The 274,840-nt window shown below is 37.7% G+C and overlaps 42 protein-coding genes, 2 long non-coding RNA genes, 3 other non-coding genes and 4 pseudogenes across 73 annotated transcripts; 25 read left to right on the top strand and 26 right to left on the bottom strand.

Annotated features, from left to right (window-relative positions):
• Window positions 1-4,093: 4,093 nt before the first annotated feature.
• Window positions 4,094-5,720, top strand: LOC103322771 (uncharacterized). The gene is made up of 2 exons (XM_089054208.1): window positions 4,094-4,351; window positions 4,746-5,720. The coding sequence occupies exon 2, from the start codon at window positions 4,766-4,768 to the stop codon at window positions 5,474-5,476; it is 711 nt and encodes a 236-aa protein (XP_088910334.1). The 5' UTR covers window positions 4,094-4,351; window positions 4,746-4,765; the 3' UTR covers window positions 5,477-5,720.
• A 3,288-nt stretch (window positions 5,721-9,008) lies between these two features.
• LOC103322781 (UPSTREAM OF FLC protein (DUF966)) lies at window positions 9,009-12,770 on the top strand. Its single transcript, XM_008224713.3, has 4 exons — window positions 9,009-9,372; window positions 9,479-9,548; window positions 9,635-10,498; window positions 12,015-12,770. The coding sequence occupies exons 1-4, from the start codon at window positions 9,150-9,152 to the stop codon at window positions 12,178-12,180; spliced, it is 1,323 nt and encodes a 440-aa protein (XP_008222935.1). The 5' UTR covers window positions 9,009-9,149; the 3' UTR covers window positions 12,181-12,770.
• Window positions 12,771-20,783: 8,013 nt separating this feature from the next.
• On the bottom strand, window positions 20,784-24,662 carry LOC103322798 (methyl-CpG-binding domain-containing protein 7). 2 transcript variants are annotated; one of them, XM_008224744.2, is made up of 5 exons: window positions 24,261-24,662; window positions 23,147-23,266; window positions 22,327-22,431; window positions 21,442-21,540; window positions 20,784-21,334 (listed from the first exon to the last, which is right to left on the bottom strand). In XM_008224744.2, the coding sequence occupies exons 1-5, from the start codon at window positions 24,462-24,464 to the stop codon at window positions 21,044-21,046; spliced, it is 819 nt and encodes a 272-aa protein (XP_008222966.2). In that variant the 5' UTR covers window positions 24,465-24,662; the 3' UTR covers window positions 20,784-21,043. The 2 variants fall into 2 exon arrangements, with proteins under 2 accessions (XP_008222966.2, XP_008222958.2); XM_008224736.2 differs by having other exon boundaries at window positions 21,421-21,540; window positions 24,261-24,652.
• Window positions 24,663-26,611: 1,949 nt separating this feature from the next.
• On the bottom strand, window positions 26,612-30,333 carry LOC103323974 (methyl-CpG-binding domain-containing protein 7-like). Of its 3 annotated transcripts, none has more exons than XM_008226006.3 (5): window positions 29,957-30,333; window positions 29,063-29,182; window positions 28,179-28,283; window positions 27,277-27,396; window positions 26,612-27,189 (listed from the first exon to the last, which is right to left on the bottom strand). In XM_008226006.3, exons 1-5 carry the CDS (start codon window positions 30,164-30,166, stop codon window positions 26,899-26,901), a joined length of 846 nt encoding a protein of 281 aa, XP_008224228.3. In that variant the 5' UTR covers window positions 30,167-30,333; the 3' UTR covers window positions 26,612-26,898. The 3 variants fall into 3 exon arrangements, with proteins under 3 accessions (XP_008224228.3, XP_088898910.1, XP_088898909.1); XM_089042784.1 differs by lacking the exon at window positions 29,957-30,333 and adding an exon at window positions 29,525-29,930; XM_089042783.1 differs by lacking the exon at window positions 29,957-30,333 and adding an exon at window positions 29,432-29,514.
• Window positions 30,334-30,821: 488 nt separating this feature from the next.
• LOC148921450 (methyl-CpG-binding domain-containing protein 7-like) lies at window positions 30,822-34,231 on the bottom strand. Of its 2 annotated transcripts, XM_089042797.1 has the most exons (6): window positions 34,085-34,231; window positions 33,762-34,008; window positions 32,943-33,062; window positions 32,100-32,201; window positions 31,421-31,513; window positions 30,822-31,306 (listed from the first exon to the last, which is right to left on the bottom strand). In XM_089042797.1, exons 2-6 carry the CDS (start codon window positions 33,978-33,980, stop codon window positions 31,010-31,012), a joined length of 831 nt encoding a protein of 276 aa, XP_088898923.1. In that variant the 5' UTR covers window positions 33,981-34,008; window positions 34,085-34,231; the 3' UTR covers window positions 30,822-31,009. The 2 variants fall into 2 exon arrangements, with proteins under 2 accessions (XP_088898923.1, XP_088898928.1); XM_089042802.1 differs by lacking the exons at window positions 32,100-32,201; window positions 34,085-34,231 and having other exon boundaries at window positions 33,762-34,072.
• Window positions 34,232-41,604: 7,373 nt separating this feature from the next.
• LOC103322823 (zinc finger protein ZAT12) lies at window positions 41,605-42,582 on the top strand. The gene has a single exon (XM_008224767.3). The coding sequence runs from the start codon at window positions 41,837-41,839 to the stop codon at window positions 42,371-42,373; it is 537 nt and encodes a 178-aa protein (XP_008222989.2). The 5' UTR covers window positions 41,605-41,836; the 3' UTR covers window positions 42,374-42,582.
• A 6,780-nt stretch (window positions 42,583-49,362) lies between these two features.
• LOC103322840 (DNA-binding protein) lies at window positions 49,363-52,185 on the top strand. 3 transcript variants are annotated; one of them, XM_089055140.1, is made up of 6 exons: window positions 49,363-49,549; window positions 49,794-49,906; window positions 50,254-51,327; window positions 51,412-51,477; window positions 51,570-51,768; window positions 51,889-52,185. In XM_089055140.1, exons 2-6 carry the CDS (start codon window positions 49,904-49,906, stop codon window positions 51,951-51,953), a joined length of 1,407 nt encoding a protein of 468 aa, XP_088911266.1. In that variant the 5' UTR covers window positions 49,363-49,549; window positions 49,794-49,903; the 3' UTR covers window positions 51,954-52,185. The 3 variants fall into 3 exon arrangements, with proteins under 3 accessions (XP_088911266.1, XP_088911270.1, XP_008223005.2); XM_089055144.1 differs by having other exon boundaries at window positions 49,371-49,549; window positions 51,415-51,477; XM_008224783.3 differs by lacking the exons at window positions 49,363-49,549; window positions 49,794-49,906 and having other exon boundaries at window positions 50,179-51,327.
• A 1,564-nt stretch (window positions 52,186-53,749) lies between these two features.
• LOC103322849 (ras-related protein RABE1c) lies at window positions 53,750-57,769 on the bottom strand. 3 transcript variants are annotated; one of them, XM_089044722.1, is made up of 9 exons: window positions 57,588-57,769; window positions 57,253-57,393; window positions 56,377-56,449; window positions 56,181-56,281; window positions 54,996-55,061; window positions 54,744-54,841; window positions 54,426-54,488; window positions 54,259-54,351; window positions 53,750-54,113 (listed from the first exon to the last, which is right to left on the bottom strand). In XM_089044722.1, exons 2-9 carry the CDS (start codon window positions 57,323-57,325, stop codon window positions 54,030-54,032), a joined length of 651 nt encoding a protein of 216 aa, XP_088900848.1. In that variant the 5' UTR covers window positions 57,326-57,393; window positions 57,588-57,769; the 3' UTR covers window positions 53,750-54,029. The 3 variants fall into 3 exon arrangements, with proteins under 3 accessions (XP_088900848.1, XP_088900849.1, XP_008223017.1); XM_089044723.1 differs by having other exon boundaries at window positions 57,606-57,761; XM_008224795.3 differs by having other exon boundaries at window positions 57,510-57,725.
• Window positions 57,770-62,093: 4,324 nt separating this feature from the next.
• LOC148921449 (uncharacterized) lies at window positions 62,094-63,597 on the top strand. The gene is made up of 2 exons (XR_016126831.1): window positions 62,094-63,279; window positions 63,363-63,597. It is a non-coding gene; the product is annotated as an uncharacterized LOC148921449 (long non-coding RNA).
• Window positions 63,598-64,334: 737 nt separating this feature from the next.
• On the bottom strand, window positions 64,335-65,527 carry LOC103322865 (Ribosomal protein S8 family protein). 2 transcript variants are annotated; one of them, XM_008224814.2, is made up of 4 exons: window positions 65,378-65,527; window positions 65,091-65,266; window positions 64,835-64,995; window positions 64,335-64,667 (listed from the first exon to the last, which is right to left on the bottom strand). In XM_008224814.2, exons 2-4 carry the CDS (start codon window positions 65,221-65,223, stop codon window positions 64,569-64,571), a joined length of 393 nt encoding a protein of 130 aa, XP_008223036.1. In that variant the 5' UTR covers window positions 65,224-65,266; window positions 65,378-65,527; the 3' UTR covers window positions 64,335-64,568. The 2 variants fall into 2 exon arrangements, with proteins under 2 accessions (XP_008223036.1, XP_088908002.1); XM_089051876.1 differs by having other exon boundaries at window positions 65,091-65,238; window positions 65,378-65,488.
• A 4,802-nt stretch (window positions 65,528-70,329) lies between these two features.
• Window positions 70,330-71,095, top strand: LOC103322874 (putative histone H2B.1). The gene has a single exon (XM_008224826.3). The coding sequence runs from the start codon at window positions 70,441-70,443 to the stop codon at window positions 70,885-70,887; it is 447 nt and encodes a 148-aa protein (XP_008223048.1). The 5' UTR covers window positions 70,330-70,440; the 3' UTR covers window positions 70,888-71,095.
• Window positions 71,096-71,925: 830 nt separating this feature from the next.
• On the bottom strand, window positions 71,926-76,982 carry LOC103322883 (disease resistance protein RPV1-like; annotated as a pseudogene). The gene is made up of 5 exons (XR_016125347.1): window positions 76,537-76,982; window positions 75,255-76,195; window positions 72,984-74,730; window positions 72,217-72,899; window positions 71,926-72,062 (listed from the first exon to the last, which is right to left on the bottom strand). The product of XR_016125347.1 is annotated as a disease resistance protein RPV1-like (transcript).
• Window positions 76,983-77,950: 968 nt separating this feature from the next.
• Window positions 77,951-82,723, bottom strand: LOC107881624 (disease resistance protein RPV1-like). The gene is made up of 6 exons (XM_089044901.1): window positions 82,104-82,723; window positions 80,607-81,714; window positions 80,183-80,518; window positions 79,145-80,053; window positions 78,341-79,007; window positions 77,951-78,194 (listed from the first exon to the last, which is right to left on the bottom strand). Exons 1-6 carry the CDS (start codon window positions 82,610-82,612, stop codon window positions 78,061-78,063), a joined length of 3,663 nt encoding a protein of 1,220 aa, XP_088901027.1. The 5' UTR covers window positions 82,613-82,723; the 3' UTR covers window positions 77,951-78,060.
• Window positions 82,724-84,578: 1,855 nt separating this feature from the next.
• LOC103322893 (disease resistance protein RPV1-like) lies at window positions 84,579-89,060 on the bottom strand. 2 transcript variants are annotated; one of them, XM_008224847.3, is made up of 6 exons: window positions 88,508-89,060; window positions 87,213-88,326; window positions 86,807-87,109; window positions 85,813-86,703; window positions 85,089-85,728; window positions 84,579-84,948 (listed from the first exon to the last, which is right to left on the bottom strand). In XM_008224847.3, exons 1-6 carry the CDS (start codon window positions 89,017-89,019, stop codon window positions 84,734-84,736), a joined length of 3,675 nt encoding a protein of 1,224 aa, XP_008223069.3. In that variant the 5' UTR covers window positions 89,020-89,060; the 3' UTR covers window positions 84,579-84,733. The 2 variants fall into 2 exon arrangements, with proteins under 2 accessions (XP_008223069.3, XP_088899998.1); XM_089043872.1 differs by lacking the exon at window positions 84,579-84,948 and having other exon boundaries at window positions 85,456-85,742.
• Window positions 89,061-94,423: 5,363 nt separating this feature from the next.
• LOC148921448 (uncharacterized) lies at window positions 94,424-96,744 on the top strand. The gene is made up of 3 exons (XM_089048846.1): window positions 94,424-94,615; window positions 94,727-96,034; window positions 96,379-96,744. Exons 1-3 carry the CDS (start codon window positions 94,424-94,426, stop codon window positions 96,742-96,744), a joined length of 1,866 nt encoding a protein of 621 aa, XP_088904972.1.
• A 1,807-nt stretch (window positions 96,745-98,551) lies between these two features.
• LOC148921447 (uncharacterized) lies at window positions 98,552-100,390 on the top strand. Its single transcript, XM_089048842.1, has 4 exons — window positions 98,552-98,790; window positions 98,911-99,126; window positions 99,254-99,673; window positions 99,805-100,390. Exons 1-4 carry the CDS (start codon window positions 98,552-98,554, stop codon window positions 100,388-100,390), a joined length of 1,461 nt encoding a protein of 486 aa, XP_088904968.1.
• A 7,521-nt stretch (window positions 100,391-107,911) lies between these two features.
• Window positions 107,912-108,725, top strand: LOC103322902 (putative histone H2B.1). The gene has a single exon (XM_008224859.3). The coding sequence runs from the start codon at window positions 108,009-108,011 to the stop codon at window positions 108,453-108,455; it is 447 nt and encodes a 148-aa protein (XP_008223081.1). The 5' UTR covers window positions 107,912-108,008; the 3' UTR covers window positions 108,456-108,725.
• Window positions 108,726-111,581: 2,856 nt separating this feature from the next.
• Window positions 111,582-112,457, top strand: LOC103322909 (putative histone H2B.1). The gene has a single exon (XM_089046399.1). It carries the CDS (start codon window positions 111,674-111,676, stop codon window positions 112,118-112,120), a length of 447 nt encoding a protein of 148 aa, XP_088902525.1. The 5' UTR covers window positions 111,582-111,673; the 3' UTR covers window positions 112,121-112,457.
• Window positions 112,458-117,245: 4,788 nt separating this feature from the next.
• Window positions 117,246-118,310, top strand: LOC103322921 (small RNA-binding protein 11, chloroplastic). 2 transcript variants are annotated; one of them, XM_089044130.1, is made up of 4 exons: window positions 117,246-117,452; window positions 117,542-117,610; window positions 117,729-117,835; window positions 118,088-118,310. In XM_089044130.1, exons 1-4 carry the CDS (start codon window positions 117,416-117,418, stop codon window positions 118,178-118,180), a joined length of 306 nt encoding a protein of 101 aa, XP_088900256.1. In that variant the 5' UTR covers window positions 117,246-117,415; the 3' UTR covers window positions 118,181-118,310. The 2 variants fall into 2 exon arrangements, with proteins under 2 accessions (XP_088900256.1, XP_008223101.1); XM_008224879.2 differs by having other exon boundaries at window positions 117,268-117,452; window positions 118,109-118,310.
• A 2,180-nt stretch (window positions 118,311-120,490) lies between these two features.
• LOC103322931 (glycine-rich RNA-binding-like protein) lies at window positions 120,491-126,442 on the bottom strand. Its single transcript, XM_089046408.1, is given in 10 exon segments — window positions 120,491-120,658; window positions 121,319-121,381; window positions 121,510-121,616; window positions 121,730-121,798; window positions 122,081-122,119; window positions 122,122-122,197; window positions 123,873-123,934; window positions 124,794-124,819; window positions 126,100-126,158; window positions 126,240-126,442. Coding segments are annotated over 5 exon segments (318 nt in total). The 5' UTR covers window positions 122,177-122,197; window positions 123,873-123,934; window positions 124,794-124,819; window positions 126,100-126,158; window positions 126,240-126,442; the 3' UTR covers window positions 120,491-120,658; window positions 121,319-121,333.
• Window positions 126,443-129,371: 2,929 nt separating this feature from the next.
• On the bottom strand, window positions 129,372-130,404 carry HTA6 (histone H2A 6). The gene is made up of 2 exons (XM_008224906.2): window positions 130,060-130,404; window positions 129,372-129,868 (listed from the first exon to the last, which is right to left on the bottom strand). The coding sequence occupies exons 1-2, from the start codon at window positions 130,267-130,269 to the stop codon at window positions 129,626-129,628; spliced, it is 453 nt and encodes a 150-aa protein (XP_008223128.1). The 5' UTR covers window positions 130,270-130,404; the 3' UTR covers window positions 129,372-129,625.
• Window positions 130,405-134,542: 4,138 nt separating this feature from the next.
• Window positions 134,543-136,887, top strand: LOC103322953 (actin-depolymerizing factor 2). The gene is made up of 3 exons (XM_008224914.3): window positions 134,543-134,705; window positions 136,277-136,542; window positions 136,612-136,887. Exons 1-3 carry the CDS (start codon window positions 134,703-134,705, stop codon window positions 136,760-136,762), a joined length of 420 nt encoding a protein of 139 aa, XP_008223136.1. The 5' UTR covers window positions 134,543-134,702; the 3' UTR covers window positions 136,763-136,887.
• Window positions 136,888-137,729: 842 nt separating this feature from the next.
• LOC103322963 (Pentatricopeptide repeat (PPR) superfamily protein) lies at window positions 137,730-141,077 on the bottom strand. Its single transcript, XM_008224922.3, has one exon. The coding sequence runs from the start codon at window positions 140,781-140,783 to the stop codon at window positions 138,105-138,107; it is 2,679 nt and encodes an 892-aa protein (XP_008223144.2). The 5' UTR covers window positions 140,784-141,077; the 3' UTR covers window positions 137,730-138,104.
• A 3,081-nt stretch (window positions 141,078-144,158) lies between these two features.
• On the top strand, window positions 144,159-144,841 carry LOC103322972 (putative histone H2B.1). The gene has a single exon (XM_008224931.2). It carries the CDS (start codon window positions 144,246-144,248, stop codon window positions 144,690-144,692), a length of 447 nt encoding a protein of 148 aa, XP_008223153.1. The 5' UTR covers window positions 144,159-144,245; the 3' UTR covers window positions 144,693-144,841.
• Window positions 144,842-144,986: 145 nt separating this feature from the next.
• On the top strand, window positions 144,987-148,939 carry LOC103322981 (uncharacterized). Its single transcript, XM_089046405.1, has 3 exons — window positions 144,987-146,332; window positions 146,565-147,026; window positions 147,409-148,939. The coding sequence occupies exon 3, from the start codon at window positions 148,302-148,304 to the stop codon at window positions 148,701-148,703; it is 402 nt and encodes a 133-aa protein (XP_088902531.1). The 5' UTR covers window positions 144,987-146,332; window positions 146,565-147,026; window positions 147,409-148,301; the 3' UTR covers window positions 148,704-148,939.
• Window positions 148,940-149,425: 486 nt separating this feature from the next.
• Window positions 149,426-149,497, top strand: TRNAC-GCA (transfer RNA cysteine (anticodon GCA)). Its single transcript has one exon. It is a non-coding gene; the product is annotated as a tRNA-Cys (tRNA).
• Window positions 149,498-149,915: 418 nt separating this feature from the next.
• Window positions 149,916-152,322, top strand: LOC148921446 (uncharacterized). Its single transcript, XR_016124251.1, has 2 exons — window positions 149,916-150,948; window positions 151,701-152,322. It is a non-coding gene; the product is annotated as an uncharacterized LOC148921446 (long non-coding RNA).
• Window positions 152,323-153,587: 1,265 nt separating this feature from the next.
• Window positions 153,588-153,661, bottom strand: TRNAV-AAC (transfer RNA valine (anticodon AAC)). The gene has a single exon. It is a non-coding gene; the product is annotated as a tRNA-Val (tRNA).
• A 70-nt stretch (window positions 153,662-153,731) lies between these two features.
• On the top strand, window positions 153,732-156,810 carry LOC103322991 (RNA-binding (RRM/RBD/RNP motifs) family protein). Its single transcript, XM_008224951.3, has 5 exons — window positions 153,732-154,071; window positions 154,159-154,308; window positions 154,921-154,989; window positions 155,077-155,270; window positions 156,362-156,810. The coding sequence occupies exons 1-5, from the start codon at window positions 153,910-153,912 to the stop codon at window positions 156,543-156,545; spliced, it is 759 nt and encodes a 252-aa protein (XP_008223173.1). The 5' UTR covers window positions 153,732-153,909; the 3' UTR covers window positions 156,546-156,810.
• A 4,783-nt stretch (window positions 156,811-161,593) lies between these two features.
• LOC103324003 (uncharacterized) lies at window positions 161,594-163,265 on the top strand (annotated as a pseudogene).
• A 1,960-nt stretch (window positions 163,266-165,225) lies between these two features.
• LOC148921445 (uncharacterized) lies at window positions 165,226-167,528 on the top strand (annotated as a pseudogene).
• A 515-nt stretch (window positions 167,529-168,043) lies between these two features.
• Window positions 168,044-172,850, bottom strand: LOC103323003 (K-stimulated pyrophosphate-energized sodium pump protein). The gene is made up of 11 exons (XM_008224960.3): window positions 172,461-172,850; window positions 172,061-172,145; window positions 171,315-171,511; window positions 170,510-170,592; window positions 169,839-169,884; window positions 169,681-169,737; window positions 169,477-169,531; window positions 169,298-169,398; window positions 169,140-169,203; window positions 168,905-169,038; window positions 168,044-168,403 (listed from the first exon to the last, which is right to left on the bottom strand). The coding sequence occupies exons 1-11, from the start codon at window positions 172,527-172,529 to the stop codon at window positions 168,233-168,235; spliced, it is 1,062 nt and encodes a 353-aa protein (XP_008223182.1). The 5' UTR covers window positions 172,530-172,850; the 3' UTR covers window positions 168,044-168,232.
• Window positions 170,214-170,323, bottom strand: LOC148921444 (small nucleolar RNA U19). The gene has a single exon (XR_016123407.1). It is a non-coding gene; the product is annotated as a small nucleolar RNA U19 (small nucleolar RNA).
• A 1,130-nt stretch (window positions 172,851-173,980) lies between the features above and the next one.
• Window positions 173,981-177,242, bottom strand: LOC103323019 (ACT domain-containing protein ACR9-like). Its single transcript, XM_008224980.3, has 6 exons — window positions 176,961-177,242; window positions 176,539-176,757; window positions 176,331-176,436; window positions 175,349-175,700; window positions 174,534-174,818; window positions 173,981-174,290 (listed from the first exon to the last, which is right to left on the bottom strand). The coding sequence occupies exons 1-6, from the start codon at window positions 177,112-177,114 to the stop codon at window positions 174,144-174,146; spliced, it is 1,263 nt and encodes a 420-aa protein (XP_008223202.1). The 5' UTR covers window positions 177,115-177,242; the 3' UTR covers window positions 173,981-174,143.
• Window positions 177,243-180,586: 3,344 nt separating this feature from the next.
• Window positions 180,587-181,142, bottom strand: LOC103323029 (histone H4). Its single transcript, XM_008224991.3, has one exon. It carries the CDS (start codon window positions 181,059-181,061, stop codon window positions 180,750-180,752), a length of 312 nt encoding a protein of 103 aa, XP_008223213.1. The 5' UTR covers window positions 181,062-181,142; the 3' UTR covers window positions 180,587-180,749.
• A 2,486-nt stretch (window positions 181,143-183,628) lies between these two features.
• Window positions 183,629-185,473, top strand: LOC103323040 (ATP synthase). Its single transcript, XM_008225002.2, has 3 exons — window positions 183,629-183,878; window positions 183,971-184,013; window positions 185,232-185,473. The coding sequence occupies exons 1-3, from the start codon at window positions 183,758-183,760 to the stop codon at window positions 185,233-185,235; spliced, it is 168 nt and encodes a 55-aa protein (XP_008223224.1). The 5' UTR covers window positions 183,629-183,757; the 3' UTR covers window positions 185,236-185,473.
• Window positions 185,474-186,060: 587 nt separating this feature from the next.
• Window positions 186,061-191,332, bottom strand: LOC103323051 (UDP-glucuronic acid decarboxylase 5). 3 transcript variants are annotated; one of them, XM_089046353.1, is made up of 13 exons: window positions 191,128-191,332; window positions 190,416-190,535; window positions 189,607-189,693; window positions 189,306-189,393; window positions 189,092-189,183; window positions 188,622-188,686; window positions 188,454-188,542; window positions 187,699-187,776; window positions 187,477-187,570; window positions 187,053-187,119; window positions 186,901-186,964; window positions 186,745-186,785; window positions 186,061-186,626 (listed from the first exon to the last, which is right to left on the bottom strand). In XM_089046353.1, the coding sequence occupies exons 2-13, from the start codon at window positions 190,503-190,505 to the stop codon at window positions 186,441-186,443; spliced, it is 1,041 nt and encodes a 346-aa protein (XP_088902479.1). In that variant the 5' UTR covers window positions 190,506-190,535; window positions 191,128-191,332; the 3' UTR covers window positions 186,061-186,440. The 3 variants fall into 3 exon arrangements, with proteins under 3 accessions (XP_088902479.1, XP_008223236.1, XP_008223244.1); XM_008225014.2 differs by lacking the exon at window positions 191,128-191,332 and adding an exon at window positions 190,730-190,990; XM_008225022.3 differs by lacking the exons at window positions 190,416-190,535; window positions 191,128-191,332 and adding an exon at window positions 189,805-190,325.
• Window positions 191,333-191,874: 542 nt separating this feature from the next.
• LOC103323069 (P-hydroxybenzoic acid efflux pump subunit) lies at window positions 191,875-195,996 on the bottom strand. Its single transcript, XM_008225033.2, has 3 exons — window positions 194,738-195,996; window positions 194,393-194,560; window positions 191,875-193,618 (listed from the first exon to the last, which is right to left on the bottom strand). Exons 1-3 carry the CDS (start codon window positions 195,281-195,283, stop codon window positions 191,942-191,944), a joined length of 2,391 nt encoding a protein of 796 aa, XP_008223255.2. The 5' UTR covers window positions 195,284-195,996; the 3' UTR covers window positions 191,875-191,941.
• A 1,734-nt stretch (window positions 195,997-197,730) lies between these two features.
• On the bottom strand, window positions 197,731-202,159 carry LOC103323080 (SEC14 cytosolic factor family protein / phosphoglyceride transfer family protein). Its single transcript, XM_008225043.3, has 7 exons — window positions 201,720-202,159; window positions 201,093-201,437; window positions 200,723-200,886; window positions 200,303-200,398; window positions 199,439-199,695; window positions 198,648-198,868; window positions 197,731-198,492 (listed from the first exon to the last, which is right to left on the bottom strand). The coding sequence occupies exons 2-7, from the start codon at window positions 201,414-201,416 to the stop codon at window positions 198,118-198,120; spliced, it is 1,437 nt and encodes a 478-aa protein (XP_008223265.2). The 5' UTR covers window positions 201,417-201,437; window positions 201,720-202,159; the 3' UTR covers window positions 197,731-198,117.
• A 215-nt stretch (window positions 202,160-202,374) lies between these two features.
• On the top strand, window positions 202,375-203,432 carry DSI-1VOC (dessication-induced 1VOC superfamily protein). Its single transcript, XM_008225052.3, is given in 4 exon segments — window positions 202,375-202,616; window positions 202,618-202,673; window positions 202,772-202,934; window positions 203,123-203,432. Coding segments are annotated over 4 exon segments (435 nt in total). The 5' UTR covers window positions 202,375-202,538; the 3' UTR covers window positions 203,261-203,432.
• A 416-nt stretch (window positions 203,433-203,848) lies between these two features.
• On the bottom strand, window positions 203,849-207,092 carry LOC103323101 (ubiquitin-conjugating enzyme E2 7). The gene is made up of 6 exons (XM_008225063.2): window positions 206,933-207,092; window positions 206,692-206,794; window positions 205,892-205,989; window positions 205,709-205,809; window positions 205,025-205,102; window positions 203,849-204,183 (listed from the first exon to the last, which is right to left on the bottom strand). Exons 1-6 carry the CDS (start codon window positions 206,976-206,978, stop codon window positions 204,106-204,108), a joined length of 504 nt encoding a protein of 167 aa, XP_008223285.1. The 5' UTR covers window positions 206,979-207,092; the 3' UTR covers window positions 203,849-204,105.
• Window positions 207,093-208,627: 1,535 nt separating this feature from the next.
• On the bottom strand, window positions 208,628-209,591 carry LOC103324012 (Pathogenesis-related thaumatin superfamily protein). Its single transcript, XM_089046366.1, is given in 2 exon segments — window positions 208,628-209,523; window positions 209,526-209,591. Coding segments are annotated over 2 exon segments (753 nt in total). The 5' UTR covers window positions 209,577-209,591; the 3' UTR covers window positions 208,628-208,821.
• Window positions 209,592-211,959: 2,368 nt separating this feature from the next.
• LOC103324024 (uncharacterized) lies at window positions 211,960-228,072 on the top strand. Of its 7 annotated transcripts, XM_089046308.1 has the most exons (5): window positions 212,749-214,349; window positions 214,461-214,641; window positions 214,872-215,025; window positions 215,419-215,699; window positions 227,680-228,069. In XM_089046308.1, the coding sequence occupies exon 1, from the start codon at window positions 212,781-212,783 to the stop codon at window positions 214,260-214,262; it is 1,482 nt and encodes a 493-aa protein (XP_088902434.1). In that variant the 5' UTR covers window positions 212,749-212,780; the 3' UTR covers window positions 214,263-214,349; window positions 214,461-214,641; window positions 214,872-215,025; window positions 215,419-215,699; window positions 227,680-228,069. The 7 variants fall into 7 exon arrangements, with proteins under 7 accessions (XP_088902449.1, XP_088902434.1, XP_088902442.1 ...); XM_089046316.1 differs by having other exon boundaries at window positions 214,891-215,699; window positions 227,680-228,072; XM_089046305.1 differs by having other exon boundaries at window positions 214,872-215,699; window positions 227,680-228,072.
• On the bottom strand, window positions 214,676-215,685 carry LOC103323111 (beta carbonic anhydrase 2, chloroplastic-like). Its single transcript, XM_008225075.3, has 4 exons — window positions 215,635-215,685; window positions 215,428-215,513; window positions 215,168-215,279; window positions 214,676-215,064 (listed from the first exon to the last, which is right to left on the bottom strand). The coding sequence occupies exons 2-4, from the start codon at window positions 215,493-215,495 to the stop codon at window positions 214,891-214,893; spliced, it is 354 nt and encodes a 117-aa protein (XP_008223297.2). The 5' UTR covers window positions 215,496-215,513; window positions 215,635-215,685; the 3' UTR covers window positions 214,676-214,890.
• Window positions 228,073-232,322: 4,250 nt separating the features above from the next.
• On the bottom strand, window positions 232,323-239,297 carry ALB3 (63 kDa inner membrane family protein). Of its 6 annotated transcripts, none has more exons than XR_016123578.1 (13): window positions 238,831-239,291; window positions 238,629-238,739; window positions 238,458-238,532; window positions 238,255-238,315; window positions 237,793-237,866; window positions 237,585-237,689; window positions 236,869-236,976; window positions 236,573-236,676; window positions 235,823-235,972; window positions 235,601-235,727; window positions 234,908-235,046; window positions 233,709-233,902; window positions 232,323-232,692 (listed from the first exon to the last, which is right to left on the bottom strand). XR_016123578.1 is itself a non-coding variant. In XM_089044576.1 (12 exons), the coding sequence occupies exons 1-11, from the start codon at window positions 239,164-239,166 to the stop codon at window positions 234,942-234,944; spliced, it is 1,356 nt and encodes a 451-aa protein (XP_088900702.1). In that variant the 5' UTR covers window positions 239,167-239,291; the 3' UTR covers window positions 232,323-232,692; window positions 234,908-234,941. The 6 variants fall into 6 exon arrangements, 4 of the variants coding, with proteins under 4 accessions (XP_088900702.1, XP_008223317.1, XP_088900699.1 ...); XR_001678605.2 differs by lacking the exon at window positions 232,323-232,692 and adding an exon at window positions 233,079-233,222; XM_089044576.1 differs by lacking the exon at window positions 233,709-233,902.
• LOC103323137 (uncharacterized) lies at window positions 233,452-234,180 on the top strand. Its single transcript, XM_008225106.3, has 3 exons — window positions 233,452-233,585; window positions 233,762-233,835; window positions 233,926-234,180. Exons 1-3 carry the CDS (start codon window positions 233,465-233,467, stop codon window positions 234,001-234,003), a joined length of 273 nt encoding a protein of 90 aa, XP_008223328.1. The 5' UTR covers window positions 233,452-233,464; the 3' UTR covers window positions 234,004-234,180.
• Window positions 239,298-240,687: 1,390 nt separating the features above from the next.
• LOC148921443 (WUSCHEL-related homeobox 2-like) lies at window positions 240,688-242,360 on the bottom strand. Its single transcript, XM_089042595.1, has 2 exons — window positions 241,796-242,360; window positions 240,688-241,250 (listed from the first exon to the last, which is right to left on the bottom strand). Exons 1-2 carry the CDS (start codon window positions 242,151-242,153, stop codon window positions 240,826-240,828), a joined length of 783 nt encoding a protein of 260 aa, XP_088898721.1. The 5' UTR covers window positions 242,154-242,360; the 3' UTR covers window positions 240,688-240,825.
• A 5,549-nt stretch (window positions 242,361-247,909) lies between these two features.
• Window positions 247,910-249,380, top strand: LOC103323148 (uncharacterized). Its single transcript, XM_008225116.2, has 2 exons — window positions 247,910-248,049; window positions 248,243-249,380. Exon 2 carries the CDS (start codon window positions 248,326-248,328, stop codon window positions 249,253-249,255), a length of 930 nt encoding a protein of 309 aa, XP_008223338.1. The 5' UTR covers window positions 247,910-248,049; window positions 248,243-248,325; the 3' UTR covers window positions 249,256-249,380.
• A 4,282-nt stretch (window positions 249,381-253,662) lies between these two features.
• Window positions 253,663-255,953, top strand: LOC103323160 (uncharacterized). Of its 2 annotated transcripts, XM_008225131.2 has the most exons (3): window positions 253,663-253,818; window positions 255,281-255,470; window positions 255,619-255,953. In XM_008225131.2, exons 2-3 carry the CDS (start codon window positions 255,300-255,302, stop codon window positions 255,688-255,690), a joined length of 243 nt encoding a protein of 80 aa, XP_008223353.2. In that variant the 5' UTR covers window positions 253,663-253,818; window positions 255,281-255,299; the 3' UTR covers window positions 255,691-255,953. The 2 variants fall into 2 exon arrangements, with proteins under 2 accessions (XP_008223353.2, XP_088900324.1); XM_089044198.1 differs by lacking the exon at window positions 253,663-253,818 and having other exon boundaries at window positions 255,273-255,470.
• Window positions 255,954-256,765: 812 nt separating this feature from the next.
• Window positions 256,766-259,855, bottom strand: LOC103323174 (heat shock cognate 70 kDa protein 2-like). The gene is made up of 2 exons (XM_008225158.3): window positions 259,582-259,855; window positions 256,766-258,635 (listed from the first exon to the last, which is right to left on the bottom strand). The coding sequence occupies exons 1-2, from the start codon at window positions 259,793-259,795 to the stop codon at window positions 256,900-256,902; spliced, it is 1,950 nt and encodes a 649-aa protein (XP_008223380.2). The 5' UTR covers window positions 259,796-259,855; the 3' UTR covers window positions 256,766-256,899.
• A 680-nt stretch (window positions 259,856-260,535) lies between these two features.
• LOC103324045 (heat shock cognate 70 kDa protein-like) lies at window positions 260,536-263,075 on the bottom strand (annotated as a pseudogene).
• Window positions 263,076-274,840: the final 11,765 nt, after the last annotated feature.

Here is a 274,840-nt window from a genome sequence, read left to right as displayed (position 1 = left end):
TAACCTTAGAAGCTCAGCAAATGCTTTCAAAAATTCCTTGAGGCGAGACATGGCATTGTTGCACACCTCGTACGACTGAGAAAGTTTGTTCTCCCAGACCAGTGCATTCCGAGCCTCCCATATGGTCCATCCAAGCATAAAGAAACCAGCAAAGTCTGGTGATGAGAGGAGATCACAGTAGGTATGAACCCAATCCTTTGCCAATTTGCTAGAAAAGTAGATCGACCGGCCAGTAAGGAGTAACTCCAAATAGCTACAGCAAAGGAGCAATCACGCAGAATATGCACCGTCGATTCATGGAGTTTCCACAGAAGGCATGGGTTAATCAGGATGTGCTTCTTGGAAAAGCTTAGTCTTTGTGGGGAGAATATTCAAACACACCCGCCACCAGAAAATTCTAACTTTAGGCGTACTTCAGAAATTAGATACTTTATTTTATCTCAATATCTATCAATCACCTATCACTTGTCTTCATGTGGTGTTTAGGTAGATAGCTCAAAAACCCCGGGCATAGAGTTCTATGCACACATCTATCAATGCCGAAAACTTCTGTATCAGTGACGTAATGCACCTTCAAATTGTGTAGGAAGCAAAAGAGGTTAGCCACTTTCCATACATAACTACCACGCGAGTACTCGTCCACTTCCTTGAATATTTGATGGCATTTGATACGGCTATGACAACCTTAAAATGTTTGAATTGCCGCTTCCACCTCTGACTTAGTTGAGAGGGCTATGAGGATATAACTTGTTCGAAGACATTATTTTTCAAAGAGTCATTTTCATAAGTTTGGTGACCCTTAAAGCAGTACCAACTATCGAGCTTGGACTAAAGAGGAAAGGATGATGGGTCAATTTCTTCACCAATTGATTGTAGTTGAGTTGAAGAGGAACCTTCCCATGCATGTCAAAAAAATCTATGAAGCAAAGCTCATGTATTACAGAAATATGGTGTGGTTGAGCCAACAGCAGATTCCTCAGCCAATCCCTAAATCCGGTAAGGTCAACCAATTTTTGCCTCAATACTGCATTTGGATCCGAGAATCTTGACTTAACCAGAATGACTAACTCCATAAGTCACACCCATTGATAGCCCCTCATGGTAAAGTCCATGAGAGTGAATGTTTTGAATTTTGAGCAACATGGACCTGACAAATTTATAAACAAAAAAATAGATATGTAACTCTTATCTCGAAATCTTTTTCAATTAAAAAAAAATCTTTATGAAACATAATAACTAGTACAAAAAATCAAACTTAAAGAGGAAAAACAAAATATTGAATGAATTAGGTTCACCTTATAGATTCAGCCCCCCAAGTGTGGAGTAGATCATCATCATCATGACTTCCAAATATAGTGAGGCTACTATACTCTTCTGAAGCCAAGCTATGAGATTTTCCCAGTACTCATAGCACACAAGTATAATATCTTTACTTCACATTTGTTTATAAACCAAACTTTAGTCACCTTTTGGACTTCATTCAGCATTAAGGTGCACTTGAACATTAAGGTGGCTTCAATAGCTACCTCACTTTCATGTAAGTCAAACTTCTTAAATTTTCACGTGAGAACTAGTGTGGTCTTCAAACTGCAATTGCCTATTGAACTAAGATCCTCCATGGACATAACTATAGGTATAACCTATGACAGATACACTAGCAACCTATTAATTATTACCTATTTTTGGGCCTTGGCTATCCGCTTTATTAATAGGCTAAGGTTGAATGGATCAGAGCCCGATGATAGATTTTGGGCTCCTTTAGTAAAATGACAAGTTTGGGGATTTTGGGTCCTTGGGACTGGACGATGATGAATATGCGAAATCATGGGCAGGTTGGTTGGAGAGCCCAAAGGCGTGACAGTGCATGAGTTCCTCTCCGTATGGCTCAATAATGAGGAATTGCGTCCCTGAATTTTGACATCACAAAATACATGGTTATTGGTCTGACTCCCTAATGATAAATTGAAGAAAAACCACAATCATCAGGCCCTATGAGGGAAAGAGGAATATGATCACCGTCCAAAGGTATGAGGAACTTTATTGCGTATTCCTTAAAAGGAATAAGGGCCAACATGCCCAAACAATCCTCCTCTTAGAAGTCAACTTGCTCATTTAGGTCTGGAATTTTAGAATAGAGTGAGGAAAAGAATGAGTCAATGCTGAGGCTTGCGCAGTTTGAAAACCTTCTAGATTTCGTAACATATGAGTGGCATGCTGGTTAGGCATGCTTAACTCAATGATGCCGTCATCCTCCATCTTTGTCGAGGAAGAGGCATCCTCTTTCGGCGCAAGCATAGACCACCCCAAGCAGTAAGGGAAACCAAATCGTCTCCCTGTCAACCTGTGATACTCGGACCCATACGTATCAAATCGAAACAATCGTCCATACGGTTTGGACAAATCATCATGCCTTCATTACCTGGTATACGGCATGAAAGTTCAATGTGTCCACCCCACAACGATAACATGCAATGGGTAGCTTATCGTATCTCACATCAACTTCAGTGTGTTCTCCATCGAGCCAGAGTAAGAGATTCCGCCGTAACGGTTTGGAGATATTCAAGGTCGCTCGAATATGCAAATAGCTACCTAGTTTTCCCACACACACAAAATTACTCTGGTCTGTCACCACGTGCTTCATCGATAATCTTCCTCATAGTTCTTGTCATAGTCCTTTAACTTGTACCCATAAATCTTGCTTCAAAAATGGAATGTGTTTTGGGTTGGTAATGCCATCAGCTTTTGCCAACACCAGGAGGTATCTACTGAAGAACCATGGACCCCCCTCGAAAAATCGTATCTTGTTCATCTTTGGAGTTAGAAACACAAGAAATATTTTGATCTCCAATATCCATAATAGTTACCTTCGCCTTCGGCTACCAAATAGAATAAAGGGTTCTACATAGAGCCTTTTTGTTATATGGTTTATCTATCAAATGTTTGCCCATGAGAAGAGAAAACGTGGACTTGATTCAAGTGATTGTTCTTGAATCAATAACAACCTCTTCTTGTTCAACATTAATAAGGGCAAAACGTGAGGAAAACTCCATCACCCTAGCTTACATACAAAGGCAAAGGGAATCTGTGAACCAGAAACATCTCGCAATCCAAACACTAATAGTGTCGACTAGCACCCTGCCAATCTAGCCCCCGATCCAATCCTTCTAGCATAGTAACTTTTGTCCGGGAAGACCAAGATTCACTCCCCTAGGATGCTCTAGAGAAAACTCTAGAGAGCGCTAGAGAGAATTTTAGTTTTTTTTTTTTTTTTTTTTTGGTAGATTAGATATTTAGTTGGGTATAAATTGGAACTAAGACATTTGGGTATTAATTAGGCTAAAATATCTAAATATTAATTGGAGTTACAAATGTTATTTAAATCATAATTAGGTTTACTAATAATTTTGGATATAAATAAATAAGTAAACTTAACATAACTGATATGGTTTGGTTTATATTGGTTTTTCCTAGACAAGAATTAGAACGGGGGCTAATCCAAAGCGGTTTGGTTTTTGAGCCTAGGTTGACTTTTTTGGTCAACAAAATTTTTTTCTTATTTTTTTTACTCGATTTGGCTTGATTTAGCGGTTCAAATGCTCACTCTCTAACGAGGGTGAGAGAGACTTTGGTTCAAATCGAAGATGAGAGAGAAGAGAAGTGCGTGAGTTGGAGTCTAGAGATATGAGATGAGAGAACTGAGATCTAATGGCTAGGATTGATCCAAGATAATAAATCCTAGCTGTTAGATTAATCTAAAGCTTGTTATTTAATATAGAATAATCAACAATAATTAATTAATTAATTAATTTGCGGTCGATTTGGCATACCGTCCGTCAGCATTGGGTTTGAGAAACTGCCTCGACTTGGCAATGGTCATTGGGTTTGGAGTTTGGACGGCGGTTGACCCATTGAACATTAAAAAGCAGAGGGTTGCTTCCAGTGCATCCCTATTCGGCCCATCAAATAGGTGAAAATGGGGAAAGCCTTTATGGCCCAAGCTTTTTTAACCAACATAGAAGCTCCCCCTAGCTTCAGGTCAAATTGTCAATAAAACTCGTTTTTATTCCTAATTTCACGCTTCTTCTCATAGTTTTTTTCTTAAATTCTAATACGCTTATAGCTGCATGTCTTGATTTTAACTTTTTTTTTTTTAAATTTTCATATGGAGCAAGGGTACAATTTTTCAAACAAGGAAAAAAGAAAAAACAAATTGTACCTTTGCTCTATTATTAATTTTCATGTTCGACCAGGCCAACACACCCCGTACGGCAAACCCTCTCCCTCTTCTCAGCTTTCTTCCCCGCCTAATCTGCCGGTCTTCTTCTGATCGGGCTTGCTTCTTCATCCCCAGGTATTTCCTCTTCTTTATTTCTCATTTTTCTTTTCAATTCTTTATTTTATTAGGTTTTAGGTAAGGTTTTAATTTAGGGTTTATGATTTTAATTATAAGAGTTGATGCCAGGGGGTCTAGGCCTCTCTGTTTTCGATTGTGCTTGTCTAAAAGGTTATATTAGAAGCAAATTTAAGCCCCCAAATTTGAATAATTGGGTCTCATTGTGTTAAAATTGGAAAGAGAAGGTTTGTTTATACTGATTTTTCTTGAAGAATGTAAAGCTTGTAGCTTTCTTTTGAGTTGCCCATGCCTCTTGAATCCCAAGTGTTATGGTATACCAGTACCCATTGTTTTTGTTGTGGCAATGAATAGCATCATCCCCCATTAATGACCATTGCCGGTTCTTCTGCAGATTTCGGTATTTTTTCAAGCATGTTAACCCACATACATTATCGTAGCGATGCGTCGCAGAAAACCAATGTGTGGAAGATAGGAAAACCCAACAACATGGACCTGCAGCAGTCCCAGCCTTCAGCCTGCGTGCTTCCAGTCAATTTTATGCTCTACAAGTGCTACGAAGTTGTTTGGTTTGACGAAGAGGAGGATGATGTTCCAAGAATCATTCCGCAATTGAAAACCCTTGTAACCCAAGAAACCATTAAGGTCCCTCGTGGCACGCTGTTATCTGAAAGTGGTACCATGCTCATGACTGAAATTCTTTCCGGAATGCATGTCCCAGTAGATGAGCAGCCATCTATTGTGGGAAAAGTACTTAATGCGGTTGAATCAACCCTCTGCATGCTTCCTATTGTTGTGGAAGTAGAGGAGGTGACTTTGCGAATGAGCAGAAATGTTATTAATCCAGAAGATGTCATTGAAAGGGTTACAAGGGAATCCGTTGAAACAGATGAGGTGAAGCCTATCCCTGCAACTAAATCATCTATTGACAGTTTGGAGAAAGTGAGACTAGATAGCTCTGGAGTCATGGAGAACTGTGTTATTTGTATGAAGAACTTTGAAGCTGGTGTTGAAGTTATTTCCTTGCCCTGCTCACATGTTTATCATGAAGCTTGCATTGTTCAGTGGTTGGAAACCAGTCACTTGTGTCCCTTGTGCCGCTACCCGATGCCTCATGTGGATTGAAGTGAATATTTATTCTCCATTCAAAGTATTGTAATGGAATTCAAACTAGCAAGAAACTTATTGCGAATCGCGGTATATACTAATGTAGAAAGGGTCTTTTGGCACCAAAGTAAAAGTGGGATTTTGGTAGACTTGTTTTTTCCTGTTTTAATTTTGTAGTTAAGTGTTTCTTTCTTGTTCTGTAAGTAATCAACTGCGGGCAGCTTATGTTAAATTACCACATCATCAAACAGCTTTCAAATAATTTTTTGCAGCAAGATTTGTGGGCAGGACTTGCATTTGGGTTCGCATAGCATGCATCTAAAGAACTGGTGATGTATTTAAGAATCAAAGGGAAGGTTTATTTTCCCTTTTGAAATTCCTGTGGTAATTTCTTTCCTTCCAAATGATTATACAGTACTGGTTTATAGGCAGAGCTTCTAAAGAACTGCAGGGTGTAGTTTGTCTGTCAATGAAGTGCAGCCAAGGACCACACGACTTCAATACAAGAAAGCAATCGAAGATAATTGAAGTATGGGATTCTGCAACACCATGGAAAATTGCACAGGTAGAATCATTGTGGGGAGAGAAGTTTGCCCCTTGTAGCCAACCATAAGATAAAGTGCATGTATCACAGGAACAGCTTACACAAACTAGATCTATTTATGCCACTCCTCTGCCCTAGTAACTCTTCCATGCAAAAAAGTCCTTGGTCCCCAAAAATTCCTCCAAAATTAAAAGCACTGATATACATGGGTTTACAGCCGAGCACACAACTAGAGATCAAATGCCAATAAATGGAGAGAGAAGAATTTTTAGCATCATTTAACACGTAAATACTATATTAGAATGGAAGCATCCAATTCAAAACTAATTAGCACTAGATAGAAATGTCGATTATTTTTTAGATACTAAAACAGTTTTCATCTTTTGACGTGAGATACTCTTAATGAAAAGGGACCCAATATTAGATTGAAGATAATCTTGACATTTGTCATCTATGAAATGGTCTTGTACAAAGTGGTTTGTAATGCAGCTATAATATATTAAACAAAAAAGCAAAAAGAATGGCAAAAGGCAAAAGCGGTGGGGTAATCTCGGTTCCCCTGAACATGTCTGATATTGATGGATGCAGTTGGGTTCACAAAAGCATCATCAAAAGGTCTTGGTCACAAAAAGATGTCGTGCCTCATGAGTGTTGGATGCTAAGTGAAGTACTAAAATTATTGGATTAGATGTCTATATCAGAGGATATACAACAATGAACACATAGACAGGCGAGATACGTAAGATTTTGATTCTTATCTTTTAAAAATGATTAAAATGATCTTCAAGTTAGAAATGATTACATCATTGGACCTTTATATCCATCAGATCAAACTACAAACTATGATTTTTTCTTACAAATTATCAAGTGTGTCATGGACCTTTAAGTTCAATTGTGAGTCATTCTTAGATATTATCAAGTGTCACGAACCCTCAATAGATCATATTCATGTTCATTGTAGAACTATAAAAAAACAACTTGGATATAACATAAATATATATTTTCAAAATGTTGTAACCATTGTGGGCTTAATTGGCTCCATTACTTTCACAGACACACTATTAAAGTGCTATGAGAGTTCAAACTTAAAACTATTGGCACTCAAGTAAACGCCTTTTAACACTAGACTAGACCCCATTGGTAAGATTTTTTATTTATTTATTTGGGGATAAGACTTCGGTGAGATTAACAACTAATTCTAGAGAGAAAACGATGGAAGGTAACAAGAAAATACATGAAATGACCATTTTGCCCCTAAACGGAATGAAAATTTTGACAAATTGAACAATAAGATGATACATGTCACACGAAGTCGAATTAGAGGACTATAAGAACTAATCAAAAAGTAAATTCAGAAATCATGAGTCCAATTATGCCTAAAAGAGATATGCTTTGCATTTGTTTATTCATCAATATAAGATGGTGTTGAGTCGGTCGGTGGAGACAAGACAATGGAGTGCACGCTGTGCTGAATTGGGGCAATGCAATGCAATGTCAATCTGGTTTTTTCACCTAGAGTCGTTGCATGAATGCATGTGCCCCTTCCCACGTGCCAATGCTCCACCAATCTCGTGGAAAATATGCCTCTAACTTTTGGACTATTTTGCCGATGACTTAGACTAAAACAACGACCCATTTTAATTAATTTGCATTTGAATTTGAAATGAAACCCCAAAAAGGAAACAGAAGAAAGTTTAAGTTTGTCCCCAGCTCTCAGCGCGGCTGGGTCTTCACAGAAATACTGTGTCACCTCCCCCACCACATATGGGCTACTGGGGTCCACCACATTACTCCCTACTCTCAAATGTACACGGTACGCCAGACAACGACGACGTTTCAATGTACCTGAGAAGATCGAAGAACGATGATGACAAGGACTAAAAGACAGCCAACATGAAAATATTTCACTGCAGCATTTACCCCGAGATCTACTGTACTTCTCTGAAGCGGCTCTTTTGGACCGTCCACCTGTCCTCTGAACTCTAATCAGAGCTGTCCAATCTAATCAACACACTACCATATCATGGTCAACGATTTAGGTTTCAGGAGGGCACGCCACGTCGGCTGGGGGTCCACCCGATTTCTAGTAACTTTTCAGAGGTGCGGAAAGGACGTTGAAAATGCAATTAAGGCCTCCTAGTCAAAGTTAGGTGGTCCAAAGGGAAACAATTAAACATACCATGAGTAGTCAACCCATCTAGTAGTGTGTTTGAATTTTGTAAGAAAGGTTTTTCATTGAATATTATTAAGAGGGAATGAACCCAAGAAAACACGTCTAAAACGATGTGGACCGGAGGAATTGCAATAGACTTTTCAAGACAAAGGACGTTCATGAAAGAATCTTAGGGCTTGAGAGCTTCATCAGATTGCATGAGTTGAATTGCATAAAGGTGTTCATGATTGTTTGTTCCTTAAAATTAATTAATTAATTTCTTAGGGAACCTCAAGAGTATGAGAAGACTTTATTTATAATCAAAATCCAATAAACGGAAATATAAAGCATGATCTCGTATGCATTCATAACTTATAAAGATATTCTGAAAAATAAACAGGGATATGAAATATGATCTCGTTTACTTAAATGAACTATTTTGAATTTCTTACTCCGAGTTTACATTATACTTGAATTAAACCTTTACCTCCATTTATTATAAAATTCATTTGTCTTCATCACTAACTATTAATTAATAGGAGAAAAAAATTACCTAGAGTCGCTAAAAATCAAATAAATGATTAATTGTATTATTATTGAATGTAATATATATTTGCAAACGACATAAATCTAATACGGTACATTTGCCCTTTAGATCTAAAATTAAAAAAATTGAGGGCATGATAGGTATTGACAAGGTTCTGAAATCTAAAACGGCCCGTATTTGTTTGGTAGCGCTTGTCTGCCGCATCCCCATTTTGAATACATCCTGCCCTCCAAAAATCTTCCATTTTCCCCATTCACACCTTCCTTTTTCTTCTCTCCATATATAAGTTACAACACATGCCAACCCCTCCTCTCATTTTCTCTCCCAGCTGCTCCTTCCCCACTAGTCATTTAATTCCCGCACTTTTCTCTCACACGCTCGCTGCCACATAATTTTCTCGGTAACCAAATATCCTTCTCTGATTCCAACTCTCTGTTAACACACAGACATGGCTGTCACTTCCAGAGGCCGACCCTCCCACCTCCAAATCCCCAGTAAATGGCGAGACTCGGAAACCAGCCCTAACCGGACTTCCATTACTGAAACTCCCAACCTCGCCATGACTCCGAGAAAAGTCCCCGTCGTTTACTATATCTCTAGGAACGGCCAGCTCGAGCACCCTCACTTCATGGAAGTTCCTCTCTCTTCTCCTCGAGGTCTCTTTCTTAGAGGTAACTAAATTATACGATTTTATGATTTTCTCTCTACTTTCTCACCAACCAAACACTCCCTCAACTCCTCAGATCACATTAATTTTGTATGTTTCTCTCTCCACAGATGTCATTAACCGCTTGAACTTGCTACGTGGCAAAGGCATGGCTTCTCTGTACTCCTGGTCTTCCAAACGGTACGAGCTCACCACCGTTTGATCTAATTCCTGATTTTCCTCCACCGTCTCATCATCTTTTGACTTCTTTGAATTTGAAATTTCAGGAGCTACAAAACCGGCTTCGTTTGGCATGATTTGTCGGAAAACGATTTCATACACCCGTCGCACGGCCACGAGTACGTTCTCAAAGGCTCGGAGCTTCTCGACCCGCCTGTGAACTCTCTGGCTCTCGAATCAGCGTCGTCGAGGTCCCTGAGACCTCCGCCGGAGGCTGAAAAGTCCGGCGACGATTTCGATTCTCCGTTGATCGTGCGCCGGCGAAACCAGTCCTGGAGCTCGATTGACTTGAACGAGTACAAGGTGTACAAGACCGAGTCGGTCGGAGAGTCCGCCAGCAAAGCTGCCGCGGACGCGTCTACTCAGACCGACGACAAGCGGCACCGACGACGTGTGGTTCGAGAAGAGCGCGACGACAAAGTCCAAGGTCAAAGTCAACAGGAGGTGCTTCAGATTCATAGTCAGAGTACGGAGCTGAGCCGGGGCGAGATTTCGCCTCCGCCGTCGGATTCTAGCCCTGAAACGCTCGAGTCGCTGATGAAGGCGGATGGACGGCTGGTGATCTGCACTAACGGGGCGAGCGATGAGGGTTTACATCGGACGGCGGAGGTTTGTCCAGGTGGCAAGATGAAGGCCTCGTCGGTCCTGATGCAGTTGCTATCGTGCGGCTCGATCTCGTTCAGGGACTGCGGGTCCACGGCGGTGAAGGAGGAAGGATTCTCGCTGATTGGGCATTACAAGGCTAGGCTGCCACGTGGCGGCGTGGGGAATCAGGTGAGGACTGAGACGGTAATTTCGAATTTCGCGGGGGTTAAATTGGAAGATAAGGAATATTTTAGCGGGAGCTTAATTGAGACAAAGAAAGAGGCGGTTCCAGCTTTGAAGAGGTCGTCTTCTTACAATGCAGATCGGTAAGTATTTTCCGCATTCAATTTTTTGTGTGCTGCTTGTTCCATTTCCATTTTAGGCTGTACTTTTTGTTTTTATTTTTCTTTAGGCTCTTTAGAAATGTCAACATTATGGAAGCATTGATGGTGTTAGGTTCGTAGCCTCTTAATCATATTTTCGTATGTACAATAATTATTTTTCCCCAAATGATATGAGGCCAATATGGGCTTGCTACATGTGTGATAAATGAGAACCACCAACTTATAATCTATAGGAATTTCATCTAGTTAATTAATATTAACACACTAATAATTGTCACTTCTAAATTATTGCATTTACAACTGGTTCTCCATAATTGCACACAAATGAAGTCATTAAACTAGTATTGCTTGTTAAACTAGTATTAACAAAGAGATGTGACGCACCAAAAGAATATGAGAAGTATGCAAGCGGATCTCTTGGATCTTTGTGAAAACTATTGTATGCGTGTTATATACAACTTTCTTCTTGCAATATGTGGGTCCTGTATCATATGGTGGAGAATAACTTATGTACACCAAGGATATTGTAACTATTCTAAGCTAATTACGTATTGTCATAAGTTTCAACTTTTTCACTAATGTAGCGTAATGGGCTACCACCATAGTGGTATTCTCAGTTCATGAAAGTTTTCTCCATATGACATAATGACGGGTTTTACATTTATCATATTGTCAGAGAAATAGTTGGTATATAAAATATGACATGCCAAAAGCTTTTATCTTTGTGAGAATGTAATGTATAATGTGATTAATTTATGTGATAACTGTAAGATTACTTATTCCTGTTAAGGATAAAACATAGTCTTCATTGGTGGTGTTAATTTTAACCAAGAAGCATCTGCATTGATAGGTGAATGTAGGAAAAGTTTCACTTTGAAAGTGCTTGTTATCTTTCAGCAAATGTACATCTTCTGGTTTCTTTCCCTGGCTTTCTGGGGATTCTGGTCAGAATTTTATTTTGATTCTCTGATAGCCCATTTGGTCTGCCTTCTTTCTATTTGAATGAAAGATTCGCACGGCGTTTGACACATAGCCAGCTGGCTGCCTCCTTACATTGGTGCAGACTGATAGATAGTCATCTTGACAACGCACTGTTATTATGATGTAGTTGTTTTAATTAAACTCTGATTGTTTAAATTTAAGCTATCAAGGAGCTTTGTTATATATAAAATGTGGGCCCCATAATCCATCATGCAGATTACAGTTTGCAGTTTTAGGGTTTAATTCAAAAAGTATTCAGTGGGAGACAAAAACAGAATTCAATTCCGTGAGTTCTTCACGTGAACATCCTTTTCAAGTTTTCATTCATGCAGAGAATCAAATTAGTGTTTGTTTAATTGAGGGAGTTGACTTCTTTGATGTGATAAATTGACTGCATTATTTTCATTCTTCCTTAATTTTATTTATTGATGACATAATGTTCTTTGATTAATAATAGTTTATATTAATAATCTAACTTGAATGTTTTAATTAATTTTAAATACGAATGGTTTTGCAGGAGTGCCCAGTTGCAATTGGAGGAAACAGAGATAGGTGGAGTGAGAGCAAAATGCATACCCAGGAAACAAAAGGCACTGCCCAGTAAGAAGGAAAGCAACTACATCACCTCTTCTAACAGTGTCAGCAGTAATGATCAAGGAGCAGGGAGCAAAAGACATGAGTAGGTTGTGGAGCTGTGTTACGGTCAGTCGCCTATACACGTGTGGACAATGTCTAATAATTGAACATGTAGGGCTCATCATATCTTATCATCAGTTGGAATATATTAACGTACACATGAATAACAGACCTTGGCAAAATCCTACTTTGTGTAGTACATGGGCCACATTGACACCTCACTTTTGTAAATTGTAGCTTGAAATTGGAACCATAGGTTAAAAGAAACAAGAAACAAGGCCATCTTGAAGACAAAAAAGGTGGGGAATGAACGATAACGAAAAGCATAGGCAAAATACTCGGCAGCTTAGCTTAGCTTAAGCTAGCACATTGCAAGTCACGGCACAATGGGCACAAGCATTGAGATGGTGAATGGCATATGGGGTGTGTAGGAATCTGATAAAGCTAGAAGTGTTGAAACTGCGAGATTGTCCATCTTGAGTTTTGAGTTTTGGGTCAAAATATTAGGTGCCTTGGTGTTTGCGGGGGTCTGAATTTTGTTCCTTAAATTCGGTGAATGGTGCTTAAGTCTAAGCCTTTTTGTATGAGACATTGGAACTTGGGAAATAGAATTAAGTCCTATATATTGCCATCGATATATATATATATATATATTATAATTCGGCTGCCGCTTCAAAATGCATTCCACGTGATCCATGCTTTAGAAAATTGGAGAGGCAATGGTTTGTGGTTCTTCCAAGAAATTTTATAATGGAATGATGTAGAAAAAGTAGACATGTTTCTATCACAAAATTGTTTTATATAAACTCTAGGTTTTGCATATGGTATTTAGACAAGTAAACTACATGCCTCGTTTCCTACTTCCTACGTCTTACATATCATAATTTGACGCACAAGCAAGATTAAAATTATTAAGCACATATCAAAGTTTGATGAATAGATAATAGGAATGTTCCATGTTGTGTTCACTATGGTGTATTTTCTTGTCCAACTAATGTTACAAGTGATGTTTTTAAACAATTCGGGCTCTAATAACTAATGTAAACGGTGAACCTCACTCATATAATGCGGTTAACAAAATGTGGTGACTCTAGTATTATTCTTTTTGATCGGTGGTAATATTTTAAGTCTTACATGAATCTCATAATATTATAGATGACACAATAGGAGAGTCAGAGTTGGAAAAGGAGGTAGAGTTATAGGGCAACATCTTTCCTTCTTTTCAACTCTATCAGTTATCAAGTTTTTTCAATTAAAATGAGAACTCAAACTTCAAAAGCTTCATTCGTTTTAGATGTATTTTGGTAAAGCTGGTTCAATCATTTTCCCTTTCAGATGATGTGAGCTGAAGCTTGGGCCAGTTGTGTTACAAGATTACAAGCAATTAATTTTGAATCACGGCCCATTTATGGTCTGGGCCACTTTATTTTTGTTTAGCCCAAGTTCAAAGTTCCATGATCAGTCCATTACAATGAGGGGGATTTGGGTGAGGGGGTTGAACGAGGGGTTCAATCCCACCATCTAATCAATTGTTTTTTTGGGTCGAAAATCATCAGATGATCATTAAAAAAATTTAAGTTCAATATTTTCTCTTTCTTATTGAATAGTGAAATTGAACCCCTCATTACGGCACTTTCGCTTGTATATATCACAACAAACCAAAGGGCCTTTCTGGGTTTTTCCACCACCAAAAACTAAAAATTTGATAGATATAAAGCCATGCAAGTAAAAAAAAAGTTTGCTTCTAGGACTTCTTCAAAACAATCACTGCCCTAATATCTTACACTGGTTTCTTATTTTTATTTTTTTTGCCTTCCACAATTATCCATCTACTCCAACAAATTGGGTTTTTCCATTCGATCATCTACTCTGTTGATAAGCTTAACTGCTCCATAAAGGGTAGTAGATAGGCACAAATGTAATGATGCATAGGCTTCATCTGCTGCAGCAAAACGACACGCACTATCCAATAAAACTCAATGTAAGTAAACGTTTGAACAAAGCATTCATTCATGTTTTCATAGAGGAAAAACGCGGTAATCAACACAAATTTTAGAGCATCTTTAAGGGAGCATGTCAATAAAGTTGACAAATTTGTAGTTCAACAACTTAAGTGGTATGTTGCCTAATCATTTGTTTCATAAAGAAAGTTGACTGCTTCAATAAACGAGGGAATGCGATTATATCAACGATGAATGTATTATTTACTTTTATCCTTGTTAAATAGGTGGGATCCCAATATACATATTGTTTTTGTAGTATGCAACATTATTTTATTGAAAAAAATATGTAAATTTTGCCTACTTGAATACGTATTGTGTTGGAGGAGGAAAATACTCATGTCGCAAGACAAACAAGACCCGCTTACTCCCTTGTATACTCCCGTAGAGATGCTATTAGAAAGGATTGAATCCGAACATAATTCAAATTGGGATGGACCGGACTTGTAATTTATATTTTCAAAAGTAAAAGATGGTTTACAACCAACCAAGAGATCATTGGGACAAAAAGCCATACAAGCGCGTTCATTTCCTCGTTTTTGAATTGACCATCCTTCACTTAGCACGTGGTTTACCTTTAGGTTTAGGATTCCATTCATAATAAATACTTTAATAATATTTTAAGACTTTACACAAGTAATAAATATGACTACAAACCTCATAATGAGCACCGATTTTGCTGATTTGTTTTTCGTAGGGCTTTATTTATTTCCTCTATTTGTAGGCACGAATTCGTGTTAATGCAGTTACCAATTAATTTCATATACATTAGACAAAGAGGAGTGTTATTCGCGAGTGTGTTGCACTTGGGCATTAATGGAGCAAATACGAATATCTGCTTTATGCACATACATACATGCGCCGCGAACATGAATGTAATCGAAACTCGGTTTTTTATATACAAACGTTACTTGAAGAAGGGAGATTCCAACATAACACTTCATATGTATGAGTAGACACTTTTAAGGGCCATTTACTTATCAAGAATGGAGGAAGTAATGAATCGGTATGGAAAGAATCATTTCAATTAAGTTGTTTACTAATTATATAGAATCATCACATGAATGGAGTTGAATATCATTGTTATTGTTTATTAATTCTCATGAATCAGAACCTAAACTAATTTGATAACTAAAATACCATGCACACTTTATAACTAATATATTATATTTATGACATCTATAATTATGACTTAAATAGAAGCAAAAGGTAATTTTTCCATTGATTAATAAATACAAAATTTGTAGTGGCAAGGGTATTTTTGGAAGATAGTAAAGGAAAAAAGGAATGAGAATCGGATCAACTACTCTCTTTACTTGATCCGATTTCTAATTTTGAGATAATGTGATTACGGATTTTGAGGTAGGGCTCATATATTTTTTTCATTCATGATTGCAAGTAAACGCGAGAGAAGTCAGGAATGGAAATCATTCCATTTCTTTCCATACACATTAATGATACGTAAACATGCCCTACACACTACTTGAATTTAAAAAAACAAACTAGTAACAAATAATACGAAATTAAGATAAGTATTTTTAGTTTTAAGTGCATTAATAAAGGAGAGTACAAGGGTTAGCATAAATGGAAAGCGCAAATAATTAATATCAAATTTTGCACTCTTCTAAATATCTAGTGGCAGTGTAAAAAAAAAAGATTGATAGTTTGGAGGTTTCTTTTCTTATTAAAGAAGGGGAAAATAAAAAATAAAAAAAGAAAAAAAAAAGCATAGTGGTGGAGGGTATAAAATATCCACCTTTCCATGTTGCCATGTATAACAGAAATTACAATCCTTTTCCATTACAGGAATTGGCCAATGTTAGGAGTTAATGGTATATATGTCATTTCACGTTGTAACTTGACCCTCAATTTGTTCATCCGACATATATAAATCGAAAAGCATGAGAAAATTGCTTTCTGGTTTTTGTTAAATTTGAGGGAAGACTCGAGGCAATTTAAGCAAAAACCTCTCTAAAGTACACATCTATCTCTCTCTCTTCTCTCTCTGAATTCTTTGTGTGTACTGGTAGATATTGTAGCCAAAGTAGCAATGTCCATGTCTTTCACTTGTTCTGCCACATTGTCTTAAACAAACACCAACCCACATGTGTAGCCTGGATTCTCTATCACTTCCTACACAGCTTCTCTGTTTGTTTCTTCTTCTTATTTCATCAAGCTCTCTATTTTCTTGGACGTTTCAAAAACTTTCACACAGCCATTAACACGCTGCAACTAGCTATAACTATTTACAAACTCTTTTGCTTTTGCATGTCATAGACTAGTTGCTGATATTCCTCATTCTCTGTTGATCTCTCTGCCTCTCTTTGTTTGTTGGTGAACACATATATGTATCATGGCAAATGGGTATTGATTTTTTCTGTGAATTCTAGCAGGCTTTATATGCTTCTTGTTGTTTGAAGCTGGTCGGTTTCTGGGTTTTGATTCGATTTAGTGTTTGTGCGCTGATGGGTCCTGTGAGGGGGGTCAGAAAGAGAAAGAAGGCAGATAAGAAGCCTGAAGAAAATGCTTCTGGTTCTGGGTCATCAGAGAAGGAAGGTCCTGTGGATTGGTGGGATGAATTCTCCAAGAGAATCAATGGTATTATTTTACTTGATATTTTGATTGCTCTACTGTAGTTGTTCCTATGCGTTTGTCTATTTGCTTTATGATATGCTGCTTTATGTACAGCTTTTGTTGACTGGTGTGATATTATGTTGCGTATGTATGTTCTTTTCATGTTTGATGAACTTCTGGTTGATGCTTCAAATTGATATTGTCTAATTCAAATTGGGTTTATGTTTTATTTCTCATTTAACTTGTGTGTTGATATATTGCAATGTATTTATTCAAATTCGAGGAAGATCCCTAATCTGATTTTAAAGCTGTTCCTCTACCTACCATTCTGGTTTTACTGCCTTCTTGAATATTGGAAAGGATAAGATTATACTATACATAACATTGACAGGCATGTAAAGAATCTAAGATAATAAGTTAATAACAGTATTTAGGTCCTTGGACAATGCCTGCAGCTTTTGTGAACCTTATATTTAACAGGATATGTAATAACTTAGACAATCAAGAAGTCAGTAGTATCTAACTCATCTTGGTATAACAGCTGAATTTTGTGAAGACGCGAGTCCTTCTTTTCTTTCAAATTTTGGCTTTTGTTACTTTACCTTTGAACAAACTTACTAGCATTGCTTGAAGATCACATCTGTAATCCAAAATTGAGGTAAGAGTCTGCTACTACTTACCAGCCGTGGAAGACTTATACACAAATATCTTTACATATAGGTGTCTTTTTGTATTTTGTTTCTTCGCTTCTACTGTCCAAGTATCACATAAATGACCAAATTGTTCTTTTAATAGTTTAAATTTAGTTTGAGCATTACATGATATTGGAATTGATAAGCATTCCTGCCACTGAATGGTGGAGCTGGATGTAGAGAGAGTTAGGTATAAAATGTTTGGAAGTTTCTCCATTATTCAGAGGGTATGATATAAGGAACTCAATAGAAGAAACAAAAAGAATACTTTGAGGTCTTATTTGATTTTATATGCAGTTGTGGGGCAGACTTTTTGAGTGGAATTCATAAGATTCTTTTTCTTTTTTTTTCCCTCAAGCAGGGAAGCATTTGAAGTTTGTTACTGTGAAAAAACTGTTTTGTTAATTTTTGTATATACTATATTATAAACGCATTTGTGTGTTCCTTCTTATCTTATCTCAACAACTGTTGGTAATTTCATTGTGCATAGAAGGAGTACTCAACTTGAAGCAACTATTCTCAGTATGCTTTGAGTTTGCCAATATGTAGTTGCATATAGCCTACATGCTTAAACTATATTAATCTCATATATGTCAGGAACTTCATTCTGATCTAGAGTATGTTATCCTGCCAGCTCTCTGTGTTTTATGTGTAAACAAGCACACAACAAGAACCATCATAGCTTACCATTCTAAATTCCCACGTATGCTTTCACCTCATTTCCATGCCTCTTGTTTTTCAATAAGCTGAAATAATCCCTCAAGTTCTTTTGATAGGCTTCACAAGAGTAATGATTTCTGTTTTAATGGACCAGTCCAGTTACGTTGTCTTTTCTCAATTTTGCTAACTAGAAAGTCTATAAAATGTTTAAATTGAAAGTTAAGGTTGAACATGAGGCATAACCCCCCACCCCCTTTAAAAAGGAAAAAAAAAAAAAAAGGAGGCAAAGTGCTTCTGCTGGGTAAGAATAGTATTTTAAGACCTTGAAGTATGCACTCTATATGCCAAGTTCAACAGACATAATGGTATATAAGGCAGATGAATTTGGAAAGTATATTTGATTGGATGAACATAGTCACACACGCAGGGAAAGTGATAAAATCAAATAAATGCAGACAGAAAGCTAACATTTTCTTGATCATTTATAAAAGTTTTTTACTTCATGAATAGGCATCATCCTTAACTAAAAAGCAATTCATCAGAAGTGTGGTATGTACTATCTAAACTCCCTTGATGTAGGTAGAGACCAGGTTGTGCTTGCATTTGTATTGACTTCAGCAGTTCACCATGATAATTTTGGTTTGTAGAGTAGTGATCAAACTTATGACTCTTTTTATAAGCACATGATCAACCAGATTGTTATTATTATAACAAAAATTGTTGCTGAGAAATGTGAACAAATTAATTTCACGTTTTGATTCAGTTGAACAATTATATCATGTCATACACAATATATATATATATATATGTTAATTATATATATATCTGTAACTCATAGTGTCATAGATACTTTGCATGAGTCATGTTGGAATTATTTTTATGTAAGTTATGCTGTCGAGATATTTGAGATTATTTTTGCTTCTATTGTGGTGAAAATACTTCATTAAAGCATTCAAAGTAAAATCTAAATGCTCCACATTCCCAATAGTAAAATTCCTCTTATCTCTCCCTTCTTGTCTGCAGGTCTTCAGTCTCCAGCAAAGGGTTTAGACAAGTTTGAATCTGTTTTTAAGGTTTCTAGGAAAACCTTTGACTACATATGTTCACTTGTGAATGAAGATATGCTGGCTAAATCTGCACACTTTGTGTTTACAAATGGTAAGCCCTTGTGTTTGTACGATCAAGTAGCTGTAGCTTTAAGAAGACTGAGCTCTGGTGAGTCACTAGTGACAATTGGCGATGCATTTGGGGTGAACCACTCAACTGTGTCTCAAGTGACCTGGCGTTTTGTGGAAGCCATGGAAGAAAGAGGACTTCACCACCTGCAATGGCCCTCCACTGAAGCAGAAATGTCAGAAATTAAATCCAAATTTCAGAAAATACGAGGCTTTCCTAATTGTTCTGGTGTTGTTGATACTACCCACATCATGATGTGTTTGCCTGCTTCGGACCCCACAAGTGATGCGTGGCTCGATCAAGAGAAGAATCACAGCATGGTCTTACAAGCCATTGTGGACCCTGACATGAGGTTTCGGGACATAGTAACTGGATGGCCAGGAAAGATGAAGGACTGGACAGTCTTTCAGAGTTCAAATTTTTATGAACTCTGTGATAGAGGTGAGAGGTTGAATGGGAAAATATTAGACCTCTCCAAAGGATTGGATATACGTGAGTACATAATTGGGGATTTGGGCTTTCCTTTACTGCCCTATCTTGTAACCCCCTATGAAGGAAAAGAACTTCCAGTGCCAAAAGCTGAGTTCAATAAGAGGCATTATGCTACCCGGATGGTTGCACATAGAGCATTGGCAAGGTTGAAGGACAAGTGGAGGATCATTCAAGGAGTGATGTGGAGACCAGACAAACATAGATTGCCAAGGATCATTCTTGTTTGCTGCTTGCTTCATAACATTGTTATCGATATGGAAGATGAGGTGCAAGATGAAATGCCTTTGTCTCACAAGCATGACTCAACTTACCACCAACAGATTTGTGGAACTGTTGACGTAAACGGTGTTCATCTGAGAGATAAGCTGTCTCTCTACTTATCTGGAAGGATGCCAATGCCACCTTGATTATTTTCCATTTCTAATAAGTGTTTTAGGTATTCATGATTTTCTGTAGTAAAAGTTCTTTTACAAATGATTTCTTACTGATGATTTTCTGTAGTCAGATTTTCCTGTGTTTTAGTTTTGACTTTTAGGCTGTTTAGTTAGCAGGTGAGCCTCCGAGAGAAATGTGATATTGTATTACAAAAAACATAAGTTGCTCAAGCGAAGAATGTACTTGTTCCATAATTACAGACCATATTAGTATTACTAATGTAGGAGGAACTTACGAATACAAGTGAGTTCTACTTGAGAGGTGCGATCTGATAATATGGTCTAAATTGTTTTATTGTTTGGACGGCGTTGTTTTGATGTCATATGAGCTTGGTGGAATGATGTGCTATTGTCTTATGGTACGCTTCTTTTTTTGCTAGAAATTTGTTGGTTGTCACATGAACTATATGACAATTAAAAGGGTTGAGAGAAGTGCCTGAAACTGCAATCAGCCTAGCAAGACAGTTTTGTACTTGAAAGATCCTCAACTTGAATCTGCTTCACCAGAAGCTCAATCCAGCTTTAAACACCATACATTTTCCCATCAGATGCTAGTCATTAAATTCAAACTGAGTTTGGGATCATTTAAGTTTTTTGAACTAAGTTTCCTCATCATTAACAATTTTGCATTCAGTCCACCCAAAACATTTTGCATTCATCACCAAAATGGCACTTCAAATGTACACTGTTTTTTTATGCTCCAACTACTGATTTGTACATGCATATCACCACCTCCTCCTCACAGTTCCAGCTAACATTCATACATCTATTAATCTCTAAAAAGTTAAGGATCTAGCACAACTTTGGATGGGCTAGCATCTAAAGTAAATAGACACAAACAGTACATATTACACAAGTTCCGCTTTGCAGAACAGTTATGACTTAAAAGCTTGGAGCACTAATGTTTCCACCATAAATGGCCGATACAAAAGTTTCGGACCACTTTTGCTTTACAGAATCAGGGACCTTTGAATCTTCCATGAAGGGGTTCCACATACTCCCCCCGGTACCTCCGAGGACCCAGTTCACTTTTGCTGGTGGGATGCCGAAATTGAGCATGGAGGGTCTATCATTCTCACCAGAAATATTTATCTTCGCAGAACTAGAAACAACCTTCTGGTACTGGATCTCACCCAAATTTTTCATCTTCTGACGGCCAGAGCCAGGGGAAAGCTGAAACACAAGCGAAACTAGACAAGGTAAAGGATCATGGATAGGGAGCAAACTTCTGTTTAATCAGTAATTGTAAAAGAGCATACACTAGACTTATTGGTAGGTACCAATGGCTTGAGGGAAGTATATTCATTTGCTCCTGTTAGATATCTCTCAACAGCTCTTAAAGAACGGAACCGTTGTCCAGTCCCTGGCTCAATATAAGTCTGCACAAATAAAAATAAAAATAAACGTTCTCATGTTTCTGGGGTGCAGTGTGATACCCAATGACAAAGCAATGCAACTGATTTTGAGGTTCTATTAAAACAGACGTTAAGTCATGTCCAGCGATAAAAAATAGAAACATATTCTAGAACCAACATCATAATGTTCTCTTTCAGAACAAATGGATTGCCCGATAAGAACTGTTCAGCACAATGTTGCATTTGAATGTTCTTTGAAAGAAGGCATACGCAAGCCTTTAAATGGCTACCAGGGCAACTTTATCAAATGCCAATTGTTATGCCACCTCAATACGGTCAAGCTCATTCTGTAGAAAGAAGAAACAAATCTTGAATAAAGCACATCTCACTCTAGGCTCTATATAAACAAAACCAGCACTCACGCCGTAATTTTCCTTCTCCTTCTCTTAAATCCTTTTACCAACTTCTTTCCTTGTGTTCCCTCCAATCTCTCTTCTTTTGACACTTTCGATTAATATTCAATAATAACCATTTTCTATAGTTAATTTAAGTAAACTAAATTATAAATTTAAAGTATGTTGAGGTGATACATATTTTTTGGGTGAAGTCAGTGACCCTAAAGAGGGATCAGCTTTGCAATAGTAAAGACATCATCTGTAGATGTGTATGCAAAGTGCATGCATGCATCTGTGCAATTTCACCCTGTGTTGCGGACTGCAAGTATTTTCAGCAGGTACAAGCTAGATATACCCTTTCTACGACGTATAACTCAAGAGAAAAACCGCCAATATTTTAAAACAAAACAGGTACCTTGTCTACGGCAGCAGAATTGTAACGTCGCTTTTCCTCAATCTCCCAATCATCAGGTAGTAAAAAGGATGAAGTGTTCCTGTTGGTGCTCGGCGTATTTTGTATCTGCAGATTGACATTGTCAATTAGGATTTTTCCCTTCATACTTTAGGCATTGCCATACGATCACCAGAGATACCTCTAACAACATCCATTTATGATTTAACTCCCTCCTCATGGTTACCTTTGCCTGCCTATGGATTCAAAAGGGCCTCACAAGATTATAGTTTTATTAAGTTTTTAAGTACATCAAATTATTGTCCCTTTAATCTGTGCACACCAATTGTAACAATGGCTAAAATTCAAATACATACGCATAATCAAATTTACTTCTGGAATCATATTGAAAAGTACAGTAACTTAAAGAAGAAAGAAAATCACACTGAAAAATATGGTACCTTAATCTGGTGAACCCTCTACCAAACCATGTAGCAAGAGTCAAAGACATTATGCTTGGGCCCAAACCATTCTTCTATTCATTCTCTCACAGAAAAAGAAACAAAAGCTAACAATATTCTTGACAATATCTTGAAAGAGGGGTTTGCCTGTATCCAGTAAGATCACCAAGATTGGCCTCAATTTTTTTATTTAGAAGTAAGCATAACTTCTGGGTTTATATTTCTGTTTTCTTGTGTAAATTTATCTTCCCACTGTAACCCTTATAGCAACACAAAAACCGAACTTCAAATCCTTTTAGCGAGTGAGTTCTAAATATTATCATTTTTAACAGGAATTCTAAATATTTTCATAACTGAAAAAGTAAGTAGATTCCAGAACTCACAGTGCATTCACTGCCTGGTTTGGATCTTATAGTACGTGTATCAATTTGCCCTTCTGTTAGGTATCTCTGAACAGCTGCCAGCGAACGAAACTTCAGTCCAGTGTCAGGCTCATAGTAATACTGCAAGGTTAGATGAAAGGTCTCAGACCTGATCCCATAAGATCTAATACAATAACTTCAAAACATAATAAACTTAGTTTTGAATTCATAATAAGAAATAGTATACACAACAAAGTTAAATAGTGTGGGGGAGGCAGATTTGTATAATGCACATATTGGAGAATGGAAATTCTAGTAGATAACACAGAGTTTCATTTCAAAAAACTTATAACATTAGATATTAGTGCAAGATGGCTGTATGGTATCGTTCTGAGTGGCCTAAAAACCCAAATGTAGGATATATAGTATAAAACATCAATATTGCTCAAGCATTACGCTATCTCGATGGGATTGGCAGTAAAGGGAAAAAACAAAACAGAGAGAAAAGAACATTACTTGATGGTAGAACCGATGTGTCTTGGGTCTCAACCCAGATATCTTATAGAAAGGAGGAGCCTTTACTGGATCAGAGAGCATGTGCAACAGGATTTAAACTATTATTATAAATAGTGGATACTTACCCTAAGTTGGGTTTTAAGAAAAAACCAGATTTTCTCATGCAAAAAAGAGTAATCTTGACAGGATCAATTGGTTCGAAATGGAGCCAGCTAGTAGTGAACCTAAAGTCAACCATTTTCCGTTTTAAATTCTTTCTGGGAAAACATTTTACAGATATTCAAACAGAGCCATGTAATAGTAAATCTATCCCAATTAATCCAAATCAATCAACCACCCTCAGGTAGCCCCTTTTTTTACCCTGCAATGAGAAAGGCCTACAAAGGGAATATTAAAAACATCCCAGAATCTAGTGATCACATGAATTTTAATACCAGTCAGTCAAAACCCTGCTAAAAACCCAACAACAAAGAACAACTCAGGCATTTATACACACATATAGCACACGACACACATCCAGAAGTCAAAGCATCCATGCACATGCAAAGCATTTAAGCATATACATTGTACATGCATTTACACTTTGAACAAGTTTAGAGAGTGAAAGAGAGAAAGAGACCCTGTCGATTTGGCCGGGGTTGCAACTGTTGCTAAGGGGACGGCGCTTTTCTTGAACGGACCAACCATCAGGGAGTTTGAAGGGTGAGGTGGTGACCATTTGCAATTTCCTTTTGCTGCTACTACTGGGTTCTTCTTCATCTTCGGCTGGCCTCGTTGTCAGAAGCGGAATTGGCTTCGACTGTGACGATTTGCGCATCCTCATGGTCACGGCACTGTCACTCAAGCAAAGATGCTTCTTTTGGGGTCTGGTTCAAGTTCATGATTTAAGCGCAATGAGTCAATGACAATGGGAGTGAGAGCGACACTGACAATGCAGCTCCTTTTACAGTTAAACCAGCCACCTGGCGTTGATTTCGAGCCACAGTTTGACACGCTGCCCAAAAAAAAAATTATGATTTATTTTTGTCACTAAAAAAAGTGTTAGAGAAATTGTTATTTTCACTGATTTGCTGGAGAAATTGTTTGTTGAAAAATTTGAGACCATCGAAAGAGAACTTTCATCTTATTGTGAGACCACTTCATCGACTTCTTTATTAAGCTCTTGGATGGTTTGGTTGGTGTTAACTTAGCATATGAATTAGCAAATTTATGGGTTCATTTGTTGGTAGTTAGTGGCTGATTGTTGTGCCCTTCATCCAGGGATTTCTTAGGCTCATGCTCATCGGTCTTGCAACCAAAGAAATATGTTGGTTGTTGTACTATTTAACTTTACTTATCTTAATATACCAATAATTAGTTAAGATAATTAAGCATCACCATTCACCATACCAAGTAATTTATATCAATGTATTTTATTATTATATTGAAATCATTAAACGACCACTTATTAAATAGGGCCTCCAGTCGTTCTACCAAACTTTGTTCACAACAACAAACGTCTTTATCATGCGTATAACCGTTGGACTATATTAATGTTGTATAAGTAATATGTTCAATCAGATTATGGGTTTATTATGTATTGCAATGTAACCAAGTTGAAGAAACTCTCGCCTTTAATATCGAGATTAATTAAATCGGTTATGTATTTATGAGGTACTAGGGTGTTTTCATATTCCATGTCACTCAGACCTTTGCAAGAAACCTTATAAATAAACAAATACTTAAAACCCAACTCATCCAAGAGTTCTTTCCATTTCCAAAGAAAATAAAAACTATTCAGCAGTACCACAAAGTATTGTGGCTGCACTAAATATGTATCCGTTGTTGGTCATTTTGCTTTTGGTAAGTCCCTCTAGAATGATTTTGGTAGGTTTCGGAATTTCAACCTTAGAGGCATCACATATCTCCATTGACTGCGCTTGGGAAGTTGGTGGAAGTATTTTTGAAGGTGGGAGTGTAACAGGTGATTGTTGCAATGAGCTTGTGTCTGTAGGCAAAACTTATCATGATCTATTCTTCAACTCTGCTCTTGCGTTTAAATCCAATGCAGACAAATCTGAAGCTTTGGCAAAGAGTGCACAACTTTGGAACATATGTGTTGGAATTGCGGTCTCCCGCACATCTTCTATCCCAATTCCAACCTCAAAGGCTTCAAAATAAAAAACAATGGATGAATGTAAAAAACAGATATCCATTAAGTGTGCTCGGGAAGTTGGTGAAACTATTTTCAAAGGTGGGAGTGTAGCAGATGGTTGTTGCTATGAGCTTGTGTCTTTAAGAAAAATTTGTCATGATCTATTCTTCAACTCTGCTCTTGAGTTTACACCCAATGTCGACAAATCTAGAGCTTTAGCAAAAAGTACACAAGTTTGGAACCGATGTGTTAAAATTATAATTTCCCCTATCTCTTCTATCTCTGAAACAGAGAATTGAATTGATGCTAACTTATGTATGAGATATATGGTATAAGAGAGAGTAACATTTTAACACAATTTATGCTCATGCAACCAAAAAAAAAAAAAAAACAGTGATTTCAAAATTTGAATTCGCTACTAGTTCCATTTACACGGATACTTGATGATCTTGAACAATTCAATAAAAAATTAAAAAATGTGCCAGTTTATGATTCCATTTGATGTGGTGATACTTAAAATCTATTTGTCAGTTCATGAGCTCAAAAAATAATAAGAATACATGAAAGAATGATGAGATAAAGATTTGTGAAAGAATCATGAGGATGGAGTGAGCCACTGAGCCAATCATTTTTAAGCAATTGCGCAATATTCATTACAAGGCCTTCCTTACACCAAACAGGATTTACTTTTTGACAAGTTTACATAAGATCACTAATGATACACAAGATTTACTTTCCAAATTTACTGCAGATTTAAACATCAAATAATTTTCCCCTGTAAATTGACTATTGGGTTCAATGATTTCATTTCAGTGGATCCATGAAGTTCATTTCACTTGGGCCTAAAACAGGTTCTTTGCATTCCGTCCACCCAAAACAAATTGCATTCATCACCAAAAATGTTACTGCGAAGGTATAAACTGCCCCTTTATGCTCTAAGAATAAGAACACATCTGCATATGCATATCTCCACCTCCTCATCACAGACTTACAGTTACATCTACCTACTAATATCTAAGACGATAAGTATCTGGCAAAACTTTGGGTGGGCTTGCATCTAAACTAAAGAAGTAAACAAACAGCATAGATTACAGAAGTTTCACTTTGGCAGAACAGTTATAACTTAAGACCTTGGTGCACCAATGTTACCACCATAGAGGGATGAAACGAAAGTTTCGGACCACTTTTGTAATACAGAATCAGGGACCTTTGATTCGTCCATGAAGGGGTTCCACATACACCCCCCAGGACCTCCGAGGACCCATTTCACTTTTGCTGGTGGTCTGCCGAAATTGAGCTTGGAGGGTCTATCATTCGCACCAGAAATATTTCTCGTCAGAGAACTAGAGACAACTTTCTGGGACTGTATCTCACCCAAACTTTTCATCTTCTGACGGCCTAAGCCAGGTGAAAGCTGAAACACAAGCACAATTGGACAAGGCCAAGAATCATGGAGGAGCAAAGAAACCTTTGTTTAATCAGTAATTGTAAAAGAACATACACCAGACTTGTAGGCAGGTATCAATGCCTTGAGAGGTGTATCTTCATTTGCCCCTGTTAGGTATCTCTCAACAGATATTAAAGAACGGAACCGCTGTCCAGTCACTGGCTCAATATAGGTCTGCAAAAAATTTAAATAATAAAAAATCTCATGTTTCTGGAGTGCAGTGTGCTAAACAATGAACAAGCAAATGCAACTGACTTTCAAGTTCTATAAAAACACAGGTTCCTCATGTCCAGCAATCAAAAATAGAAAGGTATGCTAGAACCAACATCATAATGTTCTCTTTCAGAACAATGGATTGTCTAAAATACATTTCACAAAAGGATAAGAACTGTTCAGCACAATGTTGCATTCGAATGTTCTTTAAAGGAAGGCATAAGCACATAAAGTTGCTGCTAAGGCAAATTTATCAAATGCCAATTGTAATCCCACCTCAATATGTTCATGCTCATTCTTAAAAAAAGAGGAAATAAAGAAATCTTGAATACAGCACTTCTCACTACACACTCCATATAAAGAAAACGAGCACATACACCAAAATTTTCCCAACTTTCCCTTTTCCTCAAATCCTTTGTCGACTTCTTTCCTCAAGTTCTCTACAAATTCTCTTCTTTTGAAATTTTCGACTAATATGCAATAACAACCCTTTTGTATAGTTGATGTGGGTTAACTATAATTTAGAGGATGTTAAGGTAATACAGACATTTTGGTGAAGTCGGTGACCACATAGAGGGATCATCTTTATAACAGTAAATATAACATCTGTACATGTATATGTAAAGTGCATATGCATGCACACTCAGAATGTACATCTGTGCAATTTCACCCTGTGTTGAGAATGCAAGTATTTTCAGCAAGTGCATGCTAGATATGTAAATTTTTTAAAACAAAACAGGTACCTTGTCTATGATACAGGAATTGTTTCGTTGCTTTTCCTCAACTTCCCAGCCATCAGGTAGTATAAAGGATGAAGTGCTCCAGGTGGTGCGTGGTGTAATTTGCTTCTGCAGATTGGCATTGTCAATGAGGATTTTCTCTTCATATTTCAGGCATTGCAAGCTTTTTTTTCCCCTTCAATTTGGTCTGCTATACCATGATCAGAGATACTTCTAAAATCTATTTATGATTTAGCTCCTTCCACATGGTTACCCTTCCCTACCTATGGATTCAAAAGGGCCCAACTGGATTATAACTAAGTTTTTAAATATATCAAAGTTCCCTTTTCATCTGTGCACACGAATTGTAGCAGTGGGGAAAATTCAAATAGACATGCATAATCGAGTTTAATTCTGGAATCATATTGAGAAGTATAGTACCTTAATCTAGTGGAACCTCTACCAAACCATGTGACAAGAGTCCAAGACATTATAATTCAGCCCAAATAATCCCTTCAATAAATTTCCCATGGAAAAAGAAGACAAATGAAAATATTGTTGAAAATATCTTGGAAAGGGTATGGATGCATCCTATAATATGATATATCCCCCAAGATAGGCCTAAGTGTTTGTGATTTAGATTCCTGATAAAGTCTTCACTACTTCCCTTCCCAACTTGTCCATGGCTTGTAAGACATGCTATAGAGATTATGGTAAATTTAGTGCAGAGGATAAAAGTGGTGCATAACTAAGCACAACTTCTGGGTTTGTGTTTCTTCTTTTCTAAATTTATCTTCCCAGTGTAACACTCATAGCAACAAAAGGAAAAAACCAAACGTAAAATCATTTTAGTTACTGAGTTCTAAGTATTATCATTTGCTGAAAAACAAGTAGATCGAAGAACTCACATTCCATTCATTGCCTGGTTCTGAATTCTTGGTACGTGTTTCGATTTTCCCTTCTGTTAGGTATCTCTGTACAGCTGACAGCGAACGAAACTTCAGTCCCGTGCCAGGCTCAATGTAATACTGCACAATGACATGAAAGGGCTCATGATGGCTGGGTGGCCTAAAAATCCATTCTGGGAAGCATAGCATCAAATATGTTCCAATTGAAAGTTTGATTTCATACTAAAAGGTAGGTGTTATCCTATAAGATCATCAAGATGTACGAATTGAAAGTTTACAGTGCCAGCAGCAAAAACAGAGAACATGTGATAGAAAAGAAACTAAATAGAAGAAGAGAAAAAGGCACTATTAATTAATGGTAGACCCTACCAGATGCTTATTGGGTTTCATGAGGACCCAGATTATCTTATAGAGCATGTGCAACATGAATTAAGAATTGTATTAAAAATAATAGATCCTCACCCTAAACATTTACTGGGTTTTATCAAAGACCCAAACTTTCTTATGCAAAAATATGAAATCTTGATATGGTCAACTGTCCCTTAATAGAGCCAGCCAGGGAACTAAACTCCAATCACTTTACTTCACTTTTTCTTTTTAAAATTCTTTCTGGGGTAAATTTTACTGATATTCAATTCAAGTACAGCCTACAAAATGTGAAATTCCCACAAACCCATAATTTTAAATAAAATCTCAGACTCTTTGCAAAGAATGCCATATGAATCTTGATACCAGTCAAAAACCCTGCTAAACCCCCAACGAAAAAGACCCACCAAGGCATCAAGCCAAACATAGCAAACTACATACATCCATCAAGCAAAATATCCATGCATGCAAAGCATTACATTTTGAACAAGTTTAGAGAGAGAGAGAGAGAGAGAGAGAGAGAGAGACCCTGTCGATTTTTCCGGGGTGGGAAGTATTGCTAAGGGGACGGCGCTTTTCCTCAACGTACCAACCATCGGGGAGTCTGAAGGTTGAGGTGGTGATCAATTGCAGTTCCCTTTTGCTGTGACAACTAGGTTCTTCTTCTTCTTCTTCTCCGGCTGGCCTTTTTGTTAGAAGCGGAATTGGGTTGGACTGTGACCATCTGCTCTTCTTCATTGTCACCGACTCTAGCAAAGGTGTTTGTTTGTTTGGAGCCTGGTTTTAAGACTCACAAGAAGAAGAACCTCCCCTTTGCAAAGCAACTCACTCTGCCTCGGACACATCAAATCAGAGACTGACCAATGTTCCCCACTATTGTAGCAGAACCCAGAAAAAGAAAAAAAAAAGAAAAAAAAATCAGGTTTACAAAGTGCGTTCTAGTTGGAAGTTGGAATTACAAATTTTATGATATGAAGTCAATGGGAGTGACAAATGCAGTTCCCTTACAGTTCAAATCAGCCACTTGACTTGACTTGGCTTTGCTTAATACAGAAATTGCAGGTCATAAGTTGGAAAATTTGATGGCTCATGTCCGTACGAATCATTTTCATCTTATTTCGGCTATGTATTAGGTTTATAGTTCAAGTAATTAAAAGCTTTTATTTAAGGGAGATTCACTATTATACCTAATATACGAGCTCAAATTAAAAAGTAAAACTCACTTTTGCTGGTCATGAGTATTACCATTTGATGTGCTGGTCATGAGTATTACCAGTTGATGTGGTAATACTTAAAATTTCTATATGCCAAGTGAATAAATCTGCCTCACCAGAAGCTCAATCTAGCTTTAATTTTTAGATATCATACATTTCCATCTCAAGATATCAGCTGCTGGTCATTAAATACAAAATGAGTATTATTCTGTTCTTTGGTGTTACAGACTGCTCCTTGTATGAAAACACATCCATATATACATCTTATCGCTAAAATGGTAAGGATCTGGTAAAACTTTGGGTGGGCTAGCATCTAAAGTAAACGAATAAAACAGTTGATTACAGAAGTTCCAGTCTGGCTAAACAGTTATGACTTATGACTTGGTGCACTAATATCTCCACCATACATTGATGATTTAAAAGTCTCGAACCACTTTTGCTTTACAAAACCGGAGACCTCAGAATCGTCCATGAAGGGGTTCCACATGTTTCCTCCACGACCTGCGAGGACCCAATTCACTTTTACTGGTGGTCTGCCCAAATTGAGCTTGGATGGTCCATCGCTCTCGCCAGAAATATTTATATCCAGAGGTGTAGAAACAACTTTCTGGGACTGGACCTCAGGCAAACTTTTTATCTTCTGATCGCCAGAGCAAAGAGAAAGCTGAAACACAAGCAAAACTGGACAAGGTCAAGGATCATGGAGGAGCAAATGAACTTTTGTTTAATCAGTAATTGTAAAAGAACATACACTAGACTCATTGGCAGGCATCAATACCTTAAGTGGAGTATTTTCATTTCCTTCTGTTAGGTATCTCTCAACAGCTCTTAAAGAACGAAACCGCTGTCCAGTCCCTGGCTCAATATAAGTCTGCAAAAAATATGTCCAGCGATCAAAATAGAATAGAAATAATGTTCTAGAAGCAACTCTTAAAAATATTTCACAGAAAGTAAAAGAACTGTTCAGCACAATGCTGCATTTTGAATTCATGTGAAGGGAAGACATATGCAAGCTATAAACTGGCTACCAAGGCAAATTTATCAAATGCCAATTTATAAGCCACCTCAATACGGTTGTGCTGAATGTGGGCAAAGAGGCTAAGCAATCTTGAATATAGCACACAAACCTTCTCTTTCTATCAACTCCTTTTGTTAACTTCATTCCTCCCGTTTTGTGTAGTCAATGTGAGTTAACTAAATTGTTGGTTAAAGAGATGTTAAGCTAAGGTATATGTTTTGTAGAAGTCAGTGACCACAAGAGGGACCAGCTTTATAATAGCAAAGATATCATCTGAACATGCATATGCAAAGTGCAGATACATGAGTGCCACACACGTTCATTTGTGAAATTTCACCCTAGGAAGTATGCAAGTACTTTCAGCAAGTGCATAGCTAGATATACCCTTTCTACAACAGAGAAGAGAAAAACCACCAAAATTTTGAAACAAAACAGGTACCTTGTCTATAACACGAGAATTCTTTCGTTGCTTTTTCTCAATTTCCCAATCATCAGGTAGTATAAAGGACGAAGTACAGGTGGTGCCTGGTATAATTTGCATCTGCAGATTGACACTGTCAATGAGGATTTTCCCTTCATATATTAGGCATTCCAAGCTTTTTCTCTACAATTTGGACTGCTATATGGTGATCAGAGACGCTTCTGAAATCCACTTATGATTTAGCTCCCTCATTATTTTCCTACCTATGGATTCAAAAGATCCCCAATATACTATAACTTTTTTAACTTTTGAGTGTATCAAAGTTCGGACCATTTAATCAGTGCACACCAATTGTAGCAATGGCTAAAGTTCAAATAAATATGCATAACCAAATTTAATTCTGAAATCGTATTAAAAAGTATAGTACCTACAAGAGGCCAAGATATTATAACTGGGCCCAAATAATTCTTCTATACACTTTCTCATGGAAAAAGTAGACATTCTAACAATATTCTTGACAACATCTTGGAAAGGGTTTGGATGTATAAGATAAGATCACCAAGATGGGCCTCAGTTTTTGTAATTTAGATTCCTGATAAAATCTACACCATTTCTTTTCCCAACTTGTACATGGCTTGTAAGACCATTCTATAGAAATTGTGGTAAATTTAGTGCAGAGGATAAAAGTGGTACAGAACTAAGCACAACTTCTGGGTTTATGTTTCTTTTTTATTCTAAATTTATCTTCCCTCTGTAACCCTCATAGCAACGGAAAGAAAAAAAACTGAACTTAAAATACTTTTAGTTCTTGAATCCTAAGTATTATCATTAACTGAAAAACAAGAAGATCCTAGAACTCACATTGCATTCACTGCCTGGTTTTAGTTTCTTCATATGTGTTTCGATTTGCCCTTCTGTTAGGTATCTCTGTACAGCTGGCAACGAACGAAACTTCAATCCTGTGCCAGGCTCAATGTAATACTGCACAATTACATGAAAGGTCTCAGATCTGATCCCCCGTAAGACTTGATAGAATAAGTTCACAACATAATAATCATAATAGTGAACTTTCAAAAATAAGAAATATTATATATAGAAACCCATTATGGAAAGCATAACATCAAGATGTGCTGATTGAAAGTTACAATACCAGCAGCAAAACAGCAAACATTTGCAACAGAAAAGAGAGAAAAAAAATGGTAGATGATATATAGAAACGGGAGTTCTTTACTTGATCACAGAGCATGTGCAGCAGGAATTGAAGAGTATAAAAATAATAGAATCCCACCCTAAACATTTACAGTTACTGGGTATTAACAAAGACCCTGATTTTCTTATGCAAAAAAAGTAAGCTAGTTAGGATCAATTGGCTCTAAACTCCAATCATTTGCGTTCTTTTTTCCTTTTCAAATTCTTGCTGGGATGGGATTAACTTAATGGATAGTAAAATGGAGCCTAGTAACAGTAAATCCATTCCAATGCCTATCTTGGCACTTTATTAATCCAAAACAAAACCATTACCACCCACAAGTTTCTAAATTTTTCACTCTGCAATGAGAAATTCCCACAAACCCACCATTCAAAACATCCCATTAATCTAAACAAAGCATATGCATTGCACATCATGCAATTACAATTGAACAAGTTTAGACAGAGACACAGGGAGAAACAGAGAGAGACCTTGTCAATTCGGCCGGGGTTGGAGGTATTTCTGAGGGGACGGCGCTTTTCCTCAACGGACCAATCATCGGGGAGTCTGAAGGGTGTGGTGGTGGTGACCAATTGCAATTGGCTTTCGCTGCGACTACTGGGTTCTTCTTCTTTTTTGGCTGCTCTCAGTGTTAGAAGCGTAATTGGCTTCGACGGCTGTGACGATTTTCCCTTCTTCTTCCTCTTCATGGCGACGGCACTGTCACTCTGCTCCCCGCTGTTCCAGCAGAACGAAAAACACAGAGTAAAAGACGAAATTGATTAGGAGAATTAACAAGTATTGGTCAATTTACCTTTTTGATTGTCAAATCATTTGACTTTGTGTATTTTATTGGGCCTTGGCTTGGCGGGTTCAAGTCAGCCACTTGGCTCCGTCCAATCCGCCGTGGTTGTTTTACTGATGTGCTATTCTTGCGCCAACTTTCTTCATGAAGCCCGGGTTGTTAAGGTTTAGCTTTGTTTGATTGAGTTTTTATTTTATTATTTAGAGAAACCTTGATAGAAAAATTGATGGTTATCACTTTAGATTGATTTTTAATATTTCACTTTCATCATCGTCTTTCATCATCATCTTGTTATGACAACTTTGATAAGGTTAATTTTGATATAAAATTTAACTAACTAATATTAACTTTGATAAGCTGCTCATGAGGTTGCAACTTTTGCATGTAGGGTAGGTGGTAGTTACTATTGGAATTTTGTACCTCCAGATTGGTTGTTTAATACCTTAGATAGAGATGCTGATGTTCGTGTTCGTGTTCGCCTTTAATAAAAGTATTTGATTCTTGGGGGAAAAAAAAACTAACTAATATTAACTTTATTTCTAGTGATGTCATTTTAGGTCAAAACAAGTTGTTTTTATAGGTAAAGAGGTTGGTTGTTGTGGAGGGCTTGTAGCTCCAGTCATAATGAGCATTTACCTCCATACCTAAAACTAGAGTTTGAATTCCCCTCTATCTTGTTTCTTTTGTAACTAAACAAATATGCTGGTTTATGATATATATCCGTCAATGTTATGATTTCGTTTTTTTAATCTCTCTTTGCATAGATTACATTGATTTAAAGTAAATTATTGTTTGTATAAAAATAAAAAATAAAAATTAGGTCACAAGTATTCTACATGTCGGACTCGGGATGGTTGGCCTTTAGTTGTCATATGGGCCATACATCCGTGAGGAGAATTCGTTTGCACGTACCTTAGCTGGGTCTTGGCTAACTTCAGTATTGGCTGGCCCAAAACCAGAAACAAAGAAAATTAACAAGAGCTGTCAAATGAAATGTGTTATTCAAACATCTTGAACCCGAAATCTTGTAGGCCGCTGGCTTTACAAGACCCAGTCACGCAGCACACGACCCTCTTTATATCATTGCCAATGTAAATACCAGCTAGCTTGTTGGGAATTGATAGCTTTACTCTACGCTTTTGGGCACGTTTTGTCAAACCAAAAAGTTTACAGAAGAACTATCAAAGAGCATTCTATAATACAAAACGTTATCTCATAATAAATGTAGCTCGAGATGTTAAGAGTATTTATCTCTTTTTCCGAGATCATTAATATTAAAAAAATGTTCGTTCGTAGAAGAATAAAATAAAATAACACTCTAGCAAATGGTATGGTTGACGTGCGTTCCAACAGACTAAGTAACAGAGCCTACCAGTTTAGTAGTCTGGTAGGCCTTTCTGGTGAGTATACCCCAAATACGAGTAGCTAGTCTATGATCAGCCAACCATAGTAGAATCACGTTTAGAAGTTTCTCTAGAAAACAAAGAATATTATATCTCATGCATGCGTTGGTTATCACGTGTACCAAACTTATTTGAAAAATGCTCATCAATCAATAACAAACAAAAATTAGAGAAAATATATGTCACATGAGCAATAATTTGTTGTATGTAGTATTTATTAATGCCCCATGCACATTAGGGCTATTTTTAATTTTTAGATTTTTCACAGATCATTTATGATGCTAGAATATGATCACGTGATATAACCAATATTAACACACATATTATAATAACCAGAAAAAAAAAAAAAAAAAAAGTTAGAAAGCTACTACTTTTCAGTTAAGATGACATGCGATCTCTAGAAGTAGAAGTCCATCGATTTCAAAAGGAGGGAAGTCCAAAAAACTTGTTCAAATACCAACCGTACACACTTTGAATGAGGATAAGACTGACATCCGTACTCACATCAGCTAACCTTTTGGAAGAGGAAAGTTTATTATAAAAACAGTTTTGGGGCAATGAATTTGTCTTCTGTTTGACCAAATTTAATTTCGGTGGGCTGTGGGCACACCTAAACTCACTAACACATGATGAAAAAGAAGGACATGTAACTGAACAAGGGACAATGTTCACAGTTGTTCACATAAGAAAAGCTCAATACGGACATATAAGAAAATTTGCGTATGTTAGAGCATTTCTAATCGATATGTTAAAAGTGTTATATAGATATTTAACAGCTAGAAATAACATCTCACATTACTTCAACCGATATGTCAAAGCTGATGTGGAATGAAAGTTGAAGGTTGAAATGTTATTTTTGATATCCCAAAAGCAAGATGTCAAATGAATATTTTATTTTTTCTTTTCTTTTCTTTTTAATTAAAAATAAATCAATACTAAAATGTAATAAAATAATAATTTAATTTGACATATTGGGTGAAGTATAAAGCTGTGTAAGATGTCAAATTGTCATATTAGCCATCAAATTTAAATTTAATGTTTGATATTTGACATCTCCATTGGAGATGCTCTTAGAGCATCTCTAATCGATATGTCAAAAGTGCCATATAGACATTTAACAGCTAGAAATAACATCTCATATTACTCTAACCGATGTGTCAAAGCTGATGTGGAATGAAAGCTGAAGGTTGAGATGTTATTTTTGACATCCTAAAAGCAAGATGTCAAATGAATATTTTATTTTTTTCTTTTCTTTTTAATTAAAAATAAATCAACACTAAAACGTAATAAAATAATAATTTAATTTGACATATTTGGTGGAGTGTAAAGCTGTGTAAGATGTCAAATTGCCACATCAGCCATCAAATTTAAATTTAATGTTTGATATTTGACATCTCCCTTGGAGATGCTCTTATGTATTCAACTATATATAATTTTCAATTTGTTTTTTGTTTTTTGTTTTTGTTTTTAAATCCAAAATTCATAATAGAGACACCAATTTCTTTTCAGCTTATTGTGTGGATCCCGAGTCTCTATATTTACACGCATTTAAAGAGATGTTAACCATTAGATTGATCTAATGAATTTTAATAAGTCCACATCATCATAATTGTATTATACCAAAACTCACCATTTGCACCTTATAATATGTATATCTTTAAAATTAAAAACTCCCATCAAACAACAACCACCTTCCTCGGCAACCCAGCCCCTGTACTGCCCGCCAATTGTTGCTGCCTTTCACTCTCTTTTCTTCTCTTTCACACACACCTTCACTAGGTCCTATAGTTGGTAGGCACCTCTAGGATTTTCAATTGCAGTTTAATTTTGAAGTACTTGCTTGCAGTTGAGAGAATAATTCTATGTTAAATACTATGATAGGACTATGGATGGCGCAGAGAAAGGTGGTGGCCATGGATAGCAACAACCGGTGGAGGTTAAAGAGATGCTGATGTGGACTTGTTAAAATTCATTAGATCAATCTAATGGTTAACATCTCTTTAAATGTGTGTAAATACACGGATGCTAAATGTAGAGGCTCGAGATCCCATTTCTCTCATATGTTAAGGAATTCATGTGATTAGGAGACAATGTAGTTTTTTATTATTAATTTCATGCATATAAATAAAATTAATCTCATATAAATAGTAATTGCCCTTGGTTTGTCATGGCATTGGGTGGAAAAGCAAAATAAAAAAGGGTAGGACAATCACCTATTCATGTGAATAGTGTCTGCCCTTGCTTGCCCTTTGCCATGGCACCATTAGTGAAAGTGCTCTAAAGAGCTCATTTCATGTAAGAGACTAGAGAGTTGAGATAAAAGGAGGAGCCACGGGATATCATGGGCTCTAGCCAACCCCATCTTTTTTAGGAAAAAAAAAATTAGTGTTAATAATAAGCATGTTATTATAAAATAAAATAAAACCCTGGTATTACCCAAAGTAAAAATTTAGCCTACCCCTACGCCTAATTTTAATTCTATGCTACAAGAAACAAACCTTTGTTGAGATAAGAGTTGGGAAAAAAAAGTTGGTATGTGTAGTTCTAATCTTATTTGTTTGCACGGAAGAAAGTGTGAAATAACTGAGAACGTCGTTCTTAATAAAATAGTCGATTTGGTCCCTGTAGTTTGTCATTTTTTCCACTTTAGTCTTTGTAGTTTTAATTTTATCAATTTAACCCATGTAGTTTGATTGATTCTATCACAATTCAATGACACATTCAAATTTCCATCCAAAATTATGTCCAATATACCCCTCCACATAAGAGACGTGTTTGTTCGCTCAAGAAATTGGGTGTCCTTAAATTGCAATAAAATCAAATTACAATGGTCAAATTGCCAGAATTGAAACCATATGGACGAAAGTGAAAATTTCAACAAATTTCAAGGAAGAAAAGTGATTTTTAGCCTAAAATCATTATGTTATACAAATACATAATGGCCAATGGTTTCCACTACAGTGGTGGTGGTTTCCCATGGCACCCCATTTCGAACTCTAGAGTCGAACTCCAATGTAACAAAAAAGAAACATAATGTATATTATGATAATTGCGAATGGAAATTGCTCGCCCCTTTCTGTAGAATTAAAGGTTCTCAACTACCCCAAAAAAAAAACATGTATATATTTTTGGTATACATATCTCTACATATTAAACATTAAACTATAACGAATGTATGAGTTTTTATTTTGGGAGATTCACTATTATATCCAATATAGGAGCCCAAATTATTATAAATAAATAAAAATAATAATAAAAATTCTATATGAAATGGACTTTAGAAACATACCCAAAACTCATTTACAACATAACAAAAAGACTTTTAACTTCTTTTAAATTACAAAACTGCCATTAATTTCTTAAAACAAACCTAACTCTAAAACCTCATAAAAAAACCCAAAACACTCAATAGGGCATCAAAGTAATTTAATAATCAAAATTAAATTCAATAGGTCCAGCTGTTATGTTTTGGGTATTTTTCGGGTATGTTTATAAAAATTAAATAGATTAAAATTTATTTATTATTTTAATGCTAAGAATGAATATATAATTAAATATCTCTTTTATTTTCAAACAACGATAGCGAGTATTCACAATCGCCGATATTGAAATGAAACAAAGTGAGAGACAATTATATACAAATGGGGCCGACTTGAAGTTGGCAGAAGACTGAAAGCAGCAGGAAACAAGGAGTGAATTGTGAGGTGATTAAGCGAAGGAAGGCAAATGGAACTTATTAGGAAAGGCATTGCATTGACATAAATGGTGTGAAAGTAGGAAGCTCACACTGAATTGAGAATGACCGCGTACATTTTTCTAGTTAGACAAAACTTACTAACATTTATTAACAACATATAATACGTGGCAATACGTGTTGTGGTGTGGGTACAAACTTGCGATGCACGTTGCCTCCGTCTTCTTCTGCTGTTTTGCAGCTTTCCACGGGCTTTTCTTTAATTGCTTTCACAGTGCCCACCCAACTCAAACAACGGGTTTTGTAACCGTCCACGCGCTGCGGATGATGGATCTACGTCTCACTTATACACCTACTAGAAGTGTCAAACACTCCACATGAGCAGCATATGCCTGGTTAGCATCATATGGATAAAGATTAAATTCGAGTAGGAGGAAAAAAAAAACAAGGAAACTATATCTGATAGATATACCACATACACAAGTTATGTAAACCTTTTTTTTGTTTAAGTAACATCTAATTTTTTTTAAGAAAAAGTTAAATAAAAATTGGAAACAACTTAACAACAACCCAACACACCACCTCTCTCCGGAGTTCCCCATCATTTCTAGCTGGCCCAACCCCAACTGTAGGTGGCACCTTCCCTTATGCACGGAAGACAACCATCCTTCTCTTCCTCCCTCACTGTACAAAATCACCAACTATATCCAAAGAAAGGTCAACGATCTTAACTAATTCAAGATTGAAGAGACTATCAATTTGAGGGTAAACAAGTTCGCTAATTACTCTTTTGGACTCCCATCAACTTGAAACAAAGATAAAGACACTAAAAGAGAGTGTTAGCCATCGATAATTGAGGTGGTTAATGATTAGGAGGCAGTCAAATTTTTCTATCTTAAAATTGTGATCTTAATGTAAATTAAGAATTTTATTGATTAAAAAAAAAAGTTTTGATTGGGTTTTCATATAACATGTTTTGAGTTCAAATGAAAGTACTTCTGGAAAGCAGTTTCTGACAACTAAAAGCCCTTCTGGCAATATTTGACAGAAAAGTTTAAAAGCTCTTTTGGGTTATAGAAGCGATTTTTGGAGAAGTACTTGGATTTTTTTAATGAAAATTCAAGATTTTTATAATAAAAAGAACTTTTATTAGAAACGCCTATGAACAGAAGTACTTCCTAAATAAGTTGTGTCTAGGGGTGGACATCTTAAACTAAAATACCGAAATCGTACCCTAACCGCACCGCATCGCATCGATTTCATACCGTTTTATTTGGTACCGATAGATATTCGGTATCGTCGCACCATACCAATCGAGTATGGTATGGTAGCGGTATCAAGATTTTGATACCGGTCAATACCGTACCGTACCGAATAGTACTCTATTGAAATATAATTTTTTTCATTCTCTCGCTCTCTGTCTCTCGCTTGCCTTTCAATTTCTCAAACGCTTTTGTTATTTATGTTTAGATTGTGTTTGTAATTTTTGTAAGCCATAAGGCATAAGTTTAACTCTTTTGGTTTGTAAGTCATAATGCATGAACCATTTGGATTTGATGAATATGTTGATGGATAAATATTGATTTGGTTGATTTGGATATTGAATATGTTGATTATGATTTGGATATTGAATATGTTAATGGATATTGAATGTTGAAAATGTTGATGGATATTGAATATGTTGAATCTTTGAATTTGTAACTTAAGCATAACTTATTTTGGTGTTGAATATTGAATTAGTTCATTTTTTAATTGTATCATTTTGGTATCGAAATGGTACCGATATCGATTTACGGTGATGCGGTACCAATTTTGCAAACCATAATACCGCACCATACCGATTCAAATTTCCGTATCGATAGCGGTACGGGCTCAATACCGCATACCGTGTCCACCCCTAGTTGTGTCAAACGAGCCTTGTACTTCTTTCCGATGAACTTTGGCCCTCTTTAATGAACATTAAAAAAATTAAAAATTAAAAATTGTGGATAATTATTGTAAAGAATAAAGGGAGGAAAAAATTCTAATCGTGAATATTTTTCAAAACAAAAAACTAAATAATGAAATTTTGTTTATAACAAAAAAGGAGAAGCATTTAAATATTATAAGATATTTTACACTCATTAGAAAAAGAAGAGTAAAAAGCTAGTTTCGATTTCTGTTTGACACGCGCCTTGGGTACGTGTTGGACTAGAACACCGAGTAAAATCTATCTAGAATTGTCGGAAAGTTCAAACTATTTGCCGCTGGTCGCCTAAAACGACCGACTCAGGAAGGAAGCTCTCTCCAGCAACGCGGTGACGCCTTACTGACGGCGCTTACCAGACTCCCACTCAAATTCGAACATATTTACGACATTACCGAGCTCGTTCCAATTACTTAGTCCCCAAGACACCAGAGAGCAAATCCACCTCTTCGCTTAGTCCGTACGCGACAAGTCAGCATCTCCTAGTCAAACTTGAGATTTAGCTGCCCCCAAAACATCTCTCTTTTCTATAAATACCATCCTCAAGCTCATTCTAAGCACTTCCAGCAGCAACAACAATCTTAACACTCTCAAACACACACAAATCTTATCCCCTTTTTCCTAAATCTAAATTTCGGTTCGCCACCCGAACTTAAATCCTAAACCTTAAACCCGACTGAGTTAGACTCTTGAGTTCCATGAAGCGAGGCCGAGAAGATCAAGATGACCAAACTCTAGATTTGGTCAATTGTTTGATGCTACTATCCAAAATAGACCAACCCGATTCCTCCCCCACAAAAGCCGAAGATTTAAAACCAGGCCGAGTGTTTACATGCAAGACATGTAATCGGGAATTCCCCTCGTTCCAGGCCCTCGGGGGCCACAGAGCGAGCCACAAGAAGCCGAAGCTGATGCCCGGCGGGGCAGTCGACCTCCTACAACTAGCGCAATCTCCAGGGTCCCCCGCGAAACCCAAGACGCACGAGTGCCACATATGCGGGCTCGAGTTTGCGGTTGGACAGGCACTCGGGGGACACATGAGGAGACATAGAGAAGAAATTCAAGCTAATGCGGTTCCAGCTCGGTCGTCGCAGGCCATGCCGGTTTTGAAGAAGTCGAATAGTAGTAAAAGGGTGTCGAGCTTCAACTTGGACTTGAATTTGGATTTGAGATTGGGCCTGCCTGGTTATCATAGCCAATACGATTTGGGGTCGAAGCTGCAGTTGATTTCTTGATTTGGTCGATTGATCTATTACAGATGTGAATTATATTTAATTAATTTATTCCTTCCTATAGATAATAGGCAGATTTTTATTTTATTTTATTATTGGATGTTTATATAGAAACATAGTGGCGGGGGATGATTGGATTGTTTTTTCCCCCGCTGTTTTGTTAGCTGATTTTGTTCTTGATTTTATGAGATTTTGTATTATATTTTTCTTAATTGTTACGCTTATTTATTTGTATTTTGCAATGTACATAAACAGATCTTCTACCCAATAAAATCAATTTAGTAAATGCTTTAATATTTAATTTATTGCCAATTAAAATTGGAGATACAAGTTATGTAACATCAGAAAGACTCTTGGTATTTATGTTAACGTCATAAAAACTTTAATTTTCTTGATCAAACAAATACAATAATTAAGGACCTGGATCTAAATTATGAACACAATTAAAGTTCCTTATAATGCCAACGAGGTCTAACCCAGTGAAAAAGGGCCTTAATTTATAGATCAAAGGTCTCATGTTCAAAACCCACATCTTGATTGTGCGTGTGTACACTGGCAAACCTATTAAGGCGCAAGGAGGTGTAGTTGCACGTTTCCTTGCCGGAAAAGCCTTTATAGGCGGTGCATATTGCCCCTTTGCTAAGGTTGAGTGATGCACTCCACGTGTTCGAAGAATTGCTTTAACCAAGGCTCATTGCGCTACGCTATTGTGCGCATCATGCCAATTTTTTTTTTATAAACATCCTAGGCAAAACGATGTTGTTTTGGACCAGGGTTTAAAAAAAAATAATAATAATAATAAAAGAAAAGAAGATGAAACTAGACTGCGCAATTCTTAGGCTTTAACAAGCTCTGATATGACTTGCTTAAAAATGATAAAAGGCTATAAAAAAAAATAAAAAAGAAGGGCTTTTAACAAGCTTTCTTTTTCTTCTTTTTAAACAAAGATCAAACAAAAAAGGAAACTCTTATACTACACAACTCCTTATTTGCATGGGATTGGGAGTTGATGGGATATAATTACACATGGGTAAAAGCACTCATGAAAGATGTTTGTGTTGAGAGTATTTGTCCCACATTAAAATGTGAAGGGATCTAGCCTGAGTTTACAAGGAGTTGGGCATGGCTTCACATGTTGGGCCCAACGGCCATAAGTGCTCTCACATCACCCAAAGTACGTGTTATGTTTGAAAATTCACCACACATGCTGGGGTGTGTTGAGAGTGTTTGTCCCACATTAAAAATAATTAAGGGATTTAGTCTGGGTTTATAAGGAGTTGGGCTACTCCCCTTATTGCCAATTGATTTTAGAGTAAAACCTCAACTTCCTTCAGTTTGCACATACTATCTTCTTCTTCTTCATTTCTTGTGCGTTGTTTAAAGATCACAATGGCATGTGAACAAATTTGGATTAGGCTTTAGAGATATGAATATTTTGTCAAACTTTTTTTTCACACCAAATTTTCGTTTATGATATTTGAATTCAAAATATTTTTCAATAAAATATGTATAAATACTATTTTTTTCTCGTTGACAACAATTGTAGGTTATTTGTAATACTATATTTTTCTATGACTTATTAATGACATTGGTATTATTTAAATTATAAGGATATTTGATTGTCAATTTTTTATATATAAAGCCTTTAACATTTCAAAATTGCACATCCGCTAACAAATTCATGCTCAATGATTTTGCCTGCTTATCACCATTATTTGTGTTTAACTCTCTCACATTTCAATTTATTGACTACATATGATTTAAATATAATAAATATAAACCAACTTTATTGTCCTTGAACAGCTTCTTAAATTTCCAATTTGGGAAATGCTAGCAACCTTCTCTTGAACCTTCTTTTTGACTTTCTCTCTTTCCCTCATGACATGTGTCATTTTCTTTACACTTAAAACAGTGCCAAACAACCTACCTTTTGTTTTCCATACTTACCCTTATTTGATGTATTGAATTTACTTTAATTTATTAATTTTTTTACAGCTTTCTTAATACTTTGTAAAAAAATTATTATATTAATTTATTAAATATTTACAAAATCAAAATAAAAAAACCTATCTCAAGTCGTCCCCACCTTCTTCCCTAAAGCCCAGCACCTCCGTCTTGACCACCATCTCCTTAGTGCCCCCACCCTTCCATTATTGCAAGCTTGCCTCCACCATTATTGGCCGCCTATGGTAGAAATAATACCTTCTTCAGAGCTCTTCCAAAACTCCCAGTTTCTTCCATTAGAGGTGAGCCTCCTCAGAGATACCGAAGCTGCTATTTTGGGTTTTTTCTCTTTCTTTGAAATTTGAGTTGTAGTTATACTACTCTGTTTTATTTGAGAGAGTTTCTACTTTATTTGTTTGTTATTTTATTTTCTTTACAAAATTTATTCTATTTGATGAGCTGAGTTTAAATAATAATCAATTTTATGTTGAGGGTGTCTTTTCATTAGTTGTTTTCAGTGAAGTGTGAAGTTGAAAATCAGCTAGTTTAGTTGAAAATTGGGGCAATCTGGTCAAAGTTCTATGTTTCCATGTTACATGGAGGAAGGATTTGTTGAATTATGGTATTTGACTATAAGATTTTAAAGGATGTGAAAACTCAGATAAGCTAGCTAATGCAATATAAGATATCAAGTTCTGTAATGAAAGGGTGGGGTGGGGATGGGAGGCGCTAAGGAGAAGGCGGGGGTGCTGGCTTTGGGGAAGAAAGCGGGGACGACTTGAGATAGGTTTTTTATTTTGATTTTGTAAATATTTAATAAATTAATATAATAATTTTTTTACAAAGTATTAAGAAAGCTGTGAATTAATTTGACGAGGCAAATAGAGAACGTCCAAAAGATAAGGTTGATAACATTTCCTTTCCAATTTTTCCGAGTAATAAAATATTTTAAGAAATGTATTTTACTTTCCAATACACATTTAAACGGTCTCTTTTCTCTCTCCCTCTGGAATGTCCCATGTATGTCATCTTCTAAGCGTATGATATGACCAGTATGGGTCATGGCCCACATCATGTGGTACGTTGAAGATGTGTTCAATATACCGACCTTGTAACACTGTATGATGTATACTTATCAATGTACCAAATAGTGTATCAAAATCTCTCCTGCCTCTCTTCTCCCCAATACTAGAAAATGTCCCAAATATTTGAATTCACCTCCACTTTTCAAAAGAAAAAGAAAAACAAACGCATGAGAAAATCATTGTGATACTGGTGGATTTTTTCTGTGTCATAGATATTGTTATAACCACTCCATGTTTTGCCCAGAATATTATTTTCGGCTAACAACAACGTGACCTTATACTAATATATTCAAGAATGTTGTTCAAGTACAAATACCGGTATACTTATAAAATCAACTATATGTAAGTTTTAGAAATTGTTGTTTCTAAAAGATTAAAAAATTACTCAATCACAAACTCATTGTAAACTTATCACAACCCCTTAAACTCCTTTCATTTTACTCATTGTAGACTACTGATGAGGCTTCTGTGTTTCTTCACGCCCTCGTCGCAAAAGAACGAGCCAGGTTGGAACATGATGCATTCTTGCTTTGTCTCCACACTTGATGTATTGTCGTCACAGGCAGAGGCATTAGGGTTTGGGTTCCAATTCCATGGCGTCAAGAAGGAGTTATCAAACTTCAAGAAGGACGTGAGTCGCTTGCAGTCAATGGTTGGTTCATGATCATCATCAAGTGCCTCATCATCATCAGACTCCAAGAAGGATGTCAGGAACTTGAAGTCAATGGTTGGTTCAAGATCATCATCAAATTCTTGCTCAGCTTCCACCAACGTATTTGCTGCTTCTTCTTCCATTGGATATCTGATGGTGCACTGCAAGTCACTGTGGTCTCGTTTGCTTGGAGAAAAAACTTGATGAAAAAGTTTCTATTTCTTGTTTCTCTTAGAGCTCTGGTGCGCTTGGTGTTTGAGTTTCTACCCTATTTTATAGAGATGTGGGGTAATTCCTAATTAAAAAAGGTATAGGATTTCTAGGGAGTCCAATCCGTATTGGGAGAGGAATTTTTATTACAAATATTTTGTAACTAGAACAAATATTCATTCTAAAGAAAAATTCTTATCTTCTCTAACAACTTGTGTGTGTGCATAATTACGTGTACTAAATCCATTTTTATTTGTTAAGCTTCTAAATCCATTTTTACAAAATGTATAAATTCAAAAAATTTTTTTTTTTTTTTTGCATAACAACTTCTCATTTCTTGTTCAATAATAATTTCAACGAGCCAGAAAATTGTTATCCTTGGTCTGCAAGTTACTAAACTAGACGCCGTTAAAACTATTATCCTTTATAGTGAAAATTCATATATTTAGTGTATAAGTATCAATTAAATACTTTATTTTCACAAGAAAACATGTTGGTTAAAAAGTGGTAAAATGCTAAGTACATGAAGTTGGAGTTCATGGGTTGTTTTTGTGATCTCCTTCCACAACCCCTTATTATAGCATTTCCACGATTTCCTGGCTTGGCGGTATAAATTCTCAGGCTTAGTATTTCCATATATTTGAATGACTAAAAATCTCTGTCCACATTCAAGTGGGCTTTCAGGGTTTTTCAATGTATCCACTTCCATACTCCATACTTATGGGCTTCTTTAGTGTTTATTGTAGTAATAGGCACTGTCTTATAATAATATCTTTTACATGGGTCCTCTATTGATAATATGACACATAAATAAACATCGAGTCACCACACTATATCTAATACATATTATGTGTACATGTATATCATTTTGGATGACAAATACCTAATCCATGGGTTCCAATTCCATGGTGTCAAGAATGAGTTGGGAGAGGCATTATTATTAAGAAAACAAGGAAACCCAATTTTTATTCCAAAAAAAAAAAATTCTAGTATACACTCGATACCAATCAATCCCGCTCACCTAAGAACCTAAAAATGAGGTCTTGTGAGCAACTATTCAATACATACCCTTAGATAATCTAATGGCACAAAGAACTAGTAGTTTAAAGCCTTATTCATAGTGAAAGATAAAATCAAGTACAGAGAAAGAGATTTTAGAAAAGGGCACTGCAGAATTGGCAGTGGGTTCCTTTGAAAAGCCTGGTCTTGATACCAAGAACTTATGAATGAGAGAAAACTCGTTAAATAGTACCATTGGCTTACAAGATTCTTCAAATTCCAAGACTGCTCCAGGATATATGGATTTTGATGACAAAGTTCAGGTAATTAAAATACAGCCAGGCAAGCGCGAGTAGTTTAGGGTATGCAACATCCTTTGGTTGACGGTGGGGGAGAAATACGGCTGGTAGGAAGGAAGAGGATGAATTGAACTCTGTATCCCTTATTTATTTTAATTATTGCAGATTAAAATAGTTAAAATGATTGTTTCGGTAAAATAACGAGTATGACTAGGCACTTAGTTATTTGTGTCTTATTTTTAGGTCCTTAGGTGAGCGGAATAACGATACCAATATTCTATAAAGTATATTTTTACCCACGAATTCCACAACACAGAAATCTATATCAATAAAAGCAATTTTATAAAATCATATATATATATATATATATGTAAGTTTTGAATCTTCTTTTAGGGAAAATAACAATTTTGATTAAAATTTAATCCTAATGCCCCGCTGTGATATTTAATCAATTCTGGCTTAAAATAATTGAAATCACCAGAACGAAATTGATATCAACATCAAACTACAAGATTAAGAAAATACTCAATCAAACTCATTGTAAACTTATCACAACCCCTTAAACTCCTTTCATTTTACTCATTGTAGTACTGATGATCTTGATCAAGCAAATAGCTCCGATGATCTTCATCAAGCAAATATCTTTGATGATCTTGAAGGCTTCTGTGTCTTCTTCACCGCCCTCCTCGTCACGAAAGAACGAACCAGGTTGGAACATGATGCATTCTTGCTTTGTCTCCACACTTGATGTATTGTCGTCGCAGGCAGAGGCATCTGGGTTAGGGTTCCAATTCCATGGCGTCAAGAAGGAGTCATCAAACTTCAAGAAGGACGTGAGTCGCTTGTAGTCAATGGTTGGTTCATGATCATCATCAAGTGCCTCATCATCATCAGACTCCAAGAAGGATGTCAGGAACTTGAAGTCAATGGTTGGTTCAAGATCATCATCAAGTTCTTGATCAGCTTCCACCAACGTATTTGCTGCTTCTTCTTCCATTGGATATCTGATGAAGTCACTGTGGTCTCGTTTGCTTGGAGAAAAAACTTGATGAAAAAGTTTCTATTTCTTGTTTCTCTTAGAGCTCTGGTGCGCTTGGTGTTTGAGTTTCTACCCTATTTTATAGAGATGTGGGGTAATTCCTAATTTAAAAAGGTATAGGATTTCTAGGGAGTCCAATCCGTATTGGGAGAGGAATTTTTATTACAAATATTTTGTAACTGGTACAAATATTCATTCTAAAGAAAATAGGAAACCCAATTCTTATCTTCTCTAACAACTTGGGTGTGTGTGTGCATAAATTACGTGCACTAGTTTTTATTTGTTAAGTTTCTAATCCACTTTTACAATTTACAAAATGTATGAATTAAAAAAACACCTTTTTTTTTTCTTGTATAACAACTTCTCATTCTTTGTTCAATAATAATTTCAACGAGCTAAAAAAACTGTATTTCTTGATTTACAAGTTAAAGTCATTTTTCATTGGACTAGACGCCGTTGGTAAAACTATTCTGCTTTTTAGTGAAAATAGATACATGAAAATTTCTTTTTCTACAATAGAAGAAATTCTTACAAGGTTTGGATTTATGAGTTACGAGTGAACCATGCAGCTGTTTGTTAGATCGTGCAACGTGTCGAAGCAAGAGTGGTTACTTAGCTCCACCTAAGCACCACTGTTCTTGCCCGATAAAAGCGAAAAGACGAAAATACACTTCTATCAAGACAGTCTTCATAATAGACGGTTGGGATTCGTCCTAAATAACACGCCTGGACGGTCTGTGATTAAAGTAACCGCGGCTTTTCTCGTATGCGGTTACACCCAATTAATTATTTTCCTCTCCCGAGAAAAGATCGAGTGCTCCTCAGACACCGTCTCCCCTCTCTCTCTCAACACACAGAAAAATTTCAATGTTCAATTTGGTCACCGGAGTTGCTTCGCCGGAAAATTGATCGGTCAGCAATCGACGATCGGCCTTCCGACTACCTGTACAGGTACGGATACTTTGTACCAAAATCTCATTTTTCATTTCTAGGTTATCGCATTTACTATCTCACGCCTTTCTGGGATAATTCGATTTGATTTTTCTGGTGAAGAAGAAATTTGTGATTCTTGTATGGATTTTATTGAAGTTCTTGCTTTTAATTGATGTAAAAAAAAATTCTTGCGTTTCTTAATTTTGTATTTTTAGACTTGTCTGTACATTGAACATCTCTATTTGTATGTGTGTATGTGCAGATGGAATTCATCACAGTCCCTTCGTACTGACACTCGTAAAGAAAGAATCTTTAAGGCCTCGACCGAAGAGTGAAAGTGAAATCAATTTACTGTGAAGTGGAAGAAGCAAAATGGTATGTTATAGAAGCCACTGACTATAATGTGTTCTCTTTTTTTTTTATAGCTTATGAAGTTTTTATTTATTTAGTTTTTTGGGATATCCTATATGTGGTTAAATTTTCAGTTGTTTGTGGTTATTCTTTTAGTACTGTCAAAATTCTGAAATGATTGGATAGTCCAACGTTGAAGACTAAAGCTTATGTTGAGTTGTTGAATTTTCTCGTGATTTGAATTTTTAAACAAGATTGTGGAAAAGTTTTCTTTTAATTTTTGAATTGTCTTGAACCTTAGACATCTGTACATGTTTAAATATACTATGGATACGGTTTTCAAGGATTTTCTGAGTGTTTGTTACTGGCAGTCTTTCCAGAACAAGGGATTTTGGATGCCAAAGGGTGCTGGACATGTTAATGATGGAGATGCAACTTACGGCAACCCTTCAAGAATTGAGCCAAAGCGGCCTCATCAATGGTTTGTAGATGCTCCTGAACCAGAGCTGTTCCCGAACAAGAAGCAAGCAGTACATATTCACAGCAAATTGGGCTCGGGATTGTCAAATGAAAATGTCTCTTCTTGGGAGAACGCTTCTAGCTTCCAGTCGGTTCCACACCAATTCATTGACCGGTTATTTGGATCTGATCCAGCAAGCTCTGTCAACTTTGCTGAGAGGAACGTATCTCCTGTCGGATCAGATAATTGGAATATAAGAAAGGGTATCGATGACCAGTTTGGAGAAGATTCGCCTGTTAGTTTGTCAGTATCTCATGCCATGGAAGATCCTGAAACATGTCTTAACTATGCTGGAATTAGAAAAGTTAAAGTCAATCAGGTCAGGGACAGTGACAATGGTATGCATGCTTCACGGGAACATGGTTCTAATAGGGGAAGTAACAGTAACCTGTCCACAAGTCAGGCATTTGATAGGGTAAATGAAACTGCTTTTTTATCAGTGGGGCAGGCCTATGATAAGGAGCATGGCAGTGTCACACTGATAGGACATCCCTACAACCACGGGGATGCCCATGTCAGACCAATAGATACCAACTATTGCAAGGGAGATGAAAATGCAATATCAGTGGGTGACAATTGCAGTAAAGGGAATGCTAATATGATATCTTTTGGTGGGTTTCCTGATGAACAAGATATTATCCCCATAGGCAGGCCTGTTGGCAACTATGATCAATTGTACCAACCGGATTCAGTTCAAACATTGGAAACTTCATGCGAGAAGGACTTGGATGCATCAAATGCCAGTGCGGTTGATAGTACTGCTTCTGTAGCTAAACCAAGACCGGAATCAGTTTCTAAGAATAAACCTGAGATCAAACCGTCAAGGAAACCAGCTCCAAACAGCTTCCCTTCAAATGTTAGAAGCTTGATTTCAACTGGCATGCTTGACGGGGTTCCTGTAAAATATGTTTCCTTGGCACGTGAGGTAAGCTCCATCTCTTCTTGTCCATTTTATTCAATTAGGATTTCTGTTTAATGACTTAGGGTTATATCCCTTCCCCGTAACAAGGAGCTTCGCGGAATTATAAAAGGTGTTGGCTATCTATGTGGGTGTCAATCATGTAATTATGCTAAGGTAGGTCTCCTATCAATAAACTCCCAATCGTTTCTCTTCTCCCTTACATGTTATCTTGACACCTAATGCGGAAATAATTTGTTTTGTGGAAGGTTCTAAATGCATATGAGTTTGAGCGCCATGCTGGTTGCAAAACAAAACATCCAAACAATCACATATACTTTGAGAACGGGAAGACCATCTATCAGATAGTGCAAGAATTAAGGAGCACCCCTGAGAGCTTGTTATTTGATACACTTCAAACTGTATTTGGTGCTCCGATCAATCAGAAATCTTTTCACAGCTGGAAAGGTAATAAAATTTGACTGATAGTTTTCTTCTTTCCCTGGTCTTTAAACATTTTCAAGATTTAAATTGTCAGTCAAGTGAGCCTCTCTTTTCTTCTTACTTATTTAAATGTTTGTTCCTCAGAATCATTTCAAGCGGCAACTCGTGAACTTCAGCGTATTTATGGAAAGGAGGAACTGAACTTGTAGGAGTATATGTATAGGCTTTGCTTAGATTATAAGATTGGATAATGTTTTGATGCGCCGGGTATATTCACTTTGGTAAATTATGTATTTTCTATGGAAAATTGATGGAGGAATTGACACTTTTTTTTGTTTATGTTGGGTATAGTAGTTTATGTAAATGTGAGTCTGCTTCAATTCCCCTTGTCTTTTGCTGGCACAAGGGAGACTAATAAACAACCGGTGTAAGTTGGCGCTATGCTTGTCCTTTATGGTGACTAGGCTTTGTTAGCTTCGATAAAAATCTCTCTGGCATTGGCTCCTTGACAAGAATCCTTCTCATCTGATTTTGTAGTTTAAGCTTTCTTAAACAGCTTAGTTATGTGTTGATCCATAATTTCACAGGGGTCGATTTAGTGAGCCCTCTTTACTCATTTAACCCATTACATTCAGACCTTACACCTTTGCAGGTTAAAGAAACACCACCCTTTCCCTCACCCTCTCCCTCTACCCTCAGCGTTACTTCAGTAAATTTAGCTTAATTTATCATATTTTAGTTTAGTTTTAATTTTATTTAATGAAATTTCTTTAAAAAATAAGGAGTCTTTATGTCGTGTTACAGGACCTCGCCCCAGCCATCACATTTTCATTTCCATTCTATTATTAATATTAATTTAATTTGAGCTTGGGCCTGAGTTCATAGTTTCACCCAGGGCGAAACAGCATTTTCTTTGATTTTTTTTTAATAGAATAACTTATTCTATTATTAAAAAACAAAGAAAAAGACTTCACTACTTAAGCTGCGTCATATACTCATCACCAATCACAGGATTCGTCATGACGGGCTTTTGCTCATGGAGTTATATTTTTTTTATTAGAGATTACAATCTGGAACATAATGAGGATAATGTATTGGCAAGAAAGTTAGACCATAAAGAAGCTATTGCGTTCGGGAAGGATGAATCGCTCCCGAAAAGGAATCTTTTGATTCTCTCCCAATTGGTTGGACCGTAGGTGCGATGATTTACTTCACGGCCGAAGTCTCTGGTTCAAGTTCAGAATGGCCCAGCTATGCCAAGGAAAAGAATAGAAGCAACTACTACTGCTGAAACATGGAAGAATTGAAATCTTAGATCAAAATATTATGTATACCAGAAGAAGCAACTACTACTGAAACATGGAAGAATTGAAATCTTATATCAAAACATTATGTATGGATGGTATGAACTGCCTAAACAAGAATTCTTAAACATCGAACAACCAGAGCTATTACTCACTACATCAAATAAAATTTCATTAATGAAAGATCCATTGGAAAATAAAAAATACGCATGTCGGATGAATTAGTTATTGCTATCTGCTACATAATGATGACTCGTCGGTTTAACTTGAATTGATGCCGGTGATATCGAAACCTACTGCAGTGGTTCATGGTCATTTAGCCCTGGAGTTGGAAACCAAGATTAGGGTAAGCAATTTCAGTGAGCACTGGGAATAATTGAAATCTAATGACTTTAGCGAAGCTCATGCAGAAGCAGCCTCTGTTTGAGGCAGAATCTCTATATTCCAAATTTCTAATCCCATGCTGAAGATTACGATCAGGGTGCAAAATGTTCCTGTGAAATAATAAGAGCTTGCACGGTCAAGAAGTGAAAAAGTGAGCGCCGATTTCCCCGAATCATGACTGGTCTTCCTCTACCATCAAAATATCAGAAGCATCATTTCCTTACCAAAATTTGGATATCGAATTATTATTAGTAGCCTTACAAATTGTACAAATTCGGCTGCATGGATTTATATTTCCACATATGAAGATCCAAATCTCAGATAATAAGCATCCATCTATCTTTAACACAAGCACAGTAAACAAAAATGTGTCTGCCACAGGTTACACGTCAATTCTTTACCACAAGAAAAATCTGAAACAATAAGAAACTACCTTTCACACACTAAGTTTCAAAAGAATGAGATGAAAGAAAAAAAAGGGAAAAAGAAAGAGAAGATTACAAGCACCATCATATTGTATTGTCATACAATTAGTTTTTTGTCTTTTCAAACATTGTGTAAGCCTCCAATGCCCCCCTTGATCACAATGTAATCAACTTAAGAACCACAGCAAGCTGATCTTTGTGCAGCTTGACCAGCCCCAGCTCCCTGATCTGGTTGGTTGATCTTGATCGTGGTAGGCTACAGCGACATTATCAAAACAAAGTCAGTCAAAACCTTAAGCAAGTGAACTTCAAATTAAAAATTGTAATTTATATCCTTCTAATACAAAATAAGTAAAGCTGTAACAAAAAATAAAAGAAAATAAGGAAAGCAATTAAAATACCTCAGCCCTAGTGTCAGTGTCTGCAAGCCGTTGCTTTATGTCTCTTGCTATTGAAAAGAAAACTTGCTCCACATTTAGATTCGTCTTTGCACTCTGCATTAGACAATATCTTTCAATACATATGAACACTTATTAACTATTTTCCACAATTCATAGGCATTACTTACAGTTTCAAAGAACTTGATGCCATATTCGTCAGCAAGTGCTTGGCCCTTGGACGTAGGCACAGCCTAAAAAGAGGGTAGTGATAAGATCAGGAATGGTACAAAGATTTGTTTCCAGAACTGAATAAAATCCAAGCAAAAATAGTTTGACCCCAAAATGAATAGCCCCATTTACTATAAAAGAAATCTCTATGGTGAGCTGAGCTGTGATATCAACAAGCATCCAACATGCAAGATAAAACAAACTTGTCCAATAATAACTGAAAGCATTCTGAAGAAGAATTGGTGTCTTTTAATGATAAATTTCAAGAGCAAGCTCACCCGTTTGCTTTCGTCCATGTCAGCCTTGTTCCCTACGAGAATTTTGTTAACGTTATCCGATGCATGCTGTTCAATGTTGCGAATCCAATTCCTTATGTCTGAAAACATTGACAAGCCAGGTAAATGCAAACAATAGTAAAATCAAGAAATTAAAGAGCAGAAAAGAATTGACATTCAAGTAAACCGAGAGAAGCAGAGAGGTAGATGATGATGGATAAGAAAACATCAGTAGAGCAAGGGTGAGAAATTTACTATTGAAAGATGATTCATCGGTAACATCATAGACCAGCAAAATGCCCATGGCTCCACGATAGTAAGCTGGGAGAGAAGGAATAGTGAATAGAGAAAACAAAATTTGGTTAAACAACATAATAATCTTTACTAATATCTGCAGCACCAGAAAGAATGGAACAGACACACAACAAACAAGCAGTGAATACAAAGATATACCACGTAACCTAATCAATTTACTGTTAGAGACCTACATCATATAGGACTCACTTATCAGTTATGAGGAACCTCTCAAAACTGTCCTGATACCCATTTTCCAAACATGTTCATCACAACTATTGCAAAGATTTGCATAATAAGGTCATCCACTATGTATAGGCTTCTAGCTCTAGGTTAAAAGAAGATGGGGTACTACCAGGCCACTTCAATGTGCCTCAGCACGCTGCCACATGTAACGACTAAGCCAGCAGCTAGTTAACAAATTATAGTTCCATTGACTAAATAAATTGTGAGATCTGGCCAGATGGGCTTGTGAACTCTAGGCTCCACCAGCAACAATTGAGGATTCATTACATCGGTCAGCCAGTTTTTTTATTTAAAAAAAGTAAAGTCACCCAATGCGCATACTATAAAAGGTTTCCCATTGACTTTGCAGCAAATAATGAAAGGCCTTCTGCCCAATAGTGATCAGGAATAAAAGCTATATTTCTATAGCTGCCTGTTTCATGCTTTATTTTGGGACCACCTTGCCCAGCATGCCTGTTTCGTGCTAAATGCCAAATAACCTACATCCATTTCTTTGTCAAAACCTATAACCATTACAATGGCCATTTTAGAGTGGTGCATTACCTCTACTATTGGGCTTCCATATATCCCAAAGTGCCCTTTCTTAACAGCCTACTCATAATCCCCCTTTTAAAAGATCCCTTGGTTTGCCCTGTTCTCATCAAATCCACATTATTTGGTTTCAAACACGACTTTGTTCAAGAAGCCACAGTTGAACTATCTCTTTTGTGGCCATTTTTAGGGGAAAATATAGAATTTAATAACCTTGTCCCTGAAAAGCTCCAAAAGGGTGAAATTAAAATTGTCTAAAATCTCCTGTGCATCCATCTTCCATCACGTGAAGCGTGAACGATACATACTTTACCACCAATCTTTTGTAAAATAAAAATGAAAGCACCCATAAAGATTATAAATGTTTACCAGTGGTGATTGTACGGAACCGCTCCTGACCAGCTGTATCCCAAATTTGGAGCTTAATTCGTTTTCCATCAAGCTCAATAGTCCTTATCTTGAAATCAATGCTTCACAAGGACAAAGGAGCTCATGAAGTTTAAGAAGGTTCTGAGAAGCAGAACTTATCAGATGCAATTAACTCTAAAGTTCAGAGAATACACACCCAATGGTTGTGATGAAACTAGTTGTGAAGGAACCATCTGAGAAGCGCAAAAGAAGGCAACTCTTACCAACACCTGCAAAAATAAATTTCCATTTTCACGAAAGGCATATATCAAATTTAGCATTGGTTATCTACCAAGTACATTATTGTAATACAGAAAATTGTAAAACCAATTGATGCAGTCATCATGCTAGCAACTGCGTCAAACAAGAACTATAGTCTTCAACTTATTGGCACATAATACTTAGTTGGTATTTGATAGTCTAAACATATTGCAGAAAGAGCTCCATATATGATAGATAAAAAGGTTAACAGCCTCCACATTGTTTTCAGCAATCTATGACAAATAATTGAATCATCCAAGATAAGTTACTACACACATATGTGACCCAACTAGCAGGACATTAGAAGTTAGAACCTCACCATAAAGAATAATAAAAAAATGAAAACACAATAAACACAAATGGACGACTTATTTCGACCAAAATATCTGATTCAGAAGCTCAAACAGCCATTTCACAAATCAGACTAAGATTAACTTATATTCAAATGCTCCACATGCTTTGACCCCAGGAGCCCATAAATCAGGCAAAATCAATTTCAATCCTCAATCAAACCAGATCTAAACTCCACAAAAAGAAAACCCCTTTTTTTTTCTATATACTTTTTGATTGACCCCCTTAGTCAACAAATCTTAAAGCCTAAAGCCAGCCTCTTGTGATCTCAATGGCAAAATGTTACAACTTCTGAATACACCACACACCATAGCATGCTAGAAATTCGTACAATACAAACACAAAAGCGATCTAAAGAATGGAGGTCTGTTTGTTGATCGAGAAAGTGAGAAGAAAAGAAAATGAAGGAGAAAAGACGCACCGCTGTCGCCGATCAACAGAAGCTTTATGAGGTAATCGTAATCGGCTCTAGCCCTTGCCGGTGGAGCAGCCATTTCTGGGTTTTTATCTGATCAATGAACTCCAACAAGTATGTATAATCAAACCCAAATTCTATTTCTCTCTGCATATAGAATCAAAGAGAAACGCATCAAAACCCAAAACATACATCCAGATAATAAAAACGATAAGAGAAAAAGAAAAAACAGAGATTATGGGAAAATTAACAGCAGCAAATACCAGATCAACCAAAAAAGATTCAGAGAGAGAGAGGGAGAGAGAAAGAGGGGGACTTTGGCTGCCAAAATTAGAGGTGACCTTGAGCGGTTCACAGACCTAACAAAGCTCCTCCTCCGACTATGGTGGGTTGGCTAATAATGCGCACTCTCTTTACCTTTTTCACCCTTGCACACCATGCGCACGCTAGCAGCTCTCTCTCTCAATAATAATGTACAGAAGAAAAATAGAAGCACAGGATTTATTTATTTATTTATAAATTAGTGAGACTGGAAGCCAATCAGCATTTGACAGGTTCAAAGCTGTCGCATACCATACCGCGTGGCGTGGGTTTAGTGGCTGGTGTTGATATACTCTTAAGAGAAAAACTTATATGAAACGGATATAACACTATTTTGCTATCTCTAGCCAATCATAATCTGTTATGTAAAAACGTTATCATACATAACATACCATGATCAATCGAAAATAAAAAAAAATATTCCACCAATCATATTCTGCTATATGAAAACGTTATCATGCGTAGGGGTAGGGGTAGGGGTAGGGGTATCCCCGTTTCTTAAACTGAGGGGTAGGGGATGTTCTTTCCCTTTTTATATAGAACAAGACCATTGACATGTTATATTTCCGGTTTATTACAAATTTACCCCATTATATATTTTTCATCCAAAGTTGGTCCCTATATTTTTTTGAAAGTGAGTTTAAAAGGCAGTTAGTGACGACAGCTACAAAAGTTGACAAAAGTAGCATGTGACGCCTCTTTGAAGGACATTTTGGTCAAAGCAGATGAGTTATACTCCCTCCATTTCAATGTCATCCCTCTCTCTTTCCTAATATTATGTATAAAATTTTCATAATTTTAGAGACAAAAGGGCTAGATAGTACTTCAGGATGATGTAATCTATATCATATGCTTTAATTGAAATGCCTTTCGAAAGTAATCACTTGTAGGGTTGGTGGGCATCTCACCAAAGAAACAAAAGAATTTGTTCAATCCATACTTCGATTGAGTGTGTTCTTACTCAAAAAAACATCTATTTAAGTTGAGTTTTTAAGGGTAGTAATTTTGGCACTCCAAGTTTAATTTATAGCACTTCAATTAGGGTATTTTATCATCTTTATACACTCACAACAAGAGCGTTAAAATCGCCATCATTCCTATATAGTGAATCTAACATAAAAATACAATTATTTTTAGAAGGTTTAAAAGTGTTTCTAGAGTATTTACCAAAAAGAGTAGACAACGGAATAAATATATGGTGGTGTAAAAATACTTAAAAGTGATTTTTAGTATAAAAACACTTGATAGGTGTTACCTCAAGAAGCTCTTAGTGCATTTCTGAGAACACTAGATTTCTAACAAAAATTGAATGTGATTGTAAACAAAGCAATTATGAGCAAAAGCGCTTTTTAGAAAAAGCATTGTAGACAAGTCTTTACACATAGTGAACACGAAATACTTCTATAACTAACAAACATTTAACTTATAGTCCAACTTAGTGATACTTATCTTCCCAATGTTGAAAGAGATTGCAAGTTCAAATCTCCCGCCACATTAATAGAAAAAAGAAGCGTTTTTGTTCCAACCAAAATGTCATCCTCTTCTAGTTAACTATAAACACTTTCAACACGTCTAAATGCACTGCCAGAGTTTATAAAACAATTTTCTGTAGTTATCTCGACAACTCCTTGGCATTGGGCATAAATATTCTAAAATGGACATTTTGATCCTTTGAAATTATGAATATGATATGCAAAGATCTTTTAGTTATTTACATCTTGCAAGTTGCAACAGGTCTGGTCGGTTGTGTATGGAAGCAAGGAAAATGTCAAATGACTGCTGGTTCCATGGTTAGCAGTAGCAGAACCCAACCGCGTAAACACAGCACATTTCCTAATGTATTGTATGCATAACCAATGTTGGGTGTGAGTTAATCAAATATTCAATGATAAGGTGTTGTCGGTGGGCTGCAGGGGCCCACATTCTGACTTTGTCCTTTGCTGGTTTTGGGGACAAAATAGCATTGGCTTCTTCTAGATTCCTAGTGGTGAGGTTGCGACAATGCCCAACGCCCAATGCCCCAATGGTGACTTTGACCGCTCAAAGCCAAAGACATTGTCTTGGCCAAATCCAATGAGTTAAATAAAACAGACCAGTTGCTTTTGCTTGCCTCAATTTGCTTGCCTGTTTGTTATCTGTTTTTCTTGTTTTGATTGATGAATGTCACAAAGAAAGGATGATTCTTTCTCTCTCGACCCTTTTTCCAGATAAATCTTGCACTCTTGCTTAATTGGTAAGTCTTTGAACACATGAGTTATGCTAGGAACAGTCGTTCACATAGAACTGCAGTTAAAAATTACTTACACGCGCGTCGTGAACGACTGTCCTGAGCATTCCTCTCGAACGCATACAGATGGATTCCTCTTGACATCAATTATAATAAGATACAATTATTGGATGCTAAAAACAACAAGAAGCTTGGTCAAAGGACTTAAGTTTCTATTTCTAGATGGGTTTTCCCCTTTTCATATTTCTCAATTTTCTAGTTCAAGTTGCTGCTCCCTTGTCCTCATCTTTCCACTCATTGTATGTTTAGATATTTTCTGCAGAGATCTGCATAAACAATGTGAATCTTGCTACCCTCAGCAGCCTGCACATAAATTTCTCCTAGGTATATAATGTGGTGGGCCTTTGAGAATCTTCAAGATTCATTTTTCTTATCTTTGATTGTCTACCATTACCGGTACGCATCAATGTTAATATTTCCTAAAGGGAAGAACAACACTAGCTTTTGTGGAACTTATCTTCAGCAATCTTTCACGAAACTAGGGTAAAAAGAAGAACGTAAAAACTGGGTTGCTACAGGCGTAGGCTTAATGCTTCCAGTTTTAGGAGAAACACTTATGTGGAACGGGGATGGCTATATCCGTTTCACACAATTTTTCTGCAGTTTTAGGCCAGGAACATTAACTGGGAGATAAAAGAAAAATTGCAGCAACTCCTAACACTGCAAATTTGCACCAAAGTTCTTTAAAAGAAGGACTTTAGGCTTTCTGGAGAATTCTTTTCATCTGCAAAAGAGATTCCAATCAAGAAAGCAGTCCACTTTAGACAGAGAGAGGAGTGAGTTAGTGGTAGTTTTATATGGAAATCTAATGTTTGTGTTGGAGAAACTCAAGGTGCCTCTTAAATGAAATATGATTGGAGAGATATAGAGAGAATGGTGTCACTTTATTTGTATAAACCATGACAGGTGCATTTTTGTAATAAAAGGTACTAACTCTGCCCTAATACCCATTTTGTACCAATTAGTACAAAATTATATGCCTCACATGCTTGTGAAGCAGCAGCTGAGAAGCCATACCAACTATCTGCCTGGCCATAGACAAGACAAACAACAAATCAAAATTAATCAAATCCATGATTGGTTCAGTTTGATGTAAAAGAATCATTATTGGGATTGATTAGTTTGACTAGCTAGGGTAATGGAAGGAGCAACACACCCATACCTAACAACAGCACGATCAATCCTTGACTGCTGTAATTTTCCCTGTTAATTAAGATCAATCTTTTACTGACAGAATCTATCTTATTTAGTGATAGTTCTTCTCATTGAAAGATTATATTCATACTTCTTGAGGTGAATTAGTGACTTTTTTACCCATTGTACATGGTATCAAAGCCTGGATATATCTGCTTATTGTATAAACCAGTTGAAGGAGACAGTGTCAAGCTGAGTGATATATCTGACAAACAACAAAACCATGTCTAAACAGAAAGGAGTTGGGAAATTAGATAGTGGATTGATACAGTGTGTGCAAGCCCCTCTCATGATGGTACCTTGCTAGCGTCACATGGCTTATGCTTGCAAGAAAAGTCAAATATTTATAAGTTTATTATGAAATTTTAACCGAACGTCTCAATTCTAATGCGTGTGGTTTAATTCTCTCTTTACCAATTGATGACTCCTTACAAATTCAACGTGACATTTTAACATGACTTTAATTTAAGCTGCTATTTCGGACATATGTAGTGAGAGTATTTTTTTCAGCTTGCTTAAAATTCACTACATTGGCTCTCTCTCTCTCTCTCTCTTTGTCACCAGGTGTTGGAGTTCTGCTTACAGTCACTTCAGTTATACGAAGTACCAATAATAAGCACAAAGAAAGAGCCAGGGTTTTCATCCTGATATTTGATACTCACTTATTCCTGGAATTACAAAATTTCATTTGATTATGCCATCTATATTGAAAATATAATTCAAAGTATCAAAATTCTTCCAAAATATTAACCAAAATATACTAAGAATAGGGTTAAATATATAATATAAAATCGCCTACACATACACAATTACTTTTACAACCCCTTTGAGCCTTCTTCATTTCATTTTTATAATAATTGTTCATGATAAGCAGAAGGGGGTTGCTGAGGTTGTTCCAAAGTTTATTAGGCAAAACTTTTAGTTGCCCTCGTGGAGGAGGGAGAACAGTATAGTCCAAAGCAAAGTGACAAAGCAAAAGATAATAGAAAATTGGGACAAGGGCAAATTGCAAGAACCTCTACAACTTTATTTACATCCATGTTCCCATAAAAATAGCTAAAGTTGGAAAAGAATGGGCCAGCAACAAGTTAATGCTTAAAGCATATGCTTGGAAGATACTCTTACCACAAACCAGAACCTATTCCTCTAATTCCCTTTAAAGCTCACAAAACCTCCTTCACTCATTCCTTCATCCATGGCCTCCATCTAGGTGTCCATTGCTGCTCTCCCCACCAAAGTTCCGATGGCAACGAGGATATGCAACGGTGAGATCAGCGGTGATGATGAGGAGGATGAGGAGCATATAAATCATGGCCGTTGAAAGTTGTGGAACATGTTTGGTCATTGTATTGGGCAACTAAGTACTCTTTGGCAGAGCATCTAGGATGAGACGCTTATTATGGCTCAACAAATTAACCTCAGTTTAATTATAAGGTAGTTTTATAGTTACACAAGCTTTAATTTCCTTTCTTCATGTTGTCGAAGCTTTGGATGAAGAAACATTAATGTTCAAAGCTATATATGTTATGGTGAGTTTGAGAAATTTTCTTGCTTTATACCATATGCATTTCAGTAATGAGTTCATGAACAGCCTGAAGCTTAATGCAATTCATCACTTGGCTATCTTTTTTTAAAACCAAAAAAATAAAATATTATTCCCTGTGATTTATCATAATTAAGTGATTTTAATTCTATGATAATTCTGTATTTATATGAAAATGATTCCCTGTACAACGTGTATGTTGTGTATTATTGGTGGACACACAGGCGAAGACAAATAGGTTAGGTTCATGCAAAAGCGGATAAAGTTGTGGTTACAGATTGCGATGGCTGGATCACTTACGAAAAGGGCTTCACGATGAATATGGAAATGTGGAAATATGAAAACGAAATAGATTCCGCAAATTCTTTGTGGAGTTTCTAGATCTTCCCTTCCGTAGGGTTTAAGCCATTGATTTGTGTAATGAGGAAAACCCAATGAACACCTAAATGTCTTCTTCTTTTTGCCGTAAACACCTAAACGTCAGATATGCACAACATCCACAAAACTCACAAATCTCGAATATGTGCAATCATCCGCAAATCAAGTGTGCCTAATAGCACTGGTTTTTCAGGTTTCTGACTAACATAAGAAGAAATCATCTTTCCGACCTATCCGACCTAAGTTCTTGTGATACTGATCTGCCCCAGTTACGATATATAACACGGTTCGCTCTTTTATTGTACCGAAGGTAGGTGGTAATGCGATTACATTTCTTTGCCAGGAGCCTCATCACAGTTTAGCAAAATGAACATTTTTTTTCATGCCCTGTAGGCTCATTGCTTTTGTAGGCCTGGAGTTGGTTTGTAAGTGCAATCAAGTGAATAAATTTCAACTAACACGGAGTGGTTCATTGTGGATGCAAGCACAAAGCACTGACTTTTAGGCACAGGATTAGCTCTGTATGCTGATCGAAGCAGCACAAAGTTCATACCAATAATTTTGGTTGAGCTTCCACATCCAGTTCTAAATGTGATCATTTGCCCCCCGCAGTACATGAGTTAAAAATTTAAAAACCTTGCGGGAACTATAACTAGTCCCACTGCAGTCTACATCAAATGCTAATGTCAGCTCACAATTACATAGCGAAATAATACTTCTGAAGTTTTGAAATTTTGTGACAAAGTAAAAGATACATGCAAGAAAACCTCATACAAGTATCAGATCATGAAAGCCCAATTATAGACGTGACGAGATAAAATCAAGCTTCCACAATCCTATGCTTAAGGGCCTTGATATTAGAAGCTGAACAACACTGCTAAAAAACATTTATCCAAAGTCCAAAGCACATCCCTTAATCATTCAAATCACTCAACTAATTCACTTCCTGAGATCACTGGTTTGAAATAGTTTCAACACCTACAATGGCATAATCAGTCCAATGCTAGGCTCCAAAACAACATTCAAATGAAAAAAGTAAAGTCCTTTAAGCTGTTTCCTTAAGCTACGCTAGAACAGAAAACAATGGTGAAGCATGTACACCAAAAATAATATTAGGGTTCTAGGCATCAGTTCATCACTATTGGACTCTCTGCTATCAACATACGCCGAACCAAAAGAAACTTGCTCTGTAAAACACTGTTGTCCATTACACAAATACAAACAGTTCAATATAAGCTTAAATTGTAGGTTACTATTACTAATATAAACCAAGCTATAACATGAAATTAATCTCACGATACCACAAGAAATGGTCACATGTAAGTTGGGGGCAAATGAAACTACTCAACACATGGGAACAAGAGGTCGAACAAAACTTTCCAAGTTACCATTTCTGCTCAATACCAAGTCACTTTAACATTCACGGTTGCAAGAACATGACAGTCAATCAAAACAAAACAAAACATAGAACTAATATCCTAGTACAAGAAACTTTTCAAACCAGCATTGGTAAGAAAAAGGGTTCTCTTCTTTTGGCAAAACAAATTAAATAAAACCAAAATTTCACAAAAGATCCTAACGATGTGCTTGAGACTCTGCTCAATAAAAGAAACCAAGGACTTTGCCACCAACATTCTTTCTCCTAGCTTCTTCATGATCCATGATACCAGCAGATGTTGTCAGCACAATGTATCCAAACTGCAAATATTTATTCAATTTATGAGCAAAAAACTAGAACAGGTATGCTTCATAACCACTTGCAACACCAAATTCAAATGATAAAAGTTTTATCTGGGCAACCCATACATAATGACCCCAAACACTCTCATAGACCAACATATAGCGATGAAGTTAGGAAAACAAACCTGTCTAGAAGGCAGAAGCCTAGCAGTCCAGCCTTCGATCTCCTTAACACCGACATCGAATCGAGGACTGATAACTCCACACTTGTTCAGCCTCCCATTGAGTTCAACCACAATCTTTCCAGCTCTGTGGTCATCAACATACTCAAACTCGCCAATATAACCTAAACAATTTCAAACCCAACAATCTCATCACACAAATTGTACCCAATACAAAACATACAATCACAAAACATCCATGAATTTAGAAAATACGAACCGTGCTTTTGCATAACCAAAAGGAACTTGATGATGACCTTCGATGATGGCCTGATCATGACTTGTCGCTTCCCCCTCTTCTCGGCGTTGTACATGCTCTTCAGAGCGTCGTTCAAAACGCTGACGCGCACCATTTCTGCTAGTGCAAGCTGAACACAAAATCAACAACTGATAGATCTGCAAGTGCATAAAAGAAACAAAAATTCAGAGTCAAAAATCATGGCTTTGGCTATTGGGAAGCTGTAAACAATTCATACATTTTTAGAGTTGGGTGGAAAATGGGTTTACCTGCGAGCACAGATGGGGCGGCTGGCTGATGACTTGGGAGACCAGAGGCACTAGGGTTTTGCTTTTGAGGTGGTGTGGAGTGAGGAGCTTGAGCCTTCTTAATGTATGAATGCTGTTTTACGAAAAGGCCCTTTCCATGATAAAGCGAACTTGGGTCGGGATAAGCCCATAACTACTTTGAGAATTGGGTCGGGGGATCTAACAGTAGAAGCCTACTATGTCTCTGTAATGGGTGTTCAGAGAAAAAAGGTCTAAATTTCGAATTTTGAATTTGGGTGTGTTGTAAAGTTGGGGTGTCCAAAGATTAATTTGGTGTAAATAGAGTTCCGCGTATTGGTAATTTAGAATTATTTAATAGTAAAATGTTAATGTTTGGGCTGAAACTTTTGGCAATTAAACCCAACGATAACATCATCCGACCCAGAACAATTCCATATGGTTTTCAACTAAAACAAAACCAACCGTCAAAATAAATATTTTAATTAATCTAAGATTTTTTATTATAAATAGTTAATGAGGTTTGCGAAATTATCACATTTCGCCTTTATTTATTTATTTATTTTATAGATATTAATGGTCCTTAAAGTTACTATCTATGCATCAATTTGGTCATTGTCGTTAGCTTCCGTCAAATTTTGCTGTTAAGTTATTGATATGACACATATACGGAGTCCACACATCCAATGATATAAAGCCACGAGGCATTAAAAAAATATATTTTAAAACTTAAAATCCATAAAAACAAAAGTTCTTTTTGGAAAAACTAGCCGCTCCCCCTCCCCTCCGTCTCAAGCTTTCCCTCCAACTCGATCAAACCATGCCTCTTCGATACTTTCTGTGGATGCTATGTAAGAGCCGCAATTTGCTTGGACAAATTCAATTACTCATATGTGGGCTTTTCTCTTCTCAGTGCATGTTAATTGAAATGTTGTAGTGCATTAGTACTCGTTTAACATTTCTTATTTGGGGTAATAAGTTATTTTTAAAAAGAAATTGGGAAGTCCAGCCCGTTTGATAACTTATGATAAAATCACTTATTATTAAAAATTGCTGTGGGAGAAAGCAATAATGCCATTTTTAGTCATTATACACAACTCACAGCATTTTCACAAAAAATTTACCAAACACTCATACACTGATTATTGTACAAACAGCACTTATAAAAAAAAAGTTTACCAAACGTCAAACTACTTTCTCTCACAATGATTTCTCTACAAAGAATCGACAATAATTATTTTCACAACACAACAATGCCAAACTGACCCTTAGTTGAATCTATTCTCTCTCCCCGTAGCCCTCTCTCCCTCTCTTTACTCTCTCTCTCTTCCCTATGCGTTCTCCCTTACTCCCTCCTACCTTTGAATTTTTTTTTTATTATGGCAAATTAAACAAATGTCTACCATCTCTCCCTCTGCACTTTTTCCCTCTTTTCTTCTCTATGATGTAGCGGCATTTCACACCCCAAATGTGTAAGGACCATGATTGGTCCTTTGCTCGATCTTGTCAAGAAGAAGGTAGTGACAAACTCAAAGCAACAACATGAAATTGAAGCTGGGCATTGGGTTGCGTGTAAGGTAGAATTGTTGAAGAATATAAAGTCTCACGTCGGAAACTTGATTAAATAAACTACAATTTGTCATAAGTGATTTTAATCTTAATAACACCGAGATCTTTTGTGATAAAACCCTACATTTACTGGGCTTTATAGGTTGTTAAGTTGGAGACAATATTAATGTTGCTTGTAGTGGGCAGCATACCTGTCTCTCTGAAATTTAACATGGTATCAAAGTAGAGCCCTGATATAGACTTAGGGCTCGTTTGGGAGTGCTTATTCCCAAAGCGCTTATGATATAAGTGATTCTACAAAGAAGCAGTTTGTCGTTTAGATGTCACATTTAAAAGTGTTTTTACACTACATAAAAGCGTTTTGATATTTTGTTAAGTGTTTGGCAAACACAGTAAAAGTGTTTTTAAAAGTACTTTAAAAAAAATTTAAAGAATTCCAAAACATTATAATAAACATAGGAAATAAAAACCAGATATCTCTATATGGTAGTGTCTACAGTATTGTTCCTAAGATCTAGCACCATGGGTGTATGGTTGATCTCCTAGGTCGAGCCGGACACTTAGACCAGGCAGTGAAGTTTATTGAAAGCATGCCTATCAAACCAGATATCTCTATATGGAGTTCCTTGTTGAGAGCATGTGGAAGCCATCAGAATATAGAATTAGCAGAAAAAGTATTTCAACAGCTCATAAAGATAGACCCTCTAAATGATGTTGCTTATGCTCTTATTTCAAATATATATGCAAAAGCCGGTAGGTGGGATGATGTGAGCTGGGCAAGAAAGAAGTTGCATGAACTAAGAGTGAGGAAGCAACCAGGATGTAGTCTAATAGAACAAAATGGAGTTGTTCATGAATTTACAGCTTGGGATTTCTCAAACCCTCAATCTGCTGAAATATATGCTATGTTGGATGAAATAAAGGGTAGATTGCAAAAACAGGACCTAGTAGAAACATCATCTCATCATAGTGAAAGATTGGTTGTTGCTTTTGGTCTTTTAAACAACCCCCCAAGAACTCCTATCTGTGTAGTTAATAATCTGTAGATTTGTAGGGATTGTCATTCAGTCATGAAACTAATATCGCAGACCTACAACAGAGAAATTGTTATCAGGGATAATTACAGATTCCGTCGGTTTGTAAATGGAAATTGCTCTTGCAAATATTATTGGTGAATTCATATCATAATTTGCAACCTATGCTCAATAGTTTTTCATCTTCATCCAAACTCTAAAAATTTACAAAATCAATCAAAATGTTAAAGATGAAGGAAAAGACAAGAAGTTGTACATGTAATAGTACTTTATATTTAGTCAAAAATTGGTTCAAGATTACACAGCAACTTTGGTCACAACAGAGACTTGAAGTAGGAAGGCAAAAAAGTCGGCTTATCACCCCACCCTTCTACATGAATTACAAGGAAATAGCACTTTGATAGCATACATCATCAACGTCTGAATTTATGGAAAGCAAAACTAGTTGAGCTGAAACCAACATCCAACAAGACCATGAAAGTTGAAACATAGTTAACAAACGAGTGAATGTTAAAAACGATCATCCATGGCTGCCAAACGATGCACACAAACAGCTCTTTATAATTTTTTTTTATATAAAAAAAAGGTAGTATTTTGGCATTTAAAAAAATTTAAATATGGGTATTTTTGGCATTTTAAAAGTTTCATTAAATGGAGCCAAGCGCTTCCTGTGTTTTTGTCCTGCAACGCTTTTAGGAAGAATCACCTCTCAAGTGCTCATTCCAAAACCACTCCAAGTGCTTTTTGATCTCACCCAAAGCGTTTTTGCAATTTTTGCCAAACACCATTTTTAAAAGACATAAGCGCTTTCACCCATTTAGGAACGCTTTTCGCTGCTCCAAAAGCACTCCCAAACAAGCCCTAGACTTGACCCAAACCGGCCACATCTTGATTGGGTATTGCCATCAACCCGATTGACTCCGACTCAAACTATAAGATATAAATCTTCCGATGCACATAGACCCAGATGATTAACTTTGATGTGGACTTGGCTCCATGTATGGCTCACTATGTGGTGGTCCCATATGAGGGGGCATGTTGAAAAATATAAAGTTTCACATCGTAAACTTGACTAAATAAACTACCAAATAAGTGGTTCCACTTCTAATAACATCGAAACTTTTTGTGATAAAACCTCATACCTACTAGAGTTTTTCCACACCCAAAAAAAAAAAACTTTATTTTGTTTTAAAATTTGTTTTAATGGATTTTTAGTTTAATTTTTGTTTAACGCCACATGGCTCTATATCATTGGACGTGTGGATTCCACATATGTGTCATGTCAGCAACTTAATTGAAAATTTGACGGAAACTAACGGGAGAAACCAAATTGATGCAGAGATAGCAACCTTAAGGACCATTATTATCACACAAAAACCTTAAGGACATGAAATGTGACAATTTCGCAAACCTCATGGACCATTTGAGGATAAAAAGCCTTAATCTAAATCATATCCAACCCCTAAACTCATTCAAAATCTATAAATAACAATCATTTGGTTAAATAATCCACCTAGTTCAATTTCTTAACATTTCTCACTTTCATTTGTTTTCATTTCTTTGTTGTTGAATATGGCACCAAAACCCTAAAGAAGGGAGGGGGGGGGTGTGTATCTATGAATATGAGGCAATTGGCATCAATCTTCAATCTATGAAGACTGAAGGAAATTGTGTGTTTGGTTGGATATAATAACTCTTGTTAAATAAACAAGGGGATGAGGTTGAAAAGGAAGATGAGAGGAAATCAAAATAAGATACAAAGGGATAAGAAGTAAGGTAAACAAAGATTCCCGCGCATGAAATAATGAAAAGATGACAAAACGAAATAACCTACATGTCTTATCATAATTTAATGAAAATATGAAAAGATGAGGGAATCCAATAAAGTTGATATAAAAAGAGATGTACAAAGGTTCATAATATGATTGAGACAAGAAAATATGAGATGGGTAAGAATTCGTAAAATAATTGAAGGAAATTTAAGTTTAGCCCATTTTTCATGATTGGAGATGCCCCATGGGCCAAATGAGAACTATGTAAGAGATTACGTGAGACTTCAATGTACATGAGAACTAACCGGAGGCGGAATCGACCCGCACCGAATAAATTACATCATCTTAACCATCCATTACTTACTTCACGCAAAAATGATCCACGGCCCCTTCGCACGCCAACTCAGCGATCCATCCCCAATCCGCTTAAAGAATTCAACACATCTCAATCGTCGATTCGGGAACTGTACGAAACCCAAATCCCACGGCCAATAACAATAACCACATCACCGATCCGCGTGAAGCCTCAATTAACCAATGACAGAAGCCTACTCTCACCTATATAAAATCCATCCCACCACTTTGATTCTCACGCAAAGATCTAATCTCCTGTTCTCTCTAATCGAATCGCATACCTTTCGTTTCGAAAACTCCCAAATTCCCAAACCCTAACTTTTCTCTCACAACTCCAATGGCGCCCAAAGCTGAGAAGAAGCCCGCCGAGAAGAAGCCAGCGGAGGAGAAGAAGTCGACTGTGGCTGAGAAAGCCCCGGCCGAGAAGAAGCCCAAGGCCGGCAAGAAGCTACCCAAGGAAGCCGGAGCCGCCGCCGGAGATAAGAAGAAAAAGAGATCGAAGAAGAGCGTAGAGACCTACAAGATCTATATCTTCAAGGTGCTGAAGCAGGTTCACCCTGATATTGGGATCTCCAGCAAGGCCATGGGCATCATGAACAGCTTCATCAACGACATCTTTGAGAAGCTCGCCCAGGAGTCTTCCAGGCTTGCAAGGTACAACAAGAAGCCGACCATTACTTCTCGGGAGATCCAGACTGCTGTGAGGCTTGTGCTTCCTGGTGAGCTCGCTAAGCACGCGGTGTCTGAGGGGACCAAGGCGGTGACCAAGTTTACAAGTTCTTGAAGTGTGGTGGGTTCTGCTCTGTTCTGGATATGTAGTTTTTCGATGTCTAGTGTTTAGTTTTAGGGTTTCAGCTTAGTAGATATGTAATTCACTATCAGTTCTTTCAACGAAATACTATGGTTTATATGATCTGAATTCTGCGCTGGCATGGATTATACCTGGAATATTGTGATCTCAAATTTGAAATGAAGTCCCATGTTGTACTTAATGATGGTTTGTGTAACGTGAATTTTGTTCCAATGTCCATGTGCTGGAGTTGGGCGTGTAAATGATGTTAGATCTTTGTGCCCTAATGGTGTTTGAAACAATGCCCCTAGGTTGATGAAATTGGTTTGGGGCATTGCATTTGCCCTTATGTTACTTGAATCAATGTCTTCGTTTGCATGTAATTAGGTTTTAAAGTAACAATTGGTTGGTTCAAATTGGTTTTTGGTTGAATTTGAAAAGGAAAAATCTATATGTTCTCGATGTGAAATCCCCATATGGTGGTTTTAAACTTTGGGCGGGCAGCTTTTTGCCTTGGTTTTAAACTTTGCAATTTCAATTGGCGCCCAAGCCATATTGTGCGCGGGGCAACTTTTTGCCTTGGTTTCGACATTGCAGTTTCGATTGGCGCCATGCGTTGCGTTGGGCCCTGCCGAGGGAGGGCTTGGTCAAATGTATGACTTTTTAGTGTAAAATATTTACAGGAAATGGGTTCTGTGGGTTTCACAAAGGCGTTAACATATATGTATACCAAATATTGTTTTTCGCTCATATTTTAACGAGAAGCAAGATTGAAAACGACCATAAAGAAAAAAAAGCAAGATTGAAACTCATCTTTCAATGATATTCCAAAATTGTATTTGTATTGTATTCTCCAACAGATTGTCTGACCTTGATTGATGATTTTCTTCATGTCGAGCAAATGCCTCCCTCCTTTGACACTTGCTGTCCGCTTTCTCAGGTGTAGTTACCCTATAAGACTGGTAACTACATGTACTCTTGCGTTCAAGGATAAACACAACATAAAAAACCCAATCATACATGCCTATAATCCTAAGTTGCACAACTTGCCAGTAGTGTATTGTCGTAGAGGACACGTAACATGAACAGGACATGATACGTGCGCAGCCTACTTTGTGGTTCAACCTTTTGGATTTTGTTCTGGACACCTTGTTGCAGCACTTGTTTGTCTGTTCATCAAAATGAAAATTAATGCCAGAGCCAGAACGTGGATCAGAGCAAAACTTTTGATATGAATGTGGATCTAAATTGCATATAAATGAGAGAGAGAGAGAGAGAGAGAGAGACACACACACACACACACACACACACACACACACACACCTGTTTCTTCATCAGAGTAGTGTGAGTCCCCATCCCCAAATATGTCATCAAACAAATCCGACTCCCTCCAATGCCCAAATGTCAATGTTCTCCTTGATAATGGTCCATTGGAGAGAGTATGTTCTTGGTATCATCTCAAATTCTGGCAAACGTCCAAAAACAATAGACAGAAAAGAAGGAACTGCGTTGTCTTCTTGTTGGGCAATCATAATCATCATCTTCTCTTGATCTTGGTGTTGCTCGTGTACACGCTGGATGCCCCACTCAGTTACTTGAAACAAAGATCTCATGAACATTGAAACTATGACTTGGTCACCACCTTTCAGTTCATTCCCCAAACTCCAATGGCTTAAGAATATCATGTCTTCTCCTAAATCTGGAAAGCCGATTAAGGACGGGTCATAGATCCACTTCATTCCCGTGCTCTTATTATGGACTTTGGTGACTATTGGACTAATTTTGTCACAACTATAACCAGGATCTAAATCACCATCATTGACTGTATATACAGAGAAGATATTCAAGCCTCGAATCCTGAGGTTAGAACAAGGCATAGTAAAAGATATTGAACAAGAGCCTCTATTTTTATGGCTGAATTGTCCTGGCACCACATTCACAGGAAGAAAAGTGCTGATTATACCATATTCATATAGTACCGAATATACGCATGCCATAGAAATCAAAACATTGGTCAAATCTTATGTTGCATGTGATATATATATGAGAGAGAGAGAGAGAGAGAGAGAGAGAATCACCTGGATGTGATACTTATAGACCTCATCAAATATGCTATTCCTGCTTGGGAATAACATTCGAATGGTAATTCCCTTGAATTTCAAGTTGCATAAACCCAAAAGTTTGATAGTTTCTGCATCACATCTTGCAATGGGTACAAACTTGTACAAGTATTCAATCTCAACTAGCTTGGGGTTTTGCATGCTAAGAAATTCTATAGGTACACACAAACTTGATTGAAATGTTATTCTTTCCAACAAACTGCAATCAACCACAGCGAAATTTTTTACTCTTAGTAGCCCTTCAAGTGTTTGGAGACTATAGCACTGGGTAATAACGAGTCGAACAAGCCCCCTAAGACCTCGGACGCAATGTGGTAGGCCACGAATTGGATTTTTGCTTAGGCCTAAGAATTCTAATGAGTGTAGGTGACCAAAATCCTTGGGAAAAGCCTCATCAGAAAGACTGCAACTCCTGATGTTTAAATGTGCTAAACAACGTGGTAAGAAAGACCACAAACTTTCTGGATTTCTCCCTATGCGTGGTTTGACCTTTCCAGTGGTAAGAAAGACCACATTTGGATAAATTTGGATAAGCAAGCAGCAATATATATAGGCCCCAAAAGGAAAAAATGCATGCATATACATAAGAAGAGAATGATTCGTACACTCTTTTCTCTCAATACATTGAAGGAATCCGTATCATTCCATAATCTACTACACTTCTCAGGCTCCTTTGATTCTAGGTGAACAATTTCTCTTCCCATGTCACAGATCATTTGATGCATACTCTCCTTCTGATTTTCATCAACTGTTACCAAGCATCTATCCAGAAGATTTTCAATGCCAACAATTGTGAAGAAATCACATCCATCTAGTACTCTAACAATATAATCTTTTCTCTTTCTGACAAAGAAGCATGCAAGTGAAGGAATAAATTTTGGTCATGGGGGTTATCCTGTACAGTGTTGTAGCTTATTCTGAGTCTTTGGAGGATTTCATTATTTGGAATAGCTTTTAATTTCTCTAGTGCACTTTTCCATACATCTATAGTTCGTCCAAATTGAGAAGATCCTAAAACTTGAAGAGCTAATGGAAGTCCTTTGCATCCGTCTGCTATCATCTCTAAAAGTTTCATGTAATCTTCACATGGATGGGCTTGTCCAAAAGCATGCCAACTGAAGAGTTCCAGTGATTCATTGGCTTTCAGAGTTTCAACGTTGTAAACTTTGCAAGTAGAGAGTTCATGATCCCTTAGCAACCCTGCATACCTAGTTGTTATGATTATTTTACTATGTGGTTAAAACCAATCTAGCATCCGAAATATTGATTTTATTTGGTGCATATCATCCACATCATCGAGAACAAGAAGAACTCTTTTAGAGATTATGGCATCTCTAATCTTATTTATTCCCTCACTAACACTATGTATTTTCACTTCTCTTCCACTTAAAATATGATAAAGAAATTGAAGTTGTAGTTGCACTAAACGATTGGGTTGTCTTGAAGTTTCTCTGACATCTTCAAGGAAACAACTTCCTTCAAATTTTCTAAGTCTAAATTATAAACAAATTTCACAATGGTAGTCTTTCCAATTCCGCCAATCCCATTAACTAAAATTATACCATCATCAGCTGATCCATCATTTAACCATGAATTAATATATTTGACTCGAGAATCAATTCCAATCGGGTAGGATGCAACTATAAAGGGTGTGTGCATGCGACTTAGTTTTTCGTCAACCACTTTAACAATTTGCTTGACAAACTTTGACTCGTACCTAAGAATTGCAATCAAATTGAAAAATAAGTAACATTTATAACATGTCATGATATCAAATAATTAAATTACAAAGTCTCATGCAAATAACATATCAAAGTTTTCAAATAATGTACTAGGAACAATGGGATTATCAATATATGATATTGGGGATAGAAAAATAGCACATACTATTGAAAATTTAACTGATAGTGTAATACAATGTGTGTAAATGGGGAATCTAATGACTAGGGATCATTGAACTATAATTTGCTTTTGATCTCATTTAAAGTGATTGTCATCGTATCAGGCACCTTGACTTAATTATATATGTTGTAGAAGTTTTTTAAATTCAACTTTGAATTATTAATTAGCCTTTCATTCTTCCATCATAATGATAGAAGTATACTACTCTTTAGTCCTTTTAGACGTATTCAGTATTTTGGAGACACAGGAATATCAGCAGAGTTGATGAATTATAATATCTAATTCAAGTTATAAAAAAAATAAATTGAATAAAAAATGGAATAGTTGGAATGAAGTTACCCATTCGCTTGGTTTTGTAAGACCATCCCTGCTAGATCTGCAACTTCTCTTAGTGCTGCCCTCCATTGTTTGACCTTGTTTGGTGGTTGCTGATTTTCTTCATGCCTAGCAAATGCTTCTCCAACACTTCCTGTTTGGTGCCTCATGTGGGAAGGATCAACGTTGTAGAAGACTGGTAAGACTACATGGTCTGAGATCCTCTTCTCTTCTGTTTGAGGATCAAGACAAGCTCGTCAAGGTACCATCTGGAAGACGGGTAGTCTTTTGAAAATACAATGACAGAACTTCGTGACTATTGGATGGCTTTCTCAAATGCTGGCTTAATATCTTCTCCTCTCTCAAGTTCTTCTTCATTCCGGAATGTGGGACAGCCTTTCTCCACAAAGGCTGTGTAGAGATGGTCGGTAAAAGCCCTTCGAGTGTCTTTGCCTCTGAAACTCAAGAACACATGACAACAACATCGAGAGGGAGAAGAACTGGAAGAGGAGGCTTCTTGTTCCCTAAATCGAGCCATGATCACAGAAAATAGTAAATCATTTTTTAATTGCTTGGTGTCTCTGAGTCTGAGTGGAATTTAAGGCTACCTCTTGAGTTACTACTTCATATATGGCCAAGATACCGTGTAAAGGAGGTGGTGAATGTCTTGGTCAAGCAAATAAATGAAGGACAGTGTTACCGCTTGTTTCTATTAGTCATAAATCACACAACTGCAAAGGAAAATAAAAGACAAAAGCACAAATGGTAGCTGGTAAGAGTGGTCGTGGAGTGGCCAGTTTTGCCTATCTTAGTGATAAGTTAAACAAAGAGCTGTCTTTTTCTTCCTTTGCATTTGGCAATATGAAAATCAAAGGCGATAAAAATTAAAAATGAAGTTTATTAATTGACATTTTAAATTTACCTTTTTGGTGATACCATTTTCAATGCACGAGATATATAAAGGACTACAAAAAAAATATATCATTAGATAATATAAAGTAAATTTAGGTTTTAGCCATAAATAGTTATTAAAGATAGTTATTAGGAATCGCCCACGTCTTCTTAAACATAAAACTTCTCTTTTTTGCTTCTATTTGAAGTGATTTATGCTTTCTAAAGTTGACCTGTTAAACCTTGAATCACACCACCCAAGTAAGCACACCACAAGGTACTTAAAAATTAAAATATCATGATCAACTTGAAACACACTTTGATCCTTTATAAACATATAATTTGAGTTCATGTAATTTCCCGCCACAAACATGTACTGCACCACACTACGCATCTAGAGTTTGAACAAACATACCTCAAAGGTGTTAGGGAGTCAGGCCGAATAAAAAACAATCTCTCTGGGACATTACGTCGAACAAGTTAAGGCCCGGAGGTTGAAACAGCACAAAGCACCTCAGGTTGAACGGCAAGTTGACAACCTATCAACAGAAAGGGAAAAAGAAAAAAAAAAACTTTGAGTTAATCACTAGACACTAAATAAAATAAAACTCTTTGCTTATTTGAATTCTTTGTTCTGATAATGGAAAAGTGTTTGATATTACGTTGTGTATGGATAAAAAGTCAAGCACAAGTAAAAAAACATGGAGGAGCTATAGGGAGGAGCTCCTGCTCCTCATGCTTGAGGAACGGAGCATTCCCCTTCAAAATTAGCCGCAATGACGGAGATTAAGGATGAAACCCGATTTTTTGGGGCGTCATCTGATGTTGGCGAGGGTTGATGACGGTGGCAGTGTACGAAATTATTTAATAGCTGTGGGCCCAATCTTTATGTAGGAAATGGGTGTCATCTCATCTTTGTGTTGAATTGTTGTTTTTATATTTTCCATTTTAAATACGATTTAAAAAAAAAAAAAAAAAAAAAAGGTTACAAAGGCATTTACAGAAATGTAATTGTGCTCTAATAAAAAAGTATTTGTTACTCAAGTCAAAGTAATGGATTGAACCCGAGGAAGCACAAAAGTTAACTGTTTTGTCATAAAAAGAGCCAAACTTTACGATAAAAATTTACATATCCCGTATTCAATTATATCCGTCACGTGAAATTCTTATAATGCGTGACAAAACGTAATTGGTTCGAAATATCAAAATAGTGTTATCCCATTATATACAAGTTATTCTCCAACTTCACAACACTGGCAGTTCCAGTAAAGGCCAAGTATAAGCTATTGCCCCCCATTTATATTTTTTTCCCCTCTTCCACCTTAAGCATAATGTTGTTAATGCTATATAAGACATTTTTTTTACATAAAAAATGAATTAGCCCCACAATTAGAAGAACTTTTAGTGAATGTACATGTACAACAAAATAATTAGGCCAGGATTTGTTTGAGCATGGAGACGTTTCTTCAACCGAAGAATTTGACACACGGAATGTCTCTGATGATGAGCTCTTTTGAGAGCTTCATGGTGCCGGAGAAGGAAGCGTTTCCATTTGAGAGGACCATGACAAGTTTTTTCTCGATTTACGTGCATGTGCTTCCAGGGTATAAGCTCAAGGTATCTAGCACCTCTTCCTTAATGGACGCCAAATCCCCAGTCAGGTAGTACAAGGCATGTTAAATCATATAATTTTTTTGTCATGCATATGAACTTTGATACCTTGTCAGTCATGCATATGAACCTCGTTCTTTTTGTCCTTTTGGTTCCATATGTTTTTCTTTCATTTTCCTTCTTTTTATACCAAATTACACCAGAAAATAAGCTCATCATAGCGCAAGGAAAAAGAAAGTGGGATTGAGAACCTGGCAGAGGAAAAAGAATCCCAAAGGCGACAGAACTCAACTACAACAAATTCATGGATAGCTTATGGCCTCTTCTCTCACGACTGAGTTCCAAAAAGGCAACTGCGTAAAACTACATTGTCGTACAGGACATCTACCGCCAACATGGAAAACACAAAGTATCTATTGTTCCCGGCGTCCCTCGTTGTTGCAAGCGGCAGTGCTTGTTCCTCTGTTGAAAATGCAGTTGGCAGAAGATTAGTCGACATAGAAGAGAGGAGAACTTTCGATAGATATACGAACGTGGATTCGCTCAACATAAACAAACACAATAAAACTTGTGTTGAATGAATATAAATGAGAGAAATGCATGCCCACCTTGTTGATCAGAGTCCCCAAATATGTCATTAAACAAAACCGAATCCCTCCAACGAGTAAACGTCAGTGCTCTCCTTGATTGTGGTCCGTGCGACAGGAAGTATGTTCTTGACATCACCTCGAATTCTGGCGAACGTCCAAAAATGACACATGGAAAACAAACTGGACACTCATCATCATCATTGTCATCGTCGTCATGTTGGGTCCTTATCATCCTGATAGTCTCTTGATCTTGCTCGTGCACAAGCTGGGCGCCCCACTCCTTCAGCTGAAAGACAGATCTCATGAACATGGAAACTGTGACTTGGTCGCCACCTTTCAATAATTGATTCCCCATCTTCCAATGGCTTAAGAATATCATGTCTTCTCCAGGATCTGGAATGCCGAAGCATGATGGGTCATAGATCCACTTCATTCCCGTGCTTTTGTTGCTAACTTTGATTATTATTGGACTAATTATCTCACAACTGTAACCAGCATAAGAACCACTACCAGAACATGTATATATAGAGAAGACATTCAAGCCTCGAATCCTGAAAGTAGAAGTAGAAGTAGAAGAAGGCACACTAAAAGATATTGACCAAGACTTTCTACTTGTATAGCTGAAGTGGCCTGGCACCACATTCCCAGGAAGAAATGTGCTGAATATACCAGATTCATAAAGTCCCTATATATAGATATGTAAGCCAGTATTAGTCAAATAGCATCTTCCTTGTGATATTGTTGTGTGTGTGTGTCTATGTGTGTCTATATAGATATATATATATATGTATGTATGTATACGAGAGAGAGAAAGAGAAGCACCTGGATGGGATACCTTCTGATCCAATCCAGCTTCGTACTCTCAACTGCACGGCGCAACTCCACTGTGATCCTACATGGGAAGATCATCAAAACGGTTTCCATGGATTCCAAGTACTTGGACAAACCCAAAAGATCGAGCATTTCTACATCACAATTTCCAAGGGGTTCTAACTTGTACATGTATTCAATCTCAACTAAGTTCGGGTTACTAATGCTAAGCACTTCAAACGGTGTGAATCCAAACAAACTTGATTGAAATGTTACTTTTTCCAACAATGCACAATCAAACACACCAAAATATCTTGCCCTTGGTAGCCCTACAAGCGTTTTGAGCCTCTTGCAATTTGAAAAAAGAAGTTGATCAAGTCGTGTAACACCTCGGATGCAATCTGGTAGGCCAGAGATTGGATTGTCGCTTAGATCTAATAGTTCTAATGAGGGTAGGTTACCAATATCTTTGGGAAAAGCCTCATCAGAAAGATTGCAGCTCTTGAGCTTTAATTGTGTTAAACTACTTGGTAAAGAAGCCCAAAAAGTTTCTGGATTTCTCCTCAGGCATGATTTGACGTTTCCAGTGGTGGTCAGAACTTGAGTTACCTTTAGCACTTTAAGAGATTCCATGTTCCTCAGCTCCTTCGGAAACTCATTTAGACTTGAGCATCCAGATACAATAAGTGTATCAACTGATTTTAGCATAAATAAATTCTTTGGAAGTTTCCTAATCTTTTTGCAATCTTTCATATTCAAGTAATTGAGTCTCTTTAGGTTTCCAATGGATTCATGAACATCAACCAAGCTCGCACAATCTTTAAGAATCAGTCTTTCTAAATTGGGGGCCAGTGAGAAGTTACCGATTTCAGTGAGGCTAAGAGAATGACTTAGATCAAGGGTCTTCAACGAGGGAAGGTGCTGTGGAAAAACAAAATGAAAGATTGTGTGAAGTTAAATCTGACAAATGCAAAATTAAACATAAGATTAACAAAAGAAAATGGATAAGCATGGAGTATGATGCATTTATTCCCACCAAGGATAGGATACCTTTCTTCCCTTCTTTAAAACTTGTCTCAAGTTTTTTTTCCGGTTAAAGACTTGTCTCAAGTTACTATGATGCATTTCAAGATAAACCAAGCACTCCAAAGGAATTTCACTAGGTAATGATTTCGATGGAAATTCAAGCCAACACAACCATCTTAATCCTTTTGGAAATTCCTCATAACATCCATTGAGTCGTACATGACAAAGCTGAAGTAGTTCTAGTTTGGACATCCTTGAAAATGCGTTAGTTTCCAAGACCACCTCATTCGTATTGCCTGAAGGAGTGTTTACCGAGAGCATACGCATGTTCAAGGCAAGACCTTCAATTGTTTCTGTACCCTGAAAAAAAAAACAGTTGGATAAGTAACCAGCAAGGATATATGCATGTGCAAGAAAAATCGCATCTTGAGAGAAGAATCTTTCTTACACTCTTTTCCTTTAATACATCAAAAGAATCCTTATCACGCCATAATCTACTACGTTTTCCAGGTGCCTTTGATTCTAGCCGAACAATTTCTCTTCCCATGTCCCAAATCATTTGATGCATCTTCACGTTGTTTTCATCATCAATTGTTACCAAACATCTATTCACAAGATTTTCAATGCCAACAATTGTGAAGAAATTACATCCATCCAGTATTCTAACAACATAATCTTTCCCTTGTCCAACAAAAAAACATGCAATATGGAGGAATAAATTTTGGTCATCAGGGTTATCCTGTAAAGCGTCGTAGCTTATTCTGAGTTTTTTGATGATTTGATTGTCTGGAATAGTTTTTAATTTCTCCAATGTACTTTCCCAAACATCTATACGTTGTCCTGATAGTGATGAACCCAAAACTTGAAGAGCTAACGGGAGTCCTCCACATTGATCTTCTACCCTTTTCGACAGACTAATGTAACCTTCAATTGGGTGGTCCTGGCCAAACGCATGCCAGCTGAAGAGTTGTAATGATTCATCCACATCCAAAGTTTCAACATCATAAACTTTGCTTTTAGCTACTTGATGACCCCTTAATAATCCCGCACACCTAGTTGTTATCATGATTTTACTTCCAGGGCAAAACCAATCTTGCATAAAAAATATTGCATCTATCTGGTCCATATGATCAACATCATCAAGAACAAGAAGAACTGTTTTAGAGATTATGGCATCTCTAATCTTTTTTACTCCCTCATTGACACTATGTATTTTCACTTCTCTTCCACTCATAATGTGGTGAAGGAATTGTATCTGTAGGTGAACTAAACCATTGGGTTGGTTTGAAATTTCCCTGACATCTTCAAGAAAACAACTTCGTTCAAATCTCCTAAAGTTTACGTTGTAAGCAAATTTGGCAAGGGTTGTCTTTCCAATTCCCCCAACTCCATTAATTAAAAGTATTCCAACATCGGTTGATCCATCCTGTAACCATGAATTAATAGTTTCAACTCGAGAATCAATTCCAATCGGGTAGGGTGCGATAGCAAAGGGCGTGCGACTGAGTTTGTTGTCAATCACTTTAATAATTTGCATGATAAACTTTGATTCGTACCTATCAATTGCAACAAGATTGAAAAATAAATCATGTTTAATTAATTAACATTTCATGCATGATTTCAAACAGTTAAATTACAAACTCTCGTGCAAATAACAAGCCAAAGTTATCAGATATGCTGAAACAATGGGACGAAAACTGAAAGAATTATACTGATATTAATTAACACATGATATTCATTAGAAATTTTAACCACTAGTGTAATATGTGTGTGTGAAAATAATTATGTGCGCAGAGTTGATGAATTTTTTAAATAAGAAAAGCTTCAAATTATATATCTAAAAGTTAAACCCTACAGGACAGGACTAGTGAATTGAACTTAACATCATCAAAGTGCATGGCTTGAATTTAAATAAGAAATGAACAGCTAGTTTGAATGAAGTTACCCATCAGCGTGGTTTTGTAAGACCATCCCGGATAGATCTGCAACTTCTCTCAGTGCTGCCCGCCATTGTTTGACCTTGTTCGTTGATAGCTGATTTTCTTCGTGCCTAGCAAATGCTTCTGCAACACATCCTGTCTGGTTCCTCACGTGGGAAGGATCAACGTCATAGAAGACAGGTAAAACTACGTGTTCCGAGATCCTCTTCTGCCCAAGGATGAAGACAAGCTCGTCAAGGCACCATCTGGACGACGAGTAGTCTTTTGAAAATACAATGACAGAACTACGTGACTGTTGGATGGCTTTCTTCAATTCCGGCTTAATATCTACTCCTCTCTCAAGTTCTTCATCATCCCGGAACGTGTTAAAGCCTTTCTCCACACAAGCTGTATAGAGATGGTCGGTAAAATTCTTTCGAGTGTCTTCGCCTCTGAAACTCAAGAACACGTCATAACAGCATGGAGAAGGAGAAGAAGTGGAAGAGGAGGCTTCTTGGTGCCTAAATCGAGCCATGATCACTGAAAATACTTTACCACCTCTTAATTGCTGGTGTCTAAGCCTTGTTCACCCAAAATATAGATCTTGAGTTTCCTACTTCGGATATTGCAAAGATACCGTGTAAAGAAGGAGGTTGGTGAAGCAAATAAATTATAGATGTAGCCGCCCCTTTCTCTTAGTCATCCATCACTCAATTGCTAAGGAAATAAAAGAGACATCCCTTTTCTAGAAGCACAAATGGTAGCTGTTAAAAGTGGCAGTGGAGGGGCCAGATTATTTTGCCTTTCTTCGTTTGCATTTGGCAATATGAAAATTTAAGGGGATTAAAAATTGAAAAGGAAGAATATACTCACCACGGCAAGTTGGCAAACCTACAAACAAAAATAAGTTGATCAAGCCCCGTGAGACCTCGGATGCAATCTGGCAGGCCACAAATTAGATTGTTATCAAAATCTTTGGGTTGTATGATATTTTCAATTTGCATCCTCAATTTTATTTTATTTGAAAAATTAAGTACACGAACTAATTTTACTGCAAATTTCCCCCTTACCGTCTAAATTTCAATTTTTATTTAATTTGCCATTATATGTGAGGGCAAATTGGTCATTTTATATGTTGAAATAATATATCATAAAAAATTAATAAACAGAGGGCCACCTATTCATCTCTTTCCCTTTTGTTGTAATTAAAAATACAGAGGGGAGGAGGGGAGCTCGAATGGGAAAGGGAGAAAGAGAGGGGGGAAGAGAGAGATGGAGAAAAGGGAGGGTGGCTTGACGTGGTGGTCATGGGGGAGAAGAAAATGGGTGGTTGCGGGGGTTATGGGTTCGGTGTGGAGGGTGCTGTGGGTGAAAAAACATCTGGGTTCGTTTGGGGGGGTGGGTCTGTGATAGAAGACTGGTAAGACTACATGGTCTGAGATTCTCTTCTGTTCAAGGATCTAGACAAGCTCGTCAAGGCACCATCTGGAAGACGCATAGTCTTTTGAAAATAAAATGACAGAACTTCGTGACTGTTGGATGGCTTTCTCAAAATTTGGCTTAATATCTTCCCCTCTCTCAAGTTCTTCTTCATCTCGGAACGTGGAGAAGCCTTTGTCCACAAAGGCTGCGTAGAGATGGTCGGTAAAAGTCTTACGGCTGTAGAAATCTTATAGCCGTGCGGCTATACTGTTATAATTTCTATTTATAGTATAGCCTCCCGGCGATACTTTTCAAATTTCTATTTATAATAATTAAATAATATGTAGCCTTATTTAATTACTTTCCTTAGTAATTTTTTTAAATTATTATTTATTTAGTGAATAATTAGTATTAAATATTTTAATTAAGTTCATAAATTATATTACTTGATAAATAGTGATTAATTTAAAGGTATTTAAATGGTATAGCCGCACGGCTATACCTTTAAATTATTGTATTTTCAGCCACGCGGCTGTACTGTTAAAATATTTTACTTAAAAGGTATAGCCACGCGGCTATGCGTTTATAATTTCTATTTATATAGTCTAGCCGAGCGGCTATACTTTTAACATTTCTATGTATAGTAATTAAATAATATCTTAGCCATATTTAATTACTTTCATTAGTAATTATTTTTAATTATTATTTCTTTAGTGAATAATTAGTATTAAATATTTTAATTAACTTCATAAATTATATTACTTGATAAATAGTAATTAATTAAAAGGTATTTAAAAGGCATAGTCAGGCAGCCATACTGTTAAAATTTCTATTTATAATAATTAAATAATATCTTAGCCTTATTTAATTACTTTCATTAGTAATTATATTTTAATTATTATTTCTTTAGTGAATCACTAGTATTAAAGATTTTAATTAAGTTCATAAATTATATATGGTTTACACCAAAATGATATTTTCCACTACTCGTAATGAGAAGCAAGATTGAAAACGGCCGAAAAAGAAAGAAAGAAACGCAAGATCGAAGCTCAATTTTCTGCCATTGAGATGATCTGTAATTTGCAACAAGATACTGAGTTATTTCTTCCACATTCAGTTGGGAAACTCATAACAGCTTTACACAACAATGTGAAATGAGAGAGAATGCAAATGTCAATGGTATCAATCAAGACTGGTATAACTACATGGTCCAAGATACTTTTGCGTTCAGGAATCAAGACAAACCATAAACAACCAAAGCTATCAAATTGGATTCTATAATCCATAAGCTGCGCAATTGGTCAGTACTACTACTATATTGACGTGGAGGATACGTACTATGAGCGGAGACAGCTTGCTTGTGACGGTTGTTGAGCAACCATCTTCTTAGCGATTCAACCGTCTGGATATTTTTTTTGCTCAGGACACCTTGTTGCAGCACATTTTCGTCTGTTAAAATTGCAAATTAATGACAGCTAGAATTAGTCTCCATAAAATGCGGATAAGAGCAACACTTTTGACACGATACAAATGTGGATCTATTCTTAAATGAGTGGAGTGGAGTCAGAAAGTATAAACGAGAGGCACACCTGTTTCTTGATCAGAGTAGTTTGAGTCCCCATCCCCAAATATGTCATCAAACAAAACCGACTCCCCACAACGTCCAAATGTCCATATTCTCCTTGATATTGGTCCATTGGAGAGGAAGTATGTTCTTGGTATCAGCTCGAATTCTTGCAAATGTCTTAAAACGACAGATGGAAAAGAAGGAACTGCATTGTCGTCGTCTTGGGCAATCATCTTCTCTTGATCTTGTTTGTATACAAGCTGGATGCCCCACTCATTTAATCGAAACAAGGATCTCATGAACATTGAAACTGTTACTTCGTCACCACCCTTCACTTCATTCCCCAAACTCCAATGGCTTAAGAATATCATGTCTTCTCCTAAATCTGGAAAGCCAACGCATGATGGATCATAGATACGCTTCATTCCTGTGCTCTTATTATGGACTTTAGTCACTATTGGACTAAATTTGTTACAATTATAACCAGGATAAAAATCACCATCAAAGCTTGTGTATACAGAGAAGATGTTCAATCCTTGAATCCTGAGGTTAGAAAAAGGCACAGTAAATGATATTGAAGAGCCTCTACTTGTATGGCTGAACTGGCCTGGCACCACATTCCCAGGAAGAAACGTGCTGAATATACCATATTCATATAGTCCCTACATATATGCCACTTAAATAAAAACATTAGTCAAATCTTATGTTCCATGTTATGAGAGAGAGAGAGAGAGAGAGAGAATCACCTGGATAGGATACTTCCTGATCTTGCAAAACTCCCAACTCCTACATGGGAATAACATTTGAATGGTGATTCCCTTGGATTTCAAGTTGCACAAACCCAAAAGCTTGATTGTTTCTGCATCACATCTTGCAATAGGTACAAAGTTGTACGGGTATTCGATCTCAACTAGCTTCGGGTTATACATGCTAAGATATTCTAAGGGTACGCACGAACTTGATTGAAATGTTACTCTTTCCAACAACCTGCAACCAACCACAATGAAAGTTCTTACTCTCGGTAGCCCTTCAAGTGTTTGGAGCCTCTTGCAATTGGAAAAGTTGAGTTCAACAAGCCCCCTAAGCCCTCGGATGCATTGTGGTAGGCTACAAATTGGATTTTTGCTTAGATCTAAGAATTTTAATGAGGGTAGGTTACCAAAATCTTTGGGAAAAGCCTCATCAGAAAGATTGCAACTCAAGAGATTTAAATGTACTAAACCACGTGGTAAGAAAGACCACAAATTATTTGGAGTTCTCCCTACACTTGGGTTGACCTTTCCAGTGGTAGTCATGAACACTTGACTTATTGGAATTTTGGAAACATCTAGCACTTTTAAAGACTCCATCTTCCTCAACTCCGTCAAAAAATCTTTGAGATTTGAGCAGCCAGATAGACTAAGTGTATCAAGTGATTGGAGCTTAAAAAGATTCTTTGGAAGCTTCCTAATCTTTCTGCAACCTTTCAGATTCAAGCAAACGAGATTCTTTAGGTTTACAATGGACTCATGGACATCAACCAAGCTCGTACAATCTTCGAGAACAAGTCTTTCTAAATTGGGGACCAGTAAGAAGCTAGAGATTTCAGTAAGGCTATGGGAATGACTTAGATCAACGGTCTTCAAAGAGCGAAGGTACTGAAAAAGAAAGAAAGAATGTGTGGACTTAAGTCTTATGCATGTAAAATTAATCATAAACCACATTTAACAAAAGACAATGGACAAGTGTGGAGTAGCATACCTTGATTCCCTTAAAGACTTGTCTCAAGTTACTGTGAGGCATTTCAAGATAAACCAAGCACTCCAAAGGAAAATCACTGGGTATAGATTTCAAAGGAAATTCAAGCCAACGCAACCATCTTAATCCTTTCGGAAATTCTTCAATGCAACCCTTGAATCGAACGTGACTAAGATGGAGTAGTCTTAGTTTGGACATCCTTGCAAAGGCATTAGTTTCCAAGACTTCCTCATCTGAGTTTCCCCAAGGAGTGTTTAACGAGTGCATATGCATATCCAAGGCAAGGCCTTCAATGGTTTCTGTACCCTAATAAAAAATTTTAAAAAAAAAACAGAAGAAACATTTGGATAAGCAAGCAACAACAAGGACCCCAAAAAATGCATGACATACGTAAAAGAATGATACTTACACTCTTTTCTCTCAATACATTGAAGGAATCCTTATCATTCCACAATCTACTACGATTCGCAGGCTCCTTGGATTCTAGGCGAACAATTTCTCTTCCCATATCACATATCATTTGATGCATACTCACTTTCTCATCTTGATCAACTGTTACCAAGCATCTATCCATAAGATTTTCAATGCCAACGACTGTGAAGAAATCACATCCGTCTAGTATTCTAACAATATAATCTTTTCTCTTCCCAACAAAGAAACATGCAATGTGAAGGAATAAATTTTGGTCATCGGGGTTATCCTGTAAAGCATCATAGCTTATTCTGAGTCTTTGTAGGATTTCATTATTTGGAATAGCTTTTAATTTCTCCAGTGCACTTTTCCACACATCTATAGGTCGTCCTGATAGAGAAGAACCCAAAATTTGAAGAGCTAATGGAAGTCCTCCGCATCGATCTGCTATCATTTCTGAAAGTTTCATCCAATCTTCACGTGGATGGGCTTGTCGAAAAGCATGCCAACTGAAGAGTTGCAGTGATTCATTGGCATTCAGAGTTTCAACATTGTAAACTGTACAATTAGAGAGTTCATGATCCCTCAACAACCCTGCACACCTAGTTGTTATCATTATTTTACTTCCTGGACAAAACCAATCTTGCATAGAAAATATTGCACCTATTTGCTTCATATGATCGACATCATCAAGAACAAGAAGAACTGTTTTAGATATTATGGCATCTCTAATCTTTTTATTTCCCTCACCGACACTATGTATTTTCACTTCACTTCCACTCATAATATGGTGAAGGAATTGTCTTTGCAGTAGAACTAAACCATTGGGCTGTTTTGAAGTTTCCCTGACATCTTCAAGGAAACAGCTCCGTTCAAATCCTCTGTAGTTTGAATTGTAAGCAAATTTCGCAATGGTTGTCTTTCCAATTCCCCCAACCCCATTAATTAAAAGTATACCAACATCGGTTGATCCATCCTGTAACCATGAATTAATAAATTCAACTCGAGAATCCATTCCAGTCGGGTAGGGTGCAATAGTAAAGGGTGTGCGCATGCGACTTAGTTTGTCGTCAATCACTTTAATAATTTGGTTGACAAACTTTGACTCGTACCTAATAATTGCAATTAAAATGAAAAATAAATAACATTTAACTAACATGTCATGATATCAAATACTTAAAAAGTAGAGTCTCATTCACCCATTAGCTTAGTTTTTAAGACCACCCCTGATAAGAAAAGCTATAGCTAGTTAAAGTTATCAAAAAATCAAAGAGGTAGTTGGAATGAAGTTACCCATTAGCTTGATTTTTTAAGACCATCCCTGATAGATCTGCAACTTCTCTAAGTGCTACCCTCCATTGTTTGATCTTGTTGGGTGATTGCTGATTTTCTTCATGCCTAGAAAATGCTTCTCCAACCCTTCCTGTCTGGTTCCTCAAGTGGGAAGGATCGACGTCGTAGAAGACTGGTAAAACTACATGGTCTGAGGAGATCCTCTTGTGTTCAAGGATGAAGACAAGCTCGTCAAGGCACCATCCGGAAGACGCGTAGTCTTTTGAAAAAACAATGACAGAGCTTCGCGACTGTTGGATGGCTTTCTGCAATTCTGGCTTTATACCTTCTCCCCTCTCAACTTCTTCTTTGTCTCGGAACGTGGGAAAGCCTTTCTCCACAAAGGCTGCGTAGAGATGGTCTGTGAAAGTCTTTCTAGTGTCTTTGCCCCTGAAACTCAAGAACACGTCATAACGACATCGACAAGGAGAAGAATTGGAAGAGGAGGGTTTTTGGTGCCTAAACCGAGCCATGATCACCAATGACGGATTTAGGATTTTTTTACAGGGGTGGGCTAATTCAGATTACGGTCGGGTCCTCCACCAAAACACCCACAAGCTCAAGCTGGTCAAACCACCTATTCAACATCAGCACATAGTATCTTCACAACATAAAACCACCGTCAATGCGTAAACAGAGAAACGCATGGAAAAGAAGAAGAGAGAAACAGAGACTTAATTAAACAAAAGAGAAACAAATAGAGAAGACATAAGAAAAGAAAGACAAAAGAAAAATGGCGGAGAGAAAGAAGAAGAACAAGAAAAGAGAGATAACAAAAAGAAAAAGAAGATAGAGGAGAGAGAAAAGAAAGAAGAAAAGGGGCGAAGGAATTAAAGAAGAAAGAGAAAGAAAATAAGAAAAGCTCGTCTAGGCACCATCTGGAAGACGCGTAGTCTTTTATAAATACAATGACAGAACTTCGTGACTGTTGGATGGCTTTCTCAAATTTTGGCTTAATATCTTCTCCTCTCTCAAGTTCTTCTTCATCTCAGAACGTGGGAAGCCTTTGTCCACAAAGGCTGTGTCTTCACCTCTGAAACTCAAGAACACGTGGTAACGACATCGAGAGGGAGAAGAATTGGAAGAGGAAGCATAATCTTGATGAGCTCTAGAAAGAGCCATGATCACACGAAAATTGCTCTGAGCTAGCTAGCTAGGCCAGGGAACAGGGAAAATATCTAAACACTGAGAAATTTATTAATTTTTTATTAGAATGGAAATTAATAAAGACCATTGGGTTATTATAATGGCCCATCTTAAAATGGGGACGACAACTCTTCGTATATGTCTGGAACCCTATCAGACATGATCTCATTAACTTCGAGCAAAATTACCAACTAGCTTTTCCAATGTAGGAAAAAGTACAAATTGGGACAATGATTCAGAAAGGATGGATAAGATGAGAGGTAGAGTAGAGGGTGCAATACAACTAATCAGTTGGCTTCCTTCCTCTTCCTCCCAAGTACAGAAGCTCTCTCGAATCGGGGGCCGCCTATCCTCCACTTCTTAAAGGCCGCCATTGACGACTGAGCTGCCTCATACACTAGAAACAAGTGTATAACCATTTGAGCCAACACCACCTTCCTGGATTTTCAAGATTTCAGATGGACGACCTACCTGAAGGAATAGTAGGAAAGTTAGAGTCACCCTTAGCAATTCTATTATACAAAATGGGACAAAAGTTGCCTAAAGCAACCGCTGTTGCAATAAATTCTTTTGAAGAAGTAGACCCTGAAGTTGTAAATGTGCTCAAGTCAAGATTCCAGAAGTTCCTCAACGTTGGACCTTTTAGATTCACAAAATTTGGTTTGCACAATAACGAAATAGACGGATTATAAGCAATTGGGCAAGATGATGGCTGTGACGAAGAACGGGGTGGGGCAGAGACGGAGAGGGGGCTGGGAAGGGGTGGGCAAGGTCGTGGTGGTGGTTGGCCGGTTTGGAGTGGAAGTCCGCGTCATCAAAAAAATAGGTCCCACTTTTGACATGTCAGCATTTAACAAACTCACTAATAGTTGGACTAACGGAGGCAAATGCAGGTTTTCAATGTTGAGTATGTCTTCGTAAACGCTCTACAGAATCGGGTATGAATCAGAAACGACCTTATAGGTTGAGGGGTTTACTATAGTTTGTCCTTTTTTAAATTATGAGTATAGCCATACGGCTTTACTGGGGTCCTTTTTTAAATTTGTTTTTAATAAATAGTATAGCTGAACGGCTAAACTATACACCTATGTATGTATTTATCAATACTACTTTTGTTTTCCATACACGTCTTAAATGTTCGGTAAAATACATTTTTTATAAAAAGCAAACATGTTTAATACACGTGATTTTTACAAAATTCATGTATTATACACATAACTTTCACATATTATTGAATAAAAATAGTATATATTAAAATATTTAAATAAATTATAGTCAAATATTATATAGGTTTGCTATTAAGTTTCAACCATTATGTGTTAGAATTAGGCAAACCCCCCAACCAAGTATTATTTTTGAGGTTATTACATAATTAGACCGTAATACGTTTTAAAAAATAATTTTAAAAAATAATAAGTATCAAACAAATATTTTTTTTAAAGGATGGTATGAATAAATATGCAAATATTTGGTGATGTGTTCAAGAAAAGCATGATTATATTTGGTGGTACGATTATATTTCGTAATATGATTATATTTGGTGATGTGATATGTTGTTCATCTTATTTATACATATATAATTGTTGAATTAATAATTGACACAAATTAATGTGCTAATCATCCAATTATAAACTAGGAATGAGTAAAGAAAAGTAAATGAAATGAAACAAATTATATATGTAATTTAAGTGATAAAATCCAAAACCTAAACTCTTATTTATACATAATTATATATGTATGCAGGCTTTCTTGGCTTAATCGGGTCGGTCAGACTTCAGACACCCAAGCCAAGTCTAGAATGACCCAAGGCGGGCCAGGCCATCTCAAAGCCCATAACAGGCCGAGTCGGGTTTTTTTCAATGGGCCGGGCGGGCCCCCATAGGCCCATAAGCCCGCGGGCCAAATGATGAAGCCTACCTACAACATCCATATATTAGGCTCAATTTTCTCTTTTTGTCAAATAAAAGTCAAAGCTAAGTCAACCACATTTAGGCAGATTCAAAAACCAGATAGGTCACCTCCTCAAATAATATTCAATTTAAATATAAGAACGTCTATTCTTGTATAGATTTGTCAGATATAGAATACACCTTATTTGCCTAACTCCAAGTCGTTTGTGTGTCGACTAAACCCGTAATCTAACGGTAAGAAAAGAATACCCTCAGATTCTCTTGTAAAGACAGCAAAAAGACTGTCTATAAGCCCCAAGTTGTTAGTGTGTCAACTAGTTGAAAATGCAGTTCTGTTTTAGTACACAAAATTGTATTTACAAGCTCCTTTTGCTCTAACATCCCCAACCGACAAACCACCAGTGGTAGTGATATCTACAATTATATTCAAAGAGTATAGCCGCGCGGCTATACTCTTAAAATATCCTTTTTTATTAAATAAATAATATCTTAGCCGCATTAAAATACTTTTATTAGTAATTATGTTTTAATTATTATTTCTTTAGTGAATAATTAGTATTAAATATTTTAATAAAAATCCTACAAATTTAGTTTTGCTACCCCAAATATTTTAGTATTCCAGAAAAGGAGGAGGGTCCTCCTCGTGCTTGAAAGGAAGCGTTGTCCTTCAAAAGTTGGCCGGAAATGACAGAGAGGATGAAATGGACTTTTTGGGAATCATCTGCTGACAGTGGCAGTGTTATTATGTATTCCTGGGCTGGCAGCGTATCTTTCTCATTGGACCACAATTCATTCATAAGGATTTCCACTAGTCGTACTAGAAAATGGGCCAATTATTTCTGTTTCAATTTTTTTCTTGGGCTTGTTTCAGCCTCACTTGAAGCCCAAGTCTAAGTCCAAACACTCCTACACGAATTTATCATGAACCCATAGAAAAACAACAAAAATACAATATTGGAGGCGCGGAAAAGCTATAATGAGGCGCTTAAAGTGATGAGGTTATTTGAGGAGGTCAAATCTCACCATTAACAAATGTAAAGAAATCATGGGATTTAAATATTTTAAATGTTTTGACGGTCGGATCGGTCTCCTCAAATAACCTCCTCACTTTAACTCCCCATTGTAGGAGCTCCCAGGCCGTAGACGGAGGTTGTTTGACCGCGAGGGAGATGACCAAGGTTGAGATTTTGGTATTAGACTCATACGAAAAAATGAGTTAGATATTAAGTTGTTGAGGCCCAAAAAATCCATGGATTGGACCCAAGCAATTATCAGCCCGATACAATATTCCATAAGGAAAAAAAGAAAGGAAAAAGGGTCTACCACATGCAAGTTATAATCCACATGCCGTGCTAAATAAACAAATTATCATGCTATGATTCGCGATAAAAAAAAAGAATATATATGATTAACTCATGCTAAGATTAAAACTATTCTTCCCAAGGGCGATAAATTAAAATATGTCAAGCAACATGCCATGCCGTTATCTCGCATCCAACCACGCTACAAGCCTAGGTGGACCCAAGCCACTCAAAAAACCCGGGGCTTGCTTGAGTGGGTTGTGGCATGGATGGTGATAAATCAACATGAGACCCATTGATGGGCCGAGAAACGGAAAGTCTCGGGTTGCTTGGGAGCCTCGAGACTCAAGCCCATTTCTTAGGCCCAAACATGTGGGTAAGCACAAGAGAGAAAAAATAGCCCAAAAGCCCAAGCAAAATAACCTAGCCAAGAGATAACCCAACCAAAAATAATAAGCCCAAATCGAGAAGCCCAGAAGCTCATTTGCTTAGAAAGCCATCTTGGCCCTTAGAAAAACCAAAATAACCCACAAAAGCTTCAGCCTTTTGAAAAACAAAGAATACGTGAAGAAGTAGATGGCAGGCTCCTTAGCAAAGTCACTGAAACCAGTCCCAAGCCAAAGATATCCAAAGAATCGATGAATACCATCCGCATGTCGAAGCATCCTTGGACCAGCATACATTTGCACCTTTTTCCTTCATCAGATTCACCAAGGAAGAGGAAAGAAAAGAAGAAAAAAGCAAACCAAGAGGGGAAGCTCTCATTGCACACCAAGGGAAAGGGGATGTTGAGCCCCCAAATCCCCAATTCATGAAAATAGATGAAGCAATCTTTGCCAAGAAAGGGAAGTCGAGAGAAGGAGGAGAAATGGAGAAAAGCTCACCAAAGTAAGTAGAAGCCATTAGGGTTTATTGAAAATGGTGATTTCCGGCAGCTATAAATTGAGCCTTCCCCTACCCAACAAACTCAACCCACAACCTGCAGAGAGCAAGCTTTTCTCTCTACCTTGCAAAACTCAGATTCGTGCTGTTCATCCCCTTCTCCAAATTTGTTTTTCTGGTAGCCGCTGGAAGAACCCTGCCTTTCCTTTTCTCTTTCTCTAGTCAAAATCCCTCACAAAACACCTCATCCCTTACTTAGACCCTGTCATTTCTCACAAACCAAGCCTAATTTCTCTCTTAGTGCTAAACCCATGTTGGTTTTGCTCTCCATGCCTCATGCCACTCATGCTGAGCTGAAAGACCATCTGTAAGCATGCCAAAACTACCTGCAAGTCATCATTATTCTCGTTGGTGAAGATTATCCAAAATATTTCCTAAGGTTTTGCTCCCCTTTCGAGGTATTTTAGGGCTTGATTTTCGAACCTAAACAAAAAGGGGCAATCTCCTCACTGTCTTTTGCAACAAGCCCACCCATTTGTCAGGAAGGAAAAAGTCCCCTACATAAATTGGCGACTCTGCTGGGGATTAAGCCTTTATCTTCATCGATCCCTCCAAGGAAGAAGACCAGAAGCAACAACATGACTTCCCAGGATGGGCTAAGCCATGCTGACTCAGAATCAAGGCAACATGCCTCTTCCAGAGAAGAACAACGTGCAAGTGAGGGAACTTTTACCTCACAGACCTTGTTACAGACCATTCACGCTATGGGTGAGACTCAGAGGGAGATGGCAGAGATGATAAAAGAACTCAAAAATCGGCTCCAAAGCCAAGTGAAGTGAACGAGAAACACCCACAAGAGGAATCTGCTGCTGCCGGAAAGGAGTCCGAGCAAAGGGATCATCTTTCGTCACTCGGGAGGACGTTGTTGCCATGCCGAAAAGGAGCCGAGTCGAAGTCGGGAAGATTGGAAGTATCTTCCTCACCGCCGATCCATCAAGCTTGCTCCAGCAAAGAATATCCTAAAGGCTACGGCACCAACCTTTGTCCTCTTTGATGGAAGGAAGGGGAGCCCGAAGGAGCATGTCAATCGCTTCATCGATGCCTTGGGACCGTATGCTGGTGATCATAATCTTCGACTTAGAAAATTTTCAAAGAGTCTCACCGATCGTGCTTACACGTGGTATACAACGTTAGCACCAGGCTCTATTCATTCCTGGGAAAGTCTGGCAAGCAGGTTCTGTAAGAAGTATTTCCAGCATGAAGAACGAGTCACCACCACTCAACTCAACAACACTCGCCAAAAGCATGGTGAGGATCCCGTTGACTTTGTACGCAGGTTCCGGGACCTGGCATTGGATTGCTATGATGAGAAAGACGATGAGGCGCTTGTTGAAATTTGCATAAGCAATATCGTGGCAGATTATAGAGTGTATTTGGAGAATATTGGCATTAGTCAATTTTCTCGGCTGCTGGAAGCTGTGAGGAAGATGAGCATGTCTGTCAAGCCACCAGGACAAAGGACTTGGAGGAATGAGAAGAAGGAAGTGCATCAGACATTAGCAATAGATGATAAGCCATCCAACGACTACAATTCAAGCAAACGGAAGGATAGAGAGACGTATCCACCGCTACCATGCAAAGATGAAGAATTTCATGCTATCCTTGACACAATGATTGCTGATGGCGTAATCAAACCTGTCAGACCCTACAAGGTTCCTACTCGAGAGGAAAAGAATGATCCTAGGTACTGCCGCTATCATCAATTTGTGGGGCATCCAACCACTGCCTGCCAGTCGATGAAGATTTTACACGCCAAAATACATGAGGGAGTCCTCGAACTTCCCTCTAGGAAGCAAACGATTGACGAAGACCCCTTGCCAAAACGAAGGGGAAAGGAAGTAGCCGCTGTCATTACATGCTCCGGTGATTTGCTTGATGATGATGAATTGTGCCACCCTTGGAGGAATGACCCAAAGCCGCCGGAAGCTATATGGGAACCTTGCGGAAACATGGAGAAGGCATATTGGTGTAAATATTCGAGGCCTTCAAGTTACAACACACCATGGCCACTCGCTGATGGATGGGGTAACAACTCAGACAGCGAAATTTTTGTTTTGGACATGCGGAAGAACGCCACTCGGGGCTTTATCGAGCAAGAGAGCACCGTGACATTTCATAATATCACGGAAGCTGAAACAAGTGTGATGGAACGTTATTTAAGCATGAAACAGGGGCTCACAGCTTCACAGGTCCTTCAAAGAAACCCAAAGTTCAAATCACTCTTTGACCAACTTGGCTTCGGGCCTCAAGCAAGAGAAGCAGTACGATGAATATCTCTGAGGAGTCTAATTCTCGATGCTTTACAACTCAACCACAAGGGTCATTCTTGGGAAATGACAATGCTATCGTCTTTACGGACGAAGACATGTAAGTTCCATACCCGGACCATAGGAGGCCGCTTTACTTGGAGGGACAAATCAATGATGTGTTTATAAGGAGAGCTTTGGTAGACACGGGTTCCTCTGTCAACATATTATCTCTGTCTGTGCTTACGGCAGCTGGTATCCCATTGTCCAAAATTGTTCAATCATAGACAAACATCAGTGGTTTTGGGAATAAGAGTGAGGTCACGGTCGGGCATCTACAAGTACATTTGAAGGTGGGGCCAATTCGGTCACTTACTAAGTTCTATGTTGTGGATGTAGATGTGGCTTACCATGCTTTGCTTGGAAGACCATGGCTCAACAAGCATAAGCTCGTGGTCTCTACCTATCATCAATGCGTAAAAGGAAGGATTGGGCTGAGGCCGCTACGCATACCTGGAAATCAAGCACCGTTCAACAAGTATGAAGCTCACTACTCCGAGGCGGAATTCTACACTGAATGCACAGGTCTGGAGGCAATCCATCCAAGGATTTCGGGACCTACCTCCCCTCGTGGACTGAAATTCGTGATTTAAGCAATGAGGAGCTCATCACCATGGTTGATCGAGAAAGAAAGAGGCACTCGGAAGTCAACAACCACGCCTATAATCATCCCCAATGCTCAAAGGTGACGCTGCCCGATGGGCGTCTGTGTACCGCTTATAACGGGTTGGGGGCTTGACCGTGTCTTACGGGAAAGCCCCGAGTATGGAGGGAAAGTAATGCAAGCAAATGGCTGTGGAAGTTCCGACAACAAGGCACCCATGCCTTGTGTTTTCCAAGAACCAATGGCAGCAACCAGACACATGCAAGATGGATCGGCAGCAGTAGCCGAGCAGCTGGAAACAATTGATTTGAGTGAGGATCCCTCTACCCCAAGGCCTATTTCCATAAGTATTCATTTAACAAGTGAGGAAAGGGCGGCTTTGGTATCTTTGCTAAAGGAATTTCGAGATGTATTCGCTTGGAGCTATGAGGAAATGTCTGGCTTAAACCCAAGCTTAGTAAGTCATACTTTGAATATTGAGCTTGGTGCAAAACCTATCGTGCAGCCAAGAAGGAATTTTCATCCTGAAGTTGAGAAGCAAATCAAGGTGGAAATTGAAAAGTTGTTAGCTGCCGGATTCATTAAGCCAATCAAGCATCCAACATGGTTAGCAAATATTGTGCCTGTGAAGAAAAAGACCGGAGTAATTAGAGTGTGCACGGACTATCGAGATCTCAACCGAGCTTGCCCAAAGGATGAATTCCCACTGCCTAACATGGACATCTTGATTGATTCAACCTTGGGTCAAGGATTGTTGTCATTCATGGATGGGTTTAGTGGCTACAATCAGATCAAGATGTCACCTAAGGATGCTGAAAAGACAGCCTTTCGAACACCATATGGGAATTTTTATTATACGGTCATGCCATTCGGCCTTAAAAATGCTGGCGCCACTTACCAAAGAGCCATGACAGCGGTATTTCACGACATGATGGGAAAAGAAGTCGAAGATTATGTGGATGACCTTGTGGTGAAGTCCAAAACCAGAGAATGCCATCAGGGAGCTTTGAGGAAAGTCTTTGGAAAGGTGTCAGACGGTTTGAAGATGAATCCAAAGAAGTGTGCGTTCGGGGTTTCATCCGGTAAATTCTTGGGGTTTCAAATACACCAGCGTGGCATAGACGTGGATCCTGAAAAGACCAAAGCCATAAATTCTCTTGCACCCCCTAGAAACCAAAAAGAATTGAAAAGCTTTATGGGAAGATTATCGTATATTCGAAGCTTTATCCCAGGTCTTGCTGCTACCATGAGTGCTTTTACTCCATTGCTCAAGAAGGGCAAGCCGTATGAATGGAGTGAGAGGTGCCGAGAAGCTTACAAGAAGGTGCAACAAATAATCACCAAGCTGCCCACTATGAAAGCACCTATTCCGGGGCTTCCTCTCAAGCTTTATTTGGCTGCAACAAACACAGCGGTTGGGGCCTTACTTGCTCAAGATGATCACAGTGGGGAAGAAAGTCCTATTTATTACGTAAGTAGGCAACTAAGGGGATCTGAAGTAAGATATCCGAAAAGCGAACTTTGTGCCTTGCTCTTGTCTATCTTTGCCACACGCTTACGGCATTACTTCCTTACTCACAAGCTATATCTCATGGTGAAGTCTGATCCCGTAAGATATTTGCTTACAAGGCCGGTATTATCTGGACGCCTTGCACGTTGGTTGCTACAACTGTCGAGTTTGATATCACCTGCACCACCCCAAAAGCTATCAAAGGGCAGGCCGTGATTGACATGTTGGCTCTATTTCCCGAAGTTGAAGAATCAACAATCTCTAAGGAGGTTCGGGAGCTGCGGAAATGGTTCTTTGTAGTCACAAAGGCAAAACCATGGACCCTCTGCTTGATGGGTCTTCTACGTCGAAGGGTGGAGGGGCAGGTGTGGTGCTTGTCAATCCCGAGGGGCAAGCCACGGCCCTCTCATTCAAGCTAAATTTCCATGGACAAATAATCTGGAGTCTGGCTTTTATTGCGAGGATGTCTACAAGGGAAATGGGTGTCGAAAGAATTAAAATTATTGGGAATTCAAACTTGGTCGAGTCAGTTACAAGGAAATTTCTCCGTGAATGAACCAGCATTGGCACCATATCGTACACTGAAAGGCTTGTTCGTTCATTCAAACAAGTTGTGTTGGAACATATCCCGGGAGTCACTAATAGATATGCTGATGCGTTGGCCACTTTGGGGTCGAGGCTCTCATTCATTAAAGAACAGCCCAATATTGCAGTAATCAAGAAGGACATGCCAGTTGTTGAAGCAATGGCTCAAGAGGAGCAGCTGGAAGAGGATGACTGGAGGAAGCTTGTGAAAGAAAAAATAGGCAAAGGAAGCAACATCAAAGAATTGAAGGATTATGCGATCATCTTTGGGGAACTGTACAGACGCCTTCCGGGAGGTATTTTGACCATTGCATAGGGATAATGAAGCACAGGAGAAGCTTCGGGAGGTACATGAGGTCACTTGCAATTTGGAGCCAATAATCAGCTTGTACTGGCGCTGCAGCGCAAGGGTTATTACTGGCAGAAATGAAGAAACAAGCGGTGAAATACAAGCCAATTGTCCCAAGTGTGCAAAGATACCTTCCACCGAGGAATCATTCACCGTCTCGTTTGCGGAGGATTGGAGGGCTCCATACTTGGCATCCTTCATCAATGGAGTCTTGCCAACCAATCCCAAGCATGCACGCAAGCTCAAAAGGACAATGAAAAGATACTTCATAGATGGGTCAACTCTTTACCGTAAGGGGTTTAATGGTGAGCCATTAAAATGCTTGGGAAAGTCAGAAGCACAGCAAGTCATGCAAGAGATTCATGCTGGAGAATGTGGTGAACACCAAGGAATGAAGAAGCTTTACCGGCAGCTGCTGAGTGTTGGGTACTATTGGCCTACAATGAAGAATGATGCATACGACTTTGTGAAGAGGTGTCACACATGTCAAGTTCATGCCAATTTAAGTCATAAGCCTTCCACGCTGCTGCAAGACATGCGCACTCCTTGGCCCTTCCATACTTGGGGGCTTGATTTGATCGGGACTATCCATCCACCATCGACAGCTACATATGGATCCTCACGGCCACCGAATATTTCACAAAGTGGGTTGAGGCAGTTCCTCTTCGGAAGGCCACGGGAGCTGCCGTTGCCAATTTCATCCGTGAGAATATTGTATGTAGATTTGGGATCCCAGACAAGATTGTCACCGACAATGGCACCCCGTTTGTCAATAAGCAAGTAAGCTCAACACTTAGTGGTTATGGTATCAAGCATCGTCGCTCCACGCCTTATTATCCACAAGGAAATGGTCAAGCGGAAGCCACAAACAAGACTTTATTGAGGATCCTAAGCAAAATGGTTTATGAATATGAGGGAGGTTGGAGTGTTCACCTGCCGGATGCTTTATGGGCCTACCACACCTCTTCAAGAAGTGCCACAGGTTTCTCGCCCTATTCGCTTGTGTATGGGTCCGATGCCATTTCACCGGCAGAGATTACCATCCCCACTGCCAGAATAGCAGCCGTTAACGACCTTGAATGGGATACAAAGTCGTGCTCGAAATGGCGCCTGCTGGACCTTGAAGCTTTGGATGAAAAAGAGCGGAAGCCGAAAGAGGACAGCGTTGTACCACAGAGCTCAAGCCTATAACAGTCAAGCCTCGCGCCTTGCAAGGAGACCTCGAGCTAAAAGTTGCGGAGCATGTGAGACAACAGTGTCGGAACCTTCCAAGTTTGCCGCAATGGGAAGGCCCGTTTGCGTCAAGGAGGTTCACAAGCGGCTATTATCGCTTGGTCTCGTCAAGGAATGCACGCTGACCGACCCCGTCAATGGGAAGTGGCTCAAGCTCTATTATTGCTAAGTTAACTTTATGCCTAGTACTTTTGTATTTTCTCTCTGTCAAAAAAATAGACTCCTTCTGTCTTATTTTCACGTTTTGAAAAAAAAGACACTTTTGTATGATGCACCATTATGGTAGCAATGGGCTTTTGCAATGAAGATGAAGGAATATATTGAAAAAAATATATATATTGTGTCTCCAAAACTTTACTATTATTAACCCTTTATCAAATTTTCCATATCTATATATGTATATATAAACATGCTACTTAGCAGTAAAACATGCCGGGCAAAGTCACTTAGATGGGGTCCCCAAGCATCACGCTTAAGCAAAAAATTTTGACAAAGATATACCTGTTTTCAATGATATCCAACCCGACAAAAAAATTTCAAGCAGTCCATAAAGGCAATTCTGGCCAACAAAGCAGTACATATACATATCTACACAGGAAATATACAACATGCCTCAAGCATTCGGAAATTCATACAAGCTTCAGTAGTTTAATATCAAAATTACAAAGGCATAACGACGTAGTCGTTAGAGTCTAAAAAAACAACACTACAAGCAAAGCAAAATAAAACGCATATCTTTGAAGGTTCACACGCCTTGAGTCACAAAGAAAAGGTGATCATGTGCCAAGCTAAGCGGTCTCCAAGCTAAGGATGGGCAATCTGCAAAGATAAAAGAAAATGTGTGTCAAAAAAAAAAAAACTGCTGGAATATGCAATAAAAATATATAATGGATAATTTGAGTACTGTAAGTTATGGGGAATGTCCAAAAGAACAACGGAAGCCCTGGAGATAATCGGCATTGCCTCACACGCACTCAATGTAAATACCCTTAGCAAGAAGAAGGGCATGCATCTCCTGCACCGATTCTCCAACTCGTTGTTTAATATTCAAAGCGCCCGCAGCAGCCCTCACTTCATCGTAGTCATGCGATAATTGTATACCCGAATGGCCCGTGCTCCAAAGATCGCGTGCTAAGTTCTTCACAAGTTTGAGAAGAAATTCCACACGAAAACCAATTACGGCCTCACATATCGCTGGGCCTCGCCAAAGAAAGTAGTTTGTGATCCGTAATGTCAAGGAGTTGCGTGGTGTTCATCCCGTGAAGTACTAAGTCGAGGGCTCGAAGGGCGTGCACCTAGAGAAAGAGGAGGTGACATCTGTAGCTTCCATCAAACTTCCGTATTTATCCATAAACCTTTTCAAAGCTTCAACCGTCTCTGGGTACACGAGGGCACCTCAAACGCCACATAACCATCGAATCTGTGGCAAAGCGGAAGAAGTTCATCAATGGATCTGAGAATGGTGACACCACCATCAAAAAAGGCTTTGAATGCCGTGTATGAGTTTTCCCAATCTCGCCAAGACATGTCTTTCTCGAATGAATGCCCTTTTGAGGAACCTGCGATAAGAGCATCACCATTCTTATGGCTATTGTCAATAATCTCTGCAAAGGGAGGTGCTTTGGAAGAAGTGGAGCTGCGAAGCTATGTCTGCGCCTAATTGGAGAAATAGGAGGAGGAACCGCCGGAAGTGGTGGAGAGGGCCGCACCATGTCGGGAGTACATGGGTTAGGAGAAGGAGGAGATTGCACCGCCGAAGGCTCGTAAGCGACTTCGGCGACAAAGATGGGAAGGGCAAAATCGGCCTCCGGTGAAGCACCTATCGTGCCTTCAATGGTGGGCACAACCTGCAGGAGAAAGGCAAAGTATGAACTATGGGACACAACGGGCAATATGCAGTGTTAATATTCTAAGTAGAACAAGCAAGAAGGGTATTTGATACCAGTTCAAGGTCGACACGCTGTCCATGATTGCTAGCGAGGCGGGAGTCGATTCGAGCCATCGAGCTCCCCCAAGCTAGTGAAGGCCGGATAGGTGTCTTCGTCGTGACTACCGTATTGACCTTCATCAAGGTCCTCATCCATGCCACTCGTATCGCGAGCGCTCTCTTGCTCATGAATGTTAGTCTCAGTTCCCGCAGCACCACCTGCTCATCGCCATCATCATCACTACTATCATCAACCGTCACCACTACCTTGGGTCCCGGGTCTTCACCTTTATTCTTACGGGTATTAGCAAACCGCGTTTCAAGAATACGATGCTTCGACGTTTGGTCACGGAAAACCCCTTACCCTTACCCTTACCTTGGGAAGTACCAAAATGAGATAAAAGGGTATACTTATGTGTACGTAAAGAGCAGGAAACAAAAAGAGCAACACAAACAAAAACGGCAATACTTACTGCGAGGAGATAAAGCTCTTGGTGCTGCTCGCCGCTCACGCCGGTTATAGGCCATCTGCAAAGGCTCGCGGGCGACTTTTCTTGAGCTAGGAGGGCCACTTGCCGCTACCTTAGGATGAACCTTTCGCCCTTTACACTTTGCCTTTTCTCGACAATGCAGCCTTCCTCTCGCCTGCGTTTCCCATGTACAGCACTTTTCCGGTCTTGTGAGAACCCGACTTTTCTAACTTCCGCTCAGCTTTGAAAAGTCACCAACAATCTCTCCACTTTTGGAAGTAAAGGGAGATTTCGCTTCTCGCTGTGGAAATGACCTTCTCTTCCGACACTAAGCGGGCATGGTGAATGACGGTAGGAATCAATCTATCACAATGGGCAGCATGGAATCGGCTAAATGAGGCAAAGCAGCAGTTCCAATAATTTTGGTAAGCCTTCGAGAGACTACCAACACACGGCTAGCGAGCAAGAGCAAGAGCAAGAGGCTCGCCATCCCCTGCACACTCGCCACCCAAAATCCATGCAAGGTCGGGAATCTCCACTGGAAGGCACGCCTTGGTCGAACCAAACTGCCGTCGACCCGTGCAGGGGAATAATGCACGAAACCTCCGAGTGATCGCTCACCAAATGTGGGCAAAGGAAGACATGCAGCGCTTAGTAGTGCCTCCCACGCGCAGGTAACCTGCATCGACGTGGCTAGGGGCCTCACCAAGACAACAGACCGCATAAAAGGGTGCATGGTCAATCCTCCGATAAACGCAGTGATGGGCGGAAGATGAATTCTCAACATCGTCCACAGCTCTAAAAATTTTGGCCCTTCCAGCATGCGACGGAACCATCTACAGATCCGAGGAAGACTACCCCAGTAGGAGTTCTCGTCAAACAACCAAAGTGACTCACCTTTGAATAAGGAAGGAGATACCTCTATTCCTTTGAAGCGCTCCCATAAAAAGATCTGAGAAAACTGGAATTTACAAAAGTCTCCACACCATGGTTCCGCCGCCCCTTCTCAAGAAATTGAATCTGGTCAAGCAAGCGGTATAGGTGCCCTAAGAACATGGGGGCTAAAGGAATCATGCTGCCCCGTGCTATTGCCAAAGCCAACGGAAACACTCTCCCATGCAAGCAATCTTGGGAAAAATCACAAAAGAGGAATCTCCCGAGCCACAATGACACGAATGCAGCGAGGCAATACGGCTCATCTCGGTCGCTCGAAAAACTGAATCCAATTATTGAATCTTAGAGAAGTACTAGGAGAAGTCGGAGCACCCTTCCGTAAAGTCTCAAGCTTTAGCCCGTCTTCCGGGGTTAGTGCAATGCGGAAAGGATCTTGACTGCCGCAAAGTGGGAGCCAAAATGTTGGCTACATCCTCAAGCGCGAGTGAACTCTCCCACGAGCAAATGAAAGTATGTGTCTCAGTACTCCACCGTCTAACCAAATGTCGAAGCGTCTTGACTTCAATATGGATGTCACAAGCCTTAGAGGCAAAGATGGCTTCCAACACACCTGCCCGGCTTAGGATATCACGGGTAGACTGTCCTTCAGTTCACGGTCAACCCACTCACCAACCCTTGGTGCCGCAGGATATTGAAAGAACAAAGGAACTGCTGAATGCACTTTCTATACAACACCTTGATATAGATGCGGGTCAATCACCGGGTAGATTCGCGCTGGTTCTTCATCAATGATTATGTCCTCGTCAAGCACCCTTAAGCAGAGGAGGTGGCCTCCCTCTCTTCAACCTGTCATCCATGGAATAGAGGTGATCCCTTATGATAAATGGTGGATTACCGGATGCCATAACAGGTACCTGCATATAGAAAAGCGAGAAGAAGCAAGATGGAATTAGCACACATACGATACGTATCAAACACGACTGGTTATGGTCGTCCGAGCAAACATGCAATTTAGAATTCAAGCTCATGGCAAACAAGAGTTTTGCTCTGTGGCAGGATAAGCAGTCCATTCTCCAAATAAAAAAAAAGGGAATAGTCAACCAGGCAATACGAAACATCCGCTCACAAGAAAAAATTGTTCTCTACAAGTGACAATTGATCGGACATACGTCCTCAAGGAAAGAAAGCCTAGGCCAAGCATCAGTCTACACCTATTCTAAAATACCCAGAGTTGGCAGAGTTATTACCAAAGTCTAAGAGGACTGAAGGGTTTGAAGGTTCCAGTAGCAAAACGTCAAGGGTTTCCAGCACCTATCCTCACCTATGCCCAAGATGTGTACACCTGCATAAAAAACAAACAAAAGGGAAATCACATCATGCCAAATCAGCCTTTTACACACAAAAGGGAAGCCTGCAAAAGAAAAGGGAGAAAACCTGAGCCAAAAAAAAAAAATTATTACCTTTCCAACAAAGCTCGAGCAAAATCAACGAAGGAAGAAATCTAGACAATGGCGCGGGCCCTTCCTTGCTAGCACCCACTCCGTGAGTACTATTGTTGCAGCGGAAACAAGATAAGTAAAAAGGGGGGTTTTGGTATTTGGGCTGCCAAAACAAAAAGCAACATCCGTGGGTATGAGAAACCCAACGAATTCTCCAATCAATCTAAGGGAAAACTGGAGAAAATAGGGTACCTTGTTAAATCTTCCAAGGGATGGCGTCGAATGCACCAAAAAGAGGAGAAAATCAGGGATTTGAAGGCAAAACCCGCACAAAGGAGGACCTCGCCCAGAATGACGAACGGGCTCCTTTGGAACGAAGATGGAACGACGGTCGGGTTCGACTTGGGTCTTCTTCTCAGCGGCTGGAGGTAAATAATTTTGGCCTGACTTCACTCTTTCAGTATATTTGAATTCATAGAGAAGCAAAGAAGAACGAAGGGAGGGACCAAGGTTGAGATTTTGGTATTAGACTCATACGAAAAAATGAGTTAGATATTAAGTTGTTGAGGCCCAAAAAATCCATGGATTGGGCCCAAGCAATTATCAGCCCGATACAATATTCCATAAGGAAAAAGAAAGGAAAAAGGGTCTACCACATGCAAGTTATAATCCACATGCCGTGCTAAATAAACAAATTATCATGCTATGATTCGCGATAAAAAAGAATATATATGATTAACTCATGCTAAGATTAAAACAATTCTTCCCAAGGGCGATAAATTAAAATATGCCAAGCAACATGCCATGCCGTTATCTCGCATCCAACCACGCTACAAGTCTAGGTGGGCCCAAGCCACTCAAAAAACCCGGGGCTTGCTTGAGTGGGTTGTGGCATGGATGGTGATAAATCAACATGAGACCCATTGATGGGCCGAGAAACGGAAAGTCTCGGGTTGCTTGGGAGCCTCGAGACTCAAGCCCATTTCTTAGGCCCAAACATGTGGGTAAGCACAAGAGAGAAAAAATAGCCCAAAAGCCCAAGCAAAATAACCTAGCCAAGAGATAACCCAACCAAAAAATAATAAGCCCAAATCGAGAAGCCCAAAGAAGCCCATTTGCTTAGAAAGCCATCTTGGCCCTTAGAAAAACTAAAATAGCCCACAAGAGCTTCTTTTGAAAACAAAGAACACGTGAAGAAGTAGATGGCAAGCTCCTTAAGCAAAGCTGAAACCATCCAAGCCAAAATATCCAAAGAACCGATGAATACCATCCCGCATGTCGAAGCATCCTTGGACCAAGATACATTTGCACCTCTTTTCCTTCATCGATTCAGCCAAGGAAGAGGAAAGAAAAGAAGAAAAAGCAAACCAAGAGGGAAGCTCTCATTGCACAGGAAAGGGGATGTTGAGCCCCAAATCCTCAATTCATGAAAATAGATGTAGCAATCTTTGCCAAGAAAGGAAGTCGAGAAGGGGAGGAGAAAGGAGAAAAGCTCACCAAAGTAAGTAGAAGCCATTAGGGTTTCTTGAAAATGGTGATTTCCCAGCTATAAATTGAGCCTTTCCCTACCCAACAAACTCAACCCACAACCGCAGAGAGCAAGCTTTTCTCTCTACCTTGCAAAACTCAGATTAATGCTCATCCCTTCTCCAAATTTGTTTTTCTAGTAGCCACTGGAAGAACCCTGCCTTTCCTTTTTTCTCTTTCTCTAGTCAAAATCCCTCACAAAACACCTCATCCCTTACTTAGACCCTTTCATTTCTCACAAACCAAGCCTAATTTCTCTCTTAGTGCTAAACCCATGTTGGTTTTGCTCTCCATGCCTCATGCCACTCATGCTGAGCTGAAAGACCATCTGTAAGCATGCCAAAACTACCTGCAAGTCATCATTATTCTCGTTGGTGAAGATTATCCAAAATATTTCCTAAGGTTTTGCGCTCTTTCGAGGTATTTTGGGGCTTGATTTTAACCTAAACAAAAGGGCAATCTCCTCACTCTTTTGCAACAAGCCCACCATTTGTCGGAAGGAAAAGTCCCTACATAAGTAAATTTAGGTTTTAGCCCAAAAAAAACATATCAACTTTCAAATCAAAGACATGCAAACGTAAATGATTCCTTGGAATTCAAAATAAATAAGGCAATTTTATCCATTTTGGCTTATTTTAAATTTTTTTTCTCTCCTTTGGTCTTTTCCAAAGTCTCCCTAGATATTAATACATTCGACGACAATATATAATCACTCCGGTTCATTTTTAAGTGGCAAAAACCAAGAACCGAACCAATTCAAGTCAAAACCTATTTTTTCAGTTTGGTTTACCGATTTATCAGTTTATGTAAAGTCCTTAATAAATTTCGATTAATTGGATTTTTTTTGTTATTAAAAGTTTTTTAAACTTGGAATTTTCTGATAAAATAACAAAACATGAAAGTTTTTTATATGAAAAACAAAACTTTATTGTGGACCACACTCAGTTTCCGGATGATGTCAACCATCCATACCGAATAACCAACCCATGCCAACCATCCACTATCAATTTCATCCAAAAACTATACACCGTCAGATCCCACCCAAACCCACCGATCCGTCACCAATCCGCTTGAACCAGCTTACTGCATCTCAACCGTCGATTCCTAAGCTTTCTCAAACCCAATCCCACGGCCGAAGCTACACTCCAAGTCAGCGATCCGCGTGAAATCCTAATACCCAATACAATCCAACACTCGGCCAATAAATACACATCCCTCCTCCTCGCTACTCACTCATCACAAAAAATATCCCAACTCTCAAACCATTTCGTTAAATCCCCAAATTCCCAACCTCAGACTTTTCTCTCACAACTCCAACAATGGCGCCCAAAGCTGAGAAGAAACCTGCCGAGAAGAAGCCTGCTGAGGAGAAGAAGTCCACAGTCGCTGAGAAAGCCCCGGCGGAGAAGAAGCCCAAGGCCGGCAAGAAGCTCCCGAAGGAAGCCGGAGCAGCCGCCGGAGATAAGAAGAAGAAGAGATCGAAGAAGAGCGTAGAGACCTACAAGATCTACATCTTCAAGGTTCTGAAGCAGGTCCACCCTGATATCGGGATCTCCAGCAAGGCCATGGGCATCATGAACAGTTTCATCAACGACATCTTCGAGAAGCTCGCTCAGGAGTCTTCGAGGCTTGCGAGGTACAACAAGAAGCCGACGATTACTTCTCGGGAGATTCAAACTGCTGTGAGGCTCGTGCTTCCCGGTGAGCTCGCCAAGCACGCCGTTTCTGAAGGGACCAAGGCGGTGACCAAGTTTACAAGCTCTTGAAGTGCGTTGTTGGGGTGTGGATTGGAATGGCTGCTCTTTGATTAGGGTTAGGGTTAGGGTTGTAATTAGTAAATGTGTATTTTTCGTTCCTTCTCTGGTTCATATAATATTCGGTGTTCTGCCTATATGTTGTTGGATTGTGTAGGATTTTTTGATTAGGAATCCTACCGTATGGCATTTGATACAATGCATGTGATTTTTGACCCAATTGTTTTTGGATCTTTTTGGTCCTAGTGCTTCAATTTTGTGAAAGATTGGGTTTTTATGTTATTCTGTTCTTAGTGCTCATGTCGTAGAATGCCATTTGTTCTTCGTTTTATAGAGATTTTGGTTCTCAGTATAATAATGGCTTTGTAGTTTAGTTTGTCGATTGTTTGAAATAATCTAAGGTTCCTATATTCTAACATGGTCTTCGTTTTTATAGATATGGTTGATCTAGTTATATATAGTCTACACAAATATGATTTGTTTGATTACTTTCCACGTGTTTTCTACACAATCAACTAGGGGTGTGCATAGGGAGGTTCCCATTGGTAATTTGCGTAGGGAAGACAGAATTGTGTGGCCTTGGAACAACTCTGGTTTGTATTCTGTGAGATCAGGTTATAACAAGCGGGGGGTCTTTGTTTCTTCTATTGGAAGGAGTAACCGTTCGTCCCATGTGATTGAGGGTTGTGTTTCCAATCGGCCAAAATTCAAGTTTTTTCTCTAGCCCACCAGGCTAAACCTTTTTCGAAGAAGGATTATCAAGTCCCCCATCTACCCCATTTGCAATCAGTATGAGGAATCTGGGGAACATAATATTTTTATGTGCCCTTGGACCCAAGAGGTGTGGTTTGGCTCCCCCTTGATTTATTGAGTGAACCTGCAAAGCCTCACCACTATTGATCGTTGGTTTAATGGGTTAAACTGTCATGTTCTGTCAAAGGAGCAAGCTTGGGTTCTATCATTGACTAGTTTCATTGCATGGGAAATTTGGAAAACAATGTGCAAATTCCTTTTTGAAGACTCTATGATTGATCCCAAAAGGGTGATGGAAAATGCTGTTTCTGCAGCTTCCGAATTTGAAGCTGTGAAAAATCAAGTTGCCTCCTCTAGGAATGGGATTGGTGTCATCATCCCGCCCTCTGAAATCTGGAAGTCCCCTAAAAATGGTGCAAGAAAGGTCAATTTTGATGATGCCTGGAAGAACCATGACGCGGATCTGGGTGTGGTGATGAGGAATCAGAACAAGGAGTTTTGCCCTGGATACGCTAGAAAGCGCAGCTGTAACAGTGTCCTGAATGCTGAAACTGAAGCTGCCATTGAAGCTCTCACGTGTTCGAGACAGAGGGGCTACTCAAGGATAGTGATGGAATCTGATTCAAAAGTTCTCATTGACAATATAGCCGGGTGGCTTTACCGGTTTTTTTCTTTTTAAATTGCCTTTAATAAAGAGCACAGACGAGTGGCTATAGTATTTTACATACGTATACATATATATGTACGTATGTATTTTTCAATAATACATTTGTGTTCTATACACATCTCACGTTTATAAAAAAGCAAACATACAATAGTTGTATTGTACATATGCGTATATATTTCTAATGTTTTATACATGTATTTTTTACAAAATTTTCAATAAGACACACAAAATTCACGTATTATACAAATAATTCTCACATATTATTAAATAAGAATAACATATGATATAAAAATAATATTAAAATATCATATAGTAGAATATTAATATCTACTTTGGATATGTTGAAACTAACAAAGTAATATCTATAAGGTACAAACTAATGCAACTAGGACGGTCCTTTTTTATTTTTTTATTTATTTTTATTAAATAGTATCGTTGTGCTGCCATACTATTTTTTATAAAAAAAGGATCGTAGTATAGTCGCCCGGCTATACTATTTAATGAAAAGAAAAATGGAACTTCTTAGATGCATCAGTTTGTACTTTATAGATTTTATATATAAAATAAATAAAAAAGAGGATCCCCATTGATTAGGCACCACGTGCCAAAACAAGTCTATTTAAAAAAAAAAAAAAAATTAAAAACATAGTATAGCAATGCGACTGTACTATTTTTTTAAAACGAAGACCTTTTAGCAATTAGGTGCCACCTGTCAAAAACAAGTATAGCCGCGTGGATATACTTTTTTTTTCATTTTTAAAATACAAATTTATAAATAAACCCAATTCTAGACATGTATTTATAAAAAAACCCAAACACTATTTAAACATAGAAACACACCCAAAATCAACCCCAAAGTCAACAATTGTATATTTTTTGGGTGTGTTTATAAATGGGTTTTGAGTGTGTGTAATGATGGATTTTGGGTGTGTTTATAAAGTGTTTTGGGTGTTGGGTTTTTTTATAATTTCAGCTCTCATTTTGGGTGCTTTAGTGAAACTCCCTTTTAAAAATCGTAGTCTAGCCGCACGGCCATACTATTTAAATAAATTATATTTAAAAGGTATAATCGCATGGCTATACGATTTAATTAAAAAAAAAAGGGACCTCCTAGTTGCATTAGTTTGTACTTTATAGATATTAATTTGCTAGTTTCAACGTATCTAAAGTAGATATTAATCGACCAGTATATAATATTTTAATATAATTTTTATAACATATATTATTCTTATTCAATAATATGTTATAATTATTTGTATAATACATGAATTTTGTGTCTTACTGAAAATTTTGTAAATAAAACATTAGAAATGTGTACATACATGTACAATACGACTATTGTACGTTGCTTTTTAAAAAACGTGAGACGTGTATAGAACACAAATATATAATTGAAAAATACATATGTACATATATATATATATATATATATATATATATATATAAGGTCATAGCCGCTCGTCTATACTATTTATTAAAGATAATTTTAATAATACTATTTTTAAACAAAATTAGAAAATAATCTAGTATAGCCGTTCGGCTATACTATTCACTTAAAAATAGCGGAGGCGCACATAAATAGTATCGCCGTGCGGCTATACTATTTTTAAAAAAATTAAAAAACTGAGTATATAATCCAAGTCAGCGATCCGCGTGAAATCCTAATACCCAATACAATCCAACCCTCAGCATATATAAATAGACAGGCCCTCCTCAGTGCTTAGTCATACCAAAAATATCCGAACTCTCAAATCCAGCTCTTGGAATCCCCAAATACCCAACCTCAAACTTTTCCCTCACAACTCTACCAATGGCGCCTAAAGCCGAGAAGAAGCCCGCCGAGAAAAAGCCAGCTGAGGAGAAGAAGTCCACAGTGGCTGAGAAAGCCCCCGCGGAGAAGAAGCCCAAGGCCGGCAAGAAGCTTCCGAAGGAAGCCGGAGCCGCCGCTGGAGATAAGAAGAAGAAGAGATCGAAGAAGAGCGTCGAGACCTACAAGATCTACATCTTCAAGGTGTTGAAGCAGGTCCACCCTGATATCGGAATCTCCAGCAAGGCCATGGGCATCATGAACAGCTTCATCAACGACATCTTCGAGAAGCTCGCTCAGGAGTCTTCGAAGCTTGCGAGGTACAACAAGAAACCGACGATTACTTCTCGGGAGATTCAGACTGCTGTGAGGCTTGTGCTTCCCGGTGAGCTCGCCAAGCACGCCGTTTCTGAAGGGACTAAGGCGGTGACCAAGTTTACAAGCTCTTGAAGGGCCTGTGGATCTGGTTGGCTACTCTTTAATTAGGGTTAGGGTTTTAATTAGTAAATGTGTATTTTTCTTTCTTTGCTTTATTTTGATGTGGATTTGGATCAGCTTGATCTGATTATATAGGTTTTTTTTTAAAATTGGGAAGCCTGATTTCACCGTACGGTGTTTGATACAATGCCACACTGAAACTTGAATGTGATTTGTGACCCAATTGGTTTTGGTGCTCCTATTGCTTCATTTTTGTAAAAGGTTGGGTTTCTGTGATGTTGTGTTTTTAGTGCTTATTTTGTACAATGACATTTGTTCTTCGTTTTATATTGATTTTGGTTCTCAGTAATGTCTTTGAAGTTTGCTATGTTCCAGTAGGGTTTATTTTGATGGCAACGAACAGAGTCAACAAGCAGAGCCAGTAAAAGAATCAGCACCAGCATAAGTTCATATTATTACGACTTACATGTTCGAAATGCATTATCAATGTAAAATGTCTAAGCTCTAATGCAAAGTTAGGTTGGAAGTTTATCAGATTGATGAATCGCATACACCGAAACACACACCCGAGTGAGAGAGTTCAACAAAACATAAAGATCCATTCATCCATAAATCTCCTATTCTTTCTCCCTCTCCACCTTCTCTGCTCATGAAGGCCCTGGCTTCTTAGTTTGGGCGAGAATTATTTTGAAGAGCCATTTAAAAATTGGCTTCAATGAAGGAACATATGAAAATGCAAAAGAAAACACTTTCTACAATAACACTCGGAACAGTTTTCTCATAAATACCCAACTTGGGGAAGAAAGATTGCAACTTTTTAAGCTGGGCTGATAAGTTTTGTTTGTTAATGACTTTAAAATTTTACAAATTTATAAATAAACCCAATCCTAGACATGTATTTATAAAAAAACCCAAACACTATTTAAACATAGAAACACACCCAAAATCAACCTCAAAGTCAACTTTTTGGGTGTGTTTATAAATGGGTTTTGAGTGTGTGTAATGATGAGTTTTGGGTATGTTTATAAAGTATTTTGGGTGTTGGGTTTTTTTATAATTTCAACCTCCATTTTGGGTGTTTTAGTGAAACTCCCTTAAAATTTTTGAGTCAGGCTGGTAGTTAACAATTATTTAATATCATAACACTTACTAATCACTTGATTTTGTATCCAGTGTGCATGTTGAAGTCATTAAGGCCTTGTTTGGTGGGCTGGACTGGATTGGATATTTTCAATTAAAATGGACATGGGTCCTAGCCTTTGTTTGGTGAGTTAAAATGCGTCTTGGACTGAAAATAGCTGAATAGTCACTCATTTGAGTAGGATTGGAGAAGGCCATGGTATGAAACAGATTTCATGGATCAACTCTTTCACCATCATATTATCCTTTCAATTAGCTACAACCATGTGCTCAATTGTTTCTTCATCCCTCTTATTTGATGAACTCTAAATGAGCTGTTTGGGGCTTGCGGGGAGAAGAACTTATATGTAATGTGGATGGCACTGTGACGGTATCCCAAGCCTAATAAGTCTTTTACAAAAATAAATAAATATAACTTTATTAATAAGAAGTTATTGGCCCTTTTATGTCTTATGATATTATTTTGGGTGACACTATTGAAGCCCTAATGAAACATTCGTGTCATTCTCTTCAAATTTTTTAATTAATTTTATGTGCTTTAAGTTCTAACATTCCTAATAAATATATTCAAAATCTATCAAAAAATCCTAGGACTTCGATGTTACCTTCGTCTATGAACCTCTAAAATCTAATTTGGATTTATTAAAAATTCAAAGTACTTCCTCCGACCCAAATTTGTTACACACTAACTTGAAGAACATTAAGCTTGCTCACTACAACTCTACTTCCAAACATAAGATTAAGCTGTGAGTTTCAGTTTGTGGACTGATATTGTGAATCTCTACTTTTACTTCAGCTATTTCAAGCATAACTTCATCATCTTTCTAAATTCTTCACCCTTCAAATTAAATGAAATGATAATTGGGGAAGAAGAATCAACAACAACAACACAAGTTCAGAAAATTTGGCCTCTTGTGAAATAGGAGGTGCTGCAGTAACTGTTCTTTAAGCATTTGGGGAGTACAACTCTTCCTCCAGTTGTTTCCTTCCACTTTCTCTAATTCTCAATTTCCATACTTTTATATGATTGCATATTATGAGGGTAAAGAAAAAGGAATTATTTATCTCTAGCGACTATAATTAATTACATTAATTATTGCAATGGCATAAAAGAAACTACAATTATCGCTAATTTAAATTTAATTTCCTCCAAAATCTCACATACTAAATACACCTATTCTCATTTTTTTGAAAAGGCATAACTAAAACCTCCATATTTTTTTTATAGCAGGAACCATGACAATTTATGTGAAATATGCATACAAAACTTCCTCAACATGTAATAACAATTTTGAGTATGAAAATGGCGTGAAGATTTTTTTCTTCTTTGGTCAAAGCATAAACTCATAAGGCCGAAAAGGCCAGGAGTTGGAAGGAGCAGCCCAACAAACAACAGCAAGTCCAGTCCAACCGAAACACAGACCTGAAAGCTAGCCCAAGCATAAGGGCTTTGATGTACGTTACTCAGCGATGAGTATATTAATAGTTTTTAGACAAATTACTTCCGGGATACAACAAAGACTGACATTTTAGCTTACTGAAATGATCTTAGGACTTCTGAAAGGAAGCTGTATGATATGTTAGGGAAAGAAAGATAATATTTAGAATGACTACTGTAATTGATCTATGGCTCCCACGTTGTAGATATTATACATAGAAGCATCGATCTGATATCATTGAAGACGTGCCAAGCATATGCATGCATCCTTTTGGTATATAATAGTTAATTCCAAAGGATACAACTTATGAATTCAAATGATTTCTCCAAAAGATGCAATTGTAATAACTCATCGCACATCATTCTGATATATATTTGAAATCAATAACAAGCAGATATTCAGTCAACTATTTAGAATTCGAAGAATTAAGTTTAATTTCCTCTAAAATCTCACATACAAGTTCGGGTTTATGGAATTGTTAGATGGCAAGTAACTATAATTATTGATGAATTAAGTTTAATTTCCTCTAAAATCTCACATACAACTTACACACAAACATTATTCACCGTGCACCTATTCTCATTTTTCATGGCCTAACTAAGGCCTCCATTCTTTTATAGCCAGAAGCAAGACATTTTTTGTGAAATATGCGTACAAAACGTCCTCAAGATGAATTAGAATATTGAGCGTAAATGGCGTGAACTTTTGTCCACCCTGGTTAGCCACACTTCCTAAACCAAAAAACAAAGTCATTTTCCCCACCCCGCGGTTAGCCACACTTGGTAACTAACTCTAAACTGATTTGGGACTGGTAACTACATTGGAGTGAGTCATCAAACAGCTCCTGGTAACTACAACACTTTAATTGCCAAAACTGAAACTGCATTTCAAGGAACAAGAAAAATAAATTGAGGATGCTGTTGAAGGAGAGGCCATTCGGTGGCTTGATGAGAAGCAACTTGAAGGAGTTCAAAGAACTCTGCATCAATCTCTTAGTCCTAAGAAGATTAGTGACACCATTTGAGTTTAACAAGGAATGCTTAACAATTCTAGTTCTTGAATTAGGTATGACACAGATTGTTTAAGACCCCTCAAATATTTATGAATATATCTTACATCAACCTCATATTCATTAAAAAAATAATGAAGAGACCAAAAATTAATGATAATAAAAGTAAAAAAAATTTGGAAGAAAACATTTCATTTGAAAACGACGGCGTCCGCTGCCCTTCCTCCGCTTTGGTTTCCAAGGAACACCATAACCACTAGATATTTTCACATAATATGGAAATAAATCTAGTTTGGTAAATAAATAAAAAACGAAAAATAAATCTAGAGAAAAAAGGAACAAGATTGAAAATAAAATAAAATTGAAGAGTTAATACATGCCTCTTAATCAATAGTACTATTATGCCAAACCGCATTTAACTTTGAATTTAACTAAGTTACTTCGAAGGAACTCAAACTGTGAGATGGTACAAATGGGTGGCGGAGGCATTGGAACTATCATTGTCGCACCGAATGTCAAATTAGAAAGCCATCGCAACCAATGACAAACCATGAATCGGTGGACCAAACAAAGGAGGCACATGAAATACCGCAGTCGCACCTAATTTGAATCGGTCACTCAAACGGAGGAGGAGACACATGTGTTATGAAATATTTCAGAAAAAACACATGATCTCTTTCTTTTTTTTCAAGTCAAACTTTATTTTCATTCTGTTCAGGTACAATTGTATTTTCTAAATACTTGATTGACAAGGTCAAAGAAAAATTTTCATAATGAATTTAGTTTCCTCCAATACCTCAATTAAATATATGCTACTGAATAATTTTGCTCTATAATCTCGCTTACACTCCTATGCTTATTTTCTATGGCAGAAGTAGACCTCGGTTTTTATAGCAACCACCGAGATAGTTTTTGTGATATGCATACAAAGCTTCCTCAAGATGGATTAGTGTGCAGGGAACAAAAATGGCGTGAATCTTGCATGACATATAGTTGTAGTTGTTTGACTGCATATCTAAAATAAAGGTTGTTCTAATCCAATCCCAATAGATGTTCTCTTAATTAAGTGAGTAGATGGTTTGTATGCATGCTTAGATGGTAGCGATTGCAAATGTATTTTAACCAAAATCTTAATTAAAATGCACATTCTGATACTATTTTCGCTTAGTTGAATTGAATTTAGCGTCTCAATATGTCATGCATGTATGTTTTTTTTGTTTATACATTATAACTTCATTGAAAATAAAATGATAGACAAAATGGGGACAGAAGATTTGAACTCGTTAAGAAACAAAGTAAAATTTCTTTTATTGTTGTGCAAATATGGAAATTGTTTTGAGCTCCTCACTCAAAATTTGGACCTCTTAAAGGAAAATTAAAAGATAAAATTGAACCCAAACAAAGACATTTCTACAATTTTATTTTTTTTGCATATATACGGATAAAACAATACAAAAATTTGGGCCTCGTAAGAAAGAGCCCAGAAATGAACTCCAAACTTACATGGACCTGGCAACTCCATTGAATCCCCTCGAACTCGAAGCTCCTATTTTAAACCACCCAGCAGCCTTCAAACCAAAGCCGAACAAAGCCCCAACAGATACTAAAAGCGGAGGACCCTAAATACCGATTTTAGCCTATAAATGTTAAAAGGTGCTGCTTCACATTTCAGGCTCAAAGAAAAAGCAGAGATGTCTCTGATTTGAGTTTGACACAGAGATGGCCAAAAGATTGAGCTCGCAGCTCTTCGTCAACAGTATTCTCTATTTCCCTTTCTTTCTCTCAAATTCATCTTTAGGGTTTTTGGTTAAAACCCTTATTTTGATTCTTGGATTTGTTGCTTAGGATTATCATCGTTCACTAATAATGAACAGCTCAAGAGACTGTTTTCCCCCTTTGGAGATGTTACAGAAGGTCTTTCTACTTTTCTTTTTATTTTTCTCCGATTATTTATTTATTTTTCTTCTGTAATTTGTGGAAATTACTGACTGGTTTTAACCTTTGTGATGATTTTGTTTTACTGTATGTTTAGCTAGAATGGTTGTGGACCGTATAACTCAAAGACCCAAAGGATTCGGTTTTGTCACTTACAAGTCAGATGTTGGGGCACAAAAAGCTTTGAAGGCCATGAATGGCAGGGTAATTTCCTTCTTCCCTATGGTTAAAATTAAACCCCAATCCATGAAATTTATTTATTCAGATTGCAATGGTAAATTGACCCATATTATAATTGTTTTTGTGCCAAATTGCAGATCATATAACCCTTATACTTGTGCATTCTTAATCTTTTATGTACTGAATATGTGTTTTTGGTTGATCAAATTTTCTAGTCTTTGTTTTTGTTTGTCATATGTAGTGAATCGCCTTGAGTCTTGTTTTTCTCTTTTGAAGTTTTTGTTAAAATTTGTCCAGATGGTTGATGGGAGGCTGATTTTTGTTGAAGTTGCCCAGAATCAAAAACAGGAAGATTATACCAAATCTTGATAATGAGCTAGTTTTTTTCTCTATGTTGTTCAAGATGGGTTGATGCCACATCACATGCTTTGTAACTTTCAATGTTAACTTTCACGTGATTGAATCAAATGAAATTAAATGGTTTGAGATTGAACACAAATCAGATTACTATTGTATGCTCATCGTTTGTTTGGATCCCAATAGATAGCCTCTCGGTTACTCTTGTGTGTTTTGGTACTTCAAGTTTTAGAAAGAAGGATTAGACTCCCAACTTCTCCTTCGCTAAAAGATAGTTTTTCATAAGCAAAGTCATCGTCATATCCAACATTCCAGCTCAAATCTTAAAATAAAAACCAGAGTACACCACTGAAGATTTCATTGTACAAAGTTTTCAGTTTGTATAATTTGAATTAGCCATCCCATTTTCAAGAAAATGAGATTTATTCAACGTTCCTTTCATATTATAGCGAGAATTTCTTACCATAATTTATTCAAGACAAAACTATAACTGCATCAAAGTATATTGACTTTAATATCACTAACTATTGATTTATTTGTATAATCTTTTCCTAAAAGATATTATTCATGCGTATCTAACACTTAGTCGTGTCATGAGATATAATAAGGTCTTACTTCTATATCTAGTTAGTCTTCTGTTTTTAAGAAAGTGAGCTTTCATTCAAGTATGGCCGCTACACGACCAAGAGGGGATATAGGGAAGAGTCCACACAAAACTAAACATTGCTTTGGGGAGATTGAAGGCCATCCTTATCCAAAATGAAGTTTATTTTCTTTTTGTGACTGCCCATACTTATGAGGAAGCTTTATTCATGAGTATCTAATGCTTAGTTCACCAAACCGAAATTCGAAGCTTACCATCAAATTTACCAACCTCCACTTAGGTAAGCTGTTCTATATTAATTTTAGTTGCCTCCAAAATCTCACAAACAACTTACAAGCTAAAATCTGCATACATTGTATCCTCTCTTTTTTTTATTTTATTGCGGAACTAAGACCTTCATGGTTTTTATAGCAAGAATCAACACAGTTTGTGTGATATATATTCCATTGAGGGATTTTTCTCAAATAATTTTATTTTAGAGACACCATTTATGGTACCCTACTTTTTTTTTTTTCAATAATCTAAACCGTCTATTTTTCAAGTCTTCATTCATCCTTGCAAAAAATCATACAAATTGAAAATCAATAAGACATCTAATTGCAAGCAACAAAATAGATTAACATGGCACTTCAAGAAAAGACGAAAATAACAATAATTTAATTGAGTGATCATGGTTTCAGATTCAAGTGATTTTTTACAGAGATGATCGGAATATCTAAAAATTAAATGGTTTGGATAATTGAAAAACAATGTGTAGTAGGCCCTTCAAGAATGGGGTGGAGGTCTTAGGTCTTGGCTCCTTTCCTTATTTTTGTCAAGACAACCGTGGCAAACATTCAAACTCAATCAAGTCTTTAAATGAAAAGTACACAACTCAAGTGTTCAATTCAGCTCATTTAACTAACCATACGACGGGAATATTTTCATTTGTTTATGATAAGCGATAGAATATTATTGATGTGAAAAAGCTAATATAAGAAGTCTGAACTCGTATCAAAGGCAAAGAAAATTCCTTGATGACGAATTACAATCCTCATACAGTATATCAGAAATAAAATCAGGAGGTTACTGGTGCAAAATGCGCTATACGATGAGCCACACCATTGGCAGTACGACAAATATGGGTAAAACCTTTCCCAGTGACTTGTGTCAGCAAGCTCTTGGTATCCTCCACCACTGGTCCAATGACGTACCTATCTATGGAGTTACTTCAAAGTGCTGTAACGATCTGGAGAGCATCCCTTTCAAAGACAACATTTTGAAAACCCTTTTCCATTGCCAATACTGTACCTGTTCTTGCAGTCAAAGCCTCCACTTGTTGTGCAGAGAATACATTAACCAATTTAACTGTACAATTCACCACAAATTTGCCGGTGGAGTTTCTCACAACCACGTCGACGCCACCCTCTGTGGTCCCTGGCTTCCAAGCACCATCCACATTTATTTTGAGAGTGTTAGCATGTAGTGTCTGCCACTTTTCTTTTGCTTGACCCTGCCCACTGTGAGACCCCAAGCATTCATTTACCCGCAGAAATTCCTGTAGCCTCAGAGATGCATTCAAGCTGACTTGTTCAGGCCTAATCTTCTTAGCATTCCATGGATTGCTTCCCAAATTGCCCAATCCACCATAAGAAAATTAGACGGGAATATAAATTTGGGGAAGAATGACCCTTGATGAACTGGGAAGACAGATTTGTCATAATAAAGTTGATCAAATCTCTTCAAACATATTCATTTCATTGAAGACAAGAAGAAAATTTATATCACAAATTTTACAAAATTGCCACAAGGCGAAAATAAAATAAAATAGAATCAGTGTGCAACTCAGATCTGGACTTGCTGGTTAATATCACCTACCACAACATGCCCCCTCCAATCCACTGTACCTGCCAAAGAAAGCAACAAGACTTGAGATAGTGGGTACCTATACGTTCAAGACAAATATGTCATGGGAGCAAATGGAAGAAAGTTTGTGCTATGCTCCCAACCACCATCCATACACACCCATAGAACATGTATGGTCAAATTATGCAATTTATAGGATATATATATATATATATATATATATCTACAGACATGAGACGATTATGAACTATCCTCCTATAAGTCGTCATTCTAACAGCAGCAACTAAATAGTCAAACTAAAGCAATCTTCTGATATGGACAAAACGTTTTTTTTTTTCTAAATGAAAACCCTTACCGAACTGTTGAATTGCCCTGGTTTCCGCAACACAAAAAAGGGCAACTTTTCATACATGAAAAATTGGATAACGTTTATAACTTTACATAAGGCATAACAAGCTGATGATAGGAAAAAAACGAATACACAGCCTCTGACACATAAAAGGAATTCCAACCAACAAAGATTAGATGGTATAGAGATAGCTTCATTAAGGAGCTCCACGCAAAGAAATGTTGGCCAAAGCATAGAGTAGATTCACCAAGCACTTAAGTTAGAACTCAATCCTAATGCTATTTGCTTTATCTCAAAGAGAGAGAGGAAAAAAAAACAATAGCAAAGCTTTTAGTTACAAACTAAATTTTACCTGAGATCAATGTCATTACCCCTTGTGTGCAAATTCCAAGCGGATTCGTCTGCCATCTAGCAACTGAAAAGAATCACAAACATTAACCAACGATCTTTCTTTGCATTCCAGAGGAGGCAGGTAGGTACTTAACAGGGTGATTTCAACACATATAAATTACAAAGAAATTAATCATGAACAATAAAAACTACCTGACCATCCATTTCTTTGAGAGCAGTGCTGGCTTCAATTCCAGAAGTAAACTTCACAAATCCATACCCTTTCGATTTCCCACTCACATGATCACATATAACTTTCACTGTTAAATAGGACAACATTATCCCCTCAAGTAAGTAAATGATCTTCAAAGAACAAAGAACCCAAAAAAAAAACCTAAAAAGTTAATAACAGCCTCAATCACAGTAACATTACCTTCAATTATTTCACCATGTTTCCCAAAAGCTTCCTTAAGAACAGGTTCATTTGTATCATAGGAAAGCCCTGTATATTGCATCCAACTTAGGTTATAACAAAAAAATCATATCCAAAGCAACATACCATGAAAAAGAAATATTTTTCAGAGTTTTACTACTTTAACAGCAACCACTTATGTTCTATCTTTTATCAACAATTTCATTGTTATATCTTTTATGAACAATTCTAACGAAACCCCTGATAATGATAAATTTGGCTATTTGATACATAGAAACAAGATTTTAACCACGAAATTAACTTAATATAATATGAACTGAAAAAAAAGAAAACCGATGAAGTTTAAAAAACCTCCAACGAACAAATTGGATGAAGAATGGCGTGCCCAGAAACTCTGCCCAAGGCAGACGTGCGCAGAATCCCAAATCCGCCATTTGAGCCTCTCATTTCTCCTTATCGTGCGCCGGTCTACAAGGAAGAAGATGGGCCGAAACGGCGTCGTCATAAGTTGACTGACCGTACAGCTGTTGTGGTGTAAGTAAAATTTATGTATTCTAAATTTGGCGGTGAAGCAAACTTCTACCTTCACTACAACTATCATTTCATGATTTATTGGACATCACAGTTTCATTTTCTCCTGTTGTATGCTTGTATACAACATCATACTTTGATTATTCATATGAATTGTAGTTATTTTTATTGGATGACTCTCTGTGGATTAGTTCTAAGAACACTAGAAGTTGTGCATGTGAGATAGCCCATTTTCTCTTCTTTATGCCTCGCTTCCTTCCCTAGCAGCAGAAGTTTTAAGTCATACTTTGAGTAATAATTTAAGTTTCATGATTATTTGTATTTTGGTTAATTCTATTTATCTAATCTGACTGTTGTGCTTTTTGGTGGACAGAATTGATTTTGGGATCATAGGAAACGATGGTTTTCTTTCTTTTCTATATTAATCATAATTTGTAGTTTCTTTCTTTATTATCTAATTTCATATGAAACTACTGGAATTGTATGTGTATATGTAATGGAAGTTTATTTGTTTTTATTTGGATTTTCTTTTGAACTCGGCAAATATGCAAATTGTGATTGAGATTACTCTCACAATTTGCTACGGACCGTAATTATTAATTTCTGTATTTTGAGATGTGTGGTGGATGATGATTTGTTATGGTTTTATGGTTTTTTTAAGTATTTGAATGATGAAAACTTTAGATATGCAGAGTTGGAGAAACTGGAAAAACTGTACAGTTTTTGTCAAAACTTGAATTGTTGAAATATGTCCAAAAAAACAGAATGGGCCTGGAAAATATAAACAAAAAAAAGCCTTCAATTGTTGCTTTTGTTGGGCCTCGGCAAATACCCGAACCGAACCAACCCGGCCCGCCTAACTCGGGTTTCGACCTAACTCGAAAATGGGCCTAAAAGAGAGGTCCACTGTTTAGCATTTGGGCCTACCGACAAGGCCCGGTTTGGCGTGCGGTTTGGGCCCATAAGCCCGACCCGACCCGTGAACGACCCTACATTTTACTTACACCACAACCGCTATACGGTCAGTCAACTTATGACGACGCCATTTCCGTCCATCTTCTTCCTTATAGACCGGCGCACGATAAGGGAAATGAGAGGCTCAAATGGCGATTTGGAATTCTGCGACGTCTACCTTAGGCAGGAGTTTCTGGGCACGCCATTCTTCATCCAATTTGTTCGTTGGAGGTTTTTTAAACTTCATCTGTTTTCTTTTTTTTCAGTTCATATTATATTAAGTTAATTTCGTGGTTATGTTTCTATGTATCAAATAGCCAAATTTATCATTAGCAGGGGTTTCATTAGAATTGTTCATAAAAGATATAACAATGAAATTGTTGATAAAAGATAGAACAGAAGTGGTTGCTGTTCAAGTAGTAAAAACTCTGAAAAATATTTCTTTTTAATGGTATATTGCTTTGGATATGATTTTGTTATAACCTAAGTTGGATGCAATATAAATATATAAATATGCTGATAATTAATAAATGACCATTTAAGAACGCCTATGATAAAAGCATCTCATACATATCATGCAGAGACAAAAGGTTTAACATAACATATTCCAAATCTCTTGTTTAACACGCGAGAGAGAGAGAGAGAGAGAGATCTATACCTGCCGCCTGGTGTAGATAGAAACTTCTTGATGAGGATCGACAAATGAAAAGTACTCTAATCCTGATACAAGCGAACAAGCAATAAATTGAAAGCGCAAGTAGAAACTACATGCATATAACATTAGTAGGGAAAACAATTTCCCACACTCAGTAACCAGATGATGCAAGCGAAAAAGCAAATATTTCACTCACCAGTGAGCAATAACAAATGCTACTACAAGTAACAGACCAGGACACTCAACAAAAGACCAAGATCCAGTGTGCTGAAATGACAAACATAAGCGTTTAGCCAAGCAACTAAGTCATTATTAACAATAGGCCTGGGCACGGTTGGGTCGGTTCAAATTTTGGCTGACCCACGGCCAAACCGTGAGGAGCTCGATTCTCGGATCGGGTCGGTCAGAGCAAAACCCGAAAATGGGCCAAACCGCAAATGGGCCTCGGTTCTCGGAGTCGGTTCTCTATTTTATCGGTTTGGGCTTGAGACCAATTTTACCATTTTTTAAAAGCCTAAATCAGATTCACTTCCAGCCCAAATCCTTTTTTTGTTGTCCAATTGTCAAATCTAATAAGCTCTTATGAACAAGCCCAAATCACTTTGAACTTTGCCTTTTTTACAGATTTTTCCATCTATAACCTGTTTTTTTAAAGTTTCTAAACTGAGTCTTAATCAAAAGCATCATCCAACTATCAAATTAGTTGGTTCTTACATCCCATGACAAAAAATACAAGCAAAGCACCAAATTATATTTTACATCCCATGACAAAAAATATAAGTAAAGCAGCAAATTATATTTTACATCCCATGACAAAAAATATAAGTAAAGCAGCAAATTATATTTTACAACCCATGACAAAAAATACAAATAAAGGAGCTGCAGGTTTGAACAAATGATACTAATGGCATATTAATCACTTACCAAACAGATTCACATGTATAAGGGAGCTGCAAAAAAATACACTTGTATCAGTTAAAAATCACTCACCAGATCATAATCCAACTCGATGGTTAATTTCACCCAAAAAAGAAAGTGTTCGCAGTTTCTGTCTCAAATCATTTAAACAGATCAAAACACGTTATAGCACAAATCAGTTATCATTCAAAACATCTTATGACTGTTAGGACATAACAACAAATAAGCAGAGAGTTTACTTTGTTACTTTATTGTAGCAACAAAAATCACAGGAATTAAAAACTAAGCCAAACCCATCTCAATTCAAAAGCACCAAATTATATTTTACAACCCATGAAAAAAAATACAAGTAAAACACCTAATTACAACCCACCGAAACAGCAGCAAGTCTATCTATAACCACACAAAAATGTCAGAACCAATATCTCATTAACATCAAACATATTTCAGAACCAATATATCATGAACATCAAGCAAGCAAATTTTCAGAACTCACCACCGCTAGCCTCCATTGCAATAAAGAGGGTATTGTGGTTACAGTTGGTGAGTGCAAGGAGCAAGCCTCCATTGCAATGGAATTCAAGTGCTCAGTTCAGTGGTCACCAAAAGTCTAGAGCTTTAAACAATTGGAGACAAATAAACGGTTTTATTATCTTCTGATTTTTTTTTTTCTGTTTCTTTGTTAAATAAATTTTTTTCACAACAAAAGGTGCGGTAAGACAAAAAAAATTGAACCAAGCCGGTATTGAAAACAAGAAAAAAAAAGTGTCTCCAGAAACGGTTAGATAGAAGTTAATGAGTAAAAACCTGAGAAAGTGTTCATAAGCAGTACCAAAACCCAGACGACCAACAAAATTGCAAAAGCTAAAGAGAGACAACAATATGAACTATAAAGCAAGCAAAACACATCACTCAAACTCATCACCAGAAACAGCACCAGAACCCAGAACTCATCACTCAAACTAAAGTAAGATGAAGCAAGCAAAACCCAGAACTCATCTACCCTTGTTACAGCAGTTGATTATATTCCCCACAAATCCTGTATATAACCCCTACACAAATAGCCAAACCCCAAATTGCGTCTTCTCTTTCTTTCTAATCTTATATCCAACGTGAATGCCATTTAATAGACAGTACAGAGCAGTATCTAGAGCTTCACCTAATTCCCAAAAGCAAACAACCGAAGAAACTAGGAAAATTCAATAAAAGATGAACCTTTACAACAGCCTTAGCAAATCAAGGAAAAAAACAGAAGAAAGAAGATAATATTAGAAACAGACAGCTAGAGAGAGAGAGAGAGAAGAGATGATACCTGCCAAACGAGAGATAGAGATCGATGAAGGAGCAACGCCGATGCTGTCGCCGAAAGATCTGAGGTCGGGAGAGACAAGATCTGAGGTTGGGAGAGAGAGGCGCCGCTTAGGTCAAAAACAGAAGAAAGAAAAATTATACCTGCTAGACAAGAGAGAGAGAGAGAGATCGACGAAGGAGCGACGCCGGTGCTGTCGCCGAAAGATCCAAGGTCTGGAGAGACGAACTCGGGACAGAGAGGCGCCGCTTAGGGTTTTGATTGTGAAGAAGAAAGAAGAAGACACGAAAAGAGAAGAGAAGACTGGCTGAGTGAGAGAGAATCGCGTGTGAGGAGAGGGAGGGTTAGGGAAAAAAACAGCTGAGGATACGCTGCAAGCAAGTTCACTGAACCTTTTATTTTGGCCAATCAAACGACGCCAGGTGTAATAAATATATATAATTAAATATTTACCGGTTCAGTTCAGGTTCATCGGTTCTGAAAATTTTTGACCCAAGAACTGAACCGTTGACTTTCGGTTCGGTTCAGGTTCATGGTTGACTTTTTCGGTTTGGTCAAAAAACTCTCTTTTTCGGTTCGGTTTGGGTTGGTTCGGTCGATTTGATCGGTTTATCGGTTTTTATGCCCACCCCTAATTAACAAGATCCATAAAAACGCAAGAAATAAAGAGGACTTACAGAGAAGAAGTCTGTCTTCCTTCAGACTTGGGGTAATACAAATATAAACGACGGAATTTATACGAATACCTACAAATCATGCCCAAAATAAATATAAATTTCCAACCCTAAAATAAATATAAATATAAAATAAAAAAATCACAACATAGTCAGACTCGTTCATGAGAACTAAGAGAGAAAAAAAATTACAGATATTAGTACCTTAAAGCCCTAACTCGTTCATGAGAATTTGCGGCTCAAATTGAGAAAAATCGAGTGAGGAAAAGCTGAGAGAGAATGGCTGAGAGAGAGCAAGAGTGACCTTGAGAGAGAGCGAGAGTGGCCGTAGAGAGAGCGAGATTGACCGGGAGAAAGCAGCGATGAGAGAGAGCCACGCTGCGAGAGTCACCGAGAGAGAGAGAGAACGACAGTGATGAGAGCTTGAAAGAAGAAGTCGACGTATTTGGTTTGGGGAGAAGAGGTTGAGTGAGAGAGGCGGATCGATCGAGAGAGAAGTGAAAAAATTTGGAGCGGTGAAATGAAATGTTAGGGTTTCATGAGCGAGCGATCGAGTGTGGCAAGGCGTATACAGGCTTAAATGGACGAATCATTGCCACATGTTAAAATTTATTTTTAAATAATATAATTTAATATGTTCAGTCCGGTCCGGTTTTCATCGGTTTTCAAAATTAAATTGGTTCTTACGGTTCATGGTCGGTTGATGCGGTTTTTACCGGTTCATGAATTTTTATTATAAAACCGAACAAATCACCAAAAGCGGTCCGATTCAGGCGGTCCGATTCGGGCGGGTTTTCGGTTATAATGCCCACCCCTAGTAAATTGTCTTTATAGTTGGGTTTGCTTAGTTGGAAAGTGGAGAAGAAACAACTTTGGGTGGCCAAGCCAAGTTGGGCCTAGCTAATTGTTTTTTTCTTTTTTTTTTTTAATTACATGGGTAACTTGAAATTTAGACCAAAAAATTGGGGATTGAATGTATAGGGACAAAGTTGACCCCAAGAAAAAAAGGTGAAATTATATAAATGCTAAGTAAAGAAGATTCATAAATTAGTGGTTAAAATGTCGAGAAGAAAACCGTAGCAACTAACTTAAAACTTCGTCACTTATTTTTTATGAGTAAGTAAAGTTGTTATAATGTTTGTAGAAAAAATGGGGGGTTTTGAATTTATTGTAGAATCAAATGTAAAGTCGATAACTTTCAACCCTTACATTAATTAATGGTTAAGAATCATCCACGCACACCTAAAAGCATGATAAAAGTGTCATCTCGTGAAGATAAGATAAGTTTTACATTCTATTGTATTTTCATTTCCTTATCGATTACGTAAAGTTTGTTATGATGTTACTAAAAAAGGAGCTATGAACTCAACTATAGACGCGAGTCTCACAACAAGTCTTGCATCAATTAATTTTCAACAGGAGATAAGGGTCAGGATGTTTGCATCATATCACATGTTCATTTCCCTGTACTTCCTACAACTAACAGCAAGAGTCAGTATAATCCTTGGCATTTTGAGGAATAAAATGCTGCAGTAACTTTGCAAACTTAGCATCCAGGCCCAAATCTCATGATCAACAGAAGACCCAAAAACGTTAAATGATTCTTTTCTGTGCAAGAACCTTCTTGCATTGACCAAAAGGCTATCAGAAAAAGGAGCTTCAGCAAAGGACTACTGCCAAACGAGCCCCACTTTTCTTAAATCATCCAAGCTCTTCTCTCTGTTTTGTCATAGTAGGCAAAGTGACAAAACACAATCAAGACTATAATCCTATTCATGATTTTTGTCATGCAAGTTTGTCATGCGGCAAACCCAAATTTGCATACTCTCCCTTCTACCCTAATGCAATCTATCCAAATAATGCAGGAAGAGAGATAGAAAGAACATGATATACACTCCGGTGTAGGTAAGTTTGTATCCTAAAATACAGAACACAAACAACAAAATCATCTTAATAGACTCATCCAAGCTTTCATCATCATAAAAAATAAGGACCCCCTGGAATTAAGGGACTTTAATTTGTCATGGAAGTTTGTTATGGGGCAAACCCAAATCAATCACACACTGGAAGAAATGCAAGCTCTCAACCGCTCAACTCTCCAACGATCAAAAAGCAAACAGGACCGTCACAATCTGAAAATATACCAAGTACGCATAATAAAAACAACAATCCAATCTTTCTCATCATCAACAATATTGGACCTTTATGTAATTAAGAGATTTTGTCATGCAAGTGTCAAATCCAACTCACAACAATACATAACAACAAAAATGAACACGCAAGGTTTACATGTTTTAGAAGAAAAAAAAAATTGCAAGCTCTCAACCACTCACCCAAGCTTTCTTCTTTTCTTTTTTCTTTAACCATCAAAGATTCAAGAACACTTGCGTCCACAAGATCCAGTAATCAAATGCCAATTCAGTAATGAGCATTCATGCCAAATAACCCTAGTCATTATACCAAGCATTATAGTAAAGAAAGGTGCTATAAAGGCAAAAGGGGCATGGGATAAAGAGTGGAACTTATGCTTGAGAAGAACACACACAAAAGATATTCCTTTCTTCAAAGCATTCATAAAGCAGCCCATCAAGACAATACCCATTAAGACAATAACAGAAACAAGAGGTTTCATTAATGAATTCCAAGAAAAAGAAAGTTCCTAAAACTTGGTCATGATCACATAGATTTGAGAGGTTACAAATGCTTTCAAATTCATTAAGCATTTTAGACTACCAACCAACAAAAACAAAGATCTGAACACAGATTACATACAAATGGAGAGGAGCCCAACCTAAAACTAAACATGTGGGGGTTCTTAAAACTAAACATGTGGTGGGGGATTCATTGGGGGAAGCTTAAGCCTTCTTGGGAGACTTGGTGGCCTTGGATGGAGATTTAGGCTCTTTGGCGGCGGCCTTCTCTGATTTCTTGGGCAAGAGGACTGGGTTGATGTTTGGAAGCACACCACCATGAGCAATGGTCACACCGGCGAGCAATTTTCCAAGCTCTTCATCGTTCCTCACAGCCAATAACAGATGCCTTGGGATAATTCTGTTCTTCTTGTTGTCCCGAGCCGCATTTCCAGCTAATTCAAGCACCTGAAGGAAAACCCACATCAGAAATTTTCTCAGCAACCAACCATCAATTTAGGTCAAAATTTCAGCAAAAAATTAAAAAAACTACCTAACATAAACAATTACACTCCAAATTGAGCACAACCCAGAAACTAAAAGCTGAAACCCTAACTAGCAAAACAAAAACAAACCCACAAATCGAAAGGGAAACTTACTTCAGCTGCGAGGTACTCAAGAACCGCGGCCAAGTAAACCGGAGCTCCAGACCCAACTCTCTGAGCATACCTTCCCTTCTTCAAGTACCGTCCAATACGACCGACCGGAAACTGCAGACCGGCCTTGACGGACCGGGTCACCGGCTTCTTCTTTGGACCCCCACCTTTCCTTCCACCGGCACCTTTCTTCACCTTACCACCAGTCTCCATCTCTCAGCTCTGAAAATTCCCGAACCCTAGACCCACTAAAACCACTGACACCCTTTTGGCTCAAAAACCCAATCAGAAATGGCAAAGAGAGAATTGAAAATTTTCGGACAGTGGATTTAGGAACCTGTTAGAGAATTGGTTTTATAGGGTGAGATGTATTGTGGATCATATTGTTCAGGGAAGGCTTGGGGAGCTTGTGAGTGCACGGTGGCCGTACGATGGCCGTCTTATCGACGGTTGAGACAGATTTGACTGCGATCCGTGTAGTGAATAATTGACCAATGGGAGAGGGTTCGCATTTTGTCTTTTCAGTTTTTTCCGTTTTTGGTTTTTTTGATTGAAAGGTAACACATATTAAGCATCACCGCCAATTTCTTTTTCTTTTTCCAATTTCCCGCTGAAGTTTCTATATAGTACTTTCAAATTTTTGGGAGGTGAAATTTGTTTAGAGGTTATGAAACAGTAATTTATTTGATAACATAACATGTGTCAATAATTCGATAATCAAGAATGATGAAAATTATCTTCAACCATTAACTCTTAACGTTTTCGATATAGATATAACTAATTAGGATTGTACCAATTCACATGATCAAAGAAACTTTTAAAATCGATAAATTAAAAGTTAATCCTATAAATAGTTAATCCTTTCAGGGTATGTTTTGCATGCCACAAGAACAAAATTTACAAATTGTTATTTAACATTTCTTACCTTGAAACACAACTTAAACTGTTAAAGCATCTCCAACCGATGTGTCAAAAGTGTCACATAGACATTTAACAGCTAGAAATAACATCTCACATTACTCCAACCGATGTATCAAAGTTGATGTGGAATGAAGGCTGGAGATTAAGATGTTATTTTTGACATCCCAAAAGCAAGATGTCAAATGAATATTTTATTATTTTTAAAGATAGTTACTTTCATTGATTATTTTCCTTTTTATATTTTTTATATTTTTTATCTTAAATGATTTGACTGTTACAATAATTATTTATTTGACAAATCGGGTGGAGTGTAAAACTGTGTAAATGTCAAATTGTCACATCAGCCATCAAATTTAAATTTGATGTTTGGTATTTGACATCTCCCTTAGAGATGCTCTTAGAGCATCCACAATGGGCTCCCTAAACCACCTCTTTAGACAAATTTTAGGAAGGAATGATAAAAATACAACTCCAACCACGTTCCCTATCCACATCCTAAAATAGGGAGTCCTCTAGGAGTTTCTAAATCTAAGGAGAGAGAAAGGACACCTAGTGGCTCCCTATAATTTAATGTTGTTTTATTAAATGAGTATTTCAAACTTTTATTTAATGCTAACCATTTTTTATTTTATTTTTTAATAGAGATGGACCAATCAAAAAAGAGTTATAGCATTTATGACTCTCCAAATTAGGGAGTATGGTTGGAGTTGAAATTTTTTAGAGAGCTCCTAAAATAGCTTTCTTATATTCTTAGCCAAATTTTAGCTGAGAAATAGAGAGCATCATTGTGGATGCTCTTAGACTTTTAAGTGAGTCCAGTGAGATGATATAAGTTTAAATTTTCCTTGAAACATGTGACAATTATAGTTTAATTTTTAATGAGGTTTGGATTAGAATTCAAAATGAGCGTTAGCCCTAAAATGAGTCCAATGAGGCAACCGCTTCAACTTTCCTATTATTTAACATGAAAAGAAAACAAAGTTCCAATTAAAATAATTTAAGATAAAGAAAATAAGTATTATCTAATGCCAACAAAGTTTCCAACCCACCAATTTTCAAACATACCATGTCACCCAAAAACCGAATAATTTTATATGGACAAAATGTTAGGAAATTGAGCATTGATATCCTATAAAAGTGATATAAACGAGATCAATAAACACAAAACAAAACCAACCACACACACGAGATCAATAATTTACAAGGTTTATTCAATATGAGTTATGTCCACTATTTATCAAGATGGGGGAAGTCATGAATCGGGAACTTAGATAGAGAAATCAAGAATTGTGAAATAGATCAACTACTCCCCCATAGTTGATTATATTCGTGATTTTGAGTGTGTATTTGATTAAAAAAAATTGACTTGGAACTCACATAATTGTTTGTGCTTTATATGTTAGTAAATATAAAGGAAGTCATGAATTATAATCATTTTAATACTCATGTGTTAGTAAAAACAAGACAAACATGAATTGGAATTAATCCAATACTCATTCATGATAAGTAAACATGTCATAAGAAGAATGATAAACAATTACAAGCACACGAGTGTTTACTTCATGCTCACATGTAATTAGGGTTCACAAATGATCATGAATAAGGCTCTCCCTAAAAGTCCTATTTATAATACGTAAGACTTCTAGTTATATGAGCAGAGTTATAATCCAAATAGGAATCAAATTCACAGAGGAAACAAAACAAGAAAGTGCTCATGACATGAAACGGTTGGTCGATTAACATCTTCGCCAACCTCCTCAAAGCATTTCAGTTCATCGGTTTACATAGAAAATATCATTGTTTGAATCATTTGCACAAACTCAACAAAGAGCGCTTTGAACTTAAAGCACACACAAACAAGGAAAAACAAACTCTAAGAAATCACAAATAATCTGAATTTTTATTTTCATGAATATATATGAGGCCCATTTTAAAAATGTTGATCTAGGTTGGTGCCAATTATGGTTTGTGGTTGTGTTGGTGTCATGTCATTTGTTTTCACTTTGAAAATTAGTCAATCAAAACTCTACTAATTTATAATCATATTGTGTTTGGGTTAATCCACATGTCAATTGAGCAAAAAGCTAACACTAAATTTACTTTATTTCCAAACAAATCAACTTACTTATACATTATGTATACTAGCCTATTCGCATGCGCTTCTGCGCTGCAAAAGGCTTTATTTTAAAATTAAAATTTATTTTAGAATTAAAAAAATAATGGGTAGTTGTGTTCCATAAAAATAGAGTGCTGCTATTTCCACCCTCCCTGTCCTATTTTCTCACCCACCTTATATTCCCACTCATCATGTAAATTTGAAAAAAATAAAATCCTATCTTTCCACCCATCATTATTCCTAAAAGACCATTTAATTATTAATTCAAGAAAATTCTCTTTGCTAATCCATTATGGATCCAAATCCTTTGCTTTGGTTTTTCTCATAATTAAAACATACAAATATATTTTCCTTAAAACATAAATTAATTCCCTCTCTCATTCATTATTTGGCGTCTCTTTGTTTAATTAATGAGTTTTTTTTCCTTTTTAATTCTTATGAAATTGAGTTTTTATTTTAGGGTTGAGGTTTTTTCCTTAAGTCCTTAAAAGTCATTTTGCAAAGGGGTAAATTTGTATATAAAATTTTGAAGATAAGGTGGGTGGGAAAATATGGCAGGTGGGTGGAAATAGCAGCACTCGATCCATTCTCTGATTTTTCTTTTAATTTTAATTTTTTTTAAATATGAAAAGAGTGAATTTACCATATTATCCTCATGTAATTAATAATTTCAATTATTAATGTTTGCATTAACTAATGACATTTTTTTGTATTTTGAATGTTTTACCACCTTTTACTTTATATGTAGATAATAAAAATTATGTAAATTATAAATATTTACAAAATCATAAAGAAAGTATATTATAAATTACTCATTCCATACATGTTATTAGAAAGGAAAAAAAAATTGAAAATGAAATCAATTTGCTCTTGATTTACTAGTATTTTTTTTCCAATAAAAAAAATAATTATATCCTTCATAAAATATTAATTGAATATGCTTATCATGGCAAAATCAAGTTAGTAACATAGTTTGTTGTGTCAAAAATTGCCACCCTAACAATAGGACCAAAAAACTTGTCGTTGATCATGTTCTAAAATTTGCATTACTTTGGATGGCCATGGAGAGGAGACACCTACATGTGCTTGTGCATTATTTAGAAGAATAATTTTATCGTTACTTTTAAAAGAAAAGATTATTATCAATTTAGAATAATTTATTTGCTGGTTCGAATAATTACCCCCAAAAAAGGTAAAGTATTATTCAATAAACTTCTTTTTGGGTCCGGCAAGAACAAATGGGGCTGGATTTTCCAATTTAAATATCACGGGCGGGTCATTGGCTCGATTACCGACTCCCGGATGGGTGGCAAGTAGCGACCCGCAACGTGACACGCAGGGCATAATCGTCTTTTCAAAATATCCTCCACGCGTCGCGCCATGGTTGGAGAGACCTACTTTCTCTTCTCCCCGTTGTCACGCATGACATGACCTCCATGATGATATTTAGAGGAGTGGAGGTGGGTGAAGAAGCCACAGCCACCGTCTCCATAGCAAAAGCTCAAAGCACAGAGCAACGTAGAAAAGGAGCAGGGAGTCCTTCATTGTCTCTGAGAGTCACAGATTTTCAGCTCATTTTTCGTTTTGGCCTAGATTTTCTGCAACCTCCATGGTCAGTTTCTCCCATTTCCCTTTCCCTACACATTGGTTTTAATTTTTTAATTTTTTCTCGTTTCTCTTATATTTTTGGCTGGTTAAAGTAATTTGGGTTGTGATCTCTGATCTCTTGTCTCTGATCTGTGATGGGTTTTATATGCACTTCTGAAAATCGAGTTGTTATGGATCTGAATTTGGGTTTTGTTTTAATTTTTATATAATTTAGTTTGCCAGTAGATGATGATATTTGCTTAGAACCGAAGTGTTGTACTAATCTTTTATTTTTTATTTGTGGGTATGTGTTTTATGTTCATTTTGGTGGGATTCTGGGTTTCTTTTATATTTGGCATTTTGATGTCGGTTCTGAAAGTGTTGATGTTGGTGGCGCACGTGTGTTTGAGTTCAACGTTGTCTTGTTGATTGTGAAGTATGTGCATAGTTGCATTGCACCATTAGTCTGAAAAAGCTGTTGGTGTCAATTCTTAGATACATTGTTTGACTGACATTTATAACTGATTAGAATGGAGTTAGCTTATCTGAATGTCAAGACACATACTTTAGTTCTGATTACTCGCTTTCTGTATTCTTTTATTTGACCTGTAGTTGGGGTTCAATTGCTCACTTTTGCAATTATGTCAACTAGCTGATCAGAACTAAATTCTAGGTTGCTCATCTGGCAGCACTCATCGACGCTTTCGTTTGAGCAAACCAATTTGATCCCGTATGCATGTTGCAATTCTGAATTGTGGTTGATCTTAATATTGCTAGCATAGCACAAGTGCGCTTACTTTGCCCTGGTCTAGAAATTGGGATTGGGGCAGCAAAGCTTATTATATCTGTGCACCCTGGTGCAGGACAGTGTAAAACTTGGGTGCGTCATGGAGAGTCTGTAATCCTGGGTTGAAGCTAAACCAAAGAGGAAACCTGCCTCAAGTAACCTTATTCCTTTTTTGTTCATTGCTCGTGATGAAACTTGGGTCGTGCTTAGGTCTCAGTTTCACATTTCTGGTATATTCCTGTGTAGTTTAGATGCCTGAGCTCTAGGCTACCCTGCCTCATGCAGGCTCAGAGTCAAGGGCTTCAAGATGAGCCCTGTATCATTAGTCACGACTCGAGAGAAACGGTCGAGGGAGAGAAAGAGAGGAAGGAGGCTACAGACTTTAAAATTATTTTCAAGTCCAGTATGTCTAATGGGCAGACCAAACCCAAAAGGAATCAAATCTCTGGAATAGTCTTTTTAGGATCTGCATCAGTGATTTTATAATGATCACTGCATACTAGCTGTTTTCCTGTTGTGAGTAGAAAACTTTGTGGGATTTAAATTTTGGGGAATGACACCTTGACATTGTAATATCTGGTGTCATGACTTGATAACTTTGGTTTAACATTGTAAGATATTGTTAATTGTTTTGTTGGCAATTTCTATGATTCTGTTTTGGATGAGCTGGAGAATTAATATATGTTTAGTGTTTAGAAATGAAAGTGTCTTGGTTTTGGGAAAGAAGTTGGCTTCCCTAGTTGCATGCTATTATTCTTTGGGTGGATGCATGAGAATAACATCTATTTTGTGTTTCGTTCTCTGATCAGGCTAATGCAGCGTCGGGATTTGCTGTGGATGATGACTGCAAGCTGAAGTTTCTGGAATTGAAGGCTAAAAGAACGTACCGCTTCATAGTATTCAAGATTGAGGAGGAGCAAAAGCAGGTGATTGTGGAGAAACTTGGCGAGCCAGCTGAAAGCTATGAAAACTTTACTGCAAGCCTTCCTGCTGATGAATGCAGATATGCTGTCTATGATTTTGACTTTGTGACTGAGGAGAATTGTCAGAAAAGCAGGATTTTCTTCATTGCATGGTAATATTATAATCTGAAAAAACCTCACTTTTTCTCGTCATTTTTGCTTATGTTCGTTACCGTTCATAGGTCTCCTGATACATCAAGGGTGAGAAGCAAGATGATTTATGCAAGCTCCAAGGACAGGTTCAAGAGAGAACTGGATGGTATACAAGTAGAGCTGCAGGCTACTGATCCGACTGAGATTGGTCTTGATGTTATCAAAAGTCGTGCCAGCTAAGAAGTCTGGCGTTTATTTATGGCGATTTTTCTCAACCTCTGTTTTACTTTTAAGTGAAATGTTAATAGTTTGTGGTGCTGTGAACCTGACTGAATTATAATACTTGGTTTGTTGTTCAAGTTTTACCTTACAGTCTTACCTTCGTCTAGAACAAATTCTGTGATCTCAGTTTATATAGGAAGATGGCAGAACATATGCAATGAGTGTCTGAGTTTCTCCTAATAGTTATATCTAGATGCTAAGTTATATCATCTCCTGAAGGTAGAAACACCGGATTTGTTTTTTCAACTGCAGAAAAGTGTTTTACTATTTTTAACCATACAGAAAGCAGCTGTATGCTGTTATAATTGGTTCTGAAACTGGTTCTTGCTCATTCTTGTGTGCCTGTAGCGCCAATTCGGTCTTTGTCATTCATGGCGACAGGATTAATGGAACATGCCCTGCAAAGCCCAAACAAAGCATTGTTTAGTTGCCTTGCAGTGCATTATTTTGTAACCATAATTGGTGCCAATGGCGAATGCACCATTTAGAATTTTGTGGCTTCTACTTGTGACTATCAAATTTCAAACTCAACCTGAAAAACACCAGTTTGAGTCTAACCTCTGAGATGAAAGTCACGGTCCAAAGTGCTGGAAAAAATAATGTTGCTAAAGAAGAACGCTCACCACACTCCCTGTTTATACGCAAACAGAAAAGAAAAACACCGAATACATTTATAGTGTCCATCAGGTTATAAATTCTCAGGTGGCTGCTGATACCTTTAGTTTGGGAAAGGCCAGATCCATTCAGTGCAATTGTTTTGTTTCTGAGCTTCTCGTCATTGTACAACAAAATAAAAGATCATAAACTCACAAGGCATGAGGAAAAATATGTGCAACTGAGTTAGACTTGATTCACCTTTTCTCGACTGCCTAAGCAACGAAACTTGTTGGAGGTTTCTTTCTGTATAAAGAATGACAACAATAACTTTCATCCCCAAGGGAAGACCCAAGTTTTATGGATTTATTTCATGTTGCTGACAAACAATCAATTCAAAGTTTCTCTCAGCTCTATGTTGCTCATCCGCTTGTTGATACATTACATTGTCTCTCTCTTACATCTTCTACCTTAACATATAGGGTCGGAATAATGTACATAAAAGAATTCCAGGTCATCTTGTCAATGTTAGAAGTATACCTAAGCTAAAAAAATGTCAGTTTTTGAAGGTAACAGAACGCATGCCTGGTTCCATATGGGACACACGGAAGACTCTTCCAGCATTTCTAGCAGCTGATGGACAGAACTCAACCTGTCAGGCAAGTTCCATGGATGAGTGTGTTGAGGTTCCATGGATGAGTGTGTTTTATGTAACTCGATCTGGCTTCAACCCTCTTTTCATCATGTCATCACGCAACTCAAAAGCCTTGGCTAGTTCTCCAGTGACACAACAACCATATATCAAAAAGTTATATGCTAGAATATCAGGCTTCAAACCCCTATCTAGCATGACATCCCACAATTTAATAGCTTCTAGCAAATTGCCTCTCCTACAATGCTCAAAGATAAATGTTGAATAGGTGATACAATCTGGGTAAACACCATTGGCTGTCATCTCAACAAGGAGGTCTGAAGCTTCCTGAAACTTACCCATTTTGCAAAAACCCCTGATAAGTATATTGTATGTGACAGTGTTTGCCGACAACCCAGCAAGCATGGCATTATGCAGCTGTATAGCTTTTTCCATGCTTCCTTCTTTGCTAAGGTGATCTAAGAAACAACCATATGTAACATGATTAGGAAGGGTATCACCGAAGAGCATATCCTTACAAAGAAGCTCTGCTTTATCCGTATAACCTGCCTTACATAACCCATATACCAAGGCAGTGTATGTCACAACATTTGGTAAGCATCCTTCACTAACCATTATATCCCAAACTCCAAATGCCTTGTCAAGTTTTCCTGTTTTCCCATATACATCAATCATACTTGTATATATTACATTATCAGGCCTCAGTCCCTGATTATGCATCTCATTAAAGAGACCAAATAATCTTCCAGTATCCTGTTGCTTTAAAGCTCCACAAATAAGTACAGCATAACACACAAGATCCATGTCTACTCCTCTTTCAATCATCTCACGACAAGCACCTAATGCATCATGCAATCTTCCTTCCTTGCAATAACCATGTAGTAGTGCACTATAGCACATCTCATTTAACTTATAATTCTCTTTGTGAAGGTCAACTACAAACTTTTTGGCTTCAGACACTCTACCTGTTGAACAAAGACCACTTATTAGAGGTCTATATGTATATGTGTCTGGTACAAGCCCCTTTTTGACCATTTCATCAAACAATTCAAAGGCTCTAACCGTGTTGCCTTCTCGGCAGTGACCATCAATCATAAGATTATAAGTGACCTCATTTGGCAAAATGCCCCTTTCCACCATTTCATTGAAGAACTTAGTTGCTTCACCCATCATATTTGCACGACAAAGACCTGAAATTATTACAGTGAAGGTATAAGTGTTTGGTGTGATGCCTTTTGCCATCATTTCATGATACAGCCTAAATGCCTTGTGCATTTCTCCTTCTTTGCAGTATCCACTTATCAATGATGTATAGGTTACAACGGTTGGAGCCACTCCTTTATTCATCATCTCACTGAAGAGGTTTTCTGCCACACTCAATTTTCCAAACTTGCATTGCCCGCTTATCAAAGAATTGTAGGGATACACAGTTACTCTAATCCCAGCATTGGTCATTTTACCAAAATAACAAAGTGCAACATCCAACATTCCCCTTCGGCTGAACGAATCAATCAAAATAGAATATGTTACATCATTGGGAAACATACCCTTCTTGCCCATGTTATCAAAGAGTAATTCTGCTTCCTCCAGTTTCCCATCCTTACACAAAGAATTGATCAATGAATTATAAGCAAACAAATTAGGCACCACCCCAACTTCTCCCATTCTATTCACTAAATCAAAAGCATCTTCAATCTTCCCTTTCCTCCTCAGTCCCTCCATGAGACCTGAAAGAGCAGATTCACTCGGAACAAACCCCAGCTCAATCATTTCATTCATTAGCTCCACACCAACCTCAAATTCTTGCACTTTGCACAACCCAAGCACCAATGTACAATACGTCACCATGTCTGCTTTCAATCCCTTTTGCCCCAATAAATTCTTGATCTCTACAGCCTCCCTAGCCCTCTGGCACTTGCAGAGTCCATGAATCAACACATTATATGTAACAACACTCAACTCACACTTATTCGATTCTGCGTACTGAATCACTTCCTTAGCCTTGTGTACATCTTTCAATTCACACAAGCTCCTAACCACAGCCGTGTACATATAAGCATCAGGCCGAAGACCTACATTGACAAACTCATCAAAAAGTTGCAGAACCATATTGAAATGCCTAATTCTCACCAACCCATTTAAGAGGGCATTCAAGGTTCTAACCTCAGCCAAAATTTCACACTCCCTCATGAGCCTAACAACCACAACACCATCCAACACTCTCTTATTTTGCACATAATTTTGAACCAACAAATCAAAACCCAAACTCGACGAGCAGTTAAGTTTCCTATAACAATTCAACAAAGACTGAAAAACCTCATTTGGGTTCAACCCACGTAGCAAGAGGGTCTGTAAAAGCGAGGAGGCAGGCCAAAAGAGATTGGACTGAACCAGGGCATGAATCAAAATGCAAAACGACGCCGTAGAGTGATTGAAGCTTTTGTGCAAGCCCAAGAAATTGAAAAACCGCAAGGCTAACCTGGGATTCCTTACATTCTGGATCAGAACCTTCTCAACGTGATGGGACTTCAATGCGATTGAAATGAAGGGGTCGTTGAAGGCGACTTTCCAGCTCTGCTTTCCTCGAACGACGTCGGTTAGGCCCGAAACGAAGTGGGAGTCGTCATTTTCGTCATTATCTTGGGAGGTGGGTTTGGAAGAGGAGCAGATATTTCTGGGTTTTGAGTGAATGAGAGAGTTTGTGAGAGGACGATGAGGGCGAGTGATCTTCATTTTGGGTTTGAAATGAAAGTGTTTACTTTTGGGTTTAGATTTGAGCCATCTGAGGTTGAAGATGTACTCAACTCATACACAGTCGTCAGTCAATTGGGCTCTGAGTAGCTTTTGTTTGATTTGTTGGGTTGTTCTTAGCAACAACAAAATTCATTGGATTGGTTTGAATTTTGTTGGGGATTGGGACTGGGTAATTTGGTCGGTTTTTATCGATGTCGAGAGTGAAGGTGGCTGTGGATTGTGTATACTATACTCGTTGGATTATGGATGCTGCTGCTTATGGAGGAAGAGAGAGAGAAGAGGGAATTAATTAATTTTTACCAAGGAATATATTGGATTTTTTTTTTTTAAAAAACCACAAACAATAATTGGTTTTTTTTTTTATGTTGAGAAATTCTAGGATTGCATTCAGTTACCCATGTTAATGGGTCATATAGTCAAGCCTATCAGAAAGTACCAGGTGGCCAAGAAAGGCTAGGTCATTCATATATCAACCCGACCAGGTTGACCACCCCATGTACTGCTAGTAGGTCTTCCAACCAGGCTTATTATTAGGAAACATTGCACGGTCCAAAGTTTTGGTGACGGTGTACCGACTCGACCAAATTGATCTCTCCAAGTCCACTGTGATGTCTTTTGACCAGAAGGGCAGAAGCGCTAATATTATAATACAACCAAACTCAGGCCATGTCACTTCACACACCTAATACGAACATGGTGACTGAAATGGATCATTTAATCCGCTTCACATCCAAGTATACTTGATCTCCGATAATCGAGCTCATAACCACTCTCCAGCCCTATCATTGAAATGGTGAAGATCTCATTTTTGGCAAGATTTAATGAGATATTATCTCTCATTCTCCCTCTATAAATACTCTTCATCTGCATTGAGACAAAGGTAATAAATATTTTCATCCAGAAACTCTCTATCCATCTCTTTACTATAAACCCACTTATAACTTAGTCATTGGAGTGGGTTCGACTAGTGTCCAGCTAGTTTACTCCTCTTGTTATAGTTGCTTGAAGTGTTGCTTGAAGTGTGCATGTTAGCTTGAAAGATCAACCCAACCTCACGGTCCAGGGCACGTCTTGGTCTTGACCCAAGTTAGGACCTCGCTATTACATAAGAGACTCCTTATCAACAAGCCACAAATGGTCAATATAAACTAGAGGGCCATTTAACGAAATGGTATAACATCAAAACTTTGATTACTAACAATGAACTTTGTCATATGCATTCCAACTAAAATTGCAAAATCAAAATAATCAAAAAGAGATAAAACTTAATTTATTTCTTAACTTATTTAGTTACTATTTTTAACTTAATGCCTAGCTTTTGTAATACCAACTCATTTAGCACATAATATAATTTTTTTTTAATGCAATATTGTAATACCAACTCATTTATAACATGACAATTACTTACTGAACGTAACAAAAGGAATTTACGTATCGATTGTTTAACATAACAATTCCTTATTGAATGTAACAAGCTAGTCAATTCTATCACGCATTGCAATCTTTTTTTTTTTTCTTTTTTTTTGTCTTTCCTTTTTCCAAAACTTATACACATTTTCAAATCTAATATTCATGTGAAGTTAAACACATCAATTGTATACTTGAAATTTGGAAAAAAAAAAAAAGAAGGTATAAAATATTTCTTACTTATAATCTTATGAAGCGAAAATCATTAACTTAACAACCTCAATGATTTCAAGCACATGTAAAAGCCAACATTACATCTACCATTCTAATTGATTGCAATGCGTGATAGAATCTTTGATTGTACAAGATTCCAATTGAAAGGGAGAGAGTGAGCCACATATGTAGTGCACAAAGACTATCTCGGTACTTAAAGACTCATACACATATACATGATACCCACGAGTATTCTCATTTTGTAACTTTGGATTACACTTTTTTAATGTAACCATAAAAACAAGTGTCAAATTGGAGTCTACTCGGTTTGAAAATGGCACAACCGATTTTGTGCCCAACAATACTTGAATGGTTATTTTTTCCCCCGGTAAAAAAATATAGGAACATTTCCCTTGTAAATCAAATGAAGCCTACCTTATCAAGAGAAATAAAATAAATTAACAAACAAACACCGGCAACTTTATTTCTGATGATTATAAGTTAGGAGCATGCGATGGAACACCTTTGTCTTAACTACGACAAAATGCTCAATTCACAAAAACAAGAGATTGAGGTCATGTTTTGGTGAATGATATTAGATTATGAAAAAGAATTGGATCACATTGGATTGGAAATGATAACGCTAATCTAATGATGTGTTTGATAGTACACACATCATTAAGGGGTTGAATTAATTAAAATGTGCTATTATGAACTTAGTAGGATTATATATAATCCAATCCAATCCCAATATATTGGATCCTACCGCATTTGGCCTAGTAGGATTATATATAATTGTTTGTAGGCAACCAAACATATTATTAGGATTATAAATCTTATCTAACTACATAATCCTATTCACCAAACGACCCTGCATGAAAATCTAATGATATTTTTTAACTTACAACTTCTATTTGTTTTCTAGAAATAAAAGTATACATTAAATCATATAAATCACGCTAGATCATAGCCCTATAAACTTATTTTCAATAAACTGAGCATAAAACAAATACAGATTAAATGCAACAAAAAGGTTAACATAAGAACAATGGGGAAACCACCAAAAAAATCACAAAACAGACTTTGGAAGAATAATATTTCCCTATTAATGTGTTGTAATTTTTTCATTTTTATATGAAAAGATGTCTTCATAGAAATAATGGGGAAACCGCCAAGAAGACCATAAAACAAGGGCCCCAACCACGAGTGAAAACGGCAAGTTGATGGGCTATATAGGTTTAATTTTGTTTTCCTTCAAAGAAAGCATAGGCTACAATAGATTAAAAAAACTGTTCAGTGTAGTCTTATCGGTAATTCCGGCCATAATTTATTAAGCTATTTACGATTTGTTAAAACAGGTCTTGTAATTTGGATTTCTTCTTTTGTTTGTAACTTATTATTATTATTCTTGGGTCATTTGTGGATGCACATAATGGTAATTGAAATATACATGTATGAAAACATTATCACATAAAACGATTTTCCCAGGCGAACAATACGAACATTTCCCTCCAGCTCATCGATCCGCACCTTCTCATTTAAACCAAGCAAAACACACCACGTACACACCCCAATAAACAAGCAAACCGGTACTTTACGCATTGATTGAAGCCGTCGATCTCCAATTTTACTCCACAAAATCCAACGGCCGTTGCTCACCACGTCACCGATCCGCACCTTTCTAACAAAAAGACGAAGAAACGACCTAATATAAATATCAGGCCCTAACCCTTCCTCCTCCTCATCTCACAATTTAAGTCCTCTCAATTTCCTCTTGTCAAAGTTTTCATTTCTTTCCCCGAGAAAAAGAGAAAATTTCCGATGGCGCCCAAAGCTGAGAAGAAGCCCGCCGAGAAAAAGCCAGCTGAGGAGAAGAAGTCGACGGTGGCTGAGAAAGCCCCAGCTGAGAAGAAGCCCAAGGCCGGCAAGAAGCTTCCGAAGGAAGCCGGAGCTGCCGCCGGAGATAAGAAGAAGAAGAGATCGAAGAAGAGCGTAGAGACCTACAAGATCTATATCTTCAAGGTGCTGAAGCAGGTCCACCCTGATATCGGGATCTCCAGCAAGGCCATGGGCATCATGAACAGCTTCATCAATGATATCTTCGAGAAGCTCGCTCAGGAGTCTTCCAGGCTTGCAAGGTACAACAAGAAGCCCACGATTACTTCTCGGGAGATCCAGACAGCTGTGAGACTTGTGCTTCCTGGTGAGCTCGCCAAGCACGCCGTTTCTGAGGGGACCAAGGCTGTTACCAAGTTTACTAGCTCTTGAAGAGTTAGATTGTTTATGTGTTTTGGGTTTAGGGATGGGGGTGTGAAGAAATTAGGGTTAGGGTTTGTGGGTTTTGATGCTTTTCATGTAAGTAAGTACTGATTGTTCTGTCGTAGTCTAAATTTCTAATGGAAGTTCGTTTTTCCCAATTGCCTATCTTTATTTAAATTTACGAGTATTCTTATTTAATTTGTATTCATAATGTGAAAATGCACATTAAATTGTGCCGTACTCTGATGTGAATGTTTGTATGTGTGATATGGGACTGTAATATTTTTATTCACTATGAATATTGCCCAAATTCATACCTGTTTTTGTTTTCTATGATTCTGATGTTGGGGTTTGGTCCTTTTAATTGTTTTAAGTCTGGGTTTTTTGTTTGCTTGATATAGGTTGCTGTAGTTAATGGTTTTATGTGTCCAACGCATGCTAGTATGCATATTTTTGCGCTGACATAACTGCAAAAACACTTCAATTTTTGCAATGGGATACTGAGATCCAAAGCGATTCCCTTCATGTCGTAACATGATTCACTTCTTCTATTTGTGAGTGTAATTTACCAGAAGAGTATGTTCCTTTTGCAGGGAGTGTTTTGACATGTTTTGTTGGTTGCTGAGCCTGCCTGTGGAAAGTGTTGTGCAAATATCACTTTCATGTTCATATTTTTCCTGACAATGCTCTTATAGCTGAATGTGGAGAGTTTGGTTCATCAAAATTGTTCCAAAAGTACTTTTATCCTTGTCTGTTCACATATTAACTTATAGGGTTTAGCTAAGAGTTGGGAAACTCTTATAGGGTCTCTCTTTCAATGCTGCATCACCTCATGAATAATTTTGAGAAGCAGCGTTGTTTGGTAGTGTATTATTAGTTTATGCTACCTAATAGCATCAGGACCTTCAGTATAAGCATGCCATTATTGTTATTCTGGCCCTGATTACTGGAACGATGGCAGAAATGGTCATCTCCTGTGTATTCACTACCGTTATTTGGTTTCTTGTATGGTGTTTTTTCATTTGCCTCTGTCATGTTCTTTGGCTGAAGCCTCAGAGTAAAAGACTAAGTTATCCCTTCTCTTTAATATTTGGGCACATTGTTGGAATGAAGAGGATGGTGTCAATGGACCTACAAGCTGATGGTGGGAAAACTAGAAGGAAACCTCACATCTTACTGTTCTCTAACTCAAATTCCCGTATTTCAAGCTGTGGACTGAGCAATTTGGTAAAGTATTTCATCCTGGCACAGACTGTTGTTTTGTCAAGTTTCCAACTTAGTTATGTATGTTATAGTTGTAGAAAATAGCCTAATGGTCTGTTTATCTTGTGGTATGCATTCCATTTGAGTATGGACTGCGACAGGGAGGGGCATTATATGAGAGGGGGAAGGATGCCACCCATTGCCAAAAAGAAAAAAGCCAGGGACAGTAGAACTAACTTTCTGCCCGGTACATGTCTTGGACCTTCAAGTTGTCTCTGTTCTTGAAAGTTTCTTTGTGGTATTTTTTGTTGGCATTCAACGCCAAAACAGTTAGACTTGTTCCCAAGATTTATAATCTGGTCTGTAATGACTTTGAACTCTTTCACTGGAAGCCCTACTGCTCAGTCTGGTTGGTCCTCAAATACTAGAACTACTGAAATTGCAGGGTGAAGTCCCTTAAACCTACTTAGCTATTTCCATTTTCTGTCACAGAATCATTTAGTTGTTTTTATCAATCTTCAATGTAAGGAGATTCATTATGATCATGCATGGTAATCTGCATATATTGGTCCTCTTTATCTGACATTCTCATTGCTATTGGTTTTTGCTTCTTACCCTTTGCCCATTGACTAAATAAATCTGAGTGACAAATATTGATGAGGCTTTACATTATAACAGGAGGATCGGCACTTTGTTAGGGAATTCTCTTCAGATCATTTGACTTGGGTAAACCTGCTCATCCTCAGAAGGATTGGCACCCTTATTATTAAGGTCATTACAACAAATGGCGCACATTGGTCCCAGTAACGAAAAACAAAAAGCTCCCCAGCTTTACATGTGCAAAGTGAAGGTATTTCAAGATGGGAGAATTAGGCTTGCTGACTTAACTTGGATTTTGGAACTGCAATGCTTATTGGAGTAAATAAAGTTGGAATCATGCAGGATTTGTTAATTGTTGAATCTACAAATATGCTGGTCAAAACTTGCGAATGTGCTAAAATGGATGGCTGAACCTCTGATTTGCTCGTGGACGGTGTTGGTATTGACTGTGATGAAGGAATACAAATATTTTTTCAGGGTAATGATCATATTAAGTCCATGATGAGTACAAGGACTACTCGTGGAGTTTGCCTTGTTAAGGTAAATTCATCCTTCCCTTCACGTGTAATCATAAGTTTTGTACAAACCTCTCTCTTTCTCTCTCTCTCTCTCTCATTCAAACTTGGTGGAAAACTTGGGATTCAAAGTCTTGAAATTTGTTCATGGTAACCTTGTCTGATATCAGAAAGGATAAACATGTCCTTTTCTACTGGTTTCTAAAGTTTTAAATGAAATATTTCCCATTGAGTCAAGGTTGAGGTGTTTAACATGCACAACAGTGGAGTGTGAAGCTAAAGTGGCCATGTTGAATGCTCCCTCATTCTTCACCTCTTATATTCATTTGAGTCAGATTTTCACAAACTGAGAAAAATAAAATGGTCTGGAGACTAGAGAAGGAGATCTACTTAATAATTGTGGACAGTTTGCAGGAGGGTACAGACGGCCATTCTGGTGTCTTGTTACATGTGATCATGCAAGTTGCTACGTGCCAAGAACGGTGAGCTTGGACATTCCACAGATGACCAATTTATAGTTCACATAACTGCAAGGACATCTTCCTGGCTGCATCTGAGTTCACTTCCATTGCTGCAACATGGGTTTGATGGTAATGGCATCACATCCTGAGCAGCGATATGATATATGCACGGTCCCAGAAGTTCCCAGGGGTCACCTTCCTGATGCAGCAGTTATAGGCTTGGCAAGTTGAAAGTGGTATGTAATTGTTCGTAGGCTATAACCAAGCTTATTTGGAATCTTGGTTTGTAACCAACAACTGAAAATAGTGGTCGATTGTTTTCCAATATTTCTTGCTAAGAGACCAATTTGCGTGCCTCAGCTTTGCTTTACATGCCTTTTGGTTTTCCACTATTTCTTGGTCTCAAAAAGATGAACTTCTCTCTAAAAATAATTACCTTTGAAGATCCATTGGATTGCCAACTACAGCCACATTCCATGATTTGGTTCTCAGAATTCATCTTCAACCTCCTACACTACCTGAGTTTCTCCATCCTAGACTTGATAGTGGAACTTGGACTGGTTCATCTAATAAATTTGAATATTCATTAATTGACCTTTTTTGTGGTGGATAAAAGTTTAATTAATTATTACAGAAGAAAATCGTGAGAGCCTCTAAGGCGCGAACTATGCAACTGAACCAACAACCAAGGGACAATTTTGTAATAACAATAAAAAACCATGAAAAATTGAAAATGATCAGCAACACTCAACGTGCTTCCACCCCCTTATCTTCCGTCCCATAAATGTTGTTAACAACCTAAACCCACCTTCCTCCACAAACCTCCACAACTTCGTGACATGTCTCTCCCGTTCTTCCACTCACTTCGCCGAGCCCTCACGTCCAGGTGGCCAGTTTTTCTCTATGCGGCCACCTGGACTCTTTTTCTGACGGTGACAGTGGCCGTGGCTTCTTTCTCTCCTGAGATTGCGTTTGTCACGGCCATATCTCCCTCCTCGCCCTTCTCCAAGTCTTGTGCTGGAGAGGGGTTTGTTAGAATACCCTTGGATTATCCAAGAGAGGCAATGTGCTTCCCGGCTAACATGGTTCGGAGGTCCAACTTGGATTTCTTTGTGCCTACGGTGTTTGCTGCTTTGATTGTGGCGGGTTCGGCTTTTGTGGTGCGGTCCTTGGCCTTGTGGGAGGGGACAGAGAGACGCAGAGAGGTTGATGATGGCTTGATGTTGTTCTCTAGAAACTAATATAAAGTTCCATGTAATTCTTTTTTAGATGCTTCAATAGCTCAATGGTTTTACTTCTTTATTTTCTTGGATTACTTTTCAGATTATATCCATGGTTAACTTGTTAAGTTTATGGCGAATTTTAGTAGAATATTAGGCATCCCTTCTTTATTTTGATTTGTTTTGGCTGTGTTGAATGTTTGAATGTTTCTGGTAGCTTCCTAAGATTTGGCCACTGGTAGCTCTCAGTGGCTAATTAATCCGCAGTTTTTGGCAAGGTTGAAAGACCATGTCATGCAATATTATGCAAACAATGGAAACATCATCAGTTTCTAAATGCATATTTTAGAATCTAACCATGATTAACAGGAATTTAAAAATGCACATGGGTTGGCACCACATTAGAAAAGTGGGTCAAACTCTTTCCCTCCCTTGCAAGTGCACCAAAGTTCGATTCAAGTAGGAGACAATCTTGAGGCAATTCAATATAATACTCTCATCTCCCTCCCTAGCGAATGACAAAAAAAAAAAAAAAACAAAAAACAGGAATATAAAAATCAGTAATTTTTTTTGAGAAAAAATGCCAACCAACCAAAACAGGATACGTTTATTTTTCTGTGTCACTATGGGTAGGCCTAATAATAAGTAAAACTATTCAGGCCCAATTAAAGGGCTATATACGCCCCAAAAAAGAAAAGAAATTTCAAATAAATATCTGACACGAGGAAACTTGGTAAGCATATGGGTCCATAGCTCAGTGGTAGAGCATTTGACTGCAGATCAAGAGGTCACCGGTTCGAACCCGGTTGGGCCCTTATATATTTGTATTGTTTTTTACAATTGATGATTTCTTGTTTTTGTTCCAATCTTTTTTTATGTCATATCAACTCAATCAGCTTTCCCATGGACATGACATGTCCCCGGATAAAATCATTTCACTTATTAATGAGAAGTGGATTTGTTGAATAAAACATAAACAAGTGAATTCCTTTTATTTCATTTCTGATATATTTATATTTCAACTATTGGCCAAGCATCAGAAATGCACTTGCAGGATGAGTTATTTTATGAATGGACTTATGTCACATAAAATGTGCAGCCAATACTTATCTTGTGAAATACAGTCTACCTAATGATTATATTTATCTGATAAAGGAATATCTTATGCCAATCAACTATATAAAAGTCGGATGAAAAATTATCACCATGTCTAATTCCAAATTATTGGAATACTTTAAACCTAGTTTGGAATGACTGTCACTTTTAAAAAAAGTTGATTATGCTGTGTTTTAAAAATAATTAGCTGTAAAATAAAGCAGCTCCATGTTTTGTAAACAATATTTTTAAAGTGCTCTTAATACAAAAAACAGTATCAAAACCGTTTGGTAAATTTTAATATAAAATTGCTGTAACTGTAAATAATGACTAAAATAGACATGATGTAAGTGTTATGTACTAATCATGTGGTGGTAGTGGTAGTGATGGAGTGAAGGTAGTGGTAGTGATGGAGTGGAGGTAGTGGTGGTGATGAAGGTGGAGTTGGTAGTTGTGGTAGTGGTGGTAATGGTAGTGGGGATGGCGATTATGGAGGTGGTGGTGGTAGTGGCAGCATGGTGATTGTTGTGGTGTTGGTTGTGGATGTGGAGATTTTGGAGGAGGAGATGGTTGTGGTGGTAGTGGTGGTGGTGGTGGTGGTGGTAGTGAATGTGGTGGTGCAAATAGTGGAGTTGGATGTGGAAGTGGAGGTGATGTCATTTTTTAAAATGAATGATGATATTTTGGGAATTAAAAAAATTCACTAAAAATTCATCTCTGCTTCTTTTAAAAACATCTTTGAAAAGCAATCAAGAGCATGCTTTTAAAAGCTGTTGTTAAAAGGCCACTGCTTTTAAAATAATCGGGATATTTTATTTTTACCAAACACCTTAAACTGCTTAACTTTAAAGTGAAGCAGGTTTTGGGTGAAAAAAAGCAATCCTAAACGGGGCCTTAGTAGGACTTTTACAATTTTTTTTTTTTTTTTGGGTCAATTGATGTCAGAAGCTATTTTGGTTATCTAAACACATTTTAAACATTTCTTTACAAAAAAAGAAAATTCACATTTTTAAAAGCAATCACAAACAATTTGCCTTTGCAAATCGTCCCACCTCCTCCTTTTCCTGGTCTTTGCTTTCCAAAATCTCAATCCTTTATTGGCCTTTGCAGATTCAGACGCTCAGAAGACCTGCTTTCAACCATAGATGTGAAATCGACGCCGAGAACTAAGGTATTGTAGGATTATCTCAGCCTTTGATTGTTGCTTTTGATTGGACTGGTTGATGATTTTGCTTTAGATTTAGTTTGTTTGGAGGATTTTTGTTGTTGTTATTTGTGTGGCTAGATTTTGGGCTGCTTTTTGGGCTTCAGTTACTTTAGTTGTTAAGGATTATTCCCCTTATGTCATTAGGCTGGATTTGGTGGTGGCTGTGAACTGAGGTTGTGTCCCTCCTTCACATCGCCTATTTTCCCTTCTTTTCTTTTTCTTTCTTTTGGCTTTTTAAGAGCTGTTTCTGTGTTTTGTCTGTTTGGCTATGGATGCCTTATCCACCTTTTCAATATATCGTTTCCCTCCAACAAAAAAAATTATTTATATATTCAAGAAAAATTTTCTCCAAAATAATGTATGCATTCATTCATTTTCATGACCTAAAATAAGAATTGAATTTGATTTGTATCTCATGATCCAAACTCTCATATGGTTGTTGACATATGAGAGTTTATTTTCTGTGAGTCTATAAGTGTTATCTATTAAGGATGATTTATGCTTCAGCCTTAATTGTAGAGATAAATAGATTAACCTTAGCTTGAGATTATAGACTTATTATTGTGATGGGAATTAATTAAACTCCACTTATCTGTGCCTAATGAACTAGGAGTGTAAGAATTGTAGTTTTAATATATCTGTGTGTGTGTATGTTCTGTTTTCAATTTTTGGTTGTTTGAATTCATTTGACACATGTACACATCATGAATGACAAGGGAAAACAACTCATGAATGAAGCTCGTGAATTGTTCGACATCAAAATGGACCCGGATGAGTGTGTTGAAGAAGGCTGAGGTCGGTGGCTATCCAAATGATACAGATACACTACTAACGTATAAGACTGTCGAAAATGATTTTGGGAGCGTGATCAAGAAACTCAATTCACTTGGGTATCGTGTGTCCTTTCCCGACGTTGATGGCAGTTCTCCCACCACCGGCAGTGGCAACCTTCTAGTGGTTGCCGTGACTCCCCCGCCAGCTGCTGTTTCTCATACCACGGCTAGTCCTACTCCCCCTACTCCCTCACTAGTTGTCGTTTCTTACACCACCAACAGTGAGTGTTACCAAAGACACCACCACCTCGGAAGTGGATGTGGAGATGACGAATGCAAATGCAGTCCACAAAGAAGCAAGAGGAAAGATGAGATGTATCTCACTGAAGGCTCTGAAGTCCAAGTCAAGTGACATCCGACCTTTTAAGAAACACAAGAAAAATTGACTTTGTCTTGTTTTGCTCTTTTTGAGACTGATTGTCCACTTTGGTATATATGGAAAAAAGAGTGCTAATCTTAACAAAATGTCCCAAAATAACAAAGTGTCTCTTCAAGTTCATACTGATATTTTGGTTTTGTTTTTAGTTTTTAGTTTGTAGCCTTTTATGGCTTGTGCGATACTTTTTTTCTTTTGTCTAAAGTTTTTCTCACTAGGTTTTCTTAGACAAAATTTTGATGAGGCAACGTTTGTCCCATTAAGAATGTAACCTTGGATAGCTAAATGACATTACACTATTTCAACAACCCCAAAAAAAGAGTCCCAAAATACCGTATTTTGTTATAATTGTCAATCTCAACCAAGTAAATGTATGGTGCCATTGAGCACATGAACACGATGTATAAAAGATTAAGTGAGAGCAATAGCAGATCAATAATTTTTTTCTCTGTGTGGGCCAAAAATACAACACACAACCTACTTCGGAAGAGTTTTTGTCGTCTTAGAGTTTCATGGTCTTTAGATATAGAGGGCAAGGAGAAAAACGAAAGGGGAAAGAGAGAGAAGAAAGAAGAAAAGCTTCAGGGCTGGAAGTGATATGCTTCTCATTGAAAAAGAAAATAAAAAAGAAAATTATTTCATTTGTTGGAGGGAAAGAGAAATGTTGCTGAGGGGGTAAAACTATAAAATACAAAAGTTGAGTGTTGTTTTAAGTTTATTAAGAAATGGGTCGGCCTTTGAGTGAGAGCCTGACATGGAGTTTTAATGCCTGTCTCAATTTACCATTTCATGAAATTGATGATTAATCTCAACGTTAATTTTTATTTTATTACTATTTTAATGCTTATAGGCCACAAGGAATCTGTGGCTTACAATTTTAACTTGTTCTAATAAAATGTATATAAAGGTTGGATGAAAAGTTTTCTCATGTCTAACTTTAAACTAATTGTGGTTCGGGAATACTTTAACATAACTTATAAATTTTTCTATTGAAGAACGAAGTTATAAATGTTTTTGGTTATTTGAAAGTGCTTTTATATTTTCTCGTCAAACCAAATATATATTCAAATTTTTATCAAATATATAAGCGATATTGGAAGAGGGGATCTATATTCAATTTCTAATGCAGCTTTTTGGAGTATATTTTTAGGGTAATGATTTCACTCCAATTTTATCCACTTACACTCCTTTTTTAAATCATAAAATATAGTGTAAGTGGATAAAATTGGAGTGGGAAAATCACCACTATTTTTATTCGTTTTGGAAAACAATTGTAACCTAAAAGCCAAAGAGTGAAGAAGACAAAACCAAGCAAGTAGTTGAGGTGCCTAAAAAACTGTAACACAGATGAATAGTGGAAAATTTGAGAAAAGAAAAAAAAAACTTAAAACAGATGGCGTCGCCCGGACTCGAACCGGAGACCTTCAGTGTGTTAGACTGACGTGATAACCAACTACACCACGACACCTGGACGCCCTGACTGTGCGTTTTAATTAATAAACTATTTAATTTTAAACACCCGGAATATAAACCGCACAGCCTCCAAACACTGTTTTCTCTCTCTTACTTCTCTCTCATCGCCTTTGGTCTCTCTCTCACTCGCGTACCCTACCCTTTGAAACTTCTAAACTTTCAACATTTCTATCCACCTCCGCTTGAAAACCCTAACCCTCTTTCTCTCTCCTAGGGTTTCGTTTCTCTCTCTAGTCAAACAAGATGCAGGACCCTCTAAACATGTCCCTCGACGACCTCATCAAGACCAGCAAGAAATCCGGATCGGGCAACGCTCGAGGCCGTGGCCGGGCCTCAGGACCCGGACCCGCCCGCCGGTTGCCCAATCGCGCCGCCAATCGCACGACGCCGTATGCGGCGGCCAAGGTAGAAGCAAATCTCTCTGGCTTTGGCTCTGATCTATCTTCTCAAGTTGAAGTTGAATTAAACTAATAATAAATTTTGGGGATTTAGGCGCCGGAGACCGCGTGGCAACACGACCTGTATGCGGATCAGGGGGCGGCGGCGTTCCCGGCTCAAGCTGGAAGAGCCTCGGCCATTGAAACTGGAACCAAGCTCTACATCTCCAATCTCGATTATGGCGTTTCCAACGAGGACATTAAGGTAATTTTCTCTTTTCTATATTGAAATAACTTAAAGCTTTGTACTTTTTAAGCTTCTGTAATTTAGCTATCTCACAATTCTAATTTATAGCTGGATCTGTTTTCTAACAAGGTGATTTCTTTCGATGATTTGTGATTTAGCATAATTGGGTTTCCTTTTTTCGTAGACTCTGGATTGCTTTTGAAACTAAGGGTTTGGATTTGGATTCTTGTTCTAAATTTTTCATCAGACTTTATAAACATTAAATCTTTTATGCTAACCAAATCAAATACTTGCAACAATCTTGAAACTCCCTTTTTATGCCTTCGTTCAACATTTGAGGCAAACAATTTGAACTAAGAAGTCAAACCCAAATCTTTCCTTTGAATACATGTATCCAAAGTGATTTTTTTTTCACTATTACATTAGTTCCTTTTTGTTCTGTTGTATTGAGATGTTTTTATTTAATCTTATATTGTAATTTGATTGGGTTTTTGTTTACAAATTTAATTGATTCAATTGGAGTATGAGTAATTTTTTTTATTGGCCCTGGACTTTTTGGGAAATATGAGCAGTTCAGAAATATTGCATTTTACAATTTTGAATTTTCTAAAGTCAACTCACTATGTGCAGGAACTGTTTTCAGAGGTTGGTGACCTGAAGCGATATGGAGTACATTATGACCGAAGTGGGAGATCGAAGGTATCTTGTCAAGTTTCGCATAAATTGGTCCTTCTGGAGAATTCTTTGTGTTCTGCTGTAGTTTAGAAAAAAAATTATTTTTCTTAGGGAACGGCAGAAGTAGTCTTCTCACGACGACCAGATGCTGTTGCCGCGGTTAAAAGATACAACAATGTTCAGCTTGATGGGAAACCAATGAAGATAGAGATTGTAGGAACGAACATTTCGACACCTGGCGGACCTCCTACTTTGCCCCCTGCTGCTAATGGCAACTTTGGAAATTCGAATGGAGTTCCTAGGGGGTATGTCTTTGTATTCTACTTTTTGGTTTAGAATTTTCTTTCCATGGTCTGTGTGCTTATCCATGTTTCCCTTTCTTCTGAATTTCTATGAGTTATGTGTTTTTTATGCGGAATGTTGTGACAATGTCACAAGTCTTCTGTGTCTGCAAATCATTATGTGGACTACTTTACTATGTTTTCTAGAGCGTGAAATAATGTCTCTAGAAGAATTCATATATATATATATACACACACACATATATTTATATAATGATATCGTGGATGGTAGTTGTCAAATAACCTGTGATCTGACAAGGAATTTTCTGTTAAATGCCTGACTGGATTAAGGGGTTCTTTAAATTTTGATTGCTACGAGAAGCTCTTGTATCCAGAGATGAATGCCTCTGATTTGAGGCATTATATCTTTGGTTTTTACAATGACAAGTCCTGTTTCTGATCTTAAGATTCCGTAACAGCTTACTTTCTACATCTTGGCTTCAACAATGGTTTTTTTTCCTTTGGTAATAACTAATCTTTCTAGCCAAGAATTGACAGGGATACGAGAGTACTAAGGCCCAAGCATTGATTTGGCATATGCTGGATGATGTTGGGCCTATTGGGACCTTGCATGATTGGGTTGGGTCTATTAGGAGCTATTTTATGGTCTATACTGAAGCAACCTTAGAGTTTCTATGCTTTTATTGTAATGGGAAAACCTAGACTCACAGTCTTGATTATATTTTCGCTTGTAGTCTCTTATTATAGTGGATGAAGCTAGAATCAATAAGATTTTAATATTATTATTATCGAGGGGGCTGAAAGTCATGGAAGGTTGTCTGTGCTCTTTACATAACTCTATGCTGGCTTACATTTACTTGTTGATACTTGTACATGTATGAGGCTGAAACTGGTGTTGCTTCATAACTCAGTTACTGCTGCAAACATAGCTGATGTTTTGTTGTGCCTCATACATGTGTATGAGGCATGAGATGTAGCAGTCAGGAAGACTGAACCTGTATTGTTGTTGGATGTGGCATACTCATTATCTAATCTGTGCTACATATTAATTAATCAGAGTCCTAAATTTTGTATTTTTTGTGGTTGTTAAGCAGTGGACAGAGTAGGGGTGGTGCATTTGGACGTATACGTGGCGGGGGTGGCCGTGGTCCTAGAAGGGGGGGCCGTGGACGTGGAAGTGGTAATGGAGGTGGAAGAGGCCGTGGTGGTGAAAAGGTATCTGCTGAAGATCTTGATGCCGAGCTGGAGAAGTACCATGCAGAAGCAATGCAAGAGTAAAACGCAAGCAGTTGTGTTTTAGTGTTGGCTTTATTACATCTTCTGTGGCCCATTAGGGGGCTTGGTGATTTGACAACCTCATCTATTTTGTGTATTTCTATCGAAGTCCTACTTTCTAGAGAGAGAAATTAAGCGTAGAAAGAACTTATAGAATCTTGCTTATGGAGTTTGGGATCTTATTATGTTTATTTGAACATGGGTATGAAATATGTGGGTTAATGGACAGTTTCAGTGCTTTAACTGAACTCCCACTTTTGGACCGTTAGCTTCTTCAATCCCTTTTTATACATTCAACAAGTTGGGGTATGGAATTGGGAAGCTTATCTCTCTGTTTCTCCACACGCAAAGACAAAACTGGCTGCAAGGTGTGAAAGGATTGAGCCTTAAAGAAATCCCACACTGCTGCATTGTGTTTGGTTCTACTGCATGTAAAGTGGCGTACTTCACATGAGGTAGATATCTCTGTTTTCCTTGGCATTGAAGTCTTGTTAACTATTTAAGTTTTGTCCTTTGTGTTTGGTGCAGTTGATTTAGCTGGTTAGATTTCCGGCTATTTTATGGTAGCTTTCTCTAATATCCTGCCCCAGAAAATGATAGTTTCCATGTTTATTTGGCATCGATCCTGACATTATGTGTTTAGAGAAATTGTGTGGACTAAACAACTGACCGGTTCTACATGTAGAATTGGGTAACAGGAGTCACAATGATGATGTTCAGAGATATGCGTTGCCTTCGGGCTTCATAGTCCTGGGGGGAGTTCCAGATATGCCTGCTTTTTGACAGTCTATTCGCTAAAGACAGCGGGGTGACTGTTAAATACTGAATGTATTTTTAGGTAAGAGTGAGTGAGTTGCTGTTTGATTGTGAATTTCCCCTCTGTTGGCTAGATTGCAATGGTATGAGTGGTTGAATTCTTCTCAAGCACTTTTTCGTTGATCATTGGAGCATGAATCAGGTTCTATCTTTGCATGGTTGGAGTTCATATCCAATATAGAATACCATTGATTTTCTCCCATCCTAGCGACTGGAATAACCGTGTGGGTTTTGAAATTAGAATTCTTAAATTTTGCTTTGATTTGTTTTTGTAAAGTTAATTGAAATTCTAACAGTAGCTTGACACGCATATCATGTGATAATTTTGACCAGGGAATTATAGATATTCAACCAGAATTGCTTGCTTTTGCTGTTTGATTCGTTTCGATCTCGATAATCGACTGAAAATGGTTTCCTACGAAAGTGAGTGGAAGAGAAGCGCAGATAAAGAAGAATCTACTATTTTTTTTATTTTATTTTTTTTAAAGCACAATTTATCCTCGATTTTAAATTTAACGCGAAGGGTGGGATTGTTTTGTTCTCACTTTTGAGGAACTTTTTCCTTTTTGGTGTTTCATGGGAGGCCAATGCCCTTAAGACAGAAGCTTGCTATTACTAGCCTTGCACTTTTTTACCCCAAAAAACTAGTCTTGTACTCTTGGTCTATCAAAGAGCTCTTGTCTTTTTGGAGACTTGATGGATAGAGGTTCTTCTTTATTTTGTTAGAAAAAAGGGCAAAAAAGGCGTACAGCCGCACGGCTATACTCCATGTGTTAATTTTTTTTAAAAAGACATGTGTTGTCACGTGCCGCCTTATGGTTGGGGGTCCTCTTTTTTATATTAAAAACTAGTATAGCCGAACGGCTATACTCAGTTTTTATTTAAACAACGTATAGCCGACCGGCCATACTATTTTCACACAGTGGGATGCTCTGTTTTTTCTTTAGAAGATCGTATAGCCGTACGGCTATACGTGATTTTTTTCTTTTTTAAAAAATAAAATAAAATAGAATAGCAGGGAAGCGTTATTGGTTTTTTATTTATTTATAAATTATCTTTAATAAATAGTATAGGCGAGCGGCTATAGTCTTTTCAATATGTATGTATATATATGTTGGTACGTATTTTTAACAATACATTCGTGTTCTATACACGTCTTACGTTTTCTTTAAAAAGAAAACATACAATAGTCATATTGTACATGTACATACGTATTTCTAATGTTTTATACAAATATTTTGTACAAAAGTTTTAGTAAGACACACAAAATTCACGTATTATACAAATAATTCTCACATATTATTGAATAAGAATAACATATGTTACAAAAATTATATTAAAATATCATATAGTGGAAGATTAATTTCTACTTTGGATATGATGCAAATTAATATCTATAAGGTACAAACAAATGCAACTAGAAGGGTCCTTTTTTATTATTAATTTTTTTTAATTAAATAGTAAACCCATGCGGCTATACCAAGATATTTTTATTAAAAACGGTATACCCGGGCGGCTATACAAGTTTTTGACATGTGGTTTTAATAGATAAAGGTTCTTCTTTATTTTATTAAAAAAAACGGAGTCTAGCCGCACCGATATACACCATGTGTTAATTTTTTTTAACAGACGTTGACAACGTGGCACGTAATGGTTGGGGGTCTTTTTTTTATATTAAAAACCGTATAGCCGTGCGGCTATAGTCAGTTTTTAAATTTTTAAAAAATAGTATAGCCGTTCGGCTATACGATTTTCACACAGTGGGCTCCTCTGTTTTTTCTTTAGAAAACTTGATTCTTTTCTAATTTTTTTTTTTAAAAATAGAATAGCAGGGAAGCGTTATTGGTTTTTTTTATATATAGAAATTGTCTTCAATAAATAGTATAGAAGAGCAGTTATAGTCTTTTCAATATGTATGTATATGTATATTGGTACATATTTTTCAACAATACATTCGTATTCTATACACGTCTCACGTTTTCTTTAAAAAGAAAATATACAATAGTCGTATTGTACATGTACATATGTATTTCTAATGTTTTATACAAGTAATTTGTATAAAATTTTCAGTAAGACACACAAAATTCACGTATTATACAAATAATTCTCACATATTATTGAATAAGAATATAATATGTTATAAAAATTATATTAAAATATCATATAGTGGAAGATTAATATTTACTTTTGATATGTTGCAAATTAATATATATAAGGTACAAACAAATGCAACTAGGAGGGTCCTTTTATTATTAATTTTTTAATTAAATAGTATACCCGGGCGGCTATACCAGGATTTTTTATTAAAAAATGTATAGCCGGCGGCTATACTTTTTTTTTGACACGTGGCTTTAATCGATAAATGTTTTTCTTTATTTTTTATTTTTAAAAAGGAGTACATCCATACCGCTATACTCCATGTTTTTAATTTTTTAAATGAAATGTGTTGACACGTGGCGAGTAATGGTTGGGGGGTCCTCTTTTTTATATTAAAAAATAGTATAGCCGCATGGCGATACTCAGTTTTTAGAGTTTTTGAAAAATATAGCCTTCCGGCCATACGATTTTCACAGTGGGCTGCTCTGTGTTTTGTTCATCAAAAATATAGCCGTGCGGCTATACAAGAATTTTTTTCCTAATTTTTTTTTTAAAAAAAATAGTATAGCAGGGAAGTGTTACTGATTGTTTTTATTTAAATTGTCCTTAATAAATAGTATAGACGAGCGGCTGTAGTCTTTTACATATGTATGCATATATATATATATGTTGTTACGTATTTTCAGCAATACATTCGTGTTCTATACACGTGTCATGTTTTCTTTAAAAAGCAAACATACAATACTTGTATTGTACATATACGTATGTATTTCTAATGTTTTATACACATTTTGTACAAAATTTTCAGTAAGACACACAAAATTCACGTATTATACAAATAATTTTCACATATTATTGAATAAGAATAACATATGTTATAAAAATTATATTAAAATATCATATAGTGGAAGATTAATATCTACTTTGGATATGTTGCAAATTAATATCTATAATGTACAAACTGATGCAACTAGGAGGGTATGCCATGATTTTTAATTAATATCTATAATCTACTTTTAATTAAGTATAGCCGGGTGCTATACCACAATTTTTTTATATAAAAAACAGTATAATAATATTTTATTTAGTATGTGTAAATACCAACGGTTTGGTTTGGTTAAACTGTGGTTTTCAATATCTAGCATTGAGCCTCTCTCTTAAAACATTCTTGTATCCGCCAATGACTCGCTTGTATGATGGTGGTCTTTTGGGATTTGTAGTGACAATAATTTGATGGTGGGGGAGGTTGATTAGGTGGAGGCTAAGTTGTGGAAACGAACTATTGTTTTTGGATATGTTGAAATTGGTGAAAATTGTGAAAATATCAAATTGATTTTTTTCAAAATTATAACTAAACTTTGAATCCATTTTACTTTTACCGCTAAATGCAAATTAGTTTTTTTGAAAATGAAAACAAATAATTATCCAAAAATAGGGCACAAATTTTTTTGAGTGCCAATATGGCCTAACATAAGGACATATTTTTGCAACTCTCTCTTCCACTTTAAAAAAAAATTAAATAAAAAAAATCCAAATAGTAACACCGATTAAGAAGAAAAAGAAGGAAAGAAAAAAAAATAAAAAGAAGAGAGAATTTTATTAACAAAAAAAAGTCGTGCAGCTATAATAATAAAAGTAGTACAGCCAACACATGGTGAAATGGATGCTAGCCGCCAGGCGGGTCCACTCTTTTTTATGTTTTATAAATAGTATAACCGAGCGGCTATACGGGGATATTTTTATAATAAAATAATAACCGACCGACTATACTACAGTTTGTATTATTTAAAAATCGTATTACTGCGCGCTAAACGATTTTTGCTATACTAGTTTTGAAAGGGCGCTACTAGCCAGGCGGGTCCTTTTTTTAATAAATTATAAACGCGGGTTTTTCAATAATAAAAATAGTATGGTCCCAAATTCAGCTGGGTTAAAACAATAAGATAATATAAACCCTTTTTTTTCCCTCTCTCACACAATATAAAATACAAAGCCCTAGGAACAAACCCTAAATCCTTAACCAATAAGATAATCATTTACATCCTAAATTAGAAAAAGGAAAGTTTTTGTGGAATTCTAACACGGATGGCTTTCTCGAGGAAACCGGTTGGAGGGAGGTTTGAGCGCCCTTTTACTAGATGCTGAAGATGATGATACGGACTACAACTGCCACTTCTTCTTCTTCTTATTGCTGGAGCAGCAGAGGTATGAATTGCACTTTTCTCGTTTTCGTCACCAATTACTTTGCTTTCTTTCATTCTCAACCTTCGAAACCGATCAAATCTACGAACCCAACTAGAGCAGCCAAAAAGAGACTTACCCAAAATCACAAATGTTGAGGATGCTTTCAATGTGTTGGAATGCTTCAAATGCGCCCTCTGCCTTCTGTTGTCCGTTTCAAGAAATCGTCAAGGCAAAATTGAAACATTACTCGGCCGTTTATTTTAACCAAATGGGTGTGTCGAGAATTGGAATAGTTTATACCCTAAGATTCCATAAATTGTTAGTCATCTAAACCAAACGTTTAGTTTATCTGTATTGGGAAAATTCTTCAAACTTGGTCTTGAACCAGATGTCTTACCTTCACCACTCAATAACGGCTTTCTTCTTAAAAATGGCGGAGGCGGCTGGAATTTTCAACAAAATATGAGGGGAGGTAATTGTCCCAATGTGGTTACTTTTGGCACAATAATAAAGTGCTTTTGCTGACAGGTAACAATAGGTTAAATTGCTTACAATGGAGGAAAGCTTGAGCCTACCTAGTTGTCTATAACACAAAACAGTCTTTGTAAGGATAAACTTAAACCTTTTCAGAAATGATGTGCAAGGGTATTTCCAGATGTCATTACCTATACATCCTCTGGAGTTTGCAAATTAGGTGAGTGGAAAGAACACAAGGTTGTTGAATAAATGGTGATAAAAACATCTTTCCATGTGTGCAAGTATCTTGGTAGACACCTTTGTAAGGAGAGGATGGTCTTGGAAGCAGAAGGTGTGGTAGAAATGATGATTCAAAGAGGTATTGAACTGATACGGTTACTAAATCTTATGGATGGTTACTGTTTGCGAGGAGAAATGAGCAAGGCTAGAAAGTTTGTAAACAATAGCAAGGGAGATGGTTATGTTGTTATCATTGATAAATGGATATTAAGCATACATGCCATGAGGCCTCGGGAAAATTAGAAATCGTTACTTATAACACTCTTGTTGACAGTTTCTGCAAAGAGGGGAAATAGGTTGCAAACAGTTGTTCCAGAGATGCAAGCTTGTGGTCAACTTCCAGATGTTCTTAGCTATTCACCCCTACTGGATGGCCTGTGTAAAAACCAACAAATTTCTACTTAAATCATTAACTGTTTAAAGAGATGGAAGGCAAGAAGTTGGATGCAGATATTGTGATTTAAATTTTATTAGGTTTTGTGTGAAAAAATTGATCTGCAAGGGAACTCTTTTGTGGTTTATCAAAAGGGTTCAACCAAATAAGGACATATAACATAATGATTAAACTGTATTGGGGGCCGAACAAGTGAAGCAGAAAAGCTGCTTACGAAATGGAAGAGAAAGGTTGTTTCCAGATGGTTGGACTACCGTAATTATTAGGGTTTATATAACAATGAGACAGTAAGGACGATGGAACACACAAATGGTGGAGAAGGGTTTCTCTGCAGATGCCCACACAAAATTGATAATTGACTATTGTGTAAAGATAAAGTAGATCCTGCATTGTTGCCATTGACAAAAAGAGAATTATGAACTTAATTTGCCTCAGTTAAAATTGAACAATCTTCTGACCATCCCAATAAACATTAGCTCTTCCACCTCTGGCAACCATGGATGTGTTATACTGTTATCTCTTAATCCTCTTGACAATGTTGAGTAGTAGATATAACACTGATAATCCGTAACATCTTTGAAACAATTGGCTTGTGTTTTTGTGCAGGTCTTTTTAAGTTTCTTTCACACAAACATTAATTGACTGACTCTCATGTTTTTGTTATTTTGCGGTAAAGACTTGGTTATATAAAGACATCACTGGGGTATATCCTTGATCATGGTAGAGAAATTTCAATGTTGCCTTTTAAGGTTGTTAAATTTATTAGAGAGAACAGGGTATTTGGACTGATATAATCAGATTTTTCAGCTGACCAAATCTGCAGCGGCAAAAACCAAAGCCTTTGTTAAGGGGCCTTCTACAACCTCTTTCAATTTTTTTGATTTGTAATAATTTTGTGAAGACTCGTGAGAGCAACGTTCAGAAATTCTAGCATGTGCTTGCAGCTTGTGAAATGCAAATTTATATGATAGTTCTTGTAATGGGGGGAAAACATATTATCTCTAATAATTAAGGAAAATCCTCCCAACAATCTCTTCAAAATGCCTCCCTGGCAGAGCGTTGATTGTTTTTTTCAAAACAAAAAGAAAAGGCTTTTTTTGGTCTTAAACTTGTACAAATTAGTTTTTTTGAAAATGAAAACAAATAATTTGGCACAAATTTTTTTGAGTATTGATTGCATAGTTTTGCAACTCTCTCTTTCACTAAAAAAATAAAAAATAAAAAATTGTTTAAGAAGAAAAATTGCTATAAATATAAAAAATAAAAATAAAATAAAAAAGTTGCAGGTATAAATATAAAAGTTTACAGCCGTGCTATACTGTGTTTGAAAAAAAAATTTAACGGCTATACTATTTAAATGGCGACATGGACGCTACCCTCTAGGCGGGTCCTCCTTTTTTATGTTTTATAAATAGTATAGCCGAGGGGCTGTACGCGGATATTTTTATAATAAAATAGTTTGCCCGTTTATACTATGGTTTCTACATATAGCTTCTATTTGGATTTAAAATCTGAAGAGAAAAAAAAAAAAAAAATCACAGACCGAAGGCAAATCATTATGAACCATATTAGTCATCCTACCAATTCCTATAAAAACCCGTTATATTACAAACACTTGACAACATTGACTAAACTAAAAACCATCAAGGCTTTCTCTCATTCAGCCACATTCAAGTAAGTTTAATTTTGATTTTGAATGGAAGGAATAGCTGCAACGCGTTTGCACTTGTATTTGCTTTGGTGATTATGTCGTTTTTGGCTATGGCGCAACACATTCATTGAGGGTTCAGATATGTCATTCTCTTGAAGACTCCTGCAGCTTCCTTAAGGATGATGAGGTTTGAACTCTTTAGCAAAAATTACTAGTAATTAACAATACTGATGTTGGCAATGTTGTCTAATAATAATCCATGATGTATTTTTATACGACTGCAAATCTTCAATTGGAGATCGTAACGGAAAGGCACACTAAACTCCCAAGCTCACAGATTAAACAAAAAATTCAAAGAAATTGGCTCCATTCCCTTGAGGCATTGCCTCCACCGTAGCACTTGGAGTTCTTAGAGGTTTTCCTGGGAGTCATGCTGTCTTTTGATGTCTTGGAAGAACTAGCAAACCAACTCTTGAATTTTCAATCTAAACACCTGATGACTGCCTATTTGATTGCACTCTTCAAGCCCATATCTTATATCCTCTTCCTTTTCTACTTGTTCATTAAATATAATACAACCACTTTAGAGAAATTAAACTGTTGGAATCAATGAAATACACACTGCAAAACTCAAGGAATAATAGGAAGCAACAACAATTTATATCAGTAAAAAAATGAAACTTGAAGGGGCATTAAATAGGGGGGAAAATCTCTTTTATTTCTTATTTTTTAGTTTGGGGTGTATTTATAAGATAACTGACAATTTAAAATTAAATGAACTTAACACTAAACGATGAGGTACGGAATTTTTTAAATCCAAGTTTAGAAAAAGGAAAGTTTTTGTGGAATTCATGATAACACGGACTTGAGCTTTCTCGAGGAAACCAGTTGGAGGGAGGTTTGAGCGCCCTTTTACTCAGAGATGCTGAAGATGATGATACGGACTACAACTGCTGCTACTTCTTCTTCTTCTTATTGCTGGAGCAGCAGAGGTATGAATTGTCTTCACTCTAACTCCACTTTTCTCGTTTTCGTCACCAATTACTTTGCTTTCTTTCATTCTCAACCTTCGAAACCGATCAAATCTACAAGAACCCAAGTAGAGCAGCCAAAAAGAGACTTACCCAAAATCACAAATGTTGAGGATGCTTTCAATGTGTTCGATAGAATGCTTCAAATGCGCCCTCTGCCTTCTGTTGTCCGTTTCAATGAAATCTTGGGTCAAGTTGCAAAATTGAAACATTACTCGGCCGTCATCTCATTGTGTAACCAAATGGGTGTGTCGAGAATTGGACATGATGTTTATACCCTAACGATTCTCATAAATTGTTATTGTCATCTAAACCAAATGCGGTTTAGTTTATCTGTATTGGGAAAATTCGTCAAACTTGGTCTTGAACCAGATGTCTGTACCTTCACCACTCTAATCAACGGCTTTCTTCTTGAGAATAGAGTGGATCGGAGGCGGCTGGAATTTTCAACAAAATGATGAGGGGAGGTAATTGTCAGCCTAATGTGGTTACTTTTGGCACAATAATAAAGGGCTTTTGCATGACAGGTAACAATAGGCCTGCTATTCAATTGCTTACGAAGATGGAGGAAGGAGCTTGCAAGCCTAACCTAGTTGTCTATAACACAATCATCGACAGTCTTTGTAAGGATAAACTAGTTGATGATGCATTAAACCTCTTCTCAGAAATGATGTGCAAGGGTATTGCTCCAGATGTCATTACCTATACATCCTTGATTCATGGAGTTTGCAAATTAGGTGAGTGGAAAGAAGTTGTACAAGGTTGTTGAATGAAATGGTGAGTAAAAACATCTTTCCAAATGTGTGCACGTTCAATATCTTGGTAGACACACTTTGTAAGGAGAGGATGGTCTTGGAAGCAGAAGGTGTGGTAGAAATGATGATTCAAAGAGGTATTGAACCTGATACGGTTACGTACAATTCTCTTATGGATGGTTACTGTTTGCGAGGAGAAATGAGCAAGGCTAGAAAAGTTTGTAAACTAATGCTTAGCAAGGGATCGATGGTTGATGTTATTTAGTTACAACACATTGATAAATGGATATTGTAAGCATAAGATGATGGATGATGCCATGACGCTACTTCGGGAAATGACTTGTAAGGGACTGGTTCCAGATATCGTTACTTATAACACTCTTGTTGACAGTTGTTGCAAAGAGGGGAAATTAGGTGATGCACAACAGTTGTTCTCAGAGATGCAAGCTTGTGGTCAACTTCCAGATGTTCAAACTTATGCTATTCTACTGGATGGCCTGTGTAAAAACCAACAAATTTCTACAGCAATCCAACTGTTTAAAGAGATGGAAGGCAAGAAGTTGGATGCAGATATTGTGATTTACAACTATTCTTATTGAAGGTTTGTGCATAGCTGAAAAAATTGAATCTGCAAGGGAACTCTTTTGTGGTTTATCATCAAGAGGGCTTCAACCAAATGTAAGGACATATAACATAATGATTAATGGACTCTGTATTGGGGGCCGAACAAGTGAAGCAGAAAAGCTGCTTATCGAAATGGAAGAGAAAGGTTGTTCTCCAGATGATTGTTGGACCTACAACGTAATTATTCGAGGGTTTATCAATAACAATGAGACAGTAAGGACGATGGAACTTATTCAACAAATGGTGGAGAAGGGTTTCTCTGCAGATGCTTCATGGACTACAAAATTGATAATTGATCTATTGTGTAAAGATAAAGTAGATCCTGCATTGTTGCCATTGATGCAAAAAGAGAATTATGAACTTAATTTGCCTCAGTTAAAGTTGAACAGATCTTCTGACCATCCCAATAAACATTGAAGCTCTTCCACCTCTGGCAACCATGGATGTGTTATATCTGTTATCTCTTAATCCATCATGTGACAATGTTGAGTAGTAGATATAACTTTACTGATAATCGTAACATCTTTGAAACAATTGGCTTGTGTTTTTGTACGCAGGTCTTTTTTAAGTTTCTTTCACACAAACATTGTGCAATTGACTGACTCTGCATGTTTTTGTTATTTTGCGGTATACAGACTTGGTTATATAAAGACATCACTGGGGTATATCCTGTGATCATGGTAGAGAAATTTCAATGTTGCTCTTTTAAGGTTGTTAAATTTATTAGAGAGAAGCAGGGTATTTGGACTGATATAATCAGATTTTTCAGCTGACCAAGACTCTGCAGTTTCGGCAAAAACCAACCAGCCTTTGATTAAGGGGCCTTCTACAACCTCTTTCAATTTAAACAGGGCTTCTTGGGACCAACAGCATGAGCAGAACTCATTTGATAACACTCAGCCAAATGTTGTGGTCTCATTTTGAATTGATTAATCATCTTTGCACCGAAACGAGAAGTTCGAGTTTTATTCGTTAAACCTTTAGATTATCTAAACTTTTATCTTAATTGTACTATATATGTAATTTGAAAAGATTTTAGATGACCTATCAGTTGTTAAGGATTAATGTCAAGGGAAACTACATTTTGTTTATAATGGAAAGTTCTCACACAAGGATATTCTGCAAGGGTAGCAAATAGAAGCAAACAATACAAATATTGAGAAAATCTAAATGAAGGCTAAATGAGAAAAACATTAAACCAAAATAATTGTGAAATCTAATTTATGAGAAACAATATTTGATTCCATATCCGTCGAACTAAAACAGACGAGGGCAAAAACCGAGCAAAATCACTTATACAGCACACATCAAACAACTTTGAGTTTTGGTCTTGGGGGTTTTCAGTCTATACAGGAGGCTACGTCTTTCGAAACTCTCAGCATTTAAAACTTCGGCTTCCTCAGCTTCTCCAAACTTGAATAGATTAATCCTAACAGAGAATACAATACTGCCTTTATGCAATCCATTATGAAATTCCAACAAGAAGAGGGCCAGTACCATGGATACAACAGTCGGAAGAACAGGCTTATAAGATGCCGCGGATATCTCCCAACCTGCATCACAAATAAAAGTTATGTTCCCACACTTGCTAAACAAAATGCGTAACCCTATAATCCATCTGAAGCCACGATAACGAAGGATTCTCTAAAAGCATCATGTAAGGTCCTATACTTTTATTCTATCTCTAGGTTTAGAACTTACAGTCATAAAATTATCTCATGATTTTACCGAAAAGGTTTAGATCTATTATCATGGATCTTTCAGGTCATCAATAAAGGTCTCCACTTTGCTCACATTCAACAACAGATGGGAGGATTTGCGATAACATAGTAGGTTTAGATACTTAAAAAGGAAAACAGCACGTATATAGTGTGTTAGAACTTAGCATAAGCTTATCAAGGATGAAAGATGTATGCAAAGAACTGAAGATTACTAGTATAACCTATATCTCTTGGTAAAGCAAAATACTTGAGCTTACTGCCAAAGCAGACAAACAAAATGCAGCAAGATATCCAGTTTTAACAGAAAACTGTGATAGAGAAAAATATACTCACGGGAAAAAGCAAATCTAATGCATCCCAGGCAGCATGACGAACAGCTCTTGTGGGGTACATTGGACCACCAGGAGAAGTGAAACTATACAAACAAGCCTTTAATCTTGTACTTGTGGCCATTCTCAGATCCATTCCTGTTAAATTAATAATACATTAACTAGAATAGATAGCGACCATAATACCAGGTTCACATGATGCCTTAAATCTTAAACCTAGAAATTGGTTAGAATATTACCCTGGAGAAGTTTTATGTGCGACAGATAGTGCAGCAATACTGGCTCCACCTTCAGTTTTTGAAGCTGACCAGTAAAGTAAATATAAACCTCATTCAATGCAGTGTGAGAACAAAAACTCAACAAAAGTACTTACAGCACAGAGTGTTTCAAAATTTACCTGATCTGCAAGTTCAATAACAAAGAAGTCTTCTGCACCACCAACCAGAAAAGCATTTGGAAAAAGAGGAAATTGCCTTAAGAAGCTCCCGAGTTTGTCAACTGCATGAATCAACACATTACTGGAGAATTTAAAATTTCTTGATTCAGGGGCTGAAGATGCATTACCAGAAAACCCACCTGAGTTATAAAAAAATATAAACCTCGAAAGTAAAAGAAATAGATCTCGCTGGACCTGAGAATTAATGAAGAATTCTAAAGTTAATTTTAAATTCCAATGCAAATTATTTTGGCTCCTCAATCAATCTCATGGCTAGAATGACAGTTATCCACATCAAGTAAAAAGTTCCTTGTAAAAGTTTAAAAAAAGCATGAACTCCTGACCTGTACAGGGATTTTATTCAACCGTTTGGGCTCCAAAGCAACATCTTCAAGAAGATACTGAAATACAATGTGGGGTAAAACAACACAAAAATGTAATGAATATTTCGTAAAGTTCTTCAACAAAAACATATAAATGTCATCTTTATGAGGGCTCATACACGAAAGAGGGATTGAAATCGCCTTGTATTTGATTGAGTATCAATCCTGAAAATATGCAGAGAGTACCATTAAAAAGTTTGTTAAGCCAAATGGAGAATAATTTATATATTTTGTGCTAGCACAAATTAAACCTAGTAACTTTTTTTTCGGTTACAATCAAATCTAGTAACTTTGAAAAGGAAGAAAAAGAACAAATTTGATTATCCAAATATGCTATTTGTTATTATATATATGGAATAGGAGCAGCCAGAAGACGAATGCTTAATGTTGGACAACAATGGGAACTAAGCAAATAGAACGTTAAAAAGGTCCCAAAAAATCTTTTTGATGCTGGTTTTTTTCCCCCAAAAGGAAAAACAAAAAGGTTACATAGAGAATGTGCGAGGCTGCTTGGAGGACAATTGATGAGAAAGAGAGAGAGTCCTCTCAAAAGGCCTCGCTCACAAAACACTGAATTAATATCTGCCTCCTAACTAAGCCATATATGAAATCCAAAGCAATTCATAAGGCTACTCAAAGAGGCAGTAATTAAACATAAAATCACAAAACAAATATCATCCACAGAGACCAGAGACCAACACATGTTCAAACCCAATTTGTATCTTTTTGCTTCTGCCATGTAATTCCAATCAACCATTAACAACCAATGAGCATAAACTAGTATCCATACCAGAAAACATTTGTTGCACCTTCAATAAGAGCAGATGAGTAACGAAGAAGAACTTCAGAGTTGTCAAGTTGAACTTCAAACAGCTGCCCAAAAAAATAGAAGACTTACTCTTCGGCATCGCAGGGACTTAATTCAGGAAAAAGAGTAAAGAAGGAACAGTCAACTTCAAGCTCTCAATGATTTGAAATTCAGATTTTGTTGTTGTTCTAACTATAACAAATAACTAGGCTCCACATTTCTACATGCAAAGCAATTCACCATCTGTAAACTCTCCCAAATGATATATGAATACTACCTAGGAAAGTATGCAAACCCGAATTTCATTCGTTGAATGTCTGAAAACCAACTGTCATCCATTTTGAAAAGCAATTTGTATATTAAGGTTGTCGACAAATTTCCAGATCATGTTCAATGGGTTTGACAAATTGTCAAAGCCGTTCTGCTGTATCCACCTGATTTATAGGTGAAAGTTCCAACAGGTAAGATCCCCCATAAATGAACAGATGACAATATAACTTATTACTTTGAAAGTCAGGCTGACCATATATATACTCCAGGAAAATAGTAGTCTAGTGCCTAGGCTGAGGCAAAAGGCACTTTTTGCAAGATCATAGCTGACCATAAATAAACAGGCTTCAAATACTAGATTTTTTCTAATTTTTTCAAGAGATAAAAAAGACCAGACATTTGGACAATATGATTTTTTTCCAAAACAAATCACCAAGTAGACGCAATTATGCTCCCAGAAGGGCAACTTGAAAAATAGAATGGAAAAGATCAATACACTGGATGCATGTTTACATACCCATTTGTGGAATAACAAAGCAAAAATATGAGATGCAAATGACTGGCTCCATAGTTGGACAATCAAATCAAGGATGCGTTTTCCACTCGCAGGCACCTGAACATAATGGTCAGTGAGCACATCATAAAAGCATAGCTGACCATCCATGCTATCCTCTGCAGGAGAAATTGCATCTTCTTCCCTGCTGAGAATCATATCTGACACACAATTTGAATACCAAAAATGAGAACACCACTCGTAAAGTGAATTGGGGAAAGTAGTGAACAGATTTCCACAACATACAAATCACACTGCAGTAAAGCGATGAATGGTCAATATGCCTGTGGGCCACCTTTAGTCCCACCCATCACATATGGGGTAGTAATAGTAGTGCACACTAATTTGGCACATATTTCCGAGGTATGGAAGTAAAGTAACCATGTTCTTCTAGCATTCTTATCATTTTTAAGCTGACAAATAAATGATTCTCAGCCAATACCAAGTATTATCACTGGCAGTTGCATTATGACCCTTAAACACCATTAATATGTTACTAAAATAAATGCCATCTTAATCATATACTCGAATTGTTCAACCATACTCTAAAATACAATCCAATTATAGCAGTATCACAATAAGAGCAAACAATTTTGGATGTCAACATACAAAGTTTTACTCAACATGAAAATAGACTTCCCAACTTTCCATCAAACACAGGTGACCGCTAATTCAGAAAACGGACAAGTCTATGGACAATTTCGACTTACCTTTGGCTCGCTCATCGATCTCTAAAGCTATGTCAGCAAACAACTCCTGCAACAAGTTGCGCCGCTGTGTCGGAGAAGCTAGCGCCTACAACAACACATTAAACGCGCATAAATCTGACGGCAATGAAATTATAAACTCCAGCATCCAAATTAAGCGCTCTCTACAAGCAAACCAGCTATCTACACAATGCCAAATCAAGCATTTCCATCATTACAATAGAAACTTGCGCATGAAAGATTTTCCGTTTGCTTGCCGAGAAAAAAAAAATCATAAAAAAGACCCAAAAAAATTCAACCATAAAAGGAACTCAATAATTAGAAATTCGATGTATTCATTTCATTTCGTCATTTAGTGTCCTAGATTTTCTCAGTAACCAAACGGGAAACGAAGAGTTAATACCCGCTGGAGCTTCTTCTCGATTTCTAGAGTGACGGCATCGAGATAGGCAGAGCTTCGAGGCGTTGACATTCTGATAGGGAGTTCAATCTCCAAGAGAATAGCAATAGCATTACAGTTACAGAGAGAAAAACCCTTACTCTGATTGATCCAATCCAAACACGGCCTTAACCGAAACCGATACGGTTCTCGGCTTCTTCGTCTTGAATTATTGCAATGGATTGAAAATGAAAGCCTCTGTCGACAACAGGTGCTGGTGAAACAGTAAGCTGTTTTGGTCTTTACCTATGAATTAATTTAAAAGTATAAATAGTATATATTAAAATAATAAAAGGGGATTGAATTGAAAGTTGGGGGTACTCTTGATGGCGTGACAGAGAAGCAAAATGTGGTGGACGGGTGGAGCCGAAGGAGGGACTCTGTATGGTAACGGAGGTAGAGCGGTGGACAGTACGGATTTACTACACGTTGAATTGCGCCACGTCACTTTTGCTTTTATCATAAGCACGTCGTCCGACCAAAAAAAGAGCACGGCGAATTTTTTATCAAAACTTTAGTGCCTAATTTGGGTGCATAACAGGGAGTATATCCTCTTCAACCGACTTGATTAGAGTCATATCTTTTTAACTTCATGTATTTACAGTTTACTTGTCTAAGCAGTATGATGAAATCAAAGAATTAATACAAAAGACTAATCATTAAAAGCATATAATTGATTTGCTTACACGCAAGTGAAATAATGACTGTAAATTATTAAGCGATGGGTCACGTGAGTAATTGCAGTTGGTGAAACTTATAATCTTAAAAGACTTGTAGTATATGATCTTAACCATTTGAGTAATGTTGCCACCGTGATGATGACCATGCTTACATTTTAATTCTTAGCGTCTTCATAATTATTATAGGAAGTGAATTTCTGATGCAGTTGCAATCAGCAATGTTTTTTCCTGTCAAATACCAAATTATACTTGTTGTATTTATCTTCTAATTTGGTTGGTCTTATTCTCAATTTGTATGATATCTTATTAAACCGAATAACGTCCACGCAAAGTGGGACATGTTAGGTTAGCCTTTCTTGTGGACAGACATTAAGCAAATGATCCTATCATGAATCTAGTTTATCCTCTGGAGGTTGACTATGAGATCCGCATTGGCCAAATCTATTATTCAAACCAACTTTATTCTTTATTTTTTATTTTCAGAAACAAAGTGCACAATATGATACTCATATGAATGAATGACATCAGAAGATTTTGTGAACAGTTAGCCTATATTAACATCATCTCACCTTCATATATTAGACATCAAAGAGGACTTCACATGTTTCTCATGGTTTCCAAATTATAGGTCAAGGCTTCTTAAATTAATTAGGGAAACAATACGTTTGATTTCTTTTATACCTCATTTGCCCTAATGACCAAGTCAAGTTTCGGACCCAAAAAAGAAAAAAAAACCAAGTAAAAGTTTATCAGAACAATATGATTCACATCTGAAACCGGAATTTGCATGCTTATGGCCAAGACTGAAAACTGAAATGCATCAAAGGCATTCACAATAATGATTCAACACATCAATATATACGGGTCATACATAATTTTATGCCCAAAATGCACTAGGGGAGAGAGGAAAGCTCATAAATACAGTAAGACTCAGATTCTTGGTAGATAGATGATAAATATACCTACTTCACCAGCCCATCAATGTTCTTCTAACTCTATCTACAATCTGATTCTTAGCTACCATATTTGATAATTGAAATTTGTGGTTCTCTTCCAACAAAAACCTATAAACCTCCCATTCACGATCTGATGCTGAGACCCTTCCAATTTCAGCCTGAAAGACAAGACAACAAACTATTAAAACTGCTGCAAAATTTGATTTGGTAATTCAAAATTAAGCCAACCACTGCACTTTGTTACTTGAAAAAAAAAGGTAAATCACAATAAATTTCCCGTTCAACACTTGAGCTAAATCAGAATGCATGGCATGGCATCTCATCCTGTCTTATCCTACTAGAGTACTTTCAGAGTTTGAAATGTGTGTGTGCATTTTTTAATCACTTCTGCATTTCCTTACCGAGAAAATGCAAATCCCGAGTGTTTTTAAAGCCAATGTAACATCGTAGAAAACTCGTGGTCGTCCCTTTCCAGATAGCTCCACTGGATTAGCAACCAACAGTTCATTATCTGGCCCTCGGTTTGCAATGATAACGCGTAAGGGGTGAAGCATCTCCACCTTCAAACACAAACACAGTGCACTCTGCTTATCAGGATCCACAAACTTTTTCCCATCCTTCTGCTGGATGAAAAGGTCTAAATCACGATAGCCTTTTACTTTTGGAGAAAATCTACCGTAAGATATCTGAACAAGAAGAGATGGCAAACAATTTACATTAGGAAACTGCAAACATATTGCCAATCATGAGAAGTTGACAAGTATAATGCATATCTTTATATGGAGTTCATGGAGGAAAAGAATGAATTTGAACCCCCATTATAAGTGTGGGAAAATCGTATTAGATCCATCACCAAGTTGTATTTCACCAAAAAGCAAGCAACTATCAATAGATACCATCAGTTGATCATCCCCTTCTTAAAGTTTTTACTTATTTATTTCTTTGCTGAGAACAATAACCTTACAGACAGCTGCAGTTTATTTTTACATTTATCACCCTTCTTCTTGGGGCTGAGGTTGGAGCCCAATGCCATCCCCATGTAGGGAAACCTGTAAACTAGGAGTAGGGGAACCAGCAAACCGCATTCATCTCATTGGCTGGGGGGCCATTCCCATTCCAGGACAGGTTGACCAAACTAACATGATGAAATAAAACATTGATATTGTCTGGAAAAATAGTGATTTGGGGGGCGGGGGTGGAAGATAAGAATTTCTACCTTGATATTGCAGTCTTTCAAAGTTCTCATAATGTCATACAAGAGACCCTTGTGATCAGCACAGTGGATTTGAAGTAATGTATGAGCTGGGCTCAATGAATTGTCCATTGTCACATTGCTTTCCTTCAATTTTGTCATATCCGGACTGAGAGCTTGAGAGAGGGTTTCTTTATCCAATAACGCACACGTAAATAGCTCTTCAGCTACCACAGGAGAAAGGGAAGGGATGCCACGGTGGGATTCATACACAGGATCTGCCAACTGAAGTTCGCAGCTGATACATGACTCACCCAATACATCATGCAATTGTTTTAATGTCTCATCTTGGCGTTCTTTCGTGTGTAGAAGGTCCCTGAAATGAGTAGTAGCGCATCTCAATTATTAATTTCATCAGGATTCCATCTTAACTAACTTCTAAACGTTGATAAAATCATGAAATTGCCAAGAAAAAACAATAAAACATGGACAATAATTCAGATGAGATGCAGTTGTTCCTAGTCTACGTGGTTTGCTCCATGGCATGTTTGATCTTTTTCCCAATCTCTCAGGGAGGGCATGCTTGTAAAAATAATTAAAAGAAAAAACCGCAGTTCCCATTTTATTACCTCAAGATAAACTAAGCTATATAAGCCTTTGAGTTCATTCATTTAGAACCCATGTAAAAATGAGAAAAGAAAAAACCAAAAAGTAATCACACTGTAATTCTAAAACTCCAAGGCAGCACAAGTCAGTCAAGACCTAATATTAAAGACAAATATAACAAATGTAACATTTATTTTACTTTCTCCAAAGTGGGAAACTTATTGAACTAGACAAATCATGGAACTTGTAGACATCACGTCATCATCTTACGGCTTACAATGCTGTAGAAAACTGGTAAATTCTTTACATAATAAGAACAAAGTAAACAACAATAGAGAAAGTTCTTCAAATTGTCAAAATAAAAAGGAAAAAAAAATATAAGTCCCAAGGTAAAACTCACATGTTATCCGTTATAAAGAAGAGGTCCAAGACCCTGTCATCTGGGGTTGTGGTCACTTTCACACTTTGAATTGAAAGCTCAAGCTCAGAGAGAATTTTTGTAACATCTAAAAGAAACAAAGTTAAGGCAACATTAGATTACAAGTTAGAAGTTAGAACCACCTCAAAATAATTAAGAGACATATAAATGTTACTCTTATTATTATTACCATGCAACAACCCCTTGCGGTCAAGGCATACAAACGTCAATAGATAAACTGCTGAGGATGACGGTCGTGTGGTCTGCTGGAAGAAGTAATACGACACTGTGCATGATGGGCATACAGATTGGAGCTGGTTCTTCAAATTTGACAATCTCACAACTGGTGAGCTTGAATGAGGAAATACCCATAACACTAAGTAGCACCATATCCCATCAGTTGAAAAATCTACACCAAGAAATTCAGAGCAAAAAGAAAAAAAAAACTATGAGTAAAATTCAATCACATTAATTTCCAAATGCAATTAATTATCTCGAAGCCACCAGATTAATCTAAAAAACAAAACCCACATGAAAAAATACTGGAAAATAACAAAAACTAATGATCCTTATAAATGAGCTTGCTTGATTGTTAAATTTGCAGAAAGGTACCAGCTTTCTCAATGTAAAGGCCAAAATCGAGGATTATTCTGCAAATATCGCAGCCGAGGCCGGTCTTGTCCGGGCAATTAACGGTGATGACGCAGGGCTCGCCAGGCCGGTTACCTTTCTGGATCACAACGACGTCGTCGCTCGGCACTCCCATACCGGAAAACGGGAAGGGCGGCCGATCAAAATGGCGCGGTAAAATTACGGGGCAAGAGTTTGGAGGTCACCGGTGGTTCAGGTGCCGCTAAAATTTTAGAGAGATAAATGTGAGGACAAAATATAAGCGGGGAACTTGGGCTTTAATTTTGTCCTTTTGGAAGTTGAGGCTGGTACCATAGAAAACTCCACGTTATCATTTACACGTGGGGCATTGTGGTCGTGGTGTCGGAGCTTTAAGCTGTTCCGCTAGGTAGAAGGTTCTTAAAGCGTTCACATGCTACTAGAAAAGAGTAATGCTACACTTACCATATTTTTATCCCACATTTCTATACCACATGATGTGGTATATCCATATTATATGTCACATCAATTAAATGAATGAAGTATATTTTAATAAATAAAAATAAAAAAACAGAAACTATTATTTTACATGATGTGGTGTGTACACATCACCGCCACATCATGTGGTAGAAAACTGTGGTAAGACTAGTATTATTCACTAGAAAAAAGACACAAATTCATTGGATTATAAATTAAGGAGACTTATAAATAAACCCAAAATGGGTATAGTATTTATAAAGAAGGACAAAATTAAAGTGGTTGGACAATAATGCCCTTATTCATATCTAGATTTTCTAGGGAATCCTTCTACTTCTGCTAGCCGGATGAAACCAAAATGTTTCTTCTTTTCATATGTTGCTTTGTATTGGCCGTTTGGAGCCAAACAGTTTGGCGACTATTCTGCTGGATGGATTCTTCACGTGGTCTTCATGCATTCATCATGTTATCTATGTTGTGTAGCTCTTCATCTCCCAAGCTATTCCAGTATGAGTTGTCACTATCTTCTGCTGTAATATGCTCTGTTATCTGATTATATATTTCGTCAACTAAATATGCTTGATTATTTTCAAGCATGGAAAACTTAAGGATGAGAAGAAAAGAAGAAGCTAAGGATGAGAAGAAGAGTTCTTCTCTATCTGAAACTCTTTATCTCTCTTACTCTCTGAAGTTTCATATGAACTGCACACACTATACAAGCCAACTGACTCACATGATTATTTCAGATTCATATGTACAAACAAACAAAAGCTCTTAAAAGTATGTTCTGATATACCGTTGTTGCTGCTGCTGAAAAAAGGACAAGGCTTCACATGGCCTACTTGCTTTAAGACAAAATCTTCACATGCTGATGGCGAAGGAAAGGGCTGTAGGACTTGCATGTCTCTAAAGCTAAAGATAATGGGCTTTTTTGCCATTTTGAAAAGTTTTTGGGTGTTTTTAAGAGCTGCTTCTTTCTTTTGGGTTTTTTCCTAAATTTCGCTATAAATTATTTCGATAAAAGGATTGTAGTACACAGGAGAGAACCAGGTCGAAAAGAATTAGGCGTGTTCATCTACACATGAGGATACAATTCACATGAAAGATTCAGGCCTGGAAGGTTCAGGTAAATTCATTTACGTATAAAGACAGAATCATCGGTCTAACCATTAGACTACCTTCCTTTTTATGTTATTATTAGAGTAATGTTATATTTATTTTTCTTTTTAAGATCAATCACATTATGTTTGTGCCTAATAAATCACGGTCATAAACTAACTGAAGGGACTTCCTCTCGGCCCTAGCACCTACTCATAAACCAAACGGCTACGTTTCGTTAGACATTTCGCCTTCCGAAAACAAAAGAAATGTTGCAAAGGCGAATCCTTCGGCCTCGCGATCATGTATTATAGGCCGAAGCCGAAGGCCGTAAAGCACGGCCGAAGATATCGTGGTCAAATCGCCACATGGCCTCAGGGTCTCACGCCCCATTTAATGAAGTAATGCCTTTGACTATCGCAGCAAACCCACTAGTCGCAAGAAGTATTTAATGCACAAGGGAAGAGGGGAAGTGACTGAAGTCAGGATTTGGTGATGGAAATCAGAGTGGTTATGCGCAAACATTCTCACAAGTATTCTTACAACTTGAGGTCGGATCACCAACCACCAGACCATGGCATTAAATGCGTTCTCACAGCCAAAGAGGCTGAACCCATGATCAAGGTGGTGGCCGAGATTTACAAGGATTTATAGGGGTCACACCACCATGCTTCACGATCCCAAATGCCGATTTGACTACCCATTTGCCCCGATCAGGCTCCACCACGCAAATCTTTTCAGCCTCGATTGTCCCTCCAGGACTCCCCCTATAAATACTGAGCTCAAGAATACATTCAAATGGTTCAAACACCAAACCAAAAGCATCCCACGGAGCCAATTATATTTTCATGCAATGCACTTTCAATACTTTTATTTGCTTTCCTAGGAATAGTGGTAGATTGTAAGGAAAATCCATTCATCAATATATCATACGACCCTTGATTTTCAAGGCGCCGGAGCACCATCTTTGTTATCATCTCATTCACCTCATATATCATACGATCGTCGCTCTCTGAGTAACGCGCCGGAGCACCGCCTAAAACCCGCCACTAACACCACCACTAAACGGCCTTGTAGCTCGCCGTGAACCTCGACGCCAAGATCAGTTCATCTCTCGCCACAATCGTTTGATCGAGTCGAACTCAAAACAGGCGCATCATTTAATCATCTTGTACCCAAACCTCATCACAATCTCGACGCACAGTAAACCGTGCTGGCACGCCCGCGCACAACCGCACCGCATCCAAAAGGACGTTACATGTTAACGCACATTCCCTCGACCCGGAGCACCAGGCCGTGAGATTTGCGTAGCCAACACATTCACCTTCTTATAAAAATGTCTGTGAGCTATTATTGTCACGGGGTAGGTAGTGATGTGCAAGTGACTCGGTTTTCCCAACTTTTCTAGAGAAATAGGCCTGGCCTTATTTCTGATAAAATTGGGTCAAAAATTTTCAATGCGACAAAACATAATATTTTCCTGTTTGCACATAAACAAATTATTCAAAACACTTTCCAGTCTTTGGCCCATTCCTCAATACAAATTATATGGTATGCATGTTTTTAAAATATTCCGGAGGGAGGGAGAATCGAACTTGAGACTTCATGATCACGGCGTTTCTAAAACATTCACGCGGGAGGAAGAATCGAACACGGTCTCTAAGATTAGATCGTGTATGTCAAACTCAATCAAAGCCCATAAGCATTCGGATGAGAAACGGGGTAGCATCACCAACCACGACATCCCAACAAAATACCAAATGGGTGCCTCAATTGCCCATCACGATGCATTATGAGCTCGACCCAATTCCTAGTTATAAACCCTAATTTGTTTTCAACCAACAAGATTAACCAAAAGCATACAGTTTGAACCAGATTTTCTCACGTCTTCAGATCACTATTGCAAGATTTAAACTTTTAACTTATAGACGAATGTAAGCCCAGACAAAGAGTACGAATATATTTTCGCATCGTTGCCTGAATTTTCTCAGCAACCAAACATGTAGACCAGAAGATAATTGGATACAAATTCACCGCATAACAAAATCACAAGCTTTGCTAACAAATTGAACTTGTATTACTTCAAAATAAGGGTGCAAATTACATCAAAGCTAATTCTTAACCACAAATTACCTAATAAGCTAAGAGATCTAAAGACAAGATCTGAAACCACCCTAAACCTAATATACGCGATACACAGCATGAAAAATTCCCAATCTAACCCCCAAAACCATAGAGGGTCCTTCCCTGCCTCTTCAAAGCATACACCACATCCATGGCGGTCACAGTCTTCCTCCTGGCGTGCTCAGTGTAAGTCACTGCATCACGAATCACATTCTCGAGAAAGATCTTGAGGACGCCTCTGGTCTCCTCGTAGATCAGACCACTGATACGCTTCACACCACCTCTGCGAGCCAGACGACGAATCGCAGGCTTGGTGATGCCCTGGATGTTATCTCTGAGGACCTTACGATGTCGTTTGGCTCCCCCTTTGCCCAAACCCTTACCGCCCTTTCCTCGTCCTGACATTTTCTCGGAAAACTTCGGGAAATTTTGAGTTTCGAAGAAGATGAGATATTAGAGATGATTTGATGGGTTAAACAGAGAAGGGATTTTGGGTATTTATATTGTAGGGAGTTGGGGATTTGGAATTTTGAAAGTCTGGCGGGGTTGATAGTGGCCGTTGGATGTGTATGCTTATCGACTGCTGAGAGAGTCGATCCGCGTGAAACTCTGTAATTGGTTTTCAAGCGTTGATTATGCTTGAATCTACGGTGCCGAGATGTTGAATTTGGTATGGCACGGATTGTGCTTTTTAAGTGAGGGTGAATGAGGTGTTTGGTCTTTTGGCGTAGTTTGGAAGGCCAGCCGAAGGGCGCAAATGGAGTCTGCGAATTTTGAGTTTGAAATTTTTGAGTTTGTTTCGCATGAAAATTTTGGGGAAAACAGGCGCGCAGCATGTGCCTTTCGCATAGTTTAATTACTAAAGGTTAATTGTTTAATTATTCTCTGAATTTAGATTCGATTTGCAATTAAATTCCTTAATTTTCAAAATCATTCTCGTGGTCTTTTAATTTCACTTTTGTTATGAAATGTCAATTTTGTTAACTTTTTCTATTAAATGCAGGGGTAAAATGATATTTTTATATTAAAACAAAAAAAAATGAATACAAAATTATATCTTTAAAATAACAATAAATATTAATCAAATAAAAAATCAACAACAACAACAAAAATCAAGTTTTTGGGGAGTAAAAATCAGGAGAGAGAGAGAGAGAGTGAGTTTAATTTTAATTTTTTATTCATATTTTAATCAATTTAATACAAAAAATATCATTTTGCCCCTGCATTTAACAAACAAGTTAACAAAATTGACGGCATGACTATTCATCCTAACGAAACTAAAGTTGAAGGACCACGTGAACAATTTTGGAAATTGAGGGACTCAAATACAAATCGGGTCTAAGTTTATGGACTAATAAAATAATTAATCCAATTACTAAACACCGTTGAATACAGTATTGCACTATTTTTTAAAATTTATTTTCAATATAGGATTGACCAATGAATTTGTGCCCAATAAATCAAGTATACTATACCAATAAATCTTTCGGCCACCTTTGGTGTGGTTTATTGGACTGAATTATTTTCAATTCAATCATATTAATATTTTAGGAAAATGCTTGCCTCCTTCTCTAGAAGTAGGAGCTTTTACTTTTATGCCAATCGCAATTTGATATATGTGTAGAAATTTACATTTTTAAGTTTTTGATGCATTGTGTTTGTATATGTGTCAAACTGTGATTTGCAAGAAGTATGAATGCCTTTTTACAAAGAAGGAGGGAAGCAGTGTCCTAAATATTATGGTAGTTATTTAGTATGTTCATATGTTGGAATTTGGCTTATTAAATTGGACAATAATTCAATATATTATGTCTTACAAGTCCCATATAAAGAAATGAATTTCAAAAGAACTTGTTTGTACTAAAATTCAACCTATCCAAGTTGAGCCACCAAATAAACCCTTCAAGTATGGTATGGTAGTGAGTAATTTTTTTAAAAATTCCAATTCAATTTGAACTAAAAAGCCTTTGTAAAAAAAATCAAGATTGTACTTGTGTTGTAGTTTTTTTGTTGGTCAAATCATATTTGTGGTGTAGCTTTGTTGTAAGTGTTTTTGCTCTTTTCAAATCATCTTATAGCCGAGCCTTGCAGCGAGAGCTTGTAACTAATCATGACACTAACATGATTACTTTGTGACGGAGTTAAGCTATGTGAGCAAGATTGGTCTAGTTAGATCACCACCATATAGAGTGTGTGGTTGCATTAAGCATGCTCTATTCCCGTAGATTAGTTGGGGCACCCCACACACATTGTGAGTGGATAGGAAAACAAAACTTGGTAAAGCAAAGCATCTTGTAGATATCTTATCGTTTATAAAAGAGTTAATCGTTTTATTAGTCCCTGAACTTTGATTCGATTTGCATTTGAGTACCTCAATTTTCAAAATGGTTATTGTGGTCCTTTAATTTTAGTTTCGTTTGGACAATGGTTCTGCCCGTCAATTTTGTTAACTTTTTCTGTTAGCAACATGATATTTTTATATTAAAAAAAAAGAAAAAAGAAAAAGAAAGTTTGGGGAAGTAGAAATCGGGATAGAGGGGGAGGGGAGAGAGAGAGAGAGAGATAGATTAATTTAAATTTTTTATTCATATTTTAATAAATTTTGATATAAAAATATCATTTTGCCCATACACTTAACAGAAAAGTTAACAAAATTGACGGAATGACTATTTGTCCTAACAAAATTAAAGTTAAAGGATCATGGGAATCATTTTGAAAATTGAGGTACTCAAATGCAAGTCGGGTCTAAATTCAGGAACTAATAAAACAATTAACCTTTATAAAAAATAATTATATATTATAAGTAATTTTGCTTTTATTAGAATTTGACCCATGGTAATAGTAATAGAAGCCCTTTATCTTGTCTTGAACCATCTCCATTGGGCCTACTTTAGCTGCTTGAAACTGGTGTAGCATGGAGAAATGGGAGCGGATGCCACCAGCTTGATCCAATTCACTCAACAAGCCCACATGTCCACAAGCATCAAAATCAGATTAGACCAACACCAAAATCCCACGGTTACAAGTAGCTACAAAATAGCCACAACCCACAAACGGAGAGACTGAGAGAGCAATTGTAGAAGGAAAGAGAAATTTCAGAAATGAGGAAGTTCGATCCATGGCCGATTTTCTTCAAGCGAGAATGGAACAGGAACTGGCCGTTCCTGGTTGGGTTTGCCATCACCGGAACCCTCATCACCAAGTTCTCTCTTGGCCTCACTGGTAAGCTATTCGTCCCGATCTGTTCATTTCAATTTTGAAAAACAAAACCCTAATTTCGCTGACCCATTTGTTTCTTCTTATTTTGTTCACAGAGGAAGACGCTAAGAACTCAGCTTTCGTTCAGAGGCACAAGAGGTACCTTTTGTTTTAATCCTTTGATTTATTGGGATTTAGATAAAGAGAGAAACTAGTTATTATTCAGATGAAGGCAATACAGTCGGTGAAAAAAATGCAGTCTTTTGAGTTACATGGGCACTTTGACTGATTGCTTCATAAGGTGTATATAATGAATGTCATCTAGATCCTGCTTCTGTTACTTAGCAATTTTTATTGTTTCTCATGTTGGCGAAAACGTCAATTAGAGGTAGGCATTTGGAATCTGAGTTAAATTAGTTGATTTTTTCTTCTATGGGTGCTTAAATCCGTAGTCTTTAGGAGGAGGTCGTCATACATTGTGCATTTGAAGCCACAAAATTGAAAAATGATATGTGTTTTCAGAACTTATAATTTTGACATATTTTCATTATAAAAAGAACAACATGTTCAAGGTGTTGAGTTGGTTGATGACATCCCGGTGAGGGTTGGAATCAGATGGTTAGACTTGGTCTTCTGGTGCTGATAATCGGGTTGAAATTGTCCAATCACCTTGATCATCTCAACCTTATCATGTTGTAGCAAAAGACCACATGAGGGTTTCTGTTTTATTTTTATAGATTATATATCTGAAAACAAGTCTCTTGGACATGAAACCCTTAATAATTCTGTTTAATACCTTTTTGGCCACTAAACCAGAAAAATTTGGCAGGTTGGTGGTTACACAATTTTCAATACTCAGACTATTCCTATTGTCATCCTGGGCTAACTTTCTTCCTCTTTAGACTGTTGCTAATATGATGAGTTGCATTTGTATTGGGTTAGGCGGTTTTGTAGATTCTAAAGTGATTTAAAAATTTAGGTTTAGGTACTTGCAGTTAACAAGGGTCTGAAAATTCTAAAGTAACGGTCTAGTTAAGTGTCTAAGTTCCCTACTATGCAGTTAAGGATAAAAGTCAAATGGGTGCCTTTCCGAGACATGGTCAATGCAATACTCAACTTTTACATGTAACGTGGGGTTGGCAGTGATACCATGTTTCAGCGTTTCTTGGGATGTACTGTCATTGATTTCTTTTGATTGCTATATTTTTATGTAGTGTTTTTTTTTCTTCAATAATCTGATTCTGCTATTTTTGTCAGTTTTGTGTTTTTTGGCACGTATCAGTGTTTGTATATCATCCTTAGTAGCCATACCATTGCTGGATATAGTTTTATGAGTCTGTCAGTTAAATTCAGTACTTCTATTGTGTTGTGTTGTAGGTGATTTCTGGATGCTTGTAGCCACCTTTCTTCTCTTGTTGCGGAGGGGGAGATTTGCGTGCTTTTTCAGAGACTTTAATAACGAAAGAGAAATGCTTTAGATACTCTGTTTTCTTGAATTTTCTTTTGTGTTTTGGATGACTTGAATAACATGAGAAGAAAGACTTCTGTTCATTGGTTTTGAACTTGGTGCATTTGGCTGGACAATCTTCAAAAATGAAACAAAAGTTGTGTTACACTCATGTTATTGTTATAGGCTTATAATTTTCTTGTCGTTTCATTCTTGTTCTTAATTTTGTGTCTGCGCTCATGTCCCATTCGGGCAAAAGTGCTATATTATTTTAGGTGTGGTGTAGAGAATGGCACTGAAGAGGTGTTTCTTAGGGTCTGGAGTCAAAACTTTACCATGATCCAAGAGTTTTGGGAGGGAAAAATTTCTTGGAGGGTGGGGGAAGGGGAACGCAACAAAACTGACATCTTGAAAGTTGAAATAAGCCTCATCCAGGCCCTGGAGAGTGATGCCTAGTCTGCGCGATAATTGCCATTGTCCATACAAGTGGGAGGAATTTCCCAATAAAACAAGTGCCACAGGAAGACGATATCTCTTTGAGTTGTTTCTGGGATGAGTCAAAGCATTTTTACCTTACTGAGCAACTTGTCAAGCATCTTATCATCTTAGAAAAAAAGAAAATACACTTTGGCTTCTTGCACCTAACAACAAATCAGTCTAAGACACTTTGGCAGTGTTCATCTAATCTTTAAAGGGAATATGAAACCAAGTGTTGCAACCAGCCAATAATACAGGCATTAACATCGCATGGAGATTCGATGGAATAAAAATTAAATTGAATTATTGATGACCAAAACTGGGGGTTCCAAGTAGCACACTCAGCTGAGGACAATCTTAACTACGAAACGACACTAAATGCCACATTTTGAAGGATTCCCCTTGGCATCTTAGCACTCACTTTGGAAAGGAATGAAAAAGGTAGAAAACCTTTTAACAAGCACCAGTTCTTATTTTTCTATTATAACACAATGAAATAGAAAGAACAAGGAAGCACAATGTGGTCGCATGAATCATTGCTCGTCACAATGTAGTCACATGAATCATTGCAGACGAGCATACTCCAGCGTCGCCAAACATATATTCCAGGACGGAAATAACAAACTGCGCTCGCTCACCTATATTTCCAGCAATATAGACAATCAGTTCTTTTTTGCTGCTCCCAGCCTCAAGCGGAAATCCTCCTCCATGAGAGGCAGGCCTTCCCGTAACTTGATCTTTGGCTCCCAACCCAGCAATTCTTTTGCCTTTGTGATGTCGGGTTTCCGCTGTCTTGGATCATCAGGAGTGTTCTCTACCCTCTTTATCTCCACCCCAGGGTTGATGAGCTGTAAAGTCAAATGCATTTGAAATTTTTCAAAGACACTTCAAGAAATAAAAAGCTTCTAGAAAAGAATACCATAACAGCCTACAAATGGAGAAAGACAATGGCGAAGACAAACTGACCTCCTTCACTGTCTCTGCAAGTTCAAGCATTGTAAATTCACCTGAAAGTATACAAAAAAGTCACCTAGGTCAGTAATTATGTGAGCAACTAGAGCACATACTTGGTGTAGCTTTTGAGATACAAACACATCACACTATCACATTATGGTAGATAACCTGGGTTTCCAATGTTTATGGGTCCAGTGTGCTCTCCTTCCATGAGACGAATGAGGCCATCAACCTAAATTTTTTTAAACAGGTTACCATATATAACCCAACTAATTTCGATACACGGCAATCGAATGAAAAGGAAAAGATGTTTCACATACCATGTCAGAGACATAACAGAAACTGCGAGTTTGAGTCCCAGGATTTTGGACTGTCAAGGGTTCATCACTACAATATTGAAAACAGAGTGTAAAAATAGATCCAAACGTATGAGCATTCAAGGGAAAAGGAAAAGGATTAAACTTATACGGTAATGCCGGTATGGAAGCTAATTTCAAGACACAATGCAACTACACAAATATGTGTGAATATCAAACATATCACTCCTGGCATTATAAGGCCTTTATGTCAGACACCAACCACTACCCGATCAATACCAAAAACATGCTGGCTAGCTATCTTTAAGTAGAAAGAGACTGAATTAATAAGTGATTAAACTAGCTAGTCAAGATTTTCTCCATGTAAGCACTAGGCAAGCAGCTGATATACCCATCATTAAAATCGTGGAGCATCCTAAGGACTCACCGAAGTGCTTGGGCTATAAAATTGCTGACTACACGCCCATCATCAATATTCATACGAGGGCCATACGTGTTGAAGATTCTGGCAATACGTATTTCTGTCAAAGAGAACAGAGGAAATTAGATACATGAAACTACTAAAGAGCAAACTTTTAACCATTTCAGCACAGGAAAGAATAAACAATAATTTGTTAAGGTGGAAAAGGAAAAAGAGACAACACAATACCTATCCCATGCTGCCTATGATAGTCGAACATCAAGGTCTCAGCAACACGCTTCCCCTCATCATAGCAGCTCCTTACTCCTGTGATTATAATATGTACTTATTGAGGTCATGGTCTCATGAACTTAAATAAATCCTTGAACTATAAAAAACAATAACATTCTAACTTCTAGCATTTACAAACTATTTCAGTTTAGGTTATAAGGGCAAAGGGCAAGGCTTAGGGCTTTTGTTGATATGTATAAGCATGTCATACAGAACAGATGGCAAGTTCCATCAAAATATGCTTATGAGTTCCTATCATGAATGCAGACACATCTTTTATTATCCTTGCTCCTTTGTATTCAAATAGGTTTGATATGGGAAAATTCAGCAGATTAGGTTTCATCCAAAGCCTCTATACCATATGCCCAACATGATTGCAAAAAGCTAGAAGCAGGGCCTTAATTGAGTGCTCTCCCAAATATTATCAAAGATCCACACTATAGAGGGTCCTAAAGATTGCACTTTTCTGTTCACTTCCAAAAGTAAAGCCCATGAACAGTTCAGCATTTCCAGAATCTCCCTCAAGGAAGTCCATCTCAAATCAGGTGAAAAATTTAAGAGCTATCTAAAGAGAACGGAAATGGTCATCTACTTCTTGCCAAACATATTTGCACACAAATTATATCTATAGTTTGAATATATAAGCAGCGACAATCTTCTAAGATCTATCAGAATGCAGCAAACTTTAGGCTTCGAATGAGATGAGCACTTACCAATTGGGTTAACATTACCCCAATAGCTTTCAGGTTGTGGATGCACAAGAGGATCTCCATATACCTCTGAAGTTGATGTCAGCAAAATCCTGCTCAAATATATATACATAAGACAACTTGATGGAATACATTTATAAATTTATTATAAATGCAAGACTAATAGACCACCTTGCTCCAACTCGCTTGGCAAGTCCAAGCATGTTCAGCGTGCCAATCACATTTGTTTTTATCGTCTGTTGGAGAATCATATGCTCAAATATTAGATTACAACTTCAATAAAAAAATTAAACAGTCTTTCTGTTTAAGGGACAAAATAGATCTTATATGATTGAACAGGAAAAAGAAAGTAAAAATATCATACATATGCGTAAGTACCATATAAGCTGATCGTAAAAATATCTAACTTTTTCATTGCTGATTAAGGGCAAATGACTTATTTTCAGTCAGGTTGAAAGACAAAGGCCAAGGCCTGTCATTGATGATTAAGGGCAAATGAGATATTGCCTGCCTTAATTTGCAACACGTTAATATGTCCCCCCCACCCCTTACGAATCTGTCAAACTGTAGGCAATTCGAATAACACTTGACAGGTATATCTATTGCTAGCTATTTAATGATTGAAGAATACATGTTTATACCTTTACAGGATTGTATTTATAGAAAATTGGAGAAGCTGGGCAAGCAAGATGGTAAATTCGATCAACTTCGACCAACAATGTCTCTGTGACATCTATAACAAAGAAAAGAGAGCAATTAAACATAAATGCATTTAAATAAAAGCCATACTTTTGTAAGTAACAAATAAACAAAAACATATGGAAGAAACTCGCTAATAAACCAAATTGTATGTACCATGACGAATTAGCTCAAATCTGGGATGACCAATCCATTTTTTCAGATTGTCCTTGGAGCCAGTGAAGTAGTTGTCAACAACAATAACCTGAGTAGAAATTGGATATAATTTTAATCCCGATGAAACAAATGATTTGATGTGATCTCACACAGTGTCAGTTATTGCAATTTTTGTTCATCATAGGTGCTTAATGTTAACAAAAGTTTCCTACAATAAAATATATAAATTAAACTGGATCTTGAACTCATTATGAACAGAAAAACTGACCGAGCTTTTATAAGAGAGAAATAAAATGCTGACCTCATTCTTTTCATTTTCCATTAATCTGTCAACCAGGTGAGAACCAATGAATCCAGCTCCCCCGGTAACCAAAATTCTCATATTGGACTGCCAAAGTAAAAATATACAATTAGAGCATTAGAATAACTATATGATACATATGACAATTTCGTCAGAATGAGGACATTTATTAGCCATCTAATAAAAAACAAAACATACTCCTTGAAATGCATCGTAGCATGATTTAAATCAAAACTGTAATGAACCCAGATCTCTGTTCAAGCAAACAAAGGAGCAAAAAATAGCAACATGACGAAGTTAGATTTCACCAAAATAAAAAAAACGGCCTAAGATTATAAGGATAGGCAATATTTCCTTGTGGACTCGCAGAATTAAGACACGGGGTTTGACTTTCTGTAGATTGAGGGTAAAACAGAGAACCAAGAAAGACAAATTTTCAATACATTCCACAGTCCTTTCTTGTATATGTTCTCAATTTTATGTTAAAGATCGCTTCGTGGGAGACTCAGCTGAATTTGAAGATCTAATAGTACAAACCTATTCTAGGGGAAAAGATGCATGGAAAAGAAACAAAATAAGATTTTAAAAATGACACATTTGCTATAATCTCTAAATTAAGATCCTTCTAATAGTTAGGTTGGAATCAGTAAATGCTGATAGAGAAATACAACAACCCAGTGGCATAAATATCAGCACACAATAAAACATAAAATGGCAACACGGAAAGGTACTACAAGACTGTAAAAAGCAATTTACAACAACCCACAAGAAAGATATATGAATAAATAATCAAATAAATTGGCGAGGACCTGAAAAAACTTGGAAAAACGCAAAGGGGATGGCAATGGAGGAGACTTTGTTGTGGTCTGGTGCACCCCATTGGAGGAATTGTTTGCCATATTCTTAGATCTTCTCTAGAAGTCAAACACCTACAAAAATTTACCGAACAGTCAAACTCTGGGAAACACTATAAACACATTACTAGATGAGTAATCTCATATTGACAAGCCTTCAAATTACACACAGACTAAAAGATCACTTTTCTTTTTGTTCAGAATCAGAAGTTCAAAGAAAATTATAAACTCTAGAATCATAAAGAAAGAAGCTTGAAGTTGAAGTGGACCTGAAAATAAGCTTCAGAGGATGATAACCCAAAACCCCAAATACCCTTTGGATCCAAGAAGCTTAGTTATCAGAACCCATTATTTATAGTCCCCCTCTCCTCAACAGAACTCCCAAAACCGAAACTTCTACCAAACGATGAATTTTAAATAGAAATATAAATCAATTAAATAAAGCAAACAGAAAAGCCTTCAAATTCACGGAAAGTCCTGTCCTTTACTGATAGCTCCTCGATAACAATAATTAAGTTTGAAGTCACACCAAACTATATTCCCTTTAGAAATCATTTTCCTTTAAAGGGTACCCAAAAAAAATCCCATTTGATAATACAACTGTAATTATTAACTTTCAATCAAACAAACACCACCCCCCAAAAAAAGATTGCAATTATTTATTTACCTTGTGAAGCTAGAGAATCTGGGATTTAAAACGAGGGGTTTATGGGATTAACTAATTAAATGGTTAAGTGACTAATTACAGTGATTACTGAGCTATAATTAAGGGGAATTTAGGGTTTCTCCTAAATCCTAAGTAGACAAAGATGCTTTGGTGTGCCTATAATCTAGTGGGACTAGTGTCTGAGAGACTGATGAGGAAGTTCTTTGCTTTGTTTTCAAGTCTGGAATAAATATAAGATGCTTCTCCTGTATGTGTTTGTCCTTTTATACGCTTACGCATCTGGGGTGCTGACACGTGTACAATACAACTGGACAAAAGGGTGTCTTGATAAGAAGATTCCCTGTTGGATTCTAATATCACGCTTATAGGATTTTGCATTTATATGTATTTCGGATTGAATGAAAGCGGATTTCTCTCATTTAACATAGGCAATTTGCCATTTATCACAAATTCAGAAAGCATTTGCAATTCCTTTCATCAAAGAGAACGGATAGGAATATGAATATGATTCTCATTCCCTTTTATTTTGGATTGATTTTCATTCCAATTATTTCTCAAAATGCAGAATTTGCACATCTGGATAAAGGTAGAAGGCTGCATGAAGGATGTAAGTTATTTGAATGGAGTTATTATAAATAAAAACAAAATTTCAATCTGATTGATTTGTAGTTTTCAAATTTACTAAATAATGAGCATGTTCATGTAATGGTTGCAATTTCATGCATGGCTTGATTCAACAAAACAAACAAAACAACACGTCTTTAAGTGTTCTGTCATCTCTTTCTTTCAAATAATTGTGCATGCATGGTCTTCATTATTTCTGTAAAGCATGCATCTTACAGGAGATTTCATATAAATTAATGTGGCTTGAGGGATTCTCCCATTGAGCAAGTTCCTTGATTTCCTCTTCAATCTCTTTCGTTTCTCTTATTATACTACTTATGCAGAACCCTAAAGCACTCAAACATAAAACCATTTGACTTTTGAGCTCCTCACTTTGGACATGAATCTTATCAACTACTTCTTTTGAGTGTTGGAGATAAGAACTTATAATCGTATCCATCTCTTCATCCTTCGAACCGCAAATCTGAAAAATAGTTGGGTTTCCAGATTTCCCCAACTCGAGATCATGAGCTATGTCACTCTTTTGGTCAAGAACTGTGATTGATTTTATCAAGGTGATCTCCTTGAAGCATTCTATCAAAGAGCCAACCATTTTCTTGAAAAGTTCAAGGTCACATTCTACTGTATGTACAATGTCCTTCCACGAAGCCTCAAGCATTTGTGAATTTTGTTCAAGAACTTCCACTGCATGAGCACTAAAGAGTAGGAGGTCCATCATTTTGGACAAGGACCTCAGGAGCTTTCCATAGCAAGCACTATGAAAAGGCCAAAACCAGAAATTGGGCTCTGCCTCAGCTTCTCCAATCAACTTCCCCAATTCTTCAACATGATTTTTCAGTCTCTTCTGGTTCTCTTCCAAAAGGGCTCTGCCTGATTGAAGACTCACTGAGTTAATGCACTCCTGCAATGTGTCAAGAGTCCTAGAAAGTTGAGCTTTTGCAAGAGTAGAAGCTCTTGTGGGCTGCAAGAGTACGTCAACCATAATTGAACAAGATAATCCAATGAAGGTCTCTGTGATTCTGGCTATGGCAAATTCACTTGGAGGGCCAAAATTTGCTCTGCCCAAAATTAGTACAGCTCCAATTACTGCAGAAATCCCACCAGCCTGGCCATACATTCGGCTACGCTGGAGAAAACTGGTGAAAATAAACCAAGGAATAAGGGATAAGAGTCTTATGGACAAGAACCTTTGGAACAGAAAGCAACCCAAAACTCCATACACAGTGCCTAAGACAGTCCCCTGTGCTTTAACATTTGCAACTTTGAATGCTGCTTCTCTGGCTGATGCAAAACTGATAGCTACTGGAAGTCCAGACCAAAAACCATTTTCTTTGCTGTATACCAAACCAAAGAACACAGCTAGACCCAAGGAAAGTGAGCAGTTGAAAGCTATCATAAGCCTCTTGCTCCTTACCTTGATGGACAAGTTACTCAATACCTCTTTGAAACAGAACCCATTTTGTTTATGTGAATCGATTGCTCCTTCATTTTGGTGAACCAATAATTTGCCTTGCTCTGTGGGACTTGTGGCTGCTAATTTTCCATGAAAGAGCTTTATGCAAAACAGAAAGAAAATTGGGGGTAAATCCTGTTGGGTTTGTGGGATGGTTTTAAGTGTTTGGAGGAACCTAACATTTTCTGCATTTGATTCAGGAACAGTTGTTGAATCACAGGGTGCGCTTAAGTTTACTCTAAGTAGGCCATCTTTGTGCTCTCCATTTACCACCTTAATTGGGAATGAAGGAGTACTGGTCAATGCCATTTCCATCCCTCTTAAGGGTATCTCAAAGCCTTGCAATCTGTCTCCTGGATTTGCATACTTGTATCTCGAAAATTTCAAGGGAAGTTTCTCCCACTCCATACTTTCCTGCTCAGAAGAAAAACACAAATCAATGTAATTAGCACGCCTGAAATTAGAGACGGATAAATCGACAAAAAGGTATTTATGTCGAGTAATGCTGCCTTCATTTGTTAGGGAGGATTAGACTAGACTGGACTAGACTAGCAAAATGTACATTTCATGTACATTCAAGGCATAATATGAGTATTTGTTTAACTTTGAGGAAGAATGAGGACTATCTAAAAGAGGTTGATGACTAAACTTATCCCTAGTCCTTCATATCCTCAAAGTTAAACAACAATATCCATATTTAACCTTGATTGCACATGAGATACAGCCACTTTACTAGTCTAATCTAGTCCTCCCTATCCAACCAGCCCTTAATTGTAATGTTTTATGTTTTGAACCATTTTGGATTGCATGGCAATTAGAAGGCCACGTCTGTGGTAAGTTGGTTGTTGGCTAAAGCAAAACCTCAACCTTATCTTTTTTTATCTAACTAGGAAAAATATCCTACCAGTAAATGAGAGTGGGTTAGGTAGACGTGTGAGAGTGTATTTGTAAGGGGACAAGAGTCTCTACAAATATCCAAAATAGCCAATCGTGTAAGAGGGAGAATAATAAGTCTCCTCCAAAATGAAATGAAATGGGCAGCAGCCGAGAGCAAAGAAAAAAAAATGTGATAAGATAAGTCCAATCTGAATTAATAGTAATGTGGTAGGAGAATGTGGTACAAATAATTTTATGTCGAATCATGATATACAGTTGTTGTGTAATTAATGTATACATAAGGTTGCTTACTTGGTGGCGCTTGATAGTTTGGAAAAGCTTGGTTGCCGTAGCAGCCAGGGACTTTGCTTGAGAAATTGATGCAAGTGCGGATGTGCTGTCTTCTGCACAAAAGGCCTTTACAAAGAGCTTGAGCCTCTCTGAAGCATTCTCACCAAGTAGCTTTGCGTTCTGTTTAACCTACAAAATATATTGGAACACTATTAATATTTTCTTTATTTTATATAATAAATAGTGAGTATGTAGTATTATCCGCACTCGCAGTTTGTCATTCTACACTCACCACATTATTCGCGGATGTTTTAATATAATAAAATGTTATAAACTTTCACATTGGTATGGACATATTACAAGTACCTCTCGAGAAGCCAGGCGTGGGAAGGGAACCAAAAAAGCCAGAACACAGGCCAAGACTCCAATCCCTGTACTTGCTGCCACGTGGACAGGGTGCATGATGGCCTGTATCTCCGCACCCTTTATATAAGCTATTACATACACAATCACAATCTGTCCCAAGGCGATGCGTCTGCACACCAAGTGAGTAAACTCTGGCAGAGCCACCACAAATGCAGCAAGGCCCACCGCCAGAGCGGTGATGCCGCTAGAAAGCCGGGCCGGGCCTATTAGCCACAAGCTCAACATGGCCGGTCCGATAGTTTGGGCTGTGGCGTAGAGCCCCAGCCATAAGCCACAAAGTGTGTTACCTAGAGTTGCATCGGGTGCAATGAGAATCACTGTCACATAAGAGAATGCTGGGAAGGCTACTTGGTGTTGGAGAGCTTGTGGGCCATAGAGGGTGGTAAGGGCCACTATGGTGCAAGCAAGGCATGTACGGAATGCAGAGGCTAGGCATGTGAGCCAGAGAGCTTGTGCTCGGTTGGTCTGGTATGGAGAGGTTGCCATTGTTTTATGAAAAAGTGAAATAAAAATGGTTGTAAGGTGTGTTTGGTGATGGCTGTGTAGGAAATGGAGCTATTTATATTGTGTAGGGTTTGAGGGTTGAGTGGAGTTTCTGTGAGGGAAAAGAGTGATTGGTTTTTTAGGTCTTATGTGGGAGGCTCCAATGGGACCCACACCAACCCATGTAGTGAATGGGTACTGATGCTAAATAGTAGGTCCTTGCTAGTACATGATAATGGTGGTGAATGAGATGATTTTGATTTCCAGTGATGGCTTCTGTCACTTTTGACTTTTGGTACCAAGGTCCAAGGTGAAGTAAAAAACAAAACACAGTAAAAACTCCTTGCAGGTCGAATTTGTTTGTGTAAATTCATCAAATTACCACTATCTTTTGTTTTCAACAAAGAAATCTTTGCATGCTTAAATAAACATAGCATGAAACTCTTTGCATTTCTACACACTGGTTAAAGCCTTTGAATGCAACACCAACTCAAATTCCAATGAAACAGGGAATAAACTTTGCCTTTTTACAATTTGAAGAAGCAAAGCATAAATCTAAGCACTAAAGCAAGCAAATAGTGGGAATAAAGACTAAAAAAGACTCAAAGTGGGAATTCCCTAGGTTTCCACTCAACATTTCTGTCTTTTGTGCTAGATTTTGTCCCTCCCGGAGGGCAAGGGTCAGGCTTAGGATGCTAAAAACTGCTCTTATCAAAATATAATATATAATACAGTTTTTTAGTTCAAAAGCAAAGTTGCAGCTTCTTACGCAGCATACCTCACCTAATTTTAGCACACAGATGAAGCACTCCCTTGTGTGCTACGTGTTTGAAGGAAGTTGCACAAAGCTCAAAGGTCATGTGTCCACTACTCGTATAATGGTTAAGGGAGGAGTGTCATGGAAGGGCATTTTCGTTACAGAACAATGCTAACATCGTTACTCACGCACATGCGAGCGATTCAATGAAATATAGGAATCTATATGTATCAACATTTCACTGCATACATCAATTATTCAGAGTCACGCGCAAGTGACTTCCACTCATTATAGCACAATTCTTACATTACATGCCATCCACAAGCACAAGCCACAAACGAACTTTGTGTTGGCTGACATCAGAAAAAAAGATTAGGAGAGTTTTCATGGAAAATGGTAGCAACCTTACTCTAGGCATATGTGGTGGGATCCTATGTAAGAAAGTGAGATTTGTTTGTCCGATACTGCAGTTGGTCTATCTGGTAGTGACTCTATTCTTAATATATATTATATATTATTGTCCTCTACCATTGACTTAATATGTTTTATATTAATTACTAATGCTCCCTAGTATTATGGATAGATAATTAGAATAATTATAGCCAAGAAAACCTATCATGGAAAATTAACCTATCATTTATCATGCTGCAAGAAAAGCTATCAGCATAAAGTCAGGTTTAGGTTTGCTTAATAACAAAGCTCATTATAATAATCTGTATAAAATGGGTCAATTCTGGTTCCGAACATCAACTTAATAATGGAGAGTTTATATAGATATGTATCACGGCAGAGCATCCGGATCCATCTCATGTCATGTATTTTATCTTTTCAGAATCTGAAAGGTCACCACCAAAGTAAGTTTGTTGCATAGAGTTAAAAAGAACCAAAGTTTTCCAAGCACGGTAATGGGGATGGGAAAAAAGGTGATCTTCAATTTCAAGTGTGTGGTGTGTGATCGCCTAAATATTTTAAACAAAATCATTATCTATAAGACCTTGTGACATGCTTTCCATATTACACTTGTTTTTATCTTCTGGGTTTAAGATATAGGCTTAAGTGCTACAGTATCCCTTGAAACATTAGTCAATTCTCATTTCCCCTCCTTAAAGTTAAAATGACCCACTTTACCTCATTGACCAATGTTTTGTGTCTCACTTTGCTCCTCACCGTCAAGTCTGTTAAAAATTCCATTAAAATTGCTGATGTGGCACTAATAAGACTCACTATTTTGCTAAACTAAATGCCATGTGTGAAGAAAAAAAATAAAAAAAATAAAAATGTCTTTTAAAAAACTTAATTTAACTAATTCAGTCAAAAGAGTCTGCTGATCACCCTAGCGACTTTCTCCATCATCAAGAGATGAAGTTGCCACCCTTAGAATGAATTGACAGCTTTTAACAGGATGCCATCTGAGTACCCATAATGGTTTGACTTCTTTCAATACCCCTTTTCGACTACTAGCTATTTTCAGCCATCTTCATCCAAGAACATCAATGCTAGAAGCATACAAGTTCTCCAACCCAATCTTTTAGGTTGACTCCCATGATTTTCTAAAGCATACGACAGCGGCTATTTAGGATATTCCACGAATCAAATTTACAGTCATACCTCCACAATTGAAATCCACACTTCAATGGGGGAAAAGGCTAAAAAGGGGAAGGAAAAAAAAAACAAAAAAGAAGAAAAGAAACAGTGCAATCCTAACAATATGACAAATAAATATTGACACCAAAGTGTTGAATACAATACACTTCTTCATCTGTCTAACAGTAACATACCAACATGGAGAAGCATTGGTTAACTGCTAGACATAAAAGCATATATTCAAGTAGAGGCAAACATAGAAAGTTCATACTATATATTTAGCTTATACAAAAATTAAGCTAATTATACAGCTTCTACTACCAAACATATCAACTAATATATGACAACAAATCCCACCCCGTGGAAGAACTTATAGCATACATGCACTGGCTACTTTGAAGAAGCGCTATGTGCTAACAGACTATGGGGAATAAATGGGACGGCTACTTATACCAAACATATCAGCTAAAACCTCGCCCGTTCTTTTGTTCTTACCTCACTTTGGAAAAATGGGACGGCTTTCAGGGTCGATAAATCCAGCAATAAATGCTATGAAAACCCAAATCATAAGGATGCCAACTATCGCAGTTCTCAGCACCTGATCACAATTGCGGTCCATGTCAACCTCAGCCTCATAAGTTGGATGGGCTGTGACTGGATTCCCACCCTCACGCACATTCGGTCTCTGCTGTGTCATGGCCATTTCGTTTGCATGAGGCTGCTGCATATCTGTGATGCTAATATCTGAACATATTTTGCACATGCATTTGCCACCAAGATATGATGGAAGTGTCTCAAGGTACTCAGATAGAATCTTCTGGTACATCTCGCCTTCAATTCTCAACTTCTGTCGGGTGTAAGGTTTCAAAACCTGACAAGAGACCACAGATAAATGTTTATTCATAAATGCAATGAAGTGCCAAGCTTTTACCTACTAAAATCATAACAAGAACTTCATAAAACAAAAGAGAATCTGTAAACCCCGTAAATCAAACATTCAGATCCTAATCAGAGTAATAGACTTACTTGAATAAAAGTTTGAGCAATAACACGAAGCACTGGAGGAAGCTGTATAACAAACAGACAGCCAAGACGGTTGGGGAAGTGATCTTGCAAAAGGGAAGAACAAGTCCTCATAACTTGCATGGGAATTTTCAATGGAGATAGACCTTCACAATCTACCACAACTGTAATTTGAGCATTGTTGGCATCAAGCAAATGAAAGACACCGTGCTCTACTTGAGAAACTGCAGTTAAAAAAATTAATTTCTGTCAGAACACGTAATGGGTAAGATATACATGAAAACAAGCATGCATTATATACTTCAAGACCACAAAGGAGATAGACCGCTTAAGGCTTCAATTGAACCATATCACCAGTGAAAATTTCCCTTCGTCATTAGCACCAAATAATTTTGAGGATTGCACACTTGATGAAACCGAATATGGTCAATCAAGCATGACCATGACACTTAAAAACTATATTTTAGAGCAAGCTAATGTAAATAGTGCTTCAGTATTTTAAAGAATCAAGCCTTAAAGTTAATTAACTGAATATACAGGCCATTTCTTAATGGTCCTGCTGAAAGCACTTAGATACTTATCAATACATTCAGTTTGTTATGCTCAATAGGAGGCTCCAATTCACATTGAAGAAAGAGGGAAAAAAATCCTCAGATAAATAAGATGGGCTTCCAATAAACACAGGGCTGAATAAGAGCGATTCTGAGTAGATCTGAACAGATCCATCTCACAGCAATAGGGGTGGCTCAAGGGGAGAACCAAAGAAAATTATTAGAGGGGACAAATAAACTTACTGATTGCTTGAGCAAAGCGTGGTCTATCATGAGATGGCAAGCTGGTGCAAGCTAGCCCAAGTCGTACAATGAGGCAAGGTCGGTGTTTCACATCAAATCCATGCCAGAAAACCATATTTGACCACATCTCAAGCTCCTGTACAGAAAGAATTCCATAGGTCTCCCTCCATTTGATCGTCTTCTTTATTGAAGATAGCAAGCAAGAGAAGTCTCCGTTTGCAGCAGTGTAAAACCTGCGAAGTTCCTCCTCATCAATTCTGCATAAACATTAGCATGTCATGGTCTGCTGGAACAAGAAGCAAAGAAGTTCATGCATATAGGCAAGTAGAACAAAACATTAGGTGAAACCTCAGAACAAGGTTAAGCCTTTTTTGAGAGAAATGTAAGAAAATACCATTACAACAGAGGTGCAGAATTTTTTTTTTGGGAGCAACCCTACCAGGTGAAAATGATTATTTGCCAAGAAGTAAAGCAGAGCGGATAATGCAACTGGGAGGTATTCATAAGATAATGATGTTGGTGAACATAATTCATCTACAAGATTAAAAGAATTCCATACAAATATAGGAAATGATACCCATATGTAAGTATTTTATTTTCTCTTGATGAAATTTGTTAACTAAGATCAACCTCAACCCTACCCCCACCCTTTAATTTGAGCTTAAAGCCAAGGGAACATAAGAAGACAAACAAAATAATATTGTAGAGGCATACAAAACTGTAACAAAATTTCATAAACCTATTAAGAGAAAGAAAGATTTCAAGTAAAATTTGTGTTTGGATATTAGCACATGTTATATACAGAGTTAGAATTTTTGGCACATTACTATCAGGAAACAAAAAATGGCACATGCATTAAATCACCTTTCTGGCAATGTAATCCCTTGTGTTTCCAGCTCTTTGTGGAGTTGTGTCAACCACATTTCAGGTTGTACATTTTGAGGAAATTCATCAGGAATCCTGTGCATTACATAAGCAGTAAAATTGGTCTTAAACCTCCCTTGGAAGAAAAAAGAAACCCGATGAAAGCAGTAAAATTGGTCTTCCAAATCAATAACAATATGAGTAACTGCCATTGCTTTTGGGCATTTAAAATGACTATTCATTTAGCAAGCAGAACCATTATTTTCACAATTCCAATTGACCAAAGCTAGGAGATGTTATTGAAATACAAAGTTATAAGGAACACTTGACCCCTTATTATAGCATACTCACAAAATGAATTGATGAGGTGTCAGATAATGAATCAGGTGCAGAAACTGAAAAGCTCATTTCTTCTATTACCTTGTATCCAAAGTAGAATCGTTGATACACTCAGAGGATGCTTCTGAGTCCACTTCTGAACATGCATCAGAATTGTTGATGCCATCAGAGGTTCTATTAAAGAGCTCAGCTTCATCAGAGAAAGCCGTTGCAATGGAGAGCACTAGTAATGGTTTCGAAACTACCTGGAAACATGCAACTACATCAAATCTCCCACATAATGATTCACGTAAAAGGAACTTGGCAATCAAAAAGTTCCATCCAAATACGCAAAAACCAAGAATATGAAGTAGTAGTGTAAAATCCCATAAGACCTTTTTCGGGTTCTTAAATTGTGGTAGAAATATGACAATAATGGGAAAAAGAAAAACAAAGACTTCAAGAATTTGACCTGCATGCCATTGACCAAAGCCTTGAAAGGGGCAAATCGTTGAAACCACTTGAACGGTGGATAGCACAGAAATTGCAAAGCCTGAAAGCCACGCCACGCCCAAGGGCACTTGGCCCTTGAGAACCTCCTTACTGTCTCCAATGCGGCCATTTTGAGCAAAAACAATGCCACCTGGCTCGCAGCTCCATTCCCGATTCGAAGCGAATTTATGTGCTGCAAAAAGGTGTTGGGGCGAGAAGCAACTATATGATCATGTGACTTCTTTTTTCCTCCAGTCATAGTAACATTGGCCTCTTGAGGGATTCTACGCAAAGTGTCTCCCATTGTGCGGAAAAGGAAAACCACCTGCAATTGGTGATGGAGGGTGTATTAGCGAACGTGTAAATAAACACGGGTGCGATAAGTAATTCTTATTCCGATTCATTCAGTAAAAAAATTCTTTTCTTTTCCCTCTCCGCTTTCTCTCAATTTCTTACGGGCCAAACACTGATAAGTTGATAACCGGTGTGTGAATTCCTTCAAAGGCTAATCTAATCTCAAATCTAAATTGCGACCTATTGTATAAAATTGAAAATGCAAACATTATAATTGGAGCTCGAAATCGAAGAAACAGTTGTCAGTTCTCACCTCAAAATCTTAAGCGATCTGGAGATTGTGCTCGATCGCGATCTTAGAAAGAGAGCTGGAATTGGATGAGTTAGGGTTGGGAGCATTTGGCGGTTCTGAGAATCGGAGGAAGCGATCAAAGGCTATTTTGTAGGGAAGTCTTTTCGAGTTAATGTGTGGATTTTTGGTTGGGATATAAATATGAGCTCGATCTCCATCGCTATCGGGTAGCAGTAGCAGAGGGAGGACGAAGAACAAACCCGAATGAACGAGAGAGAGGCAGGTGGAGCTTTTCTCACGTGACTTGCAGACATTGGTTGACACGTGTGTGCAGTGGGTAACTTTTAAACTCTGTGTGGGGACCTGTTTTGGCGGTCAAACTCAAAGTGATGATGGTAAGAGTTTCGTGAATCGCCGAATGACGAACCACACGGCGAGTTTTCTTGATGAATTGTAGTGGGGATGACAATTTTTCATAGGGGTTAGGGTTTTCGATCTTATTGAATATAATTTTGGGTATGAAGGCATGGATAGGGTCCTATCTCCACTCCCTCCCGATTAACTTCATTGTTAATCCATACATTCTAGTGACTTTGAACCCATAAATTATACGAATATTTTTTTTTAACATTAAAGAGACAGGACAGTACTTGACACTTGTACTAACTCCACGTGTCACTTCCCAGAATTTCGACAACTCGCCACGTACTTGTATGATGAAGACCAGAGAATGAAACAGAAACTGAAAGCGCCTGAATAAAAGCGCAAACGCATGGATCGCCGTTCATCCGCAAAGCCAGTAATTAATTAATTGCTGAAAGAATTGATTAAGAAATAAAAATGGCGACGACGGGGTCGAAGATGAACACAGTATTTGCTTACACGGTGGTGTACGTGAAGGACGTTGCTAAATCCACAAGCCTTCTACTCCAAAGCCTTCGGCTACAACATTCGTCGTATAGACGACTCCAACAGGTATTTTTATTTTTATTTGTATTTGTATTTAAAGTTGTTGATAGAATAGTTAATTAATTAATAATTAACAATATAGTCTTTGATGATGATTATGGTAGATGGGGGGAGTTAGAAAGTGGGCAAACGACGATAGCGTTCACGCCGGTGCACCAGCACGAGACGGATGATCTGACGGGTGCAGTTAAAACCCCAAGCTCTGGCCGTGAGAGGCAGCCGGTTGAGGTTTGCTTTGCCTACCCTGACGTTGATGCTGCCTACAAAGTAAGCATCATATATAATAACTTTTTTTTTTTTTGGTTGTCAATTCCTGTTTGGTACCATGTGGTTTCTCACTCTTAACTTCGTAAGGCATGTTTGCCCATGTGGTTTTCTTTTCCATTCGATTTAATTACCGATTATTCTCAGAAGATTTGAACTCATGACTTTCTTCAACTGATCTCTTACTGCAGAGGGCGCTAGAGAATGGGGCGGTGGCGGTGAGTGAGCCAGAAGAGAAGGAGTGGGGACAGAAAGTGGGGTATGTACGAGATCCTGATGGGATCGTGGTCAGGTTGGGAAGCTACGTCAACCCACCAACAGCAAAGTAGGATTCACAATCTTAATCTTTCCTTCCTGCGGCTGCTGCTGCAAATTAATAATGACACAGCTAGCTAGTTCCATGGGCGCCAATGAATGAAGAATAAATGAGCTAGAAATAGTATTTTCCCAGATTTGAGTACAAATTTGAGATAAATATGAGTAAAAGGTTAATTTACTTCCTACTTCTAGCTACTTCTGGTAATTGTTTTCAATGCGTTGTGTACAATTTTCCCAGTCATACCTGTTAAAGTCTCGAAACATACAGGTTACAAAATTTACTTTTATTGGAAAACAATTATGACGATTTGAACAAATATTGAGTTCATGGACATGAGAAGTTGATGAACAAATACTGGTGAAGTTGATGGACCAAACCTAAGTGTTTTGAAGTTGATTGGTGCAATTCAGGCCAACTGAATTTTTTTGGTAAATAAAGTAAAATATGAATGTGTAATGCAAAAACTTTTTGGTTTAGGCCATACCATATGCCCTTTGCCATAAGTGCTGTAATTGAGCGTGTGTGAGACTCGTGAGGCCCACGAGGAACCCACACATCTGCTGATAGGTGAGCTAGGCAGGGCACCAGACAAGAACACTTCCTCATCAAATGGGCAAATACTAATTGAATACAAAGATGTTCCACGTTTTAAAAATTACTAGACAATGAGAAGAAAACAAATACAAAACAAAAACAAAGAACAAAGAACAAAAAGAAATGAAGATATTTTTAAAAGTGAGAAAATCAATGGCATTCTACAAGGGCCAAGGCTTTGCCAATTAACACATCCTCTCTGACGACACACTTGTGCAGAGAGAAGAGAAAATGCTTCATTTGGTAGCACGTCATATTCATTCATAGCATCTCTTGTGACTTTCTCACACAGCGGCTCACCTTTTTCTTGAAATCGTCTCTCCGATCTCTCCACTCCTTCTGCAATATGCATAATACCAACACAATCTTAGAATAGTCAACGTGGAACTAAGTTAAATTTCATCTTAGAATACTTAGACAAGTACAACACTCATGCGCCATTACTAATTGAGGTTTGTACTTAAACACCAGCTACTAACACGATGTGCAAGAGAAAGAAGATGCAAAGTACAGTAGTAAACTAAATTATCAACAGACAGAACAAAAACAAAAGCACAAATAAAAATGAAAACTAGCTTTAAAAAAATTACAACTACAATCAGCCTATATATCAGTTTTGAGGGTAAGTTAAAAACAAGTTCCAATTTTCCATTTGTGAAGCAGTCAACAAATTGGAAAATAGGGCTTGATTGATCAACACCACGATCCTAAAACAGAAACATGACGAAATCTCTTGCCACAGCACACCATTGTACACATAAAGAATGGTATAGTGTAGTAGCCTAAATCTTATTCCAACCATCCAAATGGCTAGATTCAGATGAGCAAACTACATCCACACATCATATCTCTCAAACCAACATATCTTCTTAACAAGATACAATCCAATTTAATTTTTACAAGGTGCTTTGCACATAAACCTAATTTGTCTTATAGGAATAGAAGAATTCATTAAGATACAAATCTATCATCTGCAACTTTGCCAAAATTGACAATCTCACTGAACAGTACAATCATGTCCATTTCTAACAATATGAACAACTGACACAAAAGAAACATATTACTTTTCAATAAAATTTTGGTCATCCATGCGGGGGCATAGGTTATAATAATCAGCATGAAGTAGAGGATAGTACAGAAAGAGAAAAGAGTTTTGACAATAGAACAAGGGATCACTTACCGCAGCTTCAACATTTGCAGGAGATTCATCATTCGGACTGGATAGCATTGATATTATACTCAAAACTATGCTTTCAACCTGGATACAACATTTCTGTGTTTGTTAATGCAGTACTATAGTTTTAATAAAACTAAACAATAAAAAACAAAGATAAGATGCTTATCAACATATACTTAGTTTTTTTGTTTCATGAGCACCTTGACTTACCAAGTTGCTTCACAAACAATATATAGCAGAAAAACCACAAATTTTGACCAGCAGGAAGGAAAATTGGAAACTTGCCTAATGACAGCATGTTATGGTACCTTGGAGACAAGCCCTTCAGTAATATATTATACACAAGAAGAGCCCCAAGTTAAGACATCAAATGCCTTTCATTGAACCTTAGGGTGAGCCTCAGGCACAAGACTTGATAGATTTAACAACCATGTGATGTATTGATAATGATCTGACAACTCATAAACTCAACTTATGACTTTGGTCTCTCATCTCTCCAGCTACCTTAGTGAAGAGAAATTACTACCATTACAAAAGAGGTATGTAATATAATATATATATATATATGTAGTGTTTTTAGCTTTATGACTTGCACTCTCATTCTAAAGATTTTGAGTTACGGGTAATTTTAGGATTAGAGTTGAGTGTGATACATGTGGACACTATTTATTTTACATAATACCATACCGTATGGACAGGCGTCCAGCGCTCACTTGCAAGCTCGTAACCATTTGGATCCTCACCAGGAGGATGAAGAATTGATATACAAACACGGCCATCAGGATAGACTTCAAATAGACAACAACCAGGATCAGTCCTCTAATAACAAGTGCAACCTATCAAACATGCATACTTAGGATAGAAACCAACCATTGGGATGCCATATATCTGAAGTAAACTTAACCGTCGGAGGGCTGTTCGGATAATTATTAGGAAAGCTCATGATGGCATTGAAGAATCCCCCTTCACTGCAATTAGTAACATGCAATGATTAATTCGAATTAGATTAAATGAATGATGAATGTGATATGGACACAACTCACAGCTTTAAATGCCACAACAAATCGCAAGTGAATGGCAATTTTCCAAATAAATGCTCTGCTTATGATAAAAAACGGACGATACTCCCATCCATAAAAGTAACGAAATAATACAAACAAAATACGTTGCTGAAACCAATACTGTGCCCAATTTGAAAAACCACATTCCAAATATGGGAAATTTGTAATAAAAAAATCCAGTCTAACTGTGCAACTAATTTAAAGTCCTCACCTTTACCTTCACATACCCTAAGAACCAAACTAAGCAATTTGTAACTAAAGACTAACTTCCAAATATGGAACTTTCACAATTTCTAACTTGAAAGAGAATCATATCACAAGCTCAGATAAATCCCATCTTAGGACAAAACCCTAAATCTGCCACCTCAACTACAACTTTAAAAGTCAAAACACAAAATTGAGAAAACTACAATCAAATTGAAAATCCCCAAAACAAAATTAAATTAAAAGAACAAGAATCACAAGAATCTCAATCACCCTTGATCCAATCCCACTCAAAGACATAAATAACCACCGAAATCGATCATCTTATGCACAACAGTTAAACCACAAAACCCAATCAAGAAAGGCACAAAATTGAAGCGGAAAAGAATCCGAAAAGGCACATACTATAGCGTATCGGGCGGTCCGATAATCGTGACGCTCCACTCAAAGATATTGTTTTCATCGACCAGACCGGCCGAGAACCCGTCTACTGGGTTCTTGCAAAGATCTGCCATAACCAAAACAGATAATCAGATTCACCAAACGAACAGGTAAAAGAATCCAATCCGATAAACCAATCAAAGATAGAATCCAAGATGAGTGCTTTACACACACAAAATTGATTGAATTGAAGTTTTTTAAATACCCTTGAGTTGTTTCTGAAGCAGAAGGCTCGCCTGGGACGCCGCCATGAAAGGGATAGATAGAGCTGGCGTGGGAGCTCTACGCGACGGGGTAGCGAGAGGAGAGAGAAAGAGGGAGATTTATAAGGCCGACACTTCGTGTATTTATAGACAGAGAACGTTCCGAATGTGGACTCTCCCTATGGGGAGTGTGGGGACGAGTGGGAGCTGGGATAGTCTACGGGTGTCTCCTGTTGGAGTCGGTGTTGTCGCGAGCTGAGTGGTACCACGTGTGATAGTGTGGTGGGACGGTCAGCATGATAACAGGTTCTAGTAGTTTCTCTGTTGAGCTGTGGATTGACCGTCGAGATCTAAGATTTTTGGCAACGTTGATGGGGGCCACATCAGGTGATGGAAAAAGAAGAATGAGTGACTTCTCGTCCCTTAAAGCACTTTCACCTATTTTCATGAATGAAACAAGCACATGGATTATTCACAGAGTTGGACACCAGAATGGTCCAATTTCAACATTATGGCCATGTCGTTTGTCGCATGGCTAGTGATATCATAAGTCCACAAGACTCCTCCGAAAAAGCCCACTAACTAAGTTAGTAGGTAATTGATCGTCGAAAATAGTAAAATAGTGTTATTTCCATTACAAATAAAAAAAAATTCGTTGCTTAGACCCCACATATGATTGGACTAGTCCAAACTCACATTTTAGTCGTTGAAGCAAGGTATTGGGTCAACATTATCCAATCACAGTCCATATCATTCATTTATGAGGTCAATTAATTGAATACCGTAATGTCAGTATAAAAAGTTTGGATGTCCCATCCCATGAAAGGCCCAACTAGGTTGCAACAAACCCAGGCTTAGATTGAGCCTCAAAATTTGGGGTGGGCGTGGGCCTGACCCGACCCGACCCAGTGAGTCCTCCAGATTCTTCAACTTTCTTCTTCCGAGGTTCAAAAGGTGGAACCGGCCGGAAACAAGGTAAAGGTGGAGAGAAAGAATGGCAGTCGAATAAAGAAAAGGTTACGCACATTTACACGTGACAGCACAGTGATACATGATTGCATGTAAAAAGAAGAAAAAAATAGTAAATGGGAATTTTCGAGAAAAAAGAAGCAAAAAGATTTGTGTGGCTGACAGTGCATTTTCTTCGTCTCATGCCTGCTCCTGCTCCCATCAGATATTCCTCAGAGATTCGCTTTCCTTTTAATAGTGCATGTACTAGTCCAACTTCTTTTCTTTTTATACGCAAATCACTTCTGTCTCTACTTTCTTTTACTTTGCTCAGTTTTTTATAAATCTGGATTTGCTTCTTATCACTGTCTTTATAAAACTCCATTATTTAATAAGTAGTATATTTTGAACACGTGTTATAATATAAGTGGATATTTATTAATATTATTTTATAAAAATAAGAAAAATAAACTACGTTATCCACTTATACTGTAATATTCTATAATTTCTCGTAGTAAGAGAGAGACAATCACACCACGGAGCAACAAAGTTTTCTTTATCTGTCATACTTTAAGTAAAAGTTGGTTAATTCTTGTGCATGGATGACTGTTTTTATGTACGCGTTGTTTGATTTGAGATTTAGATAGATTTTAATAATAGCTAGTAAGAAAAAGCCATAGCAAAATATATATTTAATTCTGTATTTCTTCAGGCCAAAAAGACAAGTGTTTTCATGAGAATGTACTTCCTTTTCTGTACCAACACAACACTAATTGCATATTCATTGCATAACCAGCCCCAAACATCACACAAATTACACAACCACAACAAGCAAAAAACTACATTACCTTAAACCCCTAAACTTAATTTATTTGCATATTCAAACCAACCCAGAACCAAGACAACAACACGTTGAAGTGGAACCATCTCTCTCTCTCTCTCCCTAGTGACAAAAGATGACCTTGAGCTCGTGTGGCGACGAGCACTGGTGCATGAGCGTGGGGCTGTCGTGAGCAAAAGTAAACGTGGCAGGACACGCGCGCTTGAAAAACTCCGAGTAACTCGACGCCCGACACGTCTGCGGGCTGTTGTACTGGTTCCGACAGCACAGCTCGTCCGTACGGAACGCCTCGCAGGCGCTCTTGCACGCCACCACGCCGGCGTGCGACGTCACCCTCAGCCTCTCGGGACACGTGGCGAGCAGATCGGCCTTACAGCCTACCACGGGGCACACGCCGTGGCCCTCGTGCGGGGTGATGGTCAAGGGGACGTTGAAGCCGTCGACGAGGCTGACGCCGTATGAGAAGAGGTCGTTGGGCCCGTGGTGGAGGCTGACCTGCGCTAGCGTGGCGGGGGCAGCGCCGCCGGCTCCGTTGCACTCGAGTCGGCCGCCGCAGTCGCCGGTGAGGCAGGAGAAGTGGTTTTGGGTCTGGGTGCAGTGGGTGCGGGCCCAGATCCGACCCGACCAGGGCTGGGTCGGGGTGGGGAAGGAGCGGTGGGAGAGGGCGGGGAGGTAGAAGCCGCCGCGCTCGAGGACGGGGTGGCCGGAGTTGGGCTGGATGCCGGGCCAGAGGGGGAAGGGGCAGTTGTTGACCAGAGTCAAAAATGGTGCAGGGGAAGTGGCGTGGGCGAGAGCACAGAGGATCAGGAATGTGTGAGGAGGAGAGTGAGGGAGTTGTGGTGGTAAGAGGAAGCCATTGTTTTTTGTTTGTGAATGAATGCGTGTGAGAAGGGAAGGGTTTTACCTGGGTTTTATAGAGGAAGATACACCTATGGGATGGGAACATGGCTGTGGAAAAAGGAGTCGAAAAGACGGAATTGCCCTTGGGTTCAGTCTGTCAGACAGTAGGTGTGGGTGTGGCTTTACGTGAAAAAAAAAAAAAAAAGCAAAAGCATGCTTTTTGGATTTTGTACTTATAGCCAGGTATACATATACATACGCTAGAGACAGGATCCCTCTTGCCCTACAATACAGACACACAGTGGTTTTCAAATTTGAGTTCACATCTAGAAAGGAGATGAAAGAGGAGGTTTGAAATGGAACTTTGACAAGTGTAAAGGCAATTAAAATCTCCTTTAATTTGTGATTAAAAATATCGTTTAAAATATTAAAAATATGCAGTTTTACTTTATATTTTTTAAATAATTATCAACCGTTAATGCAAGTGGGTGTCATTGATAAATAACATCTACTATGCACGAGCAATTTGCTAATAGAACTCAAACATTTCTTCACTTTGCAATGGGTGGAATCTGACTTTAAGGTGAGCTATATTTTTTTGAAAACAGTCTCCCCGGCCTAATCACTGCGACCGTGAGCATTTGATATACAAATAGAGTTCATCCTCGCAAGATTCCTATCAAAATATATTTCTCTATATTATCGAAGATAATAATTGTTGGCCAACATTCAAATAATGTTCGAGTTTTTGAGAATGGTGGTAACAAGAGAAAAGAAAAGTGCTGATGTTATTCGAACTTTCGCATCTTAATTTAGAAAGAAATATGTGAAGTGGGTACTGCATGTGACATGGGGTACGTACTTTCGACAGACAAAGCGGTGTCGTTTTATGGGGAGAGAGGCCCCAGAGGGAGCAGAGTGCATGCGGTTACTTCGAGGTGGACGGTCACGACAAACACGTTGGGTACGTAAGTGGATAAGCAGCAGCATCCACAAAGCCGCTGCCCTGAACAGTCTCCACCTTTGTGAGAAAAGAAAAGGGCATCCAATTTTTACCTTCCCTTTTGAATTTGATAACCATCAACATTTTTAATAATAAGATTTTTAGATTCTCTTCCAAATTTCACCTATTGCATTCTTTTATGGGCTATATCAAAATAATAAATATAAAAAGGTGCGTTTTTGTCCAATTTTATTTGAGTCTTGCTATTTCCACCCACCTATCATATTTTCCCGCTCATCTTATTTTCAAAATTTTAAAAACAAATTTACTCCTTTGTAAAATTACTTCTAACACCTTTAAATTCATCTACTATCGACGGTTCAGATTATTGACTTATAAAATAATAATTAATATTATTTTTGTCTCTTATTTATTTTGTTCGACTCTTTTTCAAAAGTGAAAGGACTAAAACCTAAATTTACTAAAAATAAATTGCTCTCTCCTAAAATCGTACTTTCTCTCTCCACTCTCTCATTATCTTCTCTAACTCAAAAGTTGAAAGAGAAGAACTTTCTAACCCACCAGAGCATGTCTAAACTAAAATCATCCTGAGATGGATAATCTTTAGTTTCTTGAAAAAAAAAATAGCTGTAAAAAATTCACATAAGACTTCTTCCAGCAGGATCATGCTGCCAATGATATATGTCATTGGGTTGGGGCTATCCTGCAAACATTGAACACAACTTTAATGGTGCATGCTTTGTTACATCCTTCTGGGTTAGGAAAAATTTATTCTCTTATATGTTTATAATTTTCTCTCTCCTGGCATATCCTTGTGTGCATTTTTCTTCTCCTCTAAACCATCCTAGTCCAAGTCTGGCGGTGGTATGGCTTTTCCATTTATCCTGGTGCATTCAATTTCATGCTCAAGAAAGAAATTTAACGACATTAGTTTCCCTTTTTTTCTTTTTTCTTTTCCTCTCATCTTTATTATTAAAATCAGAGCAGTTTGATGTTCACAATGATATTATTAAAGAAACAAAAATTTATAAGTGAAGTTTAATCTCAGCTATTGAATTGAATGAGTGTTAATCTAATGGTTAAAAAGTGTCATAATAGATACACAATGATATTTAATTTGCTTGAATTAATAATTAAATGGTATTTTAGGGATAATGGTGGGTGGAAAGATAGGATTGTGTTTTTTCAAATTTAGATGAGGGGTGAGAAGATAAGGTGAGTGATAAAATAGGACAAGGGGGTGGAAATAAAGCACTCTTTTATTTTGCATCTGGTGTACCGTTTGAATTTTGAAATGTGGGATAAAAGATGCCCTTTATGATATATTTATAATTTATAAAGAGCCCATTTGATGAGAATGAAGGCAAAACGCAGCTTCAACAGACTTGTTGTCTAGAGACTCTCGATCCTAGAATAGAAATACACAAATATTCATTGGATGCCTGATACTCACATTAGTGGAGGTGAAAGAGCCTAACCAACAGTGTCATACCTCACTTTTGAAATACTGATAAAATTATATCAAAATAACTAGTTGATTTTTCTTGTTTATTAAACTAAACTAATGCATTTATTTGTTGTCTAATTTTCTTGCAAAGTAATTAATTTCACAAGATCCCTCTGCAAATTACTAATTTGCGGTTCTTTATAAATCCGAAGAAAGAAACGCCAAGCATATCAAAAGTTCAAAAAGACATATATAATTTTATAAATCACATAGAGGCGGCAAGCAGAGAACATATATATTGGCTGCTGTTCACTCTCATGTTTTTCTTCCAACTCTGCTATTATTGGAGAGAGTGCCTGGGTATTTTTCAATTCATCAAAGAAGAAAAGAGAGTTGAGCTTTCCTTCCCCAGTTATCTTTGCTGCTATCTTTGAAGGTTGGCTGAGACTCAGACTCACAGAGATGCTGAAGATGATGATGCGAACAAATGCTGCTGCTTCTTGTTATTGCAGCAGCAGCAGCAGAGGTATGCCTTGTCTTCACCCTAACTCCACTGTTGTTTTCGTCAACAATTACTTTGCTTTCTTTTCTCGCTCTCAAGCTTCTAAAGCAAAAAATTCTAGAAGAAGAAGAACCCAACTAGACCAGCTAGCGAAAGACTTTCCCAAAATCACAAATGTTGAGGATGCTCTCATGTGTTTGATAGAATGCTTCAATTGCGTCCCCTGCCTCCACTTTTCGTTTTACTCAAGTCTTGTGCCTAGTTGCGAGATTGAAACAGTATTCGAGGTCATCTCGTCGTATAACCAAATGGCTGTGTCGGGAATGGTACCTGATGTTTATGTTCTGAACATTCTCATTAATTGTTTTTGTCATTTGAACCAAATGGGGTCTAGTTTTTCTGTCTTGGGAAAATTCTTCAAACTTGGTTTTGAACCAAGTGTCGCTACCGTCAACACTCTAATTAACGGCTTTCTTCTCGAGAATACAGTGGTTGAGGCTGCAGGAATTTTCAATAAAATGATCAAGGCAGGTAATTGTCAGCCTAATGCTATTACTTTCGGCACACTAGTCAAAGGCCTTTGCATGAAAGGCAACAATGGTGCTGCTATTCAGTTGCTAAGGAAAATGGAGGAAAGAGCTTTCAAGGTTGACCTTATTGCCTATAACACGATTATCGACAGTCTTTGTAAAGATACCCTACTTGTTGATGCATTGAACCTCTTCTCAGAAATGATGAGCAAGGGTATTGCCCCAGACGTCAGGACTTATACAGCGTTGATTCAGGGAGCTTGCAAATTAGGCAAGTGGAAAGAAGCTACAAGGTTGTTGAAAGAAATGGAGAGTAAAAATATTTTTCCAAATGTGCACACCTTCACTGTCTTGGTAGACACACTTTGCAAGGAGGGCATGGTTGTGGAAGCAGAAGGCGTGGTCGAAATGATGATTCAAAGGGATATGGAACCTAATGTGGTTACGTACAGTTCACTTATGAATGGTTACTGTTTGCAAGGAGAAATGGACAAGGCGAAAAAGGTTTTTGAACTAATGCTTAGCAAGGGGTCCATGGTTAATGGTTTTAGCTATGCCATATTGATAAATGGATACTGTAACCAGAAAAAAATCGATGAGGCCAGGATGCTTTTTCTGGATATGTCTCGTAAGGGACTGGTTCAAGATAACATTATTTGTAACATTATTGTGGACGGTTTTTGCAAAGTGGGTAGAATACAGGATGCACAAAAGGTGTTCTTTGAGATGCAGACTTCGGGCCAACTTCCAGATATTATAACTTATAATGTTCTACTGGATGGCCTGTGTAAAAACCGACAACTTTCTAAAGCAATGCAATTGTTTCGCGAGATGGAAGGCAAGAAGTTGGATATTGATATTAAGGTTTACAGCATTCTTATTAATGGTTTGTGCATAGCTGGAAAAATTGAATCTGCAAGGGATCTCTTTTGTGGTTTATCATCAAAAGGACTTCAACCTGATGTAGTGACATACAATGTAATGATTAATGGACTCTGTCTCGGTGGCCTAACAAGTGAAGCAGAAGAGTTGCTTATTGAAATGGAAGAGAAAGGGTGCTCTCCAAATGATCGGACCTATAACCCGATTATCCGAGGGCTTATCAATAACAATGAGACATCAAGGGCGATGGTACTTATTCGACAAATGGTGGAGAATGGTTTCTCTGCGGATGCATCAACAATGGAATTGATAGTAAATTTATTGTGCAAAGATGAAGTCGATCCTGCTTTGTTGCCTTTGATAAGAAAATCATTGTGAAATTTATATCCATCTGTGGACAATGAAATTTGAAACTGCTGCACCTTTGACAACCATGAAGGTATTATATTATACCTGCTATGCCTGGTATTCTCTCTAACTCCACTGTTATTGTTTTCGTCAACAATTACTTTAGCTTTGCCCTTTGTGTTGTTATTCCTATTATCATTCAATAAACTTGAGATTTCGTATTTTCAGGTAAATCCCAATATTTATATATTCTTTGTTCATTACGCTGAAACACCAAACAAACATTTCGTGGAAGGAGTTGAAGCCATCTATTATTTGTGGAACTGCATCGGTAGCAGAATCGACCCCTTGTTACTCTGTCGTTAGCCTCCCAATCATAGCTGCAATTTGCAATGGCCACAACATCAAGGTCATCCCCATCCCATGCATTATATTTTGAGCTATGTAAAGAATGTAACACTCATGGAATTTATTTCAATCCTGGCAGCAATTGTTATTACCACACTTTTCTTAAATAAAAAATTGACAACAATTACAATTAAATAAAAAATTGAAAAAAAATTATTATAAAAAAGAAAGAAGGTACATATAAAGAATGAATGGAGGTCCTGTGCTTTATTTGTTATCACTTATTCACAGAGCTCCCAGAAGCATGCAGTTAAGAAGATTGAATGATGATTGGGTCTGAAATGGTGGACTGAAGCTCCCAAAGCTCAAAAATTCCGTTTACAAAGTCATAGTAGCCACCCCTCAGTGCTAGGGTTTTGTCTGAGACTGCCTTCTGAACATATGGGTAAGTTTGTAGGTTTCTCAGTGACAAATTTACTGCTTCCTGCATAAACATTAATTTATTAATTTCATTAATATAAGAAGATCATGTTGAGTAAGATTTAATTATGAATTTCATTTTGGGGGTTGGGGGTGCTTTGGCTTACCCTTGCACAACTTTCACATTGATCTTCAAAATCTGCACTTCCCCCCTCTGCTTCTGCTATAACCTTAGCCTTGGCAGGTAAACCAATTTTCATCCATTCATCTATAAAGTCACTGCAAATTTCAATCCAATGGAAGCAAAATCATTAGCATATCTTAACGATTTTAGTCGTCGAATTTCGCCACTTGTTTGATTCTTAATCTGAGCTAATCAAGTATGTTTATGTTTTAAGCTATAACTTTTGTATGTCAGAAAACTTACAAGGGAGTAGAACCATTTTCTGGATGAGACATCAGCCTCTTGATCCCGCCACAACGACTATGTCCCATTACCAAAATATTTTCTACCTGTAAATTTGTCTCTCCTTGTTAATTAGCATCAATATATTTGATAAGCAGTAGTATTAATATTTAATCAAACAAAACTCAAATGTGATTAAATAAAAAAAAGATATTTGAAATGTTTTACCCCTAGTTCTTCAATAGCGTATTCTATGGTTGCTCCAACTCCTGAGTGTTTCAGCTGTGAAGCATGTTGATGCTCTTTTTCGGAGAGGGTCAACTTAGAAAAAGGATTTGCCTTGTGAGGAAAGGGTGCGGGCCTTCAATAAAGGCTAGCTGCGAGAAGACAAAAATAGGAAGCGATCGTCAAGCCTCAGCACCGGTGGTGCCGACCAAGGCTCTCCGATGCTTAAGTCGGCTAAGAAGGGTAACTTTGCAGAGTAATAGTAAAAGCGGAAAAGTAGTTACCCCTCTTACTAGGTACTGTTCCCTTTTATAGGAAGTGAAAGTTGGAGGTTGGTGTAGATTTCGATGTGGGACTCTGCCAAGTCGCCTTGGTGGTGACACGTGTCACGAGAATTAGGTTTAACAGTTTGTGAGCTTTGGGTCAGGGAGTTTGGCGTGGTGCTTGGCACCTCGGAAGAGTGTCTTCCTTGGCGGCGAGGAGAGAAGGCGTGTCGCCTTGGTGCTAGTTGTTTGAGACTGGATATGCTCGGTTGATTATGGTGTAAGCAGTAGTCCCCCAAGTTCGCGGTCAAGAAGTGACTTCTGGGTTGGGAACTTGTAAGCTTTTGCGTGATCATGACCGAGCATTCCAGGTTCAGATGGGAGCCGTAGGGCAGTCCCTAGTCCCCCAAGTTGTCAAGTTAGAAGTTGCGTTAGCACTTGGAAGGTAGAATAAAAGCTGTGTTAGCCTCGGTGATTGTTGGTAGTTGGGTACCTTGAAAAGAAAAGTGAGCTTGGGTTGTCGAAGCTGCAGTGATTGTGGACTTAGGTCCTGCCGTTTGGTAACCAAGTGATGGTTTTAAGGAGCAAAGGCCTGGGTCCCAAAAGATTGGGCTGAAGCTTGAAGGAGGAAAGAATATGGGCTTCAATTTTCCATTTTCCTAGCCCTGCCATTCCGCCCCCTTTTTTTTTTTTGTGAATGGCCAAGTGTATGGCTGTGGAGAAGTTGAGGTTGGGCCATTGAGGCATCAAATTAGGGGCTGCCATCTAAAAAGTGGCCCAAGGTGAGTGAGGTATTGGCAAAAGGGAAAAGGGAGCAAGGGTGAACAGTGAGTTTAGTTGTGAGGCGAGTTTAGAGGAGGATTGGTGTGCCTCCTTTTTTTGTTTCTGAACTTTGCCTTTCGGCAAGTTGAAATGAAAAAGGGCTAGGTACATGTCTTTGGAGTTATGTGTGGCTAGGCCTTGTGATATTGTAGCTGGGACCTTGTACCTTCGGTAAGGAGGCCAAGGCTTGGGATAGAAGGGCTAGGGTTTGGTCTTTTTAGAGAGGGGTATATAAATAGGTGTGAGCCTCTTGCCGTTCGGCAAGCAATGGTTGGGATATTTTTGGTAGCTTCCTATCGTCCTTCGTTAAGTGGTGGCTAGGAGGTTTTGTGTTTTGGGCAAGGTAGCTGGGCTTTTTAAGTCTAGCGAAATTGAAAGTAGTGGGGCTTAGAGCATCCAGTACCTCGTGAGCCTTAGTTCTTCTTGGAGTGTCGGCAAGGCATCCACGAGCTTGGAATCGACTTTCACAGCTGCCGTTCGGCAAGGTGGGTTAGGCTTTGTGAGACCATGGTGGGTGTGCAGCCCGGCTAGGTTGAGTTTTCAAGGAGAGTCAGTCCGCCATTGATTGGTGAGGTGGTCAGTTCTCTTTGCCATTGGGCGGTTTGGCTAGGAGTTGGGCCGATCCGGCAAGTGCGGAGTTCGGCAAGGTTTAATTATCTCAACCATTTCCGCGAGTGGGCTTTGGGTGGGCTATCCAGGTTACTTGGCAAGTGCAGGCAAGTCTTGGCGATTTTGGTTTAGGCTCGGGGACTTGGTGAGCGGTGTGTTGAGTGAACCTTGGCGAGGGGCCAGATTTCGAAGGGTTGGTGGGTGCCTTGAGCGGTAAGGAGCAGCGAGTAGGTTTTAGTGGATGTTCGTTCCTTGGCAAGGTGAGCGGAGTTTGGCGAATCGGGTGTCTCCTTCCGTCGAGCGGTGCTTGCGTTCAGCAAGCGAGATTTGAAGGTGCCTTGAGCACTTTGGTTGGTGGGCACTCGGAGTCTAGGCCCTAGTGGTTTGGCATCTTTGCGTTTTGGGTGTCTTGAGCAAATCGGGCGTGGGTGATTTAGCATTGTGATTTTAAATGGTGTCGGCAAAGTGGAGCTTGGCTTCCGTCGAGGTTGTGTCAACAAGGGCCAGCACATGGTGATTTGAAGAGGACGTGGAGTTGGTGGAGAGCTGTGAGGTGGATCGGAAGGTGAGATTCCTTTGTTTTTCTTTTTCAGAGTCTTGGAGTGAGGCGATTTGATAAGTGGGTGACACAGGCTTGGGAGGTGGGTGCCTTGATCAAATTGCTTGAGTAAGTCTGGGGCTGAAATTTAAAGCTGAGCTTTCGGGAAGAAACAATGGGAACTTTGTGAAGCCCTCGATTTTCTTGCTCAACCCTTGATCAAATTGTTTGACTCGTTCCACTTGAGTGGTGGTAGCCAAGACTTGGAGCTTGGCTGGGCAATCCTTGTAGACGTGGAGCTGGGTCTTGTGAAGGTAAGGAATTTTGGTTGCCTCCATTTTATTGATGCCCATCCCTTACCGATTTGGCAAGGGTGTTCGTAAATTTTCTTTGGTGACTGATTAAACTAGGTCTTTCGGGTTTGGGTGGCCCAAATTGTAGCTATTTGGTTGGGCAAATTTGGGTGGATGTGGGGTTGGGCAGTGACTTTGGGCCTGGACTAGGACGATTTGGGCTTGGGTGTAATTAAATGTAGGAAAGCTGGGCCTTTATATTTAGAAGGGTTTTGGGCTTGGCTTTTAACCAAGGCAAATTTGGGCCTAGCCTATCTTTGAGCTTGGAGGCTTCTTAAGTGCTAGGACAAAGGGTGGGCTCCGACCATCTTGTTGGGCAAAATTGAATTGTGAGCTAAACCTTGAGCTGGTCCCTTTTTTGCATTTCCATGGGCCTTGCGTTCGGCAAAGTCCCTTCAACTTCCTCCTTCGTTTTTTTGACTTAATTTGAAATTGCAAATGCTGTGTAGGTACTCTTGTAACCCTAGGGCCTAGGGTTTGGGAGGGAAGGTGAAAAGGTGCTAGGATTTCTCTTGTAACCCTAGGGCCTTATAAATAGGAACGTGGAGTGACGTAGGCATCATACTTGGAGATTTTTTGAGAAAGATTGTCAGAAAGTGAGAAGGAGAAAAAGATTTCTGGTGAGATTTTGGTGGTGGTGCAAACAAGGTTAGACCTCATTTCCCTTGAATTCTTGAAATGAAATTCAACTTTTGTATGAACATGTTGAAGAGTATGATGAACACCTTGAGCATGAGTATGAACATGTTGAATGTATGCATCTAGATCAAAAAACATGTAGAGGCTGTCCAATTTTGTGTTTTTGTGCTTAGATCCTCTTTGCATGTGCATTAGTTCCTTTTTCTTGTTTCTGCATGTTGTAGATGTCTGAGAGTGAAGAGGCCAGTGAGTATGTTTGTTCTGAAGAGAGAGTTCCCAGACAGATAGTTTTGTAGAAGGGCTTATAGAAGCTAGGATGGGAGTTCATAAGGGTGAGATGGCTGGGCCATCAATAGAGTCTGGGTCGAGGCATATAGGAAGATGTAGAAGAAGTATAAAGTGTTAGAAGCCAGTGTGGATCGGGTTCTAGCCTTGGCACATACACCGGAGGTGGGCTCGAGCAATCAGACATCACCATCGAGTCCAATGGGTATAGCCATGGTTTCAGCTTCAGAGAGGGGTGGACATCCGGGTTGGTGTTCCGTTGGGAAATCGGAATACACTCACAGAGCCAAGTTGGTTGAGCTTCGGACAGATTATAGTGTGCCATCCTATGTGGGCCTGAGGTTACCTAGTGTTGCGGATGTAGTGAGATATCCTCCGGAGGGTTCAGTGATGATATTCACCGATATGTACCAGCATGGTCTCGGACTCACCGTTTCATCCTTGGGTACAGATGATGCTGGCCAAGTTGGGGTATGCGCCGGGGCAATACAATCCCAACTTTTGGCTACTTCTTCATGGAGTTTACATTGCTTGGTGGTTGGTTGGGTTGGGGGAGCCAACATTTGAGCAGCTTTATGTACTTGTATTCGATCTCCAAGCAACAGGGGACCTTTGGTAAGGTACAAGCCAATTGTCTTAAGGCAAAGTAGAGAGGTTACTTTATCGGGCATAAGCAGTCTGCAAGTCTTGGCGGAATGTGGTGCTTGGCCTATGGTGATTGGGAGTGTCCTCCGGGGAAGACCGTCTCGGACATATTCCAACCCACTTCAATCGATAGGTCCTTAGCCCCATCCTTAAGACTAGTTGTGTTGTAATGTTTTGACGCTTGGGTCTTTATTTATGTTTTATTGTTTTGCTTGTGCAAGCATAAATGGCTAAGTTGATATCTGAACTGTGGTGCAGTGTTCGGTGAAGTGGGACCGATCTCCAAGGAGCGAGAAGACGAGGTTGAGAGAGTGAGGTCAGCTGTTGTCGGAGACCAGCGTGAGCGTAGAAACTTAGTCACCCGAGAAGAACTCTGTGAGTCCTGACTCTTGCAAGGAGTAAGTACAGGTCACCATGTTATTTTGTAGTTGAAACTGGCTTGGCCTTTTGATGTGCGATGGCGAGGATCATAAGGGGAGCAGAAGGTGGCCATGGATCTGGATGATCCCGAGATGCGTAAACGGCTTGGTGAGGAGTCGGGCCAAGAAGGCGAGAAGAAGGAGGTGCCCAGCAGCGCTGGAGGCGCCCCAGATGATGAGGGCCTAGTCTCACGATGTCTTTGGGAAAGAAGAGAGCGCTGGAGAAACTCACCGGAGCGTGATGGGGACAGGGCGAGGCTTCCTCCTTGACCATGCAGCACCGCCGCTTCCCTTTGGTATGGATGATGTTTATGCCGATGGGGTAGAAGGTGGACTTCTCCGCTGCGTCGGCAGAGAAGGAGGTGAACTGGCCATGCATCGGCAGGAGGTTCCTTGGTGAACGTCTTCTGGAAAGCGTGAAGAAGTGACCTGAGGTTCTGGCGAGGACCGGCTACCTCCTATGCGGTCGGGCGAGAGGCGCTCGACCGGGCATATGTAAGTTGGTTTGCCTAAGGCGTTGTTCATATAATTGAATTTGCCTTTTAAGCGATCATGCTTTGTGTTGCGAGCTCACGGCGAGATGTGCGTGAATATGGCTAAAGGCGGATAAGGAGATCCAGAGGTTGAAGAGGCGCAATGAGATGGCCAAGGATAAGATAGCGGAGGCCAGAGGCCATCCAAGAGAAGAACACCACAGTGCTCGCGAGCGGCGATGGCCAAGGAGGTGGAAGAGCTGAAGCGGTCGAGGACCGAGGAGGTAGCGCTGCCGGTCGAAGCGATCGAGTCGTTCGAGGCTCGGATGAGCTGAGGAGCTACATCATGGATCGAGATGGACATGGCGATGCGGTTGGGGAGGAGAGGGTGGCGATGTTCAACCTTCAGTGGAGATTAACTTTGACACGAGTGGCGTAGCCTCCTCGTCTAGTCGTTACAGTCGATGCCGTTCGAGCGGGAAGCCGTGAGCCGGCCATTACGGATGCTCCATCGATCGAGTCTGAAGGCGTTGCCTTCTTTATGTATTCTAGCTTTTTAGTTTAAACACTTGATGTTTATTTTGGTTATGTATGAACATTTTGCCTTGCCTGGGGCAATGTTATATTGATGTGCTATGATATGAGACTTGTTGTCATTTGATATCAATTGTGCTTGGCAAAATGGGAACCATGTGATTGATGAAAATGAGCCAGGGCTCGGGCGTTCATTAAATATGTGCCGGAAGGCAAAAAGTACAAGAGTTGGTTGAGTCAAGGCTCGAGACCAAAGTATAAGAAAACATAATAGCCTAGAGTCTAGGTAGTTTTACTTATAGTAGTACTTGAGGTGATCAGCATTCCAAGGATGAGGCAAGGTCTTGCCCTTGGTGTCACTGAAGCTGATAAGTGCCGGGGCGGGACTTTAGTAACCTCGCATAGGACCTTCCCATGTTGGAGCCCAAGGTACCTTCAGTGGGATTCTTGGTGGCCAAGGAAACCTTGCGCGTGACCCAGTCCCAGTTTGAAAGCACGGGCTTTGACTCTGGAGTCGTAGTACCTAGCGATGCATTGTTTGTACTGCCGACATTGCGCATGTTGGATTGGTCACGGGCTCGTCAATGAAGTCGAGGTTCGGTGGCTAGCCGTCGCCATTGGCCTCCGCCTCATAAGTGGAGGTGCGGTATGTAGGTCTGGCCAATCTCCACTTTGGTGCTTTAGCCGGTACCAAGGAGAGAGAAAGGTGTTTCTCTGTTGAGTCCGGAAGCGATAAGACGGAGAACCTCAAGGGAGTAGCTCCTCGACCAAAGAACCCAGCTTTGTCGCTTAGTTTTAGAGTTTTCTTGATGATCTTGTTCAGTGGCTTCACAGCCATTAGATTGAGGATGGTGGGAGGCGGCAAAGCTTTATCTTGAGGTTAGAACAAAATTGTTTGAACCGGCGTTGTCAAATTGCGGCCATTATGCCTTGTGATGGTGTTGGGGATAAGCGGCGGATGATGTTTTGCCAAACAAAAGTTTCGATGCGGTTGATGGTGGCTAAAGCCTCGAGCCCACTTTGTGAAGTAGTCCACACTACAATGATACTTGACTTGGCCTTGCCCTCGGGCATAGGTCCAATGAGTCAAGTCCCCATCAGCGTAATGGCCAAGGACCGATCATGGTTGTCAATGGCTCACGGAAGTTGTGGGATGTTGGCAAATCGTCGACACTTATCGCACTCGGTGAAGGCCGGGCATCAGTGAAGTGATGGCCAAAAGTATCCTCGCCAATGATCTTGTGTGCTGTGAGCGAGCGCCGAGTGGTTGCCACAGATACCCTCATGAATCTCCTCGGGACATAGGTACCTTCTCTCGGGTCAAGCAACCAAGGTAGGGGGAGGCCGGCCGCGCATGTATAGGACACCATTGATGATTAAGTATCGGGCGGAACGATAGCGAACACGCCGTGCTTCAGCAGGATCAGCAGGTAGTGTCTGGTTCTGCAAGAACTGAGTGATAGGGTCCATCCATGTAGGGCTTTGATCGATGACACAGATGAGTGGTGCCCGTGTACTGGGCTGGTCCAAGAACTCAATGTGGATGTTTCGACCTATGCCCTGCTCCATCGCCGAGGCTAGCCTTGCTAATGCATCAGCATGGCTGTTCTCAGAGCGTGGCACCTGGCCTATGAGATAAGCATTGAAAGTTGTAAGCAGGTGGCGGGCATGTTGGAGGTAAGCTGTCATGGAGATGTCCTTGGCCGTGAAGTCCTGGTTGACTTGGTGGACAACAAGCTGCGAGTCGCTGAATATTTGGATTTGCTTGGCGCCCATCTCCTTGGCTAGGCGGAGGCCGGCTAAGAGTGCTTCGTATTCGGCCTCATTGTTGGAGGCGGAATTTGGCTGAGGGCGTATCAAGGGCAACCTTGTCTGGGGATATGAGAACGAGGCCAGCTCCACATCCCTGGGCATTGGAAGAGCCATCCACATACAAAGTCCATAAGGGCTGAGTGAAGTCTAGAGAGCCGTTGCTGGCGACGCGGACCTGATTCGAGGTAGGAGTAGGCGTGATTGCAATCTGAGACTGCCCAGTATGGGGTTTGGTGAACTTGATATGAAATCAGCACGACGCTGGTCCCTTTGCAGCTGGGCGGGGTTTGTAGTGGATATCAAACTCACCAAGTTCAATGGCCCACTTGACTAACCTCCCAGAAGTCTCTGGCCTCTGCAACACTTGCCTGAGTGGTTAGGACATGGATGGTGTGAGCTCGAGCATGGCGGGAGGCGTCCAGCCGAATCCACCCTGGGTAAAGCAAGTTTCTCAATGTCTGGGTATCGAATCGCTGCATCTTGCAATCCTTTGCTCACATAGTGCACCGGATGCTCAGACCTTCATGTGGTCGAATGAGCACTGAGCTAACGCTGTAGCCGAGACAGAGAGGTAGATGGTGAGGACGTCCCCAGATTCAGGGGTTGACAATAAAGCGGGCTCGGCTCATGTATGCCTTGAGCTCGCCGAACGCTGGTCACATTCTGCAGTACCCAGTGATGTTGCGCTTGCTACCCTTAAGTGCCTTGAAGAATGGGGCGCAACGATCGCTGGTATAGAGATAACTGGTGGCTGCGACACGTCCGGTAAGGCTCTGAATGTCCTTGACCGTCTGTATCGTCATGTCCAAGATAGCCTGGATCTTCTCTGGGTTGGCCTCAATACCTCTTTGGCTGATCATGAAGCCAAGCGAATTTGCCGGAGGCCACCCAAATGCACACTCAGGGGTTGAGCCGCATCTCTATATCAAGCTTCAAAATGGTGAACGGGCGAGAGGGTTATGGGTGTTGGTTTCGGTCAGCATGATTTTTGACCAAAGATGTCATCAACATAAACCTCCAGGTCCGGTGCGCAATGAGGGGCGAAGATGCTGCTCACCGACGCCGATATGTAGCCCCGGCGTTCTTGAGGCCGAATGGCATTACTTTGTAGCAGTAAAGGCCACTCGGTGATGAAGGATGTATGAGCTTGGTCCTCAGGATGCATGAAGATCTGGTTGTACCCCGAGTAAGCATCCATGAAGCTGAGAAGGGTTGGCTTATGGCGCCAACTAGTCGGTCAATGGTAGGGGAAAACTATCCTCGGGGCCCGGTTGAGATTTGTGTAGTTCACGCATATGCGCCAACCCTTCCTTTCTCGTTTACGTATTCATTACCACATTACTAGCCGTGGATAATCCACCTCCTTGATGAATCCAATGGTGTTCGCCTTATCCACTTCATGGCCTCATACCGCTCTGGATCATAAGCACGCCGCTTCTGCCGAACGGGTCGGACGGCAGGATTAATGCCTAGCCTATGGGAGATGACGTCAGGTGATATGCCCGGCATATCGTTGTAAGACCAAGCAAAGACTTCAGAGTTGAGGCGGAGGAAGGCAATAAGATCAGAGCGAAGCTCTTGTGAGAGGGAGGTGCCGATCCTAACCTGTCGATCCGATATTCTCATGGAGAGTGACCACCGAGGTCCTCCCACGTGTTCGGCCTGTTGGGTGGCGCGATTCTCCTGTGGTCCTGGGCGCCGCCACGGGACGGGCTAGGGCAGGTGATGACTAGGCCTCACCCTATGTTGGCGATTAGTAGACTTTATCGCCAAGCATAGCAACTCGGGCGCTAAGTTGATCACATGCACCGTGCCCGTGCCATGAGGGTAGGAAATAACAAGAATATATGTGTGGAAATGAACTTCATCCGGGCCATGGCAGGCGCCCGAGATAACGCTGTAGGTCGTAGGCGCCAATGATAGGAAGGAGTGGTGACTGCCTTCCGGTGCTGCTCCAATAGAGATAGGGAGATGAATGCTCCCGATAGGCTGGACCACATCACCCGAAAAGCTCACCAAGGGTGTGACGCTTCGGTCAAGCAAATGAGACGGGACCTGGAGCTCATTGAAGGCATCAGCAAACATCACACTGACTGGCCTGTCCGGTGTCAATATATGCGCCCAACGCGTCAAAGTTAGATATGTCGGCGCGATAATGATTGGGTCATCATGAGGAGGATAACGCCGCCTCCTCCTCCTGAGAAGGTAATGGAGTCCCACTTTTTGTGTCTGGCAAGCGCCCCCGCTGGTCAAGACCTGGTGCGCATAGGTAGAGCGGACATAATGTTTGATGGAGTTGTTGGAGGTGCCAGCCATGGTTGGGCCACCACTAATGGTTGAGATCATGTTGATCTGCCGTTGGTGAGGATTAGGTGGGAGGTTGTGCACGTATTTATCCAGCTTCCCCTCGCGAATAAGTCCCTCAATGATGTTGCGCAAGGCAACACAAGATTCGGTATCATGGCCACCGAACTGATGAAAGCGACAGAAGACTCCTGTGTTAGGCATAGGCTTGCTGCCTGGTCTCCGGGGTGGAGGCTGAGGTATGATAGGTGCCTCGTGGACTAGGACATTCTGCATAGGTAGTGTTGAGGTGGTGAAGACCTCGAACCTGGGTTTGGGTGAAAATGGGAGTGGGGCCCGGTCACTTGTCCTGGAAGGGTTGCTTCCACTAGACTGGTGGTGGTTCCCATGTTTGCCCCGCTTGTTATTGTTGAAGGGTATGCGTGGTAGCTATCCTTCCTCTTGGGGTGCTGGGCATCCTGGGTGCTGGTGCGGCAAAGGAATGTTGGGGTGGAGCCGATGGGTACCGAAGGTGTGGAGGATCAGCAAAGGATTATGTGCCGGATGGCTGGCTACGCTGAGTTGAAGTACTCACTTGGCATGAACGCTGCCTCGCTTCACCGCCTACGTATGTGTTCCAAGGGTTGCCGTGGACCGTCCGGAAGTTAGACTCTGAGGCCACTCTGAAAGCACCAAGGCGGCACGATCATCGTGATCCGGCAGCGGAGTATTCGTAGCCGAACTCGCTGCACTCGGCGGTTCGTTCACCACCGTCTAAGCATGTATAGGTCGTCCGCGGGTAGAGGCGATCGGTTTGATCATGAAATGGTCCGTGAAGGCCTACTTGATCGCCAAATGTGTTGATGGTGCGAGGGGTTCAGCCTCGAAACTAGGCATTCGAGGCCGCCGCTGAGAGTGGAAGGGAAGATGAGACACATGCCTTCACAAGAGGCCCTGCACCCCAGGGCATCGGAAAGAATGTATGGGTGAGGAGGATCCTCCGTGCGCTGTAGAAGCGGCGCGGAGTGGTCGGATGTCCTTCTCCGTGGTACTAAGGATGCGTCGTAAAGGGCCCAGTCGTGGCTTTGCCTGCAGAGGTTGGTGGTTGCGCTGATGTTCGCTCTCCGACGCCGACTTTCTGAAGAAGCCTCATTGCCGGCCTGCATGAGGGAGAATCTCGCGGCCGGAGGTCCGTGTGGGTGGCTGGCACGTAGAATTCTTCGAACGCCTCGCAGGTGATAAGACTCGAGTCGCTCGAGTAATCCTGCCCCCAATTCTCCGAGTCCCTATACCTTCTCCAAGAGGTAGTTGGGTAGGCTTTGGCGGAGGGCCCAGTGTTTCATCTTGGGTCTTGAGATTAACAGAGATAAGATGGGGTTCCGCTTGACGGCCCAGATACTGTCCCTACAACCTCGTAGACCTTTGTTGGTTCATGAGGCCGGCCTCTGGTGGGAGATGCGGAGAAGTCGCGACTTGGTCGCTTCCGACAGAGGGGCCTTACCTCGCCGGGCCTAGGGCTGGGTTGGGACATTGTGGTGGGAGTGCTCGGACGATTTGGCCGTACAGTACCTGGTAAAGGCTGCAGGCTTAGGGTCCGATTCCATCTCCCAGCTACTCTCAAAGTGAGTCATGTTCGAGCTCGACGTTCTTAGCATGAAGATGGTCATATTTCTCGGACATCCCGTGACATCAAGGCGGGAGGCCTCCGGCCTCGCCTGAGATTGGCATCCAAGGTCTTCTCTGGGAGGTAATTTACCATGGGGGATATGGTGCCGAGTCCCCTGGCTATCCTCAGAGGCATAGTGAGTGTGGAGTGAAGAAGAGGCGACTGGGCCGATAGGAGAAGGAGCCACCGGGCCGTAGAGAAAATGGGATTCAAGTATCGCTTCCCACAGACGGCGCCAAACCTGATGCTCTTTCTGAGAGGGGTCAACTTAGAGAGCGGATTTGCCTTCAGCAGGAGGGTCCTGGGCCTTCAATAAAGGCTAGCCTGGAAGACAAAATAGGGGGCCGTTCAAGCTCCGGCACCGTGTAAGTGTCGGCCAAGGCTCTCCATGCTTAAGTCGCCTAAGAAGGGTAACTTTGCAGTAATAGTAAAAGGCGAAAAGTAGTTACCCTCTTACTAGGTACTGTTCCTTTATAGGGAAGTGAAAGTTGGAGGTTGGTGTAGATTTAGATGTGGGACTCTGTGCAATGCCGGTGGTGACATGTCACGAATTAGGTTTACATAATTGTGAGCTTGGCGTCGGGAGTTTCGGCAGTGCTTGGCACCTCGGAAGAGTGTCTTCTTCAGAGAGAAGGCGTGGTCTGCCTTGGTGCTAGTTGTTTTGAGACTGATATGCCTTGCGGTTGATTATGGTGTAAACAAAGCAGATAACAAATATTAGCAAGAATTAATTTAATTAACAATAATTATTTTTTTTGAAATTTGATTAGAGTATTAATTAAACCTGGTCAAAGGCAGGAACCATGTTAGCGATATTGCGAACCATGAAGGCTTCCCCAGGTTGGAAATGAAGGATATGCGAGGGGCACACTCGGGAGTCTGAGCATGCAAATACCATAAACTGCATATTGGAGTTTAGCAAAAGAAAGTTAGAATAAAAATATCATGGAGTTAGAGCTTTATGATTGCACATACATTGAGGTTAATTTTGTCATTTTTGTATAAGTTTTTTTATATGAAAATCCTCATTTTTTGGGATGAAAAATAAACGAAAATGAGTTTTGTGAAAACAATTTGAAACCTCAGAGGGTATTGGTGTCATGTTTCAAACCACAGTCGTTTTCTAAAAACACCGAAAACCTCAAGAGATGTTAGTGTAAATAAGTTTTAGAAATAAAATATAGTTTGATTAATATACATATACTTAATTGATTCTTTAAATGGTATGGGCTCTGTATACCTTGGGGCTTTGTTCTTGGGCCAGCTCCTTTACCAAATGTGGATGCTTGCTGCAAAGGTTACCCCAAAATGAAAATATTATTTGCTTGCATTACTAATTTATTTAACATTTTGCATTTGAAAGGAATAAAAGTTTCAAAAATAGTTAAGAGAGACCCAGCTCTATCAAATAGCGGCAGCAGCAAGAACAACAACAAAATAATGCCATCTTACTCGAAATAGTTGGTCTTGAAGTACTTGAACCCATCTATAATTCTTTTAACTGGGTCTTCAGAAGAACCGAGCGGTCTGGGTGGCCAAGCCGGTCCGGTCTGCCCGGTCCATTGCATCTCAACGGTTATGTTATCAATCGTGGCCCCAGCCACATCGTCCAGGTACTCTTCCTTCTCACTGCAACCAAGTTACCATTTCATCAGCACATGACTTTTTCTACTGCTTTCAATAATGTAGTTTTTTAAGAGCAAGAGATTTTGAATAAGTAGGGGAACCTGAGAAACAACTTCAAGAGATTTTGAATGGCGGCATCAGATAACTGGCTAGTAGTCATTTTGTCTACTTTCTTTCTGCAAATGCAAATAATCACAAATATTAGACACAAGAAAATAATATTGCATAGATGCTTAAAATTTTAGAAGTCCAAGCTTCCTAGCTTTAGTAGCTAGTTTTAATCTAATTTAAAGTACGGGGAAGAAGATTCGAATTTGGGTGCATAGTGGGGAACACATCCGCAGACATGGGCATACAGATAAAGGTATTTGAAATAACACAGTTGAGTTAAAAGAAAATTAAAGCAATTAATGTAATCATAATAATGTGACAACCACCAACAACACAGCATTGTGAAATGAATTGCTAGAAATAGATAGCGAAATCTCTATACATTTTCAAGAATCTTGATCTGCACGAATTTAAGTGGAATTTGCAGTATGCTAATTGCTACACAATGACTTGCACATCTTTGCAGCCTCTATTTATAAGCAAGGCCTAAGTACTTTTTAAATCCTAATCTTTGAGTTTCTCATTTTGTTGACTGTTTATTTTTGGACAAATCCTAGTCTCTGTCAATATTGTACCACAAATCCAGCGGGACGAGGACCTTGATATACTAAAATTATGGTAAAATAAATATACAAAGAAGTCTTAACTCCTCCAAACCCCCTATATAATACTAATGGTACCTTTGTTTAAACATCAATTTAGTAGCTCGAGGGACGCGGTAAAATTAAGTTAGACTTCTTGGTTTGTGTATTTTCCCACAAGAAAAATGCATACATACATATAGAATGTCAAACAAACACATCCACCACTATCACCCTCTTCCACTCTCACAAACACATAAAAAATAGTGTGGTTAGAATACATGTGAATTTAGATTAAATTTTTAATTGGCGATTGTATTATTATTATTTTTTTAAAGAACAAGAATTCACATGATAAATGATTTAGATTTCGTAAATAGTCGAACATGTATATAATACGAACTATTTGAAAAGATAAGTTTTCTATACGTACATAGGTGATTAGTGATCCGGATTTAGAGTTCATAAGCAAATGCGTAATTGACAATATAAGTATAATGGAGACAACATTATCCTCTAATAGAAAAAGGCATATAGTTCATTATATATGTCTATAAATGGTATGCCGCATATATTAATTGGAACCTTCCAAGCATCCACTTGGCCAACCAACTATATAACATGGCTAGCTAACTGAGTGAACTTACTCTATGGAAGTTTCCATTTGACAGGGCATGTCCCAAATCATGGATAGGAGATGCATATTTTATTAGGTACGACAGATGGGAACATGAAAAATGCATTGCCAATGATGGACTATGTGAACTTGTGAAGTTATTGTCAACCTTTGACCAAAAACGAATAACAAGTTTATCGTTAAACTAATCTTATTTTGCACTAGTCTAGACTAGAACATGCACGAAACTTGGTAATCTTTTTAAATTTCTTGGAGTTCTAGGCAGCATGACAAATGCAAATAGCTGTACGAAGCTCTCCATCGTTTTGTGAGTAATTTGGTGTAGAATTATTGGTAGCCATGAAAATATTCGATTGGTTGTAAAAGTTTGAGTTATATGAGCATGGTTAGAATGAAGAAGAATTTGTTAAATGATCATTACATTTTGGCTTAAGACCCCATTGATTTAAGAATTTCCATAAATATTTTATTCTTTGCTCTTGGAAGTGATTGCTGCTTTGATACCCTTCAGGTTAGTTGGAAGTGAATACGGGCCCCCAACCAAACCTACAAGGCCCAGCCCAGTTCAATTAGATGCAAAAGAAAAAATAAAATAAAATAAAATAATTAAGGGGAGTCACCCAACAGTTCTACAAGTTTTTGTTTTTATTTTAGAACAAGCAGAATTTCATTAATAAAGTAGTAAATACAAGAGATGTACAAAAAGAACACACCTTAAATGGAGGTTCTTGTATACAAGAAATCAGGAAAAATAAATCCAACAAGATAGTGAGTAATAACTATTACAAATTCAAGCTCAACTCACTCAAAGTTAACATGTAGAGGATCAAGAAGACTATTTACAGTACCAGTGCTACATAGAGACAATGAGAACAATTGATTCTGCATGAACAGGGAATCAGAATCACCAAAAGTGAAAGGGCCTTACTACTCAACATCCACTTGGCCAAAGAAAGGCACATTACCTCCAGCATCCCACATGATCGCACAACACCCACTATGAAAGATCCATCTAGATCTAGCAACTTTACCTCCTCGACATAAAAGATTTTAAAAGCCAGTCTAAAAGGATTGAGGATAAACAAAACCTAACACAAAAATGGGTAGAAGCAAAACCCAAAATAAAATTGTGGAGGAAAATCTTTCTACAACATGACGGGGGAGAGAGTCGCCCGGTTTATCAGCCGAAGAAAGGAGAAGAGAGACCAAAAAGAAAGAAAAAGAAGGGAGAAGTAGGGTCGAGGGACCCTAAAGTTATCTTTCACTCATTTTTAACAGTTCTACTAGTTAACTCAACCTTTTAATAAATTTATATTTTCAATCTTACCTTGAAATAATTTGACCATAAAGAACATAATAAGTGGTAAATTGTTCTATCAAGTCCGACGTATAACCCAAAGGGATTTCTTTTGTATGCTTTTACATAGGTGAAAACAAACTATTTAATGACAAATAAATGCTTAGATAGTTGTTTGGGAGTCTTTTAAATGAAGTACAAACATGATTTTTATTTTCAACTGTTCTGTTTTAAAAAAAAAATTCTGACTATTGGCAATTGGAATTGTTACGTGTTTGGTGAACCAGTGTCGAATCACGTCAAAGGAGAAGACCAGGCAGCAAGTCATCGAAAATGCAGTGGGTATTTGACCATGTACCACCAAGTCCGGCAGTATAAGGCATGTCCAGTTGTTCGGTACAGAACTGGGCCGGATTGGAGTTAAAGTCTAAGCCAGTTCATGTCAGCCCAATTTAGTTCTTAAAGGCCAATTCTAATCAGTTCACACCAGCCCACCAAACAGAGTCTAACTGGATTATTCAACACACTACCAAAGGCCCATGTAAAGATTGGCCAATCATGGCGTATCTTTACACGACATTATCTTATTTTTATTTCAAATTATTTTGAAACCATTGCTAAACTTTTCAATCACAGAACCTACACACCTAAATTCTCAAATGCTCATTCTACGGTGGGAATGCTTCAACTTTTTAGGTGCATCAATCTCAACAGTTTTGGTGGTTGACAAAGGAGATCAGTGCTTGACTTGAGTTCATTGAACAAGGAAGTTTCACAGGTGGTGGTGGGGGTGAGTTGGGTTCACTTACAAAATTTTATAACTCAATTAAATTGGGTCTAGTGAGGATAGTTTTATAATGTGATTTGGTGCCCTCGCAAATGTTAACGTGTTTTTGAAAATAGAATTGGGATTTCTGGGTTCACTAGAATGACGAAATGCATGCGTCAGGATCCACCTCACCTCTTGGTCTTGGCATCTAATTTAAATTTCCAAAACCTTTCAACTTTGCTAACATTATTTATGCAACTATATTTCCATAGCTGAAAGTAGAAACCTCATTGGAGGAGTTAGGTGAGCCCAAAATCAAATAGTTTAAATTCTGGGAATCAAGACAAACGAATTCCCATTGACAATCTTCATCCGCAATCAATTACTATTATAAGTTAAAATGTTTAGGGTCATGGTGGCCTCGACCACCAGCAGCACGGCACCCATCATGATTTAAAAGGAAAAAAGACCTTTTTCTTTCTCAGGTGCTTCTGCTCTAGCAAAGCTTCTAGGTAGAGTGCCGTAGAAAGCTCTCTAAATAAAAGAGTAAGAAAGACTCCGGTGGAAAGCTCACACTCACACAACAGAACAGACAAAACTAACACAAACGCATGCATTTTTGTAGATGTAGGCATATAGGCATGTGTGGTGGACATCATCATGATCACAACAAGCCACGGCCTCGATACACGCAGAACCCTAAAGATAAATTCAGAAAAATGGTTGGCGTTAAATTACATTGGATTGGAGAAAATAACACTAATCCAATGATGTGTTTGGTGTGTTTTAATGCTAAACATGATTAAGGGGTTTGACTAATTAAAATATGCTTATTATATTATTAGACACAATCCCATCCAACTTAAACCTACTACATTCAGCCCTACTAGCATGATTAGACATAATCCAATCTATGTTGTTTTTAGACTACCAAACATCTGACTAAGATAACCAATCATATAATCCAGCCCACCGAACACGCCTTAACTTAGTATGATCCATGCATTAGAAATCTAAAGGGTAATCAAGATCTTTTAGTTTCACTAGTAGGAAGGACATCATAGAAAAAAGAAGGGAGAGACAAATATGGAATTATCAGAGCATTTCATTATGTAAGCAATTCAGCAATGTTCATCAACATGCATATGGTGGGTCCCAATTTCCCAGTTCGAGTTGCCGACAGCATGGTTGTCATGTACTTAACAGGTTTATCATGGATGAAATGATAACTGCAAAGAAGTCAACTCATAATGAGGAGCAACTCAAATTCCCAAATCTTATCAATTCAGTGCAAAATGTAACGGCATAGGATTCTCAAGCACTTTTTTAAACAAAACATTCCCACAAATTTTTTCAAGATAGGCTATGATTAGGAGTGTGCCTATGTGTCCTATAAATATACTTTTTTTTCTTGCTTATAAAAACCCCCCCTTGCCACAGCAAACATCCTATAATTCCTATTCACTTTAGCATGCATCATCAGCTGAAGCTCAACATGAGAAGACAAACTCCCATTCATCTTCTCCTTGTATGGCTCCTGCTTGCAGCTTCTCAATACCACTACACTATTAATGTTCAAGCCATTGAAACAGGTAAGTCAGCCACTATATATCTCCTATTTTTATTGATGATGTCAGAAAATAATGTAGCAAACATTTTAACAAAATTCATATCATTAAAAAGAAAAAGAAAAAAGAATGCAGCTGAGCAGGTACCTTGTTTCCTTCAATATTTAATAAATGTTGGCTTTCTTTGTTCCTGGCCACAGTTCAGTTCAAGCACAATTCTGCACAGCCTGGCTCAGGGTCGGGGTCCGGAACCAGATATGTTTTACCTACTTGGGTGTGTATAGAGCTTAACCAGCATTCATGTACTTAATGTCAGATGATTTTACCTTGACTCTTTGCATCTTTGTTCAACAATGAAAAACAGGTCAGTGGAAGGAAGATCCATAAAACTCCATCAGGTCCCAACCCAGTAGGGAATCATCGCCCACCATCAAAGCAATGAACATTTGATGTACTTGTTCTTAACTTAGTATGTAGAACTAATCAGATCATTATATTTGTTGGAGGCTAGAAAGGAAGGTCAGTGTTATTCATGTAGGTCAAAAAAACCTCTCCTCTGAGGAATGCGAGTGTACAAAATTGGAATTTTGAACATTTGAATTCTAGAAGCTTTTGTGCATGAGCAAATTTGTTAGTGTAGTTGTTCCATAATCAAAATCTTCGGTAAAACTATTTAACTTAAATACTAATCCTGGAATTACAAGAAAAAAGAAGACACCTTGTAAGCGAAAACTCAAGGCAAAAGTACAATGCTCTGAGAAGAGTTTCTAACTTCCCTTTACAGTTGTGATAAAAGGTCAAAAGAAAAAGTTTCACATATTTCATTTACCCGACCACTCGTCTAAAGGGTCAGGCAAGTTGCAAAAGAGTGAAAAAAGGACAATATGAAAACATCGGGCCTGCCTGCCTAGAGCTTATAGATTTGTAAAAACCAGCTGCATTTGTTTCGTAGCCGCATTAATTTAGAGAACCTATTTCCGGATTAATTTGTATGATTGTGGAATTACAACGGAGTTCTGATCTTTGAATATAAGATTCACCACAAACACAAACTTACAACTTTTCTGTGTCTTCCAGAAGATGAAAATTGCAATTACGCAAAACCTTAGTAGCATGTTATGGCTCCGTGTCTATGTTTTCCATTTTTCTATGGTATCTTTTATCTACTTAGTTGTTCATGCAACGAAGTTGACAAGAAAGTACACTTCTAGCACCCAGAGGAATGAAAGAGTCTAAGCAGGTGAGAACTAATTAGCATGATTTGCATTATACCTCAAAATGAATGAGCCAGCATAAAGCTGGAGATATATTAACTACAACACTTGGATGAGATATACAGGACTCACCGTGAACTACAAACTTAATCAGTATATAGTCAATTTATACAGCACGCTTCCGTTTAGATCGCTTGCTTCTCCTTGGCCGAGGATCATCTGGAAGCTCTTTGCCAACAGTAGAAGCATACGCCTCTAGAATCTCCTCACCCTGATAGAATCTCTGAATCAGTTCGAAATGCCAAACTTATACAAATTTTATACGTAAAAACTAGACATCCTAAAATTCACTAATGGGATCATATTAAAGTTCGGGTCCTAACAAAGATTGATTATCTTTATTTACTCACTAACAGAAAACAAACCAATATCGAAATCTCTCTTAATCTACGTTCATGTTTAGTACTTGTTGAAAGCATATAGTGTTTAATACTAAACTACAGGCAATGAATGAAACATTCTAACAGTAGAATTAACTAACTGATAAGATATATTTAACATATAATGAATTAGAGTAAGTGCTAAATGCTTTTCATGAAATTCCCCTTTGACATTCATTTGCTAATTAGTCTTTCTCTTCGTAAAACGATGATAACACAAATAACATCCCATTTCCAGATTGGGTGGGGAATCAAAATAAGTGGGCTGAATTGAAAGTTGTATTTTGATATTATGCACTCATGATGATAAGGGTTACTCAGTTAGAAAATTATTTGTGCATATTACAAAATAAATCACGTCATAACACCAGAATTATAATTTTACCTTGTCCTTGGTTTCTTCATCTGAACCGGCTTCAGAATCAGATGTAGAAGCCAGTGTCTGAACCTCTTCATTTGATAATGCCTTGCTCAGCTTGTTCTTTTTCTCTTCTTCTCTCAACTTCCTGAATCTATTGATCATCATTTTTCAATTTGTCAGGAAGAAAACTTTATGCAGGATTTGATAGTATACTATTATGCATTCTGCACAGAGTATAACACCAACCTACTGCCAGCTTCTACTGGCTGAGAATCTGATCGCTTTGCACGTCCTGCTGTAATGATTCCACTTGCATTCTCATTCACAACAGGCTTTGCACCTCCTAATCTGCGTAGCCATACTTGTTGTGCTGTGCTGAGAACATTGTTTGTGAACCTGTAAACAACATGGTACAACTGATAAACAATGGGGGTAAACAAGGTCGCTTTGATTCAACATCTTTCAAAGCCAGGCCAGATAAAGCTTGCAAAGAAAATATAAGTCATTTTGTTTATCCCTCGATAGATTGCATTTCGAGGAAAGCGATACAATATTAAGATGGAAGTGCTGGCAACCACACGGAGAACAATAAATTAAAAATAAAAATGAAAATGAATTGGAACGATTGGTTTTTACAGTATGATATCAAAGCACTACTGACTGTAGCAACAAAAATTTGTAGTGTGAACGCAGAAAACTCATTCATAAAAAGCTGTCTCTACAATTTTGACCATTAAATGCCAAAACCATGGACCTTTAATAAAAACACTAAACCCAATAAATCCACAATACATCTAAGACAAAATCCAAAAATTCTTAAAGCACTTGTCAGAAAGAATAAGGACCCTTAAGACATTAAAAGGAAGGAGTGGGTTCATGTTCCTCAACAGGTGCCTTTTGGGAAGTCCCAAGCAAAAGCCAGACAAGAAGTTATGTATTAGTGTACTACACGCATGAAGAAGATAAATCAAGTAAATTTGTTAATGAGAAACCAACCAGTAAATTGATAATCCTGATGGAACGGACAAGGAGAAGTAACCAATCATGAGGGGAAGAAACTTGAATACAAGAAGTGTGTTCTTTTGAGCTGGATCATCAGTCTGCCAAATGAAGCATTAAGGTTACAAAAACAAATATAACAATCGGTTATAGTCCAGATAATTAGAATAATCAGCTCCCACCTGAATGACCCATATTTTAATCACTGCAACCATATTTTTGCTTTGTAGCAAAAGGAAAAAAAGAATCAAATGGAAATAGAGAAACCAACATCAATGCACACAAGTCTTTACCTGTGGAGGCTTCATGATCTCCATTGAAACATACTGAGAAGCAACAAGGAGGACAGGTAAAACAAGATATGCTGCAGTGTCATGCCAGCCCAATGGTGGCTGGCCATCCTGCATGATAAAAATTACACATTGTAAGAACCACTTGAAATGCACAAGTTTGTGAAAGAAATTTGGATATTTAACGCCTCAGTAGTAATATGATACAACTAATCCACTAAAACAGGTATTCCACTATGTGCTAAATTACTGTAATAACGTTCTGACATATTTACCATCCATATGCATTTAAAGATCCACAACTAAAAGTGTAAAATAGTAGAACATATTAAATGAGAAGACAATGGTCAAATTATTAAGACATCTAAGTTTCCAACCTTCACCTACCACCAATCCCACTTATTTATGTGCCTAAGGCAATCATTTAAGGTTAAATTACATGTTTCATATTTTCACCTTGAACTCATTTCACCCTTACAGTTTTTATTTCAACACCTTTATCCTTACACTTTGCTCACAGTTTCAAGTTGGTTCAAAATGATAATTCCACCAGTGTGGTAGAAGGAAAAAACAAACGTGAGTCATATGACCTCATGTTTTTGCCATTCTTCATTTGCTCATCAGTGTCTAGCATAAAGCTTTCACAATTAAGGTGCACTAAAGTTAGCAGTATACCAATTGTTAGCTTCATAAGTCATGAAATCAGAAGAACATCTTACCACAAATGGAAACAACCAAGAAATTCCAGATCCACTTTGTCGAGCAGCAATTGTTGTTGGCCCACCCAAAGAGGGAATCCAAAAGAAACCTTCTGTCAACAACCCCTGTGAGTACAAAAAGAAAATGCAAAAATCAGCAAGGTTGGTTTTTTCTTTAATGATAATAGCCATCGCATCACTGAAAATGTAGTGGCAACCTACTACTTACCTCATTTGCCACATTTGAAAGAGCTTGGTATAGACCTATCCAGACTGGTATCGTGGCCAAAGTTGGTAAACAACCTACATTCAAAAAACAAGTTAGAGCCTCCTTATTTGGCTCAAGGCAACATGCCACAACACTATCAAGCGATCAGATTAAATCCAATACACCAGCTCAACATTACATTGGAAAACATCAAGTTTCTTAGTTTAACAAGTTACAGTGAAACTGAAAATTGTTCCATTACTAAAACTAAATTATCTCAAGATGAACCAACACGGCGAACAACTGCGTTTTATTTCTTATTACTGAACCTTACAGCTCATTAAATTCATGTGAGACTATGCAGATTCAGTCTAATTAGAACTTATATTGAAGTTTTACAGATTCAAGTAAAGTGATAAATGACCGATCCAAAATGCACACGCATAAATACATGGACATAATAGTGATAAATTAAACAATTACCTGCCAATGGGTTAACCCCAGCCTGCCGATACAGCCGTGATGTCTCAAGTTGTATTCTTTCCTAAAGCAAGCAGACCAGAATAACAGATTATAGAAAAACCATGGTTACCAATTACCACTAGAAACCAAAGGTGGGCAAACATAGCAACAATTACTCCAACCCAACAGTTGAATGAACCCATACCAACAAGAGTACCCCTCACCTGATTGCCCTTATATCTTTCTTGTATAGCTTTAAGTTTTGGTTGAAGGTTTTGCATAGCCAACGTCGATTCCACCTGCACATTACAAATATTATGAGAAAAAATTCACCCCAAAAAAAAAAATATTGTTCTTCAAAATGAAGCCAAAGTGTCAACAAACAAGCACCGAACCTGCTGCTTTGTGAGAGGCAATGTGGCAAGTTTAACGAGAACTGTAAGCAAAATAATTGCGAAGCCGTACGCATATGGCACGTGGACAGTCGCAAGTCCATCTTTCAAAATCTAATTACAATTCACATAACACAAGTCAACAAATAATATCCGAAACAATTTTCCTCACGAAAATTAAACAATTCTGCGAAATTCAAACTACCTTGAGTACGAACTCCATGGCTTCGGAGATGAAGCCGAACCAGCCGCCATTCTTCTGAGCCGCGGCGTCTGCGGAGCCCGAGGCGGCCGGGTCGACGGCCACGGCAGCATCGGCTAGCGTGTAGAGGAGGCCCTCAGCTCGGCTCAAAAGTGAGGCGACGTCGGAGCCGGAGTCGAAGGGATTGATCGGAGGAACGACGTCGTGGAGGCTGAAGCTGATTCTGGTGGAGACGAGTCCATTGCCACTACGGTAGGGGAGGGTGTAGGCCCCACGGCGGGAGATGGTCGGTAGAGATGTGCCGACGAACGGTGTGGATGAGACGAGAGTCTTCGCCATGAGAGATTTTGAGCGGGTCCCAGACTCTCTCAGTGGTTCATGGAGAGAGTTGAGAAGTGGAAGAGGAGGAAGAGGAGATGAGGAGATGAGGAGATATTGTTTTTCGGATTATCCGTACTTTTTACGAGTCGCCGAAGATTTTGGCGCGTCAAATTATAAAAGGCAGTTGTTTGGGCCAATGGGCAGTCTCCACGTCACCTTGAGGGTGGTTTGTTTCGTCATTTTGTTATCCTAAATTGCGTGGTTAATCCACCCTCAAGTGTTCTTTTAAGCGCTCTTTCTCCGCTCGACAATGTTACACGTGATTTATTGCATCCACAATCTTGCTCAACTCATTAAACGTAAACCAGCTCAAATGAAATAACTTGAAATGACATTTGTGCACTTGATACATCACATGAGTCGTTGCAATCAACATTCAAAGCTAACCGAAAAAAGAAGGCAGCATCATGAGTTTATACAACTGATGAATGAGTTGGGCGAAACCATTTGTCTTATACTTGTATGAAAAATGGAAAAATTAGGTGGGTGTGGGGGAAAATGTTTTGGGAAGTGAAGTGGCAATTTGTAATAGCACCTCTCTCTTAGGTGGGTTGGGCATGCCCCATTTTGTTATGGGTCAGAACTATGGGCCGATAAGAAATGCATCCACCGTGGTCGAATGGTCTTCGCCCAAACATAGCAAATTGCATCTCATGATCAGGGGCTCGTCCTCATGATAGGGCTACCAAATTGGGGGTTTTGCAGTTTGATCCGGTCCAGTTTTCACTTCATACCGAGATTGAAATCAGTACTATTCAACCAGTGTAGTTCGGTCCCGTTTTGGTGAATTTTTATTATGAATTGATTCTGATGCGATTTTCAATTTTTTTTACAAATTCTAACTAAAATTTTATTTTTAGGGTTTAAAAATTCACAAATGATCCAATTTCATACAAAGAGATATGATTTGACCTAGAACAGGTGCTTTGAAATTGGGCTTCGGGAAATATTAGTTATGAGATTAGAAATTTAGAATTGGACTTAAATAATTTTATTATTATTAAAAATTAAAAAACACAGCCAGTCCGATTCGGTCTAGTGCGGTTTTGTAAGGTGTGAAAGTTTCACAGTGAAACCTGCACCAAAACTATAATTTGAACCTATTCAATCCGATTTGGAGACTCGGTGTTCCGATTTTCTGGTCTCGATGCCCACCCCTTCTACCAAGTACTACTTATTACAATTTGAATAAGATCAATATCTCCACTACAACTTGGCAATGTGCTTATAACTTAAGTGATTAAAAGTATTTACTTTTGCACCCAATTTTTAGGTTCGATTCCACTCCACCACCAATTTTTTGTGTGTAAAATTTTTTAAAAGCACGATTGCATTTCCTTTTTTATTTTCTTTGAAAAACTCTTAATTGCATCAGATTTATGTTTATTAGCTTATCTTACAAGTATGTTCTTTATGTAGAGGCCTGGTTAAGGCAGTGCGCTCCTTTCCTTACACCCGAATTTGATCACAAAGTAGAGGAAATATAAAGCACTTGTCCACGAATAATTATCACTAAAACCCCAACTACAAACAATTACAGCCCAGTTAAAAAAACAAGAAGTCAAAATGATCGTTAGCAATCCTGAATTCAATCAAACTCAAAACACATAGCCCTTTCTATCCAGAGAAAAAGTCATAGAAAGGTTGGTCACCAACAATCTCAGAATTAGAGTCAATTAGAGCAGCAGTGGAATTGTCAGCAAAATTAGCAGTACCAGAACCACATGAAAGGTTTTGATATTCTCTTCCTTGTAAAATGCCTGTGGGTTGCAAAGGAAAGAGTGGCAGTGTTTCTTGATCACATCTGCCGGTCGATTCATTCGCGACATCGTTGATCATGTAGCCGCCTCCGCTAGTACTATATCCGTATGGCATAGGTTCATATCCAGAGCCACCAGTGCGGGTGGTTCTTGGCTTAACGGATTTCTCAGTCCTTGGTTTCCTCTTGGCTCCACCAGGAAAAGGAACCTTATTGGGATATGGAGATGGTTGATAGAACCCTAATTCATTCTGAACTGGTATGTAATATGGGCTGCACATCACTGACGTTAAAAACACCAAATTATATACCATAAATTTGCAACTTTATGTTTTTTTTTTTCTTTGCTCCACCACCAAAAGATAATTTAAAATAAACAACTTTTTTAAAGCTATCCAGAAGACTCTATCTGAGAAAGCAATTCTCATACATCTGCTAGATCGATCGAATTGACAAGTAACAACAATTGGAAAGAACATGATAAAAAAGCTATAAGTGTTTCCGTGCATGAATCTATGTCGAGTAAAATAAGTTGTATATGCACGCATACCGAGCACATTTCCATGAAGAGACAGTATGAAGACAATCATATAATATATATATATATATATATAAAATTAGACACAAAATGTGTGTAAAAACCAAATGGAAAAAAAAAATTCGAATTTTTTTTTTACTTATTACCATATAAATTATTAAGAATGAGATTATTATATCCAAAGAGGATGAATGAAAGAATTTCTCAAAAATAAATCCAAGATTAATTTGTCCAAAATTCAATGAATATTAAAGCAAAATATATACATAAAAAGCTAATTAATTAATTACCATTTGGGCAAGGATGATGATTAGGAGGAGGAGGAAACATAGGCTGAGATGTCATATGGAAAAAGCGATTAAGATAAGCTACACTCTCTTGCTTCTGCTTCTGCCTCTGCCTTGCCTTGTGATTTTGAAACCAATAAAACACATTTTTGCCCTCGATGTGGCCATAAGCCCTCAGCCTACTTGTCAACTGCTGTATTTGCTCGGCGCTCGGAGTCCTTATGCCTTGCCTGTAAAAATTCTCAAGCATATTGATCTGCTCCTTTGTTGGGTTCCACCGACTTGTGCTCCCCGGAGCAGCACCATCCCCGGCGGCACGTGCCGAGTCACCCTGCACGTGGTGCTCATCATAACCGTCCATTTTGATCTTTCTTTCTTTTTTTCCAGGGTTTAGGGGTTTATGACTTTAAAGAGAGAGCAAAGAGAGAGAAAAAGTGAGAGAGATTAGAGAGGCGACAATGGGGTTATTACTTTTTGCATGGGGGTTTTGTATTGATTTTATAGAGGGACACAGAGAGTCAAACAAAAACGACAACGAAGAGAGAGAGAGGGATTGACATGCGTGTTGTTTTTGGTGCTGAGTATCTCTGAAAACATGGCTGGGTAGGGTAGCGGCTGATTTGAGAGCAATAAGTAATGTGGGGGGCTTGGCCTTTTATGTTGTGTTTGTTCGAAAACGTCGTGTGATGAGCAAAATGACGATTTTGCCCATGATCCTTTTAGCTAGGTTCTAGGAATGAAGGTGAATTTTTGTTGTTCCTTAATGTTGCTAATCTCGGGAATGAAAGAGAGTAGAGTAGAGAGAGAGTAGGGGGTACGCCATTGAAGGAAAGGGAGGGTATAAAAGTAATTGGGGGGTGAAAAAGACAGCCGGTTGGGTTGTAAGGTCTAAGGGCTAGGGCTTTGGGAATTGAAGTGGGAACAGATAGGTGCAGAGATGAGATGAAGTTGAATCGTTTGGGGTTACGGCTGGCTCGGCTGGGTGTGTTTTGGTGTGTGGTGGGGGTTGGGGGTGGGGTTTTTATGGCTCGGGTGGTGGTGGTTTTTGGTGCCCAATAGGCCATTGCCAACTTTGCAAAATCGACGCCATTGCTAATTATACCACACTGGTTCAGAGGTTTTACTGATTTGCATGCATGGCTATTTGCCTAAACGAATTTTGGTTTCAGTCTTTCAGCAATATATTTACGCTGCAAAAGAATATAAAAGTGGTAGTCCCTATGATTAAGATAGCAATTAATGAAAAAGTATGCATCCCATCATCCCAAGTAAATATATATTTTCACAACATCAAGGGAACATTTTGAGAAGGACAAGAAATTACATATCTTTAGTTTCAAAATATTGCTTTATATGATTAAAACTCCAGTACTACAGATAAAGATTACGTTATAAGTATTGTTCAGTTAAAACATATCATATGTTGCAAAGTTTAAATTATAACACATATTATGTTTTAACTAGACGGTTTAAGACTCAAGTCGATACACCTTATTTGATCTGTGTGAGACTCGTACCAATCAATGGTTGTGAGTCACTCAAGCATGCAAACATATACAACTGTATATTCATTATCATTAATCTCTAATTAATTAGCCCACATTTTAATCCATTCTTTTCGTTGTTCAATGTTTATTGATTCTGATGATTTCTAACCCACCTCATCATTGTTGGATTTACGTAAGAATGCACTGGAAGTCATCAACTTTAATATTATTTACCAAACCCACTAATCTTCTCTTAATCACATAATCTTCTCTCTTGGTAACAAGCACTATCGGTTAATTAATCATAATCACTACTATAAACAAAATGGGAGAAGAGAAAACACCATGTTCATGCGCCATAAATGCCCAAGAAAAGAAACACACACAAAGTCGCCTACTGCACAAAATAGAGTAGAGCTAGCTAATTATAATGCATGCGTGATAAAAGGGTTTTTCGCTGACTATCATGCTACATACTTTAGGCAAAGAATTGTTCAAAACTTAATTATTTAATTAGATATAATATATATAATAATATTCTTGTTGTAATTTATTTGTTAACGTTAACTTTGCGTGTAATATGGTGGTGATAGCCGATCGATGCTGCCGCCACCATTCATCACCCTCCACAGTTCAACCTATCAATCATTCTGCATGCTGCTGTGTATATTTTTCCCTATAGCACCGAATTCGATGCTGCTCTCACAGACTCTCTCTCTCTCTCTCTCTCTCTCTCTCCCCTCTTATCTTCTCTAGGGTTTTAGCTTAGCTTATAGGTTACTTTCCCATTACATCAGAGTCTGCATGCGACAATGGTCCTTTTAACCTGGTCTATTTGGCCGGAGGTGTTTTAGGAAATTTTGGACCAACAATAATGAAACTTTGTTTACCCAATTGTTTCTGCATTTGAATGGATCTGATCTCGAGAAAGTAAGGGGGGAAAAAGCATAGGTAAATGATCATGAGTTTGGATTGTAACATATTATTTGAAGTTTTACCTGATCAGTGTGATTTGCAACTTGACGATATCACAGATTAGTTGTTTTTTTGGGCTTTCTTACTGGGTTGCTTAGTTTTGTAATTATGTGGCCTTTCTGTTTCTAGCGAGGTTTCGGTTGTATTGAATTATCACCATTCGAACCCCCCACACCCCCCCAAAAAAAATAATAAAAATAATAAAAATAATAAAATAATAAAATCTTTCTTTGGGCCTAATTGTTAGTGGAAAGCCCAAACTTGCTTCGAAGACCAGTCCACCGCAAAAGGAAAATTAAAAAAATAATAATTAAAAAGGGTCAAATGACACTCATATTGTAGTTCTGGTAATGATTTGTAGTTTCCTTAAGCTTGCAATCAACTCCAATCAGTTAATTTCTCAAATGAATTAACAGAAAGATTAGGTGAGAAAGGCATTGTATGGGTAAATAAACATTTTTTTGTCGATTGAAAGCACATCGTCACCCACCACTGGATTTGATAGATTTATTATGTTGGACTTCATTACAAGTTTTAATAAATTCTTCAATTGCCAAAATGAAGAGTTGTTGTTTCTCCTTTCATTTTTAATATTTTAAGACTGAATGTTTAATTTGTATAAGACTTAATGAGTAATCCCTTCTTGTTATCAGGTTCCAAATTGTGACTTCTGAAGCCAATCAAATGATTGCAGAAACCACTGTGGATATTAAGAAAGGTTCCTCTCAGTTTGTGGTCCCTTAGCATCTGATGCCAGTGCAATTTGCAAGGCCTCTCTTCTCTTCTCTTCTCTTCTCTTGTGTCGAGGGCAGAGCAGAAGAGTCAGGTCCACACATGGATCCCATTGAATTCTATTTCGAATACAAAATGGATTTGCGGAAATTGTCCCAGTATATATAATCACCCTCTTCTGCTGCCAACCCCAACATACACTGCATACTTACTTTCTGAAAATGGAGAGCCCGATTCACATTCTTCACTCGTACTTGTGGTCTGTGCCGACAAAGTGTAAATAACATTGCCTCAATAGCAGATATTATTTGCAGTCACTAGGGTTGGGATTTTCTATGGAAAAATTGACCGGCGTGATTTGAGTCTTTTTTTGTTTTCTGTAATTTATCACTTTTACTTTAAAGCGGCAATAATTTAATGACTTATCTATTTTTATTGTGCTTCTTTATATATCAGATATATCGAACTATAACCTTCAATAAATCATCTTACTCAATAAAAACTCATCTCTAATCAGTGTTGATTCAACGTTTCTTCTTATCAATATGGATGTTGGTTCAACAGGTGGTTTGAGCCCAAAGTTGAACTAATCTGGCCATTCCCGGCACTCTCCAGGTTTTAGGTTTGATAAACATCGGATTAGTGAATTCTTAACAACAACAACAACAACAACAAAAAGGTATTAAGGTTTATGAGAATCTGACTGTTAAAAGAATCTTACAAGTTTGTCGGTATATATAATATCCACGTAAATTTGTGACTTCCGCACTATTGTTGTGATATGCCGATCCGACAAACAATTTGCCAAGAACGACTTTATCCATTTATGAGAACATACAATGAGGGCCCTAAAAATGGAGTTATAACACAACTAGGCATCTTCAGATTGGCTCGACAATTGTAGGCAACTTTTTTAGATGATGATCGGGCAAGTCACGAACGGTTTTGATTTGACCTCTCAGCGACCATCAATGACCCAAATAAATGGGTCCACTATAACTAGGGCACGTGCCTGGACAAGTCCTATTGTCATGGGCCTCAACCATATTTTCTGTTCCACCCACCAGCCCAAATTTTGACCTCCCGACAGCTTTGATACTTTGAGTACTTTGAACCAGCCTGTTTGTTTACCATCTCAAGTTCTCAACTCAAATGTACAAACAGATGTTAATTTGGACCAAAAATAAAACACATACTTGTTTGTTACTGAATTCATAAAGGACAGAATATCGATCTAGACTACACATACAATAAAATTTGTCGAATTCTGATGTCATTAAACAAACCCAGAATAAGCAGATTATACAGCAAGTCACAAAAGTTGGGTACAAGTAGCTAGACCTCAAAACCAAGGCTAGAGCCAAGCTTCTCACCCAGACAAGTTCAAAAACTAAACAATAACAATGGAGTTATGTTTGAATTTCTTCGATTATTAAAAAGAGAAATATCACTAGACTAAGAGCTAATTCAACACTTAATTAATCGTTTAATTTTTTATTTCGGAGAAACTTTTTGCAGAAGATTCTGTTTTATTTTCTGTTTGTTTACCAGGAAAGATACCTAAGCATGTTAAGGAAGATCGCCTCCAAAAAGAGTGACCGAGTGAGGACTAGACACGTTTAGCTCACCCATTAATCTCCAGCAATATCATTTGCACAACCCATTTCACTCCAAAAACCAACCAAAAACAAAAATAGTTAGCTGAGCATTTTACATCTGGTGGCCTAGCAATCTTTACAGAAGCTTGAACGTCAGCAGGAAAAGACCAGCTAGATATCATGGGTGACGACGAGTGTGTTGTTTGGCAGTGTCCTCAAGTCACGCTGGGTTACGTGGATGCCCAGCTTGAGTCATGCACTCCACTAGCCATTCTTTAATCTGATCCTTTGAAAAGACCAAACAAAATAAATATCCTAAATCACCTCCATCGACAGAAGGAAAAAAATCATGTGAGACGTATGGGATATTACATCCAATTATGTGAAGGGCAGGCGCATTGTGCAAGTTCCACAACAAAAATTTGTGTGGAACTGTTCTCCTTATATGATAATGGTACGTGGTGTTGAGTAGGGGTAAGGATGGAGTAAAAACTATTCAAATGTTTGGTTCGGTTTTTACATTAATTATATGTTTACCAATCTGTAATTGGATGATGATGAATTTAATTGGGAATGAGTCATAATCCAGATTCATGTTGAAGTTGTTTACTAAACTATTTGAAAGTAAAGCAGGAATAGTACTAATTCCTTATAAGTTGTTTACTAATTTCCCATGAATCATAACTGAACTTAGTTTGATTATTAAAATATCCTTGTTGTTGGGTTAAAGTTGACTAAAAATATGAAATTTTAAAAATTATATGAGCATATAATTAGTAAAAAAGATGGATTCCTGATGGATTAGAATATCACATCCCATTTGAGAGCCAAATTACTCCAAAATCAGGAGTTGAATTCCAAATTTATTTATTTTGGGACCTACTTGCCCTTTCATTTCTTTAAATAAAGTAAACACATAAGTGACACCTAACACACTTAACGATATAACATACATAAGGAACAATTTCGCACAAGTTTTTCTCTTCTCACGCATATCCTTATTTGTCAAAGATCCTAGTTAATTTGCTTATCAAGTTTCACATGATATGTTTAGAAAGTTTCATTCTTTCTAATGTTACATCCAACATTACAAGGAAATTCACACGAAAGATAAACACACACTCCAAACCTTTTCTTTCCTTTTCTTATTTTTACTTAATGATTAAAATGGCGCACACGCTTTTGCAAACCCATGTGGGTTGCTTTCCAGCCATCCCACACACACATACTCCAATCATAAAAAATGAAAGAAAAAAAAAACTAATTTAAGCGCCTCCTTGCCTCCTTAGCAAAGCAAAGGACAGAAAAAAGGAAAAAGCCTCTTTAGGCTAGCCGATGCTTAGCCAAATTTTATTTTGACTTGTGCTATATTTTATAACCTGAGCGTTTACTCTTCATTGGTTCTACTTCTACACAAGTTGTGGATGTGGCCCTTTCTGGGTGGTTGAAATCTTGGACTTTAAAGGTAAGTTTTTTATTTTCCTTTTCTTTTTTTTGCGCCGAATTTTCTCGTAGCGTGTGTTTGAGGCAACTTCTATGCAGATTTATTATGGTGTGAGAAATTCAGTAAGAAAAGAAAAAAGCAGCACTTTTTTTGGGTTCTAAATTTTCTTGTTGAATTGGTACTTATTTTTTTTTATTGTGGGATTTGTATATAGTGGAAAACTGAGAGATTCTAGAGCTGTGAGGTTATGATCAGTCCAGGTTTAGTTGTTGTGGGGATGTGAAATTCAAGGCAAAGATGACATCTTTCAGTGGATTAGGTATTGGTTTGAGCCTAGTTTTCGGGTGCCTCCTCTTGGCACTTGTTGCAGAGCTTTACTACTTGCTATGGTGGAAGAAGAGAATCACCAACAGAGAGATTGAAGAAGATTACAGCAACCATGCAAAGGAGCTCTTTCAATTTAGTTGCTGGAAAAAACCCTCTTCTTTGCAGACCAACAGTAACTCTCAGGAGAATGTTAGAGAACCAGATGCCAATCATAGCAGTAGTGAATCAGATTTAGAACTGGGCTCTAGCAAGGATTTGCTGCTCAAGCTCAATGGAGAAGAGAATGTGGAAATATCAGAGCTCATGAGGCTGCATAATCTTGCTGGCCCACCTAGATTTCTCTTCACAATCAACGAGGAGACAAAGGAGGATTTGGAATCTGAAGATGGGAAATCGAGAGGTGATAGAAGTAGAAAAGGGTCAAGAACAAGAAGCTTGAGTGATCTTATTTTGTCTGTAGACACCCCATACCTTTCCCCTTTGCCCTCCCCATCATTAAAGTCCTCACCTTTGAGCTCTTTGGACTCTTACAAACACCATGGATTCAACCCTCTCTTTGAATCATCAACAGAAGCTGAGCTGAGCAGGTTGAGATCTTCTCCCCCTCCGAAGTTCAAGTTTTTAAGGGATGCAGAGGAGAAATTGTTCAGAAGACTGATGGAAGAAGCTGAGAAAAGGGCAGCTAAAAATTGTGGGTCTGCTCAGGATTCTGGGGTTAAAGCTACACCCAATTCAACAATGGCAACAGAAGAGAAAGATGGGTCTTTTATAAGACTGGTTGTTGGTAAGAACAAGGAAAACCAGAGAGAGCATCATCACCAAAATCTACCACAAAATCCTCCAAGCTCTTCCAAGGTACTTCCACTGGCTTCTTCTCCTACAATGTTCAAATCCACTTGACAAGAAAAGCCTTTGTGCATTTAGATCTCCATTAATTACATAGAGATCTTTTGTTAATTAGTTTTTCAAGAGGATTAATTCTGTATTTATCTTAAGGGTTGAAAGGTTTTTTTTTAATTTTTTTATTTCTTTTTCTTGTTAATTTATTGTCATCCTTATTTTTAAGTTTTAGCTCTTGGGTTTTTGGGAAAAGTAAGGTAACCATGAATGGTCTGCAACATTTTTGTCTGAACTTCATTGACAATTCCAGACAGGACTGTCAAATTCTGCGGAGTGATTAAGGTGTTGGTTAGTTCAAGTGGGGGAACTTGTGGGGTAATAATTTTTGTCCCTTCCTCAAATATCCTCAGGTTTCTTAAGCCAGTAATCATCCATTATCATGAGGTTTTACTCTCGTTCTTTTTTTTAACACGGCTTTTCATTCTTCTTACTCAGCTAAATTCTACAATTAAAAGTATAAATACAAATATTTGCATAATTTCCAATTGTGTCATAAATGCCAGAAAAAGGATTCTAGATAGAATCTTTGTTATTAGGATCCAGCTAAGAGGTTAATGTGAACTTGATCATGTTCTTGAGGAATTCCTTTAGGTGCAGTCAAATTCATTTTAGGTCTATGGGCAAAAGTGGGTGCTGCATGTGTTGAAATTTTGTACAACTAATGGGTTCAACCCAAAATGGTCCACAGCTAATCTGCTTTGTGGGTTTTGTTTATTTCCCCTTGTTTTTTAATGGGTAATCTGCAATTTGAATTGGTCTTAAAGGAAACAATTGGATAATGGAGTACCCACTATTGTCAATTACCGACCTTTCCATTAAAAGAATGTAGGAAAATACACTCTTTCTCAGCTGAATGGCTCAACTTGAGTAATTTTCAGAAGTTAGTTGTGTACATGTGTCTCTCTCTTTTATAACGTATTTTACTAAACAAGAAAACTTCCTGTAATAGAAGTAGTCCTAGGTCCTTGCTCAAGACAATTTCATCTTCAAAGGGCACACTTCCAAATAGAACAAAACTAGTTCTAAGAGTAAACTTGACATGTTCTCGTAAACAAAAGTTTTAGGTCAGGGCAGCTTGCATACGCTCTCTTATCACAATCATCTCATCCTTTCACCGCTGGATTTTTGGACTTGGGAAGTAGAGTATCTATCTTTTGAAGTGGAGGGATAGTCACTTTACTAAATCTTCAAGCGAGAAACTTAAAGCTTAAAAGGGCAGGTGTCATGATTGTTTGGCTTTAGAGGAAGACTTAGTACTCAACAAAAAGTGATACGGTTTCAAAGCAAATGCTTGTAGTCGTTGTGAGAGGTCTAGGCTTTTTACCTAAACAAGAAGCAACGTCATTGTTATCACGCGACTTTGCCCAAAAGTTTTGGCTCAGCAGCTTCAAGTTTCAACTCTCCACTCTCTCTAAATAATAGAATTTCAAATTTTGAATCCTTGTAATCTTGACAAAAGATAACAAAATCCTCTAACTTGTGGTTTGAATAAGCAAAATCATCAGAACTTGAAAACAAACAAGTTCGTTTCCATTCCATGTGGTATGGTGGTAGTGGTCCAAAAAATTCCAAGCTTGCTGTCAATTTGTAGGGCCCATTTATTTTAAACCCTGTGGATGGTGGAGCCCACTTAATTCAACAAAAAACAATTTCAATTTCTTGTCATTTTCTCAACTGTCTTGCAATTTTGGATGATGAACAGAAGCCCAATTCAACATTATCTATTCCAATTTAATCTGAAGAAATTGCAAAGGTGGGGCCCAGCCCAATTTTGAACATGGCCAGAATTTCATTTGTAGGCCTGTGCGAGGGTTGGCCGGCGTCATCATCCTCGTCGTGGGTGGTAAAGGAGACAAACAAAAGCGGACCTGTTCCATGAATATTTAAAAGCCGTTGGTTTTACGTACATAAATAAAAAGAATCAAAAAAGTTCGTGGTTTTGTTGTGGATGTGAAACCCACCAGCGATGACAAGGATGAAGAAGCTTACCCAAATTGCTTTTATCCGTAATTTTTGGTATCTGCCAAAAAAGTTTGGTTTTTTCATTGTCAAGTCATGGTCATATTTTAATTTAGGGTTTCTTGATGCTCGCATAAGTCATGTAAGTTTTTATGTTATACATGGAATGCCTAAATTAAAATATGATAACATAAAAACTTACATGGAATGCGTGTCTACACAATTCATCTCATAAAAATTAGTGGTCATGTACTACTCACATTAGCCAATATTGTAAGAGATAATGTGTAAACCCATTACATGTCCATCGTACAATACAGAAATCTAGTCTTTTTGTTGTGGGGACGGAGTCTAAAAGAAAAAGGGTTTTGTAGACAGTGATCTAAAATGCGGTGGACTCAATTTACCTTATGGGTAGATTGTTAAACTTTGGGCTGGATTAAACCTTAAAATCTATATACTAACTATAAGAAGAAGAAAAAAACTCACATGGACTATAGCCCGTGTTAGATAGTGATACGGTTTGTTCCTGAATCTCACGTCAAGAATATAAAGTATTGCGTATAATAATAAACGTCTATAACATTTTGAGCATTTTCAACTATTGTTAATTGATTTTGAATTAGATGATCTAATATATTTCCAATGAAAGATCAAAATCATGTGACGCCATTTAGATAAAGCAATTCGATGCCATTTAGATAAAGCAATTCGAATTATGGGGAATCGGCAATCACCATGTTTCAAGAAAGATAATGGTGCCAAATTAGTGGAGTGGTGTTGGAACTTTTGGATTGAGAAGGGTCCATATCCACCAACTTAATTATCGTTTAGGTCGGCACACATCCATCAACTTGATTGAGTGTTGAATGGGAATTGAAATAATTTGTATAGCAGTCATGGGAGTACGGGATTTTGTTATTCTTCCACTAAGGGATGGTAGAAATTTTTGACGGGTCAGGTCTTTATTGGGTCCCTGATCTTAATGGTTGGAGATTTCAGAAAAATTTGAGGGTGGGTACGGGCAAATTTTAACAATCTCCTATTGGATATGGGTCGGGAATGGTATTGTTATCCATATCTCCGAACTCGGCCCGATATAAGAGATAAATTTATTTTTAATTAAAATAAATATATAATATAATATAATATAATATAACAATTAACTTCTTTCCTCCAAGATACTTGCTGTATTAAGTCTTGAACGGATAATGAATTGTAAATATGTTATTCCAAAAGGAAATGTGTGTTTTTTTTGTTGTTGTGGTAAATACCAAATTTAAAATGTTTCACCTCATTCATTGGCGGACCCAAGAATTTTTTAGCGGAGGTGCAATTTTGAAAGGTTAAAAACTCTTTGTGGATTGAACATCTAAGGCTTTTTACCTAAATTGACCTTAGGTCCCTTTATTTATTCATATCATACATGAAAAATTGTTCTATGTAAAAATATTGACTAAGTATGAAAAATGGTTTTTCGGAATAATCATTTTCTCAAGATAATTTTTGGCGGCTTTTATTCCTTATACATCAAATAAGAAAACTTGATTTTATGGGATTTTATTATGAAGTATGTATTGACTTAATAAGCTATCATTTTTAGCCTAAATCGTATTTTGCACTAAAACCAATTTTTCAAATTTTGATTTGGGGGGAATTTGATTTTCTAGTATTTTTATTTGAATCCAAATGGGGGGTACTTCCTTATTTACATTGTAAACTTAAGTAAATGAAGTAATATAAAAATAAATGAAAGTGAAAAGATAAAGACATTTACTTAAATGTTGAAGATGGAATTAAGGAGCAAAGGAGCAATGTCAAGCACCAACAATAGTTTTTCTGACGAGAAGAGGTGCAGCTGCACCTCTTTGCTCATTAACAGATCCGCCAGTGACCTCATTGACTTTTAAGTTTTAACTTGGACAAGAATACAGTGATAATAAGGTTGTTTTTGGTTTTGCTTATTTTTGCACTGGAATTTCCCTTCAAGTTCAATAAAAATCATACATTCTCGTACATGGAATATGACTTGGTTACAATTGATTTTGCCTAAATGAGATTATAGTATTATGGCATTAAATTTAATTTCATCCCCATCTCTTGGTTTCAAAATAAAAATTGCAAGTTGCATGGGGGGATACCTTAATATCACAATAATGATCGACATCCAACCACTTTGTTATTAATGAGGATGCATTTTGTTTGTGTCGACAGAGGTTTTTTTTGTTTGTATCCATTTATTTTTTTTCTAGTGAAAAAAGTACAAAAGAATTTTTTTTTTTTAAATTCAGATTTGCTTCGGGCAAATATTTTCGTCTAATTTTATTTTTAAATTTCTCTGCCTGTTTGAATAAGGCCAGCCAAAGGAGCCAATTAACCAAGCCCGAGTTGAATCGGGCCTACTCAGTTTGAGTCAGTCCATAGCCATGGCCTTGTAATTATGCCCAGCCCAATCATTCGCGTTCAGTCCTGTTTGCGAAGAGCTTGGCAATCTCCGCAAAATCACCGACTTAAAAATATAGAAAATTTCGAAGGAACTGCAAGCCCTAGAGTGGCACTGTCCGTCTTTAGCTCTATCTCTTTCTGGTTTAAGCCGCCGATTCGGTAATTTTCTCCGCGCTTCCTTCATTTCTTGTTCTCTATTTATCATGCTTTCATTTCTGTATTGCCAGAATTGGGGGGTTTTTTTTTTGGTCGAAACCAGAATTGGGTTTGATTTCATTCGTCAAAGAAGAAGTACTGAATAAATGGGTTTTGATTATTTTATTCGGTTACGATTCAAAGGGTGTTCATTGGTCATCAAATTTGGGAAAAAAATGGAATTTTTTGAATTTGATCGAAGTTAATTAGCATTTGCGTTTATTGTTCGTTCTTATTTACACTGCAACCGGTTCAATTTGTGCTTTGCTCATTGACACTGCAACTGGGTTAATTTTTGCTTGTTGATTTGCGCTGCAAGTGGTTAAAGTATGCTTGCTGATTTACACTGCAGCTTGGATAATCTGTTTTTGCTCGTTTACACTGCAATTGGGTTTTTGTTCATTATTGCTCTGAATCCTGTATCAATATTTGTGCTTGGTGATAACAGTAAGAATATTTTTTTGTGCTATGTTTTGATTTTCAAGCTTTGTAACATTTAATTGAACTTGTTCTGATGGTTTAAGAGAATCTATCTTCTTGGTTTTCAAGCTCTGTAACTTCTGCTCTGTGAGCTCGCATGTTTTTTATTTTTTATTTTATTTTAATGTGAATGCTTCAAACCATTATGTTTAAATTAAGTATTGTATTCTATGGATGAGACACACTGGAGTTTGAAAGAATTTTGCAATGATGGTAATGCAGCGGCATATGATAGTGCATTTTGCCCATTGAAATACAAGTTCTGTCAGGGCTTGTACCTTATATACACATTGGGTCGTTGCTGTTTTCATTTATTTTTTCTTTTTCCAATCCCTTGCAAGGTCAAGTGAGTAGGCTAAAGCATATGATGAATGTGCATTTTACATTTGGACAAGTATACAAATTACATCTGTAAAACTATGCTTTAATGATGGCTGTATGAGATCCTTTACTGATATTACTTGTCAATATTCTAAAGTTTGTATTTTTGTAAGTTAATTAATTATTTGGTTTTACATGGGTAAACAATATTATTCTATATTCATTGTCAAATAAGGAGCCCTGGTAACTCTATAATAGATTTGATTGTGAGAGTTTTGTAGGGTTAATAAATCTGGAAGATGAAGGAAGAATTTTTTTGTGCCACACGATTAAAATGAGTAAAAATCTTTTGGTGCCACACAATTGAATTAAATCTGATTTCTTTATTGTGTGCCTTAGAATTCTGGTATCTGTTTATTTCTAGGCTTTAGATTCTAAAAAATTCCTTAGTTCCCAAACCCCTGTTTTGGACTTTTTATCGTATAACAGACATCAAGGATAGGTCACAAAATTAATAGTGTTTGCAATGTTCTGTTTATTGTAGATGTGTTCCATCTTATTTGCTGGATTATTCCAACCCTTATTTCAAGAGTTGGGTGAGCCTAACAGTTTCTTGCATGGATAGGTATCTTTTGAATCAAAGAATGGGTCGGAAAGTTGGCACTGCATATCTTAATCCAAAGAAATTTGGCGCTCTTCACAAACCTTGCATGAAGGATATGCTAGCATTCCTCAACTGCTTGGCTCTTAACCATAACAGTGATGACAAGTGTGCAAGGCAGAAGGAACTTTTGGGTACTTGCATGGATGCTCAGGTAGATTTTCATTGTTCTGTCTCTGGATTCTGCATCTTCATAGTTTCTTTTCCATATGTCATTCTTAATACATAAAGTCTGCCCCTTATTTCAGTTGACAAACTTTTTCAAGGACTGTGCCCTAATGTGTCTGACTCCTTTGCTACAGAGAAACAAAAACAGAAAGTCAATGGGAAGCATCAATTACCACTTGCAGAGGTTAAGCAGGGGAAGGAAGTAGTTTGGGTTTTTGTAGAGACAAAGTTTAAATTGAGGTATGATTTTTGGAATCATCAGTGACAGAGGCTTAGTATGGAAGCTGTTCTATTGTAACACCTAGAGAATGTTCGCATATAGTTTCCCTGTTTGATTCAATAGTTGTGGAAAATTCTCGACATTATTTTGAACATTTATGTTGCAGTTAATTTGATATAAGGAAGTTTTCCAGTAATATGTAACCTGAGTCTTTCCTTGAGTAGAATGAAGGCTTAAGTTTTTAATTTATTTTCTAGTCTGACGTGTTACTACTACTAGAAACTACAGTAAACCACAATATATGATTCCAACATGCATCTGAATTAGCTCAACATTCTTCTCATGTGGATGCATTCTGATGATCATAGTAACACAACCGCCACTGAGAAAGTAGAGCCATTTCAACATGCGTCAGTTGTGTTCGTGCTATGGTTTGGTGTTCTCTTTGTATCTATACTTAGTGTTTTCTTGTAGTTATCTCCTATATATATAAAGCAAAAAGGCCGAGAATGGTGAAACATTCAAAATACCAAAAAATGTCATTGGTTAATTCAAACATTAAGAATTAAAATTATTAATTAAATGAGGATAATATGGTAAATTCATATTTTTTTTATATTAAAAAAAATTAAAATTAAAAACAAAATAAGATAATGGGTTCTACTTTTATGGAATATAATTACCCATGTTATTTTTTCTTAATTTTAAAAATAAAATAAAAAAGGGTTGTTATCTTTTCTTAATTTTAAAAATAAAATAAAAAAGGGTTGTTATCTTTTCTTAATTTTAAAAATAAAATAAAAAAGAAAATCAATTGACACATGCTTGAGCGTATTATGCTCGTGGTTTGGAACATATTAGCATTAAATCATTAGTTTGGTTGAGCCAACCAAGATGAGCCACAAACTATTTATTTAAGTCCTCAGCATGACCAGTACTTTCCTCAGGCACCTTATTTTGTTCTAGCCACCAAGAATTTGAAAATAAAGAACATGACATTTGGTAGCAACAAGAAATTCAGGTTACTCGAATCGATTATTAAATCATAGGTCAAGAGCTTAGGAAGGAAAATGATAAAAACTGAAATTCATAATCTCTAGTACAAATCAAAACTAAATTCTCAAACACATTCCAGCTACATGCTATGACTACCCTAAACCAAAAAGAGAAACTCATGGAATGAAAGAAATTTATCTTAGTCAACTTCCTCGATCTTAGGTCCTGCCCCGCTTGCAGCAGGAGGAGGAGCATCATCATCCACGCCTCTCCCACCTGCCTCGGCACCAGCACCCTGATACATCTTGGCAATGATGGGGTTGCAGAGGTTTTCAAGCTCCTTCATCTTATCCTCAAACTCATCACATTCAGCGAGCTGGTTCCCATCAAGCCACTGAATGGCATCTTCAACAGAATCCTCAATTTTCTGCTTGTCCGCTGGGTTGAGCTTCGAACCGATCTTTTCATCTCTCACTGTGTTCCTCATGTTGTATGCATAGTTTTCTAATGCATTCTTGGCCTCCACTTTCTTCTTATGATCCTCATCCTCTGATTTGTATTTCTCTGCCTCCTGGACCATATTCTCGATTTCCTCCTTCGACAACCTGCCTTTGTCATTGGTGATTGTGATCTTGTTCTTCTGCCCCGTGGTTTTGTCCTCAGCAGAGACATTCAAAATTCCATTGGCATCGATATCAAAACAAACAGTGATCTGAGGCACACCCCTAGGAGCAGGAGGGATGCCTGAGAGCTCAAACTTACCCAACAAGTTGTTGTCTCTGGTTCTTGTTCTTTCACCCTCGTAGACCTGAATCAACACACCGGGTTGGTTATCCGAGTAAGTTGAGAAAACTTGTTCCTTCTTGGTGGGAATGGTAGTGTTTCTCGGAATAAGAACAGTCATAACTCCACCAGCGGTCTCCAATCCGAGGGAAAGTGGAGTGACATCCAACAAGAGCAAGTCCTGCACCTTCTCATTGCCCTCACCACTCAAAATAGCAGCTTGCACGGCGGCTCCATAGGCAACTGCTTCATCAGGGTTGATGCTCTTGCAGAGCTCCTTGCCGTTAAAGAAGTCCTGCAACAGCTGCTGTACCTTGGGAATTCTAGTAGAACCTCCAACAAGAACAACATCATGGACAGTGCTCTTGTCCATTTTAGCATCCGTCAAACACTTCTCCACAGGATCCATACATTTTCTGAAGAGATCCATGTTGAGCTCCTCAAATCTTGCTCTGGTTATTGTGGAGTAAAAATCAATACCCTCAAACAGAGAATCAATCTCAATGGTGGTTTGAGCAGTAGAGGAAAGAGTCCTCTTTGCTCTCTCACAAGATGTTCTCAATCTCCTCAGTGCCCTGGGGTTATTGCTAATGTCTTTTTTGTTCTTCCTCTTGAACTCCTGTACAAAATGGTTCACCATTCTGTTATCAAAATCTTCACCCCCAAGGTGGGTATCTCCAGCAGTAGACTTAACCTCAAAAATACCCTCTTCGATCGTAAGAAGAGAAACATCGAAAGTGCCACCACCAAGGTCAAAGATGAGGACATTCTTCTCACCAACACTTGTGGCTTTCTTGTCAAGTCCATAGGCAATGGCAGCTGCAGTTGGCTCATTAATGATACGCATAACGTTCATGCCCGCAATCACACCAGCGTCCTTCGTGGCCTGGCGTTGAGAGTCATTGAAGTATGCCGGGACAGTGACAACAGCATTCTTCACGGCCGAACCAAGGTAAGCTTCGGCGATTTCACGCATCTTCGTTAGAACCATAGACGATATCTCCTCAGCAGCAAACTGCTTCTCTTCGCCCTTGTAGTTCACCACAATGGTTGGCTTGTCCCCGGCGCCAGGAATGACCTTGAAAGGCCATAACTTCATGTCACTCTGGATAGAGGCATCACTGAATCTCCTGCCGATCAAACGCTTCGCATCTAACACAGCGCAAACAAAAGTTTAAGAGATTAGAGCCGCATATCAAAACCATTACAAAAACTAAATTTTATTTATAACTAAAACATTGCAAGGGAAAAAACTTAATTCAAGCATAAAGATGACAAACATCATCGATACAATCTCAACAGTAGTAAAGGGAGAAGAGGAACCCCACCATTAATAAATTACTAGATCTCGTACACATCCGTATGTGATCAACAATACAACCAATGATAAATTACTTATTTGATATTGGCCTATTAATTAAATTAGGGAGCTGATTTCCCCACTCCCTTTTTCTCCACTTACACTCCTTTTTGTTTTTTTAATACTTTTTAATCAATTTTGCTCTTTTTTATTCTTTCTTTTTCCTATTTTACCCTTAATGATGTGGCAAGTGAGCACTTTGGAGAGGGGGTTGTTGCTGGGGAAAATATTTTGTTTGTTTTTAAAATAATAATTTTAAAGAACTCATCCATCCATTGAAAATGGGGTGTAAGTAAATTAAGTTTTAAAAGATAATAATAATAATATAAAAGTGAAGTAAAAATAAATTAATGTAGGTAAGGGTATAATAGGAATGAGCAAAAACTTAAAAAACAAAATTGATTAAAAAATATTTTAAAATAAAAAGGAGTGTAAGTAGAGAAAAAGGGAGTGGGAAAATCAGCTCCCTTAAATTAAACCAAATCACAATGGCTTATTTAACAATAACCTAATCTTTCTATCAGAAAAGAAAAAAAAAAAAAACTAATCAAAACACCAAATATTTACAAGGATTCATACAAATAAATCATATTAAACCATCGAACAAAACCAAATCAAACACGTGATCTGCAAAGACACATGCATATGCATACACGTAGAATCAAAAGAAACGAAACCACGCAGAAACGACGTTGCTTTTAGATTTAGAGAGAGTGATTGAAAAACATGAAAACTGACCGAAGACAGTGTTGATGGGGTTCATGGCGACCTGGTTCTTGGCGGAATCACCGATCAAACGCTCAGTGTCCGTAAACCCGACATAGGACGGCGTCGTTCTGTTGCCCTGGTCATTGGCTATGATCTCAACGCGATCGTGTTGCCATACGCCGACGCAGGAGTAGGTGGTTCCGAGATCGATACCGATGGCAGGGCCCTCGCCTTTGGCAGCCATTGAAGAAAGCTTGAAACTGGTGCTTGTTTTGTTTGTGTGAATGTGAGTGCGTGGTATGAGGTGAATAGGTTAGGGAGGTGAAGTGAGGAGGTAGTTATATATATAGATGGAGTTTCCAGAAGCTTCTAGACCGAGTTTGTGTGGGATTTCATAGACCGAGTTTCCAGAAGCTTCTTCCTCCAACCGTTTCCATATTTTATAGAGAATGTGTTTGACAGTGTAAAAGGGGAACCAGTTCTTTGTCTAAAAATATGAAGGAGGTTATTCTATAGATTTGGAATTCACGTATCCCTCAATGATTTGGCTCCATTAAAGATTTTAAGTTAAGGACTTCTAATCTTAGCAATTAGATTGCATATGTGGTGTATTTTTTTTAAATTATTTAAACCACTAACATATCTAATGGATTGCTGAGATTAATTAGAACTCCCTAAGTAATTTTTAAGAAAATCCTCATTGGAAAAACTCCCTTTTTCAATTACTTTAAAAAAAAAAAAATACAAGACTACGAGAAGGAGAGTGGTTTCTCACACACACTACTAAAGTGTCACGGGAGTGTTATGATTTCTCACATATTTTGAAATTACTTATTATGTGTTAGTAAACGCCGATGAAGTTGGAAATTAGAATAATTCTCTAATACTCATTCTAGCTAAGAAACCATAAATGACCAAATTTTGCAAGGGGTTTTGTGATAGAATAGAACTCAAGAAAAAAAAAATTCATAACCGGACTATAGCTAAATAAATAGAGAATACTTTTGTAGCAGCTAGCCACTTCAAGATTAATTAACTAAAAAAGCATATTAACTACATCTATTCTACCAAACTTAGCTAAAGAGAGAGTACTATACGATCGAGCTCTTCATAACCGCTAGCCTTATATACTTTCATATACTCCTTATCCGCAGCAATATTCTCAATTTCCTCCTGGGATAATCTCTCATAATTGTTGACTGTGAGTATGTTCTTCCGCCCAGTGGTTTTGTCCTCAGCAACCGCATGGACAGTGAAAATTCCGTCGGCGTCGATATCGTAGCAGATGGTGACCTGAGACACCCGCTGGGGAGCAGGACGGATGCCTGAGATCCCAAATTTACCCAACACGTTGTTTCTTAAGGGCCTTGGATTTTCACCCTCAAATACCTGAGTATACACGCAAGGTTGGTTATCCATGAAGGTTGACACAATCAAGGTTGGTTATCCATGAAGGTTGACACAATCAGTTCCTTGCTGGTGGGAATTCTAGTGTTTCTCGGAATAAAGACATCCATAACTCCTTGCATACTATAAAATCCAAGGGAAATTGGGGCAACATCATGCAAGACTAAGTCCAGGCGGTTCTGATCGCCCAAAATGGCAGCTTGTACCGCGGCGCCATATGCAACTGCTTCATCAGGATTGATGCTCTTGCAAAGCTCCTTGCCATCAAACAAGTCCTGCAATAGCTGTTGTACCTTGGGAATTTTAGTAGAACCTCCAACAAGAACAACATCATTGACAGTGCTCTTGTCCTCCACCTTAGCATCCATCAAACACTTGTCCACAATGTCCATGCACTTTGTGAAGAGGTCCATGTTGAGCTCCTCAAATCTTTCTCTGGTTATTGTGGAGCAAAAGTCAATGCCCTCAAATAGAGAGTCAATCTCACTGGTGGTCGTTTGAGTAGTTGTGCAAGAAAGAGTCCTCTTCGCTCTCTCACAACATGTCCTCAATCTCCTCAATGCTCTGGGGTCATTGCTCATGTCCTTTTGTGTTTGATCTTCAACTCCTCCACAAAATGGCTCATCATTCTGTTGTCAAAATCTTCACCTCCTAGGTGGGTGTCTCCAGAAGTAGCTTTGACCTCAAAAGTACCCTCTTCAATTGTGACAAGGGAAACATCAAAAGTACCACCACCAAGATCAAAGATGAGGACATTGATCTTGTCACCGGCAGCACTTGAGGCTTTCTTGTTAAGACCGTAGGCAATGGCTTCGTTCAGTTGGCTCGTTAATGATACGCATAACATTCATGCCGGCAATCACACCGGCAGCCTTTGTGGCCTGGCGTTGAGAGTCACTGAAGTATGCCGGGACGGTGATAACAGCATTCTTTACAGTTGAGCCAAGGTAAGCCTCTGCTGTTTGCCGCATCTTTGTGAGAACCATAGCTGATATCTCCTCAGCACCAAACTGCTTCTCTTCACCCTTGTAGTTCACCACAACCATTGGCTTGTTTCGCCCGGCACAAGGAATGACCTTGAAAGGCCACAACTTCATGTCACTTTGAACAAAGGCATCAGTGAATCTCCTACCAATCAAACGCTTTGCATCTAGCTCAACCCAAATTAATGAAATCACATTAGAAATAAATTTGGTTGGATATATACATACCAAAGCATATATGTATAAACCAGATCAACGAAAACTAATTAATTAAGCACTCCCACAATCGTTAAAACTTTGAATTATATATTTTCGAATCACACACACTTGTTAGAGATGCAATCAACAATAGAATCAACAATAAATGAGTATTCTAATCTTATTTATTCAACTATCATGGTTATTGACATTCTGAAAAGGTCACCAATTTCTTTATCATAGAGTGCAATTTCTCTAATAATGACTTTTTTGGAGCGTTAATAATAATTTCCTAAGTATACGTGATAGGGTGTGAGAACTCACCGAAAACAGTGTTGATGGGGTTGATGGTGACCTGGTTTTTGGCAGCATCGCCGATCAAACAGTCTGCGTCTGTAAAAAACACGTAGGACGGCGTCATCCTGTTGCCCTGATCATTGGCTATAATCTCAACATGGCCGTCTTGCCATACTCCAACGCATGAGTACGCGGTTCCAAGGTCAATACCAATTGCTGGTCCTTCACCTTTTGAAGCCATTAATTGAAAAACAAAAAATTATATGCCAGAAAATGGGAGGGGTTGAAGGATGAGAGGGCGTGAGGGGATGAGATAGGTTAGTCGATCATATAGAGAGACTGAGAGATTCGGATGGATAGGTTTAGGAGTTCTGGTTTGTATACAAAATGTGTTTTGAGGGTGTGTTTGTGATGACCTAAAAGACTTCAAACATGATCAACTAGAACCTAGATATCATGTTTGAGGGTGTTTTTGTTTTTAATTCCTTCCCTTCTTCTTTTTTGTTTTTTTTTGTTTTTTTGCGCCAAAGTTAGGATGGGGGAGAATAAGGGAAATTCACACACACGGATACCATAAAAATTTGAACCCATGACCAATTGGGAATTCTAGAATAATCACCCTCCCCCATACCCATTATCACTTGCATAAAAGAATAATCACGTTTTCATTTTCACTCTATTATTAATTTAAATTGAGCAGGGGCTGGAGTTCATAATTTCACTAGAATGAAACCGCCCTTTTTTTCTTACTTAGGGAAGGTATGGATTGTGCTTGTAATTTTGGATAAATTGATCATATAGAAGAGCTCTAGAGTGGTCATTCACATTTATACATATCGAAATTTATTGGATTATTGGATTTCACTGATTATTCAATTTAAAAGTCCACATCTAGTAATCTCTTTGCGTTTGTGATGACGTTATTACAAAACTTATTAAGAAAGGGAAAATTTTGGTACGCTGGTTGTAAATTTTTTTCATTTATGTACTTTTTTTAAATACATTTTTTATGTACCTTTTTGTGTTTGAATAAGTACAATATATTCATGTTCTAAAAAGCTCAGCTCAGCGCCCCGAGCGTAAGCTTCTACTGCTGTCACTCATGCGGTACAAGCATTGCATTGGCATCAGACCGTATTTGGACCTCTCTGATCGACGGACACCACGGCTTATTTCAAAAAGTGTAAGCTTCAGAAAACTATTTGATCAATTCACTGTTTTACGTTTTCTTAAGTTTTTTTGTTTTTCAATCTCCATGCAGGTTACTCTTGGAAGTGAAGAGTCAACCTGTATATCCTGGTGATGCTACTTTAGTTGCACTGGAGGCCAACTGCGTTGTTTGCAAACTGTTTCTGGGATACAAGATTGAAAAACTGCGGGATCGTAGCATTAAATTACCAAAGGAGGGCCAGTTTTTCCTTGACGTGCGGAAGCTGGATGCCTACTGGAGTCTGGTAATTGTCTTTAATTTCTGGATTTTTTTATTCTAAATCACCTTGTTTTTCGTTTATGTGAAGTCACTTTTAAATTAGGGAAATTAACTATTATACCAAATATAGGAGCCCAAATTATAAAAAAATCATGTATAAAATGGACTTTAGAAACATACTCAAAGCCCATTTACAATATAACAAAAAAGTTTTTAACTTCTTTTAAATTACAAAATTGCCATTGATTTTTAAAACAAGCTCAACCTCAAAACCTCATAAAAAAAATCCAAAACACTCAATAGGGTATCAAAGTAATTTAATAATCAAAATTAAATTCAACAGAGCCAGCTTTCAATTTTTGAATTTTATATATATATAAATTAAATAGTATATGGTTTATTTATAGTTTTATGCTAAGAATGGGTATATGGCTAAATATCTCTCATAAGTAGCCCTTAGATGAGGTCTTATCTCTTAATTGTTAAATCAGATTAATCAATTTTATCTAATGATTAACCAATTTAATCCAATAGTTAAAAGATAAAACTTTACTTACGGGTGATATATAAGACACCCACTATAGAATTCATGGTGGGAGAATACCCTTAGGTGGCAAATCAATAAAGGCCCAATTGACCATTTCAAGATTGCTCTGCGGCTAACAAAGGCCTAAGAAGCCAGTCCTGTCCCCTAATGCAATAGAGTATACTATCCAGGCCCACAGAACCATGTGGCTCTCGCAATCCATGCCAATGCAGAGCATTCGTTCCCGTATGATATGTTTGGTTTTCTTGTTTTTGTTCAACATGTTTGGTTATCTTTTTGAATGGTTATTTATTTATTATTATCTTTTTTTTTTCTTTTTTTCATATGATCATATTGGTTTGGTCATCTGATCGAGTTTTGATTTGGTAGGAGATTCACTGATGCCTATTTTAAGATTGTAATAGTAATGATTCTAAAAGTAAAAAAGGAAAAGAGAATGGACGGTAATTCAAACTCTAATATCGGTATAGTAATAAATGCTCGTAATACTAGAGAGCTATAAAAAAAAATTATCGAAACAAAAGTAAATTCCAAAAATTCCTGAATATTATTTGTTGCAGTAGTCTGGTCAGCTGACAAACTAAACTAATAAACGCGGATTACTATTCTAAAACTTCAAATTATAAATGAGATCAAATTGAAAAGCTCGATTGAGACCATGTCAATTTCCTTGTAATAACAAAATTTCAAGGAGGAGAAGCGTCGTTTGCATGCACTTGAAAAGCAGCATCTAGTTGATGCAGGAACATCACAAATTGACCTTCCTTTGGAAATTCAACGATGGGATCCTCCACCCTTTGAATCTTGTATCCCAAGAAAGCTTGGCACGCAGCGCATTTCACATCTGTCGCCAGTATGCTAAAGGAAGGATCACGGTATTCCCTCCCTACCTCAGCCAAGTTTACACATTTTAGGAATATTCCATGTCTCTCCTGCAAAAGAAAGAAGGAAAAAAAAAAAGGTAACATGTTATAAAAACAAATTTCAATGATTTTGCCGTTTTACTCTTCGCACTTAACCCTCACGAACTAAAAATTTGAACTAATCAAAACAGCCAATTTAGCCATGGCTATTTTAATTAGTTCGAGGTGCTAAATTGGCTGATTTTTAAGTTCGGGGGTTAAATTCGATTAGGTGATAGTTCATGATATAAAACGGCTGAAAAAACCATTGTAATTTTAAAGAAAAACAACAAAAAGGATTGAGAAAACTGCATGAAACCAAAACCAAGACTCTGAAGTTACAAAGAAGCACTGAACAACAAGAAGTAAGAGCTTAGGAGCTGGTGATTGAACAATGAAAGAAGATGAAGGAAAGAAGAAGAAGCAACGGCTGAAAATATTGTTCATCGTGGGAACAAATTTACAATAGCAGAGAAAATTCAGAAATACAATTTCCTTACTCCACCAGATTCAGAATGCTTGCAGAACAAGATCGTTATCACTAAAATTATGAATTTAAATTACCTTCATAGTCACCCTAATGCAATCATTCGCTACGGCAATAACAGTACTGCAGTTCTTGCACTGTAGAATCTCCATTGCCATGAGTAATCAGCCAGAAAATTAATCAGAGAGAAGATTAAGTGAAGATGTGCTTGGGGGAGGGAGGGAGGGAGGGATGTGCTTTATAAGGGACTCCTTGAAGTAGGAAACTTAGAAAGAAAAATTAGGATGGAAATTGGGAAACTTGGAGGTTGGAAAAATTATAATTGGAAAGTGGGAATCTTAAGCCTCTGCTGCTCATCTTCATGCTTTACAATTAGGAAACCTGATAATAAAAAATTAGCATGCAAATTGGGAAACTTGGAGGCTCTTTTCCCTCTCGTAAACCCTTTGGAATTGGAATTGGATGTGATCATGTGAGGATTGCAAGAGAATTATTGGGCTTTTCATGTACCGTACGGTCCTCCCTTTGTTTAAAGCTTTTTATTGGGCTAAGCTCTTTTGTATTTTGGGCTTCGTGTGTTCCTTTTGCTCCCAGTTTAAAGTTGTCCAGATTTTAGTTTCAGGCCCAAAAAAGTGCATAAACAAAATTTAATTAATTAATAAATAAAAACTTTCTTAATCAATTATTTTGTAATAACATTATCAAAAACGCAAAGAAGTTGATAGATGTGAACCTTTAAACCGTATAATCAGCTTAATTAATTGATAATAAAGTTTGAAAGGTGAAGCTACACTACATATATATAAAATCGTAATGCCAAGGCTGAAAATTTTAAATGATTTTAAATACAGCTTAAAGCACATACAAAAATATTGAAATATATAGTTAGTGGGGAGAGGATCGTTAATCTATATATATATAGCAAAAGATAGAGAATGGTGAAACATTTAAAATACTAGAAAATGCTCTTCGTTAATGTAAATATTAAAAATTGAAACTATTAATTAAATAATTATAATATAGTAAATTCAGACCTTTTCATATTAAAAAATTTTATAAAAACAAAATAAGATAATTGATCATATTTTTATAGAACATAACTATCCATCATCTTTTTAAATTTTATATAAAAACAAAACAAAAAACCAATGGGCACACTCGGGTGCCAAGGGCTGGTTAGTAGAATGGTAAAAGAACTGAAAAGAAACTTTTATTTTCCACAATATTTTTCTTTTTTGATATTGATTTCTGTGCTCGTGCAGGTACCAGTTATGTCTTTCCGGACCCTATTATATATGACAGGGATGTGGCTTTTGCCTCCTACACTAAATAAATAAACCTCGTTCGAAATAATATTATATTTTGTCGGCATGCACAAGTAGACAGATACTAATTTTTCCCCTCGCGTGTTGTGAAGCTGTGGTCGGTTTTCTGGTCATTCTCCTGATCAGATTAAAGCATGAGAGATAGAGAGAGAGGACTTCTTTTAACTTTGGTAGCAGATTTGTTCTCTCCCACACTGTCGAAGCTGTGCGTTTTGGCTGTGCGTTTTGGTTTCATATGGCTAGTCCTTTTGTTTACATATAGAATTCTAACACAACAATATCTGAGTACAATCTACAGTGCATGATGTATATCTAACATGGTATCAAAACTTCGTTACGAGCTAGCGACATGTGGGTTATGGGGCCACCATGCTTATCTGAGGGTAATTATGTTCGGCATGCATTTAGACTTAGTAATTTAACTTGACTGAGTATTAATAAAATGTACCATATACTGTAGATTGATGCTAAAAATACTAGAGCCAATCACCTCCTCTCCTATATTATTTAACGCATCACATCCACTTGTATTGCAACATAGCTTTGACATAAAAAGTAAAAATGGTTCGTACCATCTCTCTATTTGAAATTAGATGGAGAACCTTGCTTTTGATGTAGTTGACCCCCCCTCATAATGCTTGATTCGTGAAGGTTTGTACCAAAAAAGCGAGCAATTTAGGTCCAACCAATAAACCATTTAATCATTTACATATCAAACCCAAAAAGTGCATAGGGTTTGTGGGGCAAGAACATTATCTGTCTACGCGCAAAGAGTCCCCTGTGGGAGTGTATGAGAGAGAGAGAGAGAGAGAGAGAGAGAGAGAGAGGGGATGGATCAGATGGACAAGTTAATATGTTAAAGCTGCAATTTGCTTCCTTTCCAACTAAACATATCTCCCCACATGAAGAGAGTTAGCTTTTGGCATGAAAAAATGGAGCAAAAGGCCGTACTCTGGCTAAATTGGATGGAGAATTAGATTCCAACGCCACTAAACCAACCAAAGATCAGTCTTTTCCGATTGGGATCGATTTATTTATAAACAAACAAGTGGAATCTTCCGCACGTTCATTCAAGATAAAAACAGCAGCAGGAAGCACGATGAGATATGCATGCAATATTCTTAAGATAAAAATAATAATGCCCAAACAAAGAGATTATGAGGCAGCAGCTCCACCCATGCATAAATTCTGGCCTTCATTTAAAGTTCAAATAATCAACTATTAAATAAGATAAACTGGACTGAATCCACCATTGTTAAGGGAAATCTATCCTCTCTATTATTCTAAAACACTTCAGCCACAGCTGGTTTATATAGAGCCCAGCAAGGGCTCAGGCAAAGGTCTCTTTCATTACACTGGCTAATTAAAATAAAAAAATCAATAGAAAATAAGACTAGGAGTGTTAGAATACATTATTTATTTGATCAAAAAAAAATTGTCTAATTTTTAGATATTCCCTCAACGATCATATAACTTGAATCCGAAACCATTTAACCTTAATTAGATTATTATTAGTTTAGTCTTTTCTTGGAGTATCATGTTCATTTATTTTGTCACTAGCAATTAGATACTTTAATAATTTTTAATTTTTCTGATTTTTTGTAAGGATGATCTATGAATGAAGACTTGAAAAATAGAAGGTTTGAATTTGTTAAAAAAAAATTGTATAGTACCTTAAAAGGTGTCTCTCAAATAATTCATTTAAAAATCCTCAATGAATATATATATATATATATATTGTAGGTAATTTTAGAAAAGTAAATCTATGGTTGGAATTTGAGAATGCTATAAGATTTTCATGGTCATCTATGTTGTTGGCGATGAACATTTTGAATGCACGACGCTTCCACGTGGTATATTGTAATTGTACAAGACAAAAGAAAAATAGTAGTTTATTGCACATCTTCATGAGTTACGACCCCTTTATATGAAAAATATTCGGTAAACGTCAGCAAATTTTAACTTAAATTGAAAGTTGGACAAGCATGATCTCTCATGTTCTTTTGAGTTTTGACTGATTTTCTTGATAACAAAAGGCAAGGAAATTTCAAACAAGATATAAAATATTCACTAGTGTTACTATCATGAACTAAACTTTACTTTCGCTGCTCAATTTGCTTCGTATATATTTTGTATTGGTATATAAGAAATTTCTCCTATAAACTAGCGGGGTCTCGACATCAAAAAGAAACTTACTTATTCGTATAACACATCACATGACCTGATTATTATGTAACTCAATAAAAATAAGTTTGTATACAACTCGGGATAGTTGAGTTGAGTGAGTTCATAACTTCATATCCCCCCCGACCATAGGCATCCGATGAAAAAGATTGACATTGATGTGTTGCTACATCATTGGACTATGGGGGCGCCACCAGCCCATACTTTCTTAATTTCAGGATCCTACTTTTGCTCATTCATTATTAAGAGCCGATGGGGCCGCAGCTTGAGAAGTCATCTACAAATTTTTCTATGCTTTTTAACGTTTAACTTAACTTTTTTCTGATATCCGTTGGATTTTTCTCATGCCGTAACCACATTAGCATTGTTTTTCCATGAAAAAAAAAAATGTAGTTCTTGTTTGTTTTTCAGTGATATCTATTGATTAGAGTATGTTTTATATTTAAAGCACGTAAATGCAAGACTTTATTGTAGGTGAGTTATCTCATTAAAATCAATTAAATAATATCATAACATTAGTTTTTATTTTAGTACAAGCGATATCGTAACATTAGTTAGAATACTAATTAAAATGTAAAATTTGTACTTTCTACTTTCGGATGGACATTCCAACGAGGGTTTGAAGAGATATTTGGGGTTAGAAAGGGATTTAAAATCCCGTATTAGTAAAGTATCAAGTTAAACCATGTTGAAATTGTAGAATTGTTTGTCTAAAAAAATTTTGGAATGGAATTGTTTATTCAAATTTCTAACTTAAAGTTGAAATGTTATTTTCTAAAATCTATTACATAATATCAGCCTTTTCTTAGTTTATTATGCATGAAACTTTTAGTTTAATTTTAAAAGCCTTCTATTGCATGATCTATTTGTGCTTTTCCATTTTATAAAATAAAAATAAAAAATCCAAATATACAAGTTTGGCATGAAATTAAATTTTGTTTTGTTCCAAATATATTCAAAATTGGTCTCTTTTTAAAGATCTCTTTTAGAATATTTCAATGGTACAATTTATCCATGTTATTTTATTTGGGTATGTAAAAAAATATGTAAGAAGATATAACTATTGATCTGAAGCTATAGAACTCTCCCTCCTCCCCCCCCCCCAAAACTATTTTTTTCATAAAAAAAATTAATTAAAAAATAGTTCAATTTATTGAAATATTACATTGAATTATTGAACAACCATTGCGGATGCTCTAACAACACAAGTTTGAATCTCCTTCAAGAAAATGGATCTTGGAGACATTTTCATTGTCTTCCCCTTGATTTTTAAGTTAGTTTTTCAAAAAACAACATCATATTAATTTAAAGATATAGCATACATGATGTAAATTTAGGTGATAGTATGTCCTCTTTCTTCATAGCATCATATTTCACTAAGTAATCTTATTTTAGGTTTTTCTTTCCTCGTGCTAAAGTATAATATTGTATCCTATAACATCATCTAGCATTTTTTTCCAATTTTTTTAGGTTCGCTAAACATAATAAACAAGAAACTTCACAAATTTAATGACATTAAATTTTACCATCTTAAAATTTCTTAGTACTCTTAGATTTCCTCATCCAAACACAAAATAAAGATTTATTAAAGAGTATTTTACTTAGTCGCCATTTTTGCCTCAAAACCAACATGCTTTTTATTATATATGTAGAAATACTAATGTAGTTAGTATCTATATCATGGTAGGTTTTGTCTTAATAATTCAATGGTAGGAGTAGGTAAGAGTCGATTGAGGCTCTATAATTTCTCTTCATCTTTTTTTTTTTTTTTTGGGTCAAAAAATACTTCATTGAAAAGCAAGAAGCCAGAAACAACAAAGGGGGAAGAAACAGAAACAACCAAACCAAGCCAAGAGAGTGCGCACCATTCACTAGTGCAAGCTTTTACATCGATTTTTATAGATCACGACAATCATATATATATATATATATATATATATATATTTTTCTACTATACAAAACAAAACCTCAAAATGCATGCATGTTTAACTGAGGAGGGAGGCCAGGTGATTACTTTGTCTTAAACAAAGTCACAAAAAGAAAGATTCTTTTTTTACGTCTATATGAAAACATGTTGCCATATGTCTTTCTTTATAAAGATGGGATTATTACTGCCGTGTAATAGATCTTTATGTTTTTTTTTTTAAATGAAAAATAACAAACTAATGTATTATTATATAAAGTTAATTTTCTCTTTTGTTGTTCAATGATTTCTAAATTAAGGTACTCTATCATATAATTAAAATTTATTTAAGTCTACCTTTTTCTTTTAATATGCCTAAATGCTCTTAAAATGCTTCTATGGATTCTTTACAAACTTGTAAATGATACTGGTTTTTTATTATGCTATTATGTACTTCTAATTTTCTTCTTGGACAATTACTTATTAATAATTCTTCTAGATTCCTAATTTCTACTTAGTATCCAACTTTCTGTTTTTTTGATTCTTGTATTTAATATGCAAAGGGTTTACTATTCTTCACTATTTTTAACATGTTATAAAACGTTGGTTTTTTTATCAGTTGTGTAGATTGACTTCTGTCCTCAAGGTACTTTACTATTATAATCATATTATTTAGGTGCTAAACCAAGGCTCTGATACCATAATTTCAGCGAGTCTCGGTCAAAGGTTTCTAATAAAAGCCAAAATAACAACCAGATACCATGCCTAGAACATGAAACTGTAAAAAACTCCAACTTTGAGCAAAACTTAGAGGTTCCCTGACAGACATCTAGTTATTGTTATGGCAAACATCAAATATGACCAAGTGCTCAAACAAAGTATTGATCATCATCAGTTATTGTTAAACCAAGTTGAATTGTAGAATTGTTTGTCTAAAAAAATTGTGGAATTGTTTATACTTAAGTATTCAAATTTCTAACTTAAAGTTGAAATGTTATTTCTAAAATCTATTACGTATATAATAGCAACCAATTCTTAGTTTATTATGCATGAAACCACTTAGGCTTTTATTTATTAGTTTTTTTTTTTAATTTTAAAGCCTTCTATTGCATGATCTATTTGTGCTTATGATATTATTTTTTATTTTAAAAGAAATTATTCAGTTATTTAACTATTCTTCTCATAACTAATATTTTCGTTTGCACATTCATTTTCTTTAATCTAACAACACAAGTTTGAATCTCCTCCAACAAAATGGATCTTGGAGACATTTTGATTGTCTTTAATATCTTGAGAGAGAGAGAGAGAGAGAGAGAGAGAGAGAAGGGTTAATGTCACTTTCTTCGCCTTGATTTTTAATTTAATTATATAAAAAAAAACATTATATTGATTTAAAGATATAACTACACGATGTAAATTTAGTGATAATATGTCCTCTTTTCTGATCGCATCATATTTCACTAAGTAATCTTCTTTTGGGTTTTTCTTTCCTCGTGCTAAAGTATTGTATCCTAAAACATCATCTAGATTTTTTTAAGGTTAGCTAAACATAAAAAAACAAGAAACTACACAAATTTAATAACATTAATTTCCACCATCTTGAAATTCCTTAATACTCTTAGATTTCCTTATCCAAATACAAAGTAAAGATCCATTAAAGAGTATTTTACATGGTCGCCTTTTTGGCCTCAAAACCAACATGCTTTTTATTATTATTATTATTATATAAAATTTCTCCTACGCGGATGTTCGGACATTGTTATTGTGCATACGCCATGTATTTTCTATTACTTTTTCCGGCTTTCCTCCATATTTATAATGGCGTCCGGACATCCGCATAGGAGAAAGCTGTATATAAGTTCTTTTCCCATCCGGATTATATATGAAATACTAAGTTATCTTAATAATTCAATGGTAGGAGTAGGTAAAAGTCGATTGAGGTTCTATAATTTCTCTCTCTCTCTCTCTCTCTCTCTCTCTCTCTCTTTTGGTCGAAAAATACTTCATTGAAAAGCAAAAAGCCAGAAACAACAAAGGGAGAAGAAACAGAAACAGCCAAGCCAAGAGAGTGCACACCATTCTCTAGTGCAAGCTTTCACATCGATTTTTATAGATCACGACAATCATATATATTTGTCTACCATACAAACAAAACCTCAAAATGCACGCATGTTTAACTGAGGGAGGCGAAGTATGTATGAATAATCCATATGGAATCCAAAGTTCAATATTTTGTGGAAGAAAATTATGAACTTACTTGCTGTGATCAGTAAAAGAAGATTCCTTATAGACGAAGCTTTGGCTTTTATTTATTATGTGGTTCGTTCTCGCATCCCCCTTAGCCTTAGCCCCATGGTGGTGCAGCCAGCCCCACACCCAAAAGAGAAATTCTATAATATTTAGCGACCTGCAAACCCAGGTCTCTTTCTGGAAAAAGGTGATTAAACAGAAGAAAAAAAAAAGAGTAACAAAAGAAAGAAAGGTGTCGAAACTCTAGCTCGCTAACTCTTAGTGCTCTCACTTAGCTCAAATAATATATAAATGACAAATTAATTATACAGACACTTTGATGGATGTTCTCTTTTGTTATCATAAATTATATGATGAGTTGGGCATTAAAGTTGCGAGACAACTTGAAGATTTTCTCATGCTTAAAAGGCCATAAAGATGGATAAAATTTGGGGCACGCTAAAGATTTTTTCTTTAGATGATCTGTCGTAATTGACTACTTAGAAAGAAAAGGAGTCTTATCTATCACAGTAATTTAGCATGTTGGAATTAATATGAATTTATAATTATTTTTTTGTGCGAAAATATAGAAGAAGAAGATGAAGAAAAAAAAACATTTAGCACCTTTAATTTGTGTTGCTGTTTTTTTTCAGCATATAATAATCTTAGGTTAGGATGTGGATGTGGTTCACACTTTTAGCATCGCCTTCGTCGTCCCACCCATACTTCTTTTTCATAATTACTGTACATCGTCAACATTCCTTCTTGGTTAAGAGTTTAATAACAGTTCAGTAAAAAAAATTTCCTTTTTATGTGACATTTTCTCTCACACGTGAGTTTTAACAATTTTTCTTGTAATTGTGTGTCTCACTTATGAACTCATATGATTCTCTTATTTGATTATCTTTTAACGCACTTTATATTGCCTAATTCTTACATTATTATTCGCTACGAGTTTATAAACCCGAAAAAATAATTTTATCTATTTCAACCAAACAAAGAAAACGATTACTTGGAAGCACTCACAATTCCCAAACCAAACACAAAAGTGTTTTTTTTTTAGTTTATAGATTTTGCAAACTAGAGTTTCCCTAGGAGACTTTCTCAAAGGTGCACTCACTCAGTTTTTCAATTACATTGATGGTGCTGCATGATAAAATAAAAAGAGTACTAATTGAAAAGCTATCGCTTCAACTGATGATCTCTTCTAACAAAGTAAAAAAAGATTACCACTTGACCAATTGATTAAGGGCGGTGAGTTAGTTATACACAACACAACTAACTGGTGTTGTTACCATGGAAAATTAGTCATTTTGGTAAAAAGATTAATGCCATAATTAATATTAATTATTCCGTACAACTCCTAATCAGGATTAATTTGATGACTTCACTTGAGGG

The sequence above is a fragment of the Prunus mume genome, linkage group LG1 (assembly GCF_029339155.1).
Source record: "Prunus mume cultivar Tortuosa linkage group LG1, ASM2933915v1, whole genome shotgun sequence".
Classification (NCBI taxonomy): domain Eukaryota; kingdom Viridiplantae; phylum Streptophyta; class Magnoliopsida; order Rosales; family Rosaceae; genus Prunus; species Prunus mume.
The sequence above is the reverse complement of the archived record's forward strand: the minus strand, read 5'-3'. Positions and strand labels throughout refer to the sequence as shown.

Excerpts from the sequence above, each read along its gene's own strand:
- LOC103322771 (XM_089054208.1), top strand. The coding sequence starts at position 4,766 with ATGTTAACCCACATACATTATCGTAGCGATGCGTCGCAGAAAACCAAT.
- LOC103322781 (XM_008224713.3), top strand. The coding sequence starts at position 9,150 with ATGGCTGTCACTTCCAGAGGCCGACCCTCCCACCTCCAAATCCCCAGT. Across the intron at positions 9,373-9,478 it reads TCGAGGTCTCTTTCTTAGAG|ATGTCATTAACCGCTTGAAC; the intron begins GTAACTAAATTA and ends CTCTCTCCACAG. Across the intron at positions 9,549-9,634 it reads TACTCCTGGTCTTCCAAACG|GAGCTACAAAACCGGCTTCG; the intron begins GTACGAGCTCAC and ends TTGAAATTTCAG.
- LOC103322798 (XM_008224736.2), bottom strand. The coding sequence starts at position 24,464 with ATGAGGATGCGCAAATCGTCACAGTCGAAGCCAATTCCGCTTCTGACA. Across the intron at positions 21,541-22,326 it reads ATTCTGCTGCCGTAGACAAG|ACTTATATTGAGCCAGGGAC; the intron begins GTACCTGTTTTG and ends TTATTTGTGCAG. Across the intron at positions 21,335-21,420 it reads TACCTACCAATAAGTCTAGT|CTTTCCCCTGGCTCTGGCCG; the intron begins GTATGCTCTTTT and ends CTTGTGTTTCAG.
- LOC103323974 (XM_008226006.3), bottom strand. The coding sequence starts at position 30,166 with ATGAAGAAGAGCAGATGGTCACAGTCCAACCCAATTCCGCTTCTAACA. Across the intron at positions 29,183-29,956 it reads ACCCCGGAAAAATCGACAGG|TATTACATTGAGCCTGGCAC; the intron begins GTCTCTCTCTCT and ends GTCATTGTGCAG. Across the intron at positions 27,397-28,178 it reads ATTCCTGTATCATAGACAAG|ACCTATATTGAGCCAGTGAC; the intron begins GTACCTGTTTTG and ends AATTTTTTGCAG.
- LOC148921450 (XM_089042797.1), bottom strand. The coding sequence starts at position 33,980 with ATGAAGAGGAAGAAGAAGGGAAAATCGTCACAGCCGTCGAAGCCAATT. Across the intron at positions 33,063-33,761 it reads ACCCCGGCCGAATTGACAAG|TATTACATTGAGCCTGGCAC; the intron begins GTCTCTCTCTGT and ends GTAATTGTGCAG. Across the intron at positions 31,307-31,420 it reads ATGAAAATACTCCACTTAAG|CTTTCTCTTTGCTCTGGCGA; the intron begins GTATTGATGCCT and ends CTTGTGTTTCAG.
- LOC103322823 (XM_008224767.3), top strand. The coding sequence starts at position 41,837 with ATGAAGCGAGGCCGAGAAGATCAAGATGACCAAACTCTAGATTTGGTC.
- LOC103322840 (XM_008224783.3), top strand. The coding sequence starts at position 50,194 with ATGTTTAAATATACTATGGATACGGTTTTCAAGGATTTTCTGAGTGTT. Across the intron at positions 51,478-51,569 it reads AATCATGTAATTATGCTAAG|GTTCTAAATGCATATGAGTT; the intron begins GTAGGTCTCCTA and ends GTTTTGTGGAAG. Across the intron at positions 51,769-51,888 it reads ATCTTTTCACAGCTGGAAAG|AATCATTTCAAGCGGCAACT; the intron begins GTAATAAAATTT and ends TTTGTTCCTCAG.
- LOC103322849 (XM_089044722.1), bottom strand. The coding sequence starts at position 57,325 with ATGGCTGCTCCACCGGCAAGGGCTAGAGCCGATTACGATTACCTCATA. Across the intron at positions 56,282-56,376 it reads AGTTTCATCACAACCATTGG|CATTGATTTCAAGATAAGGA; the intron begins GTGTGTATTCTC and ends GTCCTTGTGAAG. Across the intron at positions 54,489-54,743 it reads ACATGGACGAAAGCAAACGG|GCTGTGCCTACGTCCAAGGG; the intron begins GTGAGCTTGCTC and ends CCCTCTTTTTAG.
- LOC103322865 (XM_008224814.2), bottom strand. The coding sequence starts at position 65,223 with ATGGTGCGCGTCAGCGTTTTGAACGACGCTCTGAAGAGCATGTACAAC. Across the intron at positions 64,996-65,090 it reads TTTGGTTATGCAAAAGCACG|GTTATATTGGCGAGTTTGAG; the intron begins GTTCGTATTTTC and ends GAAATTGTTTAG. Across the intron at positions 64,668-64,834 it reads GGCTTCTGCCTTCTAGACAG|TTTGGATACATTGTGCTGAC; the intron begins GTTTGTTTTCCT and ends AAATATTTGCAG.
- LOC103322874 (XM_008224826.3), top strand. The coding sequence starts at position 70,441 with ATGGCGCCCAAAGCTGAGAAGAAGCCCGCCGAGAAGAAGCCAGCGGAG.
- LOC107881624 (XM_089044901.1), bottom strand. The coding sequence starts at position 82,612 with ATGGCTCGATTTAGGCACCAAGAAGCCTCCTCTTCCACTTCTTCTCCT. Across the intron at positions 81,715-82,103 it reads TTACAAAACCACGCTGATGG|GTACGAATCAAAGTTTATCA; the intron begins GTAACTTCATTC and ends TGCAATTGATAG. Across the intron at positions 79,008-79,144 it reads TCAGAAGGTATCCCATCCAG|GGACTTTATGAATCTGGTAT; the intron begins GTGCTTCTCTTT and ends ATCTATATATAG.
- LOC103322893 (XM_008224847.3), bottom strand. The coding sequence starts at position 89,019 with ATGGCTCGGTTTAGGCACCAAAAACCCTCCTCTTCCAATTCTTCTCCT. Across the intron at positions 86,704-86,806 it reads AAGTCTTTAAGGGAATCAAG|TACCTTCGCTCTTTGAAGAC; the intron begins GTATGCTACTCC and ends TTTCTTTTTCAG. Across the intron at positions 84,949-85,088 it reads CTACTCTGATCAAGAAACAG|ACGAAAATGTGCTGCAACAA; the intron begins GTGTGCCTCTCG and ends CAATTTTAACAG.
- LOC148921448 (XM_089048846.1), top strand. The coding sequence starts at position 94,424 with ATGACTTCCCAGGATGGGCTAAGCCATGCTGACTCAGAATCAAGGCAA. Across the intron at positions 94,616-94,726 it reads AAAATCGGCTCCAAAGCCAA|GAGCCGAGTCGAAGTCGGGA; the intron begins GTGAAGTGAACG and ends CATGCCGAAAAG. Across the intron at positions 96,035-96,378 it reads AGGGGCTCACAGCTTCACAG|ACAAACATCAGTGGTTTTGG; the intron begins GTCCTTCAAAGA and ends GTTCAATCATAG.
- LOC148921447 (XM_089048842.1), top strand. The coding sequence starts at position 98,552 with ATGGTTCTTTGTAGTCACAAAGGCAAAACCATGGACCCTCTGCTTGAT. Across the intron at positions 98,791-98,910 it reads GGGAATTCAAACTTGGTCGA|ATATGCTGATGCGTTGGCCA; the intron begins GTCAGTTACAAG and ends AGTCACTAATAG. Across the intron at positions 99,127-99,253 it reads GCGATCATCTTTGGGGAACT|CGCAAGGGTTATTACTGGCA; the intron begins GTACAGACGCCT and ends CTGGCGCTGCAG.
- LOC103322902 (XM_008224859.3), top strand. The coding sequence starts at position 108,009 with ATGGCGCCCAAAGCTGAGAAGAAACCTGCCGAGAAGAAGCCTGCTGAG.
- LOC103322909 (XM_089046399.1), top strand. The coding sequence starts at position 111,674 with ATGGCGCCTAAAGCCGAGAAGAAGCCCGCCGAGAAAAAGCCAGCTGAG.
- LOC103322921 (XM_089044130.1), top strand. The coding sequence starts at position 117,416 with ATGGCCAAAAGATTGAGCTCGCAGCTCTTCGTCAACA. Across the intron at positions 117,611-117,728 it reads CTTTGGAGATGTTACAGAAG|CTAGAATGGTTGTGGACCGT; the intron begins GTCTTTCTACTT and ends CTGTATGTTTAG. Across the intron at positions 117,836-118,087 it reads TGAAGGCCATGAATGGCAGG|TTTTTGTTAAAATTTGTCCA; the intron begins GTAATTTCCTTC and ends TCTCTTTTGAAG.
- HTA6 (XM_008224906.2), bottom strand. The coding sequence starts at position 130,269 with ATGGAGACTGGTGGTAAGGTGAAGAAAGGTGCCGGTGGAAGGAAAGGT. Across the intron at positions 129,869-130,059 it reads TTGAGTACCTCGCAGCTGAA|GTGCTTGAATTAGCTGGAAA; the intron begins GTAAGTTTCCCT and ends GTTTTCCTTCAG.
- LOC103322953 (XM_008224914.3), top strand. Across the intron at positions 136,543-136,611 it reads AGGATTTTCTTCATTGCATG|GTCTCCTGATACATCAAGGG; the intron begins GTAATATTATAA and ends TACCGTTCATAG.
- LOC103322963 (XM_008224922.3), bottom strand. The coding sequence starts at position 140,783 with ATGAAGATCACTCGCCCTCATCGTCCTCTCACAAACTCTCTCATTCAC.
- LOC103322972 (XM_008224931.2), top strand. The coding sequence starts at position 144,246 with ATGGCGCCCAAAGCTGAGAAGAAGCCCGCCGAGAAAAAGCCAGCTGAG.
- LOC103322981 (XM_089046405.1), top strand. The coding sequence starts at position 148,302 with ATGTCTCTCCCGTTCTTCCACTCACTTCGCCGAGCCCTCACGTCCAGG.
- LOC103322991 (XM_008224951.3), top strand. The coding sequence starts at position 153,910 with ATGCAGGACCCTCTAAACATGTCCCTCGACGACCTCATCAAGACCAGC. Across the intron at positions 154,072-154,158 it reads CGCCGTATGCGGCGGCCAAG|GCGCCGGAGACCGCGTGGCA; the intron begins GTAGAAGCAAAT and ends TTGGGGATTTAG. Across the intron at positions 155,271-156,361 it reads TCGAATGGAGTTCCTAGGGG|TGGACAGAGTAGGGGTGGTG; the intron begins GTATGTCTTTGT and ends GTTGTTAAGCAG.
- LOC103323003 (XM_008224960.3), bottom strand. The coding sequence starts at position 172,529 with ATGTCAACGCCTCGAAGCTCTGCCTATCTCGATGCCGTCACTCTAGAA. Across the intron at positions 170,593-171,314 it reads CTTTGTTATTCCACAAATGG|CTGTTTGAAGTTCAACTTGA; the intron begins GTATGTAAACAT and ends TTTTTTGGGCAG. Across the intron at positions 169,532-169,680 it reads TGAATAAAATCCCTGTACAG|GTCCAGCGAGATCTATTTCT; the intron begins GTCAGGAGTTCA and ends ATTAATTCTCAG.
- LOC103323019 (XM_008224980.3), bottom strand. The coding sequence starts at position 177,114 with ATGGGAGTGCCGAGCGACGACGTCGTTGTGATCCAGAAAGGTAACCGG. Across the intron at positions 175,701-176,330 it reads TTCTTTATAACGGATAACAT|GGACCTTCTACACACGAAAG; the intron begins GTGAGTTTTACC and ends TACTCATTTCAG. Across the intron at positions 174,291-174,533 it reads TCGGGATTTGCATTTTCTCG|GCTGAAATTGGAAGGGTCTC; the intron begins GTAAGGAAATGC and ends CTTGTCTTTCAG.
- LOC103323029 (XM_008224991.3), bottom strand. The coding sequence starts at position 181,061 with ATGTCAGGACGAGGAAAGGGCGGTAAGGGTTTGGGCAAAGGGGGAGCC.
- LOC103323040 (XM_008225002.2), top strand. The coding sequence starts at position 183,758 with ATGAGGAAGTTCGATCCATGGCCGATTTTCTTCAAGCGAGAATGGAAC. Across the intron at positions 183,879-183,970 it reads GTTCTCTCTTGGCCTCACTG|AGGAAGACGCTAAGAACTCA; the intron begins GTAAGCTATTCG and ends TTTTGTTCACAG.
- LOC103323051 (XM_089046353.1), bottom strand. The coding sequence starts at position 190,505 with ATGGCAAACAATTCCTCCAATGGGGTGCACCAGACCACAACAAAGTCT. Across the intron at positions 189,184-189,305 it reads ATTTGAGCTAATTCGTCATG|ATGTCACAGAGACATTGTTG; the intron begins GTACATACAATT and ends TCTTTGTTATAG. Across the intron at positions 186,965-187,052 it reads TCTGTTATGTCTCTGACATG|GTTGATGGCCTCATTCGTCT; the intron begins GTATGTGAAACA and ends AAAAAAATTTAG.
- LOC103323069 (XM_008225033.2), bottom strand. The coding sequence starts at position 195,283 with ATGGCAACCTCTCCATACCAGACCAACCGAGCACAAGCTCTCTGGCTC. Across the intron at positions 194,561-194,737 it reads CACGCCTGGCTTCTCGAGAG|GTTAAACAGAACGCAAAGCT; the intron begins GTACTTGTAATA and ends TATATTTTGTAG. Across the intron at positions 193,619-194,392 it reads AAACTATCAAGCGCCACCAA|GAAAGTATGGAGTGGGAGAA; the intron begins GTAAGCAACCTT and ends TCTTCTGAGCAG.
- LOC103323080 (XM_008225043.3), bottom strand. The coding sequence starts at position 201,416 with ATGGGAGACACTTTGCGTAGAATCCCTCAAGAGGCCAATGTTACTATG. Across the intron at positions 200,887-201,092 it reads CTTTGGTCAATGGCATGCAG|GTAGTTTCGAAACCATTACT; the intron begins GTCAAATTCTTG and ends GCATGTTTCCAG. Across the intron at positions 200,399-200,722 it reads GATTCTACTTTGGATACAAG|GATTCCTGATGAATTTCCTC; the intron begins GTAATAGAAGAA and ends TGTAATGCACAG.
- LOC103323101 (XM_008225063.2), bottom strand. The coding sequence starts at position 206,978 with ATGGCGGCGTCCCAGGCGAGCCTTCTGCTTCAGAAACAACTCAAGG. Across the intron at positions 205,990-206,691 it reads GGACCGCCCGATACGCTATA|TGAAGGGGGATTCTTCAATG; the intron begins GTATGTGCCTTT and ends TACTAATTGCAG. Across the intron at positions 205,103-205,708 it reads GCTGGACGCCTGTCCATACG|GTTGAAAGCATAGTTTTGAG; the intron begins GTATGGTATTAT and ends TGTTGTATCCAG.
- LOC103324024 (XM_089046323.1), top strand. The coding sequence starts at position 212,433 with ATGCTGAAGATGATGATGCGAACAAATGCTGCTGCTTCTTGTTATTGC.
- LOC103323111 (XM_008225075.3), bottom strand. The coding sequence starts at position 215,495 with ATGGGACATAGTCGTTGTGGCGGGATCAAGAGGCTGATGTCTCATCCA. Across the intron at positions 215,280-215,427 it reads GAAAATGGTTCTACTCCCTT|TGACTTTATAGATGAATGGA; the intron begins GTAAGTTTTCTG and ends TGAAATTTGCAG. Across the intron at positions 215,065-215,167 it reads AATGTGAAAGTTGTGCAAGG|GAAGCAGTAAATTTGTCACT; the intron begins GTAAGCCAAAGC and ends ATGTTTATGCAG.
- LOC103323137 (XM_008225106.3), top strand. The coding sequence starts at position 233,465 with ATGCATCATCAGCTGAAGCTCAACATGAGAAGACAAACTCCCATTCAT. Across the intron at positions 233,586-233,761 it reads TGTTCAAGCCATTGAAACAG|TTCAGTTCAAGCACAATTCT; the intron begins GTAAGTCAGCCA and ends TCCTGGCCACAG. Across the intron at positions 233,836-233,925 it reads GATATGTTTTACCTACTTGG|GTCAGTGGAAGGAAGATCCA; the intron begins GTGTGTATAGAG and ends AATGAAAAACAG.
- ALB3 (XM_008225088.3), bottom strand. The coding sequence starts at position 239,166 with ATGGCGAAGACTCTCGTCTCATCCACACCGTTCGTCGGCACATCTCTA. Across the intron at positions 238,740-238,830 it reads CCATGGAGTTCGTACTCAAG|ATTTTGAAAGATGGACTTGC; the intron begins GTAGTTTGAATT and ends AATTGTAATTAG. Across the intron at positions 236,977-237,584 it reads CTTGGTTGTTTCCATTTGTG|GATGGCCAGCCACCATTGGG; the intron begins GTAAGATGTTCT and ends TTTATCATGCAG.
- LOC148921443 (XM_089042595.1), bottom strand. The coding sequence starts at position 242,153 with ATGGACGGTTATGATGAGCACCACGTGCAGGGTGACTCGGCACGTGCC. Across the intron at positions 241,251-241,795 it reads TCATCATCCTTGCCCAAATG|TGATGTGCAGCCCATATTAC; the intron begins GTAATTAATTAA and ends TTTTAACGTCAG.
- LOC103323148 (XM_008225116.2), top strand. The coding sequence starts at position 248,326 with ATGACATCTTTCAGTGGATTAGGTATTGGTTTGAGCCTAGTTTTCGGG.
- LOC103323160 (XM_089044198.1), top strand. The coding sequence starts at position 255,273 with ATGGATAGGTATCTTTTGAATCAAAGAATGGGTCGGAAAGTTGGCACT. Across the intron at positions 255,471-255,618 it reads GTACTTGCATGGATGCTCAG|AGAAACAAAAACAGAAAGTC; the intron begins GTAGATTTTCAT and ends CCTTTGCTACAG.
- LOC103323174 (XM_008225158.3), bottom strand. The coding sequence starts at position 259,795 with ATGGCTGCCAAAGGCGAGGGCCCTGCCATCGGTATCGATCTCGGAACC. Across the intron at positions 258,636-259,581 it reads CCCCATCAACACTGTCTTCG|ATGCGAAGCGTTTGATCGGC; the intron begins GTCAGTTTTCAT and ends GCGCTGTGTTAG.